At 38.0% G+C, this 288,358-nt stretch overlaps 1 protein-coding gene across 2 annotated transcripts; it reads left to right on the plus strand.

The window, feature by feature from the left end:
• The first annotated feature begins 27,903 nt into the window (after positions 1-27,903).
• Positions 27,904-219,395, plus strand: Ano6 (anoctamin 6). Of its 2 annotated transcripts, XM_076854348.1 has the most exons (21): positions 27,904-28,241; positions 67,211-67,273; positions 101,944-102,023; positions 131,439-131,567; positions 147,245-147,310; positions 148,423-148,710; positions 148,933-149,046; positions 151,204-151,319; positions 157,154-157,288; positions 163,797-163,902; positions 168,689-168,749; positions 176,461-176,603; positions 178,789-178,866; positions 183,279-183,504; positions 184,545-184,714; positions 185,072-185,169; positions 192,836-192,966; positions 199,023-199,228; positions 202,959-203,161; positions 204,228-204,333; positions 216,231-219,395. In XM_076854348.1, exons 1-21 carry the CDS (start codon positions 28,169-28,171, stop codon positions 216,435-216,437), a joined length of 2,799 nt encoding a protein of 932 aa, XP_076710463.1. In that variant the 5' UTR covers positions 27,904-28,168; the 3' UTR covers positions 216,438-219,395. The 2 variants fall into 2 exon arrangements, with proteins under 2 accessions (XP_076710463.1, XP_076710462.1); XM_076854347.1 differs by lacking the exon at positions 67,211-67,273 and having other exon boundaries at positions 27,905-28,241.
• Positions 219,396-288,358: the final 68,963 nt, after the last annotated feature.

Below are 288,358 nucleotides of genomic sequence, written 5' to 3' on the forward strand. Positions count from 1 at the left end.
AGAGTCGAGTTTCTTAGCTTACACTTTTAGCCTCTCTAATCTTCAGTCGAAGTAGGGAATTTAGACGCATAATGCATATCAACAAGAGAAAACTAGATCCCTAAATCTCTAAAAGTCTTACTAGATTGTTTTTACATTTATCCTTTGGCAATCAAATTGTCTGGGGAAACATGCATATCTAGCCCTCTTGGCTCACCTACATTTATGCTATGTGAAATAGTTTATCCCTTTAGGACTCATGCCTCACCCTATCAGAAGGAAAGGAAGGAAACTGGAAGAGGCAGAGAGGGATCAGTCAATTGTGCTACTATAATAGCTTTGAATACAGCTGAGAGACTTTGAAAGTAACATATAAAATTAAGCTTCAGGATTATCTACTTCTTTAGTACTTCATTCATCTGGATATAATGAGATGAGTCAGCCAGTAGCCAAATCCCACTCACAATTGTGATGTAAGTATTAGAAGGAAAAACATACATTATACTTCCACTGTTGCCCAAAGAACATTTGCTTTATATTTTCTGTTTATGTTTGCAATTCTGCAGGTATAATTTATGAATAGCATTTAATTGTTTTGAAACCATAGTTTTCCACCTTCAACTCCATTTCTAAAAAATTCATATTAAGGCAAGCTAATATAGTCATTGCTTCTATATCTATTTTTTCCTATATCATGTTTTCCTATAGTGGTTTGCTATGATTTTCTACACATTAGCAATTAATAGCCAAAAGATATGCAGACAAATGATAGTCTAATTATTTTTGATGATTTCTAGAGAAGACACAATTCCCCTTGATATTTCTTTCCTGCAGTTCTTGAGCATTTATTGAAAGGATTGCTCTTCAATCTCCAAGTCCTATTCCTGTGTGTGAGGTGCATTTCTTCCTGCTCCATCCCTGTGGAGATGAAGAAGAATTTTTCAGAAGAGGAGGAAGGGTTAATATACGCTATAAATGTTCTGAGTTTTATATATAGAAAGAAGACCTAGAAATTAAATTTTAATAGGTCTCCAGATTTGGCCAGCAATCAAAGATTTTCTCTATAGCAACAATTACACACATCACTGATCTGAGATCAAATATTTATGTCTTCCCCTACATGCTAGAGAACTAGCATTTTGCTAGTTACTGTTATTACCAGACCAATTCAATAGAGGGCAAAAGAGACTAAAAATGTCATTTCACAGTGCAAACTGTAAGAGAAAGTAATAACGAGGCTGGAAAAGATTAAGCACAATTGGAAACAAGTCTAAACTGAAATAAAAGACTGCATTTGAGTAGACTTTTTAGGGCTATAATTTTAACTTCTTCTAAAGGACTTTCGCTTTGCCTATCACTGAAATACATACAAAAGAAGACAAAGAAGCCTGATGCTAGGAAGAAACAAAAGCTCTTCCCCACTTCCTAAAAGTACTTTCATTTCTAGAAGTATTTTGCTTGAATAAGACCCTTCTATTATGCTTTAGGGAAAAATTTAACCATTTCTTTAAAAATGGAATATAAACTATTCTTCCCTTTGGAAAAACTTTCCTTTGGCATTGCTAACACAGGAAGCAGTAAACAGAAAAATGCTGCTCCTGCAGAACCCCATCAAACAGTAACCATGTACTATCCATCTTAAAGAACTAGAATTTGCTTCACACCATCAATATCTCAACCACCATTATCACCATATTATCAATCGTCACAGTGTAATACCTTTGGAGGTACAATCTTGCAATAAATGCCAGGTACTTCTCAGGAATTATTGTAGAGTTACCCTTGAAGAATTTGTGATTTAATAACTTACTTTAAATTATTTTATTTCCTTTCTTGCATGACGTTCTTTTCTGTTCATATCTTTGATGATTTTATTTGATTTCAAAGAAGCTATAGAATTCTGTTATTTTTTTCTCATTGGGCTACAAATATTTAACCCAACCGGCCTCCAGAGAAGGTCTTCAGTCTGCTTTGGGGCCTCTAAATTAGGAATGGCTCCCTTGAGGATATGGTCCCTGAACAAAGTGCTTGAATAATGCAGATCAGCAGGCAGGTCAAAGAAAGAAGAGAACTAGACATAGAAGTCAGTTCTAAATGAATGGTCTCCCTGGCCAGAGTTCAGAAGAGGGAGAGCATGCAGGGTCTGCTGGAGTCTGAGAAAGCTTCGTGGAAAAGGGTCCTGAAATCGGAATAAGGTTCCCAGGAAGCTAAGACTGGAGGAAAGTTGATCTCCTGGTGATATAAATATCTAACATGAAGTCGTGGGTGGATGGAAGGAACAAGGAGTGTTCTGGGAGCAGCACCTGTCTGGCTGTGATTATGAAGACAAGAAGTAGATTAGAATGAGAAGCAGGCTGCAGCCAGCCTTGACTGGCAGGGTAAGAGATTTGAATTTTATTCTTTATTCTTGTGAAATTTGCTGAAGATTCTGGGACAGGAAAGTGACAGGATGAAAGTGGTGTTCAAAGAAGATGAATGTAGAGGTGAAGAGACAGGGATCATCTTCTAGGCTCCATGGGAGAGCAGGAGCTTTAACTTCAGTAATCAGTCAGCAACTCCAGGTGGGTGGGAACAGGGCGACCCCCTTCCCAATTGTTACAACTTTTACTTCCTGAATAACCTGGAAGTGAGTTGTTCTTCTCTATTTTCTTTCTCCTTTGAAGAAGCTTAATTGCCTCTGGATAAATTGGAATGGCACTCGGCTCTTTTCCCCACTGACAGTGGTAATGAAGAAAGTCTGTTTGATCACTTGAGAGAAAAATGCAGAGTGAGATTCAGTTTCTCCTACTATATTTTCACAACACAGATCCCTTCTGATGCCAGATGTGTGTGGCACCAATACTGTAATGGACGCCAGCTGCGTATCTTCAAATTGAATTCAGTTCTACCACGGTCTACCTGGAGATAGCATCCCATCCTGTAGATGGAGGTTCAGTTTCCAAGAGAGTCCCCCTGCACTTCAGATTTCAATGCAAGCCCAGGAGCTTCTACCTGTACTTCTGACCCACTGGGATAAATAGGGATTCCCATAACTCCCACCTCAGATTCAATTAGTGTGCATGAGTGGCTTGTAGAACTCAGGGTTCATCTACTGGTTTGTCTGACGAGATATTACAGAAGCTATAGATGAAGAGATGCACAGGACAAGGCATGTGGGAAGGGGCGTGGAATTTGCTTGCCCTCCTCAGGCATACCAACCACCAGTCACCTCCACTTGATTAGTTATCAGGAAGCTCTCTGAACCCTGTCCTGTTGGGTTTTTAAGGAAACTTCATTGCAAAACTATAGTTAACCATATAGAAAGGTTGACTGGACAAAAAAGATAAGATCTAATGCGAATAGACTGAATGACAAAACCAGCTATTCAGATTCTTCTTGGCCCCTTTATTCAACATCCCTCCCTTCTGAAATGGAGCATTTATGAAATGGGGTCTTACGCTCTGCTTTCAGACAAGATAGGTCAGAAGATTTCTTTTGGGCCAGATCCAAGACAGAAAGATGGAGGAGGATTAGAGTTTCTATATCCTGCTATAAGGAGGTAGTAATGAACCAGGAACCATGGAGGAAAACTTAAAAAAAAAAAATATATATATATATATATATATATATCTCATAGCATCATACCACTTTAACATCTAGCAGTATTTAATTTTTACAGGGGCCTGAAATTGAAACAAGTTGAGTGGCCTTATTTAAGACAAAGAACACAAAATTGCAAATACGAAATTAAACAAGGGGTTTGGAAGAGGCATATGTAAGTGGGGGGCCCTGCACATAAGTATCCTTAGTTTCATGGCACATTTTCAGGTGGGTGACTAGGTTGACAAGTGTCTGCTTGCTTGAAGGTCATGTTCTAGAGGGATTTGGGAGGAGAGAGAGGCAATAAACAAGTATGTCCACAGGGCATTTTTTTTCTCAGAGAGTGATAATTGCTTTGGAGCAAGTAAAATGACATCATGAAAGTGAGTAGGAAGAGTGGGAGACAAGCAGAGAGCAGCTTCTGATGGAGTGTCTAGGGGCAAGTAGACTGCATTCCAGGGAGCAGGTGTGACTGGGTAACAGGAACAAACCAGTATGGTGGCTAAAACATGAGGTCCAAGAGGTAAACAGAAACTAGGTAATGTAAGGCCTTGTAGGCTACTGTAAGAAGGCACTGGATTTAATACTAAGTGTTTTAATTATCTATTGCTATATAACGATCTATCTCAAAATTTAGTCTTTTAAAACAATCATTTCATCATCTCTCACAATTCTGTGAGTTGGCTAGGGTTCAGCTGGTGGTTCTTCTGCTTTACACGATGCTATCCGGGACTGCAGTTATCTGAGGACTCAACTAACCTAATACAGTCATGATGGCTTGATCATTTTTCTATCACCCTGGCAGAGATGACTAAATTGCTGGACTTTGTGGAACAGTGGCATGGCCAGACTGCTTTCTCTCCATGCAGTTTCAGAGTCCGATGTCTCATATAACAGCTCAGGGTTTCTAAAAGGACAAACATGGAAACTAGTGAGATTTCTTAAAGTTTTAGCCATGAGTTGTCACAGTCTCACTTTTGCTGCATTCTGTTGGCTAAAGTGATTGACAGAAAACTCATATTCAGTGAGGGAGGTGAACACATGGAATGCAAATATTGGAAGATAAGGTTCATTGAGTATCAGCTATCATAGAAGCCATTCGCCTTTTAAAAGACCACTTTGGCTGTGGAGAGCGGATTGTAATGAGACAAGAATGGAGGCAGAAATGCCAGTTAGGAGGACATGGTAAAACTGCAGGTAGGAGGTGGTAGTTGCTTGAACTATGGTAGTAGTTTTGGATGTGGAAAGATATAGATGGACGTGGGGATAGGGTGAGAAAAGTCTATTCACTCAGTAGTTAGAGTTATTCCTGGTGTAGGTTGAAATAAAAAAGTGTTAGTGTTTTAGTCATCAGGGAGCTTTTGAAGATTTCTTGGTGGGGAATTGATAGAATGAAAGTCTTGCTTTAAGAAGATTCTTGTAGAGCAGAGTGCAGAATGGATTCAGGTAGGAATGGAATAGTACAGGGTACAGAGAAATCTGAGGCAGAAGACAGTCAGTCTGTTCTTCCCCTGATCCAAGGATAATACACTAAGTCCTAGAACACAGTGATAAAAGATGAAGTAGAAAGAATGAGAAGAAACAATGTCAGAGACATCTTGAAGACAGAGTGGATAGTATTTATTGGATACTTTGCTACGGGGATTAGGAAAAAAGAAGAATCAGGGTTGGGTCCAGCAATCAAGATTAATTTATCAAGGTTCCAAACCAGGGAGGTAGAGATGGCTGATATGTGGAAAATAACAGAACAAGGAAGGATAGGAGAGGGAGTAGAGTCATCTACATAGTCGGGAATGCCTTAGAAATATAAGGTTGAACCTCATAAAAGGGAAGGAGCCAGAGAGGGAGATCTGTCTGGATGTTCATAAAGGTGCAAGTTGAAGCAATGGGAGAAAGAGTACCAGTGAGAATGGTGGGCTTTGGCAGGAGAGAGATCAGAGAATCAAGGACAAAATGTGATTTAAAGTTCAGAGCCGAAACAATGGGAGTTTCGAAACAGAAAGAAAGGATCAGTAGAATCAGAGACTGCAAAGAGGACTAAAATGATAGGAGCATTGAACTTGGCAATTCCATCTCTGGCAAGCTTTTAGAACCATTTTTGTCATAATTGGATCAAAGATCAGGGAGACAAGATTTCAGAGACCTAGACAGGTGAAGAAGGGGAAAGAGTTCATAGTGAGTGTGGTCCAGACACCTATGCTGCAGTGATGGGTGCAGAGGAAAAGGAAAAAATGTGTGTTTTACAATGAGAAGTTCAAGTGTAAAGGAACCTAGGTCTCCACTTATCTGTTAATCCAATACATCACTCCATATAAGTATTTAATTTACTTAAAAACATGAAAAAAAAGAAAGGTAAAGCAAGCAAAGATTGCCACATTATAGAAACAGTAGTTTAAAGTGGACATGGTTTGGGTTTTTTTTTCTTGCTCTGAACTAGATAGGTCTTTTCCTCCCTTTCTAAAAGAAATTAATCACTTTTTTCTGACCAAGAATATGAAAACTTGGTTCATTTTTTTTCAGTCTAGAATATAGTTTCAATGATCTCGGTTGATAAGGGTCATGAGGAGAAAGAAACTTCTTTATAAAAAGTAGACATTTCTCTCCATCTTCCTGATGGACTACTCCTGCATTAGCCAACATCAACCAAACTACAGTTTGCTGCACTGGATCACTTTTAAAATATCTCATGTTACAGATTTGGCAAGGAGATGGTGGTTTTTGTTTTGTTTTGTTTTTGTTTGTTTTTTCTTTTCTGAAGTGACTGTATTTTTCTCCCTTTTTTCTGTAACTCATTAAACAAGTAGTTCACACGAGTCACAAGGTCAGAAGGCTAGAAGTTTGAGATGTTTCCAAGAAAACTGGAATAAAAATTGGCAATAAAATAAAAATTGTTTATTATTTTGCATTGCAAGCAAATAGAGAGCCTGAGTTCCCCATCTCCACTGAGAGGCAGTGATATGGAATTGGATTCAGCAAATCTGAGTTTGGATTCCTTCTTATCACTTACTAGCTTACTAACTAGGCCACTACTAGCTACTACTACTTCTACTAGTACTCTAGTTCATTCTCACCTTATGTTCACTAATTAATAGACTCTCTGGAGTTTAAGCTGGGCACACAGCTGCCTGACTATAGGCTATATTTCCCAGTCTCCCTTGCAGCTAGATGTGGCCATGCAACTAAGTTTAGGTAAGTAGAATGTGAACAAAAAGAATTTCCACAATTTTTTGCCCTAATGCCATCTTTGTCCCTTTCATTAGGCTGGAATATGGATCTGGTGTGATCCCAATGCAGGAGATGGCAGTGGTGAGATGGCAGTGGTAAGATGACGGGAACCTGAGTTCTGGAATGACCTCATGAGTACAGCTGCTCCAACAGACTAAAATGCTCAGACTAGGCTGTACAGAGAAATGAACATTAATTAAGTCACTATATTTTGTGGTCTTGTTATTATAGTAGTTCAGACTGTACCCCTGAAAGCATACATTTTAAGAGTTTTTTGTGCTTAATACCTCTGAACTTCAGTTTCCTCTTCTATCAAATAGAGGAAATTCCTGGTTCACATCCTCGATATGAAAATTAAATGAGAAGATGCTTAAAAGGACCAGAGTCTGGCCCATGAAAGGTGCATGATGAATATTTGTTGTCTACTCTTTGGCTATTTAGCAACGTGTGTTCCATATGCCTTTTGAGTGAATCCAGATAATACAGAGTATAGATGTCAAACAGATGAATTATATGATTTTCACTGCATAGGGTTTATTGCTGTTTAAGACACTCCAAGTGTCCTTTGGGAAGTCAGGAAGTTACCATATTAATCAGATGAAGTCCAGTTGATTCAACAGGGTTCCCCACTAAATCTCCAGTGTCTATCACAATACCTGCAGATGGAATACATCAGATTCCCTCAAGATATGTTTATTGAAAGAATTTTTAGTTGTAGATAGACACAATATCTCCCCACACAGCACCTGAGATGGGTGTGGCCTTCTAAGATGTCAGTCAATCTGCTGACCACAAGACATGGAGAAGCATTACTCAACCCCCTGAAACCTGACCCCCCTCATTGGGGTAGAACTTTTCTAGAGTGTCCCTCCATAAAAAGAGGCTTCAGAACGTCCTCCTCCTCTCTTTTTTCTGCCTCCCTTGTGGGAGCTGCAGCAGAGGAGCTGTCACTGAAGAATCTCAAGAAAAATGTCTTTTCTCTGTCTCAGTGTGATTATTTCATGCCAGCCCAAATTCACCTGGAGTGACCCTGAATGACAGTCGTGTGTTGCAGCAAAATATTGTTATTTTATTTATTTATTTTTCACAGACCATTTAGAGCAGAGGTTGTGAGTGCTCAGGAATCCTGAGTAATAACACTCCTGTTGTGAGGACTGACTGACACTATGTATATGAAAGACCCTACCAAATGAATAACACATTCATAATGGGTATTCAAATGAAGGTTTGCATCAAAATACAAGCTCCTTGAGGGATAGTTCTGCTTCTTGTTCAACAATGTATCCCAAGTGCATAGCACATAGTAAAACTAAGTAAATAGTTATTGCATGAGAACATTGATGTAAATTGTGAAGAAGCTATTTTTACCTTTATCACTTCTCTCTCCTATGCCCCAACAAAGGAGGAAACTGACATACAGAAGTGAATTAACTTGCCCAAGTTGCCTCAGTTTATAAGTAGAACAGTCAACACTTGAATGAAACCCAGGCCTTACTGAGCTTACATTTTGAGACCATCCATTTTCAACCTCGATAGAGACTCTTTCCAGAGAAGCCTTTGAGTCAAGTAATGTATGATCAATGAATGAAAAAAAAGTAAAAAGGGGAAGTTGGGGATTGGAATATTTTCTTCTGTTTATAATTTTGCCTAGGTCCTGTACAACCCTATGGCAGTGCCCATTCATACCTTTCCTTTCTTCTTAGAGGGTATAAACTATTCAAGAACACTTGTCCAGGGGCTGGGTTTGTGGCTCAGTGGTAGAATGCTTGCCTTGCACAGTGAGGCACTGGGTTTGATTCTCAGCACCACATAAAACTAAATAAATAAAATAGAGATATTGTGTCTATCTACAACTTTAAAAAATATTTAAAATAAATAACATCTGTTCATTTTTCTTCTTCAAGTCCATGAAATAACTAGAACTACTTTTGCACCCCTGTGGCAAAAAATAAATAAATAAATAAAAGACTCTGATAAATAACCAGATTAACAAATCTCCAGCCTTCAGCCCTAGTATTTAGTATTTATACTACAGAGGAGAAAGAGGGAAGTCTGGTACAGTGATGCATGCCTGTAATTCCAGAGACTCAGCATGCTGAGACAGAATGATCACAAGTTTGAGATTAGCCTCAGCAGCTTAGCAAGGCCCTAAGCAACATAGCGAGATCCTCAGCATCTTAAGAGAGACTCTGTCTCAAAAATTACAAAGGACTCAAGTACAGTAGCACACACGTGTAATCCCAGCAACTTGGGAGTGAGGCAGGAGGATCACAAGCTCAAAGCTAGCCTGGGCAAATTAATGAGGCCCTATCTCAAAATTAAATATCAAAAGTGCTGGGTTCAACTCAAGTCTTGATTGTGCTACTCATAAACTGAGGCAACTTGGGCAAGTTATTTCACTTTTTTTGTGTGTATTTTTTTTCTTTTTTAGTTGTAGTTGGACTTTTGTACCTTCATTGATGGGTAGAAGAAGAAGAAAAGAAAGAGGGAGATGCCTTGAGCTGAGTGATTGTACTCTTACTCTGGTTGATTTGCAATGTCCTTTATACTTTAATCATAATATCAGAGTGACAGAGGAGTTGTGGATCCTCTCAAGATAAGGCATTGCTCTTCAGCAAGAACTAAGCAGATTGAGTTCCATTGTGCCTTCGGTGGCTGAGAGTTGACTATGAGCAATGTGGTCATGGCTGGTTCCTGCTGACATTCTTAAGGGGAAAGGTCTCCCCACCCCCAAACATATCTTCCCTTTCCCTTATCTCCTCTAGCAATCACAACTGTTTTTAGAGGCATACTGTTTTTAGCAATTCTCTGATAATGAAGATCTTGGCTTACTAGATATTAAGGTCAATATTTTGCAGGGATATTTGTATACTTAAAAAATGCAGGTTAAAAATGAAACGTTCTAGTTGATAAAAAGGGCCTTTTTGAAGCTTTTTTTTTTCTTTTTTTGGCTTAGATTCAGAAATGCTGTCTCTATGGTATGTCTGGGCTGCTGGCGGACTTTTGAAAAATGAAGCCTATGATTGATCATGCTTTCTTATTTTTTCCTCAGGAGCCACTCACTCCCAATAAAATCAATTAACATTTATTTGTATTATCTACTACTCTATGTGCCCATGTGTGTGTTATCAGGTTTAGAAAGTTTCTGTAAGTACTGTCTGCAAACTTTGTATTTGGTCTGAGATGTCTATAGGATATTTAATATATTTTTTTCTGTCCTCATTATTTCTTTTTAAAACTCCCTTCTTCTCTTACCATTTGTTCCTCAAACCTGAAACACCAAGGTGAACCCTGTTCAGTGTGGACATTTGGGAAATAGCGTTAATTCCACTCCTGTTCTCCATTTTGCCTCTGGAGATAGAGAAGGAAGAGGCCCTTCTGTCTTGCCATTCTAAGGCTGCATTTATGGACTTTCTTGTGAGAAGCTGTCATCACAAAGCACAGTAGTAGAATCTGCCTTCAGTCTAATTTAGTTCTCTGGGGCCTGGATTGTTTTGACAGAGGGGGCTTGTACCATGAATGCTTTACACCCATGCCAAAGTCAAGGTGCCCCTGCGTCAACCCCAATAGTGGTAAACTGTATAGGCAAAGAAGGCAATGTCTTCTGCCACCCTCCCTCACCTGAACTTTGTGTGTTTTCTAAGATTTGAATTAGAACCTGATAGAAAAATATATTTCTCAAATGAGAGCATGTACCACAAAATAAGAAGAGCATGAAAATACATTTGGAAAGGACGAGAATTGGGGGATAGGTCAAGGTTTAAAAGGTTGATTTAGTGAATTCAGGGTGGGGATTTGTCTTTGACAAAAATCCTAAGCTATTCTCCTGTTTTCCTGCCACTGTGTGTGTGTGTGACAATGGGAGTGGCTAGGGAAGCAGATAAGGCAGATTGAACACAGCCAACACCTGTTTTTAAAAATATTGTGGAAGGTGTAGGAGCTGTGACAACATCAAACACCCCGTGAAACCAAACCAGGCTAAACACTGAACAACATGTATTTAAAATAAACCTTAGCAGCAATTGTAATCCATACATGGAAGACACTATCTGTTCTCAAAAGTCATTTAAAAGCTTAAGAGTAGTGCCCTCATGATCCTTTAGAAATGTCATGCTTTACATAAATTAGTAGACAAAAAATGTATTATTGATTAAACAAAAGTCCATTTAGTAATGTTTCTGAGTTGAACTTTCATTATTTCTGGTGTTTAAGAGAAGTACAGTAGCCCCCTATTACCTACACAGTTCTTCCCCAAGCATCAACAGCAGGTTCAGAACCCACAATTGGGTCTCGTGTCTCTTTGCCACAGCAACCAGTGGTAGCAGGACACTGCACATCTGTTTGTCAAGAGGTGGCTCCACTTTGCAGTAGGCATAGTGTGACATCCATGGTTTCATTTTCTGGTCAAATGAGACACCTTCTGATATGTTTAGAAGCTTCCATTGTAGGCTTTTTTTGTTGTTGTTTCTTTATTATTGTCTCTATTATGGAAGCATGGGCCCTAGAAAGATCCTAGCATAGTAGTTTTTTTTATCATGTTCAAATGCAGCTTAAAATTGCTTTGTTGAATAAAGGAAGGTAAGCTGGACTCCCCGATTGGAGGAAGGCGTTTGGGATGCTGTGCCAATCCCAGAGAGGACGTGGTGTGGAGCTTGTGCCTTTCCTAAATGTATTTGGCCACCAAACTCTATTTCCTCCTTTCCTTTGGTCATTTTTCGTTTAGTCAGTTCATATCAAAGGACTAGGGTTCCAAGGAGCAGTGCCTATTAAGCACCTCTTACACATCGGGCACAGTCCTAACTGTTGGCACACATTTGGTGGTAAACAGACAAAGCTCTTGCCCTAAGTGAACTTAGATTTACTGAGAGGCAACCAGTGGTCAACAAGTAAGAAAGTCTCCGGGGCTGGGGTTGTGGCTCAGCGGTAGAGCGCTCGCCTAGCACATGCAAGGTTCTTTGATCCTCAGCACCACTTAAAAATAAATAAATAAATAATGATATTGAATCCAAGCAAAAAAATAAATATTTTAAAAGAAAGAAAGTTTCTAGAACATGGTAGAAAAAAAAATGAAAAAAAAAAGCCTAAGGTGACCCCTTTGAGCCGAGGCCTGAACGAGGAGTGGGAGCCTTATGAAGACCAGGAGACATATTTCAAGTAAGGAAAAATGGCAAACACCAAGGCTTGAGCTGGAAACATCTGTGTTCACAGAAGTGAAAAGAGATAAATGTGGCTGGAGAGGTAAGAGCAGAGATGGGAGGGGGCAAAGGCAGGAGCCCACGGCACGAAGGAAGGAGCTGCTCACAGAGCTAGACACCATGATAAGCCTCTGGAGCTCTTTATTGTTTTATGTTTTATTTTTACATACTTTGTTTTTCAGTGCTGGGGATTGAACCCAGAACCTTGCACATGCTAAACAAGTGCTTTACTGCTGAGCGATGCACTCAGCCCCTTATTTTGAAGTAGTTTCAAAATTATGGAGAAGATGCACAAATATACAAAGAACTCCCATATGCCCTCTGCCTGGCTTCCCTAATTTCCCCCCAGATTCTACAAACTCACAGTACAACCATGTAACCTAGGAAATCAAAAATTTGGGGGTAATGGGGATTGAACTCAGGGGCACTCAACCACTGAGCCACAGCCACAGCCCTATTTTATATTTTATTTAGAGATAGGGTCTCACTGAGTTGCTTAGTGCCTCACTGTTGCTGAGGCTGGCTTTGAACTTGTGATTCTGCTGTCTCAGTTTCCCAAGCTACTGGGATTACAGGTGTGTGCCACTGAGCCCGACCTAGATATTTTTTTTTTAAAGATAACAGGCTAATTATTTTGCAGAATACACCTCAGTTCAGGATTCTCTGATATGCCCTCCTAATTAGACTCAAGTTATTCATTTTGGGTAGGAATTTGACACAAATTATGTTGCGTTCTCCTTAGTACATATCAGAAGGCACATAATGTTGATTTTCCCCATTACTAGTGATGTTAACTTTGATTAACACCAGATTTGATGTCTATCAGATTTCCTCGCTATGAAGTTGTCATTTTTACCTCTGAAAAAAAATATTTTGTCTGTAACAAGACAGGGATGCCCTCTCTCACCACTTCTATTCAATATAGTTCTCGAAACACTGGCCAGAGCAATTAGACAGACGAAAGAAATTAAAGGCATAAAAATAGGAAAAGAAGAACTTAAATTATCACTATTTGCGGATGATATGATCCTATACCTAGAAGACACAAAAGGGTCTACAAAGAAACTACTAGAGCTAATAAATGAATTCAGCAAAGTGGCTGGATATAAAATCAACACGCATAAATCAAAGGCATTCCTGTATATCAGCGACAAATCTTCTGAACTGGAAATGAGGACATCTACCCCATTCACAATATCCTCAAAAAAAATAAAATACTTGGGAATCAACCTAACAAAAGAGGTGAAAGATTTATACAATGAAAACTACAGAACCCTAAAGAGAGAAATAGAAGAAGATCTCAGAAGATGGAAAAATATACCCTGTTCATGGATAGGCAGAACTAACATCATCAAAATGGCAATATTACCAAAAGTTCTCTATAGGTTCAATGCAATGCCAATCAAAATCCCAACGGCATTTCTTGTAGAAATAGATAAAGCAATCATGAAATTCATATGGAAAAATAAAAGACCCAGAATAGCAAAAGCAATTCTAAGCAGGAAGTGTGAATCAGGAGGTGTAGCGATACCAGATTTCAAACTGTACTACAAAGCAATAGTAACAAAAACAGCATGGTACTGGTACCAAAACAGGCGGGTGGACAAATGGTATAGAATAGAGGACACAGAAACCAATCCACAAAATTACAACTATCTTATATTCGATAAAGGGGCTAAAAGCATGCAATGGAGGAAGGATAGCATCTTCAACAAATGGTGCTGGGAAAACTGGAAATCCATATGCAATAAAATGAAACTGAATCCCCTCCTCTCGCCATGCACAAAAGTTAACTCAAAATGGATCAAGGACCTTGATATCAAATCAGAGACTATGCGTCTGATAGATGAAAAGGTTGGCTCCGATCTACATATTGTGGGGTCAGGCTCCAAATTCCTTAATAGGACACCCATAGCACAAGAGTTAAAAACAAGAATCAACAAATGGGACTTACTTAAACTAAAAAGTTTTTTCTCAGCAAGAGAAACAATAAGAGAGGTAAATAGGGAGCCTACATCATGGGAACAAATTTTTACTCCTCACACTTCAGATAGAGCCCTAATATCCAGAGTTTACAAAGAACTCAAAAAATTAAACAATAAGAAAACAAATAACCCAATCAACAAATGGGCCAAAGACCTGAACAGACACTTCTCAGAGGAGGACATACAATCAATCAACAAGTACATGAAAAAATGCTCACCATCTCTAGCAGTCAGAGAAATGCAAATCAAAACCACCCTAAGATACCATCTCACTCCAGTAAGATTGGCAGCCATTATGAAGTCGAACAATAACAAGTGCTGGCGAGGATGTGGGGAAAAGGGTACTCTTATACATTGCTGGTGGGACTGCAAAATGGTGAGGCCAATATGGAAAGCAGTATGGAGATTCCTGGGAAAGCTGGGAATGGAACCACCATTTGACCCAGCTATTGCCCTTCTCGGACTATTCCCTGAAGACCTCAAAAGAGCGTACTACAGGGATACTGCCACATCGATGTTCATAGCAGCACAATTCACAATAGCTAGACTGTGGAACCAACCCCGATGCCCCTCAATAGATGAATGGATAAAAAAAATGTGGCATTTATACACAATGGAGTACTACGCAGCACTAAGAAATGACAAAATCATGGAATTTGCAGGGAAATGGATGGCACTAGAGCAGATTATGCTAAGTGAAGCTAGCCAATCCCTAAAAAACAAATGCCAAATGTCTTCTTTGATATAATGAGAGCAACCAAGAACAGAGCAGGGAGGAAGAACAGGAGGAAAAGATTAACATTAAGTAGAGTCATGAAGTGGGAGGGAAAGGGAGAGAAAAGGGAAATTGCTTGGAAATGGAAGGAGACCCTCATTGTTATACAAAATTACATATAAGAGTTTGTGAGGGGAATGGGGAAAAAATAAGGAGAGAAATGAATTACAGTAGATGGGGTAGAGAGAGAAGATGGGAGGGGAGGGGAGGGGGGATAGTAGAGGATAGGAAAGGTAGCAGAATACAACAGTTACTATTATGGTATTATGTAAAAATGTGGATGTGTAACCGATGTGATTCTGAAATCTTTGTAATGTTTTGAATAACCAATAAAAAAATAAAATTAAAAAAAAATATTTTGTGGTGTAAAAAATTTTGACACTATGCAAATATCCTGTTCTTCAGTGAAATTATATCCACTGGTTTTGTCATCCAATTGATGTTTCGTATCTGAATCAGTTATTACTATGATGGTTGCTAAGTGGTCAGGTTTATTACTTGCATTCTAATATAATTAAGAGCCTTCCATTTTCATTTATTTATTTATATCCATGTAGACACATAGGTTCCTATTTTATTCAATGGGTTAAAACATACTACTTTATTATTTCCTTGGATACCTACATTATCCCAGATTTGGCCAGAGGGAGCCACCTCAGGCTGCCTCCTCTGCCCTTTTGACATGGCTTTATCATTTTTTAATCTCCAGTCCTAGACTCAGTATTTCTTCTGGGAGCTGATTTTAGTGGTGAATAATATTTAGAAACCAAGATCTGGGTGCTAAACATGGTGTTATTGCTTCTGGACCTTCTCAATGGACTGAAGTGGAAAATATCTACACGCATACAACGTATGTATGTGACATGTACATAGAGCACACTCACACATATATCTACATCAATTTTTTTTTTTTATTTATCTGGCTAGTTAGATAGATATACATTTTAAAATGCCATGGTCTTGCTCTAGTACCTCCAAATAAACCAAAGCCCAGGATTTGTTCTGGCCTTGTCCTCTTTCACGTTTGTACCTTTTTCACATGTTTTTGACACTTCCTTTGCATAAACATTCTTTTGACCTCACCACTGATTCCTCTGTCTTGAGCACTGTCTCCCTACCACTGCTACCGCCCAGCCACAGCCCTTCCTTGGCTCTTCCTGCCTCCTTAGTTCCAGCTTTTCAGGCTCTGCCCACCAAATACTTCAAAGAAAGGCTAGGGGAAAAAAAAAACCAATGAATTGTTTTTAGAGAAAAAAAAAAATGAGGATGAGACAGTAACAAGAGAAAAACAAAGACACAAGCCTTTTCCTTTCTGGTTTATTTTGTAAAATTTAGAGCACATAAAAAAATAGAATAGTATATTGACTAATCCCTGTCATGTGGCATTGATCATTTTTAGCTCTGGACTGGCTTTGTTTGATCAATACCACTATCTGCTCCTTCTCTCTTCAGATTATTTTGAAAACTTCCAGAAATTTCATCTATAAAGATCTCTCTTACGTGTAAAAAAATTTTTTAACTATGTTATCACATGTCAAAAATTTACCCTGAAGCCCCATGAAACATCTAAGCCGTGTTCAAAATTTCCTTTGTTATGTAAGGGTTTAAGCAGGGAAGCGTCTATTCATACAGACAATGTCAAAGGATCTCTTTAGACACTGAATGGAGAATGGGCTGTAGAAGAGAAAAAAAAAAGTTCAGAAAATCAGTTAGGAATGTGCTGCTTTCTCTAGCCATAAATGATGGTTACTTAGGCCAGGGCACATCATGGGAGATAAGAGAAGAGGGCAATGCTTGATGGGTTTTGGAGATAAGTGAAACAGATTTGTTGAATGGATTGGATGTGCCTATGAGAGAAAAAGAGGAAGGGAGAGTAACTGCTAAATTTTGGGCCTGAGCAACTGACGGATGCTTATGCTATATTAATTATCTGGTACTGTGTAACACATTACCACAAAGCATAATCATGTATGATCTGTTATGGTGTCTGTGGGTCAGAAACTCAGATAGGCCACAGCTGAGGTAGATGTCAAAGCCTCAGCTGGGAGGATACAAGGCTGGGGACTGGAATCATCTGGAGGGCCATTCAACTCTATGTCTGATGGATAATGATGGCTTAGCCAGTACCTACAGCTGGAGTACATCCATATGTCCTCTTGATGTGTCTCAGCTTTTTCACAACATGGTAAATGGTTTCCAAAAGTGAACATCCCGAAAGAGAGGGAGAGAGTCAAAGAAAGCACATGTGCCAAGCAGAGGAAGCACTGTCCTTTCTATGGCCTGGTCTCAGAAGTCATATATTGGCCAGAGCACAAGCCCTGCTCAGATCCAGGGCTGAAGAACATAGATCCCACCTTTCAGTGGGAACTGTGTCAGTTCAATGTAGGAAGAGCATGGGAAATGGGTAAGTGGATTGACGCAGCGTTTTTAGCAAAGATAGTCCAGCCTAGGTGCTATACACTAAATGGGGATGGCTTGGGGAATGGAGTTCTGGTAGTAACAAGGTCTATTTTCACAAAGCAGAAATGTGGAATAGACAGGTAGATGTGAGAATCTGCAGCACCCAAGAAATGTCAAGTTAGAAATAAAGATTTATATTAAGGGGTCATCAATTTATGGATGATATTTTTAAATTATGAGATTGAATTAAATGAATATTCTATCTATCCATCTATTGGTATATTAGGAAGGAGACAGAAAAGAGGGCTAGAGGTCTGATAGAGGATGACTAGCTATGAAACAAGGAGGGGATCAGATGAGTGAGATATCCTGGAAGCTTAGGGAAGAAGAGTTTCAAGGAAAAGACAGAATCACTTTCCAAACACCTGCTATACACCAGGATTTTAATAAACAGACCTACTCTTAGGCACTTCATGGATAGTGTGAGCTATTCATACAGGGTCTCTTTCCTCAACAGAAAATTAGAATATAATTAAACAATTAAATAAGCATTAAGAATAAAGTGCATTAAATGATAGCATGGGGAAATGGGGAAATTCAGGATACTCTGCAAATATGCAATGGGGCATTCAATATGGATTAGGGGAGATCAAGGAAAAGCTTCCAGGGAGAAGCAAAATTCAAGCTGAGACCTGACAGATAAGTGAAAGAGCCAAGTCAGAGATGGAGAGAAGTTATCCAAGTAGAAATAACAGCATGTGCAGGGTGTGGAGGTGTGATGGAGAGTGAAGACTTCACTCTCTGGAGTGAAGTAACTGGAGTAACTGGAGACGCTGAAGGTACTGAAGAAATTACAAAATGAAGTCAGGAATATAGACAGGGTTTTGGGTTGTGAAAAGGTTTAGCCACTGTCCGCAGTGCAACAGAAAGCCTTTGAGGAGTGTGAAGGGAGTTTGAAGGAAGTAATCCCATTCGTTTTCCTGTCAGGAGGGTTGCTGTGACCACAGCAAGAAGAATGAATTGAAAGGGGGAAGAAAACTAGTGAGACTTCATTGGAAAGTCAGGTGAGAAATGATCCCCGCAATTCCAATAGTTCCACACTGCCAGTAAATCTATAATTTACTAATCGTTTCCACTCATGTCTTCACTGCCCAACCTTTTGGATCCCAGGATACATCAATAAAAGCATTTCCTTGCTTATACACTCAATGCCTTCTGTGTCTTTCCCTCTGGTGAATGCACCAGCCAAACCCAACTGTGGTTATCCACTTGATACATGCACTTAAGAAGTGGCATATGCCAAGAAAAAAATACATGACCATGCTGACAGCTTTCACTTAAATTTCACAGACTCCTGCAGATCTTAGGTGCCATTTTTTGCTACTTCCCGAGTCCCTTACTTTCCCGCTGTCCTAGATAAATATTCCATACCTTCTGTCTGTAAGTCCTCTTCCACATTCTCACTTTTGCTACTAACTTTGTTTCCCATTCTACAGAGAAAACAGAAATTACCCAAAAATAGCTTGTATGCTGTACAGTTTTAAGGACCTTGAAGGTGTTATGTATGCTCAAAAAAAAAAAAAAAAAAAAAAGCCAGACATAAAAAACAAATATTACATGAATGATTCCACTTATATGAGGTATGTAAGTCACCAAAACTCATATAAATAGAAAATAGAATGGTTCTGGGGGGAGGAGGAAATGGAAAATTGTCCAAGGAGTGTAGAGTTTCAGTTTTGTAAGATGAAAAGTTACTGATATCTGTTGCGTTGTAATATGATATACATAACATACTGAACTGTACACTCTGAAATTATTAAAATGAATTATGTGCTTAAAAATTATTTGGGGTGGGGGGCTGGGGATGTGGCTCAAGCAGTAGCACGCTCGTCTGGCATGCGTGTGGCCCGGGTTTGATCCTCAGCACCACATACAAATAAAGATGTTGTGTCCGCCAAAAACTAAAAAATAAATAAATAAATATTAAAATTCTCTCTATCTCTTAAAAAAAATTATATTTTGGGGGGTGCTGGGAATTGAACCCAGGGCCTTTTGCAGGCTAGGCAAGTGCTTTACCACTGAGCCCCAGTCTGATTCTAAGATAATTAATTTTATGTATTGTTGTTTTTAACCATAATTAAAACAACAACAAAAACCCAAACAGCTTCATGTCTCTAGCTTGGTCTGCTCTCAGCTAGGTGCACTACATCCACCCTGGGTCTCCAGTTCCTGCTGCTGCCATGTTTCCCATGTGGCAGTGGGGATCTAGGTCAACACAGGCCTTCGCTTTGCCAGAGTGGTTGCTGCTTAGGGCCTGGGATGTGCATGATGGGGATAGTGGGGAAGCAGTAGCTGCAGGCAGAAGGCCTGGCTTGTGCTTACACAGCTGAACACAGAACAGCACACAGAGTCTCTGCGCTCTGCGTGACTTCCTCCACCAGGCTCCACGTGCTGCTCAACAATATGGGCATCACCCTGCAGTCTGATCCCATGGTCTTTCACATTCAAAAAAGGTGTCAATGACAACAGCCCAGAGATGTCTTTATAGTTAATGTCATAAAAGGCAGATGAATCTAGCATGAAGAGTCTCAGAGCTCTTAAAGAATGCAGCCAGAACTCCAACAGAAGGTTCTCAATGCAACCGTGGAGGATAACAAGTCGTGGAAGTCATAAAGAATGGATTGCACCAGAAAGAGGACTTGCCCCATTTGACACGTGGAGTGATGAAGATCATCATTACTGACCAGAATCTATATCAGGAAACTGAGTGAGTAGAGGAAAGGTAACAAGATCCTCCCAAACACATGCTACCCAGGGCAGGAGAGGACTGACTTGGCAGGACCCAAGGCCACCAAAGACTGGGAACAAGAAGCAAAGAAACCCTAATACTTGGCCTCTTTGCTCTGTTATTGAGGGACCTCATGTTTGGATGGTTTGGGAGAAATTTGTTAATGTTGAGCTTTGACTCACAGTCCTATTCTTGGGTACCATTTTATTCTCTTCTGATTCAATTAAAAGGACATTTAACACTTGTTCAAAACACCCCTATGGAGCCCTGACTTTGAATTTTCTGCTAATTTTATGAAGTCTTTGTGATTTCTTCCATGATAAACTGTAGGGGGAAATATATAACTGTTGAAAATAATTAAAATCAACACATAAATAATCATTTCTTTAAAAAAATCCAGTTGTATAGGTTATGCATAGGCTGAAACAGATAGCTATATCTTTAACTCAAAAGTATAATGTGCCTTCTAAAAATTAAGTCAAGGAAAGGAAGAGCATAACCTAGAGGTCAGAAAACTAGTTCTGTAAAGGGCCAAGTAGTAAATATTTTCAGATTTGCCGGCTGTGCAGTTTTCAGTAAATGAGATAAAAGATGTCAAGAGGGCTTAGGCACTTTTGTGCATTGAATGCCTTCATAAAATTGTGCTCCTTCTGGGCGTGGGGGTATAGCTCAGTGGTAAAGGGCATGTATGCACAGGTCCTGGGTTCAAACCCCAACTCCCCAAAACCAAAAATGAACGTCTCTTGTCAATTATACTGTCAATTATATGTATAAAAAAAAGTCTAGCACACATAGATCAATGGGAACAGAATAGAGATTCCTGAAATAAATCCACACATTTACACTCAATTGATTTTTCACAAAGGTGCTAAGAACATACAATAGAAAAGGATAGTCCCTTCAATAAATGGTGTTGGGACAACTGGATATCCACATGCACAAAAATGAAATTAGACCCTTGTATCATACCATACATTAAAGTCAACTCAAAATGAATTGAAGATGATTAAATGTAACGCCTGAAACCATAAAACTACTAGACAAATACATAAGGGAAAAACTCCATGACATTGGTCTGGGCAGTAAGTTTTGGATATGAACCCAAAACACAAGTGACAAAAGCTAAAACAGACAAATGGAATTATATCAAACTAAGAAGCTTCTGCACAATCAGAAACAGAAGCTAAAGTGAAGAGACAATCTAGGGAATGGGAAAAAATCCAGAAACCCTACCTTAATCTGATAAGGGGCTTATATCCAAAATAAGTAAGAATTCAAACAACACAATAGTAAGAAAATAAATAATCTGATTTAAAAGTGGGCAAAAAAACTGAATATATACACCTGCAATCCCAGTGGTTTGGAAGGTTTAGATAGGAGGATTGCAAGTTCAAAGCCAGTCTCAGCAATGGCGAGGCACTAAGCAACTCAGTGAGACCCTGTCTCTAAATAAAATACAAAATAGGGCTGGGAATGTGGCTCAGTGGTTGAGTGCCCCTGAGTTCAATCCCTGGTACCCCCTCCACAAAAAAAAAAAAAAAAAAAAAAAAAAAGGAAAGAAAAAATAGGCAAACAATGGCCATAAGTATATGAAAAATTTCTCAAAATACCTAATCATCAGAGAAAGGCAAATCAAAACTACTTCACTTCCATTAGAAAGTCTATTATTAAAAAGACAAAAAGAGGGGCTAGGGTATAGCTCAGTTATAGAGTGCTTGCCTAGCACATTCAAGGTGCTGGGTTTGGTCCGCAGCACCACATAAAAATAAAATAAAGGTATTGTGTCCAACTACAACTAAAAAAAAATTTTTAAAAAATGACAAAAAGAGCCGGCATGATGGGGCTGAAATTCTAGCATCTTAGGAGGCTGACAGGAGAATCACATGTTCAAGGCCTGCCTCAGCAATTTAGTAAGACCCTGTCTCAAAAAAAAAAAAAAAAAAAAATTTAAAAGGGCTGGGGATATAGCTCTGTGGCAGAGCATTCCTGAGTTCAATCCCCAGTACCACACAATTAAAAAATTAAAAAAATATAAATAAAAATAAAGATAAATGTTGGCAAGGCTGGGGAGAAAAAGCAACCCTTACAAACTGTTGATGGAAATGTAAACTAGTATAGCCATTATGAAAACAGTTTGGAGGTTCCTCAAAAAATTAAAAGTAGAACCACCAGATGATCCAGTGATCCAAAAAATAGGTATTTGACCAAAAGAGATGAAATCAGCATGTCAAAGAGGATCTTCACTCCTAGCAGCACTATTCAGAACAGTCAAGAAATGAAGTCTATGTGTATATACACAGATAAATTAATAAAGAAAATGTGATATATTATACACAGCAGAATACTTATTAAGCCTTTTTAAAAAGATGGAAATCCTGTCATTTGCCACAACATGAATAAACATAGAGGACATTACTAAGTGAAATAAGCCAGGTACAGAAAGACAAATATGTCACAATCTTAATTCTATATAGAATCTATATTGATTGATTGAGATAGGGTCTCACTTTGTTGCTCAGGCTGGTCTTGAACTCCTGGGCTCAGTCTCAGCTTCCTGAATGCTGGGACTACAGGCATGCAATGATAGGTAGACTCTACAAAGTTCACATACAGAACAAATAAACTGATGATTAACAGAGGCTAGAGGATTGGGAAGATCTTGGTCAAAGATACAAAACATCAGTTAGAAAGGAAGCACAAATTCAAGAGAACTATTGATGACTATGCTAAGAACAATGTTTGGTGTCCTTGATTAAAAATACTCATGAGGATCAAACACTGACTACAGATAAATTTCTAATGCATCTCTTAATGTCTTGAATTTTCTTTCCAGTAATATCTGGAAAGAAAAAAAAAGAAGATACATGTCATACATAACATCTTGTAGAAACTTCTTCCTATTAAAGTATTGCTACAGAGGAAATACCAAAATTCTTGCTTTCATGTAGGTTTTTATTTTTTCTTTATTTTTTGGAAAGTGAGTACTGGACATTAAAACCAGGGGTGCTTTGCCACTGAGCTACATCCCAGACTGCCGCAGTCTCTGGCTGGGCACAAATCACGAGCCACTCACAGCTTGTAGATTCAAACAGCAATTCTTTATTCCCGAACTCACACCGGCCGTCTACAAACACGTTCTGGGGAAATCCACGTTCTCTGCCCAAATCCACACCTCTGGGCTTCTGTCTCCCAAATATACTGTCCAACCCTAAGAACTCAAGAGGAACTCAGGCAGCAGGATACGCCCTATTCTAAACAGGGAATGCCCTAAACACGGATCCGCCCTGGTCCTTGAGCAAGGTCACCTTACATGCAATGTCGCTGCAAAATGTCCTATTTCCACGAGTCCTTCCACTAAAGAAACATGGGGGTACGCTGGCAAGGAAATTGTCATACCTACTTGGCTGATGGCTCCCAGCACCAGACCTTTTTATTTTTTATTTTGGGTCTTGGTAAATTGCTGAGGCTAGCCTTGAACTTCTGCCTCAGCCTCTGGAATCATTGAGATTACAGGCATGTGCTACCATGCCCAACTTTTTATGTAGTTCTTTATCCCTCTTTGTTCAAATGGTCTTCTTTTATGTTATCAGGAACAATCAATAAATTTTGGTATCTCTCTAAAAAGGTACTCATATAAAAACTATGTGAGATAAAATCTGTTTATTGTTGTTCTAAGACACTGATTTTTTTTTTTTTTTTTTGGATATGGGGATTGAACTGAAGGATATTCAACCACTGAACCACATCCCCAGCCCTTTTAATATTTTATTTAGAGACTGGGTCTTGCTCAATTGCTTAGGGCCTCGCCATATTGCTGAGGCTGGCTTTGAACTCCAGATCCTCCTTCCTCAGCCTCCTGAGCTGCTGGGATCATAGGAGTGTGCCACTGTGCCCGCCTAAGACACTGGATTTTGAGAAACTCTATTATGCCAGGGCCTCTTTGCTAATTCTCCTTGGAAAATTTGCATTTTCTTTTCCTTCTGCTTAAAACTCTGTTCTTTCAGGTAGCTACCTGCATTAATCCTTTCTTTCTTCCTGTCATTGCTAAAATGTAATTTTATGTAGCAATAGATATTAAGCACAGGATATATTCGAGATAGCCAGGTGGTAGAAGTAACAGAATTTAGCAATTGTTTGGATATAGTGGGGAAAGAAAGAGAAGCAAGAGTCAAAATGATTTTTAATTTATGTAACTAGCTCAAATCATTTTTTAATTTAGGCCTAACTAACTAGCTTTTATCATCGTTTCATTTAGATGTATGTAATTAGCTTGTCTAATTCCCTGATTTAGGGAAATAGTTTGGGGGCAGAGGTTATAAATTTAGTTTTGGACCTGCTCAATTTGAAATGCCTAAGGAGTATACACAAGGAGATGTTTCAGCATGCAGGAAAAATATATTATCTATAATACAGAAAGGATATATAGCCTGCAAATAAATATTTTGGAATAAGAACCAGCTACCCAATCTTCAGTGCAAAATGAAAATAGAGGGTCTTTTGTTCAAAGAGCATATGAGGCCCAGCAGCTGCTGAGCCCCACTCCCACTAGTTGCTTCATCAAGAGGCAGAAGTCTAGCCAGATATCTTCCCTTCCTATTGGCTTTCTGCTATCACCCACATTGGAGAAGGGAGACAACCTCCAAGAGATTTTGCACCCAAGCATGGGCAAGAGGCTCTATCTACCCAGTCTCCCATTGGGTGTGTGTGGCACTGCCAGTCCAGGGCAAGATACTCTGGGTGCATACTGATATTAACAACCTTCTCTGTGGTTGTGCCCAGAATCCCACTAAAGGTAGAGTGCAACAGTGGTTGTTTTAGTCAGTTTTTTGTTGCTGTGACAAATATCCAAGAAAAACAACTCAGAGAAGGAAAGATTTATTCTGACTCATGGTTTCAGAGGTTTAAGTACATGATTGGGTTCTATTGATTTGGGTCAAAATGAGGAAGAACATCATGGCAAAAAGATGTGGCACAGAAAAGTTACTCAGTTCTTGGCAGCCAGGAAGAAAGAGGAGACCGAGAGAGATAAAGAGGAAGGGAAAGAAACAACCAGGAATAAGAAATATCTTCTGGGACATGCCTCAGTTACCTACTTTCTCCAACCATACCCCACTGCCTACAGTTTTCATCACCTCCCAGTTGTCCATTCAGCTATCAATGAATTAATCCAGTGATGAGGTCAGAGACCTCATGATCCAATCACTTCCCCAAATTTTCACTTCTGGACATTGCTGCATTGGGAACCAGATCTTCAACACATGTCTCTGGGGGACATTTCATATCCAGACCATAAGAGTGATCCTGGGTATGCTGAAAGACAGGGGTATGGTCAGGGCTAAGATACCAGGGAATACAAGAGCTATAGGCCGAGATCTAATCCCAGGAAGGTAAAGAAGTGATAGGAAGCTGGACTACACATGAACTGAGACCCATGCAATCATTCCATCAGACTATACTTTAAAAACAAAAATTCAAAGATTGTGTTATTAAGAATTTCAAGATGGTGACCACAGAACATTAAAGTTCTAAGTGTCAAAATTTCCTGAATATATGACCCCATATGAATGTGCCATTTGAATGCCCATGAAACTGGTCTTTCTTGGAATAGATTGTGAAGTTGCCCATAACTTCACCATATGAGATCTATAAAAAAAGACAAGAAGTGAAGAGGACTGAAGCTGGAGAAGCACCAGCATTTATGGGATGGCAGAAAAGGATCATGTTTGTGGCAAAGGTTATAGTTAATCATAGGACAAGTAAATGAGAAAATACTTGATAAATGATTTCTGACTTGGAAAAGCTTTGCAAGTACAAATAATTTGACCACATATTGTTATGAACATTTTCTTTCACAAACCATTTGTGATATAAGTGATAATTCTTCAGGACCAAGGGTGTGGTTCATATACAGGCTTATCCCTTTGATTATTTTTAAAGTCCACATTGCTTAATTAAAATAATGCATTAAAGAAGCAGTAGGAAATAAAATGGATTAAAAGAAAGAATGGAATTTCCCAGAAATAGACTCATAGTTAACCTAAGTATATAATCCATTTCTCTTCTAGCAACAGTTACATTGCATATAAGGTCACCACTGTCTCTCTGAAACATTCATCAAGCAAGAAAAATGTAATCTCTAAAATCTGTAAAGAATTCCCAATGACTCATTAAAACCTGTTGCAAAGTCAACTGAGAATTTTCTAACTACAAACTAACTTTGAGCAAAGTCTTAGGCCATAAATTCCAGAACATTTGGTGAGAGAACTGACACAGGAATTTGATAAGAGTTTGAGAAATTGGAACTGGTGGGAGAAAAAAGTGATTTTGAAAAAAAGTTGACTTGAAAATGTCTCTGGAGGTGGTTTATGAAGTAGTTAAGAGGATGGGTTTTGGAACAAGCTGCTTAGGTTTGAATCCCAGCTGTGCTACTTCCTGTGTGATTTTGGACAAGATACTCCATCACCAGGTGCCAGAGTTAGAGTGGTAAACAACTCCTAGGGTTGTTATGACATTAAGTTACTGAATGTTTGTAAAACATTTAGTTCTATACTTAGCATATAGAAAGTACTAGATAAGCATCTGTTAAATGAAAATTGTGAAAACTACTCCTGTAACCAAAACACCTCTGGAGTTTCTACTTGGTAGTTTTCACAAGCTCAGAGGAGAGAGTTCGGGGAAGAAAACAATCTCTTATTTTCTTTTTCCCTTTAGGCTCTCATCCTATACTCAGAGTACTACATTCTCTTTCTCTCTCTCTCTCTCTCTCTCTAAAAATCTTTATTCAAAAAAGTATCTTAGGATGCAAGTATAGCATTTCCTGGATATTTTCTTAAAAATAATTGTATCGAGTCTTTTGGTGTGTATTTATGGTTATTTTCCCACTTAAGATTGGTATCAATGTTTTCTTTCATGTGAGAACATTAAACATAAGCATATGAAATAATAAAATGCAGAGATTTAATGTTATTGCAATAATCCTGGTACTTTGGGGTAAAAATATAAAGAATTTCAATGAGAAGTGTTAGACCATAACATACAGAGCAATGCAGATTGAATTCCCATATACTAGGCAAGTGCTCTGCCACTGAGCTGCACTCTCAAACCGCTAGCTAGCCCTTTTGAGAAGTCAAATTTGACTCATTTGGGAGTTCACCACCACGTATGAGTAAAAGTTCTGTACCCATAAACCAGGGAACCTGCAATTCAAACGAACATGAATTCCTTTGTATTTATCCTATTGCTTCCTATGGTTTCCAGGAATGCAGGCTTTCTTTTAACTTTCTAGCTTAAATTTCATTACTTTGTTTCTTCTTGCTATTAGAGTTTTCTACATTATTTTAGAAAAGAGTTTCTATGTAACAACAACGGTGTTCGGTTTCTTCTGTCTCTGACACACAGAACTAATTCCCATGGTCCAAATGGGCAGCCGACTTTGCTGTCTGTCTTGAGACCACTCCCAGTGTGCATCACGCGGGAGGAGATAGGGGGCGCTTCATTCGTCTGCCAAGCCACTTTGTGCGGAAATCCTTCTGTCTTCTGTGAGCACGTTTCTTTATAGGTAGTCTCTCTCTTTATCTTGTTACCTATGAGTTTTGCACCCACCACTTCCCCAGCGTGATCTGACTTACTCTTCTGTCATTTTACCCTTCTCCAACAGAATAACCTTTCCTCCACTTTGGAGTCAGAGTAATTGAATTTAAGATCCCTTAACAGCTCCTTGTCACTTACAAACACCATTCACCTGTGCTCGCCTTCCTCGTGAGAGCTGCAGCAGCGGTTTTTTCCCGCCCTTCTCTTGTGACAAATGACAAAAACCTCAAGCCCCAGTGCGTTGTCCCTGTACGACCTTAGAACAAAAAGCTGCGTCTTGTGGAGGCGACGTTGGAGGAGCCCCATCCCCGCCCACCCTTGCTTCTCCCCTCCCCGACTGTGAGTTCACGCTGGTGTAAGACGCAAACGCTAACTACTCCCTCTAGCCTCCCGACTTCCTTCTGGGCGCCTAATAAAAACCAGGGAAGTTTAATCATTCCGCAGCGAGCCTCGTCGGTGTCACTGGGCATGCTCAGTCGCTGGCTGCCTCAGCTGGGCTTCCCGGAGCGCGGGCTGGGCAGAGCGGCCCCAGAGCCTGAGTGACCCGCGCGCACCCTGCAGTTCCCCACCCGGGCGCCCGGCCCGCGGAGAACCGAGTCCTTCCGGAACCCCCAACTTTGCGACAAGTTCGGAGCGGCCTTCTGGGGGAGACATGCAAATGATGACCAGGAACGTTTTACTAGATATGGAACTGGAGGAGGACGACGACGAGGATGGAGATATCGGTGAGTGGGGGGCTCTTGGCGTCCTTGCCAGAAAGCCCGAGCCCACGCGGGGAGAAGTTCAGGCCTGCGCCCGGGCGCCGCAGTCCTCTGGGAGATGGGCCGGGACCCTCGGCCTCGGGAAGGGGTGGAGGGAACCCGCAGCCCCCTGCCGCCTCGGGGCTCAGCTCTCCTGCGGGCCCGAGCGGCGGGGAGAACAGCCTCCCTACGCGAAAGGGACGCAGCCCCTGAAAAGTCACTGCGTATAGAGGACGCCTCCACGCGCGGAAGTCTTGACTCAGAGGCAACTTTTGGGTCATTTCCTGCGCCTCCAAAAAGGCTAGAGATTGCGGAGAGCCGGGGCGCGGCGGCAAGCCCTAGGCGGGGTTCGGGGAGCCGGCCCGGCTTTGGAGAGCTGGCTCTGACCCTTTGGAATCCAGTTTAAAGTGAAAGCGAACCAGCAGTTAGGGGAGGGAGTGTTGGGGAGGGGCAGCGCGGGAAGTGATTTGCGGCTGCCGAGAGCCGGCCGGGATCCCTTTTCCCTCTGCTGACACTGCTGGGGCGGAAGGGAACCTGGGAGAAATCCCGCAGGCAATGAACACCGCAGGGCATTTCCCACAGGACCAGAGGGGGATCTGGAGCTTGGGAGCAGTCTTGGAGTGCTACATTCCAACTTTGTAGTGATAGACTGAAACGAGGGAGAGCTGTTAAGCAAAAAAGCAAACAAAAGGGGTGGGAGGAGGTGGGGAAGGAGAAAGGAATCAGGTCTCCAAAGAAAGCACTGTCAGGAAGGATGATAGATTGGTTTCTTACAGGAGACTGAAATTAAATTACCATGCCCGTCTGTTCTGGCGACTTCTGCTCAATCTTCTGGATACCAAATCAGTTTTAAAACTGAACAGTTCCATCTCATGTTCTAAAACCTTGTTTGTCGCTAATAGCTTTAAAATTAACTTATTTTTTGGGGGGTGGGTGGGTGTGGCTTTTCTTCCTTTTACATTTTAGGCACAAATCATTTAAAACAAGAATTTGGTAACTTCCTGGTTACCAGCCCGAGAAGGGGTGGGGGAGAGAGGTAATAGAGGGGGCTATGCTCCATGACTTAGCTTTACATTTCATTCACATGAGAACATATGTATCAGGTATTCATCTTTACAGAGGGCGCAAATAATATGAGATTTTTCTCCCTACTGTAAGAGAGAAAACTGATGCTCATAGGCTGATCTGCCCAGCTTCTTACACTTTCATACCCACATTTTCTGACTTGCAAGACCTGTGCAAATTAATGCTCTTTCCATCTGGTCACTCTGGCAGACAGATAATGAATGCTGCTAATATTTAGCAAGATTACTTAAATGATGCCATAAAAAATAAATCACGAGCAAAATTTTAAAAGTTGCAAAAAAATTAATACTATTTATTTTGTAGGAAATTATTCTTGTCTGTTATGATAAGGCCTTAATATACATCATGTGTATACATCGATATATCATCAGTATACATCATGTGTATATTGAGTATTTTAAGTAAATGAGTAAACCTAAATGGAAATTGGAGTAAGCAAGAGGCTCTGAGTTTTGTTTGTTTTGCTGTGCCATCAATGGATCTGAACTTAGAAAGCAAAACTAATTTGGTTTGTTTCCCTGATAAGGCATCATAAAATTCATCTTAAGTGCATGGCAATAAGCTCTTTTTATTTTTAATTACACATAATTCATGCTTATTTCATCGAATCAAACAGTGTAGCTATTAGCTAACTGTTTCTATCCTTCTTTATCCCACCCTCCAGAAACTCTTCAGATTAATACTTCACTGTGTATAGTAGTCAATGTAGATCGAGGAACAAACTGAAACGGGGTTTAGCAATTTTTTAAAATGATTTCTTTTTTGCAGTAAGGATTGAGCTCAGGGCCTTGGACATACTAGGCCATGGTACACAAGCACTCTACCCCCGAGCTACATCTCCACACGTTTTTGTTTTGAGACAGGTCTGGCCAAGTTGCCCAGGTGAACGTGCCATCTTCTGCATTAGCCTCTAGTGGCTCAGAGGCGTGCCTCAGTGTCTGCTTTTACTGTTTTAATTGGCATCACTTTGATTACCTTCAGCTGGAACTTCCCCTAACTTTGCTGAACAACTGTTTCCTCTTTCCCTGAAGAGTCTTCCTGTGCTTTGAATTTTATAAATGCTTTAGTGCTTGGTGTCCATTTGTATGGACTGTCTTCTATGAGAATGGTTTCAAAGCATTGTCAGTTGCAATGAGTGCACATCTCTCCCTCTTGGCATTCTCTCCCTCTTTGAAATCTGACCTGGCACTTCTTTATTTAAAAGTCCGACTGCTCCCTCTTTCTTTCTCTTGCTTCCATGCTTTACCTCACCTGAAATCTTTGCTTTCTTTAGGTTTTCTCATTCAGTGATGATTCCCCTTTCCTTCCTTCTCCCTCTTTTTCTCTCCTATCCTCTGTTCTTCCCTGATCTCCCCCACTCCTTTTTTCTTTTTTGTGGTACTTGGGATTGAACCCAGGGATGCTCTACCACTGAGCTACATCCCCAGAACTTTTTATTTTTTAGGCTGGCCTTGAACTTGGTATCCTCCTGCCCCAGCCATCCAAGTAGCTGGGATTACAAGTGTGCTGTACTGTATCCTGCTGCAGTGATTTTTATACCAGAAAGTATTTTATGGCAGTTGAAAGTTAGGCCTTTATAAAATAAGAAGCCCTTTTAAAGGCTACCAGAAGTATGCTCACAGTGGTGTAGCCTATTACAAAATAATTTTAATTTCCAACTATGAGAGAGGAGACGTTGTTGAAACGAAAACTATAATTTTAACCTCTGCCTCTAGTTTTGTAATGTTAAGGCTGTTGACTAATGTATTTCTTCTAGTACTTGATCATCACTACAAATAGTTGTACAATAGGTTGAAACTTACTAGACTACTGAAGATTTCTGTGAAATTTCTCAAATATTTTATAAATCAGCAGAAGAGTTATTTTGATATAAATTTCTTAGTATAACATCTGACATTATTATGATCATCCACAAGAGACAGAAAGAAAACTATTTTACCTACATACCATCCCTGATTGTATCAGAGATATTTTACTTAGATACAAGGAAGTGTGTCCTCTAGTAGATATAGGGGCTTTTTAGCAGTGAATTCTGCTTTCCCTTGAAGCACAGTGCTCACGTGTCAGGGTTGTCTCTTTATTTGATATAAACCTTTCTGGAGAATCAAACATGGTGTCTTTCACCATGGGGTCTTTTCCTTGTTTGATTAAATCATGGCCACCAGAAATTATGCCTAAAAGATTTGTTAATGAAGCAGCCTGTTGGTATGGAGCATTTTTGCAAAAGGCCTTATTTCTAAATTAGCTTCAACAATGAACCACAAAAGTTAGATCTAGGCAATAGTAGCGGAAAATACATGTTTTGTAGCCGTTTTTGCATAGAGACCATATGTCATTGCAAATCCTTGGGAGGTGGGTTGTGTGCCACCCTGCCTGATGTGCAGGAGAGTGTCCTTGGCTGCTTGGTTTCCACTGCTTCTACCACTTGTAATTGGTGATTTGATTCAACATTCTTCCTATTGACATAAAAAGTACCAGGAACATTTTTTATGCCAGTGCCACAGTCTCTGGCTGGGCACAAATCACGAGCCTCCACACAGCTTGTAGATTCAAACAGCAATTCTTTATTCCCGAACTCACACCGGCCGTCTACAAACACGTTCTGGGGAAATCCACGTTCTCTGCCCAAATCCACTTCTCCCAAAATATACTACTCTGCCCAAATCCACTCCGCATGGGCCACACCGCGTGGGCTTCTGTCTCCCAAAATATACAGTCTGACCCTAAGAACTCAAGAGGAACTCAGCAGCAGGATACGCCCTATTCTAAAGGGGAACACCCTAATCTCCTATTATGCTAAACTGCCCTATTCTAAAGGGGGAACACCCTAAACACGGATCCTGCCCTGGTCCTTGAGCAAGGTCACCTTTCAGAAGTCCTTCCACTAGACAGCATGGGAGTAAGCTGGCAAGGAATTTGTCATACCTACTTGGCTGATGGCTCCCAGCATGCCAGCATATAGAAATTAGACTTAGTATGCTGTTTTGTTTCTTGCATTCTCTATGATTCAGACTTTGCTGAGGGAGGAAAAATGGTTCCTTGGAACCCAACATTTGTAGTATGTGCCATTATTGAAATATGCACCAAATTGTGGGAGGAAGATGGGAGAGCTTCACAGAAGTCAAGGTATTGAAGGTGCAGAAGCTCTGAGTTGCCTGTGGTGGGGAAGGGAGCAGACATCACACTGGGAAAGCAGACAGGGGCTTCACATTGCAGAATTTAACACATGGTTTAATGATTAGGGATTTTATCATATACCTCATTTGGCAGCTTCAGAAAGATTTTAAGGAAAGAATGGATAGAATCAAATTTGCTTTTGGAAGGATCTTGGAATGTGGAAAGCATGTTAGAAAGTGGACTGTTGGAATAAGGCTTTCCAGCAGTTGGATTTAGAAATGTGTACAGCGGCCACAAGAATACAGAGGAATGGGTCTGAGAGCTTTATGAAAGAGGCAGCTTCCGTGAGTACTTGGTTCTTTTCTGCAAGCTGTGAGAGCACAGGGTAACTCCAGGGTAACACCAGAGCTGAGTGAGTGGAGAGGAGTTCTTCCTCTTGTTCCAACAAGTCTTCTAATTTACTCCCTTGTTTTGGCTCAGACTCTTCCCTTAATCGGCAGTTTCAGCCTCACTTCTTCTCTTTCTCAGCATCTCCTCTGTCTAAACCTGTGACAAACCCAGAAAGTTATTACTTTGGGCTAAAGAGCCCAAAGTGCCCACCAATGAATTCTCACATTCCTTATTTCTTGGTTCTATGAAATTAGAATTCATCTTGTATTTTGTCTTTATTGTCATTATCTTTGAATTCATTGTCTCCACAACTAGAGTGAAAATTTCTTGGTGACTGGGTCTAGTTCACTTGGGTCTTCTAGAGATCTTGTGGAATATCCCAAATGTTGTAGACATTCCTTTGATATAATTTTTTTAAAAGTTTCTCTGCCTTACTCTCCTCTTAAATATAAGCTCCTGAATACAGATGCCGTGAGTTTCCAGTTGTTTCCCTAAAGATACCAAATAATTTTTGAAGGAATGAATGATTTACTCTTTTAAAATAATTTGTTTAGCACAGTGCTTAGTGGTTTTATAGCCCCAGTAGAATTCTGTCATTCTGTGGCTCTTTGAGATATGCTCAGTTATCTGTTGGAAAATGTTGAGTGTACACATTATACCAGGCACTCTGCTGGGTTCCAGGGTCCCTGTCCTCTGGTATCTCACTATCTAGGAAGGAGACAGATAAGGGAATAGCAATTGCAGCAATCTATGATTAGTGATATAATCAAGGTGTGTGCAGGAGAAAGCATGGTACCAAGTGGTACCAAGGTGAAAGCCTGTGTCTTACTTAGGAAAATCCAAGACAGCTCTACAAAGGTGATACCTGAACCAACCTTAGAGGGGTGCAGAGGCAGGTGAGGTAATGGGGATATAAAAACAGAACATCCTGAGTATTCCTAAAGACATGATGAGATCATTTCCCCCCAAATAAACTGTGATACTGTCCTCACCTTATGCACTGTGACAAGGGGATGTTATATGCATTTCATATATATTTACTTTTTCTATCAAAGAGATAACAGTTAAAAAACAAAACAAAGGCAGCTATCCTGAGAGTCTTTCTTTTTCAGAGCAGTGAGTTTTGGCTCTTTTTCATTAACATTTTGTTATTTTCCTTTTTAAATCCACGTCATGATCTATATTCCATGTTCTAACTTTTGAGTCAAATAATCACTTTCCAAAAGTTTCCTCAGTTATGCGATTCATTGTTCTTTAAATGTGACAATCTGTTTAAAAAAAAAAGAGTTACCCACACACCCTGTTTTCTCAAGGGGTTGCAATAGTCATGTATGTTGGTCACTCTCCAGTTTTATTTTTTTTTTCCTTTTTAGAAACCAATAACTTTAGGCAAGCTCCTATGGAGATTTGCGTTAGAGATATAATTTTAATTCTGACATTAATGAGGGGCATAATGAAGAATTAAGAATCCCACAACGTAGTCTTATAGGAAGGAATTGAACTATAGCAGACTAGATTAAAACAATTACATTTTAATAAAAGTTTCCACCCTGGCTAGTACTTAAGGTTTTCTCCTGTATTCTAGCTGATTTAGTATATCCCAACTCAAAGCTATAGTCTTGAAGGGAGGTGTGATATTCCATGGCAGTAATATCAATAATGTATAGATGTGCAGTACAACATTTGTTATGGATCTATGTTTTAGATTTTCCTGGATTCTTTGTATGTCATATGACTGAAGCCTGATCTGCTTTAGATAGATTACATTTAGGGCTGAGTCTCTGCAAAAATGGCTAGTTTGAAAACAAAAACCATTATTTCCAATTGCCTTTACCCAAAGAGATGTACTGCTGAACTGATCGGCAAATATTATGTCAAGAGAAAGATTATGGGAATTTAATGCAATCAAATGTTTGTTTTATGTGCTTATCATTATTTTTATTTATTTATTTATTTTTTTGTAGTACTGGTATTGAACCAAGAGATCCATATATCCTGGGCAAGCACTCTACCATTCAACAATACCCCCAGCTCCTATTATTTTTATTTTATTTTATTTTTTTTGCCTTTTTCTTTAGTTTTATCTTTTTAGTACTGTGCCTAAAATTCATTAGCATTCATTCCAAGAAGCAATCAGTTTGAAGAATACAGAATGAATATGTCAACAATAGAATATTTTGGACATGGACCAAGGAGCAATTCAGATACTGTTCAGCCAAAACATATCAGATGGAGCGTTTGTGTAGAAGACAAGTTGAAGGGTTAATAGGCAACTTTCTCTGCCATGGTATTTATTATTGCCCTGGCTACATATCTGAATACTAATTGACAGATCTTGCTGGAGGAAGTTATTCAGCAGCCAAAAATACAAATGAAAGGAAATATATTCTTTTGTGAAGTCCAGATGTTGCTTTTATATTTAATGCTTTCATTCTAGGACATTGAAATTCTCTTTCCCACATTATTTTACAATACAAATACTCGAAATTGGGGGGGGGAAGGGATATTGGTCTTTAAAATTTTCTTTTCTGCATTTATTTTTACTTTGGCAGAACTTTCGACCCAGGTCAAAGTCATGTAAATAGATGTTCTTTTACAAAGAGCAATTAAGCAAATTAAAGGCTTGTTTATAAAGCTTGTTTTATAGAAACTAAGACTGTGTTTCCATAATTGAATTTTTTGTTTCTCCAGATCGTTCTAGCTAGATGTTTAAAAAATTATTTTTGGCTTTACCAAGAAAAAACGATGGCTGAATTTTTCTGTGGCATCACGTAGACACAAACTTAAGCTTTTTTTTCTTCCCAATTTGTGGTGTTTAAGAAAAATTATTCTAAACAAAAATATAGAACATAATCAGACCCTTAATATCATTTTTAAAATTTTGTTATTTGTGATTTGAATTAATTGCATTTATTTGTTGTATCATTTTATTTCTTCCTCCTATTACTTAGTAAATGAGTCCTGAATGTTTCAGTGTTTCAACTGTGTAAAACATGATACTGCAGGTTGTAGTGACACAGGCCTACAGTTCCAGCTATTCTGGGAGGCTGAGACAGGAGGAGGATCACAAATTGAAGGCCAGCATGGGTAATTTAGTGAGGTTCTGTCTCAAAGAATAAGAGGGTTGGGTAAGTAGCCTAATGATAGAGCAGTTCCCTAGAATGTGTGGGCCTTTGGGTTGAATTCCCAGTACCATTAAAAACAAAACAACAACAAAATAACCATTTTCCAAAACAGCTGTTATTTTCTAAGAGATACTAATAGTCAAGAAATAGGAAGAAAAATGAGCTTATGAAAGTAATTGGCTGCTGTTTTTGGGTGGTAAGGAGGGAAATGCAGTCAGACCACCTGAGTTTATGGTCAGTTAGTGCCTTGTGCTGTGTCCCCTAGGATCTGTCACCTAAGGCAAGCTCCTCAGCCTCTCTGAGCCCTGTGTGGTTGCTGGGAGGGGATGTAAGGGGGTATGTACAGTATTGAGTGGGAAGGGGCCTTTCACTCAGACTTGTATGATTGGCAGTTACAATATCGCTGTCTTGGTAAATTCTTTTTCTTTAAAAGCAGACATGGGAACTGCTGCTCTTAACCTCTGAGATCATTAAGTCCTTTCCCTTCAACCATGGTGGTCTCTTTTGTGTTGCTCTATATCACGTTATGCACCTGGGAACTGCTCAATAAGTATCAGGTCAAGGACATTTGGGATGATGACTTTGCTGCAGAATTTTTTTTTTTTTTTTAAGGAATTGAAGAATAATAGCATGTGGTTTTGCCAAGAGATAATTGCTCTCTCTCTCTGTGTTTTCTTATAATCCGACGGTTCTTCAGAGAGACTGATGGTGTTCTCCAAATTCCAGAAAAAGTATTTCAGGAATAATCTTTGTCAGGGAATCTTAGCAAAAGGCCCTAGAGGATGACACAGGAGGCTCCTAATAAATGGCTCAGAAATGTGGGGATTGTAGTTCCCTTGGTGGTCCCTGTAGCTTGCCTATTCTTCCAATTGCTGTCTGGTGAGACTCTCAATAAAGTGTGCATGCTACTGTGTGTCAGCATGTCATTGTATGCATAAGAAGTGAGGAAGGAGACATTTCAGCGAGTGAATAGTTTTTATTACAGATTGAGCCTTTAGACTCAGAGGAGAACACTCTACTAACAATGAGATTCTTGGTTGGACTATGTGATTGGGTTGTTAGTACTGGAATTGTGGAAACATGGAGGAGTTCAGTATTCAATGGAGGAAGGGCAGACAGGCAGCACATGAGAGAAGGGATCCTCAGTCTGATGTTTAAAACCTGTTTTGAGGACTGGGGATGTGGCTCAAGCGTAGCGCTCTCGCCTGGCATGCGTGTAGCCCGGGTTCGATCCCAGCACCACATAGACACACAAAGATGTTGTGTCCGCCGAAAACAAAAAAATAAATATTAAAAATTCTCTTTCTCTCTCTCTCTTTCAGAAAAAATTAATAAATAAAACCTGTTTGAGCTCTTTGTCTTTCCACTCACTACCCAATTTCCCAGCTTTCTACCCCCATGTATGCATACCTGTCCATTTCAGTCCTTCTGTCTTTGAATCCTCTCTAGACTTAGAGGTTATCTTGCATCTCTGAAAAAGGACCTTCTCAGCCACCTTGTCATCCCTGCACAGTCTCAGAGGGCTGTGGGGGTACCTTAGGGATCTATGTGCACTTGGATCTGGAAGGGAGACAGAGAAAATAGGCCACAGACTGGAAAAGACTGACTCTCCTCCCTTCCAAAACTCTGGGTAAATGTACGTATTTGAGATCAAACAAAGGTGATCCTTCCTCAAGGTTTGGATTTGAAGATGAAAGCCTAGATTATAGTTCATTATACTTATTCTGGAGATTAAAAGAAGATGATGACTCTTCTCTATGTTGAAAGATCATGTCTGCCATCTGTTATCAATATAGATAGCCTCTCCTTCATTTGACTAAGGGAGTGGACTGGCATCCTGTCCTACTTTGATATCTGTGGTGAGGAAGAAAAGGGTCACTGTGCTGACCTGTGGCCTTTTAATATACCCATGTCAGCACCTTGTCCTGCTGCATGGTTGATCATCATTCTCCTAAGGGTCCTTTATCTTGTTTCTGCCCTGAGAATTTCATCTGACAGCGTAGCCTGGTTCTGACAGATAAGGAGATCTGTCAGAATGTGACTTCACATTCTGGCCCATACATTCACCAGGTGTATGATCCTGAGTGACCAACATGACTTTTCTCTTCTTTGTAAAATAGGGCTAATATTAGAACCTATTTCATAGTATGTTTGTGTCAGATGAATAATATCATTTAAAACTCTTACTTTGCAGGATTGTGGTGCTTGATACACTGAAAGCCCTCTGTAATTATAAACTAATGTTACTAATATTATAGGTATCTGTTTTTACTTATGTCCTAATCCAGTCTTACTCTTTTTATTTGAAACTTCATCTTTCTCCAAGTCTGTATCTTATACTTGTAACTTGTTTTGTCTTTTTATTTTTCATCTCATACTGTATCTTGAGGACAACCATGAGAGTGGTATCATGACTGGTTCATAGAAGGTGCTCAATAAATTTTTGTTGAATGGGTGAAAGATACTGATTATTGAAGAGCTCTGAGATATGACTGGAAAGATCGGTCTCTGGATGTTGATCCACTTTTGGGCATATTCTTATAACTTGGCCTCCTATCAGAAAATGTACTAGAGATAATAATGCACAAGAGGAAATGATCTTACAGAATTGCTGTAAGACTTACTACATTAATATACACAACATATGAGGGATGGTTCCTGGCCCATAGTGGACAAGTCAGTAATAGTCACAGTCATTATAAAACAAAGAAAATATGGAAAAATATAAGTGACTGGGGTAATTTAAATGAAATAAGATTTTCTAGTAGATGCATTTCATAACAGAATTACATCACTTTGAATATATAATTTTAGTATGAAAGGTAAGAGAATATAGTACCAACATTCATAATGGAGTATCAAATGATGCAAACTTTATACTAAATAAAATGGATAAGAAATAAGCCCATTTCTTTATTTGCAAATTTAAAAATTTAAAGTATCTTATATTAAGTTCTAAATAATAGTGTTCTTGATTTTGATCATATTAACCATTAATAAGGGCATACTTATTTATAGTTTTATACTACCTCTAATGATGGGTTAATTTAAAAGGAAAAAAATTACCAAAGTGTTTAATTTGCCATGTTGACTGAGGATTACTGAAAAGTTTGAGGTCAGATCAAACGTCTTAAAAGAGATGAGTATGATACCGGGCAAAAATGATAAAACTTAAGACACGAATATACAAATAAATTATTATCCTTGTAGTTTCAATTGTTTTGAATTTAATGACATAACAAGTGAAGTGATCTTTCTACCTGGTTTGCAAAACAGGCATGTGAAATTGTGCTTCTCATTTCATATACTGGAAAGGTCGGGTGGTGTAGTCTGTGTCCAGTTGTTAGAGCTTAAACAGTGACAGCCCTTTCAACATTAGGCCAAAGAAAAGTTTAGACATTCCATTCCATTTGAGGGAATGAGAGCACAGAGAAAGTAGACTGTGTTTTTTTTCCCCCCAAATAGAGTTCAAGATTATTTGCTTTTTATTTAAGTCACTTATAACTTTTCAAAAAAGCCAAAATTCCATCCTTCAGTTATAGCACTTGAAATTGAAGTTCTTGTCATCCACTAGATTTCAGCCTCTGTGCCATCCGGAAGATTGCCAGATCATCTCATGTTTCCTGCCTCCATTTAAATTTAAGCCATATTTAGTGCCCACTGGTACATGCTTCTATAACAGGCTCATTGCAACTTACAAATCAAAGAGGCGACATGAACATTTCCAGACAGGCCTTTCATGGTTCTAAGGGTAAGCAAACACAGAAGAGGCTTTTTAGCAATAGGATAATCATGGTTTTCCTGAGAATTACAGATACCTAAACTGTGGCTAGTGGCTTGTTTTATATTTTAAGATATTTATTTTGAAGTGTTCAATCACAATCTTGACTAACTTATTTGTGTTTAAAAAAAAACCAAACAAACCCCAAAACCTCCCTCTGAGAACTGACTGTAGATTGCTAGCCCTGAGTAGCCTTCACAAATCAGTCTCACTGCTTCGCTTTTTTTTTTTTTTTTAAAGTTATATGTATAGAGATTTCATTTACCTTAGAGCACTGGATTGATCTCAACTAATGATCTGTATAAATTCAGACTAAAAATGCTTAACTTTTTATTATTTTTTTTACTGAAGATCTCCTGCAGGTTGTGTGCTTTTTAAGGTTTCTGGTCTTTATCTACACAGCAATGGATAAAGAGGATCCCATCATAGGTGGAGCTTAAAAACCAAAGTGCATGCAGAATTCTTTTCATTTACCTAATGACAATTCAGTGCCTTCTATGTGCTAGGCATTGTGGTAGGTACTAGGAATTAAACAAGAAACAAAATAGAACTGGCCCCTGTCCTCAAAGAGTAGGCAGACTGGCAGTGAAGAAACATACTAACCAAGTACCAGCAAATTATATTTAAAGATTGTTAGGAATGGAATGACTAAACCAAGGTAGTTTGCTAAGAGCAAAACTTGGGTGTATACAAAACCTTCTCTAGGGGAAGGCCCTCACTGGGGGATGGCTAACAAGTTCAGCTGTTGTTTTCATAATTTAAAAACAACATGGCCTTAGATTATCATCTTTTAAAAGCAGGTCTGTGAGAAGGCCCAAGACATACATCAGGTAAATATGTAAAGCACATACTTTCAGGCTTACCAATCCTGTTGTACTGGGGGAATTCACCATAAGGAGACACTATTTTTATTGATTTCTACAGCTGTTAATGCACCTAGTAGAGTAGTACTGTTGCTCATGGTCTTATGCCCCTTTATTCCTTGGGAGGTTGGCTACAGTGAGAGCACTGGATTGGAGAGCATCAAAATCTGGTCGGTTGCCCTCAGTTTGCTTCATTCTCTTTGCAGTTCAATTCAGCATGATCCTCTCTCCTTTAACTAAAGGAGAAAGTGCTGAGAGCTTCCATCTCAGCAGTTCTGGGTAATTTCCCTGAGTGGACAGAAGAGGAGGAGGGAAGAGAGATGGAGCAAATACCGCTGTTCTGGGGCTCCACCTTTTCCTCTCCTGACCTCAGAGAGTCAGGAAACTAGAAGAGAATGAGTCCTCTAGATTCTCAGCCAGGAACTGGTTCTCTGCTCCTCCTACCCTGCTTGCTGGGGGATGTGACTCATTCTGGAGGAGGAGTGACTGGGAGTTACAACCAAGCCCCTGGAGCATGTATCCGAATGCCTGTAAAAGCCCCACAGGTGACTCTAGTAGATATGCTCCTTTCAAGGTTATTCCCCTTGAGAAATCCTGCCTCTGGAGAATCACTACCTAGAATTTCACCCACTCCTCATCCCGCTCAGTATCCAAAATAGAATAATATGGAAGATGCAAATTAAAGCTTGTTTTGTTTTCAGTTCACAGGACAGAAGGAAATGGATTCAAATTCTGTTTTCATTTACTATACAAAAATTCCATTACTACTTTTTTTTTTCCCCTGTTGGAATCTTTCATACATGACTGGAGTCCAACAAACAATCCAACTGTATTATTCAATTTATTTTTATATTCACTACATATGATTCCTTCCAAACTGGGAATTTTTTTCTTCATCAATGCCATTGAGATCAAGTGCAAGAGGTACCACCATTACCTTTTGCCACACTTTTGTCTAGACCCTCTATTCCTAATGTTTATTTAATCCAGTGGAATTTTTGTTAACACTTTAATATTTTACATACAGTAAAATAAATGACTGATTGTTGAGTCTGGTAAGTTATGACTGGGGTTTAACTACTGCCCCAAATAGGGTGGAGTTTGTTTCCAGAAACCTATTCCCCTTTGTCAGTCTCTCTCCTTTCAATTCAGGTGAGCATTTTAATGACTGCTACTATAAACTGGTTTTGCCCATTCTTGAACTTCATATGAACAAAATCATATAGAATGTAATCTTGTGTGCCTGTCTTCTTTGGCTTAGTATGATATTTACCTATGGTGGATATCTATAATCCTCCAGTATATTTGTACTTTAAGAATATCTGGAAAAAGTATTTTAACTCATGTCTTAAAGTATTACATTTTTGGAGGTAGCAGACAAAAATGCTTAACATTTTAATTCTATTTTTAAAGTCAAGGTTTCCTTTTACTTTTTGGTCTTAGTTATTTTTGCAATCCCTTTAGCAGCTCACACAATGCCTTGCCTATAACAGGAAATTAGCAAACGTTTTCTTAAGTTGGGAGGGAATGTGTGAGGAAAATGCACTCAACTCTCATTCGATAGAAATTCAGATTTTAAGTGCCTTGCTGTGACGGAAGCCAAACTGCACTTTCATCCTGAGTATTATTCCATCAGTGCATTTACTGATGAGTGTGACACTGGTCCAGAGAGCACAGCTTGTGGACACTTTCCTTCAGTGTGAGCTGTCAGGTGTACTAATTTATTTTTCCAAAAGGTCAGCTCTCTTCTTGTTGATTTTTTTTTTTTTAAACTGGCAAAAAATATTTTAAACAGATATTATTAGACTCATTTGGTAACTGAAGAGCTCTGAGAACAGAAAAATAAGAGTGACCTATTCAAAATGAAGGAGTGATTCAGTGTTGGTCCTAGATATTAGATTCCAAAATATTTGTCCAAGCACATGTGTTCCCAGTTCCCAGAGACGTTATTGACACTGACGTGGGTTTCCCTTAAGGGTGACTCATGCTTCTTGAGTTAGGTTTCCACTGTTAGTCATCTTCACTGCCTGGTTAAAATGAGCTTAGGCTCTGCCTAAGCCCTCATAGATCCCCCACCACACCCCACCTGGGGCTTAACCACACGCTAGTTTCTGGATCCAATCTGACTTCGGGCAGGAAGCAAGAACTTGGCACTTATTATCAGTCCAGCATACATATTGTATTTTGCTTCTGATAATTTGGCTTATCCTTTCTCACTCAGTTGTCCAAATGCCTTTCTCAGAAATATGCCTCTGATCTTGGTCTCCTTCCTTTTTTTGGTTTTATCTTGCTTTTGCCAGTGTCTCCTAATTACCCTCTTTCCTCAAAATAAAGCCCTTACCTAATATGGTGCTAGAAGCCTGTGACAGGCTGCTTGTCTGCATCTGTGGATTTAATAATGTGAGTTGTACTTCTGTTTCCTTCTCTTAGTTGTTGTATCAGTGGTATCTTAAATCTTGGGCCCTAAATTAAGATCAAAGTGTCCTACTTATTTTCACCACCCTTCCTTAGTCATAGTGCCAGATGCTATAGGTGGGGCTCTAGGATTGGGGTACAATGTCCTGGGGGAAGAGATAGGAGTCTTCAGCCAGGAACCTAATAATGATACAGTGTTTACTGGAATGTGGGAAAACCACGTCCTAGGCATAGAAAAAATCTGGACCAGCAGTCAACAATTCCATTCAAAGGCAGCTCCCCAGTGCTGTGAAGTGACCTAGTTGAGCAGCATGATATTTGAGCAGCGCTAATGGGAGGGCAGATCCTTTCTTGGTGTGGGGAGTTTTAATTCTAACACCTGTGGAATGTTACACTTTCTCATTCTTCAGTATGGAAAATGGACCTTTTCTGAGTGTTGTGCAAATATAGCTTTTCATAAGAAAAGTCTAATAATAAAATTTTTTAGCATTTGAAAAGATACTGGGAAACCAAAAAAATGAAAACTATTCTTGGCTTTTTCATTTCTTCCAGGATTCAGGTAGCATTCCTGAGCTAGCTTGCCTGTCTGTGTCTCCCTGTCTTGGTGAATATGTCTTCCCAGTAGGCCTTCCTCTAGGCGTTTTGTTCCCAGGCACTTTGTCCACCTTAGGGCAATCCTTGTTCCTTCCAGGCAGCCTCTAGTGCCTCAGTCTGCATGCTTACCCGGCCAGGCTGGCTGTGTTTGGCAATGAAAGAGGGTCTGGTCTGCGCTTGACAGAGGGAAATTAGCTGTATGTGGGTGTATGCACAGGTAAAATACCCTGGCACTGATGGTTAATCTTGGAAGACATCTGGTTCAACTTTTAATTTTTTTTAAAAAGTGATAAATTCTGTGAATAGGTAAACTTTAGGGCTTATTGTCAGACTTCCACTCCAGCTAGTGTTAAGTGCCACTGCCATTAAAAAAAAAAAAAAAAAAAATATATATATATATATATATATATATATATATATATATATATATTTAGTTGTGATTGAACCTTTATTTATTTTTATGTGGTGCTGAGAATCAAACCCAGTGCCTCCAAAATGCTAGGCAAGCACTCTATCACTGAGCCACAACCCCAGCCCACCACTGCCATTTTATTAAGTTTTATAAATTCTCACATAGGAAGTTCAAAATGAATTCAGAAAGGTTCTTTTTTGGGTTTTTCTTTTTTTTTTTTTTTAAAGTCAAGCTTAGAATTTTTCATGTGCCTTTGTGGGGTGGAAGTAATTGAGACTTAATTTGCAAGTAGACTTTCAAGTCAGAGAAAAGTAAACTGTCATCCCTTGTTTGTGTGGAGAGTGGTTCCGGGAGGCAGGCCTTCAGATATCAAAAATTGCCGATGCTCAAGTTCCATTCGCAGAATGTTATAGCAGTTTGCATATAACCTACACACACATCCTCTTCATATGTAAATTATGCCTAGATTACTAATGATAACAAATCCAGTGCAAATGCTATGTAAATAGTTGTTTTACTATTTTGTTTAGAGTATAATAGGACAAGAAAAAGTGTCTGTGTTCAGTTACAGATACAGGTTTTGTTTCGTTTCCAGAATATTTTCAATCTGAGGTTTTTTGAGTCTGTGGGTGCAGAACCTGTAGATATGGAAGATTCACTGTATATTAATATTTTGCCACTTTATGTAGAAAACCTACATTGATATGTAATTTCTGCTCTATGCCATGTTAATTTGTTTGTTACTTTGCCCACAAGTACTGAGAGATTATTTGGATAAAAAAAAAACCCAATCATTGTGATTATAAATTTCTTTTTGAGGTCTAATCTAAATGAATTTATTGGAGATGGCAGGTGTGTCAGCTATGATGTTGAACTATTAAAAGCATCACTGTCATAGTGTTGCCTAGTCACGACAGCTGGAGTAAAACATTTCATTTTTCTACATTATATCAGTTTCCTGATTTGTAAAATAGTGATTGAATTTATCAATTTTTTTGTCTTACTAGAAATGCTTATATATGTTACATATATTTTTAGTGAAATTAGTGGAAGAGATTTATGGTACAGATTGTCTTCTCCTTTATAGTACATTATCTCCAGGAACTGTGCAGTATGGAGAAAATAATTGGAGCTCTTGGAAATGGTGCAAAAATAGAAATTATGCTAGCAATCATTTGCCTTGTTTTTATATTAATAATTATAAATACTTTATTTAATCATATATAAATGCTATATGTAAAATACAATATATAAATGCTATATAAAACTTTCCCAATAATTTAAAGATAGTTGGACAGGGAACTATAGTACTAATATAAAGTCATATTTGACTTTTGATAACAGAATACTAAAAGATTCTGCTCATGTTCTCATATTAGTGATTGCTGCCTTATTTTTTTGTAACCAATAGAGGAGGAGTCTTGTGGGATTCAGGAGTGCTTTTTAAAGGACAGTATCTGCCAGGTATCTCTGAAGAGACTTGTGGAAGTTTCAGGAATAGTGGATGACCTTTTTGTAATACTGACCAGGAAGATGATGGTTGCTCCATTTCTTTTTCTTTTATTGCCCAAGCATGGGTATTACCAGAGATAGGCTTGGCGAAAGGGAGCTCTTGAATTCCCTAAAGTGCATGGGAAGTATGTTTATTTGCATTTTTACAGGTCTCGATTGAATAGAACCATACCTTTCATCAGATTCTTAAGCTCGTTTTATCCCATCGTCCTACATGTAGGACACTTATAAAAACTTAAATATAGTATATAATATATAATTATAATATGAGGAATATAATTATAATGTAATTATAATGCTAGTTAATATTAATTAATCATAAGTTCTAGATTATAGATTCCCAACCTATTTTTAATGTACCTGTATTAATTTTGTTGAAATATATTCAGAATTAGAGCTTGGGGCTTAATGAGTTAATAGCATCCTTTCTCCAGAAGATCCGACTTAGCAGTTCCTTAAAACTGGAATAATTGTAACAACTGCACAGTACTATGATATTTTGAACCAACACTGCTGTCTTTTGAAACTGAAATTGTCCGTTTTCCTGTGCTGGTACGTCAGCTCCTCCTGCACTGGTGTTTCATAAGGTCTGTGGATGTTCAAGTGTGTGAGCTACAGTGGGTTCCCTTAGACAGCTATGTTGGAGGAAATCAGGGAGTGGAGGACGTTATTTCTTTATTTATGTATTTATTTATGTATTAATTTAAATTTCTTGACTTTTGACTTCCTGTTTTACTTAGGAGTCTTTGGTCATAGGAGAGGGAAAAGTCAAATCCAATAGCCTGAACAAAAAAGGGGAAACGGGAATTTATTATAAGTGAGGAGATAGTTCTATCTTCAGGAACCAGCCTTGCTCTCGGGCTTTCTGGAAGGGTCTCCAAGATCTCCTTCTCTCCCCTTTTGTGCAGATAGGCAGTGGTAGTTTACCAAATGTTAAATTCCCTTCAGCAGATGGCTCTGGTAAGATTATATGCCCTGAAACCACCTCCATTGACAGCACACCTCCTGGTGTGCTGATCATCAACCCTGGCTGGCAGGAGAGTCACATAAGTCACATAAATGAAAATGAGAATGGGTGTGTTTTCTTTGAACATTCGTATTTTTTTTTTCTAAAGTATCAAATATGGAGAGAAATCAGCTGCCAATTTGGTGTAGTGAACTGTAATTTTTGATACAATAATTTAACAGTATATTTTTATGTTTTCTTAATATAAAAATTAATGAGGTCTGATATATTTTCTGTTGATCAGTCTTGCAAAAATAAAAAATTAAAACTGATTTTTTGGGTCCTTAGTAAAGCCCTTCTAAGCCCTCCTTGGGTTGGTGGCAGTGGTAGCTCTTTTATAGAAAATATATTTCCTTTCTTTAATCTGCTTTTTCAGTGTTTTACTGGCAAATGTTTTTCAGATTTCTGTGCATTATACACCAATAGTAAAGGCTGACTAGGAGGGTTTTTCTTATGTTTAGAAGGCTTGAATGGACATCATGACTGTAACTTACTGGTTATGAGACCTAAAATAAGTTGCTGATTCTTTCTCCTCCCTTGTTGTAAAGATTAAAATGAGATAATGTACGTAAATGGCTTGGTACACAGAGAGCCTGGTAGCTGTTTATATTAGCCAAATAACACAAATCTCATGGTTTCAAATAAAACTATTGTAATATATAAAATAACTTAATTACAGGCATTTGCGAATGGGCCCATGGCTAATTACTATGTCTGTAGAATGAATCTGTTAATTATAATTTTGCATAGATTCTCTTGGGTAGGATTCCAGAAGTTAGATTGACATTTTAGTCAAAAAACCAAGATTATTAAGTTGACGGAGATAGCATATGGTACATTAATATTACTAATAAGCATTACTTGTGTTACTGAATTAGGTTCTGAAAATACCAAGAGGGAAATTAGCTTGAAGCACTGAATTTCTAAGTCTGTCTGAGTGTAAGTACACAGTACGTCTTTAATTGATTTTATTCCTCTGGTGGCTTTATTCAGTTTATACTGGGGCTCACTTTTCATAATATTATAATGGGAATGAATAAAAATGAATATATTCATTTACCTTCAATGATAAATAGTTCTGATCAAAATCATTCATTAGCAACATTCTTTGAAGCCAATGAGTAAAGACTGAAACCTAGTGAAAATTTATTTTGTGGTTTTTGGTTTTCTTGCACTTTCCAGGGTAATCCTTTTTTGAGTTCTTTGGGATTTTTTTAACCTAGGTCAATAGAGTGCTTGAAATACTTCTATATTTGAGAATTCAGGTCAAAATAAACATTGCTAAACTGTGAGGAGAGAGCAGTGGTACTGAAGTAGTTAGACTTTGAAAGAGAAAGCTGACCAGTAGCCTGTAATAATGTAGACTTATCAGCTGTGGAAATGGATATTAGAAGGAATCCTATTGTATTTAGGGAGTTCGTTATCATTGACTGAATGGTATAGATTGTTAAGCACTTAATGAGTTCCAAATATAAACTTTTTTCCCCAGAGAATGTTTAAAAATAAGCAAGGCAGTGATTGGTCTGGTTGTTTTATTTTAGTCAAATGGGGCTAGACTAGATGGCTTCACATGGCTCAGTTCCATCCTGCTTTGCAGTGAAATCCATCAGCTCAGGGGTTAAGTGTCTGCTCTATTCCTAGTATTGTTAAAGGCTATGAAGTTACATAAAAGAGCAACATATATTAAGTGTCAGGCATGATTGTAAATACTATGTATGTATTAACATGTTTAGTAGTCATAATCATGCTATTGAGTAGTTTTTGATATAATATACATTTTACACATGACAAAATTGAGAAGTAGGAAAGTTAAGTAATTTGCCTAAAGTCATATAGCAAATAAATGTGTAAAGTGCGATTGGAATTTAGGCTTAATCACTAAGGAAGGTGCCCTGGTCATAAAGTCTAGCTTCTTAGTCCACCTGAATCACCGTAACAAAATGGGTAGGCTTAAACACAGATTTATGTTCCTATAGTCCTGCAGGCTGGGAGTATGAGTTTGAGTAGGGTGCCAACATGGTTAGTCCCTGTTGCGGGCTCTCTTCCTAGCTACTTGGTGGCTACTCCTGTCTCTTCCTGTGAGGGCATTAGTCCCATGTTGAGAGAGGTGCCCTTCTGACCTCATCTAATCCTAGTTAACCTCCTAATGGCCCTACCAAGGGCTGTCAGGCTGGGCATTAGAACTTTCAGATTCAAATTCTGGGGGTGGGGGGGGGGATACAGTTTAGTTCAGAGCATCCAGTTATGGATACCAATATAAAAAATAAAATAAGAACAGTATAAATGTTTAATTAACTAATATATTGATTTTATGAATTTTATTTCTTAATCTATGTCATCTCATTCCATTGATTTGTTTCATTCACTTGAAAATCCTGCTAACATATCACAAGTGGAAGGCCAACTGGACGTATATCAATGAGTTAACAAAGGAAAAATTTGATAAATGCTACTATAAATGTCCTTTCTTTTCCTGGCATAAGTATGTAGTGGTAACAGTTTCATTTTGTGTAGCTGTGGCACTTTACTATGAACAAAGGCACTTGTGTCTCGCTTGGTTCCTAGAACAATCATGACCAGGTGGCAGGGCATCCACTTTATGGATGAGGAAACCCACATAAAGAGTCACTCTGCTTCTGTCACAATGCTGTCCTGCTTCCTAGTTAAGAAATCATCTACCAAGTTGTACAGCTGAATTTTCATTTGTATTTATAGGGGATATAGAAGAGGTAGCAAAGAAAATATATGAAAATGAAAAGTGAGCTTTTTAGGGGAACAAAACAAAAATTTGGAATCAGCTGATCAGAAGGAATATGGGGGAAGACCCTGCAAAAATCATTTAACAAAGGGTTGTGCCACTGAGTAGCAGGTATGGGTCCCCATGGAGTTAGTTTTAGAATTTCATTCCAATTCAGGGGTATCTGATCTGGGCCCATTTGATCAGCCTTAGACACTTTAAGGCTGCCGTCTGTAATGCTTTCCTTCTTTATGAGGATTGCACTGCAGAAACGGAAGCTGCTTCCCTGAGTCAGGATTGCAGTCCAGTGATGTAGCCTGTCACTCAGTCTATCTTGTTTTTAAGTTGTCTAAAGGTCGTCATAACCTGCCAGAGGCACCACATAGAACTTCTGTGAAGAAGAAATAATAGAATGGAGGTTAAACTGTTTTGAAAGGTTTGGGATTACAGGCTTATGCAGAGTATTATCCCTGCTACTATAATGTCGCAGAACCAGAATGCCTTATAAATATAGTACCTTAGATTGAACTGAAACTTCAGTTTCCATATCAAAGGAGTAGAACCCCAACTTCCATGATTAAAAAACCATTATCTAGGAAAGAGTGTGTCACACAGGGCATTTACTTAACTGTATCATGTTCATGAAATATTCACAAATATTTTTAAGTTGTAATCAGCATTTCATCTTGAGTAATTCTTCTGAAACATTTATTCCTTTGGGTTACTGTCTGCCTTTTTGAATCAAGGTTATTAAATATTCTGAAAGTTTATGAAGGTTGCAAATTTGGAAAATCTTTTTTAGCATATCCTCTTATACTTGAACGTGCTGTCATGCATTTGAAAATCAATGTGTTTTACTGAGCACTAAGTCATTTGTAAGGCAAGATTTTCCCATTTTAAGGCATTTAGGGACTTCTTTTTCATGCTCAGGATAGGATATAGAGAATTCAGGTTAATTAAGCGAGGAAGAGAATATCAGATAATAAACTTGATTTTTTTTCCCAAAAATCTTGATAATGTTTCATGTAAATCTAGAGAAAAGCTGCATCTGAATGAAATCTGTTTCTCTAGATAATTCATCTAGGTCTATGATGTCTAGTTATTCACAATGCTCTAGTTGCCTGCATGTACCTGTTATCTTGGTCTAGTACTTTTTAAACAGCTTCCCGACTTGTTTCTGTATCATTGGAATTGTTTCCTTTTCTTTACCAATTAATGAACATAGTATCCAAAAGACTAAAGTATCTAATGGAAAAGGTGCTTACTGAGCAAGTTGTGAATCTGCAATTTCAAGTTCATGTGGAGTCTAAAGAGGACTTGAAATGTTTTCTGGAATATGTTCACACAAAAGGCCAACCCTGGGAAGCTCAATGTTATCTTTTAATGTATATTTTAGCTAGATGAAGAAATAAAACTCAAGGACTAGGTTATTAGATCTATTACAAGGGCATAGATTGTCTTAACTAATGAAGTAAAACATTAGCTGTATGTCACCAAGAAGCTGAAGTAACAGTGGTGTTCACTTGGAGATATTTCTTGTGGAAAGGAAGGGAAAGTGAAATTTCACATGAACTTTCCGAGGCTAACACTAGTCTGCATTACTCATGCAGATTTTGATCAGAGGTTTATTGTGTGCTCTCCAGTTGGTAATTCTTCCTCAGTTTTACCTAGGGAAAGTGTTTCAGTAAAGGTATGAAAAAGGAAGTATGTTGTAATTATCCTTGACATTTAAAAATAAGAAGGTAGAACTGCTGTGAACATGCCCTTGGTACTTCTTGAGTTTGTGCAATAACGAATTGAAATGGTGAAAAGGTGATGAAACCAAGGCAAGCTATTCGAAAGAACAGAGTGGAGAGTCTAGAGATCCAGTTCTTATTTAACCCTACTGATAACTAGTGATCTTGGACACAGTATTTAACCAGTCTGGGTCTCTGTTGCCTAAAAAGCAAACAGTGTTAAACTAGATCTTTGCATTTCTTCCAAAGTCTGTGATACTCTATTGCCACATAGCAAGCTGTCCTAGAGCTTAGTGGTTTAAGGCAAAAAGCCATTTTATCATTTCTCATGATTTTCTACAGAAATTCAGCCAGAACTTGGCTGAGTGTTGAGCATCTGGCAGATGATCTGGCCTAAGATAGCTTTTTTTGTGTTTCTGAAACTTTTCCAGGGATGTCTGGAGGGCTGGGTCAGTGGGGGCTGTTCATCAGTGTGCTTCAGTAGGCCTCCCCAGCATGGCAACCTCAGGGTGTGGCACCAAGTTCCTACAGAAGCTGTATTGTTTTTTAAGGCTGAGTCTTCCAAGTCATAAGCACCATTTCCATCATATTCTATTGGATAAGCCAGTTTCAAACCTGCCTCGATTCAAGGGGAGGGGATATAACCTCTGTAACCTAATGAGAAGAGTCTTTAGGAGTTAATGATCATGCTTTAAAGTTGGGATAGTCCCATTCACTGTGTATGATAAAGGTGGTTCAACTGTCATAAACTGCTGTTTTAAACTTGGCTTTTTCACTTGTCAAGGATTCAAGGACTTTTTTTTTTTTTTAATGTCCTATGGGAGAGAGAGATGACCAAAAGTCAGTGGAGCCCAGAGCTTGCTCCCTGCAGGCCCCCAGCCACAGATCCAGTTGCAGAGCAGAGAAAATAGAATTGAGAAATCTTAATCATATAAAATTATTTATTGTTTTGAATAATTTATGAGAGTCATGTTGATGCCATTAATAATGAGGAAATGTGTAACTGGGGTCCATGAAGAAACACAGGATTTAAAAATTTTAAGTATGATCCCTAAATCAGCATATGATTACAAGTTGGGAGATAAATGATACTAAGAATTCTGATTTAAGTGAATCACCTCTTATGATAAAGATTTAAGGCCTCAAAACAGGAGGATGCATAATTAAGGTGTTCCACTGAACTTATATAAACATGTTAGATGACTTTGGTTATAAGTGTTATAAGTGTTCACTGGGATCATAGTTCCTTTGTAAAATGTGGGGTTTGAACTAGGTTATAAGCAAGATAGAACCTCCCAACTTGCTAGTTCCATGACTGTATATTTATAACCCTAATAATGAGACTAGAATGTATGGTTTATGTTTTAGATTTGCAAAAGGTCTTCATAACTCTCCATATAATAATTTCAGCAAATTTACCAGTCTTATGAGTTAGAAGTTTGGTGGATGTTGAATAGTAGAGGAAGGAAAAAGCACCCGGTAAAGATTTAGGAGTTATGTTTGGAAGCGTAGCCAAGGTTTCTCCAAAATTCTGGAACCCAAATTTGTAATACAGTTGTCCATATCTCCTGAAGGTGATATGAGAAGAGGAGGAGGAGAGAGGAGGATGGGTAGTTAGTGATTATTGCCCAGGGAGTTAGTGCCGTCTATTCTCCAATCTTTAGGTTTCATATCCTCAGATTCAACCAACTGTGTAACAACAATTAACATTTCACTTATATTGTTATTATAAGTAATCTAGAGATGATTTGAAGTATATGGGAAGATGTACATAGATTATAGGCAAATACTTTACCATTTTATATATGGAACTTGGCACCCAAAGATTTGGGCCCTGGGACCAGTCCTTCTCAGGTACTAAGGGATAGCTGTGTCTGCTCAGATCCATAACATCAGCCCAGTGAAGATAACTTTTCCTGTCCTGTTTTCACATAGTCATCACTGACAAAAGAATCTAGGCCACAAAACTAGGAGACTAGATGCTTTAAATATGTCTGCTTTGTTTTTGTTGTGTTCTGTGGGGAAATGTGGTAGGTTATTTATTTATGGTCCTATTTGTACTACTTGGTAGAGTTTGCTAAAAAAAAGCCAGGGTTTGGGGTCACCATAAGAAGAGGGATATCAACATCAGCAGACCCAAGTCCAGTCCCCTTACTACCTCTCCCCAGCTTTTGACTAGCAGCAGTCTTTTATATTTTACTAAAACCATACTCAGCTCTTACCAACTGATTCATCAGACCCAAATTGTTTCACAGAAATCCCACAAGATAGATGATACTTAGAGATACTGATGGTGATAATGGTAAAGATATAATAGTAAGCCAGTCCTCAATTAGCGAGTACAACCGTGTGGCAGGCGCTCTTCTAAGCACACTTCATTTACTCTTCACGACAACCTTGGTAGGTGGGTGCTATTAGGATCCCATTTTCACAGGCAAAAAATCTGAGGCAGAGAAAGAATAAATAACTTGCTTATAAATCAGCAAAATGGAGGAGTGGGCATAGGGACTTGAACTAAGCCTCTGGATTGAGTCCATGCCTTTTACTACTACATTCTGTTGTCTCTCTCTCATAAGACTGCGCAATTTGCTGAAGGTTTCACAGATACTGGCAACGACTTCTCAGAACTTTGTGTGTGTATGTCAGGGGTGGGGTGGGTGGATGGGTGGGTACTGGGGATGGACCCCAGAGTTTCACACATACTAGGCACCAAGTGTATCTTAATCCCATAGACCCAACTTTTTGTCACATTGTAAGTTTAAATTTGGCTAATTAAATTTTATTACATTTTGGTGGAGAAAATATAAAACAGTATCATTCAGCTTTTTCACTAGGTAGACTGTGATTAAATGGATCATGAAAATTTTCTAAAATTACAAATATAAAAAATTAGACCTAGTTACCAGTTGAAAACTAAGTAAAAATATGCACTATGACTAAGTCCTTTTATCAACAAACTCGATATATTTAAATGCATAAAAGCAAAATTTCTTGATTCTTTTGTCTTATTCAATGTTTTTATCTGAACAGCAGCCATGAAATAATCACATTTGAAAATAATCACACTCAAGTTTGGATTTAAATTTTTAACTCTCATTTTATAACAGACTGAGAAGAAGCTAGTTCTTTTGTTTTGAGGTACTAGGGGTTGATCCCAGGTGCACTTTACCACTGAGCTACATTCCTAACCCTTTTTATTTTTATTTTGAGAAAGAGTCCTTCTCAGTTGCTGAGGCTGGCCCTAACTTGCTATCCTCCTGCCTTAGCCTCCTAAGTTGCTGGGACTATAGGTGTGCACTACTGTACCTGCTTAGAAACTTTTTTTTTTTTAATTGCACTTATGGATACAGAGGTAAATATCTTTTGCATTATAAAACCCAAGAAATTGTTACCATAAATTTTTAAGTCCTGATGAGGATTTTTAATTTCATAGCAACTTGTTTCCTATCAGTTATTCATTTATCCCCGCTCTCTTCTTCCTCCTTTTATTGTTCTGGTACTGATTGTCTAACCTGTTGGCAGTGCTTAATTTTGGTTACCTTTGAATACTCAGACAAGGTGAGCCCCCATTGCAGTAGCCACCTCCTGCCTTGGAACTCTTTGCTCTGATAAAAGCAGGACTATCTCCAGAGGAGGTTGTAGTGGGCATTCCTCCATGGACATTATTCTTAAAGTCAGCGGAGAATCAAAGACTTCTTAATTTAGGAAGAATCATCTCAAAGTCTTTTTTGTTTTATTAAGAAAAAACACTTTTTATTCACCCAAAACGGGGGGGTCCTCACTAGTTTCTACCATAATAGTTAATGAACCAGCCCTAGAGCACATATTACAATGGCAGCAGTTATGAAGAGGGAAATTGTGACTCTGTCAGCTCCCCAGATGAATGGTTCTTGCATCTCCGTCTCGTCCTAAGTTTCCCCACTATAATCTTGAAGTTACTGCATCTCTTCTTACAATCAGGTTGCCATTAAATTGAGTGTACACATGTGCATACACATACACACTGTGAATAAAGATGACAAAAGATGAAGAATTCACCTTGTTTTGCTTTCTCTGACTTCATCAAGCACTGCCACAATAATTATTTTAGATTCTAGTCTTCCCTAGCTTTCCCAACCCCATTTACCTAAGGCAGTTCAGATAATTTATTTTCATATCTGTCTGTCTGTCATTGCATTGGTACCCAAGAAAGGCATTTATTTGATTGTTATTCCTATTAATCATTACAAAATCTTATTATTACTGCCCATATATAAATCAGGAGAAACAAATTTGATTTCTTGCATCCTAATGTGGTCAAAAAAATTCATGAATAGAGGAAACTTATGCAAATATAAGTAACTGACAGAGAATAAATATGGGCACAAACTCTTACTAGTGTAATCATCTTTTGACCTCATCCACCCTTTATATAGCCCAAGTAATGACTGTTTGATATTTATTATAAAGCTTATTAAATTCCTTGATTAACTGAACCATTCTTTCCTTTTTTTGTTTCATATAGCAGTGAAAATATATTGTTCTATTGTCATTCTTGCCAGGAAATTTATAAAATGTATAAAATTATGCATAAATGTATTTTAGATTAGAGATATGTTAATGTATTATTGGTGTACTGAGCAGAAAACATTTCTTTTCACATTTGAATGTCAGGCACATGATTATAAATTTACTTCCTATTGAATATTAATCATCAACTCCACATGGCTGGTGGATAAAGCTCTGAGAGACAGCCAGGAGATGTAAATTCTTACCCTCATCATGAACTTTTTATGTGATTTTGTTTAATGTTTAAAATTGGTCGAGTGACCTCCGAATTATAAAAAGGAAATCATTCTTTCTGAGAGATCCAAGGGCAGTCTGGGCTCAAGATGGGCTATTTATTCCTTCTCTTGGCCTCTGAGATCTGGTTTCTCTTGGCTCTTCTGCTTCCTCTGCTCCATTTAAAACATTTTCTTTTTAGTATCAGGGACTGAATTCAGGGGTGCTTAACCACTGAGCCACATCTTTTAGCCTTTTTAATTTTTTTTTTTTTTAAATTTGAGACAGTCTTGCCGAGTTGCTTAGGGCATCACTAAGTTACTGAGGCTGGCTTTGAACTTGCGATTCTCCTGCCTCAGCTTCCTGAGCCCTTAGGATTACAGGCCTGCATCACTGTGCCCAACTTTAAAACATTTTTAATTTAAGTGCTAACCTTGGTCCTCTTCTCCCTCAACTGTGCCTGTTTTCCTGGGACGATCTCATTCACATTTGCAGTTCATCAGTTCTGCCCTGTTCCTGGAACTTACAACCTTCACCCCCATTTTACCCTTACCCCATTCCACCTGTCCTATGACCTCTGGTTTGCCCTGATCCCCAGTACTTAGGAAGGCACCTGGTAGAAAGTATGCTTATGGAATGTGTTCCATAATTTAATGTTCACAGCTGACATCATTATCCCTCTCCCTCAGGAACACTGGAAAATGTATCCCTTCCATTTTTCTTTGCCTGAAGGCATCCACTCTCCACCCGGACTCCCCTACTTCCTCTCTTCCTCATGCCACACTGCTTCCTCTTTTTGCCCCACATCAGCTGATACCACATCCTCTAAATTCTGCCCTCTGTTTTCTGAGTCATTCTCCTGTCCTCCCAGCTGTCTCTGCCAGGGCTCTAGGGTTTTGTGTCTTGCATTATCTGTGACCACTTCTTAGTTTGCATTTCCGCCTTCCAGTCTTCTCAGATCTATCCTCCTCCATACTGTCACTAGATTTTTCTGTCCAAAGCATGTTTCTGCATGTTTCACCCTCCTAAATTTACAGGCCTTCAATGAGGAAAACTATAAACTTTGCCAGGACTGTGGGAAGAGCAAACTAAATGCCATGGGTTTTCTGTGCTCTTCTATGAGAAGACAACATAGTAAAGTCCATTTTTCCAGGATTATTCTACTGCTAGTCAAGATCCCAAAGATATTTTTCAGAGAATATTGGAAAAACTGATTCATATATCTTACAAATTAAGCAAGTGAGAAGAACCAAGATAAAAAACAAAAAGCAAAAATAAATAAATAGATAAATAAAACCCAGAGGTTTTGAAGCTTCTTCTAAAGGGAAATCTCTTCTCTGCTACTTATTAGCTGTGTGGTATTGGATAGTTGGTCTCCCTCCCTGCTTTACTATGTCCTCTTCTTAGAAATGAATTACAATAAATAACTGGGAATTATTAAGAATCATTTTGAGGATTAAATTATTTAAGGCATATAGTTTATTCAGCACAGTATCTATCCTTGTAAAGGCTTAATACATTTTAACAAAATCAAAGCACAACCATGGTCACAAACACATGTATCATGGTTAAATAACATAAAGATCAAAAAGAGTAACAGTGTTTGTCTCCATAGGATGAGGTGACATATTTGGGGTTTTGTTTTTTTGTTTGTATTTTCATTTTCTACCATAATCATTTGGTACCTTTCTAAGTGAAAAGGTGGGGTGAAATCAGGAACTTCTCACCTCTGTGGAATAAATCCAAGTTCCACTGCACCCTACTCATTGCCCCCTTTCACCTCATCCCTCTTTAGTTCTCTCTCTTCATCCCTTATACTTTCTCTCTGCCTATCTTTTGATCACTACAAAGCCTGAAGTACTGAATTCCCTGCACAGACTGTCTTGCTGTCCCCTGGACTGTCTACCTCACTTTTGTCTGATTTACTATCACTCCTAGATTTATTGTAAGTGCTCATTCCATCAGGTTGAGCATCAGGATGCCTATATTAAAAGTATCTGATTTGTGGGGCTGGGGATGTGGCTCAAGCAGTAGCGCGCTCGCCTGGCATGAGTGCGACCCGGGTTCGATCCTCAGCACCACATACAAACAAAGATGTTGTGTCCGCCGAGAACTGAAAAAGTATCTGATTTGTGTCTGTTTCCTCCAATAAAATGTTTTTATCCTTTTTTTTTTCCCAGGATGGAGACTTTACTAGAAGTTGGATATAAAAGATAATTAAGTTACAGCTTATGCCCTTCTGGTTTTGTGTAGTTTAACTGAAGGAGAAAGGCTTGTAACTACATGGGAGTGATGAATGTTGTAGAACCTCTACTACAGGCACCTACGGAGTGCCGTGGGGCAGAAGGAAGGAAGCAATCAGTTTGTTTTGGGAGTTGGGGTGATAGGCTTACAATGTTTTCATGATTTTCCTTCAAGAGGTGATGCTTGAAGTACTGGATAGCTGTTTCCTGGGCAGATAACTGGGGTACAAGTGCTCCCTGCAGAGGCCTTCTAAGGAACAAAGGCAGGGTCTAGGAGAGAGGTGTGACATTCCGGATGAGGAGGAGCTGAATTTGAGGTGGGATTTCCTGATGCTTGGCACATGGTAGAAGATCAAAAATATTTGAGCTGAACAGTATTCTCGCCTCTTGGTATTTGTGCATGTTGTGCATGGGTTTAGGTTCTTTTTGTTGTTGTTGTTATTGTTCCCAGAAGTTGTGTTTTGTGCTTTTGAGAATTTTTTGGGGGAGAGGGTCCTTGGATTTCCCACCAGATTTTGTCAAAGATGGCATGATCTAGGAAAGATTAAGAACCACTGTTTGACAAGTAAGCCACTAGAAATGGGTGAGGCCAGGAGCAGGGGGCAGAAAATGATTTGAAGATAAACTGTTTTCAGCTGTGATGGGCAGGGATGAACCTGGGCAACTGCTGGGCAGGTACTCACCAGCTGGAGCCACCAAGGGCCTGGTCACAATGGGGCTTCTGATAATGGCTCCATACACCCTTTTCCAGTTCCTTTCAGCAAGCAGGCTCATTTCTGCCTCTTTATTTGCTCCAATGAAGCCATTATCGTGTTCTTTCGCTGGTAGTGAAAGCAGCTCTCCAGGGCAGGAAACATTATGAGGTTGAAAGACTGGAGAGAGAATGGAAGCACCATATGTTTTATTCTGAAAATAAACTGAGGAGGTGACTATGTGAAGAGAACAGGAAAGCAAGTACAGTAACCAAGGTTCAATGGCAATGGTATTAAATAGACTTCATTAAAAGACTGCAACAGCTTTAAGCCCCCAGAGACACTGTAGGTCAGCTCATTCATTCCCCAGCAGCCGGTAAAGAGATGTGTGAATTACGTAGCTCTTAGAATCCTGCCCAGGCAGGTTCTGCATCCTCCTCCTCTACTCCATATGCAGCCGAATAACCTTCTGTATACCCGTGTTCTAGAACTTATTGCACTGATTGCACTGTGACAGATTGTTTATATTTTTCCTTCCATAAGGCAGGAGTGGCTTACTCTTGAAGTACTTAGTACTGAGCTCATGTACATATTTACTGAGAGAGTAAAATTGTGTTTTCCAGCCTGAGGGTAGTGGAGTTCTGTTTATACCATTTACCTGCATGAAGGAAATCCCAAACAGCTGAAGATTTCCACTATCCTTCATTTAGTAACTCACTCAAGGAAAATCAAGGACAGGAGTCAATCTTTTGCAAAGAAAGGGGACCTCTTTAAAGTGGGGTGAGGCTTAGTGCAGTATTGATCTGTTGCAACTTGAGATACTATCAGTTTGCTAATCAAAGTAGGTAATCTCAAGGCAAAGTTTGCCTAAAATTTGCTAAGCAGGCCTGGAGGGCCCTGTAGGTGATACTTGGATCTGTCTCAGGAATGCCATGCATTCCAGTAATCTTCAGAAGCATAATACTCTGTTGTGTTTTTCAAAGTTGAACACAGGGGATGCATGATCTATGCTTAGCTCTGCTCTGAGGGATTCTAGCTAGTAGAACATGGAGGGAACTTGCAGAGGGCTTTGAGGTCCCATAAATATATTAAAAGGAATGCAAGATTTGAAAATGGGAATGTTGGAACTACAAATTGAAGAGTGACTTCATAATTTCAAGGCATATTAGGGACACAGAAAATTCTGATTCCTCTGTCATTGAGGAACAAAGAATTGGAAAACTGTCTTGAACCTTATGGTGGGGGCTTCTGAGGAACAAATTAGAAGAGTGTAGAATATTTTCCCATACTCCTATCTTGATAACTTTATTAATTATAGATAGTGGGTTATTTTTAGCATTTCACTGTTGCTTTTCTGGATTAAACACTTGATCTAAAGAGGGAAAAGGAAGGTAGCTAATGATAGGGATTGAATTCCTGTTGTCAACACTCTGGATTCTCCATTTCTGATTTTGCAAATATCATCCTGTTTAAGACTCATGACATAGTTATTCTTAACCCCATTTATTTGAGAAGACATTGAGGTCAGGAGTGCTCATGATGACATGGATGGTAAGTGGCAGTCATCAGTCTGTCTGACATTAAACTGAGTCTGTGACTTGGAAATCCTTGCTTCTAGTTTACCCATAAATATCACAAATATGATGAACCTGGTGTTTGCTGAGGCAGAGTAGATATCTTGAAAACAGCTGTGAATGCGATCCGGTTGGGCACTTGTACATCCAACACATCTATCAATTACTGCTTCCCGGCTTGGACAGAACATATTTTTGGTGCATCTAATCTGAAATGTATACTTTCTGGCATAGCACAAATAAAAGAGAAGTTTCAATATAATAAAGGGAAAATTTTGACTCAAGTGGCATGCCTTGGGATTCTCTCTCCAGGAAAAGGAAGTACAAATGGTATGCTGTCCTTGTGTATCAAGTGTATAACAAAGTGAATGATTTTGACCTGGATTTAACCTGCTGATAACTAAACTTTCCTATCACTGACTACTGTTGTGTGGCATCTTTTTCCAACTGAAAGTGTTATATATATGAGTCATTGTAGAAATTTTGGAAAATACAGAAAACTGCAAAAACCCAAAACCACCTCTAACATTACTTCTCAAAGATAAACCTGGTTATTCTGTCACCTGCTGTATGTTGTCTTTATCTCTCCTTAAAGGAATTCCTTTCTTCCCACTTTTTACTTCTAACTTTCTTCTCTGCTGTTTGCTTCTAAGATGTTACTTGTTTTTGGTGTTGAATACACATGTGTCTTGGCTAATGTCTATCAGCAGTCAGCAAATTATCCTGGTGAGTTTGCATTCCCTATTCTTTGTTCTTAGCCTACTAATTTGTTTGACTGCCAACTGCTCTCTTCATCTTGGTCTCTTTGTTTACTGGGAAGTTTCTGTTGACTCTGGCAAAAAAGTAATCAGTTATGTCTTTCTCATTCAATCCCTTTGGGTAATTTTGTTGAATTTTGTACTTATTTTAAGAATCTTCCAGTGACATAGTAAATGTGGGAACCTGGTCTTGAACCAAAGATTAAATGGTTCTTAAATAGATCATTAACATTGAGAGCAGAATATCAACACAGACCTCTGATTTATTAATTTCACAATGGATAATAGATAATAATTTGTAAAGCTTTTCCTTGAATACACATGTGTATATTTGTTTTAATTTATATATACTTTAAAAATGTATAGTAAAATTTCCTTCTGAGGTCACATTTACAAAAAATGGATAGCATTGCTTGGTGTCAGAGTGCTGTTCTTTCAATGGCACTTCCTAGCCACAGAGTGACACCAAACCTAGGACCATAGGCCCTTTGATTAAGGAAAAAAAAAAAAAATCAGGAAAAAGAACTTCAGTTCTTTTGGCACCAAATTTGGTCTGAGGCTGAGAGCCCCAATACTGAGTGATTGTTATGCAATTGGAAAATCCTGTAGCTTAGATTCTCAACACTTCCTGGTAATCAAAATCTCAATACAATTCAGTGTTATTGGGCCTTTTCATTTAAAGTGAAAGGAATGATTCCTCATTTCTCTTATGTTGGCAATTCCATTCTTAATTAAAAAGGCATTGGCATTTTCATTATGAAAATGGTTTTCCTGAATTTATAGCTGAGTCAAGTAATTTAGTATTTCAAAACTGATTTGCATTAGATGATATAGTTAGTTTTATATAAAAGCAACTTAAAATTGATTTTGGAGTACCTTGATTTTTTAAAGATAATTTGAATCATCTCTTCATCCTTTCTTGGATTTGGTATAATAATGCATTAAGTTCTGGAGAACTAATGAATAAATATAGCACACTTCACTCGTCTAAAAAGACAGGCGTGATTGCTATTCTCTGTTTAATGGACTTGAGGAGGCCTTGAAGGGACATAGACCATGGCTCTGTATTGCACACTTGTTTTCTATATCTTGCAGTGTGGAATAATAACAAGTGATAATAAGAGCAAGACATTTTCTTAAGTGCTTACTGTTAGGCTTCATGTTATGTATTTGGCCTTCCTTATCCCATTTAATATTCACAGTGGCCCTATGAAGATGGGTAGTATGATGCCCATTTTACAGATTAGTAAGCTTTCTTCAAATGAATGTTCAGTTAGCCTCCTGATAACCTCAATTTATTTGTCATTTTCCTGTCACCTCTAGTTCATTCTGCACCCTAGTAATATTCTCCTCCAGAAACACCTTCTCGGACTCTGAAATGTGTAGGGATAAAGCCCAAACTTTAAAGAAATCAGGGCCAACCTATAGAACATTAATCTTATACAAATTCCTTACGAGAACCCGTGGTACAGACTTATCCTCAGGTGAACATACTGTGTGTTTTTCCCACCGGCTTCCCCTGTCCTGGCATTGACAAATCCTCACTATTTGTCAGGTACCCTGTTAGTATTTTAGGAATACAGTTCTTGCCTTCAGAAAATTTGTAAAGTGATAAGACAAACCTGGACATAAAACCACTTAAACTGCCTGTATCTAAATCCAGATTAACTTGGACCCCATGCTCTCAGCAAAATTTTTCCTTCAAGCAAGGCAAAAGTGATCCTACTTTTCTCTGAGTGCCTGCATCTTGGATGGATTGTAACAAATATTAACCTTCAGGTTTTGATCTTTAATGTGACTGGATCTTAAAACATTTAAAGGTCATTTATAGGCTAAAGACTATAAGTTTATAGATTATTTTCATAGGTTAAAGACTGTATCAGCAAAGTCCTGAGGTCTCTGAACTCCTGTTTTTAAAGAAAAGATTGACTAATTTGTAAGAATTTCATAAAATTACATAAATAAATTTAAGCCTTGGATTACCATATCTCTTCTAATATATTGCATTGTGGTCTGAGACCACATATATTAAAGTCCAAAAAATTAGATTGACATACAAACATGATGTATCATTTGTTTTCTAGATATTTTTTTTAAACCCTGGTGGGAAGTCATCTTTTTAAAATTAATATTACATTTTAAAATTAATATTACTCTGACATCTTCTTTTTCATTAGTTATCAGCACAGACAAAAGCCTTTTGAATATAAGCAAAACCTTAAAAAGTCACCAATAAGTGACTCAGGCTCTGGTCCTTTGAATAGTGGGATTTATTTAAAATGCCATAAAAGACAAGTGGCATGTGTAGAAACAGTCCTGAAGGAGGAGTAGAAAATAGGAAATAGAAATTTGTTGCAGTCCTGACTCTGGTCGTGTTAATAAGTGAAACTGATTAAGTCAAAGCACCATGAGCCCCAGTTTCTTCCCCTGCCAAATGGGACCAGCAGCACTGTGACTGTCAGAGTGGGTTTTTGACTCCCTGAAGAATTTTAGGAGTGCTTGTCTCTACATGGTGTTAGTTGAATTGCGTTTGTGTAGTTATGTTCCCGAAAGCTTGGTCATTGTCCCCCATGTCAATCCAATAATGAGGGCATGGTTTTGAGATAAAGGAAAAAAGAAGGTTTATTACTTTGCTAGCCAAGAAGAAATGCAGGGGACTCCTGTCCAAAAGGCTGTGATTCTGCTTATCAGAATCACAGGAATTGGGGGCTTTTAAAGAGGTACTCAAAGGTTACATTCCATGTGTTCTCTGTCTGGAGTTGTAATTTACTTGTTAATTTGGGAGTCATTTCTGAGGTCTTCTGTTACTATCCCCAAAGTCTGGATTATATGATGCCTATGGTGAGTGTGTACTCAAGGACAGACAAATCTGCCTAGGATGGGGAAGAAAGGTAATCCTGTTTCCCCTGAGATTGTGAAGGGGGAGAGATTAGGGAGGAAGAGCAAGGAGAGAGGAAGAGAAAGACACATGTCCATTTAAAAAATAAGTTAGTGACAGAGCAGCAAGGGTTATCTCCAAAGCATAAAGTGGACCGCTGTTACAGTTACTTATCCATTGCATTAATTTTCTGGGACTGCCATAACAGAATATCATGGACAGGGCCATTAAATAACAGCTGTTTGCTGTGTGGTCTTGGGTGAGTCATGTAACCTCTTGGTGCCCCTTGGAAGCTGGAAGGCCAAGGTCTAGGTATCAGTACATTTGGTCTCTTCTGAGGCACCTCCTGCGCTTGCAGGTAGCTATTTCCTCTGTGTCCCCACCTGGTCTTTCCTCAGGGTGCCTATGCCCTCAGTGTCCCTTTCCATGGTCCATTTTCCTCCTTTTATGAAGACACCAACCAGTCTGATTGGATCAGGCCCCACCTCAATAGCCTTATTTTAACTTAATCATCACTTCCAAGGCCCTGTCTTCAAATACAGTCACATCCAGAGGGACTAGCAGGACTGCAGCATGAATTTTGGGGAGTCATAATTCCATAACACTTATTTAAAATAGCATTGATTTGCTTTAAATTATATATGAAGAGACTAGTATACAGAAGAAGAAACTAAAAATAGCCTTCTAACAAGTTAATGTCTGTTATTATAAGGGGGAGGAGGCAGGTACATGAAAAGACACTTCAAACTGTATTGAAAGGTTTTAAAGGAAAAATAATACTTTCTCCTAACCCTCTCCAACACTGGGCAACTTCTTTAAAAAGATTTACAGAAATGTGTATTATTCAGAAGCCAGGTGTGATTTCTTTTTTCCCCATGTTAATGTATCATAGAAATACAGCTCTGTCTTTGTACACTGGTGTTATAGAGGGCTGCATACTATCCATCATGTATGCATCAGATTCTAACTCAAACTAGTCACCTATTAATGGGCATTTAGGTTGTTTCTGTGTTCACCCCTCTGTGCCACTACAAACAGTGCAGTTGAATTCCTTTTAAAAACCCAAGATGGAAAGAATAGTGATAAGCCACCTAATAAAATCAACCATCCTCTGATTTAGGTGGAAATGGTCTGTTTTCCAGCCTCCTCTTTTTTGGTCTTTACTAGAATTGTGAAAGGTATTTCAGTCTGACACCCCTAGTATCTGACCATATGCCTGTCCCTCCCCTCCCCGTGCAGTATGAAGAAAGGGTCTTTCCTTGGTGCCATGAGGTCATCTCTACTCTGTAGTCCTGCTCAGGAAGAAAGGTCTGTCTGAATAATTAACAGATATAGCCTATTTTTAGTTAAGTAAAATAGTTTTTATTGTAAGAATTGCTGTCTCCATGTCCATGAGGGCACATGAATCCTTTCTGGCTGCTTCTTCCCTTTGGCCAGGGCCCAGCTCTCTAATGGAATATGAGCAGTGGAACTGCTAATCAAGATTTACAGTGGAGACCAGGATGCCTTCCCCACTCATTGGATTTGCAGACCCTCCAAGCTAACCATGCTGCTGTGAAATTAAGTGGGGTTCATAGCTTCAGTCCCCTTCCAAGTCCTCCTCCTTCCCCAAGCCCAGCCTCTTAGCCACAGGTATCATCTGGTATTATTCTATAAGCTGTGCCACAGTGCAGATGTTCTTTTTCTGAAGAATCAGTTTCATTTCTGACTCATTTCAGGAAATGAGGCAGTCTATCAGCGGTGTTCTTCATTTCCAGGCCCGTGGAGAATTCATTTTCACCTGGGATTTCTAACCACATGTGGGCAGTACTTTATTTACCCAGATGTGAGAAATACCAGTAATGAATGGTCCTCTTCTAAGGCAGTGCTTATTTCCCTGCAGAATCCCAGGGAAGTGTGTGAAGGCCCAGAGGTAGCTTATGCCCTTATTAACGTAAATATTTCTTGGGCTTTGGTTTTGTGATGCTTGTGGACATGCTGTGTGTATGGGCTTTGGTGCAGGAAAAATATAATTTAGCAACAGATTTAAAAGGTAGTCTGCAGAGTTTCTAATTACTGTTTGTTTAGTTCACCATTGCCTAATAAGTGGATTTAAGTAACCTCCGGGGTAAGGAATGTAATGTTCATATTACAGTCAACCATGCAAATCAAATTCTAACTAAGTAGTGCACAGAACACACCATGGAGTCATTTTATGGAAGTATTCCACTGACTTTTAAATTTAGAGTTGAGAGCATTTTGGATGGACATTTGCGACCTGTCATGCATCAACATGAATGGTGCACACATCCAAAATCAACCTACTGTGTTGTTAATCCCATTTAAAATTCAACAGTGGCCACTGGCATTCAGTTCTCTTTTTAACTTGACACAGGAATAATGAGGGAGAAACTTACAAGCTTTTCTTTTTCCATCCTTCATTGTCTGTAATAGGAAACTGAAGTTTTAACAGTATCTGGAATAGTGATTGTCAACATTGGTTGCAGCTTTGAATCAGCCTGGGAACTTTTAATATTATAAGATGCTTGAGCCCCACCCCCAGAAATTCTTCTGGTTTTATTGTGTGGAATGCAGTTTACACTGGGCTCTTTCAAATTCCCCAGAGGATGTTATTGTGTACCAAGGATAGAGAACCATAGACCTAAAATGTCAGGGACTTGAGGGATCACCTCATCCAGTGATTCTCAGCCCTGGCTGCAGATTGGAATCATCTGCAGATCCTGTTTAGTTTTTTAGCACTGGGTATTGAACCCAGGGTCACTCTACCTCTGAGTTATGTATCCAACTCTTTTGAAACAGGGTCTTGGCCAAGTTGTCCAAGGCTGACCTTGATTTTGCAATCCTTCTGCCTCTATCTGGAGAGGCTTTAAAAGGAACACTTGTTGCTCAGTGGTGCAGTGCTTGCCTCCCAAATGTGAGGCACTGGGTTTGATCTTTAGCACCATATAAAAATAGAGATTGTGTTCATCTACAACTAAAAAAATATATTAAAAAAACCCCACCGATATCCACCAATTAAACCACATTTCTGGAAAAGAGAGTACTTTTACAAAGCTCCCAAAGTTCTGATGCCACTGACTGATCTAATCATTCCATGTCATACATAAGGAAAAAGGAGACCTAGAAAGGTCAGGTGGCATGGTCCAGGTCAGACCCTACTTGTGGCAGAGGTAGTCCTGGGACTCGGGTCTGATGCCTCTACTGATCTTTCTGCTGCCTAACACCATCCCTTATGTTTGTCTATTGTATTTATTGATGCCTCCTCATCCTTCAGGTGATGATCCTGCCTCCAAGAGGCCCTTTCTGACTCCTCATAAGCTCCTCCCATCCAGCCAGGGTAAGAATCACTTGTTTTGTGTTTGAACAGCACCTTTACTTACCTTTCTGAAAGGATAGGCCCAATTTTTCTTGTCTGTCTGCAACTAGCTGGTGTGCATTAGGGTCCCAAAAAATCTTTGTTAAAAGTCTAACTTTTAGTTCATTGGTTAGTCCACATGACTTGCTAAAAATAATTAATTGGTGTATGCTAGCATCTGAAAGAAAAATTTATTTCCTACTTGTCTGTGGCCTACTGTATGTCAGGATTCATAAACGAGCACTTCCCATCCTGCCTTTCTAGAGAGAGTTTTGGTAAAAAAAAAAAAAAAAATGTTTGGTAAAGGGATTTTGATGACAAAATAATGAAAATAAGATTCCAGTGACTTCACATGTTGCTCAAGGTGCTTACAGCATCTGGAGATTTTTGAATAATATAAGTATGTTCACATAATGAAAGGGAGAACATGGCACTACCTGAAGACAAACACTGTCTGATGAAAATAATGCTAGTTCATTAAAAGATGTTTTAAGGGCTAAATTATCTTCCTGATTATACTAAATACATTGTGAGCAGCCATATTCTGTATTAGGGCTTTGGCTTCTTTGAATTAATACATTCAAGTCTTTTCAAATGATAAAATAATCAGTCTATTTACTTCTGTCATTCCATTTCACTTAGACTCATTCTTGATCAATGTCTTTTTACTGGAAAAACATTTCCATGTTTGTAGCATTTATGTTACTCTTCTAACTGTAACACATTCATCTTGGGGAGCAAGATTGCAGATTATGTTTCTTTGGCATACAGGTGGTCAGGAGGCTCCATATAGGAGTGATAGAAAGAAATGGTTTTTTGGATGGAAAACTCATAGTTTAAATTTTTTTGGAACCAAGACTGCAGACTGGGCTGTTGTGTAGTAACCCCCAAGATGTTAAGATGTTGTAGACATGAGAGAATAATGGCCAAAATGTATGAAACCACTTGGCAACCTTAATAAGACCTCACAAGTTCATGCATTGTTAAGTGTTGTCATATCCCAGGTAAGTGGCAGTGTGGAAATGAAGCCACCATATGTTGGGAAAAATATTTCTAAAAATTTCAGGAAAAAGCAAAGTAATTTAGTTGGAGGTAAATGTAAAACATTTTATATTAAACAATTCTTATTATTCTGCAAATATACAAATTTTTTGTTACGTTTTAAAAATAACACATGAAATTTTGAAGAACCACCTCCTTCCAGACTTTGTTTTTTCTCCATTCTGGATGAAAATTTGAACAAACCAAAAAAGCTATTGATGAGTAACCCCTTCTGTTATCCTAACTTCCAAGGCTCAGCAGGACATTCTAAAAGAGAAGGGAAAGAAGGGTGTATTAAGTATGCAGGGCTTGTGTTCAGTGCTTCTATTTATATTGTGCCATCAAATCTTTATAACTGCCCTGCGAGTTAGGACTTTTTGACATCAGTTTTTTCAAGTGACTAGATGTATATGCACCTGTTTACCAAGAAACAGAACCAGTGTTCTTGTTCCTTTGGCCTCTATGGCATGAGAGTGGAGAAGTCTCCAAAAGAGATGTTATTGACTTTATCAGCTGGTGAAAGGACTGGCTTTTAGCTTCTCTTAGTGTTCATATCACTAAGTTGATAAGAGGTAACAAGTGTTGGTAGGGTGTGGAGGAAAAGGAAAGCTTGTACACCGGTGGTGGGAATATAAATTGTCCAGCCATTATGGAAAACAGTATGGAGGTTCCTAAAAAATATATATATACTAAAAGTAAGATTGTATGATCTAGCAACCCCATTTCTGGCTGTATATCCAAAGGAAATGAAATCAATATATTGAAGAGGTATCTTTACCCCTATGTTCATTGCAGAATTATTCACAATAGAAAAAATATGGAAACAATATATGATGAAAAATATATAAACAATATATGATGAAAGGAGAAAGAAATTATGGCACTTAGTTTTTTTATTCAGCCATAAAAAGAAGGAAATCCTGCCAATTTTAACAGGATGGACAAATCTAGAATATATTATGTTAAATAAGCCAGACAATGACAGATACTGCATGATCTCACTTATGCATGGAATCTAAAAAAGTCAAACAGGGAGAAGTAGAAAGTAAAATGATGGTTTCCAGGGATTAGGAGGAAGGAAAACAAAGAGATATGGTGAAAAGATGTAACATTTAAGTTACAGGTGAGTAAGTTCTGGGGATCTAAGATATAGGATGAGTGGTGACAGATGTGTTAATCATTACACTGTGTATAATGAAGTCACATAACATACCTTGAATATATTCAGTCTTTATTTGACAATCAAATATTTTAAAAGGGAAGGAGGAATGGCCATTTTGGGTTAAAAGTCAGCTCGTCATAGAATTTTGTGATCTGACACTAATACTATGCATTTGGTTTGGGAAAGGCAGCAAAGCAAAATGGTCAGTAATTTGCTCTTTTCCATAAGATTCCTGGGTTTGAGGATCTTGGTGCTTTCATTCACTTGCTGTGTGGTCTTGGTGCCTCAGTTTCCTCATGAGTGAAACATGAACAATAATGACTCAATTGCTATTCATTTTCTTCTCTCAGGATCTGGGTTAAAAAAAATGTAGAAGCCTCTAGAGTGGTTCTGTCCTGCCCTCACAAACCTGGTTCTTTTTGCTGCGAGTGCTAATCACTTCCCATTTGCAAAGCTTGCCCGTTCGAGCCTTTCGTGTTGCAGGAGGATGCCCAGGGACCAGGCACCTTTGAAGCCGAGCCATGGTACTAATGAACAGGGCTGCTGCTCAGATCATTAAGTAGTCTAAGTGCACTTATGTGTGAGGGACGATATGGCAGAGCACTTTCGTTTGTCATGAGTCACACAGGCTCCTGGCACTTTCCCATGGAGCTCATGCTTATCTCAGTAGCTCTGGGCATGGTTCTTTCCTGGGTTTTTTTCCCTGGCTCCATGATGCAACTTCATCTTGAGTTTTTGCTCAAAACTCACTTGCTTTCTAGTTTCTTTTCTTCTTCTGGCCTCTAAAGTTTGGAGTGCCCAGGACTTAGGTCACTGGCCTCTTCCCCATCTCAACTTGTTCCTTAGGGGATCCTGGTCATCCTGAGCCTTGCATACCATCTGTCTGGTGACAACTTCTGCCTACCTGTTTCCACTTCGTACCTCCACCTTGCTTTGCACCTGCCTGCTCACCTCTTCACTTGGTTATTTGATTCACTTCCCAAACTTTACATGTCTTAAAACAAATTCTTGGTTTGTTTTCTGAACCTCAACTTGTTCTATTGTTTATCCCAACATTGTGTCCACTTACTTGTTCATATCCCAAACCTGGAGCCACAATGATCCGTGCCTCTCACCTCTCATATTCTTTTCATTAGCTTCTATCCCAAATCCAGGTTTTCCTAGTCCTTGCTCCTACACCTAAATTTGAGCCCCTGAAACTGCTGTAACTTTTGTGGTCACATCATTTTTTTATTGATTAAAAAAATGACAGCAGAATGCATTACAATTCTTATTACACATATATACCACAATTTTTCATATCTCTGTATATAAAGTATGTTGATACCCAATTTGTGTCTTCATACATGTACTTTGGATAATGATGTCCATCACATTCCACCATCCTTGCTAATCCCCTACCTCCTCTCTTTCCCTCCAACCCCTCTTCCCTATCTAGAATTCATCTGTTTCTCCCATGCTCCCACTCCCTACCCCACTATGAGTCATCCTCCTTATATCAGAGAAAACATTGTTTTTTTGGGGGATTGGCTAACTTCACTTAGCATTATCTTCTCCAACTTCATCCATTTACCTTCAGATGCCATGATTTTATTCTCTTTTAATGCTGAGTAAAATTCCATTGTGTATAAATGCCAATGTTTTTTAATCCATTCATCCACTGAAGGACATCTAGGTTGGCTCCACAGTTTAGCTATTGTGAATTGTGCTGCTATAAACATTGATGTGGCTATGTCCCTGTAGTATGCTGTTTTTAAGTCCTTTGGGTATAGTCCGAGGAGAGGAATAACTGGGTCAAATGGTGGTTCCATTTCCAGATTTTCAAGGAATCTCCATACTGCTTCCCAAATCGGCGGCACCAATTTCTAGTCTGTGGTCACATCTTAAACCATCTTTCTGCCTCCATTCATGTACCTCATGGTCTCCAGTTTGCACAACAGCCACAGTGATACTTCTCTTTTATACCTTCTTACTGTCTTGGTGGTTTCTATGCAAACAACATAAAGAATCCAAACCCTAGGCAGACAGAAAGTGGTCTGGCATGGCACAGGCGGCGCAGAACGCAGAGGCTTTGCTTGTGGGTCACCAGACCAAGCTCTGAACACAGGACAAGGTAACCCCAGCACCCCCACACCACATCAAACACCCTATGCGGGAAACAGATGGAATCCATCTTGGAAAACCTTACTCGCCATCTATCAGTGGGCGTGGCTACCACTGTGGTTCTGCAGCTGATCAGAGAGATTTTGGAACTATACAAGAGCAATATAAATATTTAGGGGAAAAATATTAACATAACAGTCACATAGAGCTGGAAGGAAACATGAGCAATATGAAAAGACAAGGAAAGAAAGGACCACAAACAATGCAGGACAACTCAACATTAGAAGAGGTAACATCTGCAGCAGAAGGAATGTCAGATAAAGATTTCAGGATATACATGTTTCAGATGATCTGGAGTCTCAAGGAAGACTTTAGACAGCAAATGCAGGCAATGAAAGATCTTTGACAACGAATTACATAAACAAATCCAAGAAGCAAAAGATTAACTCTACAGGGAGATAGAGGTTATATATATATATATATATATATATATATATATATATATATATATATATATATATATATATATACCAAACAGAAATCCTAGAAGTGAAGGAAATAACAGACCAAATTAAAAACTCAAATGAGAGTATCACCAGCAGAGTAGAACACTTAGAAGATAGAATATCAGACAATGAAGATAAAGTAGATAGAACATCAGACAATGAAGACAAAGTATATCATCTTGAAAAGAGTGTAGACAGCACAGTGAGACTGATAAGAAACCACGAGCAGAACATCCAAGAAATATGGGAAAGCATAAAGAGTCCAAATCTAAGAGTTATTGGGATACAGGAAGGTATAGAGGTCCAAACCAAAGGAATGAGCAATCTGTTCAATGAAATAATATTAGAAAACTTCCCAGACATGAAGAATGAAATAGAAATCCAAATCCTAGAAGCCTACAGGATGCCGAATGTGCAAAATCACAAGAGATCCACACCAAGACACATTATAATGAAGATGCCCAACATACAGAACAAGGAGAGAATTTTAAAAGCCACAAGAGAAAGGAAGCAGTTTACATTTAGGGGTAAACCCATTAGGTTAACGGCTGATCTTTCAACACAGACTCTGAAAGCTAGAAGATCCCGGAACGACATATTTCAAATGCTGAAAGATAATGGGTTCTAACCAAAAATCTTGAATTCAGCAAAATTAAGCTTCAGGTTTGAAGGTGAAATAAAAACCTTCCACAATAAACAAAAGTTAAAAGAATTTGCACCTAGAAAACTGTTACTTCAAAATATCCTTGGCAAAACATTACATGAAGAGGAAATGAAAAATAACAATGAAAACCAACAGTGGGAGGTAGTACAGTAAAGGAAAAACTGATCAAAGAGGAAAAACAAATCAAGTTAAATAACAAATTAAAAAAAAATATGGCTGGAAATACAAGCCATATCTCAATAGTAACCCTAAATGTTAATGGCTTAAATTCACCAATCAAAAGACATAGTCTAGTAGGCTGGATTAAAAAAAAAAAAAAAGATCCAACAATATGCTGCCTATAGGAGACTCATCTGATAGGAAAAGACATACACAGACTGAAGGTGAAAGTTTAGGAAAAATCATACCATTCACATGGACCTCAGAAGCAAGCAGGGGTGTCCATACTCATATCAAATAAAATAGACTTCAAGCCAAAGTTAATCAAAGGGGATAAAGAAGGACACTACATACTGCTCAAGGGAACCATACACCAACAAGACATAACAATAATTAATATATATATTCCCCAAGCAGTGGCGCAGCTATGTACATCAAACAAACCCTTCTCAAGTTCAAGAATCATATAGACCACAACACAATAATCATGGGTGATTTTAACACACCTCTCACCACTGGACAGATCTTCCAAACAAAAGTTGAATAAAGAACTAGAACTCAATAACACAATTAATAACTTAGACTTTTTTGACATATATAGAATATATCAACCAACATCAAGCAGATACAATTTTTTCTCAGCAGCATGTGGATTCTTCTCAAAAATAGATCATATATTATGTTACAGGGCAACTCTTAGCAAATACAAAGGAGTAGAGATGCGACCATGCATTTTATCCGGTCATAATGGAATGAAATTGGAAATCAATGATAAAATAAGGAAGAAAAATTCCTGCATCACATGGAGAATGAACAATATGCTACTGAATGAACAATGGGTTACAGAAGACATCAAGGAGGAAATTAAAAAATTCTTAGAGGTAAATGAAAACTTAGACACAACATATCGAAATCTCTGGGACACTACGAAAGCAGTACTAAGAGGAAAATTCATTGCATGGAGTTCATTCCTTAAAAGAAGAAAAAGCCAGTAAATAAGTGACCTCACGCTACATCTCAAAGCCTTAGAAAAAGAAGAACAAATCAGCAGAAGATGCAGTAGAAGGCAAGAAATAATTAATATCAGAACTGAAATCAATGAAATCGAAACAAAAGAAGCAACTGAAAAAATAAAAATAAATATCAATCGAAAAAAATCAAAATAAAATCAATAAAAGTTGGTTCTTTGAAAAAAAATAAGATTGACAGACCCTTAGCCATGCTAACAAAGAGAAGAAGAGAGAGAACCCAAATTACTAGCATATGGGACGAAAAAGGCAATATCGTAACAGACACTACAGAAATACAGAAGATAATTAGAAATTATTTTCACTATCTTCTATTTTACACTCTAATAAAATAGAAGATAGTGAAGGCATTGTTAAATTTTGTAATTCATGTGATCTTCCCAGATTGAGTTAGGAAGATATACACAACTTAAACAGACCAATATCAAGTGAGGAAATAGAAGAAGCCATCAAAAGATTACCAACCAAGAAAAGCCCAGGACCAGACAGATATACAGTAGAGTTTTAAAAGACCTTTAAAGAAGAACTAATTCCAATACTCTACAATCTATTTTAGGAAATAGAAAAAGAGGGAGTACTTCCCAATTCATTCTACAAGGCCAATATCTCCCTGATTCCAAAACCAGACAAAGACATCTCAAAGAAAGAAAACTTCAGACTAATATCTCTAATGAATATAGATGCAAAAATCCTCAATAAAATTCTGGCAAATCGGATACAAAAACATATCAAAAAGATTGTGCACCATGATCAAGTGGGATTCATCCCCGGGATGCAAGGTTGGTTCAACAAATGGAAATCAATAAATGTAATTCATCACATCAATAGACTTAAAGATAAGAACCATATGATCATCTTGATACACGCAGAAAAAGCATTTGACAAAATACAGCATCCTTTTATGTTCAAAATGCTAGAAAAAAAAGGGATCACAGGAACTTACCTCAACATTGTAAAAGCTATCTATGCTAAACCTCAGGCCGTCATCATTCTAAATGTAGAAAAACTGAAGGAATTCCCTCTAAAATCTGGAACAAGACAGGGATGCCCTCTCTCACCACTACTATTCAAAATAGTTCTTGAAACACTGGCCAGAGTAATTAGACAAAAGAAATTAAAGGAATAACTATAGGAAAAGTAGAATTTAAACTAGCACTATTTGCTGATGATATGATTCTATACCTAGAAGAACCAAAAAACTCTACCAAGAAACTTCTAGAACTAGTAAATGAATTCAGCAAAGTGGCAGGATATAAAAATCAACACCCATAAATCAAAGGCATTTCTGTATATCAATGACAGATCCTCTGAAAAGTAAATGAAGAAAACTACCCCATTCACAATATCCTCAAAAAACAACAACAACAACAACAACAAACTTGGGAATCAACCTAACAAAAGAGGTGAAAGATCTTTACAATAAAAACTATAGAATCCTAAAGAGATAAATGGAAGAAGACCTTAGAAGATGGAAAGATCTACTTTGCTCATGGATAGGCAGGCTTAATATTATTAAAATGATCATACTACCCAAAGCACTATACAGGTTCAATGCAATTCCAATTAAAATCCCAATGGCATTCTTCATAGAAATAGAAAAAACAATCATGAAATTCATCTGGAAAAATAAGAGACCCAGAATAGCTAAAGCAATTCTAAGCAGGAAGAGTGAAATAGTGGTATTGCTATACCAGACCTTAAACTATACTACAGAGCAATAATAATAAAAACATCATGGTACTGGCACCAAAACGGGTTAGTAGACCAATGGTACAGAATGGAGGACACAGAGACTAACCCACAAAATTACAACTACCTTATATTAGAGGTGCCAGAACCATGCACTGGAGAAAGGAGAGCATCTTCAACAAATGGTGTTGGGAAAACTGGAAATCTATATGCAACAAAATGAAATTTAATCCCTATCTCTCACCATGCACAAAAGTTAACTCAAAATGGATCAAGGAGCTAGGGATTAAACCAGAGACTCTGCGTCTACTAGAAGAAAAATTAGGCCCTAATCTCCATCACGTGGGGCTAGGCCCCAACTTCCTTAATAAGACGCCTATAGCACAAGAGTTAAAACCAAGAATCAACATATGGGACGAATTCAAACTAGAAAGTATTTTCTCAACAAAAGAAATAATATGTGAGGTGAATAGGAAGCCTATATCCTGGGAACAAATTTTTACCCCTCACACATCAGATAGAGCTCTAATCTCTAGGGTATATAAGGAGCTCAACAAGATAAGCACCAAAAAAAAAAAAAAAAAAAACCAAACAAATAATCCAATCAATAAATGGGCCAAGGACCTGAACAGACACTTCTCAGAAGAGGATATACAATCAATCAACAAATATACGAAAAAATGCTCATCATCTCTAGCAATCAGAGAAATGCAAATTAAAACTACTCTAAAATACCATCTCACTCCAGTAAGAGTGGCAGCCATTATGAAGACAAACAACAACAAGTGCTGGTGAGGATGCTGGGAAAGAGATACACTCATACATTGCTGGTGGGGCTGCAAATTCGTGCAGCCAATTTGGAAAGCAGTATGGAGATTCCTTGGAAAACTGGGAATGGAGCCACTATTTGACCCAGCTATCCCTCTCCTTGGACTATACCCAAAGGACCTAAAAACAGCACATTACAGGGACACAGCCACATCAATGTTTATAGCAGCACAATTCACAATAGCTAAACTGTGGAGCCAACCTAGATGTCCTTCAGTGGATGAATGGATTAAAAAATAGGCAATTATAGACAATGGAATATTACTCAGCAATAAAAATAATAAGATCATGGCATTTGCAGGGAAATGGATGGCATTAGAGAAGATTATGCTAAGTGAAGTTAGCCAGTCCCAAAGAAACAAATGTCACATGTCTTCTCTGATATAAGGGGGGTGACTCAAAATGGGGTTGGGAGGGAGAGGAAGGGAGGATGATTACCTCTAGATAGGGAATAGGGGTAGGAGGGAAAGGGAGGGAGAAAGGGAATAGCATGGATGGTGAAAGGAGACCCTCATCATTATACAAAATATATGTATGAAGATGTGAATTTGGTGTCAACATACCTTATATATAATCAGAGATATGATACATTATTGTATAATGGTGTATTAAGAATTGTAATGCAAGTAAAATAAATAAATAAAAATCATTAAAAAAATCCAAACCCTAAATTTTTTGCTATGAAGGCCCATGCCCCCTCTCTATCCTTATTTCTTCCTGGTCTGCCTGTTTCTCACTCTGTTCCAGGTGTGCTGGCCTCCTGCTGCCCCTGAACTTCTCACCACCACCCCACTGCAGGGGCCAATGTTTTCATCTGGGTTCCGCCTTCTCATACCTCCACCTTCTTCCTCACCTGGGATACTTGCTCCTGCACTTCATCCAGTTTTCTCACTTGCATGTCGCCTACGCAGAGCTGGCATCCCTGGGTCACCTATTTAAAATATCACTGTTACTTGTTGCTTTCCTAACCACCCTCTCTCATCTTCCAAGCAGTTACTTCCACCTGAAGTCAGTGTGTTCATTGTTTCTGCTCCCAGGAGATTGGCAGCTCCACGAGGATGGCGTTCTGGATGACTGAAGGAATGAGGGAATTGATGCTCTGGTGCCCTCGTGTTAAAAACCAAAAACCCTTTCTAGACCCTTGTGTCCCTATCCATCTCTTATCCATTCTCTATTCCTTTTTAAGCAAAATTTCTAAAATATTATCCATGTCTACGGCAGCCTCTTTATTACTCATTTACTCTTCTCTATGTTATAATTTGCTATCTTTTTTTCATCACTCTACTTTGTCAGGGTCATTCAAGATCATCATGTCACTGCTTCCAGTGGATACATCCCCATCTTACTGGAGCTCTGAAAAGCTTTAAGAACAGTTTTCCATTCTCTTCTCGAAATCACCTTTCCCTTCCCTAATAGTCATGCCTTGATCCTTTTCTGGCATTTTCTTCTTGACTAGACTTGAGAATGTTGAGTTCTTCCTGGTGTGGTTTAGGCCCTCTCCTCCTGCTGTATGCTCATCGATGCCCCCAGGTGTCAATGCCACTAATTAACTGAGGACTCCCCAAGGGAATATTCAACACTGAGCTCTTCCGATTTCCAGACCCTATATCCTTCTGCCCCATTGGCATCTACCTTGAATATACACGTCTAAGGTTTAAGTTGATTTGCTTCCATGACCTGTCTATCCCATCCTGCAGCTCTTCTCCCCAAGTCTTCATGATCTCAGAAAATGGTACTACTGTCCTTCCAGTTTCCAAAGTCAGATACATGTTATCTGCATGGACTGTGCTTTTCCTTGGCTTCTCATTCGTGATCCTCCATCCTTCTAGGACCTTCAGTTCTATTTTCTAAATGATTCTGAATTTGTCTTTTATCTCTCCACTTTAGCTAGCATTGTTGCCTGAAGCTCAACAGTTGTCTGCTAACTGGTCTATTGTTTCCCCTGTTCCCACAGCAGATGCTGTGAACCCACACCATTGCATACCTGTCAGTGCATGGTGTCATCAGGCTCTGGCTCCTTCTTCTAGGTCATTTTGTCCCCCAGTTTCTCATCTCTTTATTCTGCAGTCACAGTGATCTTTGATTATATCCCTGAGCACACCAAGATTTTTCTGCTTCAGAACTGGTGGCTTGCTGCCCCTCTTCCTGGAATGCTCTTCCTTGAGCCCCGAATGGCCAACTACTCATCCTTTCAAGTCTCCAATATCACTCCTTAGGGAGCCTCTTCTGACCACTCTGTCTAAAAAATAAAATGCTTCTCTTTGATTCTGTATTGTAGCAACCTACTTATTTCCTTATCACTAAGCAGAGTTAGTTATTTAAAAAGTGTTTACACTTAGCTTTTATTATGGAATATAAGCTCTCAGAAAAGGGATGTTTTCTGCTTTGTTCCTTGTTACATCTCTGCATCTAGGACAGTGCCTGGCAGAAGAGTCATTCTTACGTTTCTGTGTAAGGGGTTATGGGGTATTTGACATGAGTGCTCCCTCTTCTTTTCTTTTTTAATGGGGGAAAATGGAAAGTTCTTAGTTTTTTGTCAATGTTTTATATAGTTAGTGTGTTTACATAATCTATAGTTAAATAACACTGTAAGATTTGCTAGGAAAAGCAGCAGCCTCTCTCTCCCCTTCTGTTCTCTATTCCTCAGTGCCCAGTGTTTTCACCTTTAGCCAATTCTTCTAACACTTTTCTCTATACTGTTATCTCTAAAACATTCCTAAATTGTAACTTGTCTATTTTTCAGTTTGGGCATTGTTCATTGATTTCAAAGGGATTATTTAGCTCTCTTTTATCTACACTTGCCCCTTGCCCCTTCTCATACAAACCTTCTCCACCCCCATTCTCCCAAATGTGGTTGTATTGTAATTGCATTATAATTTTGATAAGATCAATATTTAGTGTTTACTTTACTGTAACTATGTAATGCTCTCCGCAGATGAGCCATGTAATAGAGTTTGATTACTTTTCTTCTCAAGACTATGCAATAGATATTGACTTTTAAATTTTTTCTTAATTTTTGATGTGGTTATGAATAATTCAACCTCAAATTCTTCCCCAGTTGTAAATCTCCTTTCAGTGTAACCAGCCACACAGGGAATTAATTAATTCATCTTTTGTGGGGAAGGGTCTTCTGGAGCCTTATGGTCCTCTCCAGTTTGTCCAGGTTGTTCTCTGAGCTCGGGGGCCCTCTCGCCACCAACCCGAGGATTCCTTTAGCTTCTGTCTTGCCTTAGAACTCCAAGTTCATGTCTTATTCTTTGTTGGCCTACTACTTTGTTTTGGTGGAGCACAGTTTTCACTGCCTCCCGGAGAAAGGATACGAATGAAAGAGGTAATTTTTTTGAGACTTACAGGTCTGAAAATGCCTGTATTCTTTTCTGGCTTTTAAGCAAAGGCTTAACTAATTGCATAGTTCTAGGGTAAAAATCACCTGCTCTCTGAATTTTGAAGCCTTCTACTTTTGAGACTTGTTCTTGAACTTCCTTGGAAAGTTCCTTGAGTCACATTTTGACTTATGATCCTTTGTATGAAAATGTTTTGTCTTTAAACTCTGGAAATTTTTATAATGATTAATATGTTGGAAACTTTATCTCTTTTTGCTCAGCTTTATTGAACATTTCCTGAATTTTTAGAAAATATTTTTTAGTTGTCAATGACCTTTATTTTATTTATTTTTAGGTGGTGCTGAGAATTGAATGCAGAGCCTCACACATGCTAGGCAAGTGCTCTACCACCGAGTCACAGCCCCAGCCCCAGCCCCAAATATTTCCTGAATTTTATCTTTCATGCTTTCTGTTTTATTTTGGGCAGGAGCAGCATTATTTTAATTTCCAGGAGTATTTTCTGAATATTTCTCTTTTTTTGGTGACACTATTTGGTAACTTTTTCCTGTTTTCATGAATGTGCTTTTTCTCAGTTCCCTGGAGATTCTAGTTCTTTAATTTCTTCTTCTGGTCATTTTCTCTTTTCCAAGTTGCTTTGCTGTTTCTCTGGTACATGATGTCCTTAATATCTAGGAAGCCTTGCCATTCTTTTCTGTAATTCTTGGGTGATCTAACTGAACGGTTTTATTTTATTTTATTTTTTAATTTCCAGTATTGGGGATTGAACAGGGATGCTGTACCACTAAGCTACATCCCCATATCTTTTAATTTTTAAAAAAATTTGGGACCAGTTCTCACTTGGTTACTGAGGCTGGCCTCAAACTTGCAGTCCTCCTTCCTCGCCCTCCTAAGGAGTTGAGATTACAGGTGTGCCCCACCACATCCAGCTCTATGCAGTTATTTTTAGGAAACCTGATGTTAGTATTTTTAGGCCTTTTTTTTCCTCTTTTAAACTTCGAACTAATCATATTGTGAGTAGAAAGTATAACCAATCAGAAAACTAAGTAGACATTTAGAAGAAAATATCAGCAGTCTTTTTTTCCCCACGAAGTAAGTGATTTTACTTTTCAAAAGAAAAATTACTTTTTATTTTTTTTTTATTTCTACTTAGTTGTACATGATAGCAGAATGGATTTCAATTCATCATACAGAAATGGAGTGCAACATTTCAGTTCTCTGGTTGTACGTGGCGTAGAGACGCACCATGTCCCTAGGGTAATGATGTCCATCTCATTCCACCATCTTTTCTATGCTCATAACCCCTCTCTACCCTCCCCTTTGCTCAATTCAAAGTTCCTCCATCCTTCCCAGCCCTTCCCCATCATAGATCAGTATCCACTAATTAGCAGTCATTTTTTTTGTATAATCTGTCTTTATGGAACCTCATTGTTGACTGGGCTTGGTATCTTTCAGTCCAAAGATACCCTGTGGACTCTTTCTAGAGAATAGGTTCCCAGTCTTCTTCTGGGTGGAATCTGGGCTGGGGAGTGGGGGACTCACTGTCTTCCTGCTGTCTACTACTTAGACTTGGAACCTGTTCTCTTGCCACCCTCCCCTTTCTACTTCCAGAGGAGCCTATGTTGCCACTCCCTCAGTCTTGAGGGTTTGCAGTTAAATGAAATTGCCACCGTCTTCCCTAGTTTAGGATGGAGCTTTGTCTAGTCTGTTAAGCCACTTGCCACTAGCCTATTTACTCTCTGCCTTCTAAAATTGTGTCACTGTGTCCTCTATTTCACCCTTATTGGTTTGTGTTCTGGTAGTAGCAGAGCTAAATGCATATGTTTGGTAATCCTTCTTCAAATAAAAGTCTTACTGACATGAGTTTTAAATTGCTGTTTGTGAGGCATTTGGTCACACATGTGAAGCACATTTCTGTATAAGCAGTAAGTCTCCATTTCATGGAACTAAGTCCTTTTGAATTGAAGAGCTGGGAGTGTGATATGGTGGAAAGTCCCTGGACTAAGAGTTGGGACACTTGAGTTCTATTCCTAGATTTGCTACCAGCTCCTTAAATTTGAACTTTTCTCTTGTTCTTATTTTCTATTGATCAAGTAATTGAAATAGGTAATTTCAGGGTCTCTTTTTACATATAGATTTGTTTGTCCGTTTATTTATTGGTACCAGGAATTGAACCCAGGGATACCTAACCAGTGAGTCACATCCCTAGCCCTTTTTATTTTGAGACAGGGTCTCGATAAGTTGCTTACAGCCTCACTAAGTTACTGAGACTGGCTTTAAACCTTCAAGCCACCTGAGCTACTGGGATTATAGGCAACTTGGAGTCGGGGAAGGGGTGGGTAATGGGAATAGGAAAGACAGTAGAATGAATCAGTCGTAACTTTCCTATGTTCATATATGAATGCTCGACCAGTAAAACTCCACGTCATGTTCAACCACAAGAGTGGTGAGTTATACTCCATGTATGAATGATATGTCAGAATACACTCGACTGCCATATATATCTAAAATGAACAAATAAAAAGAAGACAGAGATTCATTTGTAATTGAACACCAGAATAGGAAATAGAGGTGCAGCAGCTGGTAGAAGACAGGTAAATTTTAAGTTTCTCTGTGTATTTGTCAGTCAGTTTCAGTAATTCTGACATCTTTAAGCTGTTAACTAAAATTGCAACTCACATCTCCTGAACAAGAGTCTGTTATAAGGTTAAAAATTCCAAAGTTTTCCTCTGGGCTATTTTCAGCTAAGGACTGTTAACGCTCCAAAATATTCTTGGATTCATGTTCTTGACTGCTAGCTAAAATTTTAGTTTTGAACAGAAGAATAGGAAAGATAATGTCCAAAGAAGTCTATTTTTTCCCACTTTGCCCTCTGGCAGTGATGGCTGACCTGGCAGCACCCACCAGGAAAAATGTACTTCCCATCAGAGCCATCTGCAAGGAGATAACAGACCCATCTGTATGTTTTTTTCTCTTCTCCAAGTTGCTGTTTCTCTTTTGGCTGAAAAGATAGTGGACATTGCATGTCACTGTGGTTTTGACTGGGGGTGTTGATCATCATCCCAGTGTGCTCAGCTTGTGACCTAGAGACCAGGGAGAGGTTCCCTAGGGCACTGGTTCACAAGATGAGGTGTACATCAAAGCCAGCCACACCCCAATTACTAGACAGAATCTCCTTGGGGGCAAGGGAGGAGTCATTCTGCCTAGTTCCTCTGGTTGTTGTGATAACACTGGATTCTTGCATGAGTCTCCAGAATCCTTATCCTAGGGAAAAGGGGCCAAAAGAAAATCAGACTCTTGAGCGTTTGAATAGTGTAGGGGAAAAAAGAGCAGAATGGAACCTGGCAGGCCAAGTCAGCCAACCCTCTGGTGTCAATCACAGAAGTTCAGACTCTTTCTTTTCCTCAGTATTCACACCACACCCTCTGCCCTCCTTGGCAGTAGATCCTCTTGCTCAGGGAGGAAATGGACACTTTCAGGGTTACTGCCTCAACTTCTTTGCTCTCCCTCCTTCCAAAATATATATGTATAAAATGTGTCCATTATATATGTGTAGTATATAATTCATGAAATACAAACATTATATTTAATTTATATATAATGCATATATAAATGTATGCTTATACTCAATTTTGGTTTCTCCTTTATCTGATCTTTCTGATTAATATTAACACCTTCACCTGTACCTTTCCCCATCACTGATCCTTCCTACTTATTTTTCTTTCATTCTTTTCCATCAATATTTGTGTGAGAGAAGGATATGTAATATGAATACATGAATTTCACCTTATAAAATGAGGCACAACAGACAAGGAATTAAAAACATGCTTTTCTAAACCTCATAGCCACCTAGATGCTTCTGTATGTCATTAATTTATTCAGGAAATATTTATTAGGGTCAAGCATGTGCAAAGACCTTGGCTAGGCACTGAGGTTCTGCAGTAAATCAAATAGATGTAATCCTGATTCTCATGATGGTTGTGGACTCTCATTTTTTAAAAATATATTTTTATTTTCAATTGACCATTTATGGAGTACAGCATGAAATTTCAATATTTGTATACAATGTGTAATGATCAGATCATAGTAATTGGCATATCCATCACCCCAGACATTTATCATTATTTTGTGCTGGGAACATTTAAATCCCTCTCTACTATCTATTTTGAAATATACAATTGATTATTGTCAACTTCAGTTATCATACTGAACGTTAGAAGTTATCCCTCCTCTCCATCAGCACCCCCCTCTACTCATTAGATGAACTTTCCTCTCTCCTTCTTTCTCTCCCCCACACTCTCCCAGGTCTGGAAACCACCATTCTGTTCTCTACTTCTTTGAGACCAACTTTGTAATTTCCACTTATGAGTGAGAACATGCAGTATAGCTTTCTGTGCCTGGCTTATGTCATTTAAGATGATGTCCTCCACTTTCATTCATGTCACTGCAAATGACAAAATTTATTTTTGTGGCTGAATACAATATTCCATTGTGATACATGCCATGTCTTCCTAGTAGGAAGCCATTGGAAGGTTTAAAGCAGAAAAGAACTGGTTCAGAATTTTATTTTCAAAGATCATTTTGGCTGTTGAAAGGAAATGGAGTTGGAAGAGGATGAAAGTTGCTGTTGGGGAACTGGTTAGGAGATTACATTCGTGCTGGGGGCTTGGCAGGGTGAAATGGAGAGAGGAGGACAGAATCAAAGAATCTTAGCACAACAGGACACTGAATGTTTGGCTGTGAGGAATGAGGAGAGAAGGTAGTCGGGAATGACAACCAGGTTTCTGACTTGACCAGCTGAATAGGTGGTGGTATAATTTACTGAATCAAAAAATAACAAAGAAAAAATAACTTTGGGTGGAAGTGTTTGTGGAGACATAATCTTAAGTCCTTTGTCAACACCAAGTTGAGATGCTTATGGTATTTTCAAATGGAAGTGTCAACCAGGCAGTGGAACGCATGAATCTGGAACTTTAAAAGAGAAATAGAAATGTATCTGAGATGGAGCCATGTACTTGAAGACGTTAGCCTGGATGTGTTAATGGATGCTGTGGATCATAGAGGAGTAGTGCTTGCATGGAGCCCTGAATATTTTCAGAAGTAAAGGTCTAGTCAAAGAGGAGGCACCATCAGAGGAGACCAGAGACATGGGAGGACCTTTAAGAGAATGAAGCCAATAGAAGAGAGTGTCTTTGAAAGATGTCCTGGTCAGCTGTGTCTATGACTGTTGAGATGTCATCGAGGCATCTCATGGGAATTTGGAAAATAGATTAGGTTTAGCGGTGTGCATGTCATTGTTGATCTTTGCCAGAGCTGGCAAGTGTGAGGTAGAGGCTGAATGTGCATTGGAGGGGCACCAACACTCCTAGACCCTCATCAGTAGTATTGAGGAGTTTGGACTGTGTTACAGTGCACTAGATGCCATAATGGAAAAGGCTGATTAAAGTTGTTTTAATTTTTTATGGCAACCTCTTATCTTTAATGTTTTATCCTGATTGCAAAGCAGTATATACTCATTGTAAAAGTTTTAAGCATTAGGAGCCAGGTGCAGTGGTGCATGCCTGTAATCCCAGCAGCTTGGGAGGCTGAGGCAGGAGGATATCAAGTTCAAAACCAGCCTCAGCAAAAGTGAGGTGCTAAGCAATCTGGTGAGACCCTGTCTCTTAAAACTTTATTTTTTTAAGCTTTAAAATATGACTTTAGAATCTTTTCCATAGTTGCATTCCCTCATATGTAGACACAGTTAATAATTTGAAGTATATCTTTCAAGATTTTTCCATGCTCATGAGCGCTCACGCGCTCTCTCTCTCTCTCTCTCTCTCTCTCTCTCTCTCTCTCTCTCTCTCATTCACTCACACACACACACACACACACACACACACACACAACACTTATAACACTTTATAAAATTTGAGCTTATTGCTATGGAGTTGGCTAAAGTTTGCATTTTTGTTCGTACATTTCAGACATGTCACTGCATAAAGCAAATGTGTGATACTCTGTTGTGCTATAGTAGCATCTGGATATTTGAGTTTAGACATTTAGACATTTTTTCTCTCATAAGTTTTGCTCTCTGTAGTGAACACCAGAGCATACTTGTGCACACTTGCATCTTTTCATATGTATGACGGAATTTTTGTGTAACAAGTTTCTAAAGTGGAATTGTGGGATCAAAGTTATGCACATTTGACATTTTGATTGTGTTTCATTGCCCAAGGAGGTGGGTCTTTTTTTTTTTTTTTTTTTTTTTTTTTTAGTAAATGGCAGAAATTTGAGGAGAAATGAATGTTGATAAAAGAATAAATAATAGGTTGAAGTCATAGGATAAAGTACTGAGTAATCTATAGTGAGAAGACTAGAGGGAATGGGAACCACAGCATAGAAAGAGGCTTTGGAGGATGTTGGAGGTGGTGGGAATGGGGGGAGGCAGGGTCCTCAGCTACTGCTGTATCCTCAGAGCTTTCTCAGTATTAGCACAAAGCAGACATGCAAGAAATATTTGTTGGCTGAATTAATAAACGAATATGATTTGGTCAGTTCAGTAAAGGGACTCACCATGTGATCATATCTATTTTTCTACTTTCTCTACAAAACGGTAGGAAGACTTCCTACTGAAACTGGTGAATGAAGAGTTGGAGATTTGGAAGACACTTCTTACCTAGTAAACCAGTAGCCCAGGTCAGACAGGACTCCTAGACGTTTCTGACCTTCCTTTCCAATCAGCCTATGGATTGTTAGAATCTAACAGCTTCTTATCACTGCACTCCATCTATTTCTGTTCATCTCTACTATCACCATCTCTGTTAGTTCCCCCTGGGTTTTCTTAGCAGAGTGGCCTCTTAGAGGGTTTCCTGTTTCCTTATAGATGTCCATCAGGACTTGCCTTTGGGACCACCTCTTCAGCACCCTGCCAGGCTGGTTTAGGAATCTCTTCTTGGGTTCCCCAGCCCTCTGCAGGGACACTTGGATATTTTATTTACTTAAAGCCTGCATATGGCCATTTTTACATCTTCTCGGTGGTCGTTTTTATATCTCTAAGACCTAGTGTTATCCTTAGATCATATTGTGTGCTAAATAAATGATAGTTATTTGTGAAAGTATGTTACTTATATAGACTTGGTACATGAAAACAGGACAAGAACAAAAACCAGGCATTAGATGAACTCACAAAGGACCAGAAACTGAAGACATTTGATCCTGAAATAAACAGCAGAATTATAACTCATTCCCTAGGGAGAGGTATTCTGAGTTCTGTCATATGTATCATTTCTGTAGTTAACATGTTAAGTGCATATTTAAGAAATTTTAAATAGCTTGAATCTCTAAGGAGATTTAACTATATTTAGGTAATGTTATTTATTTATTTTTTAAATCGCATTGAAGAACTTTATTGTGGTATTTCTGGAGTAGACATTCCTGAGCCTCTTTAGATGTGGCTGGACAGCTGGAGAATGATCACACAGTTCAAGTCCCTGTCGAGTTTCTAAAAGAAACTTTGAACCCATTAAATAAAGAGCTCCCAAATTGGGACACAGTGTTAATGTTTGGATCTGCCTGCCTCCCATTCTCCTAGTACTCTCTCCCTCCCTACCCTGGTACTAGGTACCGAAGAGAGTACTAGGAGAAGTTAACCATCAGCTGGACAAGAATTTCAGGTTATAGAATTGATGATCAAGTAAAATGTTATGAAAGAAGAGACACAAAAGGTTGATCATTTCTCTGTGAGCAAGTGGAATAGATTCAGACCTTCTATAGCACTGTATTCAGAGTTGAGAAACGCTGCCATCCAAAGATTTATCAGGGTAATCCTGTGGAGTCATCTACATCACCAGGACATCTGGAGAGGAGGTTGTGAGTGTGGCAGGCTGAAGGGGAGCAGCGCTCAGATGAAGGGCACAGAGCCAGATGCTTCGAGTAAGTTAGCCATCACCATGGCCATCCCAATCCCCACTCCTGCAGCAAAAGAGAATGACTGGGCTGCGCCTGGAGGCCCTACTTCTCAAAAATCTCCCAAGTCTTCTGAACGTTCCAGGGTTGAAGAAGATGGCAAGGCTTTTACTACCAGGGTTGCACTTGAATTTTCACTGAGTTACCTCTGAGTGATATCATGGCAGGTGGTGGCTAATATGAATTTAAATCATCTTAACCATTCAGTTACATTTTCCAAAAATTTATAAAAATAATAAAACTGATCCTTTCAGAAGAAATCTTTGTACTTTCATCTGCTATTTAACTAATGGCTTATAAAATGTATACATACATTTGAAAGTTAAGTAGTGGACATGATTTGGAAATTTCTAAGTAAGTGTACAACAGAGAATGCATAAAAATGGAATTTAGGTAGAGGTAATATGTTTTTCAATTTTTAGTATTAGAATTCGCATATACTTTATTAACTCTTTTTTTTTTTTTTTTGGTGGTGGTGTGACTACTTGAAACTTGAACTTTTCATGCTAGCCATGCATTCTACCATTGTTTTGTTTTTGAAAATAATATACTTTCCAGTTCATTGGCAAGTGGCTCGTGGCAGAGGGGAGAATTAAAACTTAGGCAAGTGATAAAAGTCCAACTGGCCTGAGAGCATTCTCTTCACACAGTGGCGGAGGAGAAGTCTCTGTCCAAGGAGGGTGAAGCTCGGAGCAGCTCTGGCTCCTCCTCAGCTGTCTGTTCTTTCCTTAATTTTGGATGTTGACAGTAACTTATTAAATGTTCTGTTACATCTTTATTTCTCAATATACTACAAAAGTTATATTCTTCTTTTAAAAATGAAAAGAATTTAAGGAAATTTTAAGTGCACAGAGGCACAAGGAGGTTGAGTGTGCTGCCAAGCCCATGGTTAGGAAGTGTAGGTCTGGATTTCGGTTCAGGTCTAACTGGCCCCACCATCCAGCCTCATGGAAGTTAAGCATTCATTTGGTTGGCCATTTAACAGACAATTAGGGAGTGCTGAACAGAGTCCACGCACTGTTCCGCTGCATTGTATTCAGCTACCACAAGGTGAAATCTCTGCCCTCATTCATCTCACATACTTAATGTGTAATTGTCAATTCAGTACCAAAGGAAAGCTCAGCAAGGTGACAGAGTGGCCATTCTACTGTGGGGTTATTTAAAATTTCAGGGACACCTTTCAGAGGCAGAGACATTGAACAGAGGCCTGAATATTGAGAGAACGCAAGCTGAAGAAGGCTAAGGGGCAGGATAATAGAGTGGTTAAGACTATAACCTGTGAGCACCCAGTCTCAAATTCTGACCCATGGTTCATTAGCGCTGTGATTTTAGAAAAAAGACTTGACTTCTCTTCATCAGAGGTGTAAAGGTGACTGTTGTACTGATCCTACCTCATAGGCTACTGTGAGGATGAAGTGGGTTCATGTATATAAAGAACTTAGATATAAAATAGGCACTGGGATACTTCAAGCACTCTTCAAGCATTCCCTCTTATTGTGTAGGCCCTGCAGGAGTGAGAGGCCATAGCTGGCTTTTGGGTAGATTTTGCAAATTTGACAGGATTTATTGAGGAACTGGATGTGGAAGAATGAGGGAAAGTTTTCACAGAGGACTCCAGTAACTTTGGTCTGATTTATTTGTTGGGGGAATTTACTGAAGTGGTGAGGACTTGAGGCACAGCAGCAAGCTTTTGCCAGGCATGGTGAGGGGTGGAGATGTTATGACTGAGGAGCTTTTTTATGTTCATGTTTGTGGAAAATTTGGAAAAAAAATAGAAATTATTAAGAAGAAAATAAAAGTCACCTGATATTCAGTACTCATCCCCCGCCCCCCCCCACACACAAATTTATTTTTACCTCTACAAAGCCTTAGGTCATACAATAAATACAGGGTTTGTTTTGTTTTTGAAAATAACATACTTTCCAGTTCATTGGCAAGTGGCTCGTGGCAGAGGGGAGAATTAAAACTTAGGCAAGTGATAAAAGCCCAACTGCCCTGAGAGCATTCTCTTCACACAGTGGCGGAGGAGAAGTCTCTGTCCAAGGAGGGTGAAGCTCGGAGCAGCTCTGGTTCCTCCTCAGCTGTCTAGTTCTTGACCTTTGCTGCTTAGTACAGCCCAACCCACTGCTGTTAAGTTTTTTAAAGCTTTTTTTGTTTTAATTGTGATACACATACACCATCACCTAAAATTTACTGTTCTAATGATTTCCAAGTGTATATCTTCGTGTCATTAAACATATCACATTGTTTTACATTCATCTCCAGAATCTTTCTCATCGTACAAAATCGAAGCTCTACACACATTAAATAGTAACTCCCCATCCCTCCTCCTCTGGCTACTACCGTCCCTCCTGTCTCTATGCATTTGACCACTCCATGTGCCTCATAAGTGAGATCAGGCATTCTTTTAATGCCTTTTAATGACTGGCTTATTTCACTTAGCATAATATCCTCAAGATTAATCCATGTGGTCAAATGTCAGAATTTCCTTCTTTTTAAAGTCCGGATGATAATCTGTTATCTGTAGAGGACACCTTAAGCTATTGTAAACAATGCTGTTATGAATACGTGCAGGCAGGTACCTGAACTCCTGCTTTCGGTTTTTAACATCTTCTACATATAGTTTTATAATCTAATCTTTCACATTGAAATATGTATTTTAAATGTTCTTTGTCATGAACATTTTTCTGTAGGTTATTTTAAATAATCACATTATATACTATCCTGTAGACGTGTTTTAATGGATTTAAACACTCTTGTATTGAGCAAAGGATATGACTAATATTAAGCTTTTGGCTAATATTACCACATTGCCACTCAGAAAGCTCAGGCTTTCTGAGGGTGGATTCCCCACACCTTTGCTAATATTAGATGTTAAAAACTATTTTCTACCTATTTGATAATCAAAAATGGTGTCTCAGTTCTGATTTTCCTTTTACTTGAATTTAGCATTCACTTTCTGGGTTAGAGTTTATTTGTAACTGATTCCTGGGGCGAATACTAATCTGGTTAATACACAACTTGTGAGACAGGCAAGAGGAGATGAGTCTATGAGGTCCTTCCTGCTTCCAGTTGGTTGGTATTTAGTTCTGCATTATCGGGCTGCTCTTTGTTTTGTGTGTTTAGAAAGTTGTGATGGGGCTTTGAATTTTTCTCTTATTGGATACTGAATACGTTTTCTTTATTGTTACTAATTTCATACAATAATTCCATATTCACAATAAAAAATCCAAAAAGTGCTGCGAAAATTTTTCTGTTAATTCATCTAATTATATAAAACCTGGTAGATGCTAACTCACTGGATGAAGAAATCTGATCTCAGCTAACACAAGACTGCTTATAATTTTATTTATGCCCCTTTGAATGAATATGCATGTGTTTGGCTGCAAAATATGAGTCTGTTTGTATAAGGGATATGATTTCAGACCCTGTTGGGGGTGCATACTAATACATAGTACATATGTGTAAAGAGTTATTTCATTTTTAAATTCTGGCAAAGAATCAAACACAAAGGTTTTGGATAAGGGAATGTGGACCCATAGTGGTTCCCCTCCCCTGCCTTCCTGTCTGTGTTCTCGTTCCTCCTAGGCTGTAAATGCCAGCTTTGAAACTAGGCCTGCTCTGGTAGGTTAAGCGTGGAGTTATGACTCAAATGTGCTTTGAGTTTATAACAATAGGATTTAAGAGTGGTGTCTTTCTTCAGCCCTAGGATATGTACAATCACTGTAATCTGGGAACTGACAGGTCAGTGACTAGAATCTAATTTCATCCGAACCACAGCCAACTGCAAACTCGGTCTGGTGTTCAGCTGGGAACCCCGAGGGCCCTAGGAGACCTGAACCACTTGGATTGTGAAATGATAGTGATAGCCTTCCAAGATGTTATTGGAATATATTTCTATAATTAATACCATTTGTCCTTTTATAGAACACCAACTGTTGAAGTCAGTCTTCAAAAAACAATGCCAAGTAGGCAAAATTAAGTAAAATTATTCTTTTGGCTACATGATGTATTATTTTTAATATATAAGTCTTTTTTTTAATTAGATGGTAAAGGTTGTAGAAGTGTTTATTAAATGGTGAAAATTGCAGATATGTAAAAGCTGATCCTTAAATGTATACGGAATTGCAAGGGGCCCTAAGTAGCCAAGATCATTTTGTAAAAGGACAAAGTGGGAGGACTTTCATGTCCTGATTTCAAAGCTTACTAAAAAGCTACAGTGATCAAAACAACCAGAGAATGAGAAATTATACTTCATTATATATGATGTATCAAAGTGCATTCTACTGTCTTACATAACTAATTAAAACAACTTAAAAATTTTTTAAAAATAACTTTACTAATATCTAATACACAGACCAAAAAAAAATGACTTTGGTACTGGAAGATAATTAAACGTTCAGAAATGGAATCCATACATCTATGGCCAGTTGATTTTTTTTGAAAAGGGTACCAAATACACTTGCTGAGGAAAGGAGTCTCTTCAACACATGGTGCTGTGATAGCTGGATTTCCACCTGCTAAAAGAATGAGGTCAAACCTTTACCTCACATTAATGTAAGAATTAACGCAAACTGAATCAGCAACCTAAATAAAAGAGCTAAAACCATAAAACTCTTAGCAGAAAACATGAAGATTAATCATCATGACCTTGGATTTGACAATGGATTCTTATATATATAACACAAAGAGCATCAACAACAAAAGAATTAAAAACAGATAAAATGATACTTCACTAAAATCAAAAACTTTTGTGGATCAAAACCCATTGAGTGACAAGACAAGTGATGGGATAGGAGAAATGTCTGGAAATCATGTATCTGACAAGTCTTGAGTATCCAGAATATGTTAAGAATTCCTTTGTTCAAGAACAAAAAGATAAATGACCTATTTGGAAAGCTGTTCAAGTCCTTTGCCTGTTATCTCTTCCAAAGGAGGTATACAGATGGCCAACAGCACATGAAAAAATGCTTAACATCATTAGTTATTTGGGAAATGCAAATCAAAGTCCACAGTACCACTGAACACCTACCAGGATGGCTATTATTAAAAAACCAACACACACAAATAGAAAATGACAAGTATTGGTAAGGACGTGGAGAAATTGGAAGGAACCCTCATACATTACCAATGGGAATGTAAAAAAGTGTAGCAACTGTTAAAGAGTTTGGCAGTTCTTGAAAAAGTTAGAGAATTTCTGTATGAGCCAAAGATTCCACTCCTACATGTACATCCAAAAGACTTGGAAATGGACTCCAGCATGTATGCCAAGGTTCGCTGCAGCATGGTTCATAATAGCCAAAATGTAGAAGTAGCCCCTGTGTTCATCAACAGTTGAATGCGCACACAAAAGGTGGTCTCTGCATACAGTGGAATGTTATTCAGTCATAAAAAAGGAATGAAGTTTTGATTCAGGCTACAACATGGATTAAACTTGAGAGCACTGTGCTAAATGAAATGAGCCAGAAACCAAGGGACGAATACTGTATGATTCCAGTCACATGAAATATCTAGAAATAGATAAAAGAACAAGGAAAGAAAAATATTAGAGATTGCCAGTGATGGAGAAGAAAGGGAAATGGGAATTGCTGCTTACTGGCTAAAGAGCCTCTGGGGTGATGAAAAGTGATTTGGAAATAGTGGTCACGGTTGTGCAACATCGTGAATGTAAGTAATGCCACTGAACGGTATACTTAAAGATGGTTAAAATGGCAAATTTTATGTTAGATATGTTACTGCAATTGAGAAATTTCAAGATGGTGAACTAATAAATTCAGTGAGAATCTCTTAAGTTTGCAATATACTTTGGTTTTTTTTTTTTTTTTTTTTTTTTTTAATCGTTAGCTAATCTGGTTGGAGTGTGAGAATGAATAATGTGATGGTCTTTCCAGCTGTTCAAAAGGAAACATGTTTAACTTCTACCAATGTATATTTTTAGAGCTGAATTGTTGGGGGGGGGTGTGAATAAAGAGTGACAGTTTATAAGAGGTGCCAGAACAGCACTCAACATGGAGATGTGTTTGCTGGAGCTCTTCTCAGGTATATGGGTACCTGTGGATGAAAGGAATTCTTAGAGTTGTCCCTGGAGTAGGACATAAGGGTGAGTGCATCCCCCACTTTTTTTTTTTTTTTCTGTTGTGAAGGGTTTTTTGCTACTGGCAGGGGTGTTTGGTTAGGTGTTCTGGAGCAGTGGGTGGTGTGGAAGGGGGGCTGATCCCTCCTTCTTGTAAATGTTGTCCAAATATTTGAATAATTTGTTGAAGGGATAAGATATTATAAACCTGCTTTGTGTGCATATATATCTCAGTGTAGCCCAGTGTAGCAATATGCTTCTAAAAATAGAAACACTTTTTCCTTATGTAAATAATTAATTGCATTCTGGGGAAAGAAGAGCTCTAGTAACTTTAGTGGAGTGACAAAGAATTTATGATAAAACCCTCTTTTGTTCATTCATTCATTTATTGAGTGTCTCTAATATGCAGCACACCATTTCAGGTTCTGGGAATATACAGAGCTGAATAAGATACTGGCTTGCTCTCCAGGGGCCTGTGGATTAGTAAAAGAAAAAGAAGTAGTGGCCATGAAGTTTAATAAGGGGATTGACACCTGTCCCCAGATTTTATCTTTTGTGATGATGAGCGGTTGTGAAAAAGTGATGTGTGATACTCTGTTCAGTGTGAGATACACATTTTGTTTATAGTAATCACTCAGGTTTTGTTGTTGTTTTTTTTACTTTTTTCTATAATCTTAAGATGCAGATCAACTAAAAAACTGTATCCAATAGCTTCTAATGCGATGGCTGAGGTTTTGGACCCCTCCAATAGTGATATGATAGGTTCTGTTAGACATGCAAAGAGCTGTGAAAACATGAAGCAGAGGTGAAGTAACTTAACCTGGCACATAAACAGTGACATTGAAATTAAAAAAATAAAGAAAGAAAGAAATGGATGGGTTTGGAGGACGTGCTTTCCAGGCATAAGATAGATACTTAGAATGGGTTGGTAACTGACTAAGCTTCAAGAGGGAGGGCAAGAAAACTCAACTGTGGCCCCAGCTTCTGGGTAGTTGAATTCAAGAAGGGAGGCACCCCAGGGGGAACCATTGGGCAAAGACTATATTTTCCTTATTGCAGGGAGAACATAATTTGTTAATATTTTGAATTGTTGAACATATACTACTGCACCCCAGCCAAGAATCAAATTCCTTTACCTGTCTGACACAATTTAGATCTTCATGACTGAATTTTTTTCCTTTTCCCCTTTTCTTTCTTTCAGAAAGAATAGCTGAAATGGGAATAATAATTCCAGAATGATCTCTTTTGGGAAAAGAGGGGCAGGGAGTGAAAGAAAGCTCTTGTTCAAGATGGGAAAGTCTAAGCACTCTAATTTGAATTTGGAATTTGCATTCCAGAAATGATTAGGGGAGAATGCTACACTGTTTTTTTTTTTTTGTTGTTGTTGTTGTTGTTGTTTTTTTTTAAAGAGAGAGTGAGAGAGGAGAGAGAGAGAATTTTTTAATATTTTTTTTTTTTTTTTAGTTATCGGCGGACACAACTTCTTTGTTTGTATGTGGTGCTGAGAATCGAACCCGGGCCGCACGCATGCCAGGCGAGGGCGCTACCACTTGAGCCACATCCCCAGCCCTGCCACACTGTTTTTGTTTAAATATTGCAGTCATTGGCTTTATGTGCTGGTTTATGTGCCAATAACAGAGTGGAATAACAGTTTGATTCATCCAGATTCAGAAAAATGAGGAAAGACATCTTTTGATTCACATGTCTTTCATTAAAAAGAGGTAGCTAATAGTGCTCAGGACATTGTGTTTGTTCAAAAGTATTTGCTAAACCAATAAATACTATCCTTTTCTATGCTTAAATTCATTAATATTTAGAAAGGGACAATGGCAGGGATAATCAAAAGTAGGAAAAAAATGGTGTCCAAAAAGATTAAGGATGCCAAAACTGTATTAAAGATTGAAATAAAAACAATAGCCAATATTTATATAGTACTCAACAGTTTTCATGTCACTATACATCAGTTGGTTTATTTTGCATAATGACCTTTTGATGTAGGTATTGTAATCTGCATTTTATTGATTAGGAATTTGAGACTTAGGGTTAAGAGATGTGCCTGAGGGGCTGGGAATGTGGCTCAAGTGGTTGCTCGCTCGCCTGGCATGCATGCGACCCGGCAGCACCACATACAAACAAAGATGTTGTGTCCACCGAAAACTAAAAAATAAATATTAAAAAATTCTCTCTCTCTTTAAAAAAAAATAAAAAATAAGAGAGATGTGCCTGAGATACAGGGCTAGGCTGTATTATTGTTTTATGATGCAAGTCCAGTGCCCTCCATGGTTAAAAACACAGCCATCTTTACCCTTAGAAAAACTCCATCATTGGCATTGTTTTCAGTAATGACTGAGTAGTCCGAATTTAAAACCTTAGTGTAATGTAGCAGAGCCTATAATCTTCAAGTTTACAACTTCTTAATAATATTAGAAGTAGAATTCATCTTACCTAGTTGTCACTAAGATACAATAGATCCTGTTAAACTGAGACAAGAGACATTGGAACTCTGAGACCAAATAGGACTACCACAGAATGATGTGGGATGGGAGGTGGGTCGGCTGGGTAAGTGATGTGGGGCAGGAGAATGGGCATGCTGGAATGCTGAGGCTGTTGAGAAATGATGGCCCATGTGTGTGGTTGCTTTGAGAATAGTGACTGGTGAAGGCTGGCACTCGGGTCACGTGTCATGCCAGGATCCAATTTCAGATGCTTCTACAAAGTGGGAGAAGAGAATTTCAGATTCAAGACCGTCTGGCAGATCACTAGACATCCTGCCCAGTCTGGGTATAAGAGTGCATCCTTGTTCCCAAAATGACAGACCTATTTCTGTCATATTTTAGTTGTACATTGACTAGCTCATGGACTTCTGGAGGGCAGTTTCTATACCTCCAACACCTTGGTATTTTTTCTCATATCACCTGCTTCCATCCCTGGCACATGAATGTCTTCAGCCACTTGCCACAACATCTATTTGGTTATTTTTGTAGAAGGTTTTCATCAGTTCTAAGTGTAACTGCTATATCAAATAAATTCTACTTCATTGTTTGTTTTTCCAAATGTGTTAGTCTGTCATATCTATCTGGCACTGAAGCAGTTTTTTACTGATATTTTTCAAAATTTATATTGACGGTGTGATTTTAATTCCTTATCAATTTGTGTCTCACATCAGGGTGCTCCTTTGGATTATTTACAGCAGCCCAGAAGACAAAATGTATTTTTAAAAAAAGAAGTCCAGTTTTGGAATTAGACAGGTTCAGATTACCCTTGTGTAGCTTCTAGTTGATGTCTTGATGTAACAACCTTGAATTTATTATTCATTGTCTGTGAAAAGGGGGAAAAATAGGATTATATGAAATTAGATATTCAAAAATGACAGGCATAAATCAATACTCACTAAACTTCACTTTCTTCACATTGAATCTGTGCACATGAACTTAATTTATACTTATTTAGTACTTTATCTTTTATACCATACTTTCAAAATGTCGTTTGTATCTTTGCTCTGCCTTCTGAGATCATCAGGGAAAGTAATGTTATCATTGGCTTCAGGCAAATAAACTAATAATAAATATTACCCAGGATCATGCAGCTAAAGAGTTGGAGATTCAGAACATGAACCCATTAGATTCCCCTAGTCCATACCTGGTGCCCTTTGCTCCAAGTCCTGGTATATATTTACCTGCTCCCTCTCATATATTCACTATATCTTTGATCATTTCTATGGTACAATCACCATAATAAATAAGTCAGCTGAACTCAACCAGCTGCCATGCTGATACTGTAAATTAGATAAAGTGAGGGTGCCTGAGTCTGATTATCTTCATTCATAGGGCACTATTTATCATGCACTTTGGTTTTGACTCATGAATTTACTGAGAGGTCGTTTTTGTGTTTTCTATTGGGCAATAGATTGTTATAAAATTGTAGATAATGGTTCTTTTTATTAGCCAGTTTACATTAAAATTGTAGTCCACTTTGCTGTACAGGTTATCACTGTATTTCACAATTGGGATAATAAATTTTAACTTATTCCATTTACAGTTGGTAGACAAATAAATACACATGTGAACCGCAGCTTTCTGGTGAGGCTTACAATGCCCTGTTATTAACCCATTAATATGACCCAGCATCTAGGTAGGTCTGTCAGACCCTTCATTTTGGATTGCCAAATAAGTAAGCCAGAACTAGTACCAAGGATTTTATTGCTTCAGTCTTACTATACTAACTTCATTGAGAAAGTTTTTAAAATATGCTCTCCATTCCTTTCATTTTTAGCTAATTGATGTATGATTAATTTATTTTGCTTGGGGGTTTTGTTTTTATTTGGGGGAGATGTGGATTAAACCCATGGGTGTTTAACCACTGAGCCACCTCCCCAGGCCCTTTTAGTTTTTGAGACAGGATATTACTAAGTTGCTTAGGTCCTTGCTACGTTCTGAGGCTAACCTCAAACTTTCTATCCTCCTGCCTCAGCCTCCAGAGTCCCTGGATTATAGGCGTGTCCTACTGTACCTGACTAATTTATTATTAAATCTAGAAAGAGAAGAAAGATATTTAGCAGGTTTCTTTTGACATACATCTTCAAGTATTGATTTTTACCAGTAGTAAGCCTATTGATAGTATTGTTACAGCACTCTGTATATCTGTCTAGCCTGGTACTTACAAATGGTACTGAAATTAACATTAATCATGTCTTGAATTTCTTTCCTTAGGAAGTGGAAACTTGGTATTCCTAAATCTTAAAATGCCCTGCCTGTGCAACCGAGACAATAGGCAGGGAATATTTGTTGAACTTGACTTCCACTTCCCCTTTCATTGTGCATCCGCTCAAAATTCCATTGATGTGTCAAGACCAAAGTTTTTTCACATCATATTAGAAAAACTAGCTTTTAGTCCTCTAGTCAGCCTATTGATGAACTATGCTAATACAGAGGTCCCAAATACTTTTTATGTTTCAAAGGATGAAATTAAATAAATTAATGGTGATTCTGTTCAAGTTGGCACTTCTGTTGTATAAAGTCAAGACATAGTGACGGTACTAAAAACACATTCCAAAATATATTAAGAAAAAATGATTTTTACAAAGAAAGAAAATTAACATTTTGCTTTTTCAGAAGATTCCCCCCTAATTTTGCATGTTTTAATAAAAAGACCTCAAATGTCACCTTAATTTTGACTTTTTTTCCTGAGAAATGGAGTTATTTCCAGCTATATTAGCTTACCAGAAATGAGAATGTCATTTGCTGGAACCCTCAGTAGTAGAAGTGTAATTATCATATTAGCTTCATAAATCATTTGCTTCTCTGTGCTATAATAGGTCATGAGCTGAGGCTTTGTTCTTCCCAGGTGCTATTACAATAAAGCCATTTCTGTTTTTATTCGCTCAAATATAGTTTATCCTTTGTGTTGACATGAACCAGTGGATCTGTTACTTTCCATTAACAGAAGAATAACTAAAATTGTCAATAGTTCTATATTTTCTTTCACAAATACTTTCAAGTTGCATTGATGCCTTTCATTTGATAGAACGTCTGGATAATACATCTTGTTTTGCCTCTGTCTTTAGGCAAAATGCATACTTTCTTAAGCCTGTTCTTTAAAAAAGAAAGAAAGAAAGAAAGAAAAAAAAACCTACTACAGTACCTCTATCCATCTGTTGACCCCAGATACATAATAGATACATCAGACATTCATACAGGAATCCTGATAAGATGTCAAAGTGAAGTCACGTCATTACATTTATAATGCATCTATATCTATATCTATATATATATATCTATAAAGATAGATATATATATATAGATATAGATATATATATGCCATAAAACAACGCATCATAAATACCACAGATGTAATTTCTCCTGTCACTCTCTTGATGCTATAAAAAGGTGAGGTCTTATCTTCTAGATGTAAGCCAAGCTCCACAACCAATTTACAAAACTCTTCCTATAGCCTGGTATACACACAAGCACATTTTAGCAAGTTTTAAAGGTGGTCTGCAGGAATGTAATTATCTTGGGCAGCTGTTGTTCTGCTGTTGGAATAATCAGCTTATTATGTTACGGTGCTTCAAGTGTAACACTGCAGAACTGCTGTAGCCCTCCTGTAGTTCTCAGGGGTGAGCACCTCAGTCTCGCCTTGGGTTGCTGCTTGTCAAGCCTCAGCTTGCTTCTGTGTTTCCCATTTTTGCTCTGGTTCACACATGGGGTCCTCTGATGAACTCAGATTTTCAAAAAAGTTAGAATCACTTCTTTGTGCTATCATTTCTACTGGCCTTTCTTTTCAGGTCATAATAGGTACAAAGAAATAAGTTAAATGGACAAAAAAGTATCTTTTTTTTTTCTCCCAGAATCAATTTGAACCTAAAATGTAATTGAGATATTGAGATTTCAAGGATTTGGTAACTGAATGGGCTCAATTGTTGGCTGATATTTTGTTTTGTAATTAGTCACTGAGAGATCTCTTACAGATGTCCCCTGTAGATATTTAGCCACCTTTTGGGTCACTGAAAGGAGAAATTTATTTGGATTGAGGATAACTCAGTCCTCTTTCACAAAAGCCTTTAATAGATTAAAAAAAAAAATAGACTGTATTAAAACAAGTCACTACAAAGCTAAGGTAATACCACACAATAAAATTAAAAACAATTTCTTTTAATACCTATTCTGTACTCAAATGTGCAAGGACTCTGAATCTAAACCTAATTTGTCCAAATTAGGGCCAGTCATGGACCACATACTGTTAGCAGTTGTATGTCCCTTAATACTCTTCAATTTGTTTTTTGGAGGGAGTGGCTGGTACTAGAGATTGAACCTAGGGCTGCTTTACCACTGAGCTATATCCCTAGCCTTTTTTATTTCGTGACAGGGTCTAAGTTTTCAAGGCTGACCTCAGCCTCAAACTTATGATTCTCCTACAAGCCTCCTGGGTAGCTGGGCTTACAGCAGCACTCTTTAAATTTTAACCTCATCCCTTTTTCATGTCATTGACTTGTTGAAGAGATATAGGCCCATTAATAAATGAGAATGTCTATTTAAATTGATTCAAATATTAAACTATATTTTAACTTTTTAATATGTCTTTAAATTTAATCAAGAGCATTTTCTTATGTAGTTGAAGTTATAGTGTTACAATTATCATTAATGATAATTCCTTAGTATAATCTTACACTTAACCAATATTCAAGTTTTCCCAACTTTTGTGACATTAGTGATCGAACCCAGGTCCTCACACATGCTAGGCAATCAGCTTACTGCAGAGCTATTTCTGCAGCCCATAATGTTTTTTCCTACACTTCTTTAAATCAGTATCTAACTCAAAACTACACATGATATATGATTTTATTGTTTTCTCAGTGTCTTTTTTTCTGGAATAATCTCTTTTATTCTGTCCATAACTTATTGACAAGATAGAACAGTCTCTTAAAGAATGATGCATCTACTGGATTTGGTTCCTCTATCCCTCTAAACACTGCACATGTCTAATATTGTAGCCACTAGTTATGTGGGGCTATGAACTTTTGAAATATGGCTAGCCTGCATTGAAATGCACTTTGAATATGAAAAGTTCATTGATTTCCTAAGACTTAGTCCAAGAAAAATGTAAAGATAGTTTGCTAACAATTTTTAGATATTTATTCAAGTGATAATTGGGGCATTATGAGATAAAATTAATTTGTTTTCTTTTTAAGTTTCTTAAAATGATCTAGAAAAAATTTTACTTGATTCCCATGATATTTGTCATATGTTGCTTTCTAACATATTTTAAAATTGCTAACCCAGAATGACTCCCCATCAGTATTTTGAGAAATTGCAGAAAAAAGAGCACTAGTAGACTAAAGTGTTTCTTAGCTAGACTCATAACATCTAGTTGCTGTGTAGAAGCTAAGTGATTTTCCATGCTAGACAGCCTGGGGAATTTTAAGACCTAATATCCTTCCAATATGGCATTATCCCATGGATGAAACAGCTGTGGAAGGGTTTGAGTGTTTCTGATAACTGAAAGTGTTAAATAATGTAAAACTGTAAGAGAGCTACAGTTTTTAGTTGCCCCATTCCTGTATATAGCCAATGAAAGTTCATGCTTTATTTATCTACTTATCTATTTATTTTCAGTGTTGGAAAACTTTGAACAGACAATTGTTCCCAATTTTGGATCATTGGAAAGTCAGCAGGATTTCCGAACCCCGGAGTTTGTGAGTATTATCACTTTATCTTAAATTTGTATTAACTAGCCAGAGACTTTTTTAGAAAGTAGGGAAAAAGTTTTGTTTTGTTTTTTTTTTTTTAAATGAATTCTGTTCTTTAGTGATTCCAGGTCTGGCATAAAATCCTTCTGTGGCAGTGACTGTGTTCAGAATGCTCTTGTGTCCCTGGGGAACAGGTTACTGAACTTCAGTATCTCAGCATCATGTACTGTAGGCTTGATCTTCACACTGCTCATGCAATTGCAAACAGTAACTCATTCTGCAATAAACTAGCAATGACTTTCCAAAGGTCCCACTTCATTCCTTGATACCCTTGTGCTCAGTTTCTGTGCTCGCTTGCTCTGGAAAGCAGTCTTTACTAAGCACAGACAGGTACATTGACCATTACCAGTCATTTATAGTAAACACAGTGTGATTCTCATTTCCTTTTGAAACCTGCAGTAATACAGCCTCATAGGTCTAGGACTATTCTGTTGCTGTTTCCTACCAAGAGGCAAACTAATGCTTCCCCTCAATTGGACTCATTAAGGATTAGGCATGGTTCCTACCCTTAAGGAATTAAAAATCTTATTAGATGCTACTGTGATTTTATTAATGCCTTGTTTAAAGAAAATTAAACACATAGGATGTCTTGCAAAATGTCCTTACCAAATAGATTTTATATTAGGCTCATTTGGAGAAAGGGGATGGGAAGAAGTGTTTCTCTGACTCATGTGCCACATTATTGTACCATATGTGTAGGGAAAGCAAGCCAGAATCCACCTGAATTTACTGATTTTTTTTTTTTTGTTGTTGTTGTTGTTCCTGTTGCCAGTGGCTTGTCTACCAATTGCTTTAGCAATGCAAAAAACCTTTTTTAGTTTATTTTCAAAGTGTGATATACATTCACCACTTCAGTAATTGACAGAGCATGGTTTTGTTATTGATAAAGGCAAAAAAAGAACTCATTATGTGTTTTTCCTCTTCCCATTCCCTCTTTATGGATTTCCCACTCAATTTGACCAAGAATAAGGAAACCAGACAGTGCCCTGGACTGAAAAGGATCGCACATAAAACTGTATCCACAATGCCATTTTATTGCAAAGTGTGGGGCTCCTGTGGCGCACTTGTAGATTGCCTACTGTGAAAATCACTTGGATATAATAAAAAGACATAGTATTCAATGACTTTCCTGTTATATTCAGTGAATTTTCAGTGGAGGAAAATTGTGAATGCTCACCAGTGTTCCTGTGTCTTAAAGAAGCGGAGCAGTTTGTAGCTTTTATTACTTTTTGCAGTTAGAGTCCAAAAGCAGAATTCATAGGTGTTTCACATTTGAGTGTGCTCTTGGTACAAACTCTTGGTGCCTCCTTTTTTTCTTTTTATTAACTGCTTTTTGTTGATGTTCTTTAAGTAACATAAACTAATCTAAAAAGAAATATGTGCAACAAGATTTTGGTGTGCCTGGTAAACACACATGTAGTTCACACAAAATTCCTGTGTGGGAATAGAAGTGTTTTTTTCTCAAGAACAGGTTCTGGTATTTTGTCACGTTGGAGTTCAGCTTCCCTCAGTGATATTTTTGGTTCAGCTGTGTTGGTGAACGTCCTCCCCCTTTAGTATATCCTCTTGACGACCACATTTTCATTTTTGGCATTCGGAAACTGGCTAGTTTGAGCCAGAATGGCCAGAGGTAGGACTAGGATCACAGAATATATTCACCCTGTTGAGAGACTTATTTTAACAATGACTCTGGGCACACCCAAGCTGGGGAGATTCCTAGACTAAATCCCCACTTTTTTGTTTTCCACTATCATGCCTCAAGAATAATCCAGAGTAGTTTCATTAGACTACACTGGTGGAGCTAAAAACCATTTTATCCCATCGCCCCAGGTGTGGAACACCTATAAAAACTTAAGTTGAGCAACATTTGCACCACTCACGCTAAGTTAGAAGTAATTATTTTGTTTTTAGAGGTCTAGTCTTTTGAGCAAAGTAATAGGTAAATGATTAGAACATTTGAAAAAATATATACATATATGAAAAAAATATATAAAGGATATATAAACTCTACATTCTGATTTCCGGTCTATTTTAATTCACCTGTGTCAGTTTCATTGACATAGTCACAAAATTGAAAACTTGGGACTTATGTGGTAATCACGATTAACCCATTACGTGCAGTTGATAATCCATTTCTCTGTCCTGGCTGTTATCTGTCTCTAATTGTGTGTTCATACCATGTTCAGGAAGGAATCTGTGATTTTTCTTTTTGTTTTATAGGTTTTTCACACCTCCGATGCTCATTACATGCCACTTCTTTGTGTAGCATATAAATAGCTGCTTGTATCTTCTCCTCAGCATCACTATAGCCCGTGTACTCCTGGTCTCCTGGTAAACATATATCACCTAAACTGCTGTCTCCATGGTAAACAAACAGAAGACACAGAGGAAGTCCCTTGAGAATAGCATGCTCCAGGGAATCCTGCATTCTGTTTGAGAGTAGCCCTTTTTGTAGGCAGAAGGTTACAGTGAAACCGGTGGCTCCAGTTGTGCAGGCAGGCCGGCTGGGCACATGCCAGGAGAAAGTCTGGTAAGCTGATCCAAATCAGATTTTAAAAATCAGAAACGGGAGTTATAATAGGAACCTGGGAGCCAAGAGAACCCCAGAGCAAAGCAGAATTGAAAACAGAAGACTAGGAAGAATAAAAGGAGCTGGAAAATCAGTATTCTATTTTTCTCCATCTGGCATTTTGGAAGGTCCAACTGCAGTTTGCTGAGTTGAACTGAAATAAAAAAGGGCATAGACTGTGTTTACTCAGGCGTTATCCTCAAGTACTTCAGATTTTAGAAGATCAAAAGTCTAGTGTTTTTCTATAACAGGACGTATTTATATAGTTTGGCCAACAGGGACAATAAAATGCTTATTATTCGTTTGTTTTTTAGAATTTCTGTTTTTCTTTCACTTTAAATAAGGTCTGAGAGAGCAGTGCCAGTTGAACATCCTCAGTCACTGGTGTCATAAGCCAATCTAAGTTTTCCTCCCCAGCTTGGGTCTGTCCACATCCAGCACTGCTGTAGAGTTTGCATAAATCCTGGGTAGATGAATGCTTTTGTCAGCCCCATGTGCCCAGCGATGGCAGCCAACCTTGTTCTCAGGCAGCATTTCTACTGACCTCTTCTCAAACTCACTGCAGATTTGTCTATTGATTATCTGCCACCTGTGTTGCTTCTCTCCACCTCCCCTCTCCTTTACAGACTGAGGCAAGTGAGTTGAGCCAAACTATGCTAGAATGTTAAAAGGTGAACAGAGATGTGGATGTAAGATGCATGAGTTCTTGCTACCCCAGAGTTTGTGAAGAGTTGGGGACATGTTGAAGCTAGAAACTATAGGTAAGGTGGATATGTGGGAGGGAGTCAAGGTGAAAGGGGCCTGGCTGAGTGCTGGCAGTAGAGTGTAACTTGTGACATTGCTATGGTGGGACACCATACCAAGTTCAGTTTTGTTGTTGTTTTAAGCACAGTGAAAATTTGTTTTATAAATATCATCAGCATTTTCCCATGCTAGTTTTTTGTGTCATTATTGATACCTTCTTTAATATTATCTGATCTGTCCTATTCATGAAGTATAATTCATCACATTATAATTCTCAAAAGTTATTGTTCAAGAGATATCTAGTCAGGAAAGTGGTGGCACAGCTGGATGCTCTTGGAAGCATGTAAGTGGTGGCCATCCTTCGGGAACAGGGATGAAAGTAGACTTGGTATGTGAAGATTCTGGGAAAGGAGATTGGTCAAAACGAGGCTGGGAACTGAGTGCCAGAGACTCAGGTTCACAGAGTGCAGACTTAGAAGTAGAAATGAAAGAAATAGGCTTCTGTGGTTAGAACTGAAGATGGGGAGCCATCCACATAGCAATGGAGCAGATAAATGTTCTGCAACGTGGTTGCATGCAGGTGATGCATAGCCCCCCAGGGGCTTCCAATCCCAGGTCTGTGGTTAAAAGCAAAGGAGATCTAAGGAGTCTATCCAAAATGCATGGCTGAACCCACAGACTCCAAGTTTGGAGAGGTAGTGGGCAAGGCTCTTTAAAAATACCCTGGCTCCATTGGCATTGACCTAGGAACTCAGAAGGACCTGACAGACTGAGCACACACTGGACAAAGGGTGGGGTGTGGATAAAGGAGTCTGATCTAGCAGCATTGAATCTGTTTACAGCAAGCTGGGAGATATTGCACCATCAGAACTCAGTCTGTGGTCAATGTGGAAACACATGGAAGGAAAGGAGAGGCTAAAAATTTATGTTTTGTGATCCATGCCTCATCATTAATATCTACTTTTTATTTTTCTGGAATTGGAGCTTTATATATAACTCTCTTGGCTTTTTAGAAGCAGGAATATTTTTATCTCTGATCTCATGCTAGTTGATATTTTTCATTGTTTAGCTTCCACCAGATTTGGAGTAAATAATGAAGAGTTTGAGCTGGCAAAAGAATATTAGGATTATAATAGCATAAATCAAGACAGATGATGAGAAACCCTAGGATTTAGAAAGATTAGATAGACAAATAGGCTTAGGAAGATGAGGATTAAAGTGGAATAAATGTGAGTCCTTATAATCATGGTTGCACAGAGTGAAGCAGGTCCAAGGAGTAATTATTCTCATTTGAAATTCAGTGGGGGAGTGGGGACCCCTTTTTTTGAGGGAAGATATTACTTTATAGAAAATAATGCTAATTCCCTGAGATTCAGATTTGATTATATTCAACCAGGTAAAAAATGCAGTTGATCTCAAGGAAGAGTTAAAGTATTAATTCACTCAACAAATATTTATTTGATGTCTACTATTTTAGTGCCTAAGTAGTACAGTTAACATGCAGAAAACAATATCCCTGTATTTATGGAGCTGATATTTTGGTGAGGAAGAAATGAAACATGTCAGCTGATAAATCCTTTAGAAAAAGATAATAGCGATTTTATGGGTGTGTTGGTTAGTGGTGGTAACAGTTTTAAATAGGGTTTTTAGGACACATCTCACTGAGAAGATGCCAAGTGAAAAAACCTGAAAGTTGTGCTGGAGCTAACTATTTGGAAATGTGCAGAGAAAGCATTCCAAGCAGGAGTGGCATAAACACAGGACCTGAGGTGAGGGATTTGTTATATGTCTGGGAAAATGGAAGGAGGCCAGTATGGTCAGAATGGAATGAAGGCTAGGAAGAATAATAGATTTGGGGACTTTAAATAAACTTTGGTTTTACTCTGAGTTGGGAAGTCATTTGAGGGTAAAAGACTTTTGAGTGTCTTCTATATATATATTTATATTTATATAGATGTGAGGGTTCTGAGCAGAGGGATGACCTGACTGTGTGCTTTAGTAGGATCACTTGGCTGTGCTGAGAATAGGCTATGGGGAAGCAAGGAGACCTATTAGTCCTTTCCAGGAATCCAAGGATGAGATGGTGGTGTCTGAGTGTTCATTATAGTAGTAGTGAGACATGCCAATTCTGGATGTATTTGGAAAGTAGAAGTAATAGATTTGTTGACAAAGCAGATGTGCAGTGTATGAGAAATAGCAGTCAAGGATGACTTGACTAAAGCTTTTGATTTGGAAGACTGTGGAAGGAGCAATTTGTAGAGAAATAGCTGATACTAGAAAATTTGCAACATCCAAGTGGAGAGAGATCAAAATACAGTGGGATATATGTATCTGGAGTTAAAGAGAGGTTCAGTCAGAGACCTGGGAGTTGTCAGCAGGTAGACAGTGTGTAAAGCTATGGACAAGCAACGAGGGAGTGACATAGATTCTGGATTGAGCCCTGGGGGCCCCAATATTTATAGGTCAGGAAGAAGAGGAATAATCGGCAGAGGAAATCATGGAGGTAGGAGGAAGATGAAGAGAGTCCTAGGAGCCAAGATGAAGGAGTGAAAAGTAGAAGGGAATGACCATTGGACTTGGCAATGGGGAAAAGGATTTGACAAGAGAAATCTGAGTTTAGTGGTGGAACCAAATCCTAATTAGGAATGATTGAAAACAGGCAGCAGAAGAAGAGTGGGATATCTGGAATTTTAGGTAACATCTTAATCTTTTGAACTTTTTTCCCTCTGGACAAGAATACAGAGAAAGAAGGCAGTATCTGAAGGAAGAGTTGGGTTGAAGAGTGTTCAGTTTTAAGATAACAGGACTTCCTGTTTGTAAAGTGGGAGAGAAAATTTGTAGGGAGAGAAAAGTTGATGATGCAGGAATGGAAAGAATAATTTTTTAAATAATATCCTTGAGAAGACAAGAAGGGATGGAGTCTGGTCCATAGGGGGCCATAGATGTGGACATTCACACCTAGAAGGAGGCAAGATCCAGTTTGATCACAATTTCTCAACCTCGGCACCACTGACATTTTGGTCTGAATTAATGTGTTGTAGGTGGGGATGGGGAGGGTGTCATCCTGTGCGTTGTAAGATGTTTAGCCGCATCCCTGGTCTCTACCCACTAGATGTCAATGTTCCCTGCCTTGGGGAAGGAATGGCCACTAGTCATGGCCAAATATTCCCCAGGGACAAAGTTGCCCCGTTTGAGAGACATTGAGTTAGATAAATACTGAAAAGCATCGAGGTCACTGGTATCCTTAGAGCTGTTTTTGTGCAGTGTTTTGGATGTCACTCTAATTCAGGTTAGAATGGATTGTGGAATGAGCAGGAGAAAGAAAATAGAAAATGCTGACCTCTTTTAGGGAGTGTGCCAATGAGGGACTAGAGAATAAGAAAGAAAGAACAGGAGGAGAGAATGAGAGCCAGGATGATTTTCTTTTATCAGATGGAGAAATGTGAGCAAGCTTAAGAAGGAGCCATTTAAGAGGAGCAACTGAGTCTAGGGAAGAGAGTAGCTCTGAAGAGGGCCGTGGAGGGGTTTGCAGGGTATAGGTAGAAGGGTCAACATTCAGTAGAAGGAACAGTGTCTCTCACGGCATAGGAGTAGAGGCCAATACTTGTGGTTTGTGGGCTTCATAGGGAAAGTTGAGGGCTCCCAACAGGCATCTCCTGTTACCAGCTGCTGAGAGTGAAGAGAAGGAACTTAGAAGTGGTTTTGAAGACTTGTGCAGTAGGCTGACTGCAAAAACCTGGAAAAAAGTTCTAGGATTTCTGGGCAGCAATAAGGGATTAGATGAGGCTGATGATCCCAAACTTCCCTGCTCTTACACAGGAAGGCATCACTCGGACACAGGAAGAAGAAAGCAGGCTTCAACCAGAGTGGAAACTTTCCTGGATGGACATGATGGGAAGAGTGAAGTATTGGAAGAATGAGCTATGGAATGCAATCTGAGGAAAGGAGGGAAAGAAAGGAAGAATCAGCAGAGTGTTTAGAGGAAGACAAAGGGCTTCAGAGGTCTTTGTGACTTCAGAAGGAAATGTAGTTGTGTCAGAGAGATCTTTCAATAAGCAATTTTAGAAAAAGAACTTTTCAAGAAATGACAAGGGCCCTGGGGGGTCCGTGGCATTTAATGTATAAGGGGAATAAGAGCCTTGGTAAGAAGCCACGCTACTAGGACATATGTGTTCTGGTCACATTCTGCCTGCAGGATGTCTGTATTTCCTTCTGGCATGGTGGAGGACACAGTGGAGAGCGAAATGTGTGTCACGGACTGGATTTTCAGTGTCCAGAAGCAGCAGTGATGAGTTGGAGATGATAAATTTTAGCAAACTCTGGGGATATATTCTACTCACATAAACCTAAATGGAATTTTCTCCCAAGGACGTTGGAGACTAATGGTCTGAAAGTGGCTTGTGAAAAAAGGGGAACATTAATCTTCTTCCTTTTCCTGGTGGTGTGAATGGGATGAGAGGGAAACCAGCCAGCCACTGCCCACAGGTCTGCAGATTTTAATTTGTAGGTTTGTTTCAAAGTGGTTGGTCAGGTCTTATTTCAAAGTAGTTCCAAGAGTCTGTTTAAATCTCTTTTGTTTTGCAATCCAGACTTCTTTATTTTGGTTATTGCTGAGGTAACTGAATTCTTGCTGGGACTTATGAAAACTATTTCAGTTTGTTTCATGGTCATTCCAAGGTCTTTCTCACTAATACTAGCTGCTCCACTAAAGTCCTATGGTATGTCTCAAACTCTCAGGATCTTCAGGGTCAGGAATTGTGGGAATAAGACAGGACAGGGCTCTCTCACTCAAGTTCTTCTTCACTTGGACTTACATTTTTTGCCTTCTGTAAACAGAAATATGATGGCTTTGCCTTATGTTTTTGGCACTAAGTTTGTCAAACTAAAAGAAAACAGAATCTCACCCCCAAAAGAGCAAACAAAGGAATATTAATTTGGAAAAAGAACTCTCAAAAGGGAAAAATAAAATCGAAGATAAACTGGCTAGTCAGAATTACTCATTTGGCCTATTTCTTGTGACTGGAATTCATGTGGTATTTCAATGTTGAAAGCTTTTTGTGCATTCATCTGAATATGGAGGAATATTTATGTTTTGTACATGGCTATTTCAGAAGCTAGATTTGTGGATTTGTTAGGATTGGGGAGTATGAGCAGAAGTAGGCAGTGTTATATGCAAAGGTTGTTATTCAGAAGTTTCTTTCCAAAGAAGTTTCTTTGAGATGCAGAATACCTTTTCCTAGAGAACCTGTGAATGGTGATTAGGTGGCTAGGCCCAGCCAGGCCAGACCCCCTTCAGCCAGTTTAATTCAAAATGCTAACTATACTAACAATCCTCTAGAACACTCCAATCTTTTATTTTTTCCCCCATCATTAATTTTTAAATGTTAAAGTCCAGAGTGAATTGAAGCTTGTGGAAAAAAATGTTTAGCAAGATGAGATTGATGAATTGATTGATTGGTTGTTGAGTTAAGCTAGATGATGAAGATGCAGTAATAGGTCCTCAGTTTAAAGAAGACAGTTTAATGGTATGAAATGACAAAGAAAACAACTTGTCAGCTTCTATATTACTTCTGTCTCTTCTACCAGTGAAGGTGAACAAGCCCAGGGGAAGGCTGGAGTGGTACAAACTTGAAATCATCAAAGCCTAGGGGAGGGACTCTAGAAACCCATTCTGCTCAAGAATGTTTTAGAAAGGAATATGGTTATTCCAAATGGGCTGAAATCTCCCACCTGAGAAAATTCTGTGTCAATCAGACATTACAAGAGCTTGTAGATTTGTTTGTGAACCACAGTTGGTGATTTTGAGGCAATATTGGAATGGGAGAGAAGACTCAGTTCTGATAAATGGAGACATTGAAACTGAACCATTCACCTCCAAGAATCTCACAGAATAAATTTTTTAAGGAGATGGTTTGTAAATCTTAGAAAAAAAGGTCACCAGGAACAAGCATGAGCTCAATAAAAAGTCATTACAACCTGAGCACATTACTTTTCTTTTTTTAAATGGGGAGTAATTGGTAGAATAGGAGAAAGCCAGACATTTTTGTGTTTTGATTTTAGCAAGGTGTGTAGAAAAAAACTCCCTTTAAATGCAAAATGAAGAAGTGTGGTCCTAGAGAGTGCACTTATCTAGGCAATTGATCTTAGGAAGACTGTGGAATAATGGATGGAAATCAATTCCTAGAAGAGACAGAAATCAATATGAATTAAAGTAAACTCCTGCCCCTGATTCATAAATACCAGCTGCTTAAGTAAAGAACACAGAGTGAAGACTGAAGACCAGTCACGTGAATGACTAGGTATTTGGCTAATTAAGTTCAATATGAATTGTGCATGCAATAAATATAAGTTAATGCAAATCCAGAATGCATCCTTATCTCTGTCTTCAACAGTCAGCTTCTGCTCAGTACTGGCAAAGCAGCACGTGCCATTCTGGGTGCCCTCTCAGTATGGTGGAGGATACTGACACTTAGGTGAGAACATGACAAGTTCTAAATATTAGACAATAGTCATTGGTAGATGAAGGTGCAAAATACAGTTTTAAGGACCAGGAATAGAAGATAAATACAGCAAATAGATTTCATTTCAGTAGGAAGAAATTCTCATAATACAAAATACCTAACACTTTGGAAGAGTTCAAATGCAGACAGGCTTAATGGATAACAATCCAGCAGGAGATAACAAACAAATGCTTGAACCAGAACATGCCTGTGGGGATGGAAAGGCAGGGCATATGTGTTTTATGTGTAGCAGGACTTGGTAATTGATGGGAAGTGGAGAATGACAGAAAGGCAGGGTATGTCTGTGAATATTCCACCCCATTGAGTTAAATGTGGCTCATTGATGCATCTGAATCGCTTCTATTTTATATTTTCTCCTCATTCAACCTGTTATCAGCAGCCAAATTATGTAATTAATTAAAACCCTTTCCTCTGAATATCAATGTTCATTCTACCTGGTTTTATTCCTCCATATTCAGAAACCCTTGACTATAAAATGCCTTGTGAATTCCTGCCCCACAAGGTATCACATTTGAAATTCAGCAAGCTATCTGTTATCTGGGAATGTCAAAATTAATTTGACCAAAGCATGGGTGAGGAAAGCAGGGAGCCCTGGGCATTTGGAACAAAGATGTGATATCTGTCATCTGGAAGCGTTTCCCAACAATGGTCAGGAAACCCCACAGAAGCAAAAGCATCGAGTTCAAGTTAAGAGTCGGCTGTCAAATAACCTGACCATGCCATGACCTAAAAAATAGCATGAATGTTAAAAAACAATGATGAAAATTTAAAGAGAAACGCAGAACTTGGTGAAATTGTGCACACAATATGCATTCACAGGATTCCTGGGGAGACCAGTGGGATTTCCACTATAGCTGTCCTTCCCATATTTTGAACTCTTAATTAATTTGGAAGGCTGAAGGACTTTGGAAAGATGATTTGAAATCCTTTAATTTCTGAAAGCTCCAAATTAACTATAGTTGCACTAATTTCAACAAATAATAATAATAAAAGCTCTTATAGTACCTCTTTACTATAAGTCTCAAATGCATTCCTTAAGTTCATCTCTGGAAAGAATTACTATATACACTTTTACCCAGAAAACCCAAATGGCTCCTTCAAAAAGAAAATGCATTTACAGCTCCTTCTCCCAGGTCACTTTTTGAAATGTAGATTAATGTGAACTGACAGGTTGTAATAACTACCAAAGAGCATCTTCATTAATTATAATGGGCAGACCAGTACTATGGATCTTTAGGATGTTAGCATAAATTGGAATATATCAAGTCAGAGCCATACTTGTTGCTGGAGTAAAATCTAAGTTCACATCCTTTAAAATAAAAACAGAATGGAAATTCTGACAGATCATTTAGCAGTGTCGATGGCACCTCACCATTCCCCCTGATTTGTTGGCCTCAAGTGTCATTAAGGTAAACATACTGTCATGAGAAATATGAAGTCAGAAGGTTGAGGCAAGCGATGTGAGTGCAGTGAGGTACTTCTGAGACTTTTAAACATGATTTTTACTTCTGCCTAGAGGAAGAAAAAGTTAAAAATAAGAAGTTGTTCTAAAAGCCCCCCCTAGGGAGCGGAGCCTGAGATGGAACTCTGGGGAGTCAGAAGCCCTTGTTCCTAGGCAGCTCTGCTCTCAGACTTCCACAGGCGAGGAGCTTTTCCTTTTAGTACCTCAGTTTCCTCATATATAAAAAGCAGGAAGATCGGCAGTAGATTTCCTCACTAGGGTGGTGTTCAGTGACTGCTCACTGATTGAGAAACATTTTAGCTATCTTAAAAGCATATTCATAAAATAGTAATTCAGCAAGGACTCTTCTCTGACATTTATGAATGTCTGCAGTTGGCGCAGCACATTGCAAGCAAGGGCTAACCAGCACTGAAATACCCACAGCCCCACATTGCTCAACCCAGCCATGGCCCTTCTCATTCCCTTTCCAGTGAAGTCACTATCAACATAGAAGTTGGCCCTATTCTTCTGAGAATGCAGGCAAGAGCATTGGCCCCTGGCATCCCTGAGAAAGTACAGTTACAGGCACTTGGGTACATACCAAATTATCAGTGGGTTGAGAATTAATCATACCCAGAAATATTATAAAATACCAACAGCACCGTCTATAAATAAATAAAGATGTTGAGCACTTGCTAACACTTGCTAATAGAATTTTCAATGAATTAGAAATAAGGCATTTAAATTTTGCAGTATTTTGGATAAACCACTATCAGCCTCACTAAATTTTGTAGAAAAATTTTCATACATTCACTTGTTCAGTATTTATTAGTGTGTTTAAAGGCATACAAAACAATGTTTACCTGCAGAGCCAAGACTAGGCACATTGCTCACCTCTGTCCCCTGCATTGTCTAATCATTTAACAGATGTTAGTTGTGCAGTTAATGCTGGTTGGTCGATTGGATGGTCGTAGAGTATAAGGCAGGGTGCGGTGTTTAATGAGTTCTGGTGGCACTTACAGTGCTGGAGAAGTTCAGTTAGTGTTATAGTTCTCATCCTTGTTTTTATATCACAATTAACCTGTAGAGTACTTTTAAAACATGAAGGCCCTGTGCTAACCTTACTCTTGGCTTAGAGCTTGAGTATGTTTGTATAAAGTTTATGAAGTTGGCTGTAATGTGCACCCAGATTTGAGTTAAGTTTGTATCATTGAAGGAAGTGATGTATATCTCAACCTTGGAAGAGTACATTTTGATAGACACTGAAATCTGTACCCACATCTGTATCCATCAGGGCTTTACCCAGCCTTTTGACTAGATGAGACTCACCTGGAAATGATTGAGGTTTGCATTGAGCATGTAGCTGATCTAGGGAAGTGGGAGGAAATAAAGTGGGAAAGATAATATTGAAGGTAGATATACTGGATTCAACAGTCCAAATTGTTGAAGAGGCATAGCAATGCCATAGTGCTGTCCCCGGAACTTTCTGCATTGATGGAAGCATCCCATCTCCATGCTGTCCAAAAGGGTAGCCGCTAATTATAGGTAGCTGTGCAGACTCTTGAGTTGTGGCTAGTGAGATCAAGGAAATGACTTTTAAATTTATTGAATTTTAATGAATGTAAATTAAATAGCCACAGTGGCCAGTGACTGTTGTGCTGGACAGTGCAGTTATGGAGAGGTGAGTCCAGAGGGAGTACAGAGGATGAATTGCCAGGAGAAGCAGAAAGTAAGCAGCAGTCTGAGTGTGGGGTGGGTACAGCAGGAAAAGTGGAAAGGAGAGAAAAGCTGAGGGTGCAGTGAGTCCAGGATAATCCCATAGTTGGCCATCTCTATTTCTCTGGCTTCTTCTCTACCCTTCTGCTCTTCTCCTCCTTCCACCCAAGTCCTTTCTATTTGTTAGAGCTTAGCCTGGCTTGCTTTTTCTCACTCACTTAAAAGCTCTGTGTTAACAATTCCCAGGTTTCTACTCACAGACTTACATTTTCCTTTCAGCCCCAAACTCAGAGAAAACTTGAGACTCTTGGTCTTTCCTACCTGATCTTCTCTTCTGATTCTCTGCATTTTAGTCAGTGTAATCATCATCCTCACAGCTGCTCAAACCAGAAACCGGAGACTCCTAGATGCCTTGTTTCTGTTAGCCCATCTGATCAATCACCAAGATCTGCTGATTCTGCGTATATATCACAGCTTCCATCGGTCCTTTCTCCTTATCTCCATTGTCCCCCCAATATTAAAGGTCCAATCTTGCTGGTTTCTGAAGGCTGCTCCCCCTTTCTTCATGGGGCTCAGTCTCCCTGTTACTACTCATGCCACCCACTGATCTACTTTGTAAATACTCCTGTGAAAACGGGAATCAGGCCATTTCATTTCTTCTGTGATGTGTAATGGAATTCCCCCTCTCCATTGCTTGATCTGCCACATTACAAAATGTCACAGGATAAATGGTTAATTAAGTTAAGTTGATTTATTTAATAATATTTATCCATTTAATATTTCCGTAACTCTGCTGGGAAATATTAATGGAAAATGGCACAATCAATGTCCCCTTGGGGCATATATTCTAGTGAGAGAGACAGACGTTAATCAAATAATTACACAAATAACTTGACAATTAAACTTGTGAGAAGTGACATTTAAGGAGAGTAGAAGGTGCTCTGAGAGTCTATAAGGAGGAAACCTAAGCCAAGGAAGTCAGAGAAGGGGTGCCAGGGAGAGGAAGGAAAGGAAATTCCAGGAAGAGGAAACTATATGTGTAAGATAGGAGGGAAATCACTTTTCTTCAACGTAATACAATGTAACCATTGAAAACCTTAGAGGAATAGAAAGGAGTCTGGAATTTTCCATCTACTGGTATGGAATGGAGCCTGGAATTTTCAAAACCAAATGGAACAACCTTCAAAAACCAAGATAGGACCCTTTAATATTATCCTTTGCAGCCTAATTACAGAACTTGAATTAAATGGTTATATTAAATACTTAAATATGTCACCTCAAGTCAATTCAAGTATCTGTTGGATTACATTCCTAAATGTTGTGGGTTAAAGACAAAAATCAGTTTTCCCCTTAAATATTGTATTCCAATTGTGATGATAGTATATGTACATAAAATATATGCCATTATATTACACATGTACAATACTATCATAATTTATATAATGAAAAACAAGAGCCAAAACAAATGGTGTAGATTCACAGTTCTAAATGTTTTAAGTTCTTATGCTTTATACTCTTAATAAAATACCAACCCTTAAGAGACTTTTTTATGTGGGCTTATCTATTGATAATCACTATATTAGAACTTAAAACTGAGAAATTAAAATAATTCATTCATGGTCTGGGATTGTGGCTCAGAGGCAGAGCGCTTGCCTAGCATGCATGAGGCACTGGGTTCAATCCTCAGCACCACAAAAAAATAAAGATATGTGTCCACCTATAACTAAAAAATAAATATTAAAAAAATTTATTTATAACCAATAAGCCCAATAAAATACATAATTTAAGTGAATCAATACTTTAATATATTTATGTGTATATTAAATTATTAAATACAATGTAAACAAATATATTATGAATATTAGCATAAGCACTTTTATGCAAAACAATTATTTTTATTTATTTTATTCTAATTAGTTATATGATAGCAGAATGCATTTTGATTATACACAAGTGGAGCACAACTTTTTATTTCTGTTTATACACAATAGTCTCACCACATAGGCAGTCAGACATGTACCTAAGGTAATAATGTTCATCTCATTTCACCATCATTCCTGCCCCCATGCTCCATCTCATTCCCTCCCTCCCCTTTCCCAAAAGTTCTACATTCTCCCACCCCATTATGGATCAGCATTCACTTATCAGAGGGAACATATGGCCTTGGTTTGGGGGGATTGGCTTACTTCACTTAGCATGATATTCTCCAATTCCATCCACTTATCTGCAAATGCCGTAATTTTATTCTTTTAATGCTGAGTAATAGTCCATTGTGTATGTATACCATGGTTTCTTTATCCATCAATATGTTGAAGGGTATCTAGGTTGGTTCCACAGTTTAGCTATTTTGAATTGAGCTCCTATGAATACTGATGTGGTTATGTCCCTATAGTACGCTGATTTTAAGTCCTTTGGGTATAGACCAAGGAGTGGGATAGCTGGATCAAATGTTGGATCCATTCCCAGTTTTCTAAGAAATCTCCATACTGCTTTTCATAATGGCTGCACCAATTTGCAGTGCTACCAGCATTGTATAAGTGTACCTTTTCTCCACATCCTTGCCAACATTTATTATTGCTTGAATTCTTGATAATTGCAATTTTGACTGGATTGAAATGGAATCTTAGAGTAGTTTTAATTTGCATTTCTCTAATTGCTAGATAAGTTGAACATCTTTTCATGTATTTGCTGATCAATTATATATCTTCTTGGAAGTGTCTGTTCAGTTCCTTAGCCCATTTTTAATTGGGTTATTTATTTATTTTTGGTGTTTTTTGAGTTCTTTAGATATCCTGGAGATTAGTGCTCTATCTGTGCATGTAGTAAAGATTTTCTCCCTCTCTGTGGGCACTTTCTTTACATTATTGATGGTTTCCTTTGCTGAGAAGAAGCTTTTTAGTTTGAATCCATCCCATTATTAATTCTTGATTTTTATTTCTTGTGCTTTAGGAGTCTTGTTAAGGAAGTCAGGACCAAATCTGACATAATGGAGATTTGGGCCTACTTTTTCTTCTATTAGGTACAAGGTCTCTTGCCTAATTCCTAGGTCCTTGATCCACTTTGAATTGAGCTTTGTGCATGGTGAGAAATGGAGGTTTAATTTCATTTTGGTACGTATGGATTTCCAGTTTTCCCAGCACCATTTGTTAAAGAGGCTATCTTTTCTCCAATGTATGTTTTTGGTGCCTTTGTCTAGTATGAGATAACTGTATTTATGTGTGTTTGTCTCTGTGTCTTCTATTCTGTACCATTGGTCTACATGTCTATTTTGGTGCCAATACCATGCCGCTTTTGTTACTATAGCTCTGTAGTTTTGAGATGCCTTCTGCTTCACTCTTCTTGCTAAGGATTGCTTTGGCTATTCTGGGTCTCTTATTTTACCAAATGAATTTCATGATTGCCTTTTCTATTTCTATGAGGAATGTTGTTGGGATTTTAATTGGAATTGCATCAAATCTGTATAATACTTTTGGTAGTATGGCTATTATATTATTCATGAATATTAACAAACACTTTTATGCAAAACAATTATTTTTCTAAAACAAAAACTGTAGGAAGCAGGCCAAACTATATATATTTTGCTGGTCTCATTAAGAAAAGACAACAGGATTCTCATATTTGTTTCTTTAGTTAAAAGTTGGAATGTGTTGTTTTGGTTAAAAATGACCTGGTCTTATACAGATAGGAATTTGGGTAAGGGAGAAATATTTCAAAACCTTTTCAAATAATTGTGAATACTCTACTTTGCTATAACATTAAAACTCGAGCAGTGGTAGTTTCTTAAAAATTGGCTGCAGTGTAGAATGTGAAAGCATATCGATGAAGTTTTCAAACATTATAAAAGCTGTCTTGAGTTTTGAATGGATCTTTTCCCAAGCATGATTTTACCACCATATAGAGATCAGTTGGAAAACACTGATTCATTGAAGATCTTACAAATAAATAGATCTTACAGATTCTATTTCATTATATAATATGAAAAAAATCACATTTGTTAATATTACCTCCAGCCTTGACAGAAAAAGCCATTGACTATTGGGAAGCTGTCAAGTCACCATGTTGAACATAGGTGTCTGGAGTTCTAGTTCTAAGTTCTTGGAAAATTTAGAATTTTATCACTAGTAATAAATATTATCAGTTATTTTCCTTGAAATTATACTTTCATTTTGTTCATTCCCAGGAAAATATCTGCCAACTACCCACGTCTGTATACCCAAATCTTTGTGTCAATCATTTGTCAAGTAAAAGTGACATTTCATGGAGGGCAGAAGCTATTTCTGCTCACAACTCAAAACCACACAGGCACTTTTCCTGGAGGCAGTTTTACTTCAATGGGTAACAACAGTGCTTTATGGGTGCTGCAATTTTTCTTGCAGAATATTAAACAACCATATACTCGAGGCTTGAGGTGTAGTAAGTTAGTCCCATGCATTTTCAGTGCAGATGTTAATTCAGGGAAGAAGGCAAAAAGCAACTTGCTGTTACAAAAATGGCTTTAACATTGCAAGCCCCAAGAAGGGTCAGGAATCCCTCTGAGGTGGACAGAACATACATCCGTTGGTGTAGGCAATAGTACAGTGAGGGGAAAAGAAACACCAAGCCAACTTGCTAAAAAGACTTCAAGAGTGAAAAACTGAGCTGGACTTTAGAGGAGAAATAAGATGTAAATAGGTGGTAAGGAATGGGGAGGGGAAGTCCTTCTAGCAAAGGAGTAGAGGCAGGAAGGAGTATGACATAGTTGAAAACTTGATGAGAAAGGATGGTTGGGTTGGAGGATTAGGAACAGTGACTAATAGTTTATAAAATGTGGGCTATGATCACATTATAAGATATCTTGAATATCCATCTGAAAATCAGTCTTTCACTAGAGGTCACTGGGCATTGCTAAAGTTATTTTAACCCTTCAATGACATGGTGAGCATGTTGGTTTAGGGACATCCATGTGCAGGAGGTGAGTTTGGTGAGTACTGGAGGCATAGAGGCTGATGGGATAGGAATATAGTCTAGGTCATAAGGATCAAGACTGCAGACCAAGAGTTGGCACTAGATGGAACAAGGGAAATGTAGACTCTGTGCTTCAGAAATAGAAGTTACATGAGAACTGAAGACTAAAAAGTCAAAGGTTACCTAAATACATTTTATAACCCCAGTTCCTTGCCAAGAAGTTTGTTTGTTAGGCTACTGGATGACAACTGGGATTGGAACTTTGACCTCCCAGAAGAATAAGAATGTTTCCTTTTTTCTGATAACGGGACTATATTGTTGAACACACTTCCCTTTTGCTCTGCTTCCAAGAGGCTTTGGGCCAATTTTCATGTTAAGATCAAACAATTACCGTTGTCCCAATGGTTAGTGCATTTTCTTCCTCCTACCTTCTCTGACCTTCATTCTGTCATTTACAAACCATTACTCTTATTTTATTCATTCTCGTTGATGCTAAATGTCATAAGTTCTTTTGAAAGAGGCTGGGAGAAGGGTAGAATACAATTTAACAGTAATGTTAATAACCCTTAACATATTCTATTCACTTGTTGAAGGGGCCCTCCACTTCAATCACATTTTCTTAGAACCTAAGAAGCCTCTGACATCCAGAACCAAGCACTAAGGCTTAAGTTCAAAGAAATTTAAGAAATTCAGTTAATCTGGTTCCAATTCAAAGCCAAATAAAATCAGCAAACAATAAGGTCCTACCGTGTTTTCTTTGATATGCGGATGCTAATTCACAATAAGTGGGTGAGGGTTAGGGAAGAATAGAGGTACTTTGGATTAGACAGAGGGGAGTGAATGAGGGAAGGGGTATGGGAATAAGAAGGATAATAGAATGAATCTGACATTATTACCCTGCATACATGATTACATGACTGGTGTGATTCACATCGTGTACAACCAGGACAATGAGAAGATATACTCCATTTATGTATGATGTATCAAAATGTATCCTATTGTCTATAGCTAACTAGAAGAAATAAAACAAACAGCAACGAAAATAGGGTCCTACCATACCTATGAAAGACAAGTAAGTTGGTAGCTAAAGGATGTGACCCCTGTTAATCTGAGAAATGATGAGAGAAAAAGCCAAATGTGTTTTCTGATGACTACAAGGTGCATGAATGCACCCAAGACACAGCTGGTAATAAAGAATTGCCACATGCTTAAATAGAGAACACCAGCCTCTCGCGTGCAGATTCCCCCCACTTTCCAAGTAAGTACATTTAGTTTAAAGAGAAAATATGCAAACAAAGACACATGGCTAGTGGTTCATAGCAGAGTTGAAGTTTGAACCCAGGTCTACAAGACACCAAAATCGCTGTTCTTTATTCTCAGTTTGGGTTCCCTTCTCTATGAACTCCTAGATAATAATAACAAATTATGTTATATCTACTATTTTCTTTTAAGGTATAAAAATTATACATACTAAAGAGAATTTCAAGCACAAAAAATTAGCCATTTTTTAATTGGCATAAGGTATAATTATGTGAAAACTCATTTCTTCAGAGCACGTCATTTCTTAAATTCTCAATAATTGACAGGAGGAAAGTTTTGTAAGGTTTTATTTATTGTCTAATAGTCAAAATAAGTCATTTGGGGTTTTTTTTTTGTATGTGTGTTTGTGTGTTTTAGATAAATCTGTGGATTCTCATTTTTATACCACAAAGAATAGCTGTTCTACTAAACCACTTTTTGAGGTGAAGGAGGGGAAAAGTAATATTTATATGAAGCATTAACCAATGGATACACATTGCCATGATCCTTTGCTTTGCTGAGCACTCTGTCCTTTGGTTTTTCTTCTTATTGTGAATGAAGTTGCAAACATTGATTTCCAGAGGAGTATTCTGAGAAAATTATGGCTGAGAGGTACACAGGACATAAAAGTTGATGGGGGGAGTTACAGGGATGACAGCACTCTATTCTGCAAACTCTTGAGCAGCTGAAAGGCTAAAAATAACTCGGGGCAGCTCCTAAACTGGAAATGAAAACCTCCTATGAAAGATGAAGAGCTCACCAAAGAAATCTTGCCCTATCAGGAAAACCCTTAGTTGACTGTCAAACCTATGTCACTAGGAGAGTGACAGATTGTAACCTTAAGGGAATCTGTAGAAAAAGAATTATATAAGAACCCAATAAAGAGCTTAAGACTTATTACCTCAGTTACATTCTCAGCTACACCTTATTTATATTCTTCAGCCCAGAGTATGAATAGCTGTACCATGAAACTCTTTGCTGTTCATTCTCAGAAGAGAGTCACCTGTTGTGAGATTGGCTCTTTATTCAAAAGTATGCAATTTCAAGAACTACTAACCTGGATCACAAAAGACATAGGTTGATGGAGAAAGTGGGGGTAGTTCACAACTGTAGGTTTGGTGAATGGGAGCTACCAGTGAGTATGTTTGAGACATAATGAGTTGAGTTTTCTAAGAGGTAAAAGTAAGGGATGGGGATGGTGGTACACATCAATAATCCCATTGACTTGGGAGGCTGAGGCAGGAGGATTGTGAGTTTTAGGAGACCAAGCTCAGCAACTTAGCAAAGCCTTAAGCAACTTAGCAAGACCCTGTCTGAAAATAAAATCATATATATACACACACACACACACACACACACACACACACACACACACACACGTATATACACGTGTATAGTATATACGTATATATATATGTATATGAATATGATGGGGGAATGTACCTCAGTGGTAAAGTGCCTCTGGGTTTAATCCTCAGTACCAACCAAAAAATTAAAAATAAATAAAAATGTTAGAGACAGATGAAAGATGGTTAATGAAGAAGAACAAGAGGGTAGGTAGGGAGAATCAGGTGGTTGTGAAAATTATTGTTCCTGAAGACAAAGGATCTTAAAAAGAAAACTGTAGGTAGTATGTTGTGAAAGTCCACTAAATCCTAAAGCATCTGATTGTAACATGATTTTTTGGATTCCAGCTGATTCCAAAGTATAAGATTAGGAGCTACTTCTTAAAAGTCTAAGAATGTAATTTAAGACAACTATTTTGTGGTAGATCCAAAACCTACAGAACATTCTTCCTCTGGAGATGGTGCAAGTTGAAAAATGCTCATAAATTCAAAAAAAGTTTTATATAAATGGATGTAAATTGAATCCATGATGGACAGTAAAGCAAAAGAAGATGCTTTGGAGATGCTGAAACCTTCAGAGTTTAGCCTTCAGGAGGATAATTGTTCTCTCTATAATGTCCTCTTGTACCACTTGTGTTAGTTCATCTATCACCTTATCTTTCCTAACACTACTGGGAATATCTTCCAGTTTAATCTCTGTCATGTTTCTTTTCCCAGTGTCATCCCTGCCAGGTGACAACAAGGTGAACAGATGACGGTTTCCTTTAGAAAAGTCAAGTCTAAAAACAACCACTGTAGACATTTTCACTTTGTCTTTTTCTTTGTACAGCTTGACTTTTCTTCATTGTTCCCTTTCTTGTGTGCATTTATTTATTGATTTATTTAAGAAAAGCTAAGTTGAGACTTTAAAGGGGTAGAAGTTCTGCAGGGAAACAGTAAAGAAAAAACAAAAAAACAACCCCAGATCGAAACCATGTTAATGAAAATTCCAATGAAAATTCTGTGAGTTTAAGGAAAAAGCTCAGTAAGGCTTTTTTTTTTTTTTTTAATTCGGCATCTTCCAGCAATAAGAATCTTTTTCATCTATTCTAGTTTTTTGTTTGTATGTTTGCTATGCTGGGACTGAACCCAGGACCTTGCACATATTAGGCAAGCACTCTATTGCTGAACATCCGCAGCCCTAGTTAATTCCTTTTAAGGAAGTTTTATTTTAAAGATCATTTGAAAGTTCTATTTCCCTATATCTTCTATGCTTGTTCAGAAATTACTCCATTTAATATAAGTAGTGCTTCCTTGGGATGGACTAGAAGGGAGTATTTAATAATAATTATGTCATAGGCATTGTATCTTCATCCTTATTCACTGTTTAAACTGCAGAATTCTCATACTAGAAATCTAGAGAGTTATATTTAACACAGAGGGAGAAAAAGGCAAAGTACTTATTCTAAACCAGGAGGCAAGGGGCATGTGAATATTTGTTGTTGTGTAATAACAGCAACAAACACAATGAAAAGGCATTTTTTTGTGATAAGATCTAATGATATTATAAGTAACTACATTTGTCCCAACTGAGAAATGACCACAAGTAATAAGTTCAGCTATTTGGAAATTAGTTGTTATTTACCAATGTTAAATAGCAAGACTACTTTTAAAGAATTTGTATATCAATTTTAATTTGCAACAGAAATCAGTTATAGCTGGGCATGGCATGTGGGGCACATCTGTAATGATAGTGGCTCAGGAGGCTGAGGCATGAGGATCATGAGTTCAAAACCAGCATCAGCAAAAGCAAGGCACTTAGGAACTCATTGAGACCCTGTCTGTAAATAAAATACAAAATACTGATGGGGATGTGGCTCAGTGGTCCAGTGCTCCTGAGTTTGATCCCCATCAAAAAAAGAAATCAGTTATAAATCAAATACGTGGTAGGCTCTAAATCTAGAGAAATGGTTGAGTCAAAATATATAACAAATACTGGTGCTATGTAGTTTATAATGGAAAGTCAGTCAATGGGGTGATGACCTTCTAAAATTAGTGTGGCACACTCCAGTTAAATGTTCATGTTGCAGAGAATATATCAACATTGCTGAATCCCCAGGGCTGGCTGATAGAGTATTCTTTAGTCCCTTTTGGGACTTTGGTAAAAATAAAGTCTTTTAAGTCACTATTATTCCCTGTCCTCTTTCCATGGCCACAACCTGTTACCTTTTCTAATGGTGTTATGTTAGCTTTTTGTGTCTGCAACCAAAATACTTGACAAGAATTTAGAGAAGAAAAAGTTTATTTTGGATTTATGGTTTCAGAAGTCTCAGTCCATGCTCAGCTGGCTACAAAGGAGACACATCGTGTTGGAAGGGTATGGCAGAGGAGAGCTGCTCACCTCATGTAAACTGGAAAGTAGAGGAGCCAGGGACAAGTTGTAACCCCCAAGGGCATGCCCCTAGAGACCTGCCTCCTCTTAGTCATACCCATTTGCCCACAGTAATTTGGCATGAACAAACTTTATATACAGAGTTAGGAAAACTTACGCTGTAAATGAGTAATAATGAGTGTAACACATCCCACTATTGTCATGTATGTAAAAAAAATTCTTAAAAATCAAATTATTAATCCACTAATCCACCATAGTTTTTTGTTTGTTTGTTTTGGTTTTGGTTTTTTTTTTTTTTTTTTTTTTTTTTTTTTTGTGGTGCTGGGGTTTGAACCCTGGGCCTCATGCATGCCAGGTAAGCACTCAACCACCAAGTAACATTTCCTGCCCTCAAATTATTAGTCAATCAAATGGATTAATGCACTGATGAGGTTACAGATCTCATAATCCAGTCTTTTCACCTCTCAACATTGCCTTATATATGAGCTTTTCACAGGGCATTACTAGTTTCAAACCATAGCAGATGTCGGAGCCTGCTCACACGGGTGGGTACCAGAGATCACAGTGATTATAGGTCATTCCATTTCCACATTTAGATTGCTTGGTGCATGCTTCATTTGGAGATGCATAGGACCTTCTCCAAACCTTCTCTCCACATTCTCACTTTGAGTGATTGCCTTTGAAGAGGCATTGGGTGCTCTCTTTCACTTAGTACAATATTGGGACAAGTGGAAAAAACTGCAGTCTTGTGAGGTTGGTACAAAGTACTCTCATACTCTGTAGTGGATGCGTTGATTTCATAAGTACTTTCAATGATGATTTAATAACCTATGTACCAGAAGCTTTTGAAAAGGCCATGGCACTTAAACTCTGCTTCCAGAATTTAGCCTAACGAAATAGTAATTGAACATGTGCACGTATACATATGTACAGGAAGGCTCATTGCAGCAGTGTTTATAAAAGCAGAAAATTGGAAGCAACTTCTGTGTTCATCAGTGGAGGAATATGTTTAACTAATTTACATTTCAGCCATCAAACATGATGATGCAGAGCTTTATATAAAGCTAGAAAATGTCTCTGATGTTTTTAAAACAGTATGTATAACATGGTACTGTTTTGGTTAATATGTGTGCATGAGCTTATAATCCTAAAAGGATGAACTCCAAAATATTTTTAAAAACTTTGCTCATCTCTGCAGGTGGGGTTACATATTACTTTTATTTTTTTTCCTTTGTACTTTCCTGCATCTTCAGAATTTTTTTTTGTATGGAGCATATGTTAATATTTTTCATCAGAAAAAACAGGAGTGGGGTTCTCTGAGCGAAAAAAAAAAGTAAATCTGGAGGTGCTACATGCTGAGAATCAGCAGAGACCTTAAGGGGAGCAAGCCTGGCAACTGTCCTTCGGAAGCAAACTGTATAGGGAATAGGGTGTGGAGGAAACAATGTGATTTGTACAGAAATCATTCTGGGTCACTCCTAAGTACACCTTAATCATCATAGAGTCACCACTAAGAGAAGTTTTGGAACTTCCTGATACACTGGACTCTGAGAGAGTTGGAGTTCTCACTTCAGGATGAATCCTCCTCCTTTTCCTCTGCTTTCTCTATCATTAGCATACTCCTGAATGCCTGGTCTGGTCAGAAACAAGGTCCTGCATGTCCATGTACTTCTCTTTACCTGTTACTAATACGTTACTTCCTTCCCCCGCCATCCCTGCTTCTTTAAGTATTAGTCTTTCTACCTTCAACATCAACTTTCTGCATTGACACCTCATGATACTTTTTTTGGCTAAAATTTTGCAGTTTGCATTTTTGTCATAATACAAGGAATAAAATTTTACCTATTCTCTTCTATCCCTACAGTACTTTCGCACAGTTGTGTAAAGGGAAAAAAAGCTTCAATTATTAGATAGTGAATCGCCCTGAACTCTGCTATAGTTAAGACAAATACTTAGGAATATATGTCACTCATAGCTGCATGGCATATAAACAAAAACTAAATTATAATTCCATATTTTATAAGATCTACATATTTACATAAAGACTTTTGCTTCTGAACTTTGGATATATTTCCCCTAGAACTTGCTGTGTGCATGGATTCAAGATTTACTATAAAACAAAAGGTCCCACATTTTCAGTTCAGTCATCTTCTATGACTTAAGTTTGTTTCCTTTGTCTTCTTGAAATTAATGACATTGTTTTGCTAGTCTTAAAACCTGAAGAGAGCCACATCTTTGATTCATTCACATATTAATTACTGTTTAATTATGTGAATATCTTGACATTATTTATTTTTCATATTTTAATTTCTCAACTGTTATTGCTAGACAATAAACCTTTCTTGTGTAAAGGTCAATAGCATTAACCCAAATGAGCCTGGAATTCTAGCTAGTCTCATAGGTTGTTTGGAAATTCAAGAGATAAAATCAGTATCACTATCTAAGGCCAGTGTCAGACACCCTTGTATATAAACAAGAGTTTAAACAAAGATTTCAGTATGACTCCTTTATATCCAAATCTTGAAAAAATAACTTAAATTCAGCATTTTAAGTGATAGGAAGTAGATTCCTCTGTAGTGAAATTTGACATGGTTCCGATCAGGGATGTTTGAGGACCCATATTAAAGATACTTGAAAAGTGTGACATTGGAAAAATGTTGGGCAGCCAGTTACTTTGTGGACTCACAAAAGTAGTGATGTCAGGAATCCTGGGAGAGTGCTTAGTAAGGTGGGCTTCCTAACAAGTGCCACAGAACACTTAGACTCAGGCAGCTATTTCCCCAGGCGCCCTCTGTCTCTGCCTAGAAGTTAGACCTCACCATCCTGAAGTTTCCCCTTCATTTAACTGAAGCATCATATTCATTTAACTGAAGCATCATATTCAAGTAAAAGTTCAATGCCATAATTCAATCAGAGATCGCTTATTGGAAATTTTCCTACCATGCATTAGCAGAAAATTCTTATCTTTAAACTTGTTTTTCTGTCCACTAGGACGTTCTTTCTCAACCACTGTACTTAATTACTGGAGGTCTCAATTGACTTTGGGTACAGTTCTGGTACCTATATGTACTTCTTTACAGCGAAAATTGTATTTTTCATGTTTTGAGATTCACACTAGCTTGCAATTGCTGGGCAGCATAATTTGCTGTGTGTATTTTGTCCTGATTGGTTAAGGATGATCCTTTTTGTTTGTTGAAGGAGTGCCCACACATAAAAGGAGTGCAGTCAGATTGAGAGGGGGGAGGGCTGGAAAACATCACTTGGGTAAATTACACCTGACCTCATTCATGTCAGTTTCCCTATTCCCTACTCAGCCAAGTTCTCATTGTTATCTGTCTCCTTGCTTGTCTCCTCCTCACCCCAAGTGTGAAATGTCAAAGCCAAACAGCTGAAGACAGAGGTAGCCAGGTTGCTATTCTGCGGTGGTTGGCAGTATTGTTTTGGTTTATTCTGATATAATGACAAATGAACATAGGTTGTGCTTTTAAATACTCCAACCTTTAGCTCTTAGTACAACATCAGGTCAGGTTGCCATTAGGTAGTAAACAAATGCTAGATTGGTGGCATTGGGACTAGGAGGGCAGTGGGTATAAACCAACACATTCTAGTCTCCAAACTGATTAGATATTTGCTTGATATTTTTTCTCAGAAGAAAGGCGAAGTACTAACAAACAAAGGTTCTGTTTAATACCTTGGTATTAAGGCATTTGCCCAGGACCCTCATAGAAGAAATTAGTTAACTTGATGTGTATATGGATTTATATGGGAGGTCAGTGACCATACATAAGGTCTAATCTCTAAAGTGATTTTACTTAATAAATTTTAAACCTTCTCTTACAGTATTTTAAAATTCAAGCTGCTAAACAGGATTCAATGGGCTTCAGATTTTTTGCTTATTTCATCTTAGTGCCATTTGACTTGTTAGAAATAACTAAAGATCAAAATTTGAGTAGACAACAAGAGAAGGTGTGGAGGCCAAGATGTAGATAATCCATCTCCAAATTATCAGTCCTTTAAAGATTACCAATGTTTATTTTGAGCAACTATTAAAATTTTACTTCCTCCAAAGTTGAACTTCAAGAAAAGAATATTTCTTTGACTGTCATTTAAATGACCAAGTGCATGAGTCAGTCCTGTAGTTAAAAGAATTACTGAACAATACAGCTTTTTTTTTTTAACAATACATTTTGTTCATAATGTATCTATTTGCCTAGACCAGTTCCCTTGTTTGTTACATATTCTTTGGAGCCCAGTTTTAGTTTCACAGCAGGGGGAAACTTAGTCCTGGAATTATAATAGTATTGTATCAGAGTGTGAAGTGCTTATTTCACACAGGCAACTATTGCCAACTCATGGGGATTTTCCTCCAAACAAAGGATCTAACATCACACACAAGAGGTAAAAATGCAGAGCAGATTACTTGGAGGCAAGCTGCCAGCCTGTGCTGCCAAGCAATGGCTAGGCAAGGGAGGAAAGCCTGGAGCCATGTACAGATGCCCAGTTCTTCACAACTTTGTGTCAATGAGCTCCTACAGGACTCCACCCAAGGCTATAGAGAACAAGTTGCTTTTTGTATGCTTTTCAGTTGTCTGCTTGATGACCAGGCTTTCCTGACCAGTTCCACCCTGACTCACTTCCCTTTGCCCTTCTGAGAAGTTATTCCTTCTTTTTTCTTTCTTTCTGTCTTCTTTTTAATCTCTACATACAACTTTCCTCTACCAACTTCCCTGATTGTCACCAGTAGTAAAGTCTTCCTTGAAAGAAGGAGAAATTGGAGGTGACTAAAGAGCTCAATGGCTAAAATGACAAAGACAGGGCTTAGCATTTTTATATAGCTTAAAAGAAATTTTTTATATATTTATTTTTTAGTGATAGGTGGACACAACCTATTTATTTTAGTCTTATGGGGTGCTGAGGATCAAACCCAGGGCCTCACACATGCTAGGCGAGCGCTTTACCTCTGAGCCACAACCCCAGCCCAGCTTCAAAGAAATTTTAATGGTTTTAAATAACTACAATAGCAAATAAAAGAATTGGATGGAATTACCCTAAGACAATAATGATGAGTTGGTTTTCCTGGACCCTAAGAGCCCTGATAGCATGACTCTACCTTGAAGCTGCTTCCGTTGATGGTTCAAATCTGTGGTTAAGTGAGGCTGGGGGCGGGGGTGGGGGGGTGCATTGTGAGACTCACCTCAGCAGTGCTTCTTCTGCAGGTAGAATTAACCTGCTAAATGGGAGGCACTTACTAGTGATAAGCTTTCATACACTCCATGGTGGGAGAAAGGAAAGAAATAACAAGTATTAGTTTCATATATGTTGCAAAAAATCTCTCTTCTCCACTGTGTGAAGAAAAAAAGGAAGTGGTGTGGTAGTGGTAAAATGAGGTGATTTTGTGCTAATTGATGCTGAATACAGAGGCAAATTAATCACATTTAATGAATATAACATACAAGTGGTTTCACCAAATGATTGCAAAATGCAATTTCCCTTGAGTTTTTAATGGGAAAGAAATTTAGTTTAAAATATTATCAGTTAAAATGCAGTCTGAGTCTTAAAAAATACAGTTAATGTAAGCATCGTGACAGACTGCAGGAGAATGCAAACTCAGGTCTATGCTTAGAGCAGATGAAACCAGTTCTGCTCAAATTCATATAGGAATATAGATTGTTTTAAGTTGTATTAGGTCTGTATTCTGCTATTATTTCTTTGTTTTAGTCTTTCAAGTTCTAAATGACAGACTCATTAAATTTGTTGTTATTACTTTATAAGAATCTTAAAAATCTGTTTTCTGTGATTGATGGTACATTGTGGATTTGAGGAAAAATAGTAATGATTTGTGTGGCTTTTGTGTGTATGGAAACATCTTCTGGAATTTTTTCATGGTTAAAAAAAATGGATAACACCTTTAAAATATGAGGTCTAGAGATAAGTCTTGGAAAAGGATTCAGAGGTTAGAAAATAAAACACAGGAAGGATGAAATTCTTCAGCTTGGGTGAAGGAAAGGTTTTGTCTTTAACAGGGTTTTATCTTACCTTTTTCTTGTTAAGTAAGCTTCAGTCCTTCAAATAGGCAGATTTTTTTACTCTGTCCATTTCTAAACTGGATATGCCTTTGCTGCAGGTGGGAATAATTTGGGATTATTGTGTTACTTATATAATACTGATATGTCTCCATGCTTTGGTAGAATAATGCTAAACTGCTCAACTCAAAGGCTTTCTCTCACCAGGAACTGACTGTACTTACAAAGATCCTGGGGGCCACAACTGCTTGGTCAAGCAACTAATAATGATTATATTTTTCTTTCTCAATAAGCAGACTGATGAATCTATTAAAGCTAGAAGATAAACATTTATAAATCAGCACTTTTCCCAAAAGTTATATTACAATTTTTTTTAATCCCACACAGGAAGAATTTAATGGAAAACCTGACTCCCTATTTTTTAATGATGGTCAAAGAAGAATCGACTTTGTTTTAGTTTATGAAGATGAAAGTAGAAAAGAGACCAATAAAAAGGGTACAAATGAAAAACAAAGGGTAAGTTTTTTTCTATTTTCTTTTTTATTCCTTATAATATTGTAAAATGAAAAAGAAGTGTTATTTTTATGTAAGTAATAAAGTGATATTGGTATTGAAAAATCATTTACCAAACATAATTTCATCATTTTCTGTACTTGTCCCCTCAAGACATATTAACAATTTTTAAAAAATTTTGAAATAGAAACTTCTTCAGACTCTTAACTTCAGTTGGTTTTATACTGAAGGCTGACTTTCTTTGAAGGAATTGTGCTTTCTACTGTGAAGAACAGACTTCTATTAAAGCAAACCTGGCTATTTGCAACTAGGTAGAAAAGGAAGCTAAAGATTAGTGACAACAGTATAGCAACTAGCTTCCAGTGTATGCTCACTCAAGTGCTGTAGGTGTGTTTTGCATGCATTTTCTCATTTAATTCTCATCACACCAGGAACTGAGTTCTGTAATCACGCCATTTTGTAAATGACAGAGTTGACCCTTAAGAGAGGTTAAATAATGACTCAAGATTATGGATGCTGATCCGAATAGTAGTGGAGCCAGGGTTCAAACTCTTGTCTTGAATCTAGAACATGAGCTCTTGGCTACTGGTGTTTTCTGTTACCTCCTTTTCTTCCCTTTCATCCTTTGCCACTCAGGCTGCTTCCTTCTCCCTTTCCTTTGCTTCAAGCTGTTTCAGGAAACAGGGCTGTACTTATCTGGAGATATTGAAGCAGTAGGCCAGGGTTATAACAACTGCCTGGGACTTCTTTACCTAAACCCAAATTGCATTATTCTCCAACAGGACGAAAGGAGTGCACACTAATAAGCATCACTTTACTCATTTTGGAAATCATTCCCTTGGTCTTTATTCTCCACCCCTCACATAGGTGTTATGACATGTATATGACCTTAATTGTCCCTCTCTGTACTTTCTCCCTTAAATATAACAATCTCAAGTCTATTAATTTTTTTAAATAAACCAAAGAAACATTTTTAAAAATGGAGCAATTAGTCTTGTTTTTTTTTATGTGTTTAAATTTGGAGGTGCTTAAGTTTGGAGTTTTGTATTTACATGTTGCAACAGAATAAGCCCCAGGCTTTGGAAATCTGAAATTTACATTTTAATTCTGCCACTGCACTACTTGGAGTAATTTTAGTTTTAACAAATGACAATGGTTTAACAATAAAAAGATTTATTGCTATGTTAAAATTAAAGGTGACATTGTGTTTGGCGTGTGGTTTGGGGTTGGGCTCTGTCCTTGAAGTCATTAAGGGTCCCAGCCAACACAGAGGCTCGGATACATTCAACAGGTAGTTCAGGATCATGCTATCAACACAAATAGTAGATAAGATGAGAGGGAGGATGGAGAAAGAACTCCTGCTTCTTCACCACCTTGGTCTGGAAGTCACTGCAGGGATTGTGCTCACATTCCATCACTCGGGCCTGAGGAAGGTAGAAAGCATTGTTTGTGACAGGGTAGTTACCAGGAAAATGTTCTTATCAATATTGTGGGGTTTTTTTTCAATTTTTTTTTTTACATTTTGACATCTCTGAAATCAGATTGCATCTGGTATATAAATGGTGATCATACTTTTATTGGACAAAATTATTATTTTGGTACATAAAATATTGGCTTACCACATACTCTGTGGCATCTTACATTCAGGAAAATGGGATCCCTACACCTAGTCCATGGGAATATGAATAAGATTAGGTAAAATAACATATGTTGGTGTTACATAAATTTTAACCTATATCAAATTGTTCATTTATGTGTCTTCCTCTCATCTTATTTGGGGCTTATGAAAAGACATGGCTCTCAGACAATTTTATCACTGGAGCAAAATATCTTAGAGCACTTTTCCTGTGGACTCTAAGACATTCTGTGCAGTCATAGTCACCGTTATCAAATATTCATTAAGTGTCCATATGCCAGTGGAGCAGAATTGAGACTAAAGTTAAGTTAAAAAGAGCTAATCCATTAAAGTATAAAGGAAACAGTTCTGGTTTTAGACAGAGCTTTACTGCCATGGTGAAGGGGCCCTAGAGCTACTTACATTATTAATAGATTCTGCATTTGTGTTAGAAAAAAACATAGGTCCCAGGATAACCCTTATAAATCAGGAGGAAAAAATAATCATTAATTTTGGAAATCCTTGAATCCATGGGTTGATATACCTTGATGTTGGTTTTTATGATCTGTGCTTTGAAGTATTTTCAGTTTGTATTTGTACATATTACTTAATTTATACGCTACCAAAATTCAATGCTCAACTTTGGAATCATGTTTTTTTTCTTTTAATCTGAAAAACATTTTCAAGTTCTATCATATTCCTTGTCAGGGCTTATTGAGGATTTAGGACAATACCAAGGGAAGGCAATTTCAGACTCCTGTTTCTTTTGAAAGAAAAAATATGTGTAGATCATATTGATTTCCTAAAACAGCACTAAGGTTGACTTCACCAGGGTTTATTGAAAAACTGTTGTTAAACATGTTGTAGTGCTGTAGAAATATAGAAGTAATAGGGCCACAAACACCAAAAACACAGATACAGCCTTTTAAGCCTCTGTTTATCTCCTCATGAGCAAGAGAAAATCCTGTTCTAGCCAAACATCCGATAGCATGTAGCTTTGTTCCTTTATGTAGTGAAATCACTTCAGAACTATTACAACTTTCTTTAATAGCATGAACTCTTTTTATGTAGATTTTACATGGGGACTTGTATAAACTATTTCCATAAGCACTCATTTCAGCTTATACTATGCTTGGCACAGAATCAGTCTGCGTATTTTTCATTGCAAGTCACAAGAAAACTAAGTTCAAAATGGCTTAAATGCTGGAAGAAAATAATTTTGTTCTCATTTAACAAATAGTCCGGATATAGAACCATCTCTAAGCTAGAGAATTTATTGGCTTAATGAGGCCATTCCATCCTTCTACCCTGCCATCCTCAGTATTTGGCTGTCCCTTAACTGACTTCATTTGGTTATAAGTTGGCTGCTACAACTTTAGGTAGCCAGAGGCAGAAAAGGGGGACATCCTTTCTCATGCCTCCCCGTTTTAAAGACAAGAAGCCCTTAGAAGGGCCCTTAGCAGTCTATTGTCTATTATAGTTTATTCCTCAGTCTATCACTTTTGGCCCTCCATATCTGTTAGCTCTGCAGCCACAAATTAAACCACTGTAGATAGAAAATATTCACAGAGAAAAAATGGCATCTACACTAAACACATACAAATGTTTTTTCTTGTCATTATTCTCTACACAATACAGTATAACAACCATTTACATTGTATTAGGTATTATTCATAATCTAGAGATGATTTAAAATTTACAGGAGAATGTATGTTATATGCAAATTTTATATCAGACATTTGCGCATCCATGAAGTTTGTGGTCCAGTCAATCCAATCCCTGTGTATACCAAGGGACTACTGCTAGTAAGATGAATGGAGTTGCCTTCCTCTGCATAGACTAATCAAGACTGGTCTAATTTATCTCTTGAATCACCTGATCATTCAGTATCTGAAAAACATTTAGCTTTTTCTTTGTAATAAATAAGGGGAGAATGACTGTTCATAGTAGCCAGCAATGTCTGGCGTAGTACATGATTAACATAACTAACTGTGTTTGATCCATACTGTTTAGAGCAAAGACGTTTTAAATAAAACAAATCCCTGTTTATTTCTCCAACTCTGCATGCACAATTTTGTTTAGTAGTTGTTTCTTTTTTCAAACTTCCTTTTACCAGAACTGCTAACAAGTGGCAGGATTGCTCTATTTTGGATTTTATTTTGTCTGACAACTCCCTTCAGACAGATGTGTTCATGACCACATAATGGTATAATCCAGATGATGGTAAAAGAAAGTGGAGGGGTCTAGACAGCATAAAAATAATGTAAGTAATTCTGGACATGTGTTTTACTTATATTTTAATCCATTCCTAAGGGTTGATGGAAACTTAATATCCTTGAAGGTGAGGAAAAGTTGGTATATGGAAGTATATATTTGTATTCTTACCTGGCCTTAAGGATTCTTTAGTGTGCAGTAGAAAGCTCTGGCTTACAGTGATTGTAGAATAAGGAATTTTAAATAAATTGGTGATCATGTTCATTATATAACTAAATATGATTTTACCCACACTTGCAAATACTGTGAGACAATTAATTGGTTTCAGATCCTGTAAGCTTTAAAAATTGTTATGCATTATTTCATACTAATTAGTCTAAGGCCAAATTGTTTGCTTAGAAGTCGAATGAGATCTTTTTGGAAATATTTAAAACTTTATCAGGAAGTTTTAGTATGATGAACACAGTATATTACTCCATTTAATGAGGTCTTAAATCTTGTAAAGTTTCATAACGATGTCCATGAAGATCTTGTATATTTTTATTAACTTTTCTTAATTATTTTAAAATTTTGTTGCTGCTGTCAAAAACATTTTATGTTGCAGCTTATGGCTTATGGTTGTGTGTAAAAGAAGTCTGTTGATTATTATGAGTTCTACCCAGGAACCTTGATAAATTCTTTTTAGTTCTAATAGTTTCCAGTGCTGCTTTTAAGTTTTTTTTCAGATGAAGACCATCTTGTCTACAAATGATGACAGTTTTGCTTGTCCTTTGCTGTCTTACATATCTTCCTTGTCCAATTGCAGTGGTTAAGATCTCTAGAACAAAACCAGCAACACACAGACACCACTATTGTACTGTTCATGATTTAATGGGAATGTTCACAAAATTTCCTTAAATGTCACACTTGCAGTAAATTTTTAAATTTTTCTTAGGAAGTTAAAAGGGCTCGCTTTTGGTCCTAGATTCCTAGGACCTTTTTATAATAACTGAGTTTTAGGCTTTATCAGTTTTGGGTTTTTGTTTTTGGTGCTTTTTTTTTTGGGGGGGGGTACTGGGGATTGAACCCAGGGGTACTTATTCACTGAGCCACATCCCCAACCCTTTTTTATTTTGAGACAGGGTTCACTTTGTGGCTCAGAGCCTCCCAAGCCGCTGGGATTACAGATGTGCACCATTGCACACAGGTCTTCATTAAGTCTTAAGTACAAGATGTTGTTCCTTGGTATGCACAGGTGGTTGGTTCCATGATCCCTGTGGATTCAGAATCTGAGATGCTGATGTCCCCTATATAAAATGGCACAGTTTTTGCATGTGACCTATGCAAATCTTCCCATATACTTTATATTATCTCCAGATTATGTGTTATGACTAATATAGTATAAATACTATGTAAATTTGTTGTCCTGTGTAGTTTAGATAATAACGGTGAGGAAAAATATCTGAATATTTTTAGTATAGGTACAGTAGTCCCTTCCCCAACCCCCCGAAGATTTTCCATCCTCATTTGGTAGAATTTGTTGATGTAGAGCCCATGGATATGAAGGGCTGACTGTATGTGGTTATTTTTGATTGAGGTAGTAACTAACAATATAGATAACTCAAAAATTGATTCTTACTGGCCTTAAAGATGTATATAATTTTCATAGTTATATGTTGTCTATGCTAACACTACATTAAACGTTTACATTAATGAATATTTGATGCTTATTTGTGGAGTATTAAAAATGTTAAACATATAGATGTAGAGAATAAAATGGTGGTTACCAGGGGTTAAAGAATACAAAATTTCAACCTGGAAGAGGTAAGTTCAAAACATCTATTATGTAGCATGCTCACTATAGCTTGCTAATGTACTGTCTTGTTGAAAATTGCTTAAAGACTAGATCTTAAGTGTTCTTACCACACACAAAATATGTGTAATGCATATTAGTTCAATTTAGTCTTCTACAATGTATACCTATTTTTAAATAACATGTTTTAAATGACAAATATTTATAGAATTTTTAACTTTCAATTAAAATAAAGAAATATGAGGAAAGTAAAAAAAACTTTTTGAAGTTACTTATGGAAATATGTCAAATAAAAGTAATTAGATGAGTAATCAGGATGAAAGAAGTATAAAGGAAGAAAAATAAAATGACGTATGCATGTCTAATAAAATTATTATAAACCATAAGATCTTGTTCAGAAGCTAAAGGTCAGTTGCAAAATTGTCTCTGAGCTTCCTATTTGTATCAGAAAATCAGAGAATGTTGTCAATAACGTGATCTAGAGTTTCAATACAATGTAAATAAAGCTGGTTCTTCAAAAGAATTGCAGTGATCTGGAGGATCCTACAGAGTCTCCTAAAGCAGAAGGCATGACTGAATAGAATGAAAATTGCCTAACTTGTCCATATTGAAATATCAGGGGATGGCAAAGGAGGAGATAGAAACTATAAGGAATCAGAACACTGTACAGAATTTCCTGAGTTTGACATACTTGGCACGTTCCATGAATTGGAAAGTTAAAGCTGATGTTAGAATAGCCTGAGAGGAGATAATGGCAACCAGTGTTGTGCAGTTTTACCTTCCCAGGTAACTTGATAGATGTTCTGACTTTTATTATAGGGAGTGAAATCCAGGTCTAGCTTTGATTCCTTAATATTTTAGATGAATACAATCTTTATATTTTTATCTTTTTTCTTGCTTTCACCCTACTTGCATATACTAAGGTTGGAGGCTAAAAGAAATAAATTAAATTAGAATCAGCAGTTTCAAATTACAGCCACAAAATGTGTTGCTGGTATAAGCATGTTTGGTTTTATTTTTGAGTACTCAGCACAAAACAAATCCAAATCTTGATGCTTATTTCCAAAATGGGAAATATCCCTGGGCTCAAACCTTAAAAATAGAGGGCAATGAAATCTTGGGAAGTAAAATCTGATTATTCCATTTCAATTCACTGAGAACCTTAGCAAGATATTTACAAAGATATGGAGAAGAGAATACTTTTTTTTTTTTTTTTTTCCGGATTATTCCTCGTGAAGTCTAGCCTTGGGTTTAAATAAATAGGCCATCATTTGTTCTACTGCTAACAGTCACCTGTGTCTCACCTTTTTAAAGATCATATGTAAAAGGGTACAGGGTTGGCAAAAATCAATTATACCAAATTCTCATATGGAAATTGTGTGAAGGGGAAAAAGAATCATAAAAGAATAGCTTCTTGCGTGTGTCATAGGAACAAGGTTTCTTAAACTTGTCTGATGAGAAGAGTCATCCAGCTGCTTGTTAAAAATAGATTGTCCTGGCCCCATCCCATCCCTACTGAATCAGGATCTCCAGAGAAGGGACCCAAGAAACTGCAGTTTAGAAAGCTCTTCAAGTCGTTCTTATAAGCAGATGACTTTAGAAAACAAACATATAAAATGTTTTCAGTGGTTATCTCAGTAGTTAGATTATAGTGATTTTTTTTTTTCTTCTCCAAAAATTTGCTTTCCTGGTTATTCACAGTAAGTATTTATTCCTGTGTAATTATACCCAAAATGTTAATTTAAAAAGTACATCTAACTATTCGCTTCCATTCTGTGCTTATCATTTAAAAGGATCTGTCCCCTCCTGAACACACTTTACCTACTTGAGTAAATTCCTCCTCATATAGATCCACTAACAGGAAATGTTTTGTTGCCAACATGTGAATTTAAATTAAGCTGTGGTTAAATAATTTCTGTATTCTTCTTACAAACCTTCTGGAGCACATGATATGTAACTAATAAAATAGCACGTAAAGTAATTAGTAATTTTTTGCAGCAACTAAGTATCTTGAACTTATTTTTTGTGCATTATTGAAGGATTAACAAAGGTTAACAAGTGGAAAATAAAATGACAAACATCATTACTTTGCCTAGCAGAGCTATAAGAACATTTGAAATTATCTGTGCATATTTCATTAATATCAACCAATTTGTACTTAGTCATTGTAACTCCTGCTTTTGACACCAAAAAAGCTGGGTACCATGAAGAAAATGTTAGGAATTGGTGTTTACAATCAGTATTATTACTGTGCAATTCACAGGCAAGTCCTTTACAACAGTGACTTTATTAAGCCAAAATGAGATGTGTAATGTGTAATCTAAGGTACTTAGGGACAGAAAACTGCCTTAATTGTGCCAGTCTGTCTTTTGTGATTTTGATTGCTTTATTATTTATTTTTCTGACAGCTTTATCCATCTCTTAAAAGAAGTATAAATAAAATTTCACTTTCTGGACACTGGTAGGTGCTCTTGTCCATTTTCACCGAGGGCTGGTGGAGCTCTCGGAAATGTTCTCCACCAGCAGTAATAGAATCGTGTGTATTTCTTGTAATGTACATAAGTCCTCAATGACTGCAGTCACTTTGGCTTTAATAGAATTCTAGTAGGTTAAAAAAAATTAAAAAATAAATCTAATGGCAATGCAGATGAATTTGCTCCCCTAGAGATACAGGAATTTACAGCACAATTTAATTTATGACAAGTTTTTTTTTTTTTTAAAGCTAGTAAGTCTAGTTTAATCATTTTCTGCTGCCAAATACAAATCATATGCCATAGGCTAGGTTCAGATCTTATATGAAAGGTTTTCCAACAAGGCTCATAGATAATTTTTGGTTAAAAATTGTATGGTCTCAGATATTCATTTATTCAACAAATATTTATTGAGCAATGGCTGTGTCAGCCAATATGCACTAGTAATTATCTTTCATTTTTAACATGGTAGACAGCTAGCTCTACACTAATTTTTCAAATGTCAGGAAGAGTTACTTGTGCAAGGGTAAATTCTACAGAGAAGTAAAGATGATTTCATATTAAAGACTTAAGCAATCTCTTCTTTTAAGCAGGCAGTCTTTTCCTGTTATGTGCCTGTTTGACCAGTACAACACATATACTAATTTACTTTAGCTTTCTGACACACTAAAAAATTGATCTGGTTTGATCAATTTTTAAAATATTCTACTGGTTTTTCATGAATTGCCATGCCAAAAGAAAATAACAAGAACTGTCTTATTAAAGTAACACCAAGATGATATAATAACATGTTTAAGCAAATATAAATGTCCTATCCTGATTCAATTGTTCAAGTATTTATAGTTGGTGGTGAAATAGAGGGCATTATAAGCTAACTCCAGGGTCTACCAATTACCTCGAGCTAAATCAGGTAAACATCTCAGGAGCTGTTTCTAAAGAACTAGATAAAAACTAAAATGAGACAAATTAGTACAACCTTTCTGGAAGGCAGTATGGCTATACATATTAAAGAACTTAAAATTGAATACACTCTTTGATTTAACAATTCTACTCTTAGTACTGTATCCTGAGGAAGTAATAAAGGATGCACAAAGATTGTTCTACAAGGATTTTCATAATAGTGAAAAATTAGAAACAATCCAAATATGTAATAATTTGAGGTTGGTTAAATAAATACAGTACATCTCCCTGAGAGGGTATTATCAAGGCTTTAAAATGAGTTTGAGGGAAATGTTTCTGATGTTGTCTGCATCTCTGATAGTCACATGTGCTATTCACGCTCCACAGTGACCTTTCTTATTATTCATAGAAATGGGGCTAGCAATAAGAGAGATGAAGAGGTATCTGTCCCCTTCAGGGGATGAAAAGGATACGTATTCATCAGTTACCAGATAATTAGTCCCAGGACCAGGATGCCAAGTAGAATAGATGAGTCTGGAAGGGAAGGGCAAGGGATTCAGTGTTAATATCCATTTTTCAGTCCCACCAGCAGTGTATGAGTGTACCTTTTTCCCCACATCCTCACCAACACTTATTCGTGTTTGTATGCATAATAGCTGCCATTCTGACTGGAGTGAGATGAAATCTTAGAGTGATTTTTTTATTTGCATTTCTCTAATTGCTAGTGATGATAAACATTTTTTCATGTATTTGTTGATTGATTGTATATTAATCCTCTGAGAAGTCTCTCTTTAGGTCCTTGACCCATTTATTGATTGAGTTATTTGGGGTTTTTTTGGTGTTTAGCTTTTTGAGTTCTTTATATACCCTTGTGATTAGTGTTCTATCTGATGTGTGAGGGGTAAAGATTTGCTCCTAAGATGTAGGCCCTCTATTCATGTCACACTGCTGGTGGGACTGCAAATTGGTACAACTAACATGGAAAGCAGTATGGAGATTTCTTGGAAAATAGTGAATGGGACCACCATTTGACCCAGCTGTCTCTCTCCTTGGTCTATACCCAAAGGATTTAAAAACAGCATACTACAGTGACCCAGCCACATCAATGTTTATAGCAGAACAATTCACAATAGCTAAACTGTGGAACCAACCTAGATACCCTTCAATAGATGAATGGATTAAAAATGTGGCATATATACACAATGGAATATTATTCAGCAATAAAAGAATAAAATCATGGCATTTGTAGAGTTAGAGAAGATAATGCTAAGTGAAGTTTGCCAATATCAAAAAAACCAAATGCTGGATATTTTCTTTGATATAAGGAGGCTGATTCATAGTGGAATAGGGAGCAGGAGCATGGGAGGAACAGACAAACTCTAGATAGGGCAGAGGAGTTGGAGGGGAAGGGAGGAGGCATGGGGTTATTAATGATGGTGGAATGTGATGATCATTACTATCCAAAGTACACGTATGAAGACATGAATTGGTGTGACTATACTATGTATACAACCAGAGATATGAAAAATTGTGCTCTATATATGTAATAAGAATTGTAATGCATTCTGCTGTCATATATAAATAAAAAATTTACTTAAAAAGATCCATTTTTCAGAGTTCCTGTAAAAATGGGGGTCAGTGGTATCCCCTGGAGGGACTGGGGTCATTGGATACACAGTGTGGCTGCAGAATGAGTTATGATTGTCGATTTTGGCAAATATTTGTATTAAAAGGGAAAGGCAAGTCTCTAGTACATTTGCAGGATAATTTTTTTTGTTTTGTTTTTTAGGGTCTAAGAGAAGCTGAGCATTTTGGAAGGCAGAGAAAGGTTAATGATAGTGGCTAATGATTTCTAGGGCTTATTATATGCCAAGTATCATGTTTTATAATTTATACCCAGAATCACATTTAATTCTTCAAGATGAAGCTATTTCTTCTCTGATTTTTGCGATGAAACCAAGGATGCTTTGAGTTGAAGTTATTTGCCCAATGTCTCCAGGCTAGTTGAGTGGCAGAGCTAGCATTTGAATTTTGATTTTCTGAAAATAACCAGTATACCCAAAGGTAAGAGGGAAACCAAAGTTGCAAAAGCTGCAGGTATCATTTTGTAGAGTAGAATCTGAGAGGAAAGAGCTCCTTGAATGTGATGAGTTGTAGCCTGAGTTTAGAAATTCCATATAGAGAAGGCTCCAGATCTAGCCTGTACTATTCAGTTTGTTGTGTTCATGTTATGTCACTGATATGATCAAGACAGGAGTAGTTTGTGTTTGGTATGTTTGATGACAGAATGGCCCAGCTTTCTGGACCTTACCCCTTTTGTCATCTCGTAATTCAAACTCCCAAAGTGTCTAGGAATCAGTTCATGCTCTGGATGTTTCTGTGCTGTCTAATGCTAGTACATTCCAGGAATAGAATTTACTTTTTCCTCATTGTATCAGGTAATACAAATGAAGGTTCATGGAAAAGTCGGGGGACTAAGAACAAGGGAGTGCAATTGTTGTACAATAGTACCTTGTACACCTCAGTCCATTTCTACATGATAGGCAGCTATCAGTCTACCTTCTACTCAGTTTATTCATTCATCTGACATTCATTTTGTAGGCCTGTTCTGAGCATTAATGATACTTTAAACATAAAAACTAACATCTCCGGGGGAGAGGTAGTAATTGAAGAGCAGGCAGAGTCATAGAAAGATTTAAAATTCTTAAGAATAAGAAGCATTTGAAATGTTTGTTGGCTGGGGAATAAGAGCAATGAGAGCGCAATGAAGAGAGAAATAGAGACATTACATAACTCAAGAAGAAATATAAACGGATGTACTTCAGATATCAAGACAGATGATGTCTAGCTATTAATAGGTAGAAAGAAGGAAACCTGCATGAGTTCACAGTGAGCAGCTGCCATCTCCTCTGTAAGGAAGGAAGGTAGGTAGGTCCCGTGCAGAGCATGCTGGTCTGCAAGTTAGATATGCAGCAGGAGGAGCACCTTGGAAATGTAGAATGCTCCCTGGCAGGTGGCTAGGAGCCACAGAGGAGATAGGTGTGCACTGTGGTAGGCCTGACTATGATGGCAACTGTGAACTTGTAACAAGGCCAGTTAATGTAGTTATTTGACTTGTTTCCTACCAGCAGTTAAATCTTAAATACCTGTTAAGCCTTAGAGAAGCCTCTCTTCTGATTCTCCTATTCTTCTAAGCCCTTGGCCTGAGCCTTCATATCCCAGATGTGAAATTTCTATCTTCTATAGGGTATAGAAGATACAGGCACGGGTCCTGCTGCAGCCTGCTAGTGAGAGCATGTCAGCTTCCCCATGCACCTCCTCAGGGTGAGTCACCTCCCCTGAAGGAGAAGGCCTCATGGTGTCCAATCCTTGCAGAACACTTGTTCCTGTTTATACTGATTTGGTTTCAGGGTAACAGGTTTTCCCGAGTTCATGGCTATGCTCTCAGTGAGGGCTGTTGCTTGAAAGTAACAAAAATAGCTATAAGTTAATAGATAAGGGATTTATCAGGAAGATGTTAGGAGCTCATAGATTCCCCTAAAGGATTTGACAAATAAATGAGTCGAGGCAACCAGCAGACAGGGCAGAAGCAGTTCTTCACAGACAGCCTGTGAAACAAAGTGTGGTTACTGCCCTGGACACAGGGCTGCCGTTGGCACCATGGACACCCACTGACCAGCAGTAGTTATCAAAAAATCCTGCCACAAGCTCTGCCTCTTCAGTCTCTGGAATTGGCATTTGCCTTCTCATCCACCCCAGAATGTTTCTGTTTGGCCTGGCTCCTTGGTGTCTCTAGCTTCCCATTCAGAGTCTGGAATGGGTGGTCTGATTGGCAAAGTATAGCTCTTCTGCTGGTAGTTGAACGTCACAAGACATCAGGAAAAGGAGGTGTGTACATTTTTATCTGTTATAATAGATATAATAGGAGCTGAAATGTTGAGTGGTCATTTATTCTGGTATTTCATGTAATAGATGGCTATTACAGTGCCATGAAATACAAGAATAAATGTTCCAGTCTTTCTGTTGAGAGGAAGTCTTAGATCACTGGATGCTGAGTTTCTCTGTAATTATCTGTAACAATAGAATAAATTCTTTGATTCTTCAATATTTTGCAGGTTGCCTAGAAAATAGTGGAACCTCAGGAAATGTTTGTAGAATGAATTAATAAATTTTTTTTTTTTTTTTTTTAGTACAATAGCCACCCCCACACACCTTATCTTCAGGGAACACATTTCAAGATTCCCCCGCCCCACCGTGAATACCTGAAATCAAGGGTAGTACCAAACTCTATATATACAATGTTTTTTTCCTATACATAGGTACAAAAATTTAATGTTTTTTCCATCTTAACTAAGCATGTCTTACACACTGTGGCTGTAACTTTTGCAGTTTGAGGTGTGACATTAAGCTAACATGAATTTCTTTTTCCTTGTTCACAATTTCACAGAAAATTCATTCTTACTGTAGATCTTAGCAACCTGGACCACATGACTTTTTCCTTATGAATTCAAGAACTCTCACCTTTTCACTTTAAAGTAGTACTTTATGGTTTCTCTTTGGCATATGCAAATCACCAACATCAAGACTCTTGTGCTTTGGGGCCATTGTTAAGAAAAATGAGGGTTACTTGAACATGGCTTTGTGATATTGCGATAGTCCATTTTATAAACAAAATGACTATTTAGTGATAAATGGGTAGGTAGTGTATACAGTGTAATTACTCTGCATAAAGGAATGATTCACATCTTGGGCAGGATGGGGCAGAATGAGATTTCATTGCATAAAACCAGAGCAGTGCACACATTATTTTAAATAATTTTTTAAAATCAGCTTATTTCTGGAATTTTTCATTTAATATTTTTAAACCTCAGTTGACAGTGGCTCACTGACATGACAGCAAGCCAAGACCATGTATATTCTCTCAACCATCATGTATTAAGCATATAATTTGTGTCAAGCACTGTGTTGAACACTGTTTGCAGGATCAAAGTGTTTTTACTCAATGGTAAATAAAGGAGTAATCAGAAACCATACAAGAATCAAAATATGAGGATTCGGATCTTGAGTGAAAAAAATGCCTCTTAGACAAGAAGAGGAATGAATCTGGTCAACTTCCCAAGTTGAGGCTGGGAATATGGCACCAGAAGGGTAGAAAGAGCTGAAAATCTCCCCAGGACAAATTGAAGGGATGGTGGCAAGCAGGGAAGTCGAGAGGATGTGAGTACCTGCTGGGAGCAGAGTGGCACTTCAGGTGCTCCGCACCCCCTCCTGACTCCAGAATTTTTAGCCAGTTGCTTGCTCACTTTAAGGGAAGTCACAGCTTTCACTGACCCTCCTGTAAGTTACTTTAGTGTAAGCTCTAAGTGTTACAAGCAATAAATGTGCCGTGTAACAGATTATTAAATAAAACAATTTTCTATTTAGGATATTTCTGCAAAGCATGTCTGGATTCAAATTTAGCCCAACACCAGGTATATTTTTTTTTCATCTGGCATCATCTATGTCACATTTGTTAGGTGAATTCCATGCTCTCTATACTGTCCCTGACCGCAGCAGCTCAACCCCACTTTCACAGTAGGTAGATCGTGAATGGTGATTCCTGGGTAAGGAGGCCTGGCTGCTGGACCTGTGGATTGTCTTGACCTTAACCCAGCAGTTCCACCCTAACTTGTGACTGATGAAATAGTAAACAGACACACACACAGAGATTTTTTTTTCAGTGAAAGATTGGTCTGGTTTATTTTCTGTCATTATTGGAAATGGTTATTATAGTTCATGTGCTTTATGTCACCTAAGTCATGACATTATGAGAGTCTAAAAAGGATTCTAGTGAGGTTTTCTCTGTTTAGTAGATAGAAAAAAAAAAAAAAAAAATGAGGCACAGGGTTTTTAAAAGTGTCCTGTCATGGTCATAGAGGTGATAAGTAATGAGACCGGAGTTTGAACCTAAGCATTTTGGTTCAGATCTTGTATTCTTAACCTTTATATGTACGCATTTTCATTTCCTAAAGCAGGATAACTGCTTCACCATCAAATGTGATCTTTGAAAGATCAAACAAGTCTCCACTTTTACGTGCTTTCCTTTCATTAGTTTGGCAATTAATTTATCAATTTTATCAATTAATTCCCTATTTTATCGATTCAGATGTTTATAACTTCATGAATAATTTAGTTCAAATTCTCTGAATTTTTTAAAAATTATCTGGTGTTCAGGCATTCAGGATGAAAGCTAAACATTTAGTAATTAAACCATTTGAATGCCTAGTATGGAAATAAATTTTTAAAAATTTGAAATCTTTAACACAGAAAAATGACATCAGAGAATGGGATTTAAAACAACAACAACAACAAAAAAAACCTCTTGTATACTCTTAGGAGCCAAAAAGTCCTTTTTGGCAAGAGACTTTTACTTACCTCAAAGGGCAAGAAATTCCAACAGGACGACCAAGGGCCCTCCAGAGTTTTGGGGAATGCAAAAGCATGCCCAGCATTCTTTGGAGACCCAACACCTTCAAATCACCAATGGAGAGAGCAGCTTCATTGTTTCAGTTCCATTATGAGCAGATGAATCTCTTTATCAGGACCAAACTAATTTGCTTTTGTATTTTTTTTTTTAAATGAAACAAAATTGTTTTTTCTGCCTTTGGTAAAATAAAGGTCTAAAAAAAAATTTTTTTTTTTTTGACAGAGAAAAAGACAAGCATATGAATCTAACCTCATCTGCCACGGACTGCAACTAGAAGCAACAAGATCGGTAAGTCGTAGTCTCTTTGCCAGCCTCAGCTGACCATGTTCTTGGGAATTTGCATGGCACTTGGAATTCTAGGATGGCAGTGGCAATGTGCAGTCCTGGCCAGGATGCTGTCAGACTGGAAAAGGAGTTTGTCAAAATTGACAATCTATAGGAGATATTATTTTTTCTCATCAAAGACAACAAATTTTTTTAATAGCCAAGGAATTTAATAATGAACGCTTGTACAACAGATTATTTCTTCCTTTGAGAAACTTCTAGAAGTTTTTTTAACTATAAAAATAATAGTTTATGGTAAAAATGAGAATGTAAAAATAGGGAAAATAAAAATCATCTGAATCTTAATCACCTAGAAATAACCTTCTGAAAGGTTAACCTTCTGAAACTTTTCTGCCTTCAGATATGTATATTTCCTCAGATGAAATCTGCACATAAACATCAAGTAATTGAATGTTTGACTGTCTAGTATGGAAATAAAAATTTTAAAAATCTGGAGTCTTTAATGCTGGAAAATTACATCAGAGAATGGAGCTTAAAAAGTCCCATTTGTGTACCCTTACCAGCCAAAAAGTGTGTGTGTGTGTGTGTTAGCCCTTTCAAAAGAGGAATTATTATTTCATGATTTCATAATTTGATTTTCCCTTAATATATAATAAAAGCATTTCTATATCAATAAATATTATTCTTTGGCATTTTTAATGGTCACATAACATAATGAATAGATATACAAGAAATTAAGTAGTCCATTTCTAGTTTTAGAAAATTAAAAATTTTTATTAGTTATAGCATTACAATGAGTGTTCTAGTGTTTCCAAGTCACTAATTTGGATGGAGTGATGGACGAATTGGTAAGGTTAGTTTTATCATTTAAAATGTTATTTTCATAAAAGAACTCTGATAATGATTTGAATTACTTTGTTAATTCAAACTAAGGAGTTATCTTAAAATTTTATATGGGTTTGCAAATCTATTTTTATTTTATCTTCCCTCATACTGGTATCCTCTGGGCATATGTATTTTTTTTTAACTACCAGCCCATTAAAAAAAATGTTTGTTTTAAATTTTGAAAATAGTTGGTTTGATTTCCTGGTCCATGTTTTATTCTTCCCTTACAGGTTTTGGATGACAAGATTGTATTTGTTAAAGTACACGCACCATGGGATGTGTTATGTACATATGCTGAGATCATGCACATCAAATTGCCTCTGAAACCCAATGATCTGAAAACCCGTTCCTCGGCCTTTGATGGTTTCAACTGGTTTACCAAAGTTCTCCGAGTAGATGAACGTCTCATCAAACCAGAGCAAGAGTTTTTCACTGCCCCATTTGAGAAGAATCGAATGAATGATTTTTACATTGTTGATAAAGATTCCTTCTTCAATCCAGCTACCAGAAGCCGCATTGTGAGTCTAAACCAAATTTAGTTTCTGTCTTGGGATGATTTGGAACCTACTGTTGAGTAATTAGTGATTTGGTTGGTGTGGTCTGATTTTTTTTTTTTTTTTTTTTTTTAAAGCAGCAAAAAAAAAAAAAAAAAAAAAAATTCAGATTCCTGTTAAGTAGTAAACAGTGACTGGATTGGTTTGTTCTGCTCTATAAACCACATTATTTTGGAATCGTTTTAGGTCTACTTTATCCTCTCCCGAGTGAAGTATCACGTGGTAAACAATGTTAGCAAGTTTGGGATTAACAGACTTGTAAGTTCTGGAATCTACAAGGCGGCTTTCCCTCTCCATGATGTAAGTCAAATAACAGAAATGAAGTTAAGAGACCTAATGTATACTCTTAGTGTGGACAAGAGAAAAGGACTGACCTTCCTAAACTTATGTCTCTTTCTTGGTAACATAGAGATAACATATTGAAGGCTGGAGTTGTAGCTCAGTGGTTGAGCACTTGCCTCACAAGTGTGAGGTACTGGGTTTGATCTTAGCACCACATTAAAAAAAAAAAAAAAAACAAAGGCATTGAGTCCATATTACAACTAAAAAAAGATAACATACTGCAAGATTATAAACTTGCTTAACGCAAGAAAGAACCAGACTGTTTTGTTCACTGGTGGATCCCAGGCATAGAGAAAATGCTGTGTTTAAAGGAGTAGATGGATGAATGAGGCCTTTCTTTCCTGCAGTTTACACACACTGCCAGACCAGATGAGCAGTCACCCTATATGAGCATCTCTGGGGCCCAAAGTCCTATTCTGACACTTCCTAGCTCTGTGAACTTGTGAAAGACATTTAGCCTTTCTGTGCCTCGGTATCTTCATTAATAAGGTGGGAATAATAATATTCCTTACTTCATAGAATTGTTATGACGATTAATTAAATTAATCCATGCTTATGTTATTCCTTAGCATACAAGAAGTACTGTGTGCTAGCCATTTTCATAATGACTGACAGATATTTTTTATCAGCCAGAAAAGTTGTAACCAAATAGGTGTTAGAAATTCTCATTTATCATTTTCTGCAACACAGACTTCTTCCCTCTTGAAATACTATTTTCAAATCATGCCCTGTAATATTCAGGCCTTTAAAAAAGCATCTATTAGGCATGTGTCACAATGGCAAAATCCCAGATTGGTGACATTTTTTAAGGACTACATGTGGAGACCCCAGCAACCCCTTGAATTGAATTGCACTTCTCTATCTGGTAGCATCTCATATTAAGTGAAATTTTTAAAATGTGACTGATTTAATGATTCCATAAATGCAAGTACATGATGTCTGAAGTTGTTTATATAAATTCTGTCATTGAAATAAATACCACATTTCATTGCATTGTTTCTTTGTTATATTTAGTTTAATCAGTTTATCAATCTATAAAACCAAAGAAAACAAGGACTGAGATTGATCAGTACTACTGTGTAGTATGTTTATGATGAATGAGGACAAAACTGAAGTGCACAGTGTACTAAAACTAGGACACCAAACAGCTACTCGATACACTTGACTAAACAGACAGGGGAGCTGGGTGGAGAAGCAGATGCTGAGCTTCCTAAGAAATCTTATTTGGCCATTCAGGCTGACAGTCTGCATGTTTTATTTTTATGCTCCAGCAAAAATTAACAACTGTAGTGTGATATGAACTTTGGGGACACTTGTAAGTAGTTGTTCTGAAGATTAATTTGGAATGCCAGAGTTCTGGAGTGTTTGGTTGACATTTGCCCACGCCCAGGTCTTTTCCACTAAAGCATCTTAGAATCGCAGTGGTCCCACATCCTGGTCAGGGAATGAACCTGTGTGGTGGTTGGGAGGGAAGTGGGTAGAGGTGAAGGCCAAGACTAGGCAGGGTGGTAATTGGGTTCTAGGATATGAAGAAGGAAAAAGAGTCAGACGGGAGAAAGGGTGATTGAATGTAGGCAGAGGCAAGTTTTGTTTTTTTTTTAATAAGCTATATAAATAATATGTCAAGTTGCTTTGTTGTTTATGTTCTATATTTTGTTATAGAATAATTGCTGAATTGGGAAAAATGAAACCTGGGTTTTAGAATTGGCCCTGCTGCAAGCTTGTCCTGTCCCTGGTTCCCCTATTGTCCAAGAGACTGTAGGCTTACAGATGTTCCTCCATTGTGGTGATTTTATCACTTGGGTGGCCCAATTCTTCATTGTTCAGGGCTCCCCCCTGAGTAGGCTGGTAAGCATCCCTGGGGCTCCCACTGAGTTCCTGCATTGCTTCCCAGAATCACAACATCTGAGCATTCATCTCTGTCTACATTAGTCCTAAGAGAGAGAGTAGTAACCCTGATTTAGAATCAGTAAAAATTAGATGGTGTTTCCATCCCTTCCAGCAAGTGAGGGCCCCTTTTTACAAATGACTGTGAAGTATTAGTGCCACCTTTAATAAGCACATTTGTGGAAACATGATGATTATGGTGCTCATTAGTCTCCTTTTGCTTCCCAGTGCCAATTCGGCAGTCGGTCAGAGGACCCCAGCTGCCCTAATGAAAGGTACCTTCTGTACAGGGAATGGGCTCATCCTCGAAGCATATACAAGAAGCAGCCTCTGGATCTTATCAGGTGAGTTGTAGAGAACCCTGTAGTGGGAAGCATTCAGGGTTATCTTCATAACATGTAAGTATGATGATATTCAAGACATATTGCCAACCATGGAAGTTCACCCAGAGCGCTGAGCTTTGCACTTTTTAGGGTGTTTTACTGAGGCTTCATTTCCTAGGCATGATCAACTGACTCATCACCCAGGTGACTTAGTTTCTAGTCCCTTCGTATTCCTGCAGGTATGACCAGTATTACGTGGTTCATAGCCCTAACTCTAATCATGTGATTGGTCTCTCTAGCATGACCAGCCCTATTCTCATTCATCTCATTAACATAAATTAGGGGCCACTATGACTCACTTCCTGGGCATAAACTATCAGGTGTGGTCTGAGGGGCCCACCATGAATAAAAAGACTTTCCTCTCTCAGGATATTCCAAGGGATTAGAGGTAACCTCCCAAGAACCAGGAGCAAGGACCCACCAAATTCCTTATTGCACAGGAATAAATGTTAGGTTTAGTTTATATAATATGGTAAGACAAGTAAATTTTCACTGCTTTTCTGGATATGCTGTTAGGTACTATTTTATTTTATCTCACAAGAAATAATGACTAACTGTGTGTGTGGGGGGGAGGGTGTTGTCTTTCACAACACCAACACTAACTGCTCTCCAGAAGCTTTTGTTTGGGTGAGATGGAGGATCATTGCTGCTGGATAGAGACAAAGAACAGCCAAACACATACACATAAGCAAATTTCTTATAAAAAAAAAAAAAAGGAGAAAACTTTTAAATTGGAATGAAATAACAGAATACTGAATCTGGGGGATGGGTAGAGACTTAGTTCAAAAGTTATCTTGGAGTAGGTGACATTTGAGCTGAGAACCAAATGGTGAAAAAGGATCTAGTACCTTGAGGATTTGGAAGAAGTCATTCCAGGAATAGGGGTAGCTAATGCAATGGCCCTGAGCACAGGTTCATTTGACAAGTTCAAGGAAATATGGAAGAGCAGCACTAATGTGAAAGGGATAAGGCATTAAATTAGAGGGGTAGCAGGAACACAGGAAGGACTTTAGACTTTAAGTGCAATGAGAAGCACTTCTAATATTTTAAGTGTTTAATAGTTTTGTCTCATTAATGTTTTGTAGAGATAATGAGAATGGATCACAGGGGGCACAGGATGCAGGAAGAACAGGTCCAGAATGGAGGCTCTGGGTGTAGGCCAGTTGGAAGATGGGGGGAACAGATTGGTAATGCATTTGGGGAGTAGCACTGAGGGGACTTGGTGAAGAATTGGAAGTGGAGGGTGAGGAGAGGAGGGGAGTCAGGTTATTCTCAAGTCAGCCTGGAGTCAAGTGCCTGATGTTTACAGAGAGAGTTTTAAAACACTCGAATCATTTGTTTTATATTTCATTTTGAACATGTACAAAAGAAGAAAAAAATAGAACGAGACTTCATGTCTCTGTTACCCAGCTCAAAAACTTAAAAACTCAAAGTCTGTCTTGTTCCATCTTTATCTCTACCTCTTTCCCTCCCTGCCCCACTGGATCATCTTGAAGCAAACCCCAAATGCCATTATTTCTTTAACATTTACTTCTAAAAGACAAAGTGCCTTTTAAATGTAATCTGAATACTTAAAAAAATAGTCAATGTTCAGATTTATCTAATTACCTCAGAAATTATTGTTTCTTGGTTCATATCGGGATCCAAACAAGAGCCAGATGTTGCAACTAAAATATCTCCATCTCTGGCCCATGTTTTTGCCTTTGTGTTTCTTGCCTCTCTGTCCAACTGTTTCAAGAATTCCTTGGATCCTGTTTTGCTGATTTTATTCTCCCCTGTGGTGGTGTTGAGCATGTTCCTCTGTCCTGTGCATTTGCCTTAGATAGTAATGTGATTCTAATCTAAAAGCTTGATTGATTTTGTGCAAAAATACTTGATACATGGAGTTGGATGCTTCTGTCATAAAGATCATAATGTCCAATTATCTCTTTTTTTTTTTTTCTGTGATCATGGTAACTTTTAAATCTCAACTGCTATTTAGATTTGTGATTCCATAGAGATTTAATTTCATTCATTTAGTTATACTTTAATTCTCTCCTACTTCATTTATTAGCTAGCTTATAATCAGGAAGAGTCACTTTTATTAACTCTGATTTCCCTGTAGAACAAGATTTTAAATGAAGCTGTTTGTATATATGTAAATACAGCATTCCCTGGTTCCAGGGCCCTTCTGGAATACTAAAATACCCAGATACTCATGTTCCTTATGGAAAATGGTGTAGTATTTGCACACAACCCATGTATATCCTCCCATATACTTTAAATCATTTCTAGATTACTAATGATACCTAATACATTGCAAATGCTATGGAAATAGTTTTTATACTAGATTCTTTAGGAATAATGACAGGAAAAAAAAGCCTGTACATGTTCAATATGGACATATTTCTTTTTCTCCCAGGATTTTCAGGCAGTGGCTGGTTAAATCTGTGAATGTGGAACTCACTGATGTGGAGGGATGACTGTATTTGAGGTCATCCATGTGCAGTTTTCCTATTATTGATTTCCTTTTGTATTAAACCTTTATCATCTGATGGGAGGGTGGAGGTTTGAAGGGTTCCTAATCATTTTTTGGTAATGTTTAACCAATTTCCCCACTGTTTTAATTATATCTTGTGAAGGGAAGTCCATTTAACTCTTCCCCATCCCAAGTCCACATGTTCCTTTGCTTGATTGCTTCACTAGTAACTCCTTGAGCATCCAGGCTGCTAACCTTCATCTGTGGTTCCCAGAGATTACCAAAAGGGAAAGTAAACCAAACAAACCGGAAAGAGCAACCTGTAAGAAACAGGCTTTGCAGAGGGAAAAAAGAAAAGTTTCTCCCTCAAAACTCCAATCAGAAAATGGGAGTCAATTCTGCTCTTATTCACCAGACAAGAGCAGGATTCTATAAAAGGGATCATTGCAAGAGTAAAATGTAGCTTGTGAAAATTAAAAATGTGATAGAAAAACTCCAGTAGGTTTTTGTGATAAACCACCTCCTGGGTTTAAATACACTGAGGAAGTCATACAACAGGGAAGAGTCTGGGGCTGAATTGTTGATAAGTCCACTGAGCACCAAGCATTGAGCCATTAAGACAATTATTAATTCCAAGGAAAACAAAACATGGGCAGGAAAGCAAAAGTAATCATAGCAGATGACTTGATTCAGTTGTGAATCATGTATACAGAGTCATAGCAATGTAAAACAAGAGTATCGATCTAACCAAAAATTATAATGTAACTATGTCAAGAGGATGGAAACAGAGATATGAATGTGTAGATGAGGTGGGGTTGAAAGAGAGCTTACTCCTTATCTTCCAGAGTAAAAAGTCAATAGGTGATACATAAAACTGATGAATCAGTAACCAGCTCTTCTTGCATATTATTTTGAGATATGAAAGTGATAAAGAATCAGTTTTAAAAGTTTAAAGTGGCTGTTTCTATGCAGCAAGAGATAGGTTAGGGACTGTTCCTTTTTATAGTCAGTCTTCTAGACTATTTGATTCTTCAAAGCTGAGTTTTTTAAATGGATGAGAGAAGTTGGGATGTTTTTGGCAGAAAAACATTGATCAGAGAATATCTCATTTTAAGGTACCCTCATTATCCCCAGCTTCTCAGAACTAGGAGACAGGTTTCCATTTAAGATTCGGAAAACCTTTCAAACCTTGCCTTCAGTGTAACAGGACATGCCTTAGGAAGTAATGAACCCTTTGTCACTGTAAATATCCAAGCTGAGACCACCTGACCAGCTATCTAAATATGACAGGATATTTTTACCATTGGAAGGTTGGACTGGGAAACCTCTAAGATTCTGTCCAATTTTAAATATGACCAGGATGGAATGGTTTATCAGAACTATTATTCATCTGTTTCCCATTACTGTAGTGTACATTTAAAGCTGGGTACTTTATAAAGAAAAGAGGTTTATTTAGCTTACAGTTTGGGAGGCTGCAAGTCCAAAGAGCATAATGCCAACTCTTGTGAAGGCTCCCCTGGCTGGGTCACATCAGGGCTAGAGCACATTTTTAAGGGAGGGGTCACAAGGCAAGACAGGAGGGGTCACAAGGCAAGACAGGAGGGCAGACGGAGGGGAGGAGCAAGTCTTGTCTCTTTATAATGACCTCTCATGAGATCTAACTCAGGGTCTCACAAGAACTATCTTAATTCCTTTGGAGGGCGAGGTCTCCAGGGACCGTCCACTTGGATCCACCTCTTGTATCTCCACACTGGGCATCAAGCTTCCAGTACATGAGCTCTTTGATGACACATTTAACCCATATCTAAACCGTGGCAAGAACATGCTACAGAAAGCGTAACAGAAAACATGCCGAGACACCTCAAACTCCTTGCCAGGCTTTTCTCTCCCAGGCACCGTCCTGAGCCTGCCAGCCACAAGCCAGACAACAAAGCCTCAGACACAGGAAAATGGACACACTTTGTTCCTCCCATACCCTCATCCCATGTTGTTCCCAACCCTTCATTTTCCCCGTGGATGAGGCCTCCTGCCAGGCCTGTGGCGCTGGTCCAGACCAGAGATGTTCCTCTCTGAAGCCTCCCAGGTCTCCAGGTTGTTCTCAGAGCTAAGTCCCCAGTAGGCAAAGCCCAGGGAGTTCAACCCAGCTTCACACTGAACCCTGAGTCTCCTCCGTGCCTCAGAGCTAAACAAGTCTCCAGATTTCACCCACCAAGACAGACAGGCGGGATTCAGCTGTGGAAAAGGCAGCAGCAGCATTTGCCTGAACAACCACTCGTTGTTTTCTCCTTGTCCCCGAAACCCCCCCTCTGATGTATTTGGCCTCCCTCTCTGGAATAATTCTGGCTCTGCTGCTTGCTCAGCCCCCACTCTTCTAATCTCTCCTACCTCCCCTTTTCCATTTTACCCCAAGTTACATCATTAATTAACTTTTAAAACTTAGAAAACACAGAAGTGGTAGATGTAAGAAATATAGGGCCGTGGATTTCTTGTTCACATATACCCTCCCTCTCTCGTTCTCACAGTGAGTTTTTTTTTTTTTTTTTTAAACTTTGGCCAGAGACCAAACTATGTATTCTTTTTTTCCCCTTATACACTTATACCTATGATAAAGTTTGATTTATAAACACATTAAAGATAGCTAACAAAACTGAACAATTGTATGCTGTAATAAGCATTATTTGAACAGGGTCTCTTTCTGTAGTATCTTAATGTACCCTACCCAACCTTCTTTTTCTTGACCACAGGTAACAGAAACCACTGAAAGTGAGACTCGGATAAAGGGGGAATCACTGTATTAAATTTGGTGTTAGCTGAGGTTTTAGACATCCGCTGGGGATCTTTGTATCCCCTACAAATGGGGGGTGGGCAACAGTGTTATTATCAGTCGTTTTCTTATTATTATTTGTGACCTACATTATATTTCCTTCAAAGGAAAGTTTGCCAAGGCAGATAAGTGAGAAAATTGTTTATTTTGTTTCAGGCATATTAAAAATACTATTCTGAAGAATGTGTAAACTAGGACTAGTCCTTACAGAGAGCGATGTTGATGCTCCGTTTGCTCCGTAGTCAGCATTTTGCTTTCCTCCACTCTCCTTTAAATTTACTTTGCTTCCACAGGCAAACCTGTGATAATGATCAGTGCTTCCATAATGTGTAATGCACTTTGGTTTCATAGCAGAACTTGGGATCTGCTCCAAAGACGGACATGTTTTAAGGGTGAATTGAGTCAGAGACTTATGCTTAAAGCCTCCTTTGTTTAAAATCAGAAAATAATATTAGGATGAAGCTGCAGAGTGATTATTTGTGTCTTCTAAAACTAATTTCTGTCTGTCTTCAGGAAATACTATGGAGAGAAGATTGGAATCTACTTTGCTTGGCTGGGCTATTACACTCAGATGCTCTTGCTGGCTGCAGTGGTGGGGGTGGCCTGCTTTCTCTACGGATATCTTAATCAAGATAACTGTACATGGAGGTAACCTCTGTTTATTCCTTGTTGTCACACTGAAAAGTTGAATAGACATAAAATTATTTGCAGGATTTTAGGCTATTTTGGTAAAAGAAGACTCCATGCAGAACACTCATTTCTTTGGATGATATATCCCCTTTGTTTTAATAACTAAGTGAAATGGAAAAAAATTTTTCTCAGATAATCCAACCCAGCCTCTGACAGGAATATTACCCTTCGGAAACACTCCAATATTTTAAGACAATACTGTGTTTGAAAAAGAAAGGAGGACTGGAGGGAGAATTGCCCTTGAACTTCTAGCCCCAGAGGAATGCTTCACTCAGCTTTGCAGATATGGGCCAAGAGCAGCTCCTATTTCTTCAGGGTTTCCATGGGAAAACTGATAGAGCTGGTGTTTTTCTGCTTTTCAAAATGGGTTTCTAATCTGTATTAAGAATTCATGTTTAATAACTCAAGTAAACAGTCACTGGCTTTTTTGTTTTGGGTTTTTTTTTTTTTTTACTTTTTTTTTTTTTTTTTTTTTTACTTTTACAAAATTATTCCTGACTCTGTTTGGGAAAACAAGTGAGAGAATTCATTTATGCTTGATTTTGGAATTCAAACACCAGCTGCACTTTCTAAAGGCAAGTCCCTCGGTGCCAGAGCACTCTGAATTTCATTCTCACTGTCCTGAATTGTTGCCATTCCTCCATTTGGGGGGTCTCAACCTCCAGAAAGGGACGCAGCACTGAACCAGACATTTTCTGTTGATCATCTGGCCTCTGTCCCTGTGTAACAGCCAGATCAAAATTTCTGGGCACCATTAATGAGTTGATGACCAAATTTTTCAAGCCCCAAGCATATCAGCCTGGCTCCTGAGGCAGGATGCTTAGGCTGCCCCATGCATGGGTGTAATTGCCCGTTCCATTGATGGGGGATTCTGAGCCTTTTGTGCCCATTGTGGCTTCTTAGCTAGAAAGCTGCAGATGGTTTGTCAAGTACTGTCCCCTCTTCACTGAAAAAGAGTTTGGGCCAAAGGCTGAATGTTGATACTTTCCCCCCGAATTTGTGCTTGGCTTCTCCATTGTTTCATGTACTGTTCCAGCCCAAAACAAAAAACAATAACCCCCCCGCCAAAAAAAAAGGCATCTCAAAAATACATTTGCAGACTATGAAAGTTGCATTTTGATAAGGTTCTCGTGTGGTTGTTCTTAGTGTAACTCATTTTATGAAATCACCATGATAGTCACATCACATATTTCCTGCCATTTCACACAGATCGTTTTATGGAAAATAGAAGGAGGGTCTTGGGGATATAGTCGTGTGCTCAAAAAGATTTGGCTTTAATTATGTATTAAATATCTTTAAAATGTTTTGAATGTATAAATTTTAAATATTTTCAGTTCTATCACATACTAGTAGATTTACAAGAATAGAAAATAGATTTAAGGTATGAAGAATAATGATACATCATCCAGTTTAAGAAAAAGAATAGAAGTGTTGTCTTCAAATAACAGTGCTTTCCTCAATTCCTTACCCGACCCCGTCTTCTTTGGAAACAACTACTCTATTAAATTTTGTAGTTGTCATTCCTGTACACTTGTATTTTAAAAATCACATTTGTAGCTTAGACCCATAAAGTCGATTAAATTTTGTGGTTTTGAAAACACGTAGATACATAAGTGGGGAATATTATAGGTATTTCCTCTTCTTTAAAATGTTTCAAGTTGATATATCCCTTTTTAAAATAACAGGGGTTTTTTTAGTCATAGATGGACACAGTATTTTTTATTCTCTTCATTTATTTATATATATATATGGTGCTGAGGATCGAACCCAGCGCCCCACAAATGTTAGGCAAGCGCTCTACCGCTGAGCTACAACTCCAGCCTCTAAAATAATAGTTTTATCAAGATATAATTTATATACTACAAAAGGTGTTTTGAGTATACTCACAGTCTTATGCAGCCACTACCCATCTAATTTTTAGAACCTTTCATCTCTCCTAAAATAAACAAGTGCCCATTAGCAGTTCATTTCCTAATACCCTTTTCCTTTAGCCCCGGTAACCACTAACCTGTTTTCTGTTCTCTGGACATTTCAAAGGAGTGGAGCTGTACAGCGTGTGGCTTTTCATAACCATCTTCTTTCCCTGAGCACATTGCTTTCATCCACGTTCTAGCATTGATCAGTCCTTCACTCCCTTTTGTGGTCAGGTGATATTCCATTGTATGGATTTGCCACATTATCCTTTCATCTGCTGATGGACATTGGGGTTATTAATCCTTTTTTGGCTGTTGTGAATAATTCTGCTATAAATATACTACTGTGAACATTTATTGACAAGCTTTTTTATGACATCCAATTTACCTACTTTTTTCTTTTGCTTTTTTTTTTTATTTCTTAAGTTGTAAATAGATACAATTTTTATTGGTTTATTTTTATGTGGTACTGAGGATCGAACCCAGTGCCTCATGTGTGTGAGGCAGGTATTCTACCACTGAGCTACAACCTCAGCCCACCTACTTTTTTTCTTTTATTATTTGTGCTTTTTCCAAGAAGTCAGTAATTCACATTCATGATTTTCTTAGTGTTTATCTTCTAAGAGTTTTATGGTTTCAGGTCTGTGATTGATTCATTTTGAGTTAATTTTTCATGCACACACATTCCAGGTGCCCCAGACCATCCTACAGAGGACTGCTTATTTCTCCATTGAGTTATCTTGGCACCCTTGTTGAAAAATCCGCTATTACCAATTCTTCCCCATTGATCAACACATTCTAAGTTTGATTATTGTAGTAAATTTTTAAATTAAAAACTTCAAAAAAAATTGAGGAGTATTTTTGTTTTGTTGGGGGACTGGGATTGAACCCAGGATTGCTCTACCACTCACCTATAACCCCAGTCCTTTATTTTTAAAAATTAAAGACAGGGTCTCACTAAGTTGCTGAAGCTGGCCTCAAATTTGGAGTCTTCCTGCCTCAGCCTTCCCAGTCACTGGGATTTTAGGCATTGACCACTATGCCTGGCCCTGCCCCTTTTAGTGACCACCATGCTTGGCTCTGCCCCTTTTAGTGTCTGAGGTTGTGTTCATTTTTTTTTTTCATTCCTTTTTCTTTTCATTCCTTAAATTGGGTAATCTTAATAGACCAACTTTAAAACCACCGATTCTTTGGTTTGGGGTTTTGGGGCTTTTTTTTTTTTTTGTACCGGGGATTGAACTCGGGGGCACTCATCACTGAGCCACATCCCCAGCCCTATTTTGTATTTTATTTAGAGACAGGGTCTCTCTGAATTGCTTAGTGCCACAATATTGCTGAGGCTGGCTTTGAACTTTCGATCCTCCTGCCTCAGCCTCCCAAGCTGCTGGGATACAGGCGCCAAATCAACTGGCTTCCACTGATTCTTCTGCCATTTCATGTCTGCAGCAGAGCCCCTCCAGATAATTTTTTATTGAAGTTATTGTACTTTTCTTTCCTTAAATATCTAATTTTTTTTAATAATGCCTATCTCTTTATTGATATTCTCATATGGTTCACCTATTTTAATTCTTTGGATACAATTTTCTTTAGTTCTTGAAATACATATAATTGCTTATGTAAAGTCTTTGTCTAATAAGTGCAATGTGTGGGGGTCCTCAGGACAGTTTCTCTTGATTGCTTATTTCCCCTCTGCATTAGAACCATACTTTTCATTTTCTTGGTGTATGTTGTGATTTTTTTATGTTGAGAACTTGGCATTTTAAATATTATAATGTAGGTGATAGTGAAATCAGGACCCGGCCCCTCCCCACTTTCAGGGTTTGTTGTTACTTTTTGTTGTTGTTGATACTGGTGTTCTTTGTCCAGCTTCTGTCCTGAGCTAATTCCATAAGGTCCGTATTCTTTGTCAGGTGTGACTTCTGAAGTCTGTGTTCAGTAACTTTAGCTGTCAGTTAAAGATTGGATTAACTAGTGATTTCACTAAATGCTAGAACCAGTCATTTCCTTCCCTCTGCCCGTGTGTGTGTGTGTGTGTGTTTGTTTCACACTCAGACACACACTTTTCAGCTCTCCCTTAGCCTTTTGTGTTTTCACATGCAGAACCTCAGGTTAGCCAGAGGTGAGAGATTCAGGTTGCCTTAGGTGTTTCCTGGCCTTGGGTCCTACACATGCACATGGCCTTCAACAATTCCAGGAGTATGTTGAAGCTTTATAAAACCCTCTATGGTTACCTCAGTCCCTAATTCTTCCTGTTTGGTTTTAGAGTTAACTTCTTGTTAGCCTCTACTGGTATCATTGCCTCAGGCAGCTGCAAAGTTAAACCATTCCTGCTGATTGCTTTCACTGGACACCTGGGGGACTAGGCTATTTGCACAGTCTGAGCCCTGAATACATGGTCAAAATGACAAATACTGTGCCTGGAGCATTTCCAGGGAGCTTCTAGATAGGTCCAATACTGACAATTCTCTGGGGTTTTTGGGTAGCCCCAAACTACTTTGACTTTCTGGTTTTTAAGGTTACCATGAAACTTGGAAGATAGGGATGGGAATTGGTCCAGTTAAAATGCCACAAAGCTCACTGTTCTTAGAGATTTAGCCAATTTCCTTCAAATTAATGCTCCTCAGATCACTGTAAGCATTTGGTTAGTAACCAGAGTTCTGAAAAGGTTCATTTTGACAATTTTTGCCAGTACTTTCACTGCTTTTATGGAGGAGTTAGTTTTTCAAGATCTTAACTATTTCAGAAGTGCTTCCCAGGCCCATTTGTTTTTATTGAGTTATTTTGCAAGGTCACCTAATTGCACAGCTATAGACCTATTGACATAAGAATCCATCTGAATGGCTTCTGCTAGAGGGAGTGGGTGTTCAACATCTGTTTGCTTTTTTCTTACTAATTTGTAGGAGTTCTTAAAATATTCTGGTGAGTAATCTTTTGTCATGTTTACCTGTTGCAAAGCTTTTACCACTGTGTGGCTAGTTCTTTCTCTTTCAAGTTGTCTTTTAATGACATTCTTACTTTTAAAAGAATATTGAATATATCAATATTTTCCTTGATGATTTATGCTTTTATATTTAGGAAATTTCTTCTTACCTTAAGATTATCTAAATATTCTGTTTGTTTTTCCCCCTAATACATTAGTACTATTGATGTTCTCAGTTCCCACCTGGAATTGATTTGTATGTATTACCATTACTGGTTTAATTTTATGATTTCCCACATAGATATTCTGTAGTACCAGCCATATTTATTGAAAGGTCAGTTCTCAACTTACTAAATTGCAGGGCCAACTCTGTCCTACATCATTTTTTTATGTGATGGAGATTTGTGTCTAAAATTTTTCTTGTGTTCCATCAGTTGTTTTTCTTAATCTATACCAATATTGCCTTCTTCTTCAGTAGTGTTTTGACTGAGCTTTTGCTTTTCCATGGAGCTTACAGCTGAAATGGAAGAGATCTCACATCTTCAAGTATTGATTCTTCTAAATTATGATATTATATTTATATAATATCATATATATTTAAATATATGTATCTATCATATATTTAAAATTTCCATCATCTAGATCTTAAATCAGGTTCAGTTAGAACTGTTCTAGACACTTCATGTCAGATCAGGCGAGGCAGGCAGCGACCAAAGGAGGCAGATTTAAAAGGGCCACTGAACAGGCTTTATTGAGATATCACTCCCTGGTGGAACTCGATCAGACCCACAGAGGGGACAGGGGAAGGGTCTGAGGAGAAACCGCGTGGAAGCTCTACCAGACTGGACTTTTATGGGGCTTACAGCAGGAAGGGAAGGGCTTGGGACAGGAAAAGGTGTTTCTAGGGTCCCTTGCCCCCTTGGAGTTAGTCAGGGGTGTTGGCTGAACTCCAGGATTGACCAGGGGGTCCTGCTGATTGACAGGCGTTAGTCAGGAGATCTGGCTGATTGACAGGCATTTCTGCCAGCACCTGATTCATGTTCTTTTCCAGTGCGGGCTGCTTTGTTCTAAGTTGCCACCAAGTCACCACCACCTAACACTTCATACTTTTTAAGCTGATGAAAATGGCATTTAAAAATTATTTCATAATTGTTGCAGGTACATAGAGACACAATTCCCTTCTGTGTCACTGTGTATATTTTGTATATTGATTCTTCGTCTAGCAAACTTTAAACTTCTTAATTCTAATATTTTACATGTAAATTCTATTGAAAGATACATGATAGTCTATATGAACCAATCAGTAGAGTCAGGTTTTTTTCTTTCAGACCAGTCCTCCTGGCTTTGTTTTCCTTGACTTCCTGTGCTGGCAGAGACCTCCACTAGAAAGAAGTGATTATGATAGAGTCTTTGTCTTATTCCTGAGCTAAATGAAACACTTTTAAGCATTTACCATTAAATATTTTTATAGGTTTTATGGAGCAAACCTTTATCAGTCTGATGAAGTTCACTTCTATTCTTATAAGAGTTTTATTTCCTATCATGAATGGATATTGGATTTTATCATGCTGGCAGAAAGGGAAGTCCTTTTCATTAAGCCTTTTAAATAAGTTTTATTTCTCTCTCTCTTTAGCAAAGAAGTTTGTGATCCTGATATTGGTGGCAAGATTGTAATGTGTCCTCAGTGTGACAAGATTTGTCCATTCTGGAAACTGAATATTACTTGCGAGTCCTCAAAGGTAATTTTTATTATTTCAAATATTTAAACATAACAAAGCAACTTTTTTTTCTTTTACTAGTCATTTTTGTATTACATACAAATTATACCATTTTTTCCTGCTGAGGAATCCGAAAGGTGTTTTTCAACTAAGCTTCCAAAAATTCTGAAGGTAGTATTCCAATGCATGTGTTTATTCCTCTCTTATTCCTCTTGCTCACTTTGTAGAAATGATAAATTGAGATCAAAAAGCCTATCTAAAATCTCAAGGAGAGTCAGTGACGAAATGGTGGAATTGAACCTATTTGGGTATTTCAAGTAATCAAAGCAAAGATCTCAAGCCCAGCTTATTTCATGAACACTCCGTAATAGGTTTACTATTATAAGTGTTTTCCTTAATTGAAGCAAGTGGAAACCTGTTATTTATTCTTATGAAACCTGAAATTTGTATGAGTAAAAGTTGTGTTTTTCCCCATTTAAGTATTCTGAAACTGTGCTTAGTCTAAATATGACCAGCAGGGTCCTTAAAAATCCATCTGTATTCATAAATGTACATAGGAAAGTTATGTCAGGTTCTTTCCACTGTCTTTCCTATTCCTACCCCCTTCCCGTTCCTTCATTCTTTTTTGTTTAATCCCACCATCCTGTACATCCACAAGACTGGGGCCCTAAAAAGAACAAATAAAAACTAAATTTAAAAAAAATCTATAAATAGGGGCTGAAGATGTAGCTCAATCGGTAATGTGCTCGCCTGGCATGTGCGGGGCGCTGAGTTCAATCCTAAGCACCACATAAAAATAAAGATGTTGTGACCACCGAAAAAACTAAAAAATAAATATATATAAAGAAGTTTTCGCATATATGTAATAAAAGGTGTTTGTCTCAAAACATTTTACAAAATACATCTAGCCCACCTGATACATGCAGATGGGTTTTTTTTTTTTTTTTTTTTTTTTTTTGTACCTGGGATTGAACCCAGGAACACTGAGCCACATCCCCAGTCCATTTTTGTATTTTATTTAGCGACAAGGCCTCACTGAGTTGCTTAGGGCGGCAATCCTCAAAACTCTCAATCCTCCTGCCTCAGTTGCTAGGATTACAGGTGTGCGCTTGCAGATGCTCTTGACCCCTTAAAATCCAGCAGGTTTAGGGCAAGCATTGAGACTGGAGGGAGCTTATCACAGAACAGTCTGAAAACTCCACAGTAGGAAGAAAGATGGCCAGCTTACTTCATAGCATCTTCCTGACAGTTGACAAACTATCTCCCCTTGTTGTGATCTCTCTGTCCCCTCGTCCTGCCATGACGGTTTTGGAATCATTACATGGCTTCAGAACATTCTGACCTACTCGATATCAGCTTGATTATACAACTATATTGCTATTGCAGTGAGGCCACTTTATTTATTTTTTAGTTTTCGGCAGACACAACATCTTTGTTTGTATGTGGTGCTGAGGATCGAACCCGGGCCACACGCATGCCAGGCGAGCGCGCTACCACTTGAGCCACATCCCCAGCCCCACCACTTTATATTTTATACTTTTGACATATACAAAAGCCCTGTCAGATAGACAGAATAGTTGTTGTCTACATTTTATAGATTAAAACACTGAGAATCTAGGAGATTCAACAGTCTGCTTAAGATCATTGGCAAAGACAGAAACTGAGAGCAGATCTACATTTCTTGCCAATACTGTGTTCCTCCCTAGCTGACAATGGTACCAGGCACTTACTCTCAAAGTTGGATTTATATTAAAAAATTATTTCACCACTTAGTTAAGATAATTGCAGGGCATTGACAGCATTTAGATTTTTATGCTTAATTATGAATTAAAGTAGATTTCATTGCACACAGCCCTGCCCATTTAAAAAAAATCACAAAATAAAAGACTTGAAATTAGTGAGATCTGCTTTCCAGTGATATTGACTCATAAACTAAAGGTCACTATTCAACATAAATCCTGAGTTCCTGGATTTAAAGCAAATGCCAGTGACAATCAATACCAGAGGGAAATTATGCTCCACAAAACTATAGGTGGAAAGTCCACTTTCCCTCAAAAGTTCTCTCCCTCACACTCCCCTCCTCCATTCTTCTCTCATTTCTTCTGCTCCACCTACCCATCCTTAGCACATGACTGTCAAGTGTCTCTGTGTACATTATCCATTCATTGTTTTGATAAAAAATGGGTCTATTCCAATTTCACTTTCCTAAAGAGTCCCTTGAATCTTGCCAGAATGATTTATGAAGGGAAGGAAACATTAAAAAGAATATGAATTAAAAGATGAGATGGAAATTTTTGTTAATGCAGTAATTTCTTCCTTCATACATTTATTTAAGCATAAATTTCTACCTCTTTTCAAAAGAGATGTCACTAATTGATATGTATGCCAAAAGGGTTAACAAATTTAAAATCCTGATAAAAATCAGGACCAAGAAAATGAGGAAACAACGATGTGAATTGTGGGGATTGATAACTCTGATACTGCTTTTACTGACTGATCATTGAATAAGGGCCTTGGCTCTATGGCAGACAAGACAAAAGAAAATCATGGTCAGTTCTAATATTTTGTTCTTAGAAATACAATGTTATAAAATTTTGATTTTTGTTTCTCTGCAGGAAGAAAGAATAACAAATGGTCTTATGTTTAAGATTCTGATTTGTTTTCTCTTTTAAAATTGTCACACCTTCATACATGGCTCTTATCTTTCCTGTTCCCTTTGACTCAAAGAGTATGCTGGCTTAGGGCTGCTCTGACAGCCACCTTGCCCTCTCTGTGTTTAAAGCAAATGCCTTTAAACATAATTGCTTTAAACACAAATGCTAAGCAAGGCTTCTTACCAAGAAAGCCCCTTGCTTACTTTCTCCTCTACTTTCTGCTTTCATATGGCTCATGGGACACAGAACAAAAAAGCCAAATATCTTATTCTTCCTCCTGGGTCCTTGATTATCACACATGGGGCAAGAATGGTAATTTCATCCAGACCTACATCTGTCTCTCTGAAGTGCAAGGCATGCCCCTCGCCTTGAGCTAGCAGCCAGGGTTATCTTGGCAGTCTTCCTAGCCGCTCCTCTTGTTTTTCCTCTACCACTGGTAGATGTGTCTCCATGAACATTTTCCTAGAGTAAGGTTGAGGATTCACCTAGCCACCTCATTCTGGAAGGGCTTTTTTCTTCCAGAGTAGGTAGGCAGAGGTATCAGAGCAAGCAGGGTAGTATCTAATAGAGCCTTGCATTGCTTCCTAAAACAAGTGTATTATTGGACAGAATCTGCAATCACAACATTATAACATGCAGAACTATTTTTCACAGGACTTAATAATTTGCAATAAAGGATAAAACAGCATTAAAAGACAACTTGGAAAAGATGTTCCCATAAGAGTCAAAGCTAAAAGATTTAAAATATGTGATTTATGAAATCTCCAAACTAGCAAAGTAGGTGGAGAACATTATTCCTCAATGCAGTCATGCATTTATTAGTCCTTTCTTCCTGGAGCTGGATTTTTGAGAAAAATAATTGTTGAGACAATTTAGAATTGTGATTTTTGATCAGGGACTACATGGATGATCAAGGGAACATCTATGGGCTTTGGAAACCAGATGAATGAGAAGGTAGTTGGGTGTATATTCTTTCCAGAAAATAGCATAACTAATGTTTTTACATACAAAAGTTCATCACTTCACATGTGTTTAAAGGGTAACCAGAAAAAATTACCTAAAACAAAGTAGACTAGAAGCAGCTTTGGGTATTTGAAGCTTTTTTTTTTTTTTTTTTTTTTTTTTTTAAACATCTAGCTTCTTTTTCTATCCAGTTACCATTTTTACTTTACTTTTCATCTAATATATTGTGAAGTAGATATAACATAAGCTTGTCACTTTTCCATTATTTTATGGATTTTTTTTAATATTTATTTTTTAGTTGTGGCTGGACACAATATCTTTATTTTTCTTTATTTTTATGTGGTGTTGAGGATCGAACCCAGGGCCCCACACGTGCTAGGCAAGCACTTTACCGCTGAGCCACAACCCCAACCTCTATTTTATGGATTTTTTTAAAGAAATATAAAAAATGCTCACTAACAAAAATTTAGCAACCAACTAAAAATTTTCCAGGAAGTCATAAAGGAAGATAGGCTATTTATAAACTAAAAAAGAGATAAATTTAGCAGAACTAGTGACCCTAGTCGTCTTTGGCCAGATATGTTATTTATCACTGATGATCAGTATACTCATTGCAATGTTACCTGTGTATCTATTATACCAGTGAAAGTGTCTGTCAGCCAAGTAGAAAAACCATCCTTGGGTTTGAGGGAGCAGAGCTCCCCTAGAGGAAATCCATCTCTGAATAAACCCCAGCTTTGTACTTCTTTGAACAAGAAAATCAAGAATTCATGAACCTACCATCTGAAGAGGGCGGGATGATTAAGATGCAAATCATAAAGCTAAGATTTGCTTAGAGGGTATTGTTTTCTTAGATCCACCATGCTACTTCCTCACATTCACTATGACAGCTCATAGAGAGAGGCCATTTTTCAAGGCTGAAGGAGACTTCAAACAGAGTAGAGTCTTAGCAGCTGCACCTGTTTCTTTATCACAATGTGGAAAGATTCCATTGGAAAATGCACTCAGGTTAATATCGCAAAAGGCATTTGCTTTTAAAAGAATGAGAAATTCTACCCATGAGTATATAGTTCACATGGTAATTGTTAAACTAGGGATTAGTTTTAGAAAGAACTTCAGAATGCAGAATATACAAGACTGAATTCCAATAAGTGAAAAACTTGATTCATTGTATGTTATGTATTTTCCAGAAATTGTGCATCTTTGACAGTTTTGGAACCCTGGTATTTGCAGTATTTATGGGAGTTTGGGGTAAGTTATTTTCATTTCTGTGCACAAAATTAATAGTATTATACAGTTCTACATAGGTCGTCAAATTACCCACTTTTATGATCATTTATTAAACTTCAGCACCCATAAGAACTTCATTTATACATCTGCCCTTGTGTCAGGTTTTACTATTTAAAAAAACCAACTTCAAAATACAGTGGCTTAAAACAACAAACCTTATTTCTCATTTTATGATTTCTCACAATATGTAAATCAGCTGGAAGGTTCTTTAGGCTCATCTGATCTCTGCAGTGAGCTCATGGCTCCCTTGTGGGTAGATGATCTGGTAATTACAAACCTGGTTTGGTCTTCCAGGCTCATCTGGGAAGGCTTTTCTCTGTTCCACCTGGTCTCTCATCTTCAAATAGATTCTTCACATAATTTCAGTGTTCCAGAGAAAAGAAAGAACAAGCCCCAATACACAGGCATTTTTAAGTCCATAGTTGTATCAAATTTGCTAATGTCCATCAGGAAAAGCAAGTCCTATGGCCAAGCCATCATCCATGTGGGAGAACTAACCCTACCCATGCCTCTTATTAAACTAGATATTAGTTTAACATGGGGCTCATATTTCACTGGAACCCATTATATATTGAGTATTCCTTATCCAAAGTGTTTGGGACTAGAAGTGTTTCAGGGTGCAGAGATTTTTTCAGATTTTTGAATGGTTACATAGATTTTACCAGATGAACAACCCTAATCCAAAAATCTGAAATCTAAAATGTTCCACAATCTGAAGTGTTTTTGAGCATGTCAGTGCTCAAAAAGTTTCAGATTTTGGAGCCTTTCAGATTTCAGGTTTTCTAATTGGAGATGCCAGCCTGTATTGCAACAGTCCCCACAGCTATGACCCATCTAATATTTTCTTGGGGTGGGGGGTAGGGGTAAGGAGGAAGCAGCAACACTAGGTTTATGGGTACAATTTCTTCCTTTTCTATATGCATGAATATTTAATAAGTACTACTCTTATAATAACAACAAATGCCATGTAATAAGTAGAATAGATATATAATCCTAAGGAATGTAAGAACACTGTTATTTTCTTGTATAGCATCATTAATGAGGCAATTATTTTCTTTAAATGCAGATTTTTAAATGTTTGATGTAAATGTTCTAACATAGAAGGAAAAAAAATCCCATTTTCAAAGATAAGTGCATTTCCAGCTTCATTGTGTAAGTCAAGGGACCCAGAGAGTTCAGTTTATAGAAGGTGGGGGAAGGAACTGAACCATGTCTCTTAAGAGAAGGACATGTCACTACATGCAGCTCACAGAAACAGTGATTGACAGGTGTCCTCAGCAGTATGTCTCTTTGACAGTGGTTGTGCCTTCGAAGGGTCACCAAATGGCCAGTTCTTTGAACACTTTTTGGAGATGTTAGTTGCTGCACTTTGCTAAAGTGAACTGTGCTGTGGCCAAACTTATCCAATGAGTGACACTGTCATTCAACTTTTAGCATGTTTTCGCTAGAGTCCACACTCTGGCAAATATTTGACACAGAAGCATAAAGAGCAAATTCATGTGTTAGTGTCATCCTTACCCCTCCATTGTAAGACACATTTTTCCCCCCGAAAGGAATTTAGGTTCTAAACACCTAAACCTGAAATCCAAAATGCTCCAAAATCTGCAGTGTTCTTGACTGTGCACTTAACTCTTATCTTGGCCGTAGTCTCAGCACTGATTTATAACCTGTCAGATTCCAACACATCTGTTGATGTCTGTATACTAATGGATGCTGATCGCCCCAATTAAAGATGACATTTTATATTAAGCAAAAAAAAAAAAATTAATGTTCACACTGGAAAGACAAAGCTCAAATTTCTTAGCTAACCTTCTTCCTTTTTCTGATCATTAACTGCACCATGTTTACAGAATTGCCTTATGCATTGGGCTGCTGAATTTATCTCATCTGATTTTAGAATGCCAAAAGCGTTTCAGCACTGCTCACAGCATCATGTGTATATCTTTAAGGATATGTATGTATGATGGACTCTTTATTTTAAGTGCTTTATGTTGCTTGTTACTTCTGTCTTATGAGAGCTACTGCTGTGAACCTCGTTATAGAATCTGAAATTGCAGAACTGAATAGGCAGGAGGCTTATGTGAAGTTATTTATATCATCACCATCATATTCTTCGTAACATCTCTTTTGTGCCCAGATGCATATGGTACTTATTTTTCTCCTCTTTGGAAATTACAAAAGTTGAGGGTAGAAAACCTTTTATAAGCAATGTACTACAAATCATATACTTATCTGAAAAATGTTCACCCTTTCAAGCCAAACCAGCCCAACAAATCACGCTGATCATGGAGCCCTGAACACCTCCCATCCTGCCTGTTCCTTGTTGCTTCTGACCTGCTTCTTCTTGGTTCTCCTTGGCTCAGACTATGGCTGCATGACTGTCGTTTTTAATTTTTACACTTGAGGGCTTTTAAATGGGGCCTTGTAATTTCCAGAAAAACACTGGACACCTGGATCAATAAGGATCCAGGGAATCAGGAAGCCTACCTAGCTGTACTTGGGGATGACGAAATAGCTGGCGCAACTGTCGGTTTCAGACTGTACTGCTCCTGCAGGCCCATAGTAGCAAAATAACACAGCTCCTGCAACCCCTGCCTCTGCTTCATTCAACTGGGTTTCCTTTTTTTTTTTTTTTTTAGTAACAGGGATTGAACCCAGGGGTGCTTAACCACTGAGAAATCCAGCCCTTTGTTTATATCTTAGAGACAGGATCTGGCCGAGTTGCTTAAGGTCTTTCTAAGTTACTGAAGCTGGCTTTGAACTTGCAATCCTCCTGTCTCAGCCTCCTGAGCCAGGAGGTGTATACCTGGAATTACAGGTATACACCTCCTGCCTCAGCCTCCTGAGCCAGGAGGTATATACCTGGGATTACAGGTATATACCACCATACCGCTTGGTTTCTGATTTCAGCCATACAGATGCATCTGATTAGCATCTTCAAAGTCACTTCCAGAATCCTAGCTTTAAAAGTCTAAAAATGTAATTTTTAACCTTCTGACTTTAAAGTTAGAAACATATAATAAAGACTGAGCAAGCTAATCTGCCTTTAAGCTTTTGTGAGTAATAAGGTCTGAATAATTTGAAGACCTGTTAAGATATCCTGGACCTTCAGCAGCAAACTATTATAGCAACCAGAACCCTCCCATCGACCCGAGCATCTCTCTTGTCCTTATACATTGAAGGACGTGACACCACCAACGCTAGATTACCTGAACCCCTCTTTTGTGGACAGGTGTCTGCTTCATCTTTTATGTTTCTTTAGATGAACTAAAATCATGACTAAAAGGAAAACCTGTTTTTGATTCCCAAGACCCAGACAATCTTCCCTCTTATTATACGTTGGTTCAAGAATTTTTAACTGTCTCATTAACTAGAGCCTTCTGGCGGTGTGGGTTTGCCATGCAGGGCTCCCTTTTGGAGTTCTACTAGTTATTTTATTGCAGAGAGAGAGAACAGGAAATCCTGTCTGGGACACAAGGCATTGTGGGTCAGCACTGATATGGCCCAGTAGTACTCCAAAGTTCCAAGTGTACTGAGTTACCAGTACCTTCCAGAGACTCCTAGGCTGAAGTGAAATGAGGAACCAAAACTCCCTTCATGGGTTTGCCTTCAAGTTGGGAATTTGCTAACAACTCATCATTTTTTGCCAAATCGTTTCTTGCTGACATTGCAGTCTTAATCACTTAGTAGGCAGAATGGCTTCTAAAGTTCAGGATTTAGTAAACCTCAGCCTTTGTGTCCCTTATACATAAGTTCATGCAGGAGGGAAAAGAGCATCCACTATTCTCTTACTTTTGAAAAGAATTGCTTGTGTGTTTTTTAAATAAGAAAATCTTATTTTTACGAATCATCTCCTGTTCTTACTATTGCTAAATGGACACTGCATAAATGACACTCAAGTAAATTAAGCAAATTAACTGAGGCCCCGTAGACAGAAAATGATAACAGACTATAAGAGCTCTGCAAATAATTTGGCTGTTCTCAGCCTTTGGATCATTCACAATGCAGTGTATATTAACAAATTTGTACAAGCTTTTAGAAAGATACAGAAATCTTTATTTTAATTGAATTAGTTGCATTATTATATTTGGAGCTATGAAAAATGGGAATGACTTAATGTTGAATCTATTCTTGGCTATATCTCATCTGACATAGATACAGCCCCTTCTTTCTATAACAGTAATTTAAAAAAAAAGTCTTCCAGTATAATTTTAATAAGTTTATGAAATCAGTACCAGTTTGTTTAATTTATGCCTATAGATGCTTTGGTGCCATATTAGTTTTCCATTTCTATAACAATGTCTGATGCTGGATAAAGTATAAAGAAAAGAGGTTTATTTAGTTCACAGTTTTACATATTCAGGAGCACAGCACTAACATCTGCTTGGCTTTGGTGAGGCCACCTTGGCTGTGTCACATGGTAGATGGCATCATAGCAGGAGCATGTGAGGAAGGGAGAGATTGATCTGGTGAAACAAAACCAATGTTGCTCTTTTATAACAACCCACTCTCTTGGCAACTACATGGAGTCCCATGGAAATTACTTAATTCCTCCCAAGGACAGGAGTCACGTGCCCTCATCACTTCCTACTAGGCTCTACCTGTTGAAGGTCCCAACATCACCACACTGAAGACCAAGCTTCTGGCACTCAAACCAAAGAAGGTGCCAGAGTGCAACAGGATTTTGGTGTCCTTAATCACAATTCTCTTTAAACCAATAGTTATATTCAAAGAATATATCTGTAGTCTGAGAGACGGGAGAGGGCACATGGTGATTCCTGCATTCTGTCTACCCTGGACTTGGCCCAGCATCCAAGTGCTAAGAACTGACTATGACTCTCCAGAAAACTGTCAGATTCTCCATGGTATGTTCTTCATCTCAGGTTACCCAGGCTGCTTGCTGGGTACATGGTTGTCTGGAGGGCCCAAGTAGAATAGCAGAACAGAGAGTGGTGGAATGTGGACAGCTGTGCAGAGAGGGGAGCAGTGGGCATCAACTGGATGCTCTGACTGGATGGTTCTGCAATGGTGGGATGCCTCCAGTGTTCAGAATTATTTCCTTCAGTTTATTCATTTAGTGCATTCATCCGTTAAGGGCCTACTGGGCGCTAGTACTTCTGATGTGAACAAAACAAAATCCCTGCCCTAATGAAGGTGACATTCTCATGGAGAAGAAATACAGTAAATCTAGAAGCAGATTTGAGGGTCAGAAGAGGGGTTGACATAAGGAATTAAGTGTGCCTTTTTTGAGAGAATGTACCCGATCACTGAAACGATTTCATAGTTGTGGGTTGGAGGCAGAGTTGAAAGAACTTCGGGAGTGGAGGTATATGCAATGGTAGCAGTAGAATACTTGGGTCAATTAAAGCAAGGGTCTCCTGTTTGATGGAGGAGATGAGTGTTTATTAGGAAATGCAGAGGGTAGGGGGCTTTAGGAAGTGGAAGGCATATGTCATGCTGCTTCATATGTGGCCCATGGAGGGTTGGCTCAGTGGCAGTTCATATCTCCCAATAGGGGTCTCTTTGGGGCATCTCTCTCACCTGAGGCCAGCATGGGTCAGGTGGGCAGCAAGACCAGTCACAGCTCCATCTACACAATTACCTAATGCCCTAAAGGTTTTTATCCCCATGACAAAGAGGGAGATACTCACCTCATTTCCTCCTGAACAGGGACAAGGGCCCAGTACCGGGGAAGCTTATCAGTGGTGGAGCCATTGTTTTTTACACCAACACTCATCAAATTTGAGTCCATTCCAACTCAAGGTTATTTCTACTTGGAAAGTAGGAGTCAAAAAACACTGTTGGGAAGTATTTCAGTTGTCTTTACCAGTGGAGAACACCGAGTTGTGCTCCTCACAGCCACATCCCAAGACTTCCTCCTACGTCTCAGGCTGCAGGACTGCATTCCAGCCTCTTCACCCTCCCGTCCAGTGGTTCTCAGCCCAGCCTGCTTGTTAGAGTTTACACACACAGGATACACATTCTCTCCCTCTTTCCCTCCCTATACCTAGGCCCCATTCCAGACAAGTCAGAATCTCAGGGTTGGTACCTGGGCTTTGTATTTTTTACAAGCTCCCCCAATGCTTCTCATGTGCAGCCAGGATGAGAATTACCACTCGATGTACACCTCATTTAGTGATTGCATCCACTCAGAGTCGGGCTGCAGTTGACACTCAAAAAACAAAATTCCCCGATTCCACCCACATCCTCCCCTACATTTTAGATTGGACATCTGCCTACTGCACTCTTCTCCAGAAGCAGCCCACAGGCACCTGGTCATAACAGAACCAATTGTCTTCCTTCCTATATTTGCTCCTCTCACTGCACTTCTGAAGTAGAATAGGATACTGCACAAGCCAGAAGCCTGGCTGGCATCCTTGACCTCTTCCTGCCCCTTCTCTCGGCCTGCTCTGGATCCCTCAAATATGCTGCCTTATCCTGTGCCTGCCAGCCAGTTTCCCTGCCTTCAGTTTCACTCTAAACCTTTAGGTTCAGAGCCCTTTGAAATGCACCCCAGCAGTTCTCCCACCTGGCTGCCTACCTTTGGTGTCACACCCAACATTTAAAACCCGACCATTTGTCCCGGGATTCTGGCCTCATTGTCTTGTTTTTGTACTGGGATTTGAACACAGGGGCCCTTTAGTACTATATCCCCAACCCTTTTTATTTTGAGAGCCAATCTCACTATGTGGCTGAAGGTCTTACTAAGTTGCTGAGGCCAGCCTTGAACTTGCTATCCTCCTGCTTCAACCTCACTAGGTGTGCTTCACCATGTCCAGCTCCTCCTTGCCTTTTCATGTGCAGCTTCAACTCTCCACCTACCACCACCTTCATCCACTCAGCTCAGTCATCCCAAGGCTCAACACAATGGTCCCTCCCCTAGAAAGGACAGTTAGATATTCTAACTGTACTCACCTTTGTCATGGCCCTCTGAAGAGTCTACAGTACCTGTCACACCCATGCACCTAGAAGCTCCTTTAAGAGGGACTGTCTTGTTTCTCTTTATTCTCTACAAATAGTCAACAATTAAAGTATTTGTGATTAGAACAGTGGTAATTTCAGAATTTCTCTACAGGAAGCACTTGAGGGTAGCAGTAAGAAAGGGCCAAGGAAATTTACCCTGAAACTGCATCTTCAATTGACATTTAATGTTTTTATTTAGTATTTTGAGTTACAAATTCTGAAAAATGATTTCGAAAAATTTGTTCATACTTATACAAAATTGAGAGAAAATTAGCTTTCCACATGGAAGAATATTATATTAACTTATTTGGAGAGCACTAACACATTCCCTTCTCCCCCAACCTCATAGGAATGGAGGAATCGAGAGACAAAGGGATGTAGGAAAAAGCAGATTGAAGGATGGATCATGAAGTGCTTTTGAATTACAATATTATTTGTTTTTTTAGTGGGCAATAAAGTGCTGGTATTAGAGCATTAGCAGCTGCCCTCCCAATACCTTTCCCATAAGCTAATCTGCTTCATAATTTGTGTAAATTATTGTTTTCTGTAAAAGAATTTTTTTTTACTTTTAAATACCAGTATCACCTATAAATTATATTCTGTTTATTATATACAAAGTGTTATGGGTAACTAATATTATTCAGTATGGATTTCTTAGACATCACTCATCATCGAAGATCCACATGATCCTGTTCTCTTCCTTCATTAGTTACCTTATTTTTGGAGTTCTGGAAGCGGCGCCAGGCAGAACTTGAGTATGAATGGGACACTGTTGAGTTACAGCAGGAAGAACAACCCCGGCCAGAATACGAAGCACAGTGTACTCACGTGGTAATAAACGAGATTACCCAGGTAAGGGCGATGCCGTTTAGTCTGTTTACTGCAGTGGCTATGCACTAGAATCACCTGAGGAGTTTTAAAAATATTGATGCCTGAGTTCTATCACCTCATACTCTGGCAGTACTTAGTGCCCTGGGTGTGTTTTGGACATAGAGGATTTTTTTTTTTTTTTTTTTTGAAGCTCCTATAATTGATTCTGATGCTCAGCCAGATGAAGATACTTGGAACAGTGAATATAGGGGACAAATATTGTCCTTTATTTTGTAATAAAGTTTAAAATGCCAAAAGGAAATTAGACTGTGATAGGAAAGGTGCTTTGGATTTGATAGTTGTTCTCTCTTTTTTTTTTTTTTTTAACATGCACTTCATTATAGTCCTTTATTCATCCTAACTTAGCCACCCCTTCATCTTGCACTAAGCCTTAGTTTCTACTCCACCTTCTGGTTGGGACATGCACAGAAAAAAGGATGAATGAGGAAGAGAAACATTTATTGAGGTTCAACCACGTTCGGTCCCTTGCTAGGCATTTTATATCATTGGTGAGGAAGATTCACTACTATCACTACTGCTGCAAAGATAAAAATAAAACTATAGATCTCTCTGTATATATGTCAAAGCTCTTGGAAAGTGATTTTTGAGTCTTCTGCATTATTGCTTCTTTCCATCAACACAGGAAATTTAGAGCTGATTGTGCTTGCAGTCATCAGCATTAGGACAGTAGGTTCAGAATACAAATAGCTCTTGGGAAGAAAATGCTTTCACCAAGAGCAGCTGAGAACATCCAACTATAGATTTCATAAATTGAATCAGAGATTTACAGAATGTTGGCACTAAAAGGGACTGGAGGGAGCAGTTCAACCTCCTCATCTTATAAATGGGAAAAAAATGAGGTTCAGTTATGAATAGAAGGTGACATTTGTCTCTTACAATGTAACAAGCTTCAAATAATCCCTGTTATGAATAGGTACTGCCGTTTACTAGAGAAGACCGGTCAAAGCATGTGTTGAAAGATTATATATTCAGAAAGGAAAGCTGATACTTAGACAAAATTAGATGTTCATAAAGTGGATGCTGAAAAATAAAACCTTTAGAGTATCAGCAAGATTGAAAAATACTAATGGCAATGTGGTCATTTACACCTATCAATTTTATATTTAAAATTAACAAGTCAAATTTCCACTGAAATGTTGCTTGTTAAGAAATTGCAATTGAAACTTCTCTTTCCTCTATTTCTTCTTCATTTTATTTTTGTTGTCAGTGTATCCTGCACTGGTTTAGAGAGGCTATGGTCCAGTGGTGAAGTCTCAGGAATGAGACTGCCCGAATCCTGGCATGAACACAGCAACTTGCTAATTGGGTGATCTGGGACAAATTACTTAACTTCTCTGTACCTAAGTTTCCTCATCTATAAAATGGGGATAATAGAGTTACTTCTGTATCACTGTGGTAAGAAGAAATTGAATTTATGTGTAAAACCCACTTTAAATAGTATCTAACACAGAGTGCACACCATGTGAGTATTTGCAGCTATTATTATACTGTTGGTGCTTTTATAATCCAGGTAAATCATGAGGAATATTGATTTCTTAAGAATCTAAGTTTATTCTTATAAAGTATAAAATGGAGAGTTTGCGACTGTGGCTCAGTGTAAAGCACTTGCCTAGCACATGTGAGGCACCAGGTTCAATCCTCAGCACCACATAAAAATAAATAATATAAGGGTATTGTGTCCATCTACAACTAAAGAAATTTTTTTTAAGTATAAAATGGAAGCTCTCTAAAAATTCATCATATTAATATATAAAGCTCAACCTCAACCAAGAAACATTTACTGGATACCTAGTATTTATAGATACTTTTTTTCTTCCTGGGCTCTGCGCTGTCGTCAGTCATTTTCAAAATCCAAGACAAGCCCAGGAATGTCAGCTTCATGGCTTGGCACTGACAGGTGCCTAGATTCCTAAGTACAGGTCATGGCAGGAAAACAGTTTAGTACTCATGCTTACGTTTTCCAAATACGGTTATAAAAATAAACACTGCACATGCCTTGTTGTGTGTCTGTTTGAAATTTTAACAAAAAAATGTTCAATCATAAGTTGATTAATAAGCATAGTCTATTTTAAAATAAGTTAAGATTTACTGACATATTTGGAGAAAAGTAATTCCCCTTAACTTTTTTTTTTTCTTTTTTTATTAGGAAGAAGAGCGTATTCCTTTCACTGCCTGGGGAAAGTGTATAAGGATAACCCTCTGCGCAAGTGCTGTCCTTTTCTGGGTAAGAATTTGTCTCTCTCACAGTTTTTTTTTTGAGTAATTTATTTATTACATAACAAATTTTTCAGTGTCTAATATTAAATATCAAGGAAACTAAAGCCTAGAAACTATGTGGCCTCATGAGAGATACTACCACCTGGAGTGACTCTGAAGGTTTCAGACTATCTTACCTGTTCTCACAGGTTCTTCTCGTTCCTTCTTCCTCGTTTGTTTAAATCAGGCCAGTAGTTCAGTATTTTCTAGTTTCTAGTGAAGAGACCAAATGGGATGCATTAAGAATTCTGACTTTCCAATTTCAATGACGAAAATAAAATGTTGAGGAATATCCTTAGCAGAAAGAGAATAGGAACTTAAAAAAAAAAAAAACCTACTGGAAGACATGAAAGAAGTCTTTAAAAATAATTTTAGATGAAAGGACAGTGTTTCTATAATGCCAGAACTTATTAGTTTTGGATTTATTATTCATAAAAACATACTAGTAATATAATTTAGTGGGAGTTTTATTGGCTCAAGAAAAGCAGATTAGAGGACAGGACACAAAGCCCAGAAAAGGTTCTGGTATCAGTAATTTAATATATCGGAAGGGAGACATTATAAATCCATGGGATAAGTAGAGATTATGCAATAAATGGTAATGGAATACTTGTTAGCTATTGGAGGAAGGTTAAAGCCATATTTTGAACCACACACTATAATAAGTTCCCAAAACACTTTTTTTAAAATGTTAAACCATAAGCTCGAAATAAATACTTAAAATATAAAGAAGTTTTAGAGGAAAATATCTAAAGATTTTCATACAAATTTCAACAAAACACCAGAAGATATATTTGTAAAGGGGGCACAGTGTTAATACCTCTAATACACAGAATCCAGAGAACACACAAATCTAGTAGCAAAAGAGAGAACATTGATTATTTTTCTTTAGTAACTACATTATTAAAACCCAATAGTAATTAAATTGGTACACATTAAAATGAGATACAATATTTTGCCTCTCCAACAAGGCTAAGAGTCTGTAAGGATGATGTGCAGAATCACTCACTCTTATGTTGGAGTCCTGGGTTTTACATTGCTTCAGCCTTCCTAGTAAGCTGTGAGGCCATCTGTATCAAGAGTCCCCAGAATACTCATACTTCAATTCACTAATTTAGGATTTTAGAAACTTGTAATCAACAAATACTTCAAAATGGCAAGTAAAGTAAGATTTCTTCAGACATCTATCACACCATTTTATACACACATTCGTACATGAATATATATCTCAACCAGGTGTCCCACCTTCAAACCCACCATATAGAATATTGTGCACTCATGGAAATATTTCATGATACATAAAAATGCCTATGGTTTATAAGTTTGAACAAAGGATGAAATATGCAAATAGTGCATAGTTCTGAAAGAATTATGCCCATATGTGAAGAGTAGGTGAATTTTCCTATTTTTCTTTATTTGTTTTTATGGTTAAGTCTTTCAATTGTAGGTGACAAAATCAATCTCCAGCTGGTTTAAACGAAACAAAATGGGGGAAGGTAGGATTCATTGGTTCTCAAGCTGAAAATTCCAAGTTGGAAGTGTGGCTTTAGGCAGGGGAGCTACTGCTGCCCAAATAGCATCAAAGTCTATGTTTTGTTCCGTCTTCCTTCTGTCTCAGGTGACTTGCCAGGGTGCTGGGTCAAGGTACCGCCTTATGGTGACAAAATGACTGCAGCATTTCAGACCCCACATTGTAGAGGGGAGGGGTCTTTTTAGTGGCTCCTCCGTGGATAAAGGAAGCTGCTTCTTCCCATGGACACTAAAGTTGTCTCCTCACACAGAGTGGCTCTTACTGGGTTATATATCAATCCCTGAATCAGTGGCTATGACCAGTGGGAGGGGGACATGTTTTTCTCAAACCAATCAGAATCTGACTCTGGAGCACTGTGGGGTCAATCCTACACACACCCCAGGGCTGATAGAGTAGGGTTAGTCCCCCCAACAGCATGATCTGGGTCCTCTTCTAGGACAGTGAACAGGTCCAGGCCAGCAAAAGCAAGTGTCCACTAAAGGGTACTTTCAAATTTTCTACAGCAAACACAAACTGAAGTGTATTAAAGCTAGAATCAGAAAAGCTAAGTAAAAAACTTGAAGGAGAACAAAAGGCTTCCCCACTCCTAGGAAGAAATACTGAACATATTCGACATCCTGAGGAAGTATGGAAACATATCAACTTTATACAAGCTCTGGAATGAGTTAGAATCCCTTTCATAAGCCACAGGGGAGGAGGTACCATATAGGGGTCAGTGGGTTTTTGGAATCTTAGGGAATCCCAGTTCTTTCACTCCCTAGATGCTTAATCTTGAACAAAATGCTTACTCTCTGCTAGCCTCCGTTTCCTCATCCATAGAGACAGATAATACTACCTACTGCAGAGGTCTATTATGAGGAGTCACCTAACACACATGTGCTGAGGTAAACAGTGGGCACTTATAGACTGCTGTTAGAATTACTTAATAATTATCAAAATACTTATGGAGGTAATTTTTAGAACTACATAATATTTGAATGGCCTGTATGTGTTGTGCTGAGCAAGGAAGACTCAACATCTCTACTACTTCTCAGCCTTAGCTATTTTTTTATATACATACACACAAAAATCTCATGAGTTTCTGAACACTACATGTAGAAAAGTGAACATCATGATTACTAATTTTTTTATTATTTCATGAGTTAAGACTTAACTGTGAAGGAAAGGATAATATCTTCTCTGTAAGTGGATTAGTGCTTAAAACATAAGAAAAACAGCTTCTTAACACTTTGGTCACTGTCATCAAAGGTAATATTTCTGTAGTGCTTTTCCTGTGTCTGGGCTTAATGTTCAAAGTGTTTTTACCTATAGTAACTCACTGCATCATCTACAAGCTGGGTGCTATATTATGCACATTGCACAGATGAGGAAACTGAAGCCCCAGCGGTGAATCTATATTAGGTCGTTGAGGTAGTGGCAGAGCTGAGGTTCGCATGCAGGAGTCTGGCTCCAGAACTATCCTATAGTCACTCCCTGTACTGTACCCTGCAGGTGAAAGCAGCCTTCCTTCGTTACTGCCTATATTGTAACATGATTTATTTGGTCCTGAAGTTTCCATTCTGTCTTTTCTCTTTGGGGACATGCATCATGAGCAGACATGATTCTGGAATCTATCCAATAAAACAGATGTATGGAAGACAGTTTAAAGATACCTTTCCAACAATGTCTAATACTGTGTAGCAAGTTAGGAGAAAATTCATGGGCCCTTTAATGTACATTATTCAGTGACCAGAGAAAATCCACTTACTGAGAAAGCAAAATGCTTTTATGTACAAAGTATGCATCAGATTCCTGCATCGATGCTGGACTGAGTCAGAAATGCAGAGCAGCAGTGAAAAAAAATCTGTGGCAATGCAGCCATGAACAACTGCCAGTTTGAAACCCGACTAGGTAAAGCCCGAGGAGCTTTTGTCGGCAGAGAGAGTTCATGCAGGGCACCTCTGGGCCAGCTTCATGGCCTGTCCAGAACCTCCCTTGATTCTGTGTTTAAAACAGAAGATAGTACCTGTTTACCTTTGAGCTGGTGACAGATTCTCTGTGGCAAGAAATCACATCTTCTTAATGGAGTATTACTAGCAAAACCCCACAAATTTCTAACTTAAACCATTCATTAATTATAGAAGAATTTTTTTATATTTTTTACTTGTAGTTGGATATAACAGCTTTATTTATTTTTGTGTGAGGATCAAACCCAGGGCCTCACATGTACTAATTGAGCACTCTACCTAGTCCCAGAAGGGATGTTTTCACTGGTTCTATGATCACAGACACTTTTTCCTTCTACCTTAACATGCCACTCTAGTTATTCCAGTTTTATGCTGTCTGATGGGAACACTCTTTTTAATATTTTTTTTCTAGAGCAATTTTTAGGTTTATATAGAAAGTATAGCAAGTTCTCATATCCCCTTTCACTACTGTGCACATTCTCCTGTTAACATTTTTTTGTGGGGGGGGTACCAGGGATTGAACTCAGGGGCACTCAACCATTGAGCCATATCCCCAGCCCTATTTTGTATTTTATTTAGAGACAAGGTCTCACTGAGTTGCATACACCTCACTGTTGCTGAGGCTATCTTTGTACTTGCGATTCTCCTGTCTCAGCCTCCTTAGCCGCTGGGATTACAGGGGTGCGCTATTGCGCCCAGCCCCTGTTAATATCTTACATATGGGTGTACTCACTTTCTATGTTCATCATTCCTTTCCCTTTCTCATGCCTTACTTTCCTCCTCTTGTGGCACTTGTGAGATTTATTTCACTTTACACATGTACCTTGTAAATAATATGCCAGTTTTTAACAGTAAAAATCTGATCACTGGTGAGTCTTACGCTGCTGTTTTTTGTGCTTTCAGATCCTGTTGATCATCGCTTCGGTTATTGGAATCATTGTCTATCGGCTCTCAGTGTTTATTGTATTTTCTGCAAAACTTCCCAGTACTGTCAATGGGACAGACCCAATCCAGAAGTACCTGACTCCACAGACAGCCACATCCATCACTGCGTCCATCATCAGCTTTATCATCATCATGATTCTGAACACCATATATGAAAAAGTGGCCATCATGATCACTAATTTTGGTGAGGTCCTGCCGTAGCTCAGGCAGTTTTTGAGACATTTTTAGAACCTTGCTAAAAATAGAGACTAAATCTCTTATCGGTGTCAATTCTTGGAGGTTACGATTTTTAGAAAATTTCAAGCATAAGCATATTTTCTCTAGCCTGTATGGGAAAAGAATTATCAACGGCTTTGTATTAGTAAGAGGGACAAAGCAAAGACAGTGTAATGATACTGTCCAAGCTCTGTGTAAACAGATCAGTGCTGAATAATATTTTCAATTACATTAGATCATGTACTCTATTGTTGAAAGTAAATAGTCTCTTTATTGCAAATAAGTGGAATAAGGTCATGGTCCCAGTGGCAAATACGCTCATTGTGGAGAGGACAAGCAATCGCACTGCTGCTGTCTTCCCCCGTGCTGTTCATATTAATATAATGCTTGGCATTTTGAAATAAGTGTTTCTTCCCCCTGGCTTATATCCCAGGCAGCTGCTTAGTGGTCAGAGTTAAGTGCTTTCCACACCCTGCATACATCTGGGTCCTTCTCTGTTCTTAGATGACCACTTAGTCCATTCAATCAGACTGATGTAGATTCCAAACTAGAAGGATGACCTGTTTTGTGTTCCCCACATGCCCCTTGTTTTGTGGTTGTGTTCAGCAGAACTACCTTACAGCAATTCAGGAAGACAAAAGATTATTACTCAGCAGGCAATTAAAAAGTAATATTCTATTAGTTTAGAGCTGAGATAGTCCTCATCCATTTGATAACATAGTACTTGTGAATTTTAAGAAATCATTGAAAAAAAAAAACCTGATGTGTACGTACACACACACATTTTGTCACGTGAGATATTGCATTCTGTGGTGAGAACTCATAACAATGTGTAAACTTGGAATTAACACGGTGGCTATATTAAGGAATTGAAAACAGCTTAAATGAAAACAGTGTGAATTGTTTTTTTTTCCCCCAACATGTTAACTCATGTATGAGTGTTTTGGATTAGAGTTTCAAAGCTGTTCACAATTTTAAAATCTCTTTTCTGTTTTGTTTTAACGACAGAACTCCCAAGGACTCAGACAGATTATGAGAACAGCCTAACCATGAAGATGTTCTTATTCCAGTTTGTCAACTACTATTCTTCATGCTTCTACATAGCATTCTTTAAGGGGAAATTCGTAGGCTACCCAGGAGACCCAGTGTATTGGCTGGGAAAGTACAGAAATGAAGAGGTATGAAAATAGAATTGTATTCTTTTTACGGTTTAAGCTGCTTCATGTTTTCTCTCAGTTACCTAAAAACAGTTTTCTCATTTTTAATATATATATTTTTTAGTTGCAGATGATCACAGTACGTTGATTTTATTTATTTATCCTTATGTGGTGCTGAGGATCAAACCCAGGGAGGGCCTCACGTGTGCTAGGCAAGCGCTCTACCACTGAACCACAACCCAAGCTCTCCTCATTGTTTCTTTTTTTTAAGATGTTTTTAGCCTAAACAGAATAAATATCAGAAAAATGAAATTACTGATTATATTCCCAGTTAAATCCATCTATAACCTAAAAAAGATTTTCTTTTTAACATTCCAGTGTGACCCAGGTGGCTGTCTCCTTGAACTAACTACCCAACTGACAATCATCATGGGTGGAAAAGCAATCTGGAATAACATACAAGAAGTCTTGCTTCCGTGAGTATTAGATAGTGTCACTTTTTGGGTAACAGTCAGAAGGTCTGTCAGCCCACCTGATGAAATAATTTACCAATACAGTCACATAGCTGCATGTCCACCTCTAAAATGGATTAGAATCTATTATTAAAGGTCTTTGGGCATGATAATCCAACAGTTTATATGTATCAAATGTTAAACAAGGAAGAAAGTTTTACATACTTAAAGAAAAGCCTGCCTGCTACAGTTTAAACTGTCATAGAGGCTGTGATTAGTCAGCCACAGAGCAAAGCCCTTCCTTAGAATGTGAACTACGCATTACCCCACCTTTTCAGAGCAGCCTCCTCCCTTCCCTTTATGTATGTTTTAAAGTCATTAAATAGTGATTTGTTGAATTATTAGTGCCAGTTACTAGAATGCTTTGTTTTTCTCTAAACTATTCTCATTTTATCTTCCTTTTGCAGTGAAAATTCATAGCTTAAAGAGATTAAATATTTTACCCAAGTTCGCAGGGGCAATAAGAAGTTACTATAGGATTCCATTCCAGGACACTATGTCTGCAAACTCTTGTGCTTTCAAGGAGAGGAGTTCAGGGCTGGGATGTAGCTCTGTGGTTGAGGGCCTGCCTGCCATACCTTGAAGATCTGGGTTCGACCCCCAGGACATCAAAAAATAAAGAAGTTCTCTTTGTCTTCCTAAGGCACAGGGATACACCTATAATGCTTTAAGAGATAATTGTTCAAAATAATAATCACAAAGGTTTTGACTTAACTGGGTTTTTTTTTCCCCCTAAAGAAAATGAGAACAAACTATAACTATACTGAAGACGTTAGCTCAAATCGCGCTGTCCTAAATTTTCACTGAAGTGCCATCCACAAACAGCAAAGTTCAGCACCATCTGCATTCTCTGAGAATTTCAGGGAGCCTATTCTACTCGTTTCCTTTTGCTGCTGCAATAGATTGCCACAAAATTGATTAAAATGACATAAAGTTATTATAGTCTGGGAAGTCAGCCGTCTAAGCTAAAATCAAGGTGTTGGCAGGGATGTTTCTTACCGAAGTCTCAGGCGAATCTCTTTCTCTGCCTTTTCTAGATTCTAGAGGCTACCCACATCTCTTGGCTTGTGACCTCTTTTCTCCATCCACAAAGCCAGCAGTGTTTCCTGTCTGACTTCTGTGGCTCCCTCTTTCCCTCCTGCCTCTCTCCTCTTTTTTTAATGACCCTTGCGATTATATGGGATCCCCAGGATCATCTAGGATGATCTCCCTGTGTCAAAGTCAGCTGATTACCTTAACCAGGGAACTTGACATACATATATTTTGTGGATTAGGAGGGTAAAGTCTCTGGAAGGACCATTATTCTTATTTTTCCAAGGAAATTTCTGCTCTAATTTTCTGCTCTTGTAAAACTTCAGATCTCTCTTCCGTCTTCCCTCCTATGTACTGTACCTTTCTCTATTCCATGCCAACCCAAATAGAGTATGCACAGCCCTCTCCCTAGTATCTTCCAAAATCACTTCCAACAAGTATGCTTTACTGATGTTTAGTGAATGAAGGCAGAAACTCACACTTTGAAATTTAATAAACAAAAAATAATTTAAAAAGAGGGAGGTTTGTTTTTCTTAGTTATACATGATAGTATAAATATATCAAAATAGATTTTACCATTATACCAACATGGAATATACCTTATTCTAGTCTTATGGATGTACATGAAGTCGAGATTCATTGTGGTGTATTTATATGCACACAGGAAAGTTATGTCAGATTCATTCCACCGTCTTTCCTGTTCACATCCCTTCCATTCATTTCCCTTTGCCTAATCCACTGAACTTCTACTCTTACCCCTCTTCCTTGTTGTTTGTTAGCATCCACATATCAAAACATTTGACCTTTGCTTTGGGGGGACTGGATTATTTTATTTAGCATGATAGTCTCCAGATCCATCCACTTACCAACAAATGTCATAAACTCATTCTTATTTATGGCTGAGTAATATTCCATTGGGTATATATACCACAATTTCTTTATGCATTCATCTATCGATAGGTATCTAGTTTGGTTCCATAGCTTAGCTATTGTGAATTGTGCTCCTGTAAACATTGATGTGGCTGTGTCACTGTAGTATGCCGATTTTATCTCCTTTGAATAGATAACCAAGGAGTGATGTAACTGGGTCAAATGGTGGTTCCATTCCTAGATTTTTGAGGCATTTTCATACTGTTGTTTTCCAGAATGGTTGCACCAATTTGCAGTCTCACTAGAAATGTATTAGTGTACTTTTTCCCCACATCCTTGCCAACATGGTTACTTGTATTCTTGATAATTAAATAGATGGTTAGAAAAAGGTGAAATCTCAGAGATGAATAACTTTTTCATATATTTGTTGACCATTCATGTTTCTTATTTTGAGAAGTATCTGTTTAGTTCCTTTGCCTATTTATTGATTGGTGTGTATGTGTATTAAGCTTTTTGAGTTCTTTGTATATCCTGAAAATTGCCATCTGTACCTCAGATAAGGTGTTAAAGATTTTCTCCCATTCTATAGTCTCTCTCTTCATGCTTTTTAAAAAGTCCTTATACCACTCTGCAACCAAGGTCTTAAACTTGCCATACTTTTTCTCCAGCCTACTGTCATTCTGCTCTATCTCCCCCATCACATACAACTCCCTCTCCTGGTTCCTCCACTCCTGTTCTTCCTTCCTTCTCCCCACCACCCCCAGTCAGGTTTCCATCCATCCTCCTGGGCAGTGCTAACTGACACTGGGTTTCAGTGCATCCTTCTGGATTTCTTCCTCCACCATCTTCAGGGTGAACCACCAGAGTCTTTCTCTAAACAAAAATATCTCACCTTCCCCCACCCCTTTCCCAGAAAGGGATTCTAGCTTTAGCTGTGAAATTAATATTTTATAATCCTACTGTGCAGAAAACCACCCTTACTTTCATTCAGTTAATATTCAGACTTTTCCAGATAAGTAAAAGTAGGTCATGCACAAATACTATGTTTGTTTCTATGTGAAAATAAATATAAAAAATAAAGTCTTAACTTATTCTTACATTATTAAAAAGCATTTTCTAAGCCAAGCATATTAATTATTTAACCCCAAGTTTTGATAATTAATTGTTCAGTAGTGAACTATTCTCCAATTTGAAAATGTAGATTTCCTAAACTTACTATTGAGAAATTCATACAAAATGAAATTTGTTCACATGGGATGTTTTTAAATAAAAGATGATTTATAGTCTGTATGGCCTGTTTATATTTTCATTTCAAGTAGGTCCATTGTTAAAAATTACAGTGACCTTTAGATATTTCTACTGCTGATCTAAAGTATTTCTTTAGTATGTTTTTAAATGATCTCCCCTTTCGTTTAAAAGCTGGGAATGCCAAGTGTTAGCTAAATTAGAGAGTGACTTGGGCTTCTCCTTTGTGTAAGTTCCAGGATTCTCCTTACAATTATTTGTACAAAATCCTAGCATGTCAACCATATAACAGTCATCCTTGCTTCCCAGGATTACACCCACCCCAAAAATAGACATAAGGCTTTTCTTTCCTTTCTAAGTCACCAGCTGTTTTCATGTCGAGTTAATCTGTCAAAAGGAAAATAGTGAAATATATTTGACTAGGAAAATTGGAACCAGAGAAATAGCATATCTGGCACTGTGGCCACATTCCCTATGGGGTCTTCCATATATGGGCTGGACCTTGGCATGAACCATCAGATGGATAAGTGTTCTGTGGTTTACTGATGCTCTGTACTTGAAGCATTTGAGGCAAACTCAGAGCCCTTTGGCCTTCTAAGCACCACTTCTTTGAGACATTCCTGGGAATTGGCTTTATTCTGTACTTGGGGAAAAAAAAGAAAAGCTTGTACAATTCCTATGTTAAGCAAATTACTCAAAAATTTTTATAACATGTTGAGGAAAATAATTAAACATCCAAAATGCATGTGGCATTAGTGTCTTTTTATGTTTAGATAGTGGATGATTATAGTTTTCTTCCTTCCCATATTTTCTAGATTTTCTACAATAAGTATTCACCACTAATAAGAGAAATGAAACATCATAGGAAAAGTTATCCTTTTGCAAGATTGATCTAGCTATAGGATGCTCCAGAGACATACAATCAGAGGAGGCTAAATGCAGGTAGCCTTCACTACCCATAGTTACCCTGTAAGTTCAAAAACAGTGAACTCAGGCCTGAAATAGTAAGGGATGTTTGTCTTTGAAGCTGTCTGAATCTTAGTAAGTAGGAACACTATAGAATATTCTAAACAGAATAGATAACTATGTTTAGTAGGCGAGTTAATTATGATAAAGAAAAGTCCAAAAGAAAGGTATAAAGTGCATCACATCAGACATAAGTACTAAGTAAAGGGCAGCTTATTATAATGAGTTTAGGTTAACATACATAGAAAATTTTTAAAGAAATTCTTTTGTAACCACTGCCCTACTTCTAACCTTATACCAGATCTTCTTCCCTCTGGCTCTTTTTAAAAGTTCTATTAGTGATTCTCATGTGTAGGTAGTCAAGATTGAAACCCAGTATTAGAGATACAGTCCACTAGAAAACCCAAAAGACTCAGGGAAACAGTGGGTAGAAGCTTCTACAGATGAGTAGTTCAGCTGAACTAGAGGCTCAGAGTGTGTAGCTAGAAAAGAAAACTAGTTGGAAATACCTGTCATTTGATCCATGATGAGTGGGGAGACAGAACAGTAGGGATGAAAGCACCAGATGAGTTAGTAATGCAACAAGATAAAAGCTTCATCTGAATCCAAATGATGATGGATTTGGGGCCATACAGAAAAATATCTGCTTCTCTGGAGACATGGAGAAGACTCAGGAGACTGAGGTTGGAAGGGAGGGAGAGCAAAAAATAAATCAATAAAAAAACTAAACCAAATAACCTGGAGATTAGGTGTCATGAAGGATGGTGGGCATATGTGGATCTCAGAACTGGCTGTGTTACGAGGTCCCTGGGATGGCTGTAAAACTGTAGATCCCGGGACGTGCCTCAGTTCCCTGGCTTTAGGTACAGGAAGCTGCACTGTTAGAAGGGGGATGTGGAATGCTTGCTGAGTACTGAAATGAGAACCACTGGTCCAGGTGGCCAAGCATACCCAAGCCAAGATTCCCAGTGATGGAGGCCAGATATTCAGTGGGCTTCAGCCAATGTGGCCTGTGGTGGTCAACAGGAAATCCCATAGAGTGGGCATGGGCGTGTTAGGAAATGTTTTAAAGCCTTGACCCGTTTTGAACCATTTAATCCTGACAGCAGCCCTGGACAATATATGTCTTATCACCTTCCTTTTTTTATATTTAAGTATGAATTATTTTATTTGTAGCAACATTCACATGAAATTAAATGAATTTTATGTTATCATTTAAAATTCACACACAAAAACAAATAAAATTCACCAGTTCTACATTTCAGTGGTATCAAGAACATTCACAAACTTATTACAGCCATCACCTCCATTTCCAAAGCATTTTCCTCATTCCAAAAGTAAATGTGGTACCTGCTCATTCCTCATCCACCCCCCCAACCCTGACAGCCACTAACCTGCTTGCTGTCTTAATGGAGTTGCCTGGTCTACCATTTAGTACAAATGCAATCATACAATATGTGATTTGTTCATCTAGCTTCTTTCACCTAGAATAATCCTTTTGAGAATGGCATAGCATTACTTCATCCCTTTTCATGGCTGAATATTATTCCATCAAATCTGTGTTTAATTGGCCCACTCAGCCACTGATGAACATTTGGGTTGGTTCCACCTTTTGGCTATTGTGAATAGTGCTGCTAAGAATATTGATGTGTAAGTGTTTATTTGAAAAACTGTTCACTTTTGGGGGGAACCACCAGACTGATTGCATAGAATCACCACGGTACCTAGCAAGTCCACTCCTTTGTAAATACTCCAAGAACTGAGAACAAAGTGGCCACTCTATATTACACCAGAGGGGTGCAAGCATCCCACCAAACATGATGGAAGTATCACCTTATTTTCTTTTAACTTTTCCAAAGTAAATATGGCTAGTAGGCAATGAATATGGGTTCAGGTTCAGGATTATCTGAGTCAAATCTCTTCCACTTTCTTCAGCTCCCTATTGCCTCCATGATGGTATCAATGAAATACAAATGGGGAAAGACTGTGAAGCCAGGGCCATGTTCCATGGCACAGCATCTCCCCTGAGGAAGGCGTGGGTAGTGTGCAGACCGAGTTAGCGCTGGGATGGGTGGCAGTGGGAATCCCAGCAGAGAGAGCACCTCAGACCTAGTCTGGCTCGTGTGTGAGCAGTGTGTACTCACGAGGAAGAGCATGATGATCTGTGTGGTTTCTTGCAGCAACTCTTTATAGTCCCAAGAGGCCTCCTCTTTGTCAGAATTTGAAATTCACACAAACCTCTTGTTGAATCAGCCAAAGCAACTTCAACTTACTTGAAGTTGCTTCTTGTAAGGGCGCCTCTTCTGATGAACTCCACAAGTAAACCACAAGCTGGCTGTGGCTGGAGGGGACAACGGTTCTTTATACTAGGTGCACACCTCATTGTACTGTCAACCAAGATTTCTTTTTCAGGGCAAATTGTCATTAAAGGGCTGGGATTGTGGCTCAGTGGTAAAGCGCGCACCTAGCACATATGAGGCTCTGGGTTTGATCCTCGGCACCTCATAAAAATAACAAAGTTCATTGTGTATACCGACAACTAAAATAAACATTTTTTAAAAAAAAAAAATTGCCATTAAAAGTGGGAAATCATTAATCTGAGCCATAAGGCTTTCAGAAAGAAAAACATGACATCTAAGAGGAAAGGCTGTATGAGGGTGGACGCCTGTAGTAGGCAGAGCTTCTCCTAGCTCTGCATATGACCTCAACAGGGTCCTTAAATTGCACTTCTCAGGTCCTGAAATTGTTCCGCTTACTGTGTAGACCCCTATTATCTAAGGAGAGCTGTATTATCTAATGTCAATTTGTCACTTTTCTGCTTAGTGCCCTTCAGTGGCTCCCTACTTCCCTCAGAATTAAAACCATCCAAATGCTCAGAGTGGAGATCTCTTAGTCCCCACCTCCCAAACCAAAGGCCCCGTTTCCCACTAACCTTGGACCACAGGCGCCTCCTCTGTGCTGTATCCCAAGGTGGGGGTCTGCTCCTAACTCTGGGGGTCTGCAGTCTGTTTCTCTTTCAGGAAGCTCTTGCCTCTGCTGCTTTACCCTCCACCTCCCCCTTGTCCTTGTTCAAATATCCCTCCGGTTATCCTCCACCACACCAGTCCTCCCTGAAAACAGTCCTGCTCCTGCTTTATTTTTCTCCATAGCACTTATTGCCAACTCACATATTCTGTCTTTTACTTTGTTTACTTTCAATGATGATTTCCACATTGGAAAGACCATTATGAATAAGAGGAAGTAAAAAAAAAAAAAAAAAACAAGAAAAAACTGAAGTTAATCAAATGAAGAAAAATATCTTTTTAAAACCTCCCACATGAAAACACGGAGGAAAAGCAGCCAGTTACAATTTTGATAAATATTTGGGGAATAGGAAGACAGAAATAAAAAGAAATTTAATATTCAAACAAGAAATCAATTTCTTGGGAAGAATACATGTTCGGATTTCAAATTTCAGTGAAATACTTTTATGACCTTCATCTGATAACCATCTAATTATAATTGATCTTTTTGGCAGCTGGATCATGAATCTAATTGGACGGTACCACAGTGTTTCAGGATCAGAAAAGAAAACCCCACGATGGGAACAGGATTACCATCTGCAGCCCATGGGCAAGCTGGGATTATTTTATGAGTATCTTGAAATGAGTAAGTTGTTTATGAAGTTTTAAGTGACATAAAATATGTTGGAGCATGTTTTAAAGTCCAAAAACATCTGTTATAGAGCCAAATAATTATTTAGCATATTGAAATGAAGATGAGTATGTTTTTCTCTGCTTGATAAAATTATGCAATCAGCTTTTTAAATAAGGTGGCTGTGTGTGTCTTTGTTAATATTTATGTTGTTTGAAGATAAAGATTATTACCATCCAATGAAATGGACTATTCATTGAGGTCCTTCTTCACCATTAATTCTCAAAGCACTCCAACCATGTTGTCTGAGAAACTCAGCAAATATCTTTAGTTGTGGTTTGGCTTGGGCTGAAGTCCATTCAGGCACTGCTGATAGCCACATATTTCTGATCCTAAGTTCGAGGCCAGCCTCCACCTCTTAGCGAGGTCCTCAGCAAATAAGAAAAAGCTTATAGGAGCTTACAGCTTCACAGAAAGGATTCCAGGTCCTCCTTTCATACCTGGCTCCTGTCTTGGACAGCATATCTATTTCAACTCAGTGGTTTCCACTTGGTTTCTTGATTGACCTCAGAAGTGGAAAACCATTCTGCTGGTATGGAATTAAGATTACTTTAGCACAGCTCCTCCTTTTTCTTTCCTGAAACTCTTTGCCTTTGAGTATTTTTGGTCTCAGTTTCTCAGGTTTAACCTAATTTTGAGTTCTCAGTTTCCTCTAAATGGATGCATCTCAAAATAGGTTTCCATAGGAGGCACCCTCTTTTCTATTATGCATGACACACTTATATCTAATAGATGGCTAACAATTTACATGTTTTGTATGTGTGCCCTTGCAGCTAACCACTGCATTGAATTGCAGTTTTTTTAAGCTAGGAGAATAGAAAAAGAGGCACAAAATTTTAGTTGACAGGCCTTGCATTTATGCATAGGAGTTTGTGTGTTGGCAAGGACACCCTTTTGTATTTCCTATTTACAAGTCTGCAGATCGAGGGTGGATTTTATTAAATCACATCCTATGTATAAAATAATTGCTTTCAAAAGTATACATTATACATGGAAACACATCTGCTTTCTTCAGTGAGTAAAAAGGTTCATTTTGTAGCTTCTTCAGTCAATAATATTTTGCAGCAGCCCAGGGTCTAATTTGAATTTCTTTTTTGTTTTCCTTGTTCTTTGTACTCAGGTTTTATTAAGGGTGTAGCTGCAGTACATAATGTAGAAGCTATATTTATTCATTCTGTTTATTTTCAAAAGTCCTGCAAGACAATTACCTGTTATTTCAAAATGAGTCATAATTATAAATATTTCTTATTGGAGCCATTATCGGCATTAATAACAACAACATTCTGATGTAAAATATCATTTGTTATTTTAACCTCCCTCCCAAAAGAAAACTTAGAAAAACAAAGTTATTTTTCTGTGGTGATTAATCAAATAAATGTGTTGAGAAGTTATATAGTCATGCTTTAGGGAGTTGATAAGACTTAGTTTTTCACAGGCTTATTAAAATAGTTATGAACTAAATGATTTGGCCTTGTCCTTCCCTATGAGAAAAGATAGAATAACACAGCTGTTATAAACAGGTTTTTAGATGTATTCAGTTGTTTTCCAATTATCTAAATAATACCAAACAACTTAGAAAACATAATCAGTTTCTGAGCATAGGCTGTCTGTTATTGTATATTCAACAGTAGAGTGAATCTGGTTTTTGTCCTTCTAGGCTGTGGAAGATACAATTCACAAAGCACTTGAAATTCTTTTTGTTCCTCTAAAAATAAATACTGAGAGCCTCTGGGAATGGCCGCACCACCACAGCCCGCTTTGTCCCAGTCTCCCCATATTCACTAATGATACCTCCAGCTACCTTTCTAATTATGGCTCCTCCTACTTTGGGAAGCATCTTCCAGCAAAGGACCCAGGAGTCCACCCCCCTTTTCCCTTCTTTTCTACTGAACAATTCCTGCTGAGCATCCACAGAGCCCCTCAACTTTTCATAGTGCCTTGTGGCTTCCTTCCTCCAGGCCTTACTGGCACTCACTACCATGAGCATATTCATGCCTCTCTCCATGTGGGACCAATAATACTGGAGGTGGCTACCAAGTCCTCTGTGTCTTTCAGTCCTCCCTTGGAACACCCAAGACTGGAGCCTAGTATTCACAAATATTTAAGTGACCTTGGAGCATTTCTACAACCATTAGTGGATTTGCATTTATGTTGCCCCACCTATTACACCATGTATTGTATGGCCTATGATTTTTTGAGTGGAATTTTTATTTCTTAGTGAATTTCCTACCACTCTTTGAGAAACTTTGGGATGTTAGCCAAAATTGCCACCCAAATAATTTCAAAGTGTTGGGTCCTGACACTGAAAACTTAGAAAACAAAAGAAAAACAGTCTGTCAGTATTAAAATCTGGAAACCATAGATGCCATTCTGTACCTAGAGTACTGAACAATACAACCAGTCTATCATCAATTTGGGACACCTTCCCAGGGGGAAGGGACCATAGTGAAGTGCACTACTAAAATGACAAAGTGAGCCCCACCTGTGTCTGATACTACCTCTTTCACCTTGCTGTATTAACTTGATCCATCTCCAAGTAAGTTTTTTAAGTCATTGAAACAATGACTCTGACCAATATTATTTTTCCTCCATTTAACTTATGGCAATGAGCGTCAGCAGATTTTCCACATCTCCCTGCACCAAAGCCCTTCCTCTCCTCCCTCCTCTGCATACCCACCAGAGCCCCCACTGCCCTTCAAGACTCAGGCCTGCCCTCCAGTCTACCACCTACAGGTTGAGCTTTCCAGAATGACAGCTAGATAACTGGGGAGGATTGATAGGCTTCCTATCTCATCATTTACTCAGTAAACACTTGTTGAGCACTAGTTTGTGTCAAACGCTTTCACAATTGCTAGGGATACCAAGGTAAGACTTGGTTCCAACCCTCATGGAGCTTAGCACCCTAAATATTATTAAGAATACAAATTAGACTTGCAGAGCAGATAATATTTGAACTGGATTTGGAAGGGATAATTGAAGTTATCTCAAGTATGGTGACGGGAATAGACGTTTCATGTGGAGGGGTAGACACATTTTAAAGTAAAAAGGCACAAACACTGAACATTCATTGTAAGAATGACAAGTAGACAAAATAAGGCTGGAACAAAGGATCCATAGTTGGGAAAATCAGGTAAGCCAGGGTCTTATCATATGCTTGTCCAGGAGCCTTGAACTTTACTACTAAGGAAACACCCATCTGTTAGAATACTGGCAAATAATAGAATTGTGTCATGTTATGTTGAAGAAAACCAGATTATACTGACAATAGAAGATATTCCTTTGGATGGGGTCCATATTTGGTGGGAGGAAGATAATCCACAAGGCTGCAGCAGGTAGCCCAGACAAGAAGTGATAAGAGCTCAAACGGAGGACATGGGTATTGCAATAGAGATAGGGAGACAAGTTTGATAAGTGTTATAGAGGCGATTTGTAGGGGAGATCATGAATAGAATTGTTAAGACATCTTCCAGGAGTCTGAATATTTAGGGAGGGAATAGGGAAAGGAGCTGGTGTCAGAAAAGCCATAATGACAAAGGGGCATAATGAAAACCAGGCAGAAAATGCCAGAGCTGAAGCCTCTACTTAATTGCTAGAATAGTAGGGGTGCTTTTGTAGAGGTTTTTATTTTTTCCTCATATGACTTGACTTGCTTTTTAAAATTAAAGTAAAACAAAAGTCAAGGAAAACATGTTCCATGGAGAGGAGAATATTTGACCATCTCAGAAACTGAGGAGTGATCAAATAAACAGAGTTGAATGTGCTTGAGCTTTGGAATAAGCAATCAGTGCAAAGTTGACAAGAGTAGGCCCTGTGCAGTGGTGAGGACCACAGCAGGATTTGGGGGCTTCGAAGAGGGAATACATACATGGTAGAGGAATAAACAGTGGATGCTTCCTTCAAGAAACCTGACTATAAAGTGAAGAAGGAAGAATTAGAGAGTAACATAGGATCATGAGGGGTTGTTTGTCTTAAAAAATAGGTGCTTTTGCCTTACTGAAATGATTAGTTTTTTTTGTTGTTGGAGGTGGTGTTTAAGAAGACACTTATAAAGTTATTCATTTGAATATCAGAACAGATCACACTGGGTTGTTGTTTTTCTTTTGCCTTTTTAAAATATAAAATTGTTAGTTCATCAGGAATTTATTTGGGAGTCAAAAGTGACAGCCCCATGCCAGTTTTTCCAATGACTTAGCTACTTGCTTAAATATTTGAATGCTGATTATAAATCCCATGAATATTTATCTGTTCTTTAAAACCATTCTGTTTAATTCATACTTACTATCTATTCATGCACTAGTTCTGCACCGTTTCAATTATAGTAGTACTATAGCATACTTTAATAACTCCTAGAGCTGTTCTCATTTTATTATTCTTTTTCAGAATGTCCTGTATTAATACTGTCAGGACAAACATTCCTCCTCCTTTTTCACTGTTTATTTATCTCTCTTGAACTCTAGCATCACCTTTTGGCTTTAAAAAAAATCCATTTGGGATTATCAACTGAATTCATTAGAATTCTAAATGATTCTGTGGAGAAAATTTTGATACATCCCAAATTTGAGTCTTAGCATATCCTACCATTCGTTCAATCGTCATTGTTTTTAAGTCAGTTATCATAAGTCTTAACATTACCTATTAATTTATTCTCAAGTAGTCTGTGCTTTCATTGTTATGATATCTTTTCTCATCTGGATATTTAACTGAGTTTATTGCTAATAAAATCCTAATTTCTGGCCTTTCTTGAACAATCAGATCTAGCAACGTTGGGCCCTCACCCCAACATGGCAGCTGTGAGCAGTCACCTTCAGTAGGACACACTTGCCAGTGTACCACCATTGACTCTGACCCACTCCCCACATTTCTTGTCCTTGCCTGGCCCCAAAGCCTGATGAGTATATCGAGGTTTAAGTAAATCACAGACACAAGCACTGATATCACTAATGTTGCTTCCACTGCTGACTCAGACAAAGGGCCAGAAGAGGTCATGTCAGACTCCTATGGATATGAACACTTCTCCCTGACCTGTGCGACTTACCTGTCTTTTCAGCCCTACCTTTCTACAACAGATCTTGGCCTCTTAGACCAGAGGCAAATGCCAACCCCTCCTACCTAATCACACCTGCTGCAGCCTCACCTGGCCAGAGTTGTCCCCTGCTCCCTGTCTGAGCAAATGCTGAAAGGGGCTATAAATAATGTTTTCCTGTTCTCCAGTCTCAATTCCACCTGCACACGTTCCCTCTAAAGATCTGCCTGTGAGAAGAAAAGCCCTAAACCAAAAGTTTCTTTTCTAGATCTTTGGTTTTTCTTTCTTCCTCCTCCCCCCCAAATCCCTGCTGCCCTCCTATACAAAGGTCCTGTAAGTTACAGAAAAGGAGAAAAGAACTTCTGAGCTTCCACTGGATGTTTCAGGACCCATAGGTTGTCCTTCATGAGGACGATTCCTAAAGGAAGATTATGTCTGGTTGAAACACCTTGACCACACATATTTTCTATGATTTGTAATAACAGATTCTCTGAAGGCTCTGCCTTTGCACTCAGACTTAGGGGAGCTCGTTCAGTTGCTTGTTTTCAGCATGTTTCCTCCAACATCCTGAGCACAGCCTTCCCGACAGTACATTTCTTGTTTCTTGTTAGATGCTTCCATACCATTTTTCTTTTTTAATCTTAAATCAATCATTTTCCAACATTCTGTTGTCTCTACACTGAGAATAATGTACTTAAAATGTCTCAAGTTTATTAAAGTAGTTAGGGTTGATTAAGTATTTTTCAGCATATTCCTATTATTAAGTGAATGTAAGTGCAAGAAACAGGCTATATTTAATCATCTTTCCAGAAAGCTCATATTTGTGTTTTGTTTAAATTGTTTCACTGTTGAGCAACAAGTGTTATTGACCACGGATGTGTTTTCTCTTTGGGATTGAGTTCTTTGCCTTTCTCTTTACGAAAGTAAAGGAAAATATTGTCTTTCCATCCATCCACCACTCCATGATGTGTGTCCATTCCATTGACAGTTATTCAGTTTGGGTTCGTCACCTTATTTGTGGCCTCTTTTCCACTGGCTCCTCTGTTGGCTCTGGTAAACAATATATTGGAAATAAGAGTGGACGCATGGAAACTGACTACGCAGTTTAGACGCATGGTACCAGAAAAGGCCCAAGACATCGGCGCATGGCAGCCCATCATGCAAGGAATAGCGATTTTGGCTGTGGTGACCAATGTAAGTAGACCTTAGCTTCAAGAGTTAAGACCTTAAAATGTCCAAAAATGCATTAGGATGCTACCTAAGGAATGAAATGGTTGGCACTTTATAAAATGGGACAGTGCCAAGTCTATCATTGCATATGAGCAACATAGTTATTATATGCTATGTAGCTAATTATTCTTTTAAAAACATTTTGTTTGCTTATAATTATTCTTTAGTACATTTGTAGTTGGTCTTAACTTGGTAAGGATAGTTTCTCATTTGCTAAATAGGAATATGATAATAGTAATAAGACTAACATTTTTAACCTTCATAATGATAGAGGGAGTTATCAAAAGGTGCTTTTATCATGTATATGGGAATGTATTCATTTAGAGTTTTAGGACCCAAAAATGAGACCATTCCTTCATTTTCCTATATATTCCAAAATACCAATTTAAAATATTAACTTTGATGAAGTCTAAGCACTTTGTGCATTCCTGATTGTGTTACCCTCCTTGTCTCCAGGGTAATAGTTCTTCAAGGAGGTGGGTTACAGGCAGCTTTCAGCACTTTTCCCACCCTAACCCTTTGTCTTTGCTAGCCTCAGTGGTCATTAACTGAAGCAGCCTCATGCCCTACATGGGTCCCAGATATGAGGGGACATTCAGTTGTTTCTAGCCTGCATTAAGAGTCCCCAGCCCTTCCCATGAACCCCTGCAGAACAGAAATCAGCAGTACCCACAGCCAGGCTCTGGAGGAGGGGAGTTCTTGAGCATTGTAGGCTACAGAGTGAGGTAGGCCTAATCTCTGCTTTCCCACACTGAACCTTGAATTGTGTGACCTTGGTTCTTGTGGAAGCAATTCAGAGCCTCATTATCTTATGTAAAATGAATTCCCTAACCACTCAGTTGTGTATAGGGAATTATTCAATGAAATAATGCATGAACTGCATGGAGCCTGGTCCTTGTTGAATATTACCTGCTCTTGTTTTATCTTCATTACCCAACATCATTAACAATGACTCTGAAGCCTCTGGCAGGTACTTCAAAAACCCCAAAACTGTATTTCACCATATAATTGTCACCAACATGTTAACTATTCCATGCCTCCTAATTTTACAAAGATAGTTTAGTAATAAATGATTTTTATGTAATACCAGCACAATATTTTTAAAAGCTTCACATAATGGTTGTAACCCACTTTTTTGCCAAAAACAAAAAAAAGTATAAAACCTGCAGTGATTATGCAGTGAAATACAGAATTTTGTAATCAGTCATTATCTAGACTGATTATATACAATTGTAAATAAACAGTTATTTGGAACCAGCTATCACCTACTACCCACCCCAAAACCCTCAATTTATCTGAATTGCATGCTACCTCTACTTTTTGGAGGAAGTTGCAAATTACATACAGAATCCAACTGATAGAGTATGTCAGTTTCCCTTCACCCAAATACCCTGAACCTTCAACATCTACTGTGCTTCAAAATGAAGACTGATGTTTAGAAATATGAAAGGCCTTTCAAGTTTCACAGTCATAGAAGAATGGATCTGTCATGTTCAATATGCTGTATTACACTAAGCAGGGCAGGAACATGGACTTGTGTGCTTTAGGAAAATTTTTAGCAAAAAGGTTTGAAACTAAAAGGATTTTTGTTTGACCTTCAACAACCAGAAAATTCAATCGACTCAAGTTCCTCATTCCTCAAGCATTCTAGTCTGATTGTATTAGGCATCTTTTCTTAGTATCCATGCCATGGCTCCACTCCATTAGCACAGATGGAGGTTTGCTGACTTTCCAAAGCTGCTCCATGTATGTGTGTGTGTGCGCACACATGCCAGCTAATTGGTGTTACAGCTGTTGGACAGGAACCTATGTTTTCTTAAAATTTACCCTAGGAAAACATCACATTTGTGTCATTAATCTATGTATAATCCTTTTTCCCACATTATTGGGATCTACTACACTTCCATGGTGCAGTATACATATGTATATACACATGTGTGTGAGTATGAGCATTAAACGTATCTTGTATCCCTTCACACATACAATCTCAACCCCTCAAACACATAGTGTGTAATCCACAACCTAATGTATATAGAAGGAAGAACAGCCGCCAGGGGCGAGAGTGGGTATCAAGCTGGAGTTTGGTATAAAAGCATTCATTTTAAAGCTGCTGGTTCAATAAATAAGCTGAATTGACATTGCTGTATCATGCCAGAGCATCTGCTATTGAAGACCAATTCTAATTTATTTTGATGTAAATGGAAAATTGTGTGCAGCCCAGGGAATGAAGCACACTGCATTTATTTGTACTCTTGTAGCACATCTCTCAAAGCAGCTCAATTCAGGACAGAAAGGTATCTTGTCAGAAGACAATAGAATTATCTTCCTCATTGGAATTTTTGTAGCTTCCTGAAGCACATCTGCAGGTGATACTATAAAAAGGATGGTTGAGTTAAATAGCAGGAAAATTTAATCTATTGAAATCTGGAAAAGGGTAACATATTCTTGCTCACCTCATTACTGATGAGCGCGTGCACACACATAGATTTTTCACATTGGAGAGAATGACAAAGCTTATTCTAATAAGGGAAATTTAGCAATATAAAAGTCCCTTAATTGTTTTTCTTGCTTTGCCCGAGATCTTATTTGTTGGTTTGTGGTCTCACTGGGTCTAAACCATATGTTTAGATGAATACTATCAAAAGTCATGTTGATCTCAAAATATGACTACCTTATTTAGCTTTGTTTAAACCAAATTCTATGTAATTAAAGTATATTCTCTCCCTTCTTTAAAACCAAGTTTGGAGGCTTAAACACTAGATATAACAACACCGACATCATTGCTGGACTATGTGAATGGAACAACTCCAATATAATTTCTTGTCACCCACATTGTATTAAAATAAAAATTCCTGTTTTCTACTGACCTAATGATCAGAAGAATATGTTAGGTTTAAAATAAGACTGATTTTTTTTAAAGGTTGACTTGTCTAAACAAGTCAAGATACTATGGGTGGTGTGGGGGAGTGTAAATTTGAATGCCATTATTTAAATTTAGATCAGGAAAATATATTATGCAGTTTAATTTTTCACTTGCTTCTCATAAAAATAGAATGTAGTTTTCTATAATGTATTTATAGAAGAAGTAATTGATATAATACTAAGGTCAATATTATGAAAATAACAGTTTTGTATCTACAACAATGTTCTAAATCCAAATCATGAAAGAATATCAAGTAGAGCTCTAAAGTTGACCGAACATTTTCTCAACTTTTGAAAAATATTAATTTACATAATATATGCAAGCAACTAAAGTCATCCACAATATCTTAGTCTACAATTATTTTTGAATAAGTGTGTTTATTATACTTAATTGCTTATTATGCTTCCTATCAGGCCTTAGCATTTGAATTGTAGACCCTCCCTTAGAATTGAAAACCAAAAAAAAGATAATATTCTACTTTAAATTTATTGCTTGAAGATTTTAGGACATTTACTCTTCTCATTTTACACTTAAGATTATCTCTGAATATTTTGTTTTCTTTTTTTTATTGCTCACGACAATACAATGATCTTGACATATCATACATTGGAATCAAATAGGGTATGAATTCTCATTTTTCCAAGTGTACAGGTTGCAGAATCACATTGGTTAAAAAAAAAATTGATGAAAATAGTAATTCTGGCATATCTGTTAATCATAGCAATGAAAGCTGTAATTAATGCTTCTTTTATTGTTTTCCCCCCAACACAGGCCATGATCATTGCTTTCACATCAGACATGATCCCCCGCCTGGTGTATTACTGGTCCTTCTCCATCCCTCCCTATGGGGACCATACTCACTATACTATGGAGGGGTACATCAGCAACACTCTCTCCATCTTCAACATCGCAGACTTCAAAAACAAAAGCAAAGGAGATTCATTCTCTGGGCTTGGTGACCATACCACATGCAGGCAAGTTCTGCTATCTGTTTAAAAAAGTCACATAATCTTGAAAAGGGCATGTGTGTGTGTCATTTAAATCAAATTGCTAGAAATATTTCCCATTTTTTTTTTTTTAGTTTAATTGCAAAGAAAGCTATTAAAGGCAAGAAAGACTTGGGTTAGGATTTTTAAACCAAACCAAAAAAGCAAGACTGAAAGGTCAGAGTTTCATATGGTGTCAGGGAAACAGATCCAGGGGGAAACTCATATTTTAGAAATGGAGAAATTTCAAGATGTCCAGAAATCGAGATCATTTAATTGTTAGGATTAATTTATTATTCAAGAACAATCTGAAGATACACAATGGTATACAAGAACCTTCATTTAATAAACATGTAAAGGTAAAAGATGTAGATACCTAACAGTATTCTCTAAAAGTATTCCAAATCTCTCTGCATTGGTTTTAAAGACTGGTAAGATCAACTATGGACAGTAAACATCACTACTCATAGAGCCCTACACACCTAAAGGAGGCTTTAGTCTAATTCTTCAAAGGCTTCACTGATTCAAATTCTCAACACAACCAACAACACCACCAGAATTAATGTTTCCAAGTTATACTTGGTACATCCTCTTTAGAATCCTACACTGAACCTGCTTACTCTTTTTTTTAAACTTTACATAATTCTAATCAGTGAATCAACTCTTCTAAGTCTACAACAATAACACAGGTCATCTGATGACAAGAAATTAGGTTAAAAAGTCACAATGAGGAGGCATCTCTCTGTGCTTTGTACAGAGAGATGGTCCCGTAACTGAGCCAACTCAGACAACATTATATAAATAATTTAAAAACGTGATCATGAAAATAGGCTAAATTGTCTTTTTTTCTGAGTACATATTCAAGGAGTTATTATTGCAGTGGGTTTTTTCCCCCTCAGAGTTTTGTGTCCAAATTGAGATCTGGGAGAAAATTTATGGTGCCCAACTGAAAGAACATTGCACTAAACACAACTCCTTTTTAAAAATAGGGCCCTTGTTTACAGTAGTTGATGAAAATAACTTGTCTCCCAATATGCCTCTGTTTTGTTTCCAGGTATCGTGATTTCCGAAACCCGCCTGGACACCCACAAGAATATAAACACAATATCTACTATTGGCATGTGATCGCCGCCAAGCTGGCTTTTATCATCGTCATGGAGGTAGGAAAGTGTACTTTGAAATAGTTTCTAAGACTGCATATTTGCAGACATTATTTTTTAAATGTTGCTAACTCTATTTAAAATGAATAATATTTTCCTAATGCCTGGTAATAATTATTTTTAGGAGATGAATTAATCAGGTTCGGCCTGAGAATACCCATAGTACTCTAATTAAATGAAATTGGTTGTCTACTTTAGATGTTAAAAAACACATGTAACAGAGATCTGATTCCATTTGATACTGTATTAAGTGACCATCTTTTTTTTAAATTTGGGGGCACTGAGCAGCATGTGGGACTGTAGCAGGGCTTAAGATGAATAAGATGTGACCTTTGAATATAAGGAAGTTTTATGACTATTATAACTTCATTCAGACTATTGTTTTTACTCAATTATTACATTTTCATAATATCCCAACTTAGTTTTTTATATCTCTAAAATTAACTCTGAAAACTGACAGGTATAAATCATTAATTGATCTAGCCAACTTCTTTTTCAGTGAATAACTATTACCAAACAAAGCCTCTAAATTTGTTTGGTGTTTACATTTAGCTGCAAGAGACAAAATTTACCTATAGTGGCTTAAATAAATAAGCGTTGATTTATTTTTAAATTGTATATACCTTTATTCATTTATTTTTATGTGGTGCTAAGGATTGAACTAAGTGCCTCACATGTGGTAGGTGAGCATTCTATCACTGAACCACAACCTCAGCCCTGATTTTTTTTTTTTTTTAACATTAACAAATTGAGACTTTGTAATTTGGTTAAGAAAATGTATAATGGATAAGAGGAAATTTTTCCAGAATAGATTGAAAGACATCAGTTCACAGAACAGAAAGCATGATCTACATCAGACAGAATAATAAAGGAACACACACTTATACATCTTGTAAAGAAAACGCAGCCCAAAGATAAGACCAAAACCAGAGAAAAGAGAGATGTCTGACAAAGAAAATTAAAATTAGAACAAGTGTAGACCTTGTAACAGCAACTATGGGAGCCAAAAGAGAGTAGTCCAGTATCTTCCATGTGCTAAAGAAGGCAGCACTTTCCACAGTGAAAAACACCAGGACATATGGTTTTAGAAGAGTGAAACCAAGCTTTTTAGAACAGATTTAGAACAATCTTATACAAATGCCTTCAATGAGCAAAAAGAAGAGGAAATACTCTCCAACTCATTTGGTAAAGCCGAGAGTAGCCTTGATCCTAAAATCAGACAAGAATAGAAAGAGGAAGGAAAATTAGGGCCAATCTTATTCATTTCACAGATGCAAAAATCCTTTTAGAATGTGTAAGCTAAATCTTACAATATATTTTTAAAAGATAACATCACACCCTATTGGCTTTAACTCAGAAATGCCAGAGTGGCATAACATAGAAAACCTACTTATCTATAAATATTTCCTACCTCAAAAAAAAAATTAAACCTCTTTCCTACATGGGAAATCATTATGCTTTTCCATCATCAAATAAAGTATAATAATAAAGGGGTCAATTCAATAAGAGTAAATAATGATGAAATGCATCAAATATTAGAACACATAATATAGAAAGAAAATATTAATATACCAAAGACTCCAATACATGGAACATCTATTCTCGTGGATAGATCCTATGGCAGGCTACAAAACAAGTCTTACCAAATTTTTAAATATCAAAATAATATCAGGTATCTTTTGTGATAATAATGCAATAAAATGGGAAATCAAGTATACAAGTTCTTAGAAATTAAACCACATACTCCTGAGCAACTGATGGATCAATGAATAAATCAAGGAAATTTTTTAAAATTTGGAAGAAATGATAATGGAAACGTATCCCACACATTTTGGTGGGTTGTAACAAAAGCAGTACTAAGAAATTTATTGCAACTTGCCAATGTAAAAATAGCAGAAAACTCTCAAATTAACAACCTATCATTGCACCTCAAGGAAAAAAAATGCAAGATTAGAAGACAAAAAACAGCAGAAATAAATAGAAAATTCAGTAACAGTGTAAAACCCCAATGAAATGAAGACTTGATTTTTTTTTTTTTTTTTTAAGAGATGAACAAAATTGAAAAACCCTTAACTAGAATGAACAAGAAAAAAAGAAAGCCTTATTTGAGTCTGGAACAAGACAAAGATACCCATTTTCTCCACTTTTATTCAATACAAGTACTAGAACAATCCAACAAGAGAAAGAATTATGGGCATCCAGACTACTTGCCTGGTTATCAAAGAAGCCTTTTGAATTTCTTTTCTTGGCTGAGCCAGGGCAACTCATTTTGAAGTGTTATATAGTATCATGGCCTCCCAGCCCCCTGGAATAGCAAGTCTTAAAAGACTTGACCCTAACCAAGATGTGAACCATGCATTTAGGTTGAGCCTTGATTCATCAGTCGGGGCCTTTACCTGAGCAAGTAAGTCCCACAAGGACCAAAGAGACATTTCCCAAATTATCTGGGATATACACATAACCATTTAGTTTTTACGGTAGCACAGGTTTTTTTGAAGTACAGGTTGGTTTCAACATTTTATCCTTTTGGCCTTTAATGTCCTTGCAGGGAAGATACCTCCCAAGGCAACCCTGAGGTGCTTTAAAAGGTCAATAACCTGGAGACCCAGGAAGCAACTTTCCATATGCTTTTCAAAGAGGGTGTTTAGTTCGTTGTGGATGGAAACAGCTTAGACTAAACTCTCCCAATCCCAGTGGTCACCATTGTTTGGTACAATTTCTACTGATGGTCTATGGGTCCTGTGTCTCTCAAATAGCAGCTTAAGATCATCTACAACTTGGCAGGAATAGTCATTCTTGTTGTCTTCCCTATCTCCTTGATGTTGATAGAGGAATTCATTTCATCTGAGTACAATGGATTTATGGTTTGATTCCCACCCATTCTAAGGAAGACTGATCATGTTGTACACTTGGCATTAAATTGGTTATCTAGATTCTGTTCCCTCCACATCTTTAAGGGGACTCTATTTCCAGATTAGAAGTCATGCAATAGGACATCAGAGGCACACAGTAACCTCAGAGACAAACTCAGATTTTTAAATTTTAATTTGTTATATGACAGCAGAATGCATTACGATTCATATTACACATATAAAGCACAACTTTTCATATCTCTGGTTGTCCACAACACTTGATTATATTGAAAAGGAACAATTTGTAAAGATTATGTTAAATCTTCAAGTATCACCCCAAGCATGAGGCCCGAAATGGTCTACCATACAGAATTTCAAAAGGACTTAAATAGATCTTACTTCTAGGGATCACATGTATCTGTAACAGAATAATGGGTAAATTTCTATCCCAGGTCAGGTGCATTTCCTGACAACATGGTGATCTTTTTAAGGAGTGATTCATTTTGTCAGTTTTTCCCATTAACTGTGGTTTCTATGCTGAATGCACTTTCCATTTGACATCCAAAGCTTCTGAAACCTGATGCGTGATTTTTTTTTTTTTTTTAATGAATGCTGGTTCATGGTCATTTTGTATGGTTTTTGGCAGTCTATATCTTGGTATAATTTCCTTTAGCAGAATGTGAGTCCTTTGTCTGAATAAGGAAAACTTCTACCCATCCCGAAAACATGTTCACAAACACCAACAAATATCTGAAGTTAAGATAGTCCTGGCATCCAAGTAAAATAAATCCTCAGAAGACAGTCTCCCCTATATGGGTGCCCTTCATTGCACTCTGGGTTACAATGGGTGTTTTTGTGCAGATCAGACCCAATGATGAAGAGTCCACTATCGTAGTCCAGGACCGGTTTTTTGTTTTTGTAACCACTATAAATTGTGGTGCCTTGTTGAAAGTAGGTTCTGTGGTATTCTTGTTTTAATACAGAACACACTCACACTTCAGGTATTAAAGGTATGCCTTTTTCATCACCTTTCATCCTTGAGGGGGTTCATTAATAAAATGCCAATCCTTTGCCCTTTTATAGTCCTCTCCTGAGTATCTGGGTGCAAATTCTGATAAGGTTATTTGGGGCAGGAGGGGCCTATTGTTAGTATTGTTTTGCCAGCTTGTTTTACCATTTGATTGGCCAGTTTCTCTTTTCCACAACTTCATCCCCTTTCTGAAGACAAGGGCAGTATGTTATTGAGACCTGCCAAGGTTTGTGCACTACTTCTTATAACTGTAAAATCTGAGATGCAGATTTTATGTCCATGTTGGTTGAGGTCACAAGCTGTTGATCCTCCCAAATAGCCCCATGTGCATGAGCCATCATGAAGGCCTATAGTCAGCATAGATATTGACTCACTTGTTCTCCAGCAGAATCAGGGCTCCAGTGAGTATGGTACATTAAGACTTTTATGCCAAGTCCCATGTGGCAGGGCATCTGCTTCAGTTGTCCCTTGGACAGTTACTACCACATACCCTGCATTGTCTCTCACTTTGTTCCAGAAGCTGGTACCAGCAGTGAAGAGTTCTGTGTCCCAGTCTTCCATAGGTTGATCAGCCAAATCTAGCCTGCTTGCATTAACTGTCTTGACTTGCAGACAATCCCTGCAAGTTGGTATCATCCCTGTGTCACTAGGTAATAGAGTGGCTGGATTTAAAGTAGAGGACACCTTAACATTAGTATCATCCAGAACAGTAGCCTGGCATCTGCCCATCCTTCCTGCCATCAGCCAGTAACCACTTTTGCTCCAGCAGAGTTAACCCATGATGGTGAGCACATGCTGTGGTGGGTAGCACTAGTGCAAACTTGTCAGCCTCTTGTAACAGTTCACAGGTGGCTACAACTACCCTCAGGCAAGGCAGCTATCCCATCACTGTCAGGTCTAATTGCTTTGAAAAATATGCCCGTAGACATAGTGTTGATACTGCATTAAGAGTAAGCACTCCTAGCCTAGTTCAGTGTTCCTCATGTACATACAAATTGAAGAGCTTGTTTGAGTTTGAGGCTCAAAAGCCTGTCAGTATTCAGGAGTCCAGTCTAAAGGTTCAGAATCTCTTCCTCTTAGTGCTTCATACAGAGGTTTGACTATAAGACCAAAATTTTCTACCTAGATTCAACAGAAAACTCTGCAATTGCTGTTGGATCTTTAAATAAATTATAGCTCTTTTTCAGTCTAGTAAAACCTCTCTCTGAGCTTCACTATGTCAAAAGGCCAGATATATAGCATGTTGTTTACATATTTGAGCCTTTTTCTAGGACACATTATATCTATCCTCAGCCAGGTGGTTGAGTTCTGATGGTGTTAGTTACAAACCAATGGGTGAATGTCCAAGTCATTATCATCTGTAGCCCACACATCCTGAACAAATCTCTGCCCATCTGAATGAGGTTTTTTAACTGTGGAAGATTTGAAGTGTTTTAGGGCAACTTGCAGGATTGAATTAAATTATGTTTTTAAATCTTTTTTGTGTGTTCTAGTTATACATGACAGTAGAATGCACTTTGACACAGCATATGTAAATAACTTCTCATTCTTCTGATTATACACAATGTAGAATCACCAGTCATGTAGTCATATATGCACATAGGGTAATAATGTCTGGTTCATTCTATCCTTCTTACCCACATACCCTCTCCCCGCCTAATCCAAAGTAATTCTGTTCTTCTCCAGCTCCCCTTATTTTGAATTAGCATTTGCATATCAGAGAAAACATTTGGCTTTTATTTTGGGGGGGATTGGCTTATTTTGCTTATGTTCTCCGGCTCCATCCATTTACCGGCAAATGACGTAATTTCATTCTTTAAGGCTGAGTAATATTCCATTGTGTATATATACCATATTTTCTTTATCCATTCATCTGTTGAAGGGCACCTGGGTTGGTTCCATTGTTTAGCTATTTTGAATTGAGCTGCTGTAAACATTGATGTGGCTGCATCATTGTAGTATGCTCTCTTAAACTTCCTTGGGTTTAAACTTAGGAATGGGATAGCTGGGTGAAATGGTGGTTCCATTACAAGTTTTCTGAGGAATCTCCATACCACTTTCCATAATGGTTGCACCAATTTGCAGTCCTACCAGCAATGTATGAGTGTACCTTCCCCCACACACACACATCTTTGCCAACACTTGTTATTGCTTGTATTCTTGATTTTTGCCATTCTGACTGGAGCAAGATGAAATCTTAAAGAAAATCAAAAGTACTCTAAGTACTCTAATTGCTAGAGATGAACCCTTTTTTTCATATATTTATTTATTAATCAGTTGTATTTCTTCTGTGAAGTGTCTGTTCAGTTCCTTAGCCCATTTATTGATTGGGTTATTTGTTTTTGTGGTGTTTTCCGAGTTCTTTGTGTATCGTGGAGATTAGTGCTCTATCTGATGTGCATGTGATAAAGATTTTCTCCCATTCCATGGGCACTCTGTTATTGTTTCCTTTGCTGAGAAGCAGCTTTTTAGTGTGAATCCATACCATTTATTGATTCTTGATTTTATTTCTTGTGCTTTGGGAATCTTGTTAAGGAAGTCAGATCCTAAGCCAACATGGTAAAGATTTGGATCTACTTTTTCTTCTATTAGGTGCAAGGTCTGTGTTCTAATGCCCGAGTCTTTGATCCACTTCAGTTTTATACATGTCGAGAGATAAGGGTTTGATTTCATTTTGTTACATATGGATTTCCAAGTTTCCCAGCACCATTTGTTTAATTACACTTTTAAATTTTCCAAAAAACTAGCTGGATGCCCCTTCAAGCTTCCTATTTCATAAGTATTTAGCTTCGGGTCCCAGGCTTTACTTTTAGTGTAATCTGTGTAGGCTACATGTTTATAGCCCTTCCTGGCATGCCCTTTGTCCAGACTTCAGATCTTTTTCAACTTCTGCAAGCATTCAACTTGCATCTCTAATTGCCTGAGGAGAAATTTACGCAGGCATTTAGTTTGCACAAAAGGTCACTTTTGTCCAAAAAGGTATTGGGTACTCCGGTACATACAGAAAATGCTGTTTTAAAGTTGTATCTCCTAATTGACATTCTAGTGTCTGGAGGAAGGACCTACCTTGAGCTTTACCTGATGCTCCCACAATCATAGTCTCTACTTAGCTTTTTCCCTAATGTAATATTTTAATACGTAGTAAGTAGACCTGCATCCAAGAGAAAGTTAATTGGCTCCCACTCTTCGTCGTATGTGGGGCTCGCATGGGGAAATTCACGTTGACCAGATCAAATCTGTAGGAGCTTCAAGGCCTTCTCAGTTCTCATCCAACCCAGTTTCTCTCACCAACATCTGGGGAGTGAGCCTCCGGTCAAGTTCACTTGTTTCTTTGAGCAATCATTCTTCCAGTGGCCTTCTTCCTTCCATTAAGTGTATTAGTTTTGAACCTAGGACCCACATACCTTATTCCAAAGGCCTTCTTCCTTCCTTAGGTCACCATCTTCCTCCCAAAGCCAGGTACAGCCACTTGGTTTCTTGCTTTCGGCAATCTCTCCTAGTCGAGAGGGACTCATTCCCAGGGCACCATCTATCTTTTTTAATTTCTTTAATGGGTACAGGGAACTTTGCTCTATCAAAGTCATATTTATCATATTCAGATTATCTGGGTTTTCTGGATCTACATCTGCATAACACTGGCAGGCTTGATAGAGTCTCCCTTAACGGAGTCTGGCCAGGTGTTTGTAAGACTCTTTGACCTTATGGAGACTTTGTTTAGAAGCACCAGGCTCAATCCTGCTGAGTTAATAGGGTCCTCCTCCTTTGCCTCCAACGTACTAGCAGGATCCTCCACATGGAGCCTGTGTGCTCTCCGGCTTTGTCAGTGACCATCTTCCTTTCCTGTGAGCATGCTATTCATCAGAATACAAATGTCTGCCTACTTTGATGGTAACTGATAAAAATGGAGGAAAAGAACTCAGCCCCTCCTACTGAGAAGATCCTGTCCACAGGACTGTTTTCCCAATTAAATCCATCAGAAATAGAAATGGGCTATGCCTCCAAACTCTTGCCGCATCAAGAGGGGAAAAACCCATCCTTCAGGGTTTCTAATTACATTTCAGGCTCCTAATTACCTTTCAGACTCCATACCTTTGTCAGGGAGAGGCGGAACAGTTATTGCTGGCCACCAGCAGAGGGCTGGGTGTCACAGCTGTGGTAGGAAAATGCCCCCACAGCTATATGTGATGCTTCCAGAGGTGAGGGTTTAAGTTATTGATTATTATCTCTCTTCAGACTAGCCATCAAGTAATGAGGGTGGGGTCTTACCTGACCTCTGAACCACAATTGTGTTCCACACATCTTTCCCTTTCTCCCAATAAAATAACGTGAAGTCTTAGAGAAAAAAAAAAAATGACATTCCTTATAACTGTAGTATACTAATTAAGTAACTCATGAGGCACTTTTTCCCCCCGACTCCATGGCATATTGTGGCCAAGCTAAAGTGAAATAAAATGCCATTTGTTTTCTTTTTGGTCATAGGACTAAACTATAATCAGATTATTTTGTTAGGAGTCCTATTTGGAACCGATGGCGAGTTCCCCATTTTGACAAAAGTGAAAACAGTTATGAGCACAGTCTGCATGTACTCAGAAGTATAGGCAGAATAAGGGAACCACACAGTCTACCAGAATCGGAGGTCAAGACCACAGATTTCAGGATAAAAGTCCTACAACTATTCCAACTCCTACAGTGCTCTATGAAAATCAGATGAGCGGACTTCTTTTGAAGTGAGTCCAATGAGGGAGGAGAGAGTTCTCAAGAGTACACCTCAAGATGACAAAGTACTCATTCTGATGCTGCAGATCATCTTACCTGAGGCTATTTCTTAATCTGCTACTGAGGGGCTATGAGGGTAACCCTCCTTAAGACGAGAAAAGGAACAGGTTGTCCCCAGGGCTAAAGTGGCCTTGGTAGCTGCCAGGGACTTATCCTTCTACTCCCCAACCTGGGTCCAGTCCACCACAGCAAAATCCAGTCTCACAGTGGGTGCCAGTTGTAACCGTATAAGGTTTGGTTCTGCCTCCTGATAGTCAATAAATGAAGAGGCAGAGTGATGGAGGGAGAGAAAGAGCTTCATTAACATGCCAGCATTATTAGAAGATGCCATGCTGTCCCCTTCAGTGACCATGTTGCCCCTTGCCCTAAGGGAGAGTTTAATATGATTTTTCAAGGAAAGATTCATGGAAAGCTAAGCAAGTACCAGAGAGGTGGAACCTCATCTGAAATGTGGGCTAGGTCAACATCTTATCTGGATCACATAGGTCAGGGAGAGTTGCAATCCAGTGGGTCTGAAGATGACATTAGTAATCAGTACAGAAGCTGGAGTGGCTGGTGTCTTGTTTTTGCTGTGGGCAGCATTTCTGGCAAGCACACTTCCAGGTATGACCTTCTCCCATAACTTGGGACTAGGGAGTATCTGGTAAGGGAGGGTTCAGGACACGCTTAGCTAACTTTAATATGCAGTTGATCTGTATGTGATAAAGCAAGGAAAAGCAAAAAGACTTCTGAGAATTGAGTCTCATTCAGTGGGGGGAGGGCTTATGTGTGCTTTTAATATTACATATAGGAAACCCAAAAAAGATTCCTCCAAAAAGCCATTAGAACTAATAAGTTCAGTAATGTTGCAGAATACAAAAGTCACATACAAAAATAGTGTTTCTATTTGTCAATAGTGAATTATGTGAAAAAGAAAGAAAGAAATTTCATTTCTGATAGCTACCAAGAAAAATAAAATATCTAGGAATAAATTTAACCACAGGGGTGAAAGGTCTCCATAATGAGAAATATAAAACATGAAAGAGAGAGGACGCAAAAAAAAAAAATGGAAAAAAAATCTCTAGGTTGGATGGACCTTTTAACAATATTGATACTTCTAATCCATGCACAAAGTGATCCTCAGATTCAGTGCAGTCCCTATCAAAATATCAATTATATTCACAGAACTAGAAAAAATAATCCTAAAATTTGTATGAAACAAGAAACTCAAAATGGCCAAAGCAGTATTCTGATTTCAAAATATACTAGAAAAAGGTGTAGTGATTAAAGTGGCATGGTATTAGCATATAATAGACCTACATATCAGAATGGGACAAATATAGAGCTCAGAAGTGAACCCACACATCTGAAGCCAACTGATCTTCAACAAAGGTGCTAAGAAAGCACGTTGGGGAAAAGTGGTCTATTTGGGAAACTGGATATCCAAGCAAAAAAATGAAACTAGACTCCCCATCTCTCAATAGTTACAAAAGCCAACCCAATATGGATTAAACACTTAAGTGTAAGACCTAAAATTAATAGAAGAAAATAGAGAAAATGTTCAGGACTTTGGATAACACTCAAAAGCAGAAAGAAAGAAGAAACATAGCCTACAGGAGGAGAGAAAATATCTGCAAAGACTACATCTGATGAGGAATCAATAATCAGGATATGTAAGAAACTCAAAACACAGAAAACAAACCATAGATAATCCAATTTTTAAAATGGGCAGCAGATATAAATAGGCGTTTGTTAACATAAATGGCCAATGTGTGTGTGAAAAAAAAAATGCTCAACATCAGGTACTATCAGGGAAATGCAAATCAAAACTACAATGAAGTATTCCTCCATTTAGAATGGCTGCGAACAAAGATCAGTGCTGGCAAGGTGTGGAGAAAAGGACACCATTATAAGCTCTTTCTGAGGATATAGATTAAAATAGCCATTATGGAATGGAAGTCCACAAAATTAAAAATAGAATTACCATATGACCCAGCAACCCTGCTACATTCAAAAGAAATCAGTATGTGGAACAGACACCAGCACTCCCATACAGATGGCAGCATTCCTCATAATAGCCAAGAAATAGAAGCAACCTCAGTTTACATAGAGTGATAAATGGATTTTTAAAAAGTACCTGTACACAATGGAATAGTATTCGTCAATTAAAGGGGTGAGATCTTGTCATCTGTGGCAGCATGGATGGAATTGGAAATTCATAGACATTGAGAGTAGTAGTAACCAGAGGCTGGGAGAGTATGGGGAAGCAGGAATGAGGGAATATTGGCAAATGGACAGCGAGTTATGATTACACTGGTGAATTAAGTTGTTCGAATGTTCTTTTGCACAGTAGAATAAATACAGGTCTTGACAATATCTTGTATATTTCCAAACATCACAAGAAAGGACTTTCTTTGCACCACAAAGAAATAATGTTTAGGGGAGTAAATATGTATTGAAACATCACATGGTACCCTAAATGTGCAATTTTTATGTATTTTTTAAGTCAAACTTAAAATTTCTCCTGCTTCACTGGCCATTCCTTCTCAACGGTTTTGCCAGTCCCTTCCTCCTTCCTTCTCAATGATCCTGGGATTCATTCCTTTATGGTCATCTTTTTACCCTCTTGGTAATCTCTTGCATTCTGTTCACTTTAAATACCAACTGTAAGCCAATGAACCTAAAAATTGATATTTTTAAAGTATTCTTCTCTAGAGTCCAACCCAAGAATCCAGCTGCCTAGTTTTTCTTTGAATATCTCATAGATCTCTCAACTGTACTGCCACACATTCCTATATTTTCTTACATCCACTTCCAATAGTCTTCCCATAATCCAGCCCTTGGTTCATGCCATCCAGCCTGCCCCCTCTTGATTTTGACAGCGCTCTCACCAGTTTCTCTGTCCAGAGTTCTTAGAGACCTTCTTGTTTTTCTCTTTTTTCTCAACCCTAGAAAAAGGGCACACAAAATATAACCACCAAATTGAGTGTCCTGGTTTTTTTTTTTTTTTTTTTTTTTAATTCAGTGTGTGTTTTGGGGGCCTTCATTTCATCTTTATCCTTTATAACTGATGTGTCCCACATAGGGTGATACATTCTTTTCAACATAACAAATCTGTGCATTTCTAAAGTAGCAAAGGGATGTTCATTCCATACCCTGGCATGCACACAGAATGTCCCCTGTCTTGTCCAGATATACCACAATGACAAGCAAACCCTCCATTTCCTTGTGACTGACAGTTTTCTTCTTCTCTCCTGCAGCACATCATCTACTCTGTGAAGTTTTTAATTTCCTATATCATTCCGGATGTATCTAAAAGCACGAGGAGCAAAATCAAGAGAGAAAAGTACCTAACCCAGAAGCTGCTTCATGAGAGTCACCTCAAAGATATGACGAAGAACATGGGAGCTATAGCCGAGAGGATGGTAGAAGTGGTAGATAACAATCTACGACCAAAATTAGAATGAAAGCTTTATGTTCCGAGAAGCACTTTAAAGAATTTAGCTCTGTCAAAATATATTATGAATCACTAATGAGAATGTTTAAGTTAAATCACTTTGGCAAATGTGAACCGTTAACTTTTGCCATTTTCATGTATTTTATTTTTCCGTTTCAGCTAGTGATGCAAAAACTGAAGAATATAAAACTTACAGCAAGAAGGGCATAAAACTAATCACCTGGAAAACCTCATATGCTACCTTCTTTGGTAAATTGGAATTTTAGTAACCCAGTGTGCTTAGCAGCCACCCCTTGAAAGCAGAATGGATCCTTTTTCTGTTTGATTACTTTCATCCCTTCCTATTCTCAAGCACATGATCTCCTTTATTTTTAGGTAGTGTTTTTATCTCTTTAGTTCACCAAATGTAGTCCAGTTATCTTTCTCTTACCATAGTTCAAGACTAGACATGCTACCACTTTAATAGCTTTTATACGATTAAGAAATTGCTTACTCAGAATTGAGTTTCAATGCAGTATTAAGTGGCAAGTAGAATTCTTAATATTTAGGAGTATTATCGCATCCCTACAGCCTCACACAATAAGGAGTAGTTTGACACGCAAAGACAGGCCAAAATGGAGACAAAGAAATGTTCATAGTGGACTGAAATGACGATAGCAAAGTTTTGAAACATTTATATTAACCCATAGTGACACCTTCTACCTTCTAGGATCACTCCTAGAATGATCTGTGCCTCATCAATGGTGACTGCCTTGCAGATCTCAAGGGAATAAGATGACAAAAGCAGGGATAGTTACAGATTCAAATAGAAGTGTAACTCTGTTCAATCTGGATGACTAAGTCGCCTCTTCTAAAGATGTGTTGTTTCTTGGGAGAAAATGATAATCAAATGATTAAAATTACATTTTTATCAACATAACGTTCTGGAAAAGAGAAGCCCATCAGATTCCCACCAGTCAACTTTTATTCACCAGACACAGGAGGTACATTACTGCAAATCACCAAGCGCCTTTGCAAATAGCTCACCGTGTGGCCTTCATGGCATGACCATGCTGTGTGGGGTCCAGGGGCAGCAGGGGCCCTAACTGTGAGCCACACCACTGTGGGCTTGTGTGGGAAGCCCTTTCATCAGGAGTGCAGCCTGTCTTTATTTCTGTACGCCAAAGTGATCGACATACCAAAGCAGTTGCCACCATAAACATGTTTTCCTGTACCTTCCACCCTCAGGTTCTGGGCCCCGTAATTCATTTGTAATTGTATGTTTGTACTAGAAACAAGTATATTTGGATTGTTAGTCAAAAAAGGAAACTCTGGATTTGATTTCAGCTTGCAGCCTCCTCTAGGGCCAAGTAGGCAGTAAAGGGTAAAAAGGAACGATTTGGTCACAAACCCTACCATCAGCTGGAGGTCACCTCCTGAAGTCCTGCACCACTATGCTTATCTTACTCTCAAGTTTTGCTCCGCTAGCCGTCCACTGTGCTTTACTGCCTTTTAAGAGTCAGGCCCTGCGGTAGGTCTGGAAAAGACACAGGGCCTACACTTCTTTCCATTGGCTGGTAACAGGTCAGTGCTACATGAAGAAGGCTGTTCCTGCTGCATGGGCCTCTACCCACTGGGATTCTGTTAAATGCTCAGGTGCCCTAGGAAACAACCTATCAGTATCCCAGCAGGAAAGGGAAGTGAAACATGTTTCAATAATCAGATACAGATCGCAGTTTTTAAGAGCCTGCCATCATGAATGTTTCAAGTTTTAAAAAAGCAGTATTCTGAGCTTTTGAATTGCCTCAATGGATCATAGACATTTCTCCACCTTCCTTTATCATGCATGTTGACAGTGTGGTCAGAGAGCCCAAGGCAGGCCACATGAGGTCTCGCTGCACTGGGACAAGAGATGAATGTCTTCCCACTGGAGGGAACTATTTCTCATTTCCGCACAGCCTAGGTGGAGCACCACTGTTCCTTTTCCCACCCTCTGAGAGACTGCTCCTGGAGGTGCGTGTCGCCTTCTCTCTTATTACCTCTTCTAGAAGTATGTGACTATCTCCTAGCATTTGATTCAGCTACTTACTGTTTATGTCATCATGGAAAAGGAAATGTTTTTGCCTTATCTCTTTGTATATACTATAGAATTTTTTTAAAAAAATATGCATTTATGTGTTCATAGCCCCAGCTGAGAGAATCCTCTTCAGAGTTAAAGAATGTGCTGCTATGGACAGGGGCTTTAAAACCCTCACATTTCTAAAGGCAGAAAATGTGATGTCTGATACTACCAAGATGCCCAAAAAAGCTAACTTGCAGTGGAGACCAGGGTCCCCCGTAACTTCAGCAGTGTTCATGTGTCTAGTGCTACTTGTCAGAGAAAAATGGACTGTGATTGCATCTGCAAATGGGAAAGATGCCCCCTTCTCCCAGGAGCACCAAGGGGCATGGAAATTGGCCTGTGACGGGAGGATCTGGCCCTCGACCTGTTCAGTGTTAACCACTATAAAAATCTTAGCTTTATATCCTTGTGTATTGCCTGTGAGTTTTAATGGATTGAAGCATTAGACCCACTACTCAGGGGATTTTTCTTTAAACTCCTTCAGATATTTTAGATATCTCAGTAGAAATGAAAAGCCATCATTTTTGTTTTGAAACTAAACAAGGCCGTCTCGTAAAATGTTTGTCACAAAATACCCGCCTTTGTATTACATGTGCATCTTGGAGTTCACAGAACATTAATTCACAATAGGAGGCAGAATGTGATCTGTTGGTGAAACACTTCTTGTACCATTTTCTTGTGTTCATATTATAATGTGTTTGAAAAGTTAAAATGTCTGAGCAACTTAACTAAAGAACTGAAATATTCATACTTTTCCTACACTGTGGCAAAAGATGTAAAGTTTGTAATTAATGTTAATTTCTATGCATTTTAATATTCTTTTATAATTATGAGCATTTTAATAAATTCATTTTTACAAACAGTAAAGCTCTGTTCTATTGCATAAATTTCCTAAGAATGAGAATACCTTTATGTGCCATTTATTAGTGACCAGTTATGTATCACTTAGCAAATATGTACTTGTGTAAATCATATCTAAAATTGTATTTTCAATTTACTTTAGAGCATAGTTTTTCCAGGAAAAATTTGGGATGGGGTTTCCGACAGAGCTGCCACATACAGATGTTGGAATTGAGCCCTGCGTAAGACCCTGAGCACCAGCCTCAGGTACTCCCAGTGCAGCTACCAGTGGACGGAAGGGTGCTTTTCTTTAATTTCATGAAGGCATCTTCACTTGCTGAACCAGGGTTGCAGGGAACAATGTCACACAGGAAGGATGAGTCACTAAGTGCAGAAAGACTCTGTACCTAGAGTCATACAGAAAGGGGAATTTTTTGAGAAGAACATAAAGGATCATCTCATTACAAAAATAAAACCTTCAATAGCATGTGGATATCTTGAGAGGACAAGATGACTGAATAGAGGGGGCCCAGCACTCACTGTCTTCTCCACAAAGAAGAACCAACATAATAGGTGTATAGCTGGATTTGGAGGCGAGTGGCCACTGGAAATGAGCAGGAGAGACTAAAACCTGGTAAGATTATGCTGGAACAACAGCATCGTAAGAAGAACAAAATCTCTTTGCATCTGTGGAGCCAGGATCCACAGCCAGGGGAGCTCAAGGAGTTCCCCCTTTGCAGGGGTAGGGGTAAAAGAGCCCCAGGGGAGTGTGGGTGCTGGCAATTCCAACACTGGCTCACTGTCTTACAGGCCAGGGAGGTAAGTGTTCTGAAACTTGCATAATTGCTTTGTTTTGGGATCTCACATCAACTCCTATGTAACCTCCAGGGTGCCATAGCCTGGAGCCATACTGAGAAGGAAGCTATTGTCTGAATTTAGACTGCTCTAGGTCAGAAACCCCTGCAAAAACTCACCTCTGGAATTCCACAGGCATTCCACTATACTGTCTCATGGAATAGCTACCCCATGAGCGCAACTTGACCCAGTCTAGTAACTTTGACCCAAGCCCACTAGGTACAACTGCACTGTAGGGGACAGGAGTTAAGACGCAGGATGTTCCACTCAAGAACCACAAAAGCAAGTTCACCCTTTGAAACCAGGCCTGAGGCTTGCTGAATGTAGACTCCCACCAGGAATGAAGGCAGGCACCCCCATGGCTCTGGCCTCCTCTCCCCACTACCCCGTGCTCAGGGCCTATTACAAAACAGGGAGGGAACGCCTCAGTTTCAACTCTGGTCCTACTAGTAAGGACCTAGCTGAGAGTCCTTTAAGCAACTCTAGCTCCAGCTGTTGCCCTACAACCAGGCATGCACAGCTGGGATAGGAGGATGGGAGTAGGGTACCAAGTGCAACTTGTCCAGCTCTGGCTAAGGTCCCACTCCTGGGCAGGCACTACAGAGAACACCATGGTTCCTGCTGCCACCCAATCTATGTGGTCTCCACCCAAGTTACCTGACCACACACTGCTGTCGGGATCAGGTGTGAGTGCCACTTCCTCTTCTCATGGAGCATCTGGTTATAGGACAAGGACCTCAGGCCCCACATCACTGCTACTAGCACAGCTAGCATCAGTAGAGCCCGAGGAAACCCCCACTCCCATTGTAGGACAGCCACACCATGAGCACTCCACATCCACTGCTTTCTACACCACACCTGCCTGAAGTGCTATAATACCCCCACTCTTGCATGACCACAGAGACAGTGGATCTTTCTGCCATAGTACATACTGTGCCCAGCTAAAAATCAAAGCCAATATTGCATAACAAGCACCCTAAGACATTTTCAGGAGAAAGTTGCTTAGGAAGGTAACCAACTCATGAAAATGGTAGAAATACCTAATTCACCAGATGCATAAATCCCAACATAGGAACACAATATACAAAAACAAGATACAAAAGAGTTATTTGGAAGTGTTAACAGAGTCCAAGAAAAAGGGACGAAATGCTTGATTCAGAATCTAAAAGAATGATCATTTTAAAACTCAATGAGCTCCAAGAGACTACAAATGGAATTAGGAGGGCGGGATATGAATAAGAAATTATGCAAGAAAAAAAAATAGTATTTTGAGCCGGGCGGGGTGGCATATGCTTGTAATCCCAGCGGCTTGGGAGGCTAGGACCGGAAGATTATGAGTTCAAAGCCAGCCTCAGCAATTTAGCAAGGCACTAAGCAACTCAGTGAGACCCCGTCTCTAATAAAATAGAAAACAGGGCTAGGGATGTGGCTCAGTGGTCGAGTGTCCCCGAGTTCAATCCCTGGTACCCCCTCCCCATTTTTGACATACCTAAAGGCAAAGAGAAACAATGTTAAGGACACAGAAAACCTACTCTATGAAATAATTCAAAACCTGCCTAATCTTGACCAAGATATGGACATCCATGTACAGGATAATTATAGAGCCCTAAATAGACATGACCAGAAAAGATCCTCACCACAGCATTAATTATAGTCACACTGCAAAAACAAACAATACAAATAATTTTTATATCTACAAGAGAAAAATCACATTTAAGGTCACTTCCATTATTTTGACAGCAAATTTCTCAGCAGAAATTTGCCCTATAGACCAGAAGGAGATGGAATGACATATTCCAAGTCTTAAAAATAATTATCAACCAAGAATACTATAGCCAGCAAGTCTGTCCTTTGAAAATTAATAAGATACAAACAAAAACAGAATTAATGACCACCTACCCAGCCTTAACAGGATACATGAGGTAGTCCTACATCCATAAAGGAAAGAAAGATAACTACTATCATAAAAGCATAAATTCCATTAAAAGAAGAGATAAAATAGTATACCTGTAAGAAATTCACTTCACAAGACATACAAACTGAAAGGTGAAAGAATAGAAAATAATATTCTAATATAAACTAGAAGCAAGCAGGAATAGGTCTACTTATGTCTGACAAGAGATATTAAGACAAAAACTGTAAGAGAAAGAAGGACACTATATCATGAATGACCAAGAGATCAATTCAACATGAACTTAGAATAATTAATTATAAGTCTATAAACACCGAATGTTAGAGCACCCAATTTTATAAAACACTATTAAAGACAGAAAACTCCCTACTGTTGTTGTATCGGAGCCTAACACCCTACTTTCATCAATGAACATATCATCCAGACAAAAAAAAAATTAGCAAACATCAGAATTATGCTATAATGTGAATAGAATGGACTTATCAGACATTAATAGAACATTCCATCCAACTGCTCATGAATACATATACTTTCAACAGCACGTGGAACTTTTTCTAGAATAGACCACACCTTAGATCACTAAACAAATTTTAACAAATTCAAAAAAGTGAAATTATATCCTATATTTTTTTCTGATCATAAAAAAAATTTTTTAGAAGTTTTTATACAAATGCATAGGGACTGAACAAAACACTATTGAATAAATAGCATATAAGTCAGAAGAGAGATTTAAAATATACCAAAACCTGTGGGATGCAGCCAAAGCACAACTAAGGCGCATATATCAATGATTATCTACATTAGGGAAAAAAAAAAAGGTCCCAAATAAGTAGTCTAAGGATGAACACCAAGGACTTAGAAAAGCATGAAAAAGACAAACTCATAATTGGTAGAAGGAAAGAAATGGCAAAGATCACAACAGAAGTGAATGAAATAGGGGCTGGAGCTGGAGCTCAGTGGTAGAGCACTTACATCGCATACATGAGGCACTGGGTTCAATCCTCAGCACCACATAAAGATAAATAAACAAAGATACTGTGTCCATCTATGACCAAAATATACTTTTTAAAAAAAAAAAAATCAACAAAATAGAAGCTTTTAAAAATACATACAAAGTAGAGACTTTTCAGAGACCCAAATTTTTTCAAATCTTTTCTTTACTAAGAAAAAAAATACCAGAATAAATAAAATTGGAGATAAAGGAGACATTATGGGCTGGGGATGTGGCTCAAGCGGTAGCGCGCTCGCCTGGCAGGCGTGCAGCCCGGGTTCGATCCTCAACACCACATACAAAGATGTTGTGTCCGCCGAAAACTAAAATAAATATTAAAATTTCTCTATCTCCTCTATCTCTCTCTTTAAAAAAAAAAAAAAAAGGAGGAGACATTATAACTGATACCACTAAATATAAAGGATCATTAGGTATTACAATGAAAACTAATGCTAACAAATGGGAAAACAGAAGAAATGAACAAATTTCTGAACATACGTGACCTAGAAAAATTGAACCCAGAGGAGATAAAATACCCAAATAGACCAATAACTAGTAAGGAGATCAAATTAGTAATAAAGACTGTTACAACAAAACAAAAGCCCCTGATGCAATTGCTTCACTGCTGAATTTTACCAAACTTCAAAAGAACACCAATGCTTCTCAAACCATTCCACAGAATTTAATGACAGGGAAGCCTTCCAAACTCATTCTGTGAGGTAAATATTGCCCTGTTACTGAAAGCTGACAAGGACGCAACAAAAAACTATAGACTAATATCCTTGATGAAGATAGAAGCAAAATTTCTCAAATTGAATTCAGTAGCACATCAAAAAAGATCATTCACAATGATCAAATTGGTTCCATCCCAGGAAGATGATATGCCTCAACATAAGCATATCATATCATATCAACAAAATGAAGAATAAAAGCATAAATCAGCTAAATACATGTAGAAAAAGCATTTGATAAAATTCAACATCCCTTCATGGTAAAAGCCTTGGGTAACAAACTAGACATAGAAGAATTGTATTTCACCATAATAAAGGCTATACATGGCAAACCCACAGTGAACATCGTACTGAAGGGGGAGAAGATGAAAGCATTTCCTCCAAGATCAGCCCCTTCTCACTGCTCCCAGTCAAAAACAAAAACAAATTTCTAGTACTGTGATATCTAATTGCTTTGGTAATTACATAACAGAAAGTAATTAAAAAGCACACAAATTGAAAGGGAAGAAGTTACATTATCTCCGTTTGTACATGATGATTTTATATGTAAGGAAACCTAAAAGGTTCATCAAAATATTATTAGAACTGATACATGAATTCAAGCAAAGGCTTGTTTTCATTTGGGTGGCCTTCATTTATTTTCACATTCCTATCAATACAATGGAGGTGGCAGCTTGCTGGGCATGTAGGACAGATGTCAGGAAGTGTTAGTGTGGCTAACTTCTACCTTTGAATGAATCTGGTGTTGGCAGGGGTGGGGGGACTATTGGTAGTTATAGCCAATGAATCTTGTGAAAACATCAGTTGGACCACCAGAAATGAAGCTGAGAACTGAACACCGAGTCTTGCCTTTGAGAGGCAGTGGGGAATCTATGGAAGTCTTCAGAAGGAAACACTAGAAGGAAAAAATGTCGGATCTTTGCCCCTGGTGAGGACTCATCTGCCCGATCTCTTCAGATCTCTCATAGTGCTCTTTGAGCCTGCGTGTACCTACAGATTGAAATGGGAATTTGATAGCAGTTTTTACTATAGGGGGACTGCCATGCATTCCTGAGAAGAGGGGTGGGGAGAATTAACTCACCTAGAGCCTTCAGATTCCATGGAGCATTCAAGCTTAAATTGGAGGGAAAGCAATCCTGAGATAACCGACTAGGACAATCTCATTGTTTGGGGAGATGTTTTCTTTGATTATGCAACTAGGTTTCGCAAATGATCTTTAACAGTATTTTCATTTCCCATCAGATAAAGTAGATAAGATGGCTAGCTCATTAGACCCCTTGCCTTGTTTCCTAAAATGACTCAGTATGTGGAATATTTTGCAATGCTACAGTGATTTGCTTTTTGTCACTTAACCTATTGGAAGATTGTCTGGCACTACAGGGGAATTGTTTCTCTTTGGCTTGTCTGGACTCTTCATCGTGATCCTACCTAGTTCTTGTACTTAGAGCCATTTCTTTTGAGAACTCAAACAAGTATAGTAGAATCACTAATATTGTTCATAGTAGATCAGTATATTTATGGTCACAAAGACCCTGCCGTTACTTTCTCTCTTGTCATTATTAGGTACGGTAAGAAATGAATCTATCACTGATGGGGAAACTGCCCCTAAGTTGCCTGCTCAGTGGCACAGGACAAGCTACAACCATCGACTTCTCCAAAACTCAAGGGCTGACTTCACCAGTCTGCTGCAAACATGTTTTCTTCTGTTCTCCAGTCATTTTTTAAGGAACCCACTGGCCATGCTGCAAACTAAACCAAATCTTTGTCATCTGTGAACAGAGTCCTGAGGCAAATATACTCCCTCCCTTACCACCCAGCCCAAATATTAAAAGCTATGAGGAAAGGAACAGAAATTAGAAACTTTACCTGTATAGAAAGCAATTATTTTAATCTAGTTACCTAAGTATCTCAAAAATATAGTTGGCCTCACCAAAAATACCTCATGTTTTAATTAGAGTACACAAGTACATTTGGAGTATAACAAAAAGTTACTAGGTGGGGAAAACTGGGCAACGTTTGGGTAGAAGGCAGTCTGTGGTTATTTTACCTGTGCTGCAGGATGGAGTGGATAGAAGAAGCTAAAAACCCCAACAGTTGGCGCCCAAACAGGAATGACTTGAAAGTGAAAATATCAGCGGATCAGGCTAATCGGGACGCGGGGTAAGGGTGTCCCTGAAAAGATGGGGCAATCTCACTCTACACATGATGACCCAGCTCTTAAGGTGCTGACATTCATGCTCAAAAGTCCAGGCTTAGAGATCTCAGACTCCCAGGCCAAAAAGGTCTGGGAGACCCTAATTCGTGCGGCACCTTGGCCGGTTGCCGCTAATCTCTTTGATTGGGCTACTTGGGAACATGTAGAACAGCTGGTGAGAAAGAGCGAAGTTAATTTGGGGGAGGATTCCCCTTTGGGGGTATATCCAACCCTATCCACCCTTAAAGCTTGCTTTTCTCCTGGTCCCCCTAAATTAAAGGTGGGAGGCAATAAAGACCGTTCTGAGATGCCCCTGCCCCTCACCTCCCAGGAGGAAATCAAGGGCAATTCAGGTTGGGAGACCTTTGTGGAGGAGCGTTTGGAGGAGCAACAAGCCGATTCACATCAGGCTTCAGACAGAAAGGGAATAAAACCTCACCTTCGTGAGGGGTCCTAAGATCCTTTCAATCCCTGGCCTGGCTCTCCAAGCTCTACCCCAGTGGCTCCTGCTTTAGGACAATCAATAACCAGGACTGAGGACAACCTCTGCCATACTGCCATCCTTTCGGCAGGGACCCTTCCCCATCTGGGGTAAGTCAGGAAAAATCTACCTGGCCACAGTGAATGTCAGGTGTTCCCAGTGAATGCCAATCCAGGTGGAAATAGATCAGCCCTTTGGTACCCCTGGGAAGCCCAGGATCTAAAGGAGCTCAAAAAGGCCATCTCTGAGGATGGGCCTAATTCACCCTGGGCTGAAACCATCCTCCAGGGTTTGGCCCACTACCACCCAGGATTGGAAAAACCTGACCAAGGCTGTGCTTCCTGGTCCTCTGTACCTAAAATGGTGTGCCTTTTTAAATAAGGCGTGCCACACTCAGGCTGAGAGGAATCGGGCTGCTAATCCTCCAATTCCCATAACTTATGGGATGCTCTCTGGGTCAGATGATCAATTTTCAACTGTCCTCCAGCAGGCTGCCATCCCGGCACCTTATCAGGAGCAAGTACGGGCCTTGGGATTGGTGGCCTGGAAAAAGTTAGCGGAGGGCCCCTCAAAGCCCCCCATGTCAGGAATTACTCAAAAGGCTACTGAGGATCTTGCCACATTTATTGAGAGAGTGGAAAAAAGTCTCCAGAGAACATTTCCTCCCCATCCCCTCCGAGATCAATTTGTAAAAATGTTAGTATGGGAAGGGATGACCACAGATCATGAGCTGGCCTGCGTGCGCTGGGATGAAAGATCCGTCTATGGGGAGATGGATAGTGGCCACTAAGGACGTGGGCACTCAGGCTCATCAGTCACAGTCCGCGCTAAGGGCCCAAACGACCTCCCTTACCAAGGGGCTCACTTCCGCATTTGCGTCTATGTCACAAATAAGGGAGTCTGTTACGGGTGTGGTCAACAAGGTCACTTTAAAAGGGAGTGTCCCTCCAATAAGACAGGGGCTACCACCTCCCTCCCCGGCCACCGAGGGAACAGAGACCACCCAAAACGCCCTGTCCCAGGTATAAAAAGGGATACCATTGGAAGATTGTAGATCCAAACTTGACATTGAGGGGAAGCCTTTAAACTGATAATGGGGCACCCTCCAGCCCCGTCAACTAAAGGAGGCTGCCAGTCTATGGGCCATCTCAAGGCTCATTGGACTGTTCCCATAATCCCAGGTATTCGACCAAAGATGGACATTTTTAAAACAGGAAAGAAATTTAGATGTTTGATTGATACAGGTGCTGATAGAACAATCTTGAGAAAAGAGGAGGTCCCACCCCAGTGAAATTGGTCCCAGGGCCACAGTTGTTGGGCGCAGGAGGGAACACCCAGTCAGAGGAAACAAAAGAGTGGCTTACTTGGAGAGACCCTGATGGTAGCCAGGGGGAAGTACGCCCCCTGGTGGCTTCTGGGCTAACTGCCAATTTGCTAGGCCAGGGTGTCCTAGGGGAAGCTGAAGCATTTATCACGACAGATTATAAGGATATTATGAGGATATACTAGAGGAAGAAGAATACCAACAGAAATTCGGTGGTCATGGGTCTTTTGATAATTATAGGGGAGATCCATTATTTGAGGCCACTCATCGACGTGTGCCAGCTCCTCGTACAAAACCTCACCCCCAATCCTAAAGGCCACTGTTCCTACAGTCCCTGCCATCCAGTGGTTACCAGGACCTCCTGTATGGATGGAACAGTGAGTGGCCTCTACCAGTAAATAAACTTCAAAAGTTAAAGGAAATCATTAAAGAACAATTAGATTTGGGACATATTAGACCGTCCCTAAGCCCATGGAATAGTCCAATGTTTGTTATACAAGACATCGGGTAAGTGGAGAATGTTACAGGACTTAAGATTAAAAAAAGAACGGATGGTCCCTGTGGGTACTCCCTTATGGGGATTGCCCTGGATCCCCTCTATCCCTGGGGTCCATATGCTTATTGTAATTGATATTAAGGATTGCTTCTTTTCTATTTCCCTTGATCCCCAGGATTGTGACAAGTTTGCCTTCTCTGTTCCCTCTGTTAACTTCCAGGGACAAGACCAAAGATACGAGTGGGTGGTGTAACCCCAAGGCATGGCTAATAGTCCAGCTTTTTGTCAACATTATGTTTCACAAGTCCTGCAACCCCTTCAGGGGTGATCGGGCATAATTATATGTTTACACGGATGACATCATTATTGGGGCAGCAGATGCCAAAGTGCTAGGCTCCTCTTACAAGGACCTCCAGACTCTTACAGAAAGGGAGGATTACATATTTCTAGTGATAAGGTCCAGACCTTGCCTCCTTTTAAAATTCTAGGGGCCGAACTTAAGTTGGATTCTGTCTGTCCCCTTAAGCCTCAATTACTTTTCCAGTCATCCTATACCCTGGTGGAACTACAAAAATTACTTGGAGAACTTAATTGGTTAAGGCCTTGGCTTTAATTGCCTTCTGAAGACCTACTTCCGCTTTTTGATTCTGTAAAGAACAAGGCCCCTACAGATGTTATTATAATGTCCTCTCAACAACACTTAATTTTTCAAAAGATTCAATCAGCCCTAAATGCAGCACAACTGACTCGATATAAACCTTCATGTCCTCTTTGTGGATTCTCCCTGGTGACGAGCTGTTTACAGCTGCCATTACCCAATTGGATGAGCCACTTCAGTGGGTCCATATGTCTATAGGGGGAGCTCCTAGAGTTTACTCTCAACTTGACCAATTGGCTGATCTAATTGTAAAAGGCAGAGATATTTCCCTAAGACACTATGGCAAAGACCCTGATGTTCTGGTGATTCCTTATCGAATGTCAGATTTTAAGTGGGTACAAAGAAATCATACCCAACTGTCTATTGCCCTGGAGGGCTTTATGGGAAAGATAGATTGTCGCTATGGCTCTTGGAAATGGCTAACATTCTCGAGGCTACAATGGACCCCTCCTGTGCTTTTTTCCATTAGACCTCTTACTAAGGCAGTTAATGTCTTTACTGATGGGGGGAAACAGATCTGCCCCCATGGTGTACTCTGCCTCATCCCCTGCCTGTAAAGAAAAAGGTGTCCATTATTTTGAGCCAGTTACAGGATCTGCACAATTTACAGAACTCTATGCAGTTGCCCTAGCTTTAACCCATGTCCCACAACCTATGAATTTGTTTTCTGATAAGTTGGCAACAAATGGACCACATATAAACTTAGTGTCAGCTTTTATCAAATTGGATAAAAATCTGATTACCCCTTTGATGATACAGGTTCACTCCCTATTAAAAGAACGGGCGGAACTCATTTTTACAACATCTTAGGGGACATCAAGGACTTTCTGGAACCCTATCGCAAGGAAATCATATGGCAGATCATTGGCAACCAATGGGGTTATAGCGGGCACTACTCCACCACAACAAGACCTTCAATTGGCACAGGGATTATGTGAGCTCACTCATTTAAATTGGAGAGGGCTCCACCAGAGATTCCCTTTGATACCTATAAAGGACTTAAGGAAGATCATTAGAAGATGCAAGTCATGCATGCCATTTTTACAGGTTCCTCCTCTGCAACATCCAGGAGTCAACCCTATAGGACTTAAGCCTAATGTCATCTGGCTAACTGATGTAACTCATTATGCTCAATTTGGAAAGTTAAAGTACATATTTATGTCTATAGGTACTTACGCACATGCTTGTTGGGCCACTGCTCATTTGGGTGAGAGCCCAACACACTGAAAGTCATTTCTTACAATGTTTTGCCATTTTTGGCCTGCCTACACAAAACAGATAATGGACCTTGTTTTGTAAATAAATCCTTACAGGCCTCCTATCAGACTTGGAATATCAAACATACCACTGGTATACCATATACTCCAAAAGGCCAATCAATCATTGAGAGAAGTAAGACCTTAAAGGACCAACTTACAAAACAAAAAGGGGGAAATAACCCCCATGATCAGTTGGGGACAGTGATGCTCACATTAAATATTTTAAGTTTTTCCAAGGACCAACTTCTAACAGCCTTCCAGAGACATTGGTCTAATCAGACATCTTATTTGAAGGTAGAGGTCCGACGGAAAGACCCCCTTACTGGGTGGTGGCATGGTCCCGACCCACTCATTAGTGTGGGGAGAGGATTTGGAAGTGTCTTCCCCATTGGAGAGCCCGCTCCAATTTGGGCACCTGCTCGAAATTTAAAATATATTTGTCCAGGAGGATCGACCCCTGAGACTTGCTTATCTTCTCATTTCAGATGCCAAAATCTGGGTGGAAAATTTGCCTGATCTCTGTGGGACTTGGAATTATCACTCTCCTGCTTTTTATTATTATATATAGTATTACTGTAGGCATAGACCTAATATATAGTAACCATATTTTTTCTAATTAATAGTGTATAATAAGTTAATCAATATAAAGGTATTTCTTTGGCTCACCCTCTGGTGTTGCCCTTTGGATGGTAATGCAGAAGTTAGATGGGCCCTTGTTAGACAACCCCTTATACCAATTCCTGTTGGTATCCGAGTTCCTGGCATTATTCCTATGCCCCTTAATATGTCTGCAACCTATTCAGTATCCTTGCATAATATGTGAGGGATAATCCTCCCTCGTATGGACTTTCCTCTGAAGAGCCAGAGTGGTAGTCAGTGACGGTAAGACTCTCATAAGAGAGCAACCTAAGACAAGCACACTCTCGAGTAAGGGAGATTCCACACAAAACAAGAAGTGGGAAAATGTGGGCCTGAAAAGTAAGATGGCGCCTGGCTAAATGCCAGTAGGAGGACACTGAAGTTGTTCCGAAACCTCCCTGATTGGCTTACTTCTCTTCCGTTGCTCGTGCACAGCTTGTGCTCTTCATTAGAAACTATGGTATGGGTAAACATGTGCATTCCTCGTGCCGATTTGACCGTTATGTTAATTGGTTCCCACTTTTCCATGTTTTAAAGTGATTGGCTTTTACTCCTTATATAAGTTGTGTGCGTTTCCTCAATAAATGAGATCCTGCTTTGACTGGTCTCCCCAGTGCGTCTGATTGTCCTCCGGTGGGGAGGGCTGTGTGGGCGGTTGGCCAACCCTTACCTTTCTTGATCCCTCCGGGTTGGGGCATGCTCTCCTAAGCCTCTCTGCGGGATGGAGTGGATAGAAGAAGCTAAAAACCAACACCTAAGAAGTTGCCAAGGTCTGTGCTTCACACAGTGGATTCAGCGTGCCAGGGAAGATGAGAAACCACAGGGAACATAAGGCATCTTCTTGGGGGGTGAGAGTTTCCATCATTAGGATAGAAATGGTTATATTGAAACAAATACATATGTCGAGTACAAATTTTGAATGCAAGATTTAAATCAATTTTAATATAAGACAATAATCTAAAGAAATGCAGAAAGGAAGCCCAATATGGCTGAATATAGGTGGCCCTGGGCATGACTTTGCCACAGAGAAGAGCCAGAGCAAAAAAGGAACCACCATATTTTGAGAAGAGTGATCGAGGGAGAACTCTAGATATCAGTAAGGAAGTGACAGGAACCCTGAGCAGCATGGACAGTCTGAAAGGCAACCTGGAGAAAAGAACAAAGCAAATTGCAACTTCAGATTTGGGTGGGCCAGGGTGCAGATGCTCCACATTGCCAGGAAAATATAAGTGGAAGAGCATCAGCAATCCTGATCATACCGCAGACTAGCAGTCCTCACGGGTTTTAAATCCAGTTTGGGGAGCTGGCTGGTCCAAGAGTGACTGCTCTGCTCCAAAGAAAACTCACACTGCTCCCCAAACCCCCAAAAGCCAAGCTGCTGCAGGAGCTACTGTTAGACGCCATTCTCCATAGAAGTCAGAAGTCTTGGGCTTGTCTGGCCCTCATGGGTTAATAACAGGCTCTTCAGTGTCCTGTAGCTTCACGTCTAGCAATTGCCAGAGTTATAAGCCTGAGCCACATCCATACTTGCCACATAAAGCTAGAAACTATCTCCCCAGCCCATGGCCTTGGGATTGCAATTTCTGGTACAGAAGATCTCAGCATCACCTGCACCTATCATTTGGGAGCTGGGGGTGGGGGGCAAGGGGCGAGGGGTGTCCCAGTCATATACTGTAGCTCCAGGAATGTAGCTGTCAGTGCCCCAAATCTCAGCACTACAAGGACTTACGCCACAGGACACGGGGAGGTTTCCTACCCAGACCATAGACATAGGACTATGGCTGCTTATGCAGAAATCCCCAGCATCTGTCACACCTGTCCCTCAAGACAAAAGAAGGTCCCATCCAAATCCCATAGCTCCAGGAAAGTGTCTATCAATACCACAAGTTCCAGCCCCACCCGTGCATGTTCCAAGTGACCTAGGACATTCCCTTTCACTTCCTGCAACTCCAGGACCATGGATATCAAACTCAGAAGTCTCAGCACCGCCCAAACTCACCTCTTCAGACTTAAAGTCTTTTCCATGTCCCGAACTTTCAGGAACATGGTTACCAGTGTCACAAGATACAATATAATCTACACCACACCCCATAGGATTTAGGGGAGTTCTCCTCTCAAGCCTACAGTCTTGAAACTGCAGCTACTAATGCCACAAGCACTGGAATCATACATACATGTCCTTAACACCTAGAGAAGATCCCAAACAGATACCAAATCTTCAAGAAAATGGCTACTGATCCCCAAACCCCAGCACTATCTGCAATTGTTCCATGGAACCTAGAAAATGTTCCCTTTGTCTATTTATAATCATATAATTACTTTTATAGACTATTGCTGCTTAGACTATTGAGGCAATTTTAGCTACTACATCAAGAAACCACTTAGATATTACAGCCTAAGACATCACAAAGAGGTTACAAATTTGACCTCGCCTGTAAGCAAACCACCCAAAGCACCCAATGAACTGATACTTTACAGTCCATCTAGATGAAAATATTTCCTTCAAAAAGCTACTCCATAAACCCAGGAGAGATAACCATTAGAAAAGATATACAGACATCAATTCAGGGACATAAAAAAAAGGAAAGGAAATATGAAAGTTCCAAAGAACATAATTTTATGGAAATATGAGTTTGGAGGAAATCTATAAAGTACCTTAAAATTCAAAATTTTGATCCTAAGGAAATTCGGTGATATTCAAGAGAATATAGACAAATAAAGATGAGGTAAGCAATTTAGGATATGAATGAGAAACTCAAAGAGAAACAAATCATAATAAAGAACCAATAAAAAATCTTAGAGTTAAAATTTTCAGTTAATTTTATCTTTAAAAAAAGATTCATTAAGAGCTTCCACAATAGACTAGAACAAACAGAAGAAAGGATTTCTGGACTTGAGGACAGGTCTTTTGAGTCATCCTCGTCAAGTAAAATAACTACATAAAAAGAAAGCAAAAGAATGAAAAAAGCCTGTGAGATATGTGGAAGCTCACTAAACAAATATTCACATCATATGGATTCCAGAGGACAAAACAGATGAAAGGCATTGAAAACTTATTTTATGAAGTACTACCTGACAACTTTACAAATTTTTAAAGAGATAAGAACATCCAAATACAAGACACTCAAAAGGCCTCAACCAGATTCAACAACAACAACAAAAAAAATCTTTGCTGAAGTAATATTATAGCCCAAAATGTTGAATGTATGAGACAAAAACAGAATTCTAAAAATCAGCAAGAGAAAAGCATCAAATCACAAATAAGAATGCCCATTAGACATACAAAATTTCTTAGAAATCTTACAGGCCAGAAGAGAATGAGATGACATATTCAAAGTACTGAAAGTGAAAAAATTGCCAACCAAGAATATTATGCCAAGTAAAAATATTCTTTAGAAACTGAAGAAAACTAACAATCAGATAAGAAGAAACAGATCATTCATCATCACCAGACCAGTCCTATAAGGAATGTTTAAGGGGAGTCCTATGTTAGAAACATAATAATAATCACCATTATGAATACATACAAATGTAAAAGACTCATGAGAAGAGTAGATACACAAGTGAGAAAGGAAATAGAATTAAATCTTTAAAGAAAACTACCAAGTCATAAAGATAAACAATAAGAGTTGGGAAAGAATACAGAATGGGTAGAAAGTAATCTTTTAAATGACAGGAGGAAGTTCATATCTATCGATAATAAATTTGAATGAAGTGGATTACATTCAATTAAAAGATACAGACTAGCCAAATGGATCTTTAAACACACACATACTACACACACACACACACACACCATGTATACACACACACACAACCCAACTATATGCTGAGTATATGAAATTCACTTCACTGCTAAAAATATCAATTAAAAGTGAGAAGTTGTAAAAAGATGTACCATGCAAATGGAAACCAAAAGTAAACAGGAGTAGCTATACTCGTATCAGATTAAAGCAGACTCTAAAGCAGAAGCTATTTAAAAAAAAAAAAAGACAAAGAAGATCATTATATGTTGATAAAAGGACTGATTCAGCAAGAAGACCAATTGTAAATATAGATGAACTACCCAAATATTACATCTCAAGGAAGAGACATACTCCAATACAACAATAGTTGGGATTTGTGTCTCAATATCCTCAATGGACAGGTCATCCAGACAGAGTGGGGAGTGGGGGGTGGGGAATCAAAGAAACATCCAAGTTGAACCAAACTGTGGAATAATTGGACCTAAAAGACATGAGCAGAACAGTTCATTCAAAAGCAGCAGAAAACACATTCTTATTAGCCCATGAACCATTCTCCAGGATAGAACATATGTTAGGTTACAATTGTCTTATTAAGTTTTATTTTTGTTTTTTGTTCATTTGTTTGGTATTGGGGGTTGAACTCAGGGACACTCAACCACTGAGCCACATTCCCAGCCCTTTTTTGTATTTTATTTAGTGACAGGGTCTCAAGGTCTCAGTGAGTTGTTTAGCACCTTTCTTTTGCCAAGACCATCTTTGAACTCCCAATCTTCCTGCCTCAGCCTCTGGAGATGCTGGAATTACAGACAGGCGCCACTATGCCAGCTGTCTTATTTGGATGTAGCTCAAAGGTAGAGCATTTGCCTATCATGTATGAGGCCCTGGGTTCCTAGCACCACACATACACATCAACACATTTCTTAAAACAAATGAAAATGAAAGAACAACATATGAAAATCTGTGGGATACAACAAAAACAGTCTTAAGAGGGAATTTTACGGTAAAAAAATGCATATATCCACAAGAGAGGAAGATTTTAAATAACTTAACAATGCACCTCAAAGATTTATAAAAGAAACAAATCCAAAATTAGAAGTTATAATATAAACATATATATGCTATATATATGTATATAACTTCTATATTTATGTTTTATAAAGAGACAATTTTTATATGTATAAAACTTGATACACACAGAAATAAACTTAAAAAGACTAAAAAACAATGTAAATGACCAATGAAACAGTTTTTCAAAAAGTGAAACAAATTAAACAAATTAACTGTTAGCTAGAGTAACCAAGAAAAAGAGAAGTCAGAGATGAAAAGAGACATTACAACTGATACCACAGAAATACAAAGGTTCATAAGAAATTATGACCAATTATACACTAAATTAGAAACCTAGAAGAAATGGATAAATTTTTGAATGCACAAAAGCTTCCAAAATCAAATAGAAAATCTAATTGGGCAGATAATGAACAATGAGTTTGAAGCAGTAATTCTCCCACCTAAAAAAGTCTGAGATTTGCCAACTTTCTTCTGAGTTCTACAAAATGTTTAAATAATTTCTTCTGAAACTATTCCAAAAAGTTGAAATGGAAGCAACACTGCTAAAATTTTTATGAGGCCAGCATTACCCTGATACCAGAATGAAAGAAAGATACAACAGAAAAACTATAGATGAATCTCCTTGATGAAAACAGATGCAAAACAAAATACTAGTAAACTCAATCTAATAACACATCAAAAGGTCATACACCATGATCAAATGAGATTTATTCCTAAGTGGAAGAATAATTCAGCATATATAAATAAATGTGTTGCAACATATCAACAGAATTAAGGACAAAACCCTATGATAATCTCAATATATGCAGAAAAAGCATTTGGTAACATTTAAATCCCTTCATGATAAAAATTATCACAAATTACATACAGGAGGAAGATTACACACACACACACACACACACACACACACACACACACACAGAAATCTTAAGCCAACATTATACTAAATGAGACAGAGCTGAAAATACTTCCTCTAAGATCTGGAACAAGACAAGGATATCCATTTTCACCACTCTTCTTTAAAATATTAGCAAGAGCAATTAGGCAAGAGAGAAACAAAGGACATCCAAATTGAAAGAAGTTAAATTATTCACGTTTGCAGATGTAATCTTACACAGAGAAAAGCCTAAATACTCCATCAAATATCTGTTAGGAGTAAAAAAATTCAGTAAATTTGCAGTATATAAAAATAAAAATACAGACAACCCTAATACTTTTATACACAAATAATGAACTTGCTGAAAAAAAGAAATCGTGAATGCAAGCCCACACAATAGCTACAAAAAATTTACCAATAAATTTAACCAGTAAAGTAAAAGACTTGTACAATAAAAATTATAAAACATTGAAAGATGAAAGAAATTATAGAAAGCACATACAAAAAAAGGGAATGATATCCATGTTCATGGACAGAAGAACTAATAATCTTAAAATGACCATAATGCTCAAAGCAATCTATAGATTCAGTGCAACCCCCATCAAAATAGCAATAACTTTCTTCACAGATATAGAACAAACAATCCTAAAATTAATATGGAACCATAGAAGACCCCAGAATAATCAAAGCAATATTGAGGGGATAAAAAGGTTGGAGGCATCACAATACCTGGCCTTACAATATACTACAAAGCTATGAAACCAAAACAGAATGATATTGGCATAAAAACAGATACATAGACCAATGCAACAAATTAGACAACCCAGAACTTAATCCATATACATACAGTCAACATTTTTGACAAAGGTGCCAAGAACATACTATAGAGAAAATATAGACTCTTTAAAATATGGTACTGGCAAATTGCCTACACATATCCAGAAATAAAATGAAACCTGATTCTTTTCTCTCCAAAACAAAAATCAACTCAAATGGGTCAAAGGCCTAAATGTAAAGCCTGAAACTATGAAACTACTCCAGGAAAACATAAGGCAAAACCTGTAAGACAAAGTAAATAAAAAAATAAAAAAAATTAAAAAACATTGTTTAAGATAGAACCCCCAAAAGACGCAGGCAATGAAAGTAAAAACAGATGAGGGATCCTATCAAACTCAGAAGCTTCTGAACAGCAAAGTAAATAATGAACAGAGTTCAGAGATGACCTATAAAATAAAATACTTGCAAACTGTGTCATCTAACAAGGGAGAATATCCAGAATACATAGGAACTCAAAAAAGTGAATGCACACATAAGAAAAAAATTTTTAGGGCTAGGGCTGTTGTTCAGTGGTAAGAGCATTTGCCTAGCACATGTGAGGCACTGGGTTTGAACCTCGGCACCACAAAAAAAAATAAAATGAAATAAAGGTATTTTTTCCATCTACAACTAAAAACAAATGTTTAAAAATTTAAATGGGCTAAAGATATAAATAGACACTTCTCAAAAGGGCAGATGGCCAACAAAAATATGTGAAAGTGCTCAATCTTGGGCTGGGGACATAGCTCAGCTGGTACTATCGGGTAATATCCAAAGGAGATAGAACTATTATACCAAAGAGATATCTGTCCAGCACTATATATAAAGGTTAAGATATGGAATCATCCTAGATGCCTACTGGTGGATGAACGGGAAAGAAAATGCGGTATATGTACATAATGGAGTATTTATTTGACCATAAATAAGAACAAAGTTGACCAAATTATATAGTTCTATTTTATACATGTATGAATATGCAATAACAAATTGCACTATTATGTATAATTGCAACCTGATGTCTTAGTCAACTTTTTAAATCACTGTTACCAAGACACCTGACATGAACAAAATAGAGGAGGGAAAATTATTTCAGCTCTGTTTTAGAGGTTCAGTTCATGGCTGGCCAATTCCATAGCTCTGGGTCTCGAGTGAGGCAGAGCATCATAGAGGAAGGGCAGGACAGAGGAAAGCAGTCAGGACATGAAAACCAGGAAGCAGAGATAGAGCTCCACACAAAATATAAACCCCAAAGGCATACCCCTAGTGACCTATCTCCTCCAGCCACACCCTACCTGCCTATGGGTACCACACGGTTAACCTGTATCAAGGGATGAATCCATTTATCAGATAAGACTCTCATAAGGAAATCATTTCAACTCTGCACATTCTTGCATTGTCTCACACATCAGCTTTTCAAGGATACCAGAAATATAACCCATAATATGCACCAATAAATTTTTTTAAATAAAGAATGAAATCTTGTCATTCACGTCAACATGAATGGAAATAAGTGAAATAAACCAGGTTAAGTGAAAATAAGCCAACACAAAAAGACAAATACCATGTCTCACTTATCTGAGGAAAGTAAAACGTCTCCTTCACAGAACAGACCTCCATGTTAGACCTTTGTGTTCCTTTGCCTTCAGTGGGTGGAACTTGGGTGAAAAGGACAGAGTGTTGACACAGGTTCAACTATGACCATGTCCTACTACCAAGTACATGGTGGAGTTTTTAATGGCTCTGTGACTTGGGATATGACCACAAACAAAACACAAGTGGAGTATGACCATCTAAGTTGTTTTCTATTAAGTCAGATATTAAAAAAATAAATGCCTCCCTCTCTACTCACTGTATTATTTTGAATAGTTATTTCTTAAAATATTATGCTTCCCAAGCAACGTTTTATTCTTATTTTAAAATAGGAACTAAAACAGAAAATTTTAAATTGCATAACAAAATAAACAGTAATAATGATAAATGAAGTTTAATGATAGTATATGTGATCTATATGATAAATGAGGTTTATCATACAAAAAGTTTGGGGGCCAGATGTAAAGGTACACACCTAAAATCCCAGTGACTCCAGAAGCTGAGGCAGAAGGACCACAAGTTTGAGACTAGCCTCAGTAATTTAGCAAGATCCCTATCTCAAAATAAAAAATGAAGTGAACTGAGGATGTGGCTCAGTGCTTAAGTGCCCATGGGTTCAACCCCTTTAAAAAAAAAAAAGAAAGAAAAGAAGAAGAACCAGTTTTAGGCTCTCAAAACCTTTTAAGAATTCTGAGGCTAAAACCTTTGAGAATAATTGCTTTATAAATAAAATATTTTGTGCCAGAGCCAACCTTGGCATTTACATTTCAGCTGAATAAAACTCCAAGTGTGAGGGTGGCAGAAGACTAATGCTCTCTCTCTACTCTGAGCATTTGAAATCCACCTCCTGATTGGTATTTCTGACCTCTGTTGAAGCCTTCTCTCAATGCAGGTCTGTATTAGTGCTTCTACTTGAACAATCTGCCTCATCCTGCCTGAGCTCTTAGTCATCTTCATTTTCCAGCTCTCTGTCCTGGACTGTTAGTTTGCCGAGTCTTGCTGCAGTCTTATTTTTTTTCTCCACATCTGCCACCTTCTACACATATTTCTGAAGGTATATTGCATTGCAGGACTTGTTTTTCTTGGACATCCTGGTGTTGCAGGAGAGGAAATAAGATCAACAATATCAGTGTGACTAGATTGCAAAAAGTGGTGAGAATTAAAAACCCTGGTGTCATTTAGAAGCTCACTGCAAAATATGGTTGCACAAAGTCACATGCATAGAGTAATTCCATTAAGATATTTTTCAAACAAGGAAGATAGTATGCTTATTCACAATTTTATCTATAGATATAGCAGGTAGATGTTCATCTATTTGTTGAACTGATGAATGAATGCCTCATCTGCCGTAATATTAGATTTTTTCCAGCCAAGTGATTTATGAAAACATACCCAGAAAAGTAGAATAAAGTTGTCGAAATACACAACTAAACCAGTCAGGGTTACTCCAGGAGAACTGGGCTGGCATGAATTAATGATGCACATACAGAAATACCTTTTTCTTTGGGTTCTGTGACAGCCCCTCTGACCCAGCTCCCACAAAAGAGGCAAGGCAGGCAAAAAAGAAGGGAGCACACCTTGAACCCGGGTTTTCCTAATGGGGGGAGCTAATCCACAGAAAATTCTATCCAAAAAAGGGCAAAAGGGTAGGATTACAACAAACAGGTGGGTGTAATTCAACCCCATTGGGTGAAGCCCATTCCCAGAGCTGCACCTTTCTTATCCAAGAGGAGGTAAAGTCCACATGCATTGGAGGGTGCAATACCAGTCCAGTACCTCTTTATTCAGGAGCTATGCACACATCTTGAAGTCCTGTTCAGGGCAGCCTGGACATAAAGTTAAAATGCAAACGACAATTGATTGCTCAAGTCACCAAATCAAAATGGGTAAACTTTGAATGTTGCTTTAGTACGGTAGCCGAATGGTAAGACGTCCTGATGGTGAGCTGTGAGGAAGCATGTCCTGTGCATCTTGGCTACTTCTCCAGCCACCAGCACACCAGTGAAGTCAGTTATAATCCAAGATGCAGTTCTGACAGCCTTCTGAGGTGGGTTCATGCCTGTGCTTTTGTCATAGGTCACATAGAGACCAGTGCAAAAGGCCAACAAAATGGATTTGGGACTGTCAAGCTCTCAATCCTCATATCAAAATGCTGCATTTAACAAATTCCTGAAATCTTCTGTGTGGCTGCTAATCCCCACTTGGGTCCCCCATCTGGGGATGGATCAGGTAAAGCTTTCATTATACTGGCATCTTGTTACTCCTTGTTCATGGAAAAATAGTTAAAAAATAATAATAATCCTGGCATGTAAGCATTCAGATTTTGGCCTCTAAACATATTCAAACAAATACTAGCTCTTTTACATACAGCTTACCTGAATTATTACAATTATTACCAGTGTAGTCAACCTATGATTTAATGCCATAATTGACACGCTGGTCTATAAAAATCAGACTTTTGGCAGAACCAACTTCTGACTTTCTTAAAATAGAAAATAAAGATCTAATGGGATAAGTTAATAACATTCATTTTATTGTTATTTCCTTTTTCCTTCTTTCTTTGTACCAACTCTGTGTTCACCTTTAATTTCTTAAGTTAGATTTATTCAACAATTCACAATTCACTCAAATATTTGTCTATTATGTGGCAGGCATTACTTTATGTGATGAAGATAATGGAGTTTTACGTGGTTCATTGATTTTCTGATGTTGTCATAACTCTCCCTCTAAATACCAGATTAGCTGTAACCCAGTTTTTTTTTCTTTTTTAAGTTTGTTCTAACTAGTTATATATAACAGAAGAATGCATTTTATTTCATTGTTCATAATTGGATTACAACTTTTCATTTCTCTAGTTGTGCACAATGTGGAGTCACACAATTTATGCAATCATACATATACCTAGGGTAATGATGTCCTTCTCATTCCACCACCTTTCCTACCTCTATGCGCTCTCCTCTCCTCTACCTCCCCTTTGCCCAATCCAAAGGTCCTCCATTCTTCCCATTTCCCCTCCCATTACAGATCAGCATCCACTTATCAGAGGGAATAGTAGGCCTTTGGTTTTGGGGGATTGGCTTACTTTACTTAGCATGATATTTTCCAACTCCATTCATTTATCTGCAAATGTCATAATTTTATTCTCTTTTAATGCTGAGTAATATTCTGTTGTGTATATATACCACCGTTTCTTTATCCATTTATCTATTTTTAAAATTTATTTTAATTAAGTATCTATGACAGCAGAATGCATTTTGATTCATTGTACACAATTGCAGCACAGCTTTTTTCTCTGGTTTTACACTATGTAGTGTTGCACCATTTGTGCAGTCACACATGTACCTAGGGTAATGATGTCCATCTCATTCCACAATCCTTCCTCCCCCATTCATGTATTGAAGGGCATCTAGGTTGGTTCCACAGTTTAGCTATTGTGAATTGAGCTGCTATAAACATTGATGACCCACAAGTTTTTCTTAGAAATTAGTAATAACATAAATTTTACACTAAATATTTAAAAATTTTTCCCCCAATCAGAAATGCCTTTGTGACACTTTTATTAACTTTTTTCAATTATATTAATTATACAAAATAGTGGGTCTTACTGTGTCATTCACATATGCATAGAACATATATTAATCATTGCCAACCCCCATGGCTCCTTTCCTCTTCTATATTCATGTCATCTTTTCCCCACTAGATTCCACGTGACAGAAAATACATGATACTTATCTTTCCGAGTCTGCCTTATTTAACTTAACATAATGCTTTCAGTTTTATCCATTTTCCTGCACATTTTTATTTATGTGGAATTAAACTCCATTGTGTAATCCACACTTTCTTTATTCACTTATTAATGGGTGCTTAGGCCAATTCTGTAACTTGGCTATTAACATTTGTCCCACAATAAACAGGAATATACAGGTATCTCTCTTACTATGCTGACCTTAATTTTTTCAGATATATACCAAGGAGTGTCAGAACTGAATCATGTAGTTCTATTTTTAGTTTTTTGAACCTCCACACCGATTTTCACAGTGACTTTACTAATTTACATTCTTACAGTGTGTAAGAGTTCCTCTCCCCCAATATCCTCGACGGCATTTATTTTTATTTTTGATGATTACCATTCTGATTGGAGTTAGATAAAATTACAATGTAGTTTTGATTTTTATTTTCCTGATGGCTAAGGATTTATATAATTATTGGTCACTTGCACTTCTTTCAAAAAGAATCTGTTTAGCCCATTTTTCCATTTATTGGTTGCATTATTTGGATTTTTGGTGTCAGGATTAATATCCAAAATAATAAGTAACTCAAATCTTATCAGAAAAGTAACTGTATGCCACTTTAATTCTTTAGTTTAACTGAGTTTAAATTCCTTTTTAACCTAATAATTACTTTATTGCGTGGTTTGAAATTTGTAAGATATCTTTTATATTATCGAGTCTAACCTTAAATACTTTATAGCAAGGAAATTTTCTGTATACTATAATGCTAATTTTTGACATTTGACTAGAGTTTTGAACTGACATAAAGCCTATTTTTTAAAAAAATATTCTGTATGTGCTTAAGAGTTTATTTCTGGAGTCACATCAGCAAGACGGGATAACAGAAAGCTCCAGGCCCTGGTTACTCCAAGGAAATATCAAATTAAAACTAATGATTGATTAAAATAACTTTTTGGGAGCTCTGAAAACCAGTCAAATATTTGAAGCAAACAACTGAAAGTCCAACCAAGAGAAAGCCACACTCAAAATGTTAGAAAATTTGAGATGCCTTTTTTTTTGCTCAAACTTGCCCCACTCCCTCTCTGGAAGGTTATGCAAATACTCCAATTCTCAGTTCTCCTGCAGGATGGAAGAAAAAGAATGAAACTTATTTGCAACACATTGGCTTTTCTGTGGGATGCTCAAGGGACTGGTTTCTGCAGCATCTGACCCAGGCTGCATGGTTTGGAAGTCATATTTTGAAAGCCACAGTATATGAAGACTACAGGAAAACTTCATACTCTTAAACATCTAGAAGCAAGAGATTGCAGGGAGAATGATACAACACAGTTCTAGAAACAGGGATAAGACTCTTAGGGAAACTAAGATATTCAAAAGTAGATGTATATTGAAAGAAATTGGGGAAAAGGCTCACAGACTTAGTGAGTATGTATGTCCACAAGGGACCTGAGAATACCTTAAACGATTTGGGAGATACTATCTCCAATAGCAAACTAAGAAAAAACAACAAAAAATTACAAGGCCTACAAATAAGTGGAAATATGGTCCATTCAATGGAAAACAATCTCTAGAAACCAAGTCTAAAGTAATGTAGGCTTTAAACGTCATATAAAAAAGATTTAAAATCAACTGTTAAAAATATGCTCAAAGAACTAAAGAAATATGGATTAAAAAACTAATGGAAATAAATCGAGAATTTAAAGAAAAAAGATAAATTACAAAAAAGAGCCAAACAAATTCTGAAGCTGAAAAACACAAACACTGAATTGAAAAATTTAGTATAAGTGTTTATCAGTACATAAAAACAAGCAAAAGAACCAGTAAATGTGAAGAGAAGATTACTGAAAATTATCAAATCTGAAGAACAAAAAGAAATAAAGAATGAAGAAAAGTATATAGTGCTTAAGAGCCTAGTGAGATACCATCAAATTGACCAAAATATGTTATGAGAATCTCAGAAGGAGAAAAGGACAGAAAGATTATTTAAGGAATAATGGCCCCAAACTCACAAATTTGAGGAGATGCATGAATGTACAAATACAAGAAGTAGAGTAAATGTCAAGAAGGATAAGCCCAACAAGGCCTGTAGTGAAATACATTGAATCCAAAAGACAGAGAATCTTCAATAAAGCCTGCAAAAAGCAACTTGTCCTATACAGGGTATCCTCGGTAAGATTTTATCAGCAGATTTCTCAGGAGAAGTCATGTAAGCTAAAAGGCAATAGATGACATATTTAAAGTTCCGAGAGAAGAAAGTCAACTAATAATTCTATGTCTGCCAAAATTATCCTTAAAAATTTGGGAGAAATTAAGACATTCTAACAAACAAAAACTGAGGGAGTTTGTTTCAACTAGACCTATCCTAAAAGAAATGCCAAAAGTAATTCCTTCAAGTTGAAATGAAAGGATGCTAGGAACTCAAAGCCATGTGAAAATATAAAGTATTTTGGTAAAAATATATACATGAATATATATAAAAATCAGTATTATGATTTTAGTTCATACCTCCACATTTTATTCTTGCACAGGATTTAAAACAGAAACAAATGATAAATGTGTATTAGTGGCACACAATATATTAAAATGTAATGGCGACATCAATATCATAAAAAGGGGGAATATATCTAAAGGAGTAGTTTTTGTATACAGATGAATAGGTTATCAGTTGAAAACATTGTTAGTATGTTTCATGTAATACTCAGGGTAATCAAAAAGAAAATTCTAGAGGATATAAAGAAAAGAAAATGAGAAGGTATGCCCTTACAAAAACTCAACTAAACACAAAGGGAGGCAGTTAGGGAGTAAATGAGAAACAAAACAACAAGCTAAATTTATTCCTCAAGGAACTAGAAAAAAGAACTAAACCCAAAGCTAGCAGAAGGGGCAGGGTGATAAAAATGAGAACAAAGATAAACAAAATGGAAAATAATCAATACCCCCCAAAAAGATCAAGAAAACTGATAAAATGTTAACAAGGCTGTCTAAGACAAAAAGAGAAAAGTCTCAAGTAAAATCAGAAACAAATTTTCACACAAAAAATAAAATTACAAGAGAGTTCTATGAACTGTATGCCAACAAATTTTATATCCTAGAGGAAACTGAGAGTCTAGAAACACAAAACTCACCAACACTGAATTGTAAAGAAACATATTTTGAACATACGTATAAGTAAGGAAATTGATTTAGTAATCCAAAACCTCCCAAGACATCTGGCCCAAGACCAGATTTTATTGATATTTGGTATAATAATACCTGTAATGTCAATCGTTGTTGCCAATCTCTTCCAAAAAACTGAAAAGGAGCAAACGCTTCTAAACTTGACTCTGTGATGCCATCATTACTCTAAACCCAAGTTCAAAGACACAAGAAAACCAAAGACCAATATCTTTAATGCATATTGACACACAAATCCTCAAAAAAAATACTAGTTAATATAATTTAACAATATATCAAAAGGATTGTATCAGTGGGACTTATTCTTGAAATAAAAGATGTTTCAACATATGAAATTTAATCAGTGTGTATAATATACCACACAGGAAAAAAAGTGAGAAAACCCCCACATGATCATAGTTGACACAGAAAGAGCATTTGACAAAATTCAGCACCCATTCATAACAAAAATACTCAACTGGGAGTAGAAGCAAACTTCCCAAGTAATAGTAAAGTTCATATAAAAACCTCAAAGCATTTCATAGCCCTATGGTAAAAAACTGAAAACTTTGCTACTAAACTCAGAAAAACGACAAGTGTGCCCCCTTTTGCCATTCATCTTAAACATATTGGAAATCCTTGCCAGAGAAATTGGACAAGAAATAAAAGGAATCCAAATTGGAAAGGAAGAGATCAAATTATCCTTTCTTATACTCAATATGATACTACACATACAAATACTTAAGGATTCCCCCACATACACACACACAAAAAAAAACCAAACCTGTTAGAAGTAATAAAGTTTGCAAGATTACAGAATGCAAAAAAAAACAAAAAACTAATTTGTATTTCCACATACTAATAACAAACAATCTAAAACAGACTTAAGGAAACAATTCTTATATCATCAAAAAGAACAAAATATCAGAAATAAACTTAACCAAGAAGGCAAAGTACTTGTACAATTAAAACTACCAAATGCTATTTAACTGAATTAAGGAAGACATCAATACAATAATTCCCCCTCATCTGAAGGGAATACATTCCAACACCTCATATGAATGCCTGACACCAGGGATAGTAGTGACCTCTCTATATACTGTTGTTTTCTATACATACATACCTATGGTAATGTTTAATTTATAATTTAGGTGCATTAAAAGGTTAATAGCTAATAAAAATGCAACATTCTTGACAGTTATGGGAATATAGTATCTCTCTCAAAACATCCTATCTTACTGTACCCACTCTTCTTGTGATGCTGTGAGATGATATAAGGCCTATGTCATGAGATGGAGTGAGGCGACTTGTACAGGCCTGGTAACCGAGCATTAGGCTACTACTTAAGGGTTACCTGAGCACAAGTACTGTGATACCGCAACAGAAGGCTACCTGGATACTTATCTTATACCATCCACAAAAATTAACTGAAAATAGATCCAAAACCTAATATAAGAGATAAAACTATAAAACTCTTAGGGGGAACAAAAAAAAAAAAAAAAGACCAGGTGAAGAATCTTATGACACTAGAGTTGATGATTTCTTAAAACACTAAAATCCCAGGGAAGAAAAAGAAGTAAATAAAATGGATTAGTCAAAAAAATTTAAACTTTAGTACACCAAAGGACACCATAAATAGTGTAAGAAAACCCATGAGAGAAAATATTTGCATACCATATATCTGAAAAGCGATTAATGTCTAGTATATGTAAAGAATTACTACAATGTCACAGTAAGAAAAAGATAATTCCAGAGAAATATACAAATGACCAATAGCACATGAAAAAAAGTGATCAACATCACTATTAGGTAAATGCAAATTAAACTATAATAGTAGTACCGTTTATTATTTGATTCATCATTAAACTCCTAGTTTCCATGATAATATTTCTTATGTTTAAGAAGTTCTATTGGTTCTTTTTCAGAAATTTCTAGCTTGCTTTTCATAATATTCTGTTCCTTTCACATACATTTGTTACACTTTTTCTTTCAACATATTAATCATACTTTATATTTTGTATCTGATAACTCCAATATCAGAAGGTCTTGGGGATCCGATTTTGCTTTGGGTTATTTCTGCTAATATTGTCATTCACATTGATTCGTTTCCTGTGTATTTTAAAGTTTTGGACCCCGAAAGTCATATTTAGGATTTAATCTACAAGAATCTTATTGAGACCAAATGAGGGCACTTAACCTCTGTGGGAGTATTCGTTTTTGCCAAGTATCCCGAGTCTTCCAAACAAGGACTAACTCCTCAGACTGAGGTTTCCCAGAGATCCAGGTAATGTAAATTCAGGTTCCAAGCTTAGTCCTAGGAAGCCTCAGTTATATCAGAGAGGATATTTTTTTCAACCTAGAATTTAGGCCCCGATAGACCTTTGCCATCTCTTTGCCATCAGCTGAATGTTTTTCCTGCCCTTTCTACTCAAGATGCATCCCTTGGCATCCTGTCATTAAGTTCCAACTCCCTACCCTGCATGGATCTAAGCCCCTCATCCTACTTATCTTCAGCCACAAACAGGAAGGCCCCAGTTGTTGAAACTGACCAATGTCCAGCCAGTGCTTCAGGAACTGAACACAGGTTTCTGCTGGGTTTCTGTTCTTGCGACTAAAAGGCTCAGTGTTCACTCCAGTTGAACGTGGTTGTGCAAAATAACCACACAAGAGACACAAATACCTTTTTCTTTGGGGTTGCTGTGATGGCTCCTCTGACCTTAAGGGTCTGAAGGAAAAGAGAGAGAACGTGCTGACCCCTTTTATTGAGAAGCTATTCAAATGAGGCAAGGGGTTAGGTTTTAGAGTCTATCTTCATGATGTCCACTGTCAGCAGGTTGACTGACACCTGGGTAGGCCACACCCAAAGGCACAGTAAGAGAAGGGGACACACACAAGACACTTCCATGGAAGATTCTATCCTAAATAGGGCAAGGGGTTATATTACGAAGAACAGGTGAGCATAGCTCCACCCATGGAGCTATAGGAAGACACACCCATGCACAACACCCCAACCTTCAAACCCAAGAAGGGTGGGGAAAGCTCTGTCACATTTCTGTGATTGAGCGCCTCAGCACCCAGCCGGGGAGTGTGACTCAGTCATGTGCAAGGTTGGTCTCCCACATATTCCCCCTTTCATTCATATATTTTATGTTTATATTTTTTTTATACACACACACACACACACACACACATATTTAACTGGGAAATTTTATCTTTCAGACACTCGACTCTTGGTCTAAGGTCATCACAATCTGCTATTGAAACACAAAAAGAATTAGTAGAAAACATATCTTCATAACACAATCAACTTGGAAGATCCAGGTTATTATTTATTTTGCCAAACACTCAGATTTTTAATCTTTTCCCAATTTATTGGGAGGCATTGAGTTTGGCCATAGTAATAAACATTCTCATTGGCATGGCATTTAGGCCTCTCCATAAACCATACAGCTAAGGGCTCATTCACATTATTTATTACATTATCTTCTAGAGCATTATTACTTACTTCTCATCCTTCCATCAGCACTTATCTGACCATGAAGGATCTTGGAAGTAATTTAAGTCAAACATTAAGAAAATCCATACATTGTAAGTTTTAAGACATAGCCACAAAGGCTGCAATTGAATAAACAAGGGATATTTAAAGTAGTCACTTCAGGGATTATGAGACCAGCAGCTTGCTTAGGTCTGGTTAATTGACATACACCTGTTTGAAAGCCTGAACATTAACTTCAGCATATTATAACTCTGAAATATTTGCTGGCAATAATTAATGATACAGTAAGTTGTATTCTTACAGGCTACAGGATATTTATCATCTATTTAAGGAGTTCATTAGGTCTGTCAGTAATATACTCTTGGAAAAATTTATTTTAATAATTTTTCCAACAATTGTCCATATAGGTAAATGTAGTCTTAGTCACTGAAGTCCAGCATAATTGGCTGGTTTAGGTTTTTCATATGCTGTCTTGCATAAGTTCCTGTCACTGGTGTGGTCAATTAGTTGCTCAGCTACCTCAGTCGTGGTAAGTAGAGATGAAGAATCAACACACAGACTCTGGGAAGCTGGCGAGAACTGGCTGGTGACAAACCTCAAGTCGACATCCAGTAGCTCAGTTTCTTTTTGGAATGCACACAACCGTTATAGGGTTCAAGTGGGATGTGCCTGTCAATCACACTAAGCAAGATAATATCCATAAGCCAATTATCTCCTGTCTAATATAACCATACTGTGAGGAAACTAAGGCTATTCCAATATTTCCTCCCCTTTTATTAAATTTGTTGCCAAAGAAGAACCCTGATGAGAGAAGGAAAAGGAAAAAGCATTAAAAAAAAAAAAAAAAAAAAAGTGGAAGAACCAAGAAAGAGAAAAACATCCAGACATGGCCCATTCCTGTAGTTGCAGTTGTTTCCTGCTGTGGTGAGCAGGGCAGTCGCTGTTGATTTGGTCTTGTCACTTGGGTTCTGATCTGAGCTGGATGTGGGGAGCAAAGCAGCCATGGGGCAGGAGACCTCTCTCAGAAGGGATGAAGACTTAGGCCTTTGCAAAGGTGGTGGGGGGGCGAGATTCTGTGCTTCACCCCTGTTGGCCCCCAAGTTTTCTCCTGATGGCCCCTCTGCAATGTGCCTGTCTTAGGTTGTCCCTCCCTTGAGGAATCTTACTAACCAGCCTTGACTAACAGCCATCCTCCAGGGCCAAACAGGGTGATGTGGAGTGTGCATGGCATTGTCCGAGAGGGTTCTCTGTCTCCTTGATAGATAATGCCCCTGTGGCCTCCACATCAGCATTTACCTTAGGATCAGCAAACTCTGGTTTCTTCTCCATGGAGGGCCCAGCTCACAGCACTGGGCTGGTGAGGCTGTGTTCAGGAAGGAAGGAGAAAGGCCACAGACAGACAAACAGTGATATTGTGACAAAGCTGAGAGACACAGATAGATGAAGAGGAGAGCAGTGCTAAGACTTGGGGCATGATTCCTCAGAACTGGCTCTTAGTTGGTGTTACTTACAATTAGTCCATAGCTACCATCCATACGGATACGGAATAATCTGTTATTTCAACACCGTCTTTTTCTCAAAAGATACTTCCAGACAGCCTGTTTACCATAGAATCAATATATGGGTATAACTGACCATTACAGTCAGGACAATTAATTTAGTTTCATGAGTGGACTTTCCAGTCCACATTGTAAGACACATTAAAGGTGGACCTGGGAAAATGGGTCCATACAAGTCTTTTTATAATTTTTTATTTATCTGACAAGCTCGTGAAGCTGCATGGCTATAAACTCTACCTGGAAATTTACCTTCCTGTGTCAGGTTTCTCAGTCATTATCATGACGACTGGTTTAAACTCTCCTTTGATATCTGATTTAATGTTACTGAACATGATTCAGTAAGTTAAGACTGTCAATATTACAATTTAAGAAAAAAATTTAAAATATTTGTAAAATCTAGTGTGCGTCTCTGGGGTCCTGTATCCCCCCCCCCCCCGCTTTTTTTTTTTTTTTTTAAATAAAATTGAGTAAAGGCTTGGCATAAGTTGTAGTTTCATTAGTTTAAGTTATAGGTATAGTACAAGTATTTAAGTGATAAGAATACATTTACCTTTTATTGATCATTATAATTTTCCAATATAGACTAGTTGATCCATCCTAACAATTTAGAAAGAACCCTAAATCTCTTTGAGATCTCAAAATATCTCTATATTTTAGAAAATTAAGAGATACCTATTTAAAATCTTTTTAAAAATATGATTAAGGTTATTTCTCAGTGTAGGGAGCACTATATAAACCTTACCATAATTTTTATGGACAATAGATCCAGCCAGAGAACTTTATATAATATCAATAAATTTTTAAAGTTTGTAATCTTTATTATTTAAGATTAACATAACTTTAATTTGGAGAACCTCAGCCCTAATAATTATGAAATTTGAAAAAACATTTTATCTAACAAACAAAATAAATAAGAATCAACAGTGTCTCAGAATCAAATTCAGTCTTAAAGGACAATTGTCAAAATTGGGATCCAAGTCAGTAGTTTAATATATTTAGTGTTTAATCAATGATGTGAATTCATTTACCAAAATTAATCTTTGTCTTAAACAAGAATTATTAGGCAATAAGGATCTTTCTTTAAAGAAATAAACTTAGCAATTTAATAGATTTTTATTATGTCAAAATATGGACAAAATCTTAGCTCAAATCATTATAATGAATTTAGGAAAATATCTTGAAATATTTTTGAATTATTTAACACTTTTATAGTCAGTCCAGTATGTATAAATCTTTTTTAATTTGTTCTACTTTTTACATCACCTGTTTAGATAATATAAAAATTTAGGAAAAAATTTAGAAAAATACTTTTATCATTAAAATCTAGAATATAAAGACCTTGTTTTACCCAAAGATGATTTATTTCTTCTTTTTAGGATCCAATGTGTGCTTTCTCTTTGTTGAGCCATCTTTTCCTTCTAGATTTTTTTCTAGTTATACTTTGGAACAATTTCTGAAAACCTTAGACTCTATAAACAAATTATTGTACTTTGATAATATCAATGAAAATAGTTAAAATCTTTAGATATTTCTGTAGACAGAATTATTTTTGTTTATCATAAGTTTGTAGAATTTGAGAATTAAAAACTACTTGATTTTTTAAAAATATTTATTTTTTTAGCTTTAGTTGGACACAATATCTTTATTTTATTTTTATGTGGTACTGAGGATTGAACCCAGTGTCTCATGCACACCAGGCGAGCGTGTTACTACTTGAGCTATATCCCCAGCCCCTACTTGAAGATTAAATTTGATTTTAAGAGAAAATACATAGTAAATATATTTATCTCAAATATCTGTAACTAAAAGGCAGAGTATCTGATAAATGTACGTATAAAACAAATTATGGGTTTTCCGAAGAAAAACAATTATGCAAATATATATTAACAATTATACATGTGCTAAAGGTTATCTAAATAACTAGAAAGATATGGAATAAGGACATAACTTATAATTGTATTAACTTTATGTAACCACGTGGTTCTTAAAATACTTGGATCCATTTCAATTTATTTTTACCTAGGAGTGCACTCTTTTTTGACATCACTTGATGTAACTGAAATAAGATCCTTGTGCATACATATTTATTTTTTGTACTTATATAGTCAGGAATGAGAATAAGGATTTTTTTTTTTAAATCACAGGAACATTGCTGGCTTTTGTTCCCGTGGCAAGTAAATGTATCCCCATAACCTCCAGAATTAAAAGTAAAATACAAAAAAGCATATTTAGAATCTCTCATTAATAGAACATTATTTAGTAACAACTATAGAGAAAAGTCAGGTTATTCAACTCAAAACTAACTTAAATTTAGGGCTGTAATGTAGAAACCTGTGGAATTAAATTTTGTCTGAAAAAGATATCTTCCGTTAGCACTTACAGGTGGGCATTTTATAAAATGCAGGCTCTGAGGAGCTCCAGTAACAATCTAAAACAGGAAGCACAGGTTAGCAGCTGGAAGGTAGGACCAGAAGTCCTGTCTGAGTGACTGTGGAAGAACCAATCGGAAGCCCATGAAAATGAGGAGGCGGGACCAGGAAGCCCCCTCTTCTGGCCAGACACCGCATGGTTACTATGGTGACACAAACAACATGGAGTTGTCTGCCCATTGTCAGGCAAAAGTTCCCTGAGAATTTTCCTAGCCAATTGCAGTTCATTTGGTTTTGTTTGTATTTCTCCCGCCTGGCCCAGATCCTATAGCAGTAGCAGCTTGCTTTGTCTCTGCGACCTGTGTTTGTAGCCTATGTACTCCCACACCATGCACTTTTTTTCTGGGGCACGTGGGTACTCCAAAAGTTTATTTTATTTTTTTTAAGTGGCAGACACCAGCATTACCATCAGATATTAAGTTAGTCTGCTTTGGGCATTCAGGTCAAGTCATTTAAGGGTTAAGAGCACTGCTGGCCACACGGGCTAGGACCCCATAGGGAGCAGCAAGCAGTGGCTAAAGTCTTTGGTCCCCAGCGGCTGAGTTACAACTATCCTGATTTATAGAACAATCACTTAGCAAAGAGGTCAGTACAAACTTTCTGAGTATTCACAAAAACAATAGAAAATTGAAGTTTGCTTCTCTCCAGGTAAACAAACATCACAACATTTCTCTCCTTTTTTCCCCCCTCACTCTCCTAGCACAAATTTCTAGAATATAAAGGCCAAAAAATCTTTATAAAGATTTACAAAAACAATTCAAAAATGTTCATAAAAGCACTCTTTCTATGGAGAGGACTCAACTCAGCAACACAGCCCATTAATACCTTAATAACTCTTTACATTTATTTAGAGTCTCTAGAATTATTAAATATTAAACATTTTAGCATCACAATTTTTCTATCTAGTTCACTTACTTTCTACAATTCAGTCCACAATACTCTGCAATCCTAAGCATGCTTAACGTCTGGAGAGAAATATCAAACTCACTAAACTTTCTTTAATATTTAAGTTGGCGTTCCCGTGTGAGCCAGCATTTGTCGCTTTTGTCCCCGACGGCCTAAAGAGTCAGACCTTTTGCCCCACGTTGGGCGCCAATTGCCAGATTTCTGTTCTCGCAACTAAAAGGCTCAGGGTTTACTCCAGTTGAACTGGGCTGACTGGGCTGTGCAAAATAACCACACAAGAGACACAAATACTTTTTTCTTTGGAGTTGCTGTGATGGCTCCTCTGATCTTAAGAGTCTGCAGGAAAAGGGGGGGAAGCGCTGACCCCTTTTATTGAGAAGCTATTCAAATAAGGCAAGGGGTCAGGTTTCAGTCTATCTTCATGATGTCCACTGTCAGCAGGTTGACTGACATCTGAGTAGTCTACACCCAAAGGCACAGTAAGAGAAGGGGACACACACAAGACAAGATACTTCCACAGAAGATTCCTAAAAAGGGCAAGGGGTTATATTACAAAGAACAAGTGAGCATAGCTCCACCCATGGGGCTATAGGAAGACACACCCATGCATGAGACACTGACCCTCGAACCCAAGAAGGGTAGGGAAAGCTCTGCCACATTTCTGTGACTGAGTGCCTCAGCACCCAGCCGGGGAGTATGACTCAGTCATGTGCAATGTTAGTCTCCCACAGGTTTCTAGCTCCCTCTCCATCTTTGGCTCCTGGAGATTTTGCTTATATTCTTGGGATTTAAGTCATGTATTTCTTGTATTTTATCTAGCATTCCTAGGAGTTGTATACTAGGTGTCTTTGCAGGACATTTCATCTACCATATCAACAAAAGTGGAGGTCCATCTGTTCCTATGTAATAAGGGGAAATAAATAAGATTTTGTTTCTTGAAAAAAAAAAATGAAGATATGGAAGAGTTTCAAACCAGGTTACACTTTTGTAAAATCTATCTCCCAAACTCACTTGTGTTAGTTCTTTGTTTCTAGATACCAGTTCAGGCTCAGCAAGCTTGGATTCAACAACCATAGATCAAAAATTCAGGGAAAAAAATGCATCTGTACTGAGAATATAGATTTCTCTTCTTGCTATTATTCCCCAAACAATTTAAGAATTGATTACTTATTTCTAATACAATACGAACACAATGCAATCTAAAGACAAAGTATACAGGAGGCTCTGTAGGTTATGCACAAATGCCAGCCATTTTATATAAAGGACCTGAGCAGTACTGAAGGTTGACATCTGCAGGGGGTTTTAAAAAAATCCCCTGAAGATACTGGGGGATGACCATCCTTAAAAGGGAACAGGCCTGGGATTATAAGGACACTGCCACTGGGTGTTGAGAGAGGGGCAGATGGAAAACTCCATCTCACTCCAAGTCCAAATCTCAAAAGAGAAAGACTCCAAGGCCTAGAGTGGGGCAGGGAAGATGGAGAACAGAACAAGATGCAACCGAGTCCACACGGCCCGTGATCACCACATGAGAAACTCACCAAAGGCTGATGAGGGGCACAGGACTCAAGTTGAAAATATAAATGCTTAGGCAATGGGGGAAGACCTCTTCAACACCCCATGCTCGATCTACTCTTATCCCGCATAATATGCCAGTTTTTATTCCAATAAGGACTACATTCTTATGTAAGAAAAGATTCGTTTCCCCAGCCTCCTCAGGAAAGAAATCACCTCACAGAGAATTGGAACAGCTACCACCAGAATGAGGAGATAAGATAAAATGCCTTAAAAGAAATTAAAGGGATATAAATAAGAGCTAAAACCATCCCTATTTGCCAATGACATGATTCTATATTTAGAAGACCCAAAAACCCCCACCAGAAACTTCTTAGAACTCAAATTCAGCAAAGTAGCAGGATATATATATATATAAAAAAAAAAAAAAATCAACACCCATAAATTAGTTGCATTCCTATACATTAGTGATGAATCGGCTGAAAGAAATTAGAAAAGCTATCTCATTCACAATAGCAAAACACACACACATACAGACAGACACACACACACACAGGAATCCATCTAACAAACGAAGTAAAAGACCTCTATGATGAAAACTATAGACCACTGAAGAAAGAAATTGAAGAAAACCTTAGAAGATGGAAAGATCTTCCATGTTCTTGGATAGGCAGAATTAATATTGACAAAATGGTCATACTAACAAAAGTGCTATATAGATTAAATGCAATTCCTATTAAAATTCCAATGATGTTCTTCATAGAAATAGAAAGGGTAGTCATGAAAAATAAGAGACCCAGAATAGCCAAAGCAATCCTCAGCAAGTAAAGTGAAACAGAAGGCACCACAATACCAGACCTTCAATTATACTACAGAGCTACAGTAACCAAAAAAATACATATATATATTGTCACCAAAACAGACATGAAAATCAGTTGAACATAAGAGAAGACAGAGAGACAAACCCACATAAATACAGTTATCTCCTATAGACAAAGGCACCACAAACATTACACTGGAGAAAAGATAGTCTCTTCAATAAATGGTGCTGGGAAAACTAGAAATCCATATATAGTAGAATAAAATTAAACCCCTCTCTCTCACCTTGCACAAAACTCAACTCAAAGTGGATCAAGGACCTGAGCATTAGACCAGAGACCTGCACCTACTAGAAGAAAAAGCAGGCCTAAATCTTCATGTAAGCTTAGGAACCGACTTCCTCAACAAGACTCCTAAAGCAAAAGAAATAAAATCAAGAATAATTGAAATGAAATCAAAGTAAAAATCATCTTCACAGCAAAAGAAACAATCAAGATCATGAAGAGAGGCTACAGAATGTGAGAAAACTCAAAAAACAAACTAAAAAAATTCAAATAAATCAATGAGCAAACAATAAATGAGCAAAGAAACTAAACAGACACTTCACAGAATAAGATATGAATGGCCAATAAATGTATGAAAGTGTTCAAAAATAACTAGCAATTAGAAAAATGCTAATCAGAACTACACTGAGATTTCATCTTACCCCAGTCAACAATCAAGAACACAAACAATAAATGTTGTCAAGGATGAGGGGAAAAGGGTACGCTCATATATTGCTGGTGGGATGGCAAATTAGTACAGCCATTCTGGAAATCAGTACAGAGATTCCTCAGAAAACTAGGAATGGAACCACTATTTGACCCAATTATCCCACCCCGTGGTATATATCCAAAGGAGCTAAAATCAGCATATTACAGTGACTCAGCCACATCAATGTTTATAGCAACTCAACTCACAATACCTAAGCTATGGAACTAACCTAGGTGCCCTTCAACAGATGAGTGGATAAAGAAAATGTGGTACATGTAAAGAATGATATTTGCCAGTAAATGGATGGCTCTGGAGACTATTATGCAAAGCAAAATAAGCCAATCCAAAAAAACCAAAGGTCAAATGATCTCTCTGATGTGCAGATGCTAACACACAAAAGGGGAGTGGGAGAGGAATAATATAAGTTCAGTGAATTAGACAAAGGTGAAGGAGGAAATGGAAGAGGAAAAGAGAATAAATCATACATAACTGTCCTATGTTCATATATTAATATGCCACAGTAAATCCCCACATCATGCACAATCACGAGATCCTCAGAATAACATATAATCCATTTATGTTAATATGTCAAAATATACTCTATCATATATATCTGAAAATAATTTTAAAATGAAAATTCCTTGTGTAGCTCTTGAGACTTTGTAAACACTCTGTAAATGGTGGCTATGAGTAAAATATATCCATCTACTGAGCATGAGTTCAATGAATCTGTTATGGGTTGACTGTGTCATGCTGGAAAATTCACACTTTATAATACCCCAGAATCTTAGAATGTGACCACCTTTGGACATAGGGTCTTTATAGAGCTGAACAAGTTAAAATGATGTGATCATTAAGGTGAGTGTCCTTATAAGAAAAGGAAATTTGAACACAGCAACTTATGAAGGAAAGACAACATGAAGATAGGGTAAAGCTAGACATGCACAAGGCGAGGAGAAAGGCCTGGGACAGATACTCCCCTCACAGCCTCAGAAGATGCCAACCCTGCTGGAAGTCTGGATCTCAGACCTCCATTCCTTAGAACCATGAAACAATACACTTCCGGTTACTTTGTTACAGCAATCCCGGCAAACTAAGATATATTTCTATGAGAAAAACAAACAAAGCCCCCCAAACCAGATAGTGATAGTACTATTTTCAATTAGTAACTTATTTCTCTGAAATGACATTTGTGCTATGACCTGAATTATTACAAGGAACAAACAATGTAAAAATCTGGGGGAAAACACTTTCTATCTGGAAGAAATGATCAATTAAAAAAAAAAAAAAATCACTGCAGCAGGAATATATTGGCCGGCACAGCTCAACCTTTTCCTTGACTTGAACACAGGTGATAAACGTGTGATGGCTGGAGCGATAAAAATCATCATGGAACCATGAAGCAATAAGCATTAAAAGTCAAAAAGAAAGAACCCGAGTATTTTATGAATTCATTAAAAGACTATACCGATACCACTGACTGCTTCCTCTGGATTTCGAGTTCTGTGAGAAAAATAAACCCCTTTTTGTTCAAGGCACCAATAGTCAGTTTTTCCGATACTTAGAGCCAAAAATATTCTTAACAAACATAACACTGTACAGTGTGGTAAGGATTACTGGACTTTAAAAAACTTAAGTCAGAATTTTTCATTCTTCAGACTAAAAAACTTTCAAAGAACATTCTAAAAGAGTAATAAATATAGAAAATGTGGCCATAGAATTGTAGCAGGGAAATGTTTTTTGCTCCCTCAAACATCAAGGTCAGGGAAGTGGAAGCTGGTACATGATGGATCTGGGGGACATTTTTGGTGTAAACTTTTTAAAATTATAGTAGGGGAATTGAATTTAGGGGAACTTAACCTCTGAGCCACATCCCCAGCCCCTTTTGTTTTTTATTTTGAGACAGGTCTAAGTTGCTCAGAGCCTCACTAAATTGCAGAGGCTGGCCTTGAACTCATGATCTTCCTGCCTCAGCCTCCCAGGTCTCTGGGATTACAAGTGAGCACTACCATGATGAACTTCCTAATTAACTGGATGTGAGGTAAAGAGGGGAAAGTACAGCAGTTGAAGATAACTCAGTTTTTGCCTGAGCAGCTAGATAGATGAAGATGATATTGGTAAGTAGAAGAAGTCAGTGTAAAGTGAAGAGTTCTGTTTGCACTGTGTTAAGTTTCAGATCTTACTAAATGAGGACATTAAGTAAGCATGGGACAGGTACGCGTGGAGTCGAGGGGTGCATAAAGGCTGGAATACATAGACTAGGTTCATCTGCATATATGTGTAAGCCTGGATATAATCGCCTAAAGAGAAAAAGACCAGCATCCAAAACCAAGTAGGCATCTGCCAATCACCTAAACACTGATGAGAAAAGGAGGGGGAGACTCAGAGAAAGGGAGGAGGGAAAGCCAAGAGGTGTTTCTAGAAGGAGGGGGGAGGTCATCTGCTATATATGCTGACAGGTCAAGAAAGATGCGACGTTTGGATTTGGCAAGATGATAAATTCTGAGAACAATTTCAGTGGATCAATAGGTCAGAACCCATTCAAGTGGGCTGGAGAAATCATTAGTCATATTTTTTTTTAAATTGGTGGGGGGGGGAGAAAGAACAGACAACAACCACAATTACAACAAGAGCCAGGAGAAATGTTCTTTCCCCACTTTTCTTTTTACTGTTTTTCCCTTTGTTCTACATGGCCTCTTGGGATAGTGCCCAAAGCCAAGTGTGGAGTGAGTGGTCCAGGCCCGGTGTGGGGGTTCAGGGCAGCGAGCACACCACCTCTCTCCTTTGCTTTCTAACTGTACGCCAGGGCTGAAAGTTATCCAATCACTGTCAAAGACAGGATTCTGAATTTTTTGATTCTGGTGTGTCTGATCTTCAGTCCAGCATCACCTTCGTTTCATTCTTTCATTTAATTTACTTAGTTTCTCAAAAGCAGCAGAGGATGAGTTGTGTTTGTGTCGGTTTATTTTAATGTATAATGAGCGATTCAAATGACTGCACATCACACATTCCAATGTTGTTGAATGTGTAATCATTTAAATGAACACAGGTGCCACGCGTCTGTGCGTGCCTGAAAAAGCCACCCTCTGTGCTTCGTGTGGAAAGATGTACTTGCCTGTACAAACTTCATGTCTTAATTTCTTTTTAATTTTATTTTTTTCCCCCTCAAATGCTTTGTTTTTTTTCGACCCAATAAAACATGCTGAAACTTGGGCTTTGTAAAGTAGATATTCGCCCCAATAGCAAACCTGAAACCATCCCAGAGCACACATGAAACAGCAAGCTTGCAAATGTGAAATGTATTTTTAACTTTGGGGATGAAAAATTACAAATCTGTGCGCTTTAAAATTAGCATTTCCAGCAAGGTATGAAACCGTGGAAACAAGCATGAAAGAAATTAAATTATCTTCTGTGATGATGCTCCTGTGAGGTAGGAATAATAGCTCTGAAACTTCTTTCATGTCACTCCCGACAGTTTAGCATCAATCCTCCCAGGAAAGCTAATGTAATCAATCCTGGTGTATTTCACTGTACTGCTGACTAGATGGCATTATTAGTATGACCATGTTATTTCATAATTAACTTACTTCTTATTTTCCAGACAGGAACTATATCCAGTGAGATGAACACACTTGGGGGTTCTCTGAATAGGTTTCTGAACTGTTTATACATGCACATCACTAAATCCCAGTTGAAGCTTAGGTATAAGAAGCAATTCGTTCATGCTACCTAACCTCTTCCAGTCACTACCAGGGAATCAGAAGTTCTTGCTCACTACTGTGACTATATCAAATACATTTCTTACCACTCATCATCTGTTACACCTGAACACATGTTAAGACTCAATTGAGAAACTAAGTGGTACGTGGGTTACTTCCATCAGACACAGCTGAAGGACTATCCAGAATTGCAGGTTCCTCTCTGCTCGCCCCCTGGGTCAGGGTCTCAGAAGGGAGCCTGGAATCTGCATTGATGAGCATTACAGGACACAGTACTCTTGGATAGCCTATGAGCCACTGAATTGCTCTGTGGTGGAGCACTTACCTTGAGTGCCTCAGGCCCTGGGTTCAATTCCCAGTGCCACAAAAGACAACAACGAACACATGTACAATTGCTGAATTAAACTGTTTTGGACTAGCCACCTTTCACAAGTTGCCCTTCTCATTCAGCCGTTTCCACATATACACATAAATATACACATGCATATATATATATAGGCGAGTATAACCGAGAACTCCTACCATGTCATGGTAGATGGGTGCCTAGATTTCCGGCCTACCCACTCCTTCATGGACAATGCTGTTCTCATAGACTGAAAAAGTGACACATCTAGTTATGGTGCCAGCAGGCCCATCAAGAGAGACTCAAGATGGGCTGGGCACCTGACCCACACTTAGTCAATTTAAATGGAGATGGTAAAATTGTAGTAATCGGTAGTAGTCCTGGAACTGGAGAGTCACGCAGATTAAGGCTGGGATAGTTTGAAGGCTAAGTGGATGGATGAGAGGTAGAGAAAAGCAGATTGCCCTAAAAGATTAGAAATTAAATACTCTGTGGGGAGGCAAAGAAAAGAATCTAAGTATGGATAAAAGAGAGGTGAAAAAAAATGAAAATGGGTGTCTGAAGACTTCCCAAGTTCTCATTGCAAACTCTCGTTAGGTTCCGGCTCTGAGGTTCCATTCACTTTAGCTGCTGTACTTTGGTTTCTGCTCTTTACAACCAAATGGCCCCTGAACTTAGTGGGGACTCCTTGCCTTTCAATCTTCACTATAAGCCAAAAGAGTCCCTAATCTACTACCAAGAACTTCCTTATAAACTAGTTTAAAAAAAAAAAAAACTTGAAAGAAATACGGAAGAAGAAAGAAAACTGCAAACTCTCTCGGTTGTTGTTTTTTTTTTTTTTGGAAGACTGCCCTTTCATGCCACCAGCAGACTTCAATAAAACCTCACAAGGCAGAAATGTCAAATACTTGTGTTATAAGGCTGCTAGCCTGAGAAGCTATCCATTAATGCCACCTCTCTTTCTTTTAGAGTTAAGGGAACAACTGAGGGAAAAGTCCAGTTGCCATCAAAGGCCATTTATCTACTTCTAAGCCAACACATATACACACATCTTGAACCCTCACAGTTGAGATCAACTAAAAACAAACAAAACCCCTGAAATCTTAGCTTTAAAGATAATAAACAAAGGAAAAATGATGCCAGTATCGACAGCAGCCAGCACCTGGCTAGCTTGCTAATGGAGCGCTGGAACCCAGCCTCTGTCCACTCACCATGCTCATTAGGCAGAGGAATTTTCATCTCGCCTCCAGAAAGATTCCAGCGACTGGTGGGAAGGCTCCAAGAAAGGGACGACTTTCCGCTCTTGCCCATCCATCCTCTTTTATTTCCCCCTCTTCCACTCCCCACTCCTCTCCCCTGGCAGCTGTTCCAGATAAAGGAGCCTGGAGCTGCATGGGGGCCCCGGGCTGGTCTGTTTAAGAACAGGCTGTGCCAGGTTTTCAGCTGCAATTAATTTTCCAGATAAGCGCTAAACCTTCAAAATGCATTTGAATTTGAAATGCTGATACAGTCGTCAACCACTGCAGTATACAACCATAAATCTTTAGCAGAGATAGTTTTTGTTGGTAATAATGAAGTACAATATACATTTAATTAGTGTGAGATTTAGGAAATGTGCAGTGTAATAAAACAATATTCTAATTAGGGTTGGAGAAACTTGTTTGAATATGATTTGTGCAGTACCATTCCAAGGAGTTCTTACAAACTGCACTGAAATTGCTTTTACTAAGCAAACAAACAATGAAAAAAATCAAAACAAAAGAGACAAGGTCTGTATGCCCTTGACTATTAGTCCCAGGAATAGCACTAGATTAAAAACAGATGCTTGGTGTTCATCTGGGGCAGTCAGCTCATGGGGAAAAATAGAATCCCAGTGCTAAAGCTGGGGCTACATGGTTAGTAGCAGCCCAGGCTGTCCTTACCTCTTAGTTTATTTCCTATGAATTCATGCTTAGAGTGCCCCAAATTCCTGTGCAAAACCTGTCATCTATTACCTAGGAATGCCACCTGTGCCCACTTCCAGGGATGCTGTGATTATTAATAATGCATTTCCTAAGAGCCCCTGACTCTTTCAATAGAATGGGTAATCTAAACTGACACTGAAAGAAACAACGGCCTTGGAGTCAGGAAACCTACAGTCTAATCCCATCCTTAATTGAAATTTTCTGTGTGACCTTGAGAACATTAATTAAATCTTGTGTGCTTCGATCTTCTAATCTGAAAACTGAGAAGGGTTTCCATCTTGCCAATGTTTTATAGATCTCAGGTAACTCTTCCATAATAATGAATGTGAATAAAAAGTGATGGAAGAAAACAAGATTTTGTCCAAACCTCTTCTATTTGTCTACCAATATACACACGTGCACATATACATGCACAGTGCCCCGTTTGCTCACCTGCAAAAATACTGGCAATGCCTCACCAAGAATCTGGTGGAGAGTAACTTGGCCAAACCCACCTCAGTTTTTTGCTTTCCATCTGGAGATGTTTTTACATGAACATACATATCAGAACCTCACATCTGGTAAAATACTTAAAAACCACCTACCCTAAACCCTTCCTTTTACAGACAAACTGGGGCCCAGAAGGATTAATTGACTTGTCCAAAGTCATACAGGTGATCAGAGAAAAAGCCAGATCCCACTCTGTGCACGTGCTTTCCACCACACATGGTTGAAGGGCCCTCTGAAGGAGGAACAGACCAACCTGTTCATCCCTGACTGCAGCAGTTTGTCTCAGGTTCACAGCTCTTTGTATTTGTCAAGGTGTTCCTGATCTCTTTTATTTTAATATTGAAAATACATCAGACACCTTACCATTATTTTGACAATTGACTAGAAATTTCAGAAAGAGGAATTAACTACTTATTGTTTTAGAATAGTTCATAGCACTATTAGGCAGAGTGATTTTAACACATGATTAGGTGTGGTGTGTTGTAAACACTATTTGCTTAACTAAAATTTATTTTATCCACCTTCAGTTTCTGCAGAGAAGTCTCACTGATTGCAGATACAGTTCACAGCAGGGACTGTTGACAGAACGGGGCCCTAATGGGATAGCACCTAATGTCTATGAGCTTAAGGCATATTTTGCTTAAACTACCAGCCACTGGGAAAGATCTTGGCTGCAGGTTCATTTAATTCTCAGCTAATATTCCTCTTCTTCTCTGATGGATGCACATTGAAGCAAGTTAACAGATTGTAAAGGTGGCTCCCTAGTTTTTGGTTTATGGGGTCTTCTTTGTTGCTGTTTTTGATAGTACTGAGGACTGAACCCAGTGGTACTCTGCCACTGAACCACATTCCCAACCCCCTCCTTTTCAAAAATGTTATTTTGAGACAGGATCTTGCTTAGTTGACCAGGCTTGTCTCTAACTTACAACACTCCTGCCTCAGTTTCCCAAGTCACTGAGATTATAGGCAAGCACCACAGTGCCAGGATGTTGTATTTTAATATTGTGAAAACTCTGTATTTACCCCTATACCCCACCAAAATTAGGAACAGACATAGAATTTCAAACTTTCATTTTTCCTAAAACTGAAAAAAAAGCACAGCTAACAATGATCACTATCATTCCGTGGTGTGCAGCTTCAGGCAGGAGGGCTGTTGTGGGGGGGGAGCAATTTAAGCAAACAACAGCAAAACATTTTCAAAACAAAGAAGTCTTAAATAGAACACTTTGACTTGATGGAGAAATTCACCATAATGTCCTTAATTTACAATTGAACAGTGTCAACCCCTTGATGAGAAGGTGTATTGTAGATGTTTAATTAAGGTAACTTAAAGAATTACAGATATTGTCTGTTGTATTTTCTAGTACTTTAAGCTAGAGTCAGCCAATTACCTGTGTTCAGTATTTAACAAATATAGATGCCTGAACTGTTTCCCAAATCTTTTTAATTGGAACCTCTGCTACCTTTCGTGCAATCTTACTATGTAAGAAGCTAAGCAACATTTCTCAAGAAGTCTCCACTTGCATTAACATAGTATTGGCCTGGCCACACCAGTGAGACCAGAAAGTCCACTCTCCCCTCTCTAGCAGGAAGCATTGCAGTGTCACTTACAAGAGCACGGATGTCTTGTAATTCTGTAACATTGAAGAGAATAAAGAATTGGAACAACAATCCAATCTACTACAACCTACTTTCTGAAAAGGTGCCATTTGATGATGCCAAATGATACTCTTCTCTAATCATTCAGATTAGTAGGCAAAGAGTTTCTATTCCTCTTCCAAATAACAACTTCCTTGGATACATGAATGTTTTCAGAGAAAAGTGCACACATGAGCAGGCTCACTTTCTGCTTTCCATCTTTAGAAATAGGTGGTCTGCCCCTGTAACTAACAGAGGAAAAAGTAGGTCCAAATCTTTGTCATGTCAGATTAGGCCCCGACTTCCTTAACAAGACTCCTAAAGTGCAAAAAATAAAATCAAGAATCAATAAATGGGATGGACACAAACTAAAAAACTTCTTCTCAGCAAAAGAAACATTCAATGAGGTGAAGAGAGAGCTTACATTTTGGGAGCAAACTTTTGCCACACGCATGTCAGATAGAGCATTAATCTCCAGAATATATAAAGAACTCAAAAAACTTAACAAAAAAACAAAAAACCCAATCATTAAATGGGTTTAAGGAGCTGAACAGACACTTCTCAGAAGAAGATATAATTTCAATCAACAAATATATGAAAAAATGTTTAACATTTCTAGTAACTACAGAAATTCAAATCAAAACATGAGATTTTATCTCATGCCAATCAGAATGGCAGTTATTGATTCAATAAACAAACAACAATAAATGTTGGCGAGGATGTGGGGGAAAAGGCACACTCATACATTGCTGACAGGACTACAAATTGGTGCAACAAATATGGAAAGCAGTATGGAGAGTCCTTAGAAAACTTGGAATGGAACCACCCTTTGACCCAGCTATCCCACTCCTCAGTCTACACCCAAAGGACTTAAAATCAGCATGTTATAGTAATGCAACCACATCAATGTTTATAGCAGCTCAATTCACAATAGCTAAACTGTGGAAGCAACCTAGATGCCCTTCAATAAACGAATGGGTAAAGAAACTATGATATATATATATATATATCTCATATATATATAATGAAATATCACTCTGCATTAAAAACAATAAAATTTATGGGTGTTTATTTTATATCCTGCTACTTTGCTGAATTTATTTACTAATTCTAGAAGTTTTCTGGTGGAACTTTTTGGGTCTTTTAGGTATAGAATCCTATAGTCAGCAAACAGTGCTAATTTAAGATCTTCTTTTCCTATGCATATCCCTTTAATTTCTTTCATCTGTCTAATTGCTCTGGCCAGTGTTTCAAGAACTATGTTAAATAGAAGTGGTAAGAGGGCACCCGTCTTGTTCCAGTTTTTAGAGGGAATGCCTTCAATTTTTCTCTATTTAGAATGATGTTGGCCTAGGGCTTAGCATAGATAGTCTTTATGATGTTGAGTTGTGTTCCTATTATCCCTGATTTTTCTAGTGTTTTGAACATGAAGGGGTGCTGTATTTTGTCAAATGCTTTTTCTGCATCTATTGAGATGACCATATTATTCTTATGTTTAAGTCTACTGATGTGATTAATTACATTTATCAATATCCATATGTTTAACCAACCTTGCATCCCTGGGATGAATCCCACTTGATCGTGGGTACACTATCTTTTTGGTATGTTTTTGTATTTGATTTGCCAGAAATTTATTGAGAATTTTTACATCTATGTTCATTAGAGATATTGTTCTTAAGTTTTCTTTCTTTGGTATGTCTTTGCCTGGTTTTGGAACCAGGGTGATATTGGCCTCAAAGAATGAATTTGGAAGTGCTCCCTCTTTTTCTATTTCCTGAAATAAATTGAAGAGTATCAATTTATTATTAGTTCTTCTTTAAAGGTCTTGTAGAACTCATCTGTGTATCCATCCAGTCCTGGGCTTTTCTTGGTTGGTAGGCTTCTGATGGCGTCTTCTATTTCATTGTTGATATTGGTAGGTTTAAATTGTGTATATCATCCTGATTAAATTTGGGCAAATCATCAATGGCATTTCTGTATATCAGTGACAAATCCTCTGAAAGGGAAATAAAGAAAACTACCCCATTTACAGTAGCCTCAAATAAAATAAAATACTTGTGAATCAACTTAATGAAAGAGGTGAAAGATCTATACAATGAAAACGACAGAACCCTAAAGAGAGAAATCAAAGAAGACCTTAGAAGATGGAAAGATCTACCTTGCTCTTAGATAGGCAGAATTAATATTATCAAAATGACCATACTACCAAAATCACTATCCAGATTTAATACAATCAAAATCCCATGATATTCCTCATAGAAATAGACAAAGCAATCATGAAATTCATCTGGAAAAATAAGAACTAGAATAGCTAAAGCAATCCATAGCAGGAAGAGCGAAGCAGGTGGCATTGCTATACCAGACCTTAAACTCTACTACAGAGCAATAGTAAAAAAAAAAAAAAAACAGCATGGTATTGTCACCAAAACAGACTGGTAGACCAATGGTACAGAATAGAGGACACAGAGACTAACCCACAAAATTACAAATATCTTATATTAGACAAAGGTGCCAAAAACATGGACTGGAAAAAAGAGAGCATCTTCAACAAATGGTGCTGGGAAAACTGGAAATCCATATGCAACAAAATAAAATTAAACCCCTATCTCTCACCATACACAAAACTCAACTCAAAATGGATCAAGGACTTAGGAATAAAACCAGAGATCCTGTATCTAATAGAAGAAAAAGTAGGCCCTAATCTCGATCATGTGGGATTAGGTCCCAAATTCCTTAATAAGACTCCTGTGGTACAAAAATCAAGAATTAATAAATGGGATGGACTCACACTAAAAAGTTTCTTCTCAGCAAAAGAAACAATCTGTGAGGTGAATAGAGAGTCTACATCTTCGGAGCAAATCTTTACCCCTCACACATCAGATAGAGCACTAATCTCTTTTTTTTTTTAATTTATTCTTTTTTTATTTGTTGTTCAAAACATTACAAAGCTCTTGACATATCATATTTCATACATTAGATTCAAGTGGGTTATAAACTCCCATTTTTACCCCAAATACAGATTGCAGAATCACATCGGTTACACATCCACATTTTTACATAATGCCATATTAGTGACTGTTGTATTCTGCTACCTTTCCTATCCTCTACTATCCCCCCTCCCTTCCCCTCCCATCTTCTCCCTCTACCCCATCTACTGTAATTCATTTCTGTCCTTGTTTATTTTCCCATTCCCCTCACAACCTCTTATATATAATTTTGTATAACAATGAAGGTCTCCCTCCATTTCCATGCAATTTCCCTTTTCTCTCCCTTTCCCTCCCACCTCATGTCTCTGTTTAATGTTAATCTTTTCTTCCTGAAGAGCACTAATCTCTATCTAAGAAGAACTCAAAAAGCTATAAGAACTCAAAAAGCTAAGCACCAAAAAAACAAATAACCCGATCAATAAATGGGCCAAGGAACTGAACAGATGCTTCTCTGAACATGATAAACAATCAGCCAACATATATATAAAAAAATGTTCAACATCTCTAGCAATTAGAGAAATGCAAATCAAACATTAAGATTTCATCTCAATCCTGTCAGAATGGCAGCTATTATGAAGACAAACAACAATAAATGTTGGCAAGGATGTGGGTAAAAAGGCACACTCATACATTGCTGGTGGGACTGCAAATTGCTGCAGCCAATATGGACAGCACTATGGAGATTCCTTGAAAACTGGGAATGGAACCACCATTTGACCCAGCTATCCCTCTCCTCGGTCTATACCCAAAGGATTTAAAAACAGCATACTATAGGAAACAGCCACATCAATGTTTATAGCAGCACAATTCACAATAGCTAAACTGTGGAGCCAACCTAGATGTCCTTCAGTGGATGAATGGATAAAAAATATGTGGCATATATACACAATGGAATTTTACTTAACATTAAAAAGAACAAAATCATGGCATTTGCAGGTAAATGGATGGTGTTGGAGAAGATAATGTTTAGTGACGTTAGCCAATCCCCCCCCCCAAAACAAATGCCAAATGTTTTATCTAATATAAAGAGTCTGATTAATAGTGGGGTAGGGAAGGGGAGCATGGGAGGAATAGATGAATTGTAGATAGGGCAGAGGGGTAGGAGGGGAAGGGCAGGGCAGTGGGTTAGAAATGATGGTGGAATGTGATGAACATCATTATCCAAAGTACATGTATGAAAACATGAATTGGTGTGAATATACTTTAAATTATATAACCAGAGATATGAAAAATGTGCTCTATATTTGTAATATGAATTGTAATGCATTCTGCTGGCATATATAAAAAATCAATAAAAAATAAATAAAATTTTAAAAAGGAAAAGAGAATAAAATTATAGCATTTGCAGGTAAATGGATGGAGTTGGAGAATATCATGATATCATGCTAAGTGAAGTAAGCCAATCCCAAAAACTAAAGGCCGAATGTTCTTTCTGATAAGTAGATACTGATCCATAAGGGGGAGGGCATGGGAAAAATAGAGGAACTTTGATCGGGCAAAGGGGAGGGAGGGGTAGAGAGGTGGCATGGGGCAGGAAAGATGGTGGAAATGAGATGGACATCATTACCCTAGGTACATGTATGACTACGCATTTTGTGTAACACTACATTGTGTACAACCAGAGAAATAAGGAGTTGTGCTGTAATTGTGTACAATGAATCAAAATGCATTCTGTCATATATACCTAATTAAAATTAATTAATAAAAAATTAAAATTTTTTTAAAAAGAAATAGGTGGTCTGCCACATTTTATATTAATAAAATTATTTAAAATATTTAATTCATAAAATTATATAAATTAAAACAGTTAATTTATAATTGTTTATATAAGCTTATATAAAACTACAAAATTTTGTATATTTATATGATTGTAAATTATTATAAATTATTGATTAATTATAATATGTAATTATAATTATTAATTGTGATTTTACTTCTATAAAATTATTATGATTTTAATGTTAAGTCCTTCTTCACACCATCTTATCATTTAGATGAAAAAACTTCTCTAGTGCAGATTATCACAGATCTGGTATGTTAACTTCCAGAGAAATTTATGCACCTATTTTACTTCTTTGCCTCGTTCAGTGGTCTATTAAGTCCACCTCTCAGAGACTAGAGCCTATACATTGGTATTCCTTTAAAGTACTTCCAGGTTATTCAAATGTGCAGCCAGTGTTGAGAACCACTGGCTAAGGCCTCTGACCCAGGCGAGAACACAAATACAGTGAAGTTATACTGCACACTAAATCCCCCTGTACTAGGAGATAAAAAGTTGGTTTGCAGGAAGATAGGTAGTTTATAAAATTTCCTCTGGGGTCTACTGAGACCAGCAGCAGCAGCAGCATCTGAGAGCTTGTGAGAAATGCAAATTCTCAGGCCTCTCCATCGGCTATGTTTTAATGGCCACTAAAGTTTTAACTAGAAGTTTAGTATCTATCCACTGTGCCAAGGAGCCAGTTACACTAGGATTTAAAAAATGATCACCAGAAGATTCCTATTCACATTAAAGTCTGAAGTACTACTGCAAATCCTAAATTCTAATTGGGCACATCATTTTATAAATCAGTTTCCCCTTACGATACTTCTTATCAGGTTCCTGAGATTCAAGTCCAGAATTCATCATCAAGCATGTTACATGTGAGTAAATTACTATAGTAAAACATATCATTTCTCTTCCTAATAAAATAAATAAAAAATTTTTGCCGAGATAGAAACCTTAAGTTATTTTAGGAACAGAAAGAGTAGCATGAGCTACTCCGGCACAATAGTACTTCACTGCCACTGTATCTCACTGTGGTGACCTATCCAAAATAGGCAAAATCTGGTTCTTACCTTCATGCTACTTACACCTTCATAAGAGGTAGTGACAAGTAAGCAAGCAGAACTTAATGAGGTCTAAAGTTCTAAACTGGAAAACACAGCAGCAAACTATGGTAATGACTTTTAAACTTCAGTGTGCCTTAAAGTCCTCTGGAAGTGTGTTCAACCACAGATTGCCCCACCCCCAGGAGTTATCCAGTAAGTGTCTGGTGGACCTGAGAATATCCATATTTAACAAGTTGGCTCCCTGCCAGGACCACACTTTGGGAACCACTAGGTGATCAAAATAGAACACAAAGAAGAGAATTCTAGGCTTCAGGTGGGTAATAAAGGATGGTCTAAATGCTGATAGGCAGAGAAGAGAGACAAGTACATTCCTGGCTGGTTCAACAACAGAGTAGAGCATATTTGGGGATCTTTGGGAAGTCCGCGCTGACTGGAGCGCATGATGTATGAAATGAGGAGTAGAGAGACTAGACAGGTCATGGCCAACTCCTTGAGGTTCTAGGACATAAGCCAAGGAGTTTGAATGTTATTCTGTGAGTGTGAGGAGCAACAGTGTTTGATGACATAAAGATTTTGTTAAAGAGACATGATCCAAATTTTACTTTAGAAGTAAAAAGGAAAATGGAGTGGAGAGGCAGGGGAACGGAAGTCAGGAGAAGAGTGGGAGGCTATGAAAATGTTCAAGGAGAATGATTCACGAATCAGACCATTGTGGGAACATAGGGTGACCTTCAGGCTTCTGGGGAACACAAGGACAGCCTGTGATTGGACAGTGTCAGAAAAGAAGGAAGTTCATTCACTCATTCAACATGTCTTCATTGAGCTCCTCTCATAATCCAGGCACTGTGCTAGGCACAGAGGACACAGGAATGCAGGAGACAGACAAGGTTCTTGCTCTTGTTACAGTTTGGGTGTGAGGTGTCTCCCAAAAGCTCATGTGTGGGACAAAGCAAGAAGGTTTAGAGGAGAAATGATTGGGTCATAGCCTTAACGTAACCAGCTAATTAATCCCTGATGGGATTAACTGAGTGATAGCTGAAGGCAGGTGAGGGGTATGGCTGGAAGAAGTGGTTCATGGGAGTGTGGATATGGGGTATATATTTTGTATCTGAAGAGGAGTCTCTCTCTCTCTCTCTCTCTCTCTTTCTCTCTCTCCTTCCTAATCACCATGATGTGAGTTGCTTCCCTTCACCACACTCTTCCACCATGATGTCCTGCCTCACCTCAAGGCCCAAGGAATGGAGCCGAACTCTATGGACTGAGACCTCTGAAACCATGAGCCCTCAAATAAACTTTTCCCCCTCCAAAGTTGTTCTGGTCAGGTCTTTAAGTTACAGCAGCGAAAAACAGCTCTTGTGGTGCTCCTGGACTAACAGGGAAAACCGACAAGGCAATAAGCCCAGCAAAGGAGAGGAAAGAGTATGGAACAGAACAATGTGTGTGGTGGCAGAGTGGAGGATGGGCTCTCGTTGCCTCATCTAGTTGGGGGAGTGAAGGAATACTTCCTGGAGGAAGGAATGTTTAACCCTGAATTCCTCAATGGCCAAAATGTTTAACAGAGCCTGTGAGACCCCCCGTGATCTGGGCCCTCCCTTTGTCTTCAGCATATTACAAACTATTATCTCACTCACTCTCCATGCTCCAGAACTGGAACTCTATTTCCATTTTCTCCAGGCTGGGGACCTCTGTGCATGGTGTTTCCTTGGCTTGGAATCTTCCCCTCTCTCTTACCTGGAGGACTAGTACCTAAGTAATAGTTCAGCTTAAACATAACTTCCACGAAGGTTTCCTCATGCCTTCAATATTATATTATTATTCTGGCTTCACTCATCTTAAGTGTCCCTGTATTTTAGCTTTCTGGCACTTGTCACAATAGCAGTTAATTCACTGAGAATTATTCGATGCCTGTATCCCTGCTGGATTATAAGGTCCAATGCACAGGACTATGTCTCTCTATACCTGTGTTCTGAACTCTTAACACAGTATCTGGAACATAACAGGTAGTACTCAGTATTTCATTTCATAAATGAAAGATGAGACCTAAAGAATACAAAGTAAATAGGCAAAGGGGGTAGGGAGGGAATGAAGTGTATGTGGAGGCCAAGAGCACTGAAGGAAGGCCAGTGTGGTTGGGTCTTGACAGAGAGAGAAGCAGAAGATGGGCCTGAAGTTAGTCAGTGGAAGACAGGGAATCTCATAGCAGGATTATGTTTTTTTGTTTGTTTGTTTTGTTGGGGGGGCAGGGATTGAACTTGGGGGCACTTGTCCACTGAGTCACATCCTCAGCCCTATTTTGTGTTTTATTTAGAGACAGGGTCTCACTGAGTTGCTTAGCGCCTTGCCCTTGCGGAGGCTGGCTTTGAACTCTCGATCCTCCTGCTTCAGCCTCCTGAACTGCTGGGATTACAGTCGTGGACCACCACGCCCAGGCAGGATTAAGTTTTTAAATAACTCCTTCATTGTGGTTTGGAAGGACACAAAGTAACTAGTGTGACCTCTGGAAACCTTTCAGGAATCCAGGTGCTAATAATATTGGGTGGGGAGGTAGCAGTGGGAGGGGAAAGATAAAGACATTTGGGTGAAACATTTAGGACATATAACTAATAGAGCCTGATGGTGGACTGAATGCAGAGATGAAGGAGAATAGTTGCTAGGCTGACATGTAGGTTACTTGTCTGTGGGGTGATCAGAGTCATTTTGTAAGATGCAAACAATGAACCCACAAAAACAGTCCTTCTAACCGAGAGCACAGACTGTAAGAGGATGAGAGTACAGAGACCATCCTTAGAGCCACAGAACTCTTAAGAGATCACTAGGGGACCTTAGAGACCAATCCTGAATATATATGTGTAAATATTATGAGTGTGTGTGTAGGCTTTACATGGAATTAAAAAATAAATAAAAATTACCTTTAAAAAGGCTTCTATTGCCAAAATGTGGTTGACTACCTCTGTATGGTGCCACCGTGTCAATGCCCCTATTCCTCAGTAGGTTGACCGGGGATAAACAATCCCAATTTGGTTACTGTAGAACATTAGTGCAGTTGTAGACTTCAGCGTTGGTGTTTTTCCTTCTAAATTAGAGGTTGGCAACATTTTTCTATAAAAATTCAAATAGTAAATATTTTAAACTCTCTGGTAACCATTCAACTCTGCCGATAGAGCTCAGGGGAAGCCACAGATAACATGTACATTAAAAGCATGGCTATTGTCAACTCAAGTTTTTATGGACACCAAAACTTAAATATCCTAAAATTTTCATGTGTCACAAAATAATGTCTTTGTTTTGATTTCTTTTCAATGAATTAAAAATAGAAAAATCATTCTTAGATCAAAAACTTTCCAATTACAGTATTTGGCCCATGTGCTAGAGTTTGTGGACTTCTATTGTAAATGAGAGACTTGTCAGAAAGACATGGAGTCAAAAAGCACAGGAAGAGAAAAGCAAACATTATCACTATGTCCCCATCCTGTATAATCCAGTGGAGTAAAAGGGAGAAGATTCCTAGCCAAGATGAGGAATGTTTCTTACGATTCCAGACAGTGTTGGAAGCTTCTGGAAGTAGAGGAGTACAGAGGAAATCATTCCCTGTCATCTGGTTGGGAGAAGTTGTTCTCAGTGGCCCTAAAAGGGTGCCCTGGGCTGTTTTTCTTTACAGTGGCAGACAGGCGCAGTTCTTATTGTTATTCTCATTCAGGGCCAAAGCACATCAAGTAAACCAGGCACAGAAACTCTCCAATCCCTTTAAGACATAAAGCTAAATGTTAATCACAGTCTTAGTTTTCAAGTATAGCACTGGCACCTAAATTCATACTGCTGAATTACCATCAACTTGGGTATACTAACCTTAAATAAAAGATCTACGGGCTTCAACTACTTCAGGGACAACGGAGAGATGAAAAAATAAACAAAAACAAAAACAGAAGCATCATTACAAAGAGACATTTGCTTAAGGGTCTTTATCTCTAAACCAGTCTCCCTATTGAGACCCACAAACCCAAAGATTGTCCCCAAACTAAAGATATGTGTATCTTCTGAGCTAGATGGACCTATCACCATCTATACTCTTCAGTGCTACTTTTATAAATAAGCTGTAATTGTTATGTACATAATTGTTTGTCACTTATTATTATTTAACTCTTGGACTCTGAATTACTTAAAGATAGGAATCTTACTCTACTCGTCTTTGAATTCTCAGTATCGACTATAAACACTATCACATAGATGGTACCTATTGAAATGTTGGTTAAATGAGTTAATAAAAAGTTAACATGTTATTTGAATTGTTAGTAGGAGAAAAAAGGTAATATTTGCCACTTGTTCCAAAATACAAACAAAATCTCATCTTAAAAACAGACATTTCAATATATATATACACCAAGGTCTCAGAGACTAAGATAAAGGTGTAGAATTTCTTGCTTACTTACCTAAGGACCAAGTAGCATTTTACTCATTTAATAACCTTAAGGCAAACACTGCTGGGGGATTAGCTTAGTCAAGGTCATTCCCACTCCACTTCTTTTTTGTCACCTTCCACAGCACAGACTGAAAAAGTGAAAAAAAATCACTTTCCCAGACTGTCCTGCAACTAAAGAAGGCCACGTGACCATGTTATGACCAATGAACTACAACCAGAGGTCTATTTGAGGGGATACCTGGGAAATATATGCTTTTCCTGATAAAGGGTTTGTTAAGTGGCATTAACTTTCTCTTTTCTCCCTGCTTTGATTGTGGGGCAGCAGGAACCGATTTGCAACCGTAAGAGTAAGGACAGAGGAATGCCAACACACTAACCCTGGCCTCCTTGAGCTGCTGCTGAACCAATATTCTGTGATTTGGACAAGTGTCCCCAAAGGTCCATGTGGTAAAGATTTAGTCCCCAGAGTGGCAATATTGGGAGGTAGTAGAAACTTTAAAAGCTGAGTCCTGGTGGAAGGTCCTTGGGGGCATGCCTTTGAAGAGAATTGTGGGACCTCAGTCTCTTTACCTTATGCTTCCGTCTGGGAGGGGAGCAGTTTTTCTTGCCATATACTCCTGCTATGATGGACCACCACATGCCCATAGCAAAAGTGCTAACTGATCAGGGACTGAAACCTCCAAAACTGTTAGCCAAAAAAACCTTTTATCAATATAAATTGATTATCTCAAGTATTTGTTACAGTCACAGAAAGCTGACTAACACATATTGCCTGAATTTTTCTCTCTCTAGAATCCCTAAATGGAAAAAAGTAACCACAGGTACTTAAGCCACTGTTAAGATGGGGTTCTCTATCTTCCAAATGAGCATATTCCTAACTGATACAAAGCCTGTTTTGCAAAACATAAACTCCTAAGTCCCAGTTGGGACTTAATTGCCAAAGGTTACAGCACAGTCACTAAATATTATTTTCATTCTATTTAACTAGAAGTTATTTTTGAATCCTTTTAAACTTCCATTCCTCTGAGTCTCTAGCTATTTAAACCATGCCATTCACTGCTGCTTTAGCACCTCTTTGCACTTTCTCTGAGTACTAATCTGTCCAAGAAATTCTTATGTGTTAATATCTCACAGTGTGTTTTACCCTCAAGTGATGTGAACTTATTTTATTTATTCAATTTCTTTATGACATGTTTCCAGAAAATCTATGAGTTTACTTAACATCAAAAGACCTATGTAGGAGGAGGATGTTAGCAAGGTGGTGGACTAGTTAGCTCCAGGCCCTTGTTTCCTTATAAAAACACCAAGCAAACAACATATGGACAGAAGTAGCTTTGTGAAAACTCTAGAAAGAATTAAGAAGTTGCAATGAACAAGCAAATGCTAAACCAAAAAAAAAAAAAAAAAAAAAGCTACATTCCACAAGGTAGACAATTTCAAGCTATCTTTGCTCACTCTTGCCCCAGTCTCTTCCATGGCTTGGTTGGGAGGAAGCTATCCAGTTCCTTTGAGACTGAAGGAAAAAAGGAGAACCTGCATACAATGAATGTCTGGCTTATCTGAGGGATGCATGAGGGACTGATTCTTGTCTGGCCTGATGTGGAGGATTGGTGGGAACAGTATCATAATTTAGATATCAAGTTGGAGGTTTCTAGAAGCAGTGATGGGCACTGTAACACATGAGAACAACAGGACTATACACATGAAAGCAGCTGAGGCAAGATACTGTGGGCAAACACAACAAAGATCTAAGCCTCTGAGAAGCAGGGAAACTCAGATATTTTAAAGCAGCCATGTATAAGAAGAAATTGAAAGAAAAAAACATACAGAAAGACCAATGAAAGCACATCCCCCCAAAAAGTTCAAAGCCTTCACACTGGATGAGCTCATGAAGGTCTGTCCTTACACAGAGCCAGTCTGAAAATACCGAGAGAAGTGCTGTTTCTTAAATGCCCAGTGTGCAACAGTGATCACAAGGTCTCTACCAAGAAACAGTTGAACTTGGCCAATTCAAAAGAAAAATAATAGATCTTCAGAAACTGGCCCTGAAAAGTCTCTGGCCTTGTACTAAATTGAAAAAAACAAAAAACTTTAAAACCATTTAAATATGACCAATGAACCAAATGAAAACATGAACATAGAACTAAACAAAACCAGAAATGATTCATGACCAAAAGTATCAACAAACATTAATGTAGAAAATATTTTTTAAAAGAACCTAACATAAATTCTAAGGCTGAAAAACAGAATACAGAACTGAAAATATCACCAAAGTCATTCAACAGAAGACTCACTTAGGCAGAAGAAACAATCCATAAACTTGAAGACAAATCATTTGAAGTTATCAAGTCTGAGGAGCAAAAAGACAAAAAATTGGAAAAAAAAAAAAGTAAACTGATCCTAAAAGACGAAGGAGATACCAGTGAGCAGGCCAAAATGTGTACTATGGGAAACTCAGAAGGAGAAGAGAGAATAAAAAGGTCAGAAAGATTATTGGAAGGAATAATGGCTGAAAACACCCCAAATTTTAGGAAATACACAGACACACAAATATAAGAAGCTGAACAAACGGCAAGTGGATAAACCCCAAAATGTCCTTCAACGATAGGGGAGAAACTGAGACATTTCCAGATAAACAAAAACTGAGGAAGTTCACTTCTACTAGACTTGCCCTTGGAGAAATGCTAAAGTAACTCCTTCAAGTTGAGATGAAAGGAGGTTAGACAGTAACTCAAAGCCGTGTAAAATAGAAAGTTCTTTGGTAAAGATAAATACATGAACAAATACAAGAACAACATTACAACAATTTTGCTTCAGAATTCTACTTTTTAATTCTTCTACAGAATTTAAAAACATAAAAATAACATAAATCTATATTAATGGCACACTTTGTGTAAAGTAGTTGTAATAGGAGAATAGGGAACCTCAAACACAAAGATAAACCTCAAAACTAAGAATTACTAAATACTTAAGGAAAATAACACCTTAAATATAAGTAAACTCAAAAATTAATATATAAGTAGAGTGAATAGGACACAAAAAACTTTTAAAATGCCATAATTATTATCTCCAGAGTGATAAAAGGAAATATTATAGCCACAAAAATGAGAAAACTTTGATCTAACAAAGAATAAATTGAGTTTATTTTAAAAGTAAACATCAAAATCAAATCATTAAGATAGATTAAAAATATATACATTTGATATATGTATATATTGTAAAATATATACATATCTCAGATGAGATAACTAAAGACCCAATTAGAAAGTGGAAAATTATTAAGAGGATTTTTAGCCTATAAGGCAAAAGAACTCTTTTCATTCTCCAAGAGAGACATGGAAAATAGCATCAGAAACTCCAACGTCAGTGTGGTAGATGTTGCAGAATAGCACGAGCTGCAGAACAAGAGAACAGAGAGAATCAAGAGGCAGTAATAACTAAAAGAAGACCAGAAGAACAACCCCACACACTCCAGGACATATATCTTCAAGTTGAGATCGCCCACCTGAGACTGGGTAAGGGAAAAAAGACCCAGACTATTCACACCACAGTGAAATTTTGCTTAACAAAGATAAAGAGAAAAATCATGAAAGTTTTGGTGGTAACAGTGAAAATAAAACAGACAAAAGAACTAAATGTTCCCAATAAATAAATGAGCATAGGGATTTCATGATGAGGAAAATAGTACCTCTTCCAAAGATGATTTGCTTATTTTTTAGTAAGACAGTTTTGAGACCTATCATACTTCTCCTTTGGTCCTGGATGACAGAAAGCCGTGATGCTTAAGCACCATAGCCATGTTTAATAATATACTAGAATATTTGAATTTTATTTTATTTTTTGTTCCTAGCTTGTCAATGACTTTATATATTTAATTAACCTCTGGTATAAGTTATTCTCTAATTTTTAGTTGTGGTAAAATGCATATAACATAAAATTCACCATCTCAACCATTTTTTAAGCATACAATTCGATAGTGTTAAATACATTCACATTGTTGAGCAACCAGTCTCCAGAACACTTTTTATTTTGCAAAACTGAAACTCTATATCCAACAAAAGACCATATTCCTCTTCCTCCCTACACCCTGGCACCGACTTTCTTCTCTCTGAAGGACATCATCTAAGTGGAATCAGGTAGTATTTGTATTTTTGCAAATAGCTTGTTTTATTTAGTATAATATCCTCAAGATTTAGCTCTGTTGGAGCATTATATAAGAATTTCCTTCCTTTTTAAGGTTTCATAAGATTCCATGTTTGAGTCTACCACTGTTTGCATATTCATCAATGGCCCTTGGGTTGCTTCCACCTGTGAATAATGCACTTTGAACATGGGTGTACATGTACCTGTTTGAGTCCCTTCTTTCAATTTTTTTCCTGTGTATGTGTATGCCCAGGAGTGAAAATTCTTGATCAATATGGCAATTCTAGTTTTAATTTCTTGAGAAACTATTTTCCAAAATGGTTGCACCATTTTACATTCCTACAAGTGGTGCATGAGGCTTCCAATTTCACTTCCCCAACAACACTTATTATATATGTATAATGACACCCTAATGAGTGTGAGGTGATATCTCATTATGGGTTTGATTTGCGTTTTCCTAAATATTAGTGATAGTGAGTATCTTTTCCTATATCTGTTGGCAATTTGTTTTATTCTTTGGAGAAAGGTTGATTCAAGTCCTTCGCCTAGTTTTTGTATAAGTTACTTAGGGGTTTTGTTGTTGAGTTGTAAGAGTTCTTTAATAAATTCTGGATATTAACCCCCATTCAGATATATTATTTGCAAATATTTTCTCTCACTCCATGTGTTTGCCTTTTCACTGTTGATTGTGTACTTTGATGTTCTGATGTGTACTTTGATGTACAGAAGTTTTAATTTTCATGAAGCCAAATTTATTTTTTCTTCTTTGACTGTGCCTTTGGTTTCAAATCCAACAAATCATTGTCAAATCCAGCATCATGAAGCTTTTCCCTTTTTTAAAAAAGTTTTTTGAATTTTGTAGTTTTATATCATATACTTAGGTCTTGGATCCATTTCAAGTTAATTTTGTTGTTGTTGTTGTTGTTCAATCCCTGAACCAAAACCATACCATTGAGCTACATCCCCAGACCATTTTTTAAATTATTATTATTTTGAAACAGAGTCTCACTAAGTTGCCCAAGCAAACTTTGAACTTCTGATCCTCCTACCTCAAACCCTCAACTAGCTGGGATTACAGGGATATACTACCTCACCCCAGGTTGAGTTAATTTTTATATATTCTGTAAAATAAGATCCAATTTCATTATTTTTGATTGTGGAAAACCTGTATAACAATATAATCTATAACTCAGTTCTGTATGTTGATCTTGTATCTTACAATATTGCTGAGCTCTTTTATTAGTTATAGGATGCGTTTAAATTTCCTGAGAATCTGCTTCTATATACTAACCATGAATATACAGAAACCAAAATTTTAAAATATAGTATCACTTATAATTGATAAAAAATGATACTTACATGTAAATCTAACAAAGCACGTATAGTATATGTATTCAGAAAACTTTAAAATGCTGATGAAAGAAATCAAATGAGATTTAAATAGATGGAGAGATATACTATATTTATGAATTAAAGACTCAGCATAGGGCTGGGGATGTGGCTCAAGCGGTAGTGCACTCTCCTGGCATGCGTGCGGCCCGGGTTCGATCCTCAGTACCACATACAAACAAAGATGTTGTGTCCACCAAAAACTAAAAAATAAATATTAAAAAAAAATTCTCTCTTTCTCTAAAAAAAAAAAAAGACTCAGCATAGTAAAAATGTCAACTCTCCCCACATGTATCACATATATTTATAAGGCAATTGCTTATAACAAATAAGGAATTGCTCCTAATACCTTTAAGAACATGATGTAATACATAAATGTCATTTTATATATTACTTATATAAATATGCTATAAACATATTTATGCATTTTTATATTATATAAATGGATTTATATGAGCAATTGACTCATATGATTATTGAGGATGACAAGTCCTATGATCTACCACCAGCAAGCTGGTAATCCAGGGAAGCCAGAGATGTTATTTAGTTACAGTCAAGTCCAAAGGCCTGAGAACTGGAGGGCCAAAGCTATAAATTCAAGTCTGAGAGAAGTCTGATACCCCAGTTTAAGTAGTCAAGCAAAGAGATAATTCATCCTTGCCCTGCCTTTTTGTTCTCTCATAGCCCTGATTGATTGGCTGATGCCCCTTTCCCATATTGCAGGGGGCCATCTGCTTTACTCTGCAATCAATTCAAATGCTTCTCTTACAGAAACCACTTCAGAGACACACCCAGAAATAAAGTTTAACTGAATTTTGGGGCACCTCATGGCCCAGTCAAGTTGCATAAAAAATTAACCAATACACAATCTAACACAATTCTTAACAAAATTGCAAGATTCTTTTTGTAGATATAGACAAGATTATTTCAAAACGTATACAGAAGAGCAAAGGACATAAAATAGTTTAAACAATTTTGAAAACAGAATACAAGAGAAATAATAAATATACCCAATTTCAAGGCCTACTATATAGCTACAGTAATCAAGGCTATGTGATATCAGTAAGGGGACAGAGATATAGATCAACAGAACAGAATAGAGAATCCAGAAATAATCCCACACAAGACCAGCAAACCAATTTTTGATAAGTGTGAAAAACCAATTCAGTGGAGGATTTGACAGTCTTTTCAATCTGTGGTACTGGGACAACTACATATGCATAGGAAAACGACGAATTATCTCTTTGCTTGACTACTTAAAGCTTCAATTTAAGTTTCATAGCTTATGCAAAAATTAGTTCAAAATGAATCCTAAACTTAAATGTAAAACATAAAACTACAAAACTTCTAGAACATAGAAAAAAAATTCTAAGATGTAAGAACTTCTTAGACATGACATCAAACACATGATTCCTAAAAGAAAACATAGATAAGTGAGTGTTCATCAAAATTAAAAACTTCTGCTCTGTGAAAGGGCTTGTTAAGAGGATGGAAAGACAAACTAGAGTCTGGAAAGAAAATATTCTCAAGCCACATATCTGGCAAAGGACTCATATCTAGAATATATAAAGAACCCTCACAATGCCACAGTAAAAAGGAAAAGAATACTTAAACAATCTAATTGGAAAAAGACATGAGAGATATTCTGCTGATGCCACACAGATGGAAAATAAGCACATGAAAGGATGTTTGACATTACCAGTCTTTCATGAGGGAAGTCTCAAGTTAGGCTGCAGAAAAGTACCCTTTATAAATTAATAGGAGAACTGTAAAACATAAGCTCCAGAGACCGATAAGATCCCAACCACATTCTTTGGTCTAATACTTCTTTTAAAGTTTATGTTTTTGCTGCAAGTTATGTAGTGATAACTATAACATTATACTCTGCCAATATATTTCCATTCCCATAAAATGTATGCATAATTGGGTAAATTTCAGCACTAGATGCTATGATTTGAATGTGTTCCTCAGAAGTTTATGTGTTAGAAACATAAATAAGAGGATAAAAAAACAAGCAATAGCCTGGGAAGAAAGTATTCTCAAACCAGAGATCTGGCAAAAGGCTTATATCTAGGATATTATAAAGAACCCTCAATTAGGATTAGAAGACTTCATGAGGCTGGGGTCCCCATGGTGACATTAGTGGCATATTAAGAACAGAAAGAGACTCAGCATCCTAGCAAGTCCCTTAGCATCTGAAACCCTGTCTCAAAACAAAATAAATAAATAAATAAATACATAAATAAAAAGGGCTGGAGATGTAGCTTTGTGATAAAGTATTCCCGGGTTATAGCAAAAAAAAAAAAAAAAAAAGAGGAAGAGAGACCCAAGCTAGCATATTTTTCCTGCTTCGCCAGGTGATATTATGATATTGAACAGATGCTGGCACCAGGCTATTGGACTTAACAGCCTCCAGAACTGTGAGCCAAATAAATTTTGCTTTTTTATAAATTACTTGGGTCTCAGGTAATTTGTTATAACAATTGAAAATGAACTAAGATAATGGGTAATTTTATCCTATTTAAGAGTCATTTTAAAACATTGAGGTGTGGTATTAATTTTTAAAAATATTTTTAGAGATAAATACTGAAATATATACTAATAAAAGATTATTATGTCTTAGCTTTGCTTACAAATAATCCAGTGAAGAAATAAAAGTGGGTGGGAGACGGAAAAACAACATTCGTCATGAATTGATTACAGTTGAAGCTAAGTGATAGGTAATGTGTTGGCTCATTATTTTATTCTACTTTTTAAAGTTTCTTATTTTTCATAATAAGATTAAAGTAAATTTTAAAATATATTTTTCCATTTGCATGAGAAAACAAGATCTGAAAGTTTCCATATCAGATTTCTAATTGTAGTTGTCTCCTGGAGTGTAAGGAAAGAAATTTTCTATTCTTTTTACTTCATATGCTGACATTTTTACAAAGAACATGCATATTTTTAATTAGAAGGAATAATGAAAAATTAAATATCCAAAATTTATTTTTTACAACTAATTATCTTAGTTGATTATATACCATAGAGAATTTTTATATGTATGCAGCTTGAAGGAGTCTCAAATATTGCTAGAAATTTAAAGGAGAAACATACAATAGGTATTGTGAAGCTAAACTGAAAATCTTCTTGTATGAACTTGATCCAACCTTATGGGTTTTTAAAAGGAAATAAAATAATCTAGCTGCATGACTCATCCACCATACTTACATTTATTTCTTTAAGACATCAGAATCAATTGGGCAAATCACCGATTGTAAATATTAAACAATGATCCAGAATAATGAATTCACCTCAGACTCAGTTCTTGAAGTTCAGATCTTTCAAAAATACACTTAATTTCTATTCATAGCCACTAGGGCTCAGTCTCTTCTTTAAAATGTGAAATTAATATATTTTAGAAAACAAAAGAATTACAAAAATTAAGTCAGTGCTGAATAAAAATTTGAATATTCTTGGAATATTTTGTGGTCTTATTTAGACTAAAATTCAGAGACTTTTGTGAAACATGGGAGAGGGGACTGATTATGACTTTTATTTCCCTTTATCATGATGGAAGGGAATTTTGTTAGTGCTATTAAAAAGAAAACCATATTGCCCTAAAGATGGATTTCATTTTTTAGTCCTTATTTGAATTCCTTTCTCCTGGAGGGCTTTCCTGTATTGTGATGGGTGAATTAACTAAAGAAATGAGCAGAATTGAACCCCCACTGCACAACAGTGGGTAAACTGAGGCATGGGGTCTCAGACTTTGCAAATGTGAGGATAGCACCCTCTGGTTCCTTAGTGATGGGCATCCTTTGATGACAAGACTTCCTAATTTTAGATTTCTAAGGGACTACAAGGTAAACAAAATTCTTGGAATATGCTTTCCTGAGTGTTCAAATAATAGTGCTGCCTAGCAGGAAGCTTTTGGTTTCATAATGAATCTCTCGTGTTGGTCAGTTAAGGTTTGTCAAATACTGACTTTCAACTGAAGCAGCATTTCAGAGAGAAGTCATTGATTGGTTCTCCTTTTCATATACCTGCATTAGCCCAAAGTGATGAGAATGGCCACAAATACTTTCTCTGTGACAAGGCCATGCTCAACAGGAAAACCACACTCCTTCGACCCCGAGTTTCCCTCCCCATGCAAAGAGGGTGGCTGATCAGATCTGATGGTATTCGGATCACACTCTCTATTGGTGGATCTGACTGACCAAAAGCCAGAGTCACTGAATTTCAGTGCACATTGTCTTTTGCTTTAAGGACATAGGGTGGCTTCTCTGATCTCATCAAGCAGGGCCTGCCCTTGGCAGGATGGCCAGGTCTCTGTTTTCCCCATCAGCATGTGACTATGTGACCTACAGGTCTGCTGTCTTCTGGTGGGATGGGTGGTGAGAACCTCCGATCAACACAGTGGGCATTACCAGAAAGTTCTAATGACACTTCATCCCCTTGTCAGTTTGCTTTTGGTCTGTTTATCCTATCAACCAAGATCCTGGGTGAGAAGAAATTTAAAGGATACATGCACAAACTCTCATCCCAAATCCCAGAAAAGAATCAAAACGTGCCCCAAATATTCATATTGTCTTCACATATGTAAATAGTTCCACTGTGTAGAAATCTATGTCCAGTTGGGGTTTGAACCATGATCCTGAAAGATACAATTTCAAAGACCATAAACCAGAATGTTGAAACCCTGAAAGATCAAAATCCCTAAATCTGAAATCCCAAAACATTAAAATCCCGAAAACAGTTATGGAAAAAATAATTTTTTGAATTTTTTAAAAGTCACTTATTCACATTTTTAAAGGAGATTTATTTTAGAAACATAAAACCAAGTTATCTCAGTTTCAGATAATATTTCTTAGGCCACTTTACATAATAAAATAGGCAATGATAACATACATATTTTTATAAACATGAACATTTAAGTATATTAATGACAGTACAATGTTATAACAGTTATGAGCAGACCAACTCATTCATAAAGAAATAGGTCAAAAAGTAAAATGTATAAACATATGTCACTGTGGCTGGTAATTGTGTGCACCCAGCTTTTTAACCGCATTCATGTGAAATACCATGATGGACAACCTAAGTCTTTGACAAGGTCAACCAAAAACCACAGTGGGTCACCACTACATTTGCAGTCATCCAAAGAAGTGACAGCTTAAGAAATTTTATCTTTCACAAGTACAGATGTACAAAAAGGATATCTCTTCATTTATCAAGGAAATTTCAGTGCTTTTTACTAATATTCACATGCCATGTTTCCACCAAAATCAACATTGTGATAACATAATTTTATTGAGTCAAATTTGCACAAAAAATGTATGAAACAAACTAGAACTTTACAGTCTTTACATAATTTACATTTCCAGTATTGAAAATGACATAAAGATGTAATTTATAGCATAGCAAATGAGGTGAGGGGGGGGGGATGCTAACAATTTTAAATTGTGGAAAAAATGTTAAGAAAAAATTGAAAAGAAAATTCAATAAATGAAAAAGCATATCACAGTGATGGATTGTGGGCAATTGCTTGGAGGTAGTCCATAAGAGCTAGCCAACTTTCATAATCATTAACTATATTTTGAAGTCTTGCACTGCCGTGAATGGCTGTTTTTTCCTGTTAGGGCATGACTTGCCTTGAAGAATACATTCACATTCATTTTCTATGTTGTGCTACTCTTTTTTAAATTCTTCTGTGATTTGATACACACTGACATGAGCATTCCCTGTTCAATTTCTGCATCTTTTGTGCCATGTTTCTATATGGTTTGGGGTACACAGAAATGCATTCCATATGTACTCATATACAGACCACAAATTTGGCAGAAGCAATACTAGTGATGGGACAGCAACAACATTTCCTAAGTCCCCTCTTATCCTACGGTGCATGTAATTGTTTTCAAGCTAGTCAGTAACTACATGGGCTTCTTAAGGCAAAGGCAGCTTTAATTCCTTAAGAGCTCCTGGAATTTCATTAGCTGAAAGAGATGCCAATACAGATAACTTTGACATTTTTAAACTGAAGTTTTCATCGTTGCTGAGTCACTTAGCCAATCCCTTCCCTGGAACTCATCTTTCTACCTCTCTTCTTTAGCCTTTTTCCTTCCATAGGAACTATGACTTGGGGGATTTTAGCTTTCAGGATTTCAACATTCAGAATATGGCATTCAGGAGTGTGTCTTTGGAGACTATAATTGGCATGGGATCAACTGTGGCATTATGTGTGGAGATTCACCTGTGAAATGATTAGAGCTGACTCTAAGACACTGGGTGCCTTCCGTTTCCTCAGTGTTGTGAGTAAATATATTCTTCAGTGTTTCTTCAAATGAAGGAGAATAAACTTACTGATGTATACACAGTTCTAAGATTTTGAAGAATAATTGTATGAGAAAAGACTTTCAAAAGGAAGGCTTTGCGTGTTTTTAGTTTATCCCTCACATCCTGTCAAGATAATAATCTCTGTTTATGACAGAGAACTGTCATGTCCTATAGTTGGAGTTACCAGATTTAGAGGAAAAAGCAAAAACAAACCACAAAATGCCCAGCTAAGTTTGAATTTCACATAAAAACAATTTATAGGGTATAAGTTCATGCTACTCAACATTTGAAAGACATTCTTATTTTGTAGAACATATTTGTGCTAAACATTTTGCTTATCTAAATGTTGAATCTCACTAAGCACCCTGTATTTTATTTTACAGGGTTCTACATAGACAATGCTATCTATGGTAGAAGACATTCATCACAGAAGCCAAAGATTTTTCAGAACCCTGGATATTTATTATTTTCTATCATCAGGCAATTAGTAATACTTTCCTTTTTTTCTTCCTTCCTTTAACAATATTTCACAAGCATCTACTACATTTCAGATACTGTGTTATGTGCCAGAATAATATTTAAGCAAGTCAAAGAAAAAATAAATATAATTTCCAAAAAATGATAAAGAAAAAATCCAACGATGTGACAAACGATGTCTGCTACAGAGCCCACTTAGCTCCAGTATCAGGGACATTCTCCTCGAAGAGATGGTACTTGAGCTGAGTCTTCAAGAGGCAAGAAAAAAGCAGATAAAAGCTT

Source organism: Callospermophilus lateralis, chromosome 4 (genome assembly GCF_048772815.1).
Source record: "Callospermophilus lateralis isolate mCalLat2 chromosome 4, mCalLat2.hap1, whole genome shotgun sequence".
Taxonomy (NCBI): Eukaryota; Metazoa; Chordata; class Mammalia; order Rodentia; family Sciuridae; genus Callospermophilus; species Callospermophilus lateralis.

Bases quoted from the DNA above. Each gene is read 5' to 3' on its own strand.
- Ano6 (XM_076854348.1), top strand. From the start codon at position 28,169: ATGCAAATGATGACCAGGAACGTTTTACTAGATATGGAACTGGAGGAG. The intron at 149,047-151,203 runs GTAAGTCAAATA...TTTGCTTCCCAG, and splicing joins CGGCTTTCCCTCTCCATGAT to TGCCAATTCGGCAGTCGGTC. The intron at 176,604-178,788 runs GTAAGGGCGATG...TTTTTTTATTAG, and splicing joins TAATAAACGAGATTACCCAG to GAAGAAGAGCGTATTCCTTT.